Here is a 288358-nt window from a genome sequence, read left to right on the forward strand (position 1 = left end):
GTCATCTCACCAATTTGTCTTTTTGGGTTATATTGTCAGAAAAGTTCTTTTTTATCAGTTCCACTCAAACTTCATTCAGTGCTCTCTCAAGTCTCAAGGTCAAAGTCATGTCGCTGGCATTATAAATGAACAATGGTGCTAAATACTTTAGATGAATTTTTTCACTGGATGCCAGAATTTCAAGATCTTTGCTAAAGGTCTTTACCATTATCATTCGCAGTATGGTAGAAAAGCAAACATTATCCTCATTTTGTTTTTGTTTTTAAAACAAAACCTACCTAGTTACTTTCATGTCTACTTTAACAATTCCATCATAAGTATGTGGACCTGCAAAGACATCAGTGTGAAATGGCATTTTGTAAATCAGAGAAAAAAATCTGATAGCAATGTTTCTAATGTCTATTTAGAGAATTTAAGAAAAAAGAGTTTCCAGCACAATCACGTAATGATCAAAGTCTGGTATCATTTGTTACTCTATGTACCTCGCTGATAAAGACGTAACCATATCCATAACCTGAAACACAACAACAGAAACCCCACAAAGCATCAAGAATATTACTATACTTCATATATCTGAAGAATGCAGAGTCATGATTACCTGGGTGGAAATAATTGTTACATGTACATACATTTTAAAACACATGACAGGCAAATACAATGTACTGTAGACTGTACCATGAGGAACTTTTTAAATGCATTTCAGCAAAAAAATAATCTTGGTCCACATAAGTAAATAACCACAGCCATGGTAATAAACTCTGACATACTTCATCTGTTCAAAGAACAATGTTCATTGAAAAAGTGTATAGAATATCTAAATTGTGGTTAAGAATTTAAGTCAATTGATAATAGTTAGCAATTAGACTATTGTAAAAAGACAAACCTAATGGAGAAGCCATATTTGGACTAACAGTAGTTGAGATCGGGATTTTCTGGTTTATATCAAACCTGATAAAAGAAAAATTATGTCATTTATATATACTGTTCATTGCATGCTAACAATAATTGTTTGGTATACAGTACAGTATATTAAAATTGATTAATGATTTTAAAATCTGTTTTGCATCAGCATTTAAGTCAGTTGAAGATTTTCTTATAACAATGGGAATAGATTAGTGATATGTAGGAATAAACTGAAATTTAAAAAATACATATTACCTACAATACTTTAATGTTGCTGGTTATAGATTCACACTTCACTTTATCTCGGTCCTAATGAAATTCTGAAAAATAGGATAAATTCTTTGAATGAAACTAAACAAATTTAACCTGCGTGTGAAAAAAAAAATTATGTATTTTTTTGGATTCAACAAGCAATCGTCATTAGCAAGGCATATAAATATCCACCTGGCCTATGTTAAAACGCTGGTACTTGCTGCTCTTCAAGTAGTTATGCTTGATACCAGACAAGACTATCCGATAAGAGAACCGGAAGTATGAATACGTTGATCCGGCTAGAGATTGAGTTATTGCCGGCCAGCTTAACGCCAGTGTTGGTAAGTGGAAAATGAATCATTGTCACAGTACGATATCGAATATGTATTGTCACATAAGCAATGTCTTAATTTTGAAACATTAGTATTTAAATAGACTATACGGATATTCAAAAACATGTAAACATATCGATATTGAACAAATTACAGTCGCTCTTACGATACTTGGTTAGACCAGGTCCCACTTGTATAAAACATCTCAACTTGAGATTTCCTCAAGTCGAGATTTTCCTCAGCTAATATTTCCTTGAAAATATCTTGTATGAAAATTCCTCAAGGAATTTCAGGACATTCTAGCCGATGCCTTCCTCCTGTTCCTTGAGAAAATTTTATACAAGCCGTTTTTGAAGAGATATCAGCTGAGGAAAATCTCGACTTGAGGAAATCTGAAGTTGAGATGTTTTATACAAGTGGGGCCTGGGACGTAGATAACTGTTATTTACGTCCCTGGTTAGACGACGTAGCCATAATAGTTTGTGGAGGTTTACACGACGTACATGGTTTCAATGAAATCGTGTTTTCATTAAACATTGCATTCACATTGCACTACTCGAAAGGTTGTGTAATATGAAGGTTATGTTTACTAAAACACATTTTTATTAAAAACCAAGTACCAATGGCTTACAATGTAATTGAGTAACAGTTTGACAACTACAAGTGTGTGAAATCTTTGCCGCTTCAGTTTCGGACCCCATAATAATCGTATCTCGATGACAATGCGACATCAAATTAAGAAATGTATTCAATAAAGTGATCGGTGAAACGCCAGTATTTTTTCTGAAAGATATCAAATACGACCTCAAATTCGCTCACCAGAAATAATGACAGACATGTATATCGGGAACGTGTCTATACTTCCGTTTTTGGTGATATCACTGATTACAGAGTTTGAGTAAGCCTAACAGTGGCCCAAAAGTGCACAAAATTTACAACAAAATCATCATTTACAACAGGAATGACAATTCAATAAAAGATATCCAAATATAATCATTTCATTTATGTTGGAAATGTTTTTCTGTGTGCATCTTTTCAAATGGGTAAGATTAAGATTTTTATTCTTTTATCTTTGTTTCTCAAATATTTCTTAACAGTTTTTCGTATCACAAACTTTTCAAATAAGATTATTTTCTCATGTGTCGCTCTACAACTCACTTGTTAAATCAGTCATAGACGTCCCTGGTTAAATTGAATAAGAAAGCAGTCATCAAAAACAATTGTTTTAAAATCATTATTTTTTCAATGTAAGATGTACATGTTTGAACTTCCATTGCAAAAGAAATTGCAAGAATGTGTGGCCTATTATTCATGGCCGATTTTTATTCACTGAACAGATGCCAACAAAACACTGTCATCCGATGATATATTGATGGCCTATCTGGGACGATATTCTCTGGGGAAGTGTCATATGTTACAGTAACCCAAATCACCTGTGTTCTAGGTCAATGGTACATGTAATACTATTCAACAAAATGGTCACAATGAAATGTCTATACCATATAAATGTACCCCTTGGTAACTGATCAGACAGAAACACCTGAAGAGTATATACACACCAGGATATCATGTGGTTGATCAGTGGTCTGATTAGTAAGGTGAAATTCAATGCAAACCTTCGTGTCTTTTCTTAGAACTGATCTTACTTTTAATTAAAAGTGGTCTTCAATTAATCAAGAAGTAAGGTTTTGCTGTATATGTACCTATGTAGACATACATACATAGCACTTATATGGCCCAGACTGGCCTCAATGCAGTAAAATAACAGTGTCGGAGATCAAACACTGTAGATAAGATAAATCAAGAGGTGTAAATTTCATAAATATTTCAAGTGTTCTCTCTTTTTATTGAATCAGATATAATTATTTCTGTGTAAGACTGCAGCTGGATGTGTATTGTCTTGTTATGTATAGTAGTAGTAGTTCTCGGTTATTCTTGTCTATCTACAATGTACATGTATTCACAACAATCCTTTCGGTATACACTACAAGTTAAAGCCCTTACAATTTGCTTTAATCACATGATTATATTTAAGCTTTTGTCCAATGAAAAAAAATCTGTGAAGTAATCGTGTTTACAAACATGTATAATAATCTGAATAAGTCAAAAAATTATTTAAGAAAAATAAATATGTTGATTACTATACTTGTACTATATGCAACTTCATCAGTTTAGTGAGTGTACCTAAGGTTACCACAGCCATCTTTACTGATTTTAGAAAAGAAATCAGAGATTTGAAAAAAAACCTATCCAAGATTAAGACTCCCATGTCATCATGATCAAGTTTCCTTGTGAATTAGATATATGAAGTTACATGCTCACTTTTTACCTAGACATCAGGATTGGATTCCTGAAAGGCTATGGAAAGATGAGGGGGCACCTGCCTAAATTTGATTCCCAAAACAGAAGTGAGCATAGGGGAATACCTGGTCAACCACATGGGTGTACTTCAGTTTAATCCCACCATAAGACTCTATGGCATGCTTCCATATGGGCTAAAAAGAGTGGTTAGTTCAATAACATGTTTCCCAATTGTTGTAAAATAATTGAAGTTAATGTTTATTATTTTATATATTTTTATATGTTCAGGAGAAGTTAACAATTCACATATGATGTCAGAAGAAATTGGGTTTGCCCAGACAAACATGCAACAGGAGCAAATCAGAAAACGTCCAGGAGGTAAGCGACACAAGTGTGAAGTCTGTGGTAAGGATTTCCCGCGGCCTAGTACCCTCCAGACACATCTCAGGACACATACAGGAGAGAAACCATACAAGTGTGGTGATTGTGGTAAGGAGTTTTATGTCTTGTATGGACTTCAAAAACACTTGCAGATGCATACAGGAGAGAAGCCGTACAAGTGTGGTATCTGTGGTAAGGGATTTATTCAGTCCGATACTCTAGAAGGACACTTCAGGCTACATACAGGAGAAAAGCCTTATGAGTGCTATGTATGTGGTAAGGCCTATATTCGGACAAGTACCCTAAAGGTACACCTCAGAACACATTCAGAACAGAGACGACACAAGTGTGAATTCTGTGGTAAGGGGTTTAATGAAGCAACTTCACTTAAAATGCACAATAGGATACATACAGGAGAGAAGCCTCACAAGTGTGATGTGTGTAATAGGAGATTTTGTCAGTTAGTTGCCCTACAGGGACATCTCAGGACACATACAGGTGAGAAACCATACATGTGTGATGTATGTGGTAATGGGTTTGTTTGGTCAGGTGATCTACAGAAACACATGAGAACACATACAGGAGAGCGGCCTTACATGTGTGATGTGTGTGGCAAAAAATTTAAACAATCAAGTGGCTTACACAAACACATGAGAATGCATACAGGAGAGTGTGCATACATGTGCGATGTCTATGGTTAAGGATTTAATAAGGAAAATAAGGTGAATGTATTCTACACTTTACATACGAAAGGGAAGCCTTACAAGTGTGATATCTGTGGAAAAGTGTCTAGATGGCAACATCATATACAGAAACACAAGTGTACATGTGATGATTAATAATACATGTATTAATATATAGGTTGTAAGGTTCTACATTCTACATCCTAGCTGAATAAATTCATTTAAAAGTGTAAGTGCACCTGTTTAAAGTGTTTAAAGGTAAGTAGGTTTATGATATGGTATCTAGACCACAGTCAATCTGGCTCAGGGAAACTTGTGGGACGATGATTTGTTGTTGCAATATCCCTTACTTATGGGGTAATTGCCGTTGTAGTTCTGATACTTTTGAGGTGATTTATCATTGTACGTTCGTTATTTGTGAGGTAAATTGTTTCAGCTTGCTAGGTGGATACCATAATTTGAATATCCCTATAGTGGTGAATTAAGTGAAAGTTCAGTCCAGCCAATTAATAAGTGACCATTTATTCGTGAGTCAGATGCTTCAATCATCTCGGAGATATCAAAGGAAAACTGCCAATGGGCATGCAAGATTATACAATGACACAGCATCAGTTGTCTGTCTGTGGTCTGACATCAACTTCTACATATGAAATGAATTCTCCTTATAAATAACCAAGAGGACCTGGACACTGATATTTGACCCATAACATGCTGAGATGAAGGGCCACCAAGGTTGTTCAAGCAAATGGCCTTGACCCACAGAAATTACTTAATTGCAGATGAGCTTTTTTGACTAACACAGAATGAGTGTACGTTACTCAATTAAAGATCTAGACATGTGTACAATCAAAAACTGAAATGCCATTGCATGTTGTTATTGATCAGATATATGTCCAGTAAGATAGGAACAAGGTGTTGAAATGTATGTCTGAGTGTTCGTGTTTAATGATCAATAAATATCCTATAGGTAAAATATAATTTTGTAATGTTTTCTGTTAAGGCAAAAAAATCTGTCTGTGTCTGTCAATGTCTGTGTTTCCAACTGTTGCTATATTTATGCTATTTTTTTTCAACATTTTGGCCAAAAAGAAAAACTCTTCTACTATCAGTGTTGATGATGATCCTTAGCAGCACTAGTACTTGTTTATTTTTGTTTTTCTTTTTTGATCTCCTCTGCAAAGAAGTGTTATAGGAAGAGTATATAGGAATCACCTAGTATGTCTGTCCATCTGTTTATAAGTGCAACTCTTACTCAGTTTCACAGAAAAACAAGAAAGACCGATTTCCATACATACATATATATATAGATATAAATGCACACATACAAGTTTTACATAACTTGAACATGAGTACAAACTATTCCCTTATCAATATGGATACTTCAGAAGTCGATGGCAAAAACCAGCAATTATTATGAAAAATCCTTTCCAACCGACCCTTACATCTATATTTTACTGGTCCAACAGTGTAAAAAATTTGAATTATATCAGAGATCACATGTATAAAACAGTATACATTTGTTGACTAGGTTTGTGGTCAACATGTGTCATGTTGATCCGATTAGATATTAAATATTAAATATAGATACAGAATAAGATAAAGTAGGACTAGACCTAGATATTGTATTGAACTTTTTTATACACATTGTACAGCTCTTTACTCGACCTAGAATTTGCCAGTGATCTCTGCAATCTCAATTTTACATAAACTTTAAAAAGAAGACCACGATACGAGGTTGAAGCAGCATTCGAATAAGCAGCCTTACTTCACTGACTTTCTAGTTCAATACTGAAGAAGTTATAACATACAATGTACGTCAGGTTTTGTTTTTCATTATGTAAGAAAATGACACTCTGAAAAAGGAGATTGCCACAAAGGTTTCCTTCATTTTCATGAAAAATATATAACTGCAAAAATTTGAATCATCGAATAAAACAACCTTTACAATGTATTAATTTTGAAAAAAATATTGGATGTAAATTAGTCATAATTATTTAATCCATTTGTAAACCAAGATACATTATTTGTCTCAATGTTGACTATGTTCATTCTATCAAACACCCTTTCTATTTTAATGACTTGATTTTGTTATTTCGCATTGTTGTCATTGACAAAAATGAAACCAGTCTTTAAAAGCAGTGCGCAATATCAATCATTTATACTTTTTGGAAGGTAATTATTGATTACATTAGCGACATTGGGATACAAGGCTGAATATTTCTGAGAAATGAATGAAACCTGTTTTAACTATGATCACACTGAAAGTTTAGTGAAACCTTTAGTAGCTGCCCACACCAACATAAAGGCATGCTCGTACAATCGTTTTGCCATTTCTTTTCTGAAAATCCGTATGGCGCCAGGTTGTTGAGTGTAGACTTTGTGGAACCGTCTGAACAAAGAGGTGATACCACTGTATCGACGCATGTCATGAAGCGTCACGATCAGCAGGTAGTACGCGTACACTATGGAGTCGACAAATACCCAGCCTTCGTAATGAGTACCGTTCACTGTTTTTGGTCTCTTCATCTCGTTCTGTAGATCAGGCGGTATAAGAAGCTGGTCGCAGGGACTGAAAACTATTTCTGACACCTGAAATCCTTTGTTGTTTTGTGTGAGATAGACACACTCAATCCCCTCTATATTTACAGGATGTGTCGCAGTGACCTGATCTCCTTGTGTACACAGTTCAAATTCCTGGCTTGCCTCCATTGATTTGATGACAAATGACAGGAGAGGGACGCAATAACCTAGTCGTCTTCTGTAATAAAATAACGTCGCTAGTTTTATCCGAGCAACATATCCATTTACACGTAACTTTGAAACAATTTCCTTTTGTAAAGAATATATCAATTTGTTTGGAAAGACCATCTCCTCGCACACTGACATGGCACTGAACGTAATGGAATCACATAATGAACCGTTTTGAATCTCATTGATAGCATGCCAATCTCTAAGACAGAAATGAGATGTCGTGTAGAGTTCCTTGCCTTGGGGTATATTTGATTTTTCATCCCTAAATTTAGTACAAATGAAATCGATTTCCTTAATCCTCTTGTAAAGTAAATATTTATGTAAACATTCGCATGATTCCCCGTTTAGATGTTCACATCTCACATCATTCATTTGTACATTCAGGGGTAAACATCGGTACACCACTGTAGGGCCTTCTGCGATGATACCACCCAAGATTTCGAGGATTTCTTTATGAATGTCCCCTTCTAGTTTTCCTTCCAATAAATTAACATTAGTCATGAAATAACTCGGACAATTTTTGTTTTCCACGTACGATTTCAGCTTCATCAAAGAAGAAATAAAGCAGCCGGTCAGATTTTCTGGTCTCCAGAAATCTCTCTCTCGCTCCTCGCACATCCAGAACATTACAGTTTTAACATGGTATGAACTCAGTGGTTCCTTCATTTGTGGCTGGATTATCCACTTCAACACCAATTTCATCAAAACGTAACATTTCATCTGAACATGATTGAATGATTTAGTAAGGAGACACTCCGTTTTGGTCAAAGACAAACGCCACTCCAACGCTTCTGTGTCACTAGATTTGTGTCCAACAGCAACAACGAGACAGCCGTATTTCTTTGTAGCATCTATAATCCACCCGGGAGGCCATTTGTAGTTCCTCTTCCTGTTACACCATTCGTTGAATTCAAAAGGTAGAAAGGGACAATGTAAGGCTAAAACAGCATCTACCTCTAAACTGATATTTTCTCTTTCGTCACACAACACGGTACCATGAACAGCTGGCCCATGAGTTTCGTACACAAAATCAAGTTGGTTCGCAGGCAACGAATTCTGTTTGTATGTGTTAAGAAAGTATATCCCTCCTCTAAATTTAGTGCAATCTTTCGGGAGGATTTGAGACCCATACGATAAGCATTGCAAGTATTTGTATCCATGGTTTGGTCCACTTTCCAAAAGTAACACAGGGAGTTTTAAGTTGGCTTTAGATGAAATAAAATCATTGGCTGCGTCGAGACTGCTTTCATCAAATGTAAGTACTGGCAAAAAGAAAATTCAAAAAGCATCCCTTTTGCTACCAACACACATCATGTGGAAATCAGCTTTTGGGAAAGGATGAAAGAGGTTAGATGCTCTTCTACGATAATCGATGAAGCTTCTGGAAAACCCGTATCCGTCCAAAACGCGATTCAGTTGATTTGGTATTCGAGAACGTCCGATGTCCATGTCGGTTAATGAACCCTAAAATAAACACAAGAAAAGTGTTTATCTTTCGAGTTCATACATTGAAAGGGACTTTGTGAAGTTACTACGAATTTATCATTAAGTTGACGTTTTTGTAAGTAGTAAAAGTTCCGAAGTTTTCATTAATAATACGTTAAAATGTACAAGACAAAGTTTTAGTAACACAAAATCAATTGAAAAGCCCTGTTTGACCGATAGGATGTTAACGGATAATGTATCGGTATGTCGGGAATAAGGTTAACATTTCTGATATACATTCTATAGAGTTGTTACACATCTTCAATGTCCTTATTCTATCTAATCTATTAAATTGGCAATAAGAATATACGGTTAATATCTGGAGTGGTTCGCAAAAATAACTTTTGTCCAATATGAAAATGCTTTCCGAAAGAGCCACGACTTCGATAGCTTGCTCTTGCATGGTTCCAGGTGGTGTAGGATGAGACGTTACCTACTGTCAATCTGACAAATTTGGAATTCGACCAATGAAGTGAACAAAACATGCTTGATAGCAAACACGCCTAACGGCTTAATTTAGACATTTATCAACTGCGACACAGACTGTCTGTTATCTGACAGATACCACAATTTTTTTAAAGATAGGACGTCAGTACAGATAATTCGGCGCTAGTTATTGCTTTCAGATATCACGAATTCTGCACTAGCTATTGGTTGCTGTTATCACATAATACAACTTAATATACCCCACACACTGACTTTTCTTATGCTTTGTGTGTGTGTGTTGTGGAAGGGAAAGCAATGAACATCAATGATAATAAGCATTTAAGCCCGGGTAGATCATTTTTGTGTGCAGGCGGTAGAATTTGTGATTTTATCTTAATACATAGATATGTGCTTTTATCTGGTATGTGTACGTCGCTGTGAAAGTTCCGATGATGTGGTGCCGTTGTTAGTATCACTCCAACTGTTTATCGGTATATGTCGAGCAGTCGATCATATATTATAAGTTATATTGAACAGGGATTAAACCAACAGAATGTCCGACTGTTTCTACGAACACGACCATGCAACGTAATTTGAACATAAGTGAAAATAATGGATGAAATTAGTTTTTATAATGACATGTACATAACTGTAAAGAATAGGCGCGAATTTTAATTTGGATCACAAGCATGGACTGCTTCGTTATCCATTTGTTAATAAGAAGCTTTGTTTATTTACCGCGAGTGAATTTTACTAGTAAATAAGAGGATAAAGGCGGCGTGACGATTTACCCAATTATACCCAAATACACCCAAATAAAGCCAAATCGTACCCAAATATACCCAAAATCTACCCAAATATACCCAAATACACCCAAATATACCCAAACATACCCAAATGCATCCAAATAAAGTCAAATCATACCCAAATATACCCAAATACACCCAAATATACCAAAATCTTACCAAAATATACCAAAATCTTACCCAAATATACCCAAATAAAGCCAAATCGTACCCAAATATACACAAATTCGTTCCCGCTTCATTTTTGTCCGTTTCTGCCCGTTAGCCTATATGGTATTACGGAATTTATATGAATTGCCTTAGTAAATGGAAGCTAAAATTAGACAAAGATAGTCTATTTGATCATGTGTATATCGTTTATTAGTAATAAAATATAATACCAGGAACGTATATAACAGATATACGTCCATGATAATACAGGGCCCGTTACGGCACGTTCCTGTAAATCGATTTGGCTTTATTTGAGTATATTTGGGTAAGATTTCGGTATGTTTGGGTAGATTTTGGGTATATTTGGGTAAGATTTCGCTTAATTTGCGTATATTTGGGTAAGATTTTGCTTTATTTGGGTATATTTGTGAAAGATTTGGGTGTATTTGGGTATACTTGGGTGTATTTGGGTAAATAGTCGCGCCCGGATAAAGGAGATGTATAGGTTGTGTCATACGTCGTTCTGCATAGGCAAGAAAGTAGGTCTGGAATGAGATTAACATCAAGTCTACGTAGTCTATGTTTATTGTGAAAATTTCAAGTAGCGTCATATCAGACTTTAGCATATTGACAAGAGAAGCTTCGTGCGTGGACGTACCGAGTAAATCAAGTATTCTTGTTGTATTTAAACGCAGGATATATCTTATTTATTGGATGTGTGTGTGTACATGATACGACGAATAATCATGTGATATTGTGGCCATGCTGCACAATATGAGGAATGACGATAATTGTTCCCTAAGACCGTATATACTGCAGTCAAAATGTCAATAAAACTTAATGGATGACTGACGACTTTAAACAAAAACGGGTGTACACTTACAGTCTCTTCATACCAAGTATGTACCGTCAGCTGATTCTCTCTACACGTTTACACAAGGTTGACTATCACTTATAGATCTGACTGATTGTACAGTAGTTCTTGAAATACACGAACGGACTGCTCTACTGATCTTATACATAATGCTTTCTGTGGATGTAGGGAAACCAGCTTTCCTGTATCAAGGAACAACCTCTATACACAACATTATACATACCCATTAGGATCTGTCATATCTACCTGTATACATGTACATTCGTGACGTCACTTCCGTATTGTATAAAGTAAACACCAGGTACACACCTACAAATGTATACATGCGTGACGTATCAACAACCACTGTCCCACAAGGGCCTGTACTACAAAGGAGAAAAAAACCGTAAACATAAAGACTGGCTATATTTAGAGATCTATTGAATTGATAGTTGCATACCATCAATTTGTTTTAATAAAATTATCGACAGAACACACTAATAGAATGAACAATGCCAAATGGGGCCACCTTCGATATAAAGAAATACTTCAATACGAAACCACTTTACATATTACAGGCCATATACTTTATAAGAAATAACACGGACTATGAAGAGTTCAAGCTTTAAATGATAAAACAATAATATGTACAATATTTCATTAGCTGAAACACGGACTGAATTGGTACAACATAGTTCAATCTATGATTCGTTCAATATTACCTACCTGCTTTAAAATTATTTTTTCTGGTATCAGTTACAAACATCACTAAATTCTGGAGTGGTTTATACCTGTATGATGCATTATATATTATACATTATATATTTTTGTACAATCTTCATGTAATGTGATACAGGTTGATGCAAATACTGATAGTGAGGTTAAATATCCTGGATTGTATCAATTTAAGATTTTTATCTCTATTTAAAATCGACTTGAATGTTTTATCTTTTATTGATAACCATAGATACAGCAAAAGTTTTGAAAAATATTTTTACACCTATTTTAAATTGTATATCGCAGGTGACCTCCATAGAAGGGAGATAACTTTAGATAAGTTAGATCAACTTTAGATCAAAGAACGTCGAGGCACAATAAAAAGTAATACAGTAATAACAAAGGGTTGTTAATTGAATATCTTTATAATATATATCCTCTTGTTTAACCACCAACCCTCATATCACATCATATCATATCCCATTCAAGTTGTGTCTACAATATAAAAATACGCCGTCATTAGAACAGATGATAAACGATTGATATAAAGTAAGTTGAACAATTTATTATCATATCATGTCATCAATGCTATCATATATTCTCATTCCTTCGTAATCGTCGATTCCTTTGTTTATATTTCAGTATTAAATTATCCGTGTCTTCTTTAATCTATGATAAACATTCATGTGACATTTTTTCTCTCTAAGATTTAGATACCATAGACCATACATGGAAGTAATTGCACACTTACACACCAAGTGACATTTTAATCAATATTCTGAGTTATCGATAGCTTTTCTCAATATAAGTAGTCATATTATCTCTGGCACAATACGATACTGACACATTCTAAAGTAATCTCTGACACAATGAAATATTAACATTCTATATGTAGCTCTGACATGATATATCAACTAGTCCTTTGTTCTTGACACAGTGTTTTAGAAATTATGAAAGTATCTAGGAATATCTCATTATATAGCATTACATTTTTGTTTTTATTCGGCATTTTCATTTCTCGAGACACGGTCATGTATTCTACTTTTTTAAATGATCTGTAAACCGGATAATTAATCATATTGCACCACTGAGTTATATTTTCAATAAAACGGAATTTCTATTTACGTCACGCATCTTTTTTACCAATCAAAAACTACCTCTTCAGCGCCTATCATTTGTGATTTTAAACATGGAGGCAAACAATCAGAAAGGTGTCACGGGAGAAGCTAACACGAAGCGGTTTGCCTCATTTTCCGAAGAAAACTATTAATAAATGCCGGATTTCTGTAATGCTTGTTAAATATAAGATGGATGGTTAAAAAATTCAAATGAAATGTAATTTTTAAAAAAAAAAGCAAACAAACAAAAAATCGCCTTGGCCGATATTTCGTTTTGTACTCCATAAATTCTCATATCAAACCAATAATAGTGAAATAATTGTTAAGTATTATGTCACATACCCTGCATTTGACTGAATTAATTAATGCAGGGAAATTATTATCACGAGTGTAGAAAATGTTCCTGGGTGATAATGAAAAACTAAATCTGTACATGTACATGCGAAATATATTCACGTGGAAACTCTCGTAAACCCTTTAGTAGCTGCCCACAGCAACATAAAGGCATGCTCGTACAATCGTTTAGCTATTTCTTTTCTGAAAATCCGGATGGCGCCAGGTTGTTGAGTGTAGACTTTGTGGAACCGTCTGAACAAAGAGGTGATGCTACTGTATCGACGCATGTCATGAAGCGTCACGATCAGCAGGTAGTACGCGTACACTATGGAGTCGACAAATACCCAGCCTTCGTAATGAGTACCGTTCACCGTTTTTGGTCTCCTCATCTCGTTCTGTAGATCAGGCGGGATAAGAAGCTGGTCACAGGGACTGAACACAATTTCTGACACCCGAAATCCGTTGTTGCTTTGTGAGAGATAGATACACTCAACCCCCTCAATTTCCACATGCCTAGCACTAACTTCTCCCTCTTTACAAACTTCGAACTCGCAGCTTGATTCCAATGATTTGATGACAAGTGACAGGAGATGGACGCAATAACCCAGTCGTCTTCTGTAATAAAATAACGTCGCCAGTTTTATTCTAGCAATATAATTCTGTCCATGCAACTTTGCAATCCATTTCTTCTGAAGGGAATAAAGATGTTTGTTTGGAAGCCCCATACCTTCCAACACAGCTATTGATGAAAATGTGAGGGAATATATTGACGATTTGTTGTTTGACTCATTAACATTATGCCAGTCATTCAAAGCAAAGTGGCAGGTTCGATACATGCTGTCATTGAAAGAACAGTGCTGATTAAACAAGGTTTCAGTAGCTGCAATCTCCTCAAGTCTTTTTTTAAGGAGAAGCTGATGCAAACTTTGATCTAAATCGTTCATACAGTTATCATATCTTACACTACTCATTTGAGCATTCAGTGGCAAGCATCTGTATGCAACAGAAGGTCCTTCCGCAATGATATCATCCAAGATCCCTACCACTTTCTGGTGAATTCTACCTTCTAGTTTTCCTTCAAACAAATTGACTTTAGTCAAAAAATAGTTCGGACAGCATTTCTTAATAACATATGTACGTAGCTTCACAAGGGAACACATGAAACATTCGACAAGGTTTTCGGGTCTCCAAAACTCTTTCTCGTGTTCCTCAGACATCCAGAACATTGCAGTTTTCACATGATATGAACTCAACGCTTCCTTGCTTTGTGGTTGGATTATCCACTTTAACACCAATTTTAGCAAAGCATAGCATTTCATTTGGGTGTGATTAAACGATTTGGTAAGAAGATATTCAGTTTTGGTTAAGGAAAGGCGCCATTCAATCTGCTTCGTTGGACTAGCATAATGCCCAACACCTACCAACAAACAGCCATATTTCTTTGTTTCGTCTATTATCCACCCTGGAGGCCAACCGTAATCTCTTTTTCTCTTACACCATTCATCAAAGTCACCTGGCAGTGATGCACAATGGAAGGCTAAAACGCCATCGTACTCAAGATGCTGACCGTCACTGAAGTGTGATGAATTGCTTAAAGCTGGACCATGGATTTCCCAATTATCCTTATCATCATCAGCTGCTAAGAAAGCCTCTTTGACTGTGTTTGCGGCGTATTTGTATCCCCTAAACTGCGCAACCAGTGGACCATCAAATTTATTGGTCAAACATCTTAGATACTTGTATCCAGGTTTTAATCCTTTTTCCAAACTGAATACTGGCAGCCTATTATTATTTGAAAAATGTTCTACATTGCTTGACTCTGTTTCCCAAACAACCGATATAGGTAGAACACAGATACAGTCTAAATCTGATCCGGGGTCTAGAAAGGGACAGACTGCTTCCCGTTTGCTGCCTGCGACGAAGAAACTGTTTATGTTGTCGACAAGTAGAGCACCGGCACATATTTTTCTGCGATAATCAATAAAGGAAGTTGACAATCCATGTTCATCCAAAAACTTGTTAATTTTCCTGGATTCTAGCTGGGGGCAGTTTGCCATGGGCTGGTGTTTGTTCCTGAAGCAAATCAACGATATAGCATGGATCAAAGAAGCAATGCGAAGTAAATGTTTTCAATAAATGTATGTGTATTCACATGATTAGGGAAAATTGTGTTTCTGATTTCCCTACTGGCCCTAATTTTTTGCTGCTGACCCAGATTCTTTTTCAACATTTTGGCAAAAATAATTGCTGTAAAATCTCCTAATGTTTTGTTTGCCTGTTCCCTGAAGCATTTTTACCTTTCTGTGTATACATATTGCAAAATGAGTCTTTATCGAAGCTGAATAAATGGTATAAGTATGCAATTTACTGGTACCCTCGGTTCTTAACAAGTCAGTCTTCGGGACTGATTTAGTTGAACCGTGAAATCAGCGTGGTCAGAAAGACGTCATTATGATTGTGAACACATTTCCTTTTTATCAATTACTTAAAAAATACCTTTATTTCGCTAACGCAAGTAGAGGCTAAAACGCAGCTAAAGGGTATTTTTTTCTCGGAATATTAAGTAATAGCGGGATATATACATTTAAGATACAGTGATACATTGGATAAAAACTTATTGCATGTTTGCATAAATAAGTATTTACATTATTTTACTAATTTTTATGTTAATTATCTCAGCGACTTAACAACAACTGATCTGAATATATCGTGACTAAATTAGATTATCAGACCACCCGGAACCATTGTGCTTTACTAAAAACTGCTAAATCCATTCAGCGCCATCCTGTTAACACTATCATCTAAAATAACGTGGTTAAGTTTGTCTTATAAAATTCCTTTTATATGTAAAGAAAAAGAAAATGGAAATACTGTTACTGACAACATCACATGAGTACTACGCCCACGTCAGTTGGAAGTTACTTATCGAAGTTTCCTGTTATGAAGTGAACTGTGAAATAGCATGGACGAATACGGTTATGACTGAAGTTTTGAGTTCTTCCTGCTTCTTTTTTTCTCTTAATATTTCATTTTTCGTCTAAAACTGACGAAAACATAATAAATCATGTCCCAAAAATAAATCGTCTCCTAACGCAGTTTTATATGTTAATTTTTATAAAACATTTCACCCCGATTATTGTATTATGTATCGCGGACAGGCATAACCCATTAATAATACAGTTGTATATAAATACTGCTGGATCTAGGTTTTTCAGACAGAAACCGGAAACACAGATGTGTTTTCCTTAATTACACAAGTCAGTGGAATACGGTGAATATGGAAACAACTTCCCTGTCTGGATGTTTGACCATGTCCTTTTTAGGATATAGGCTATATCTAAGTACGTGGCGAAAGAAATTCTCGCAAGAATCGTATATCCAATAAATTAATTATTAATGGTTTGAAAAAGTTCCCTCGCCATAATTTATTTAAGTGGTCTGATATATATCCAACAAAATGAAATATTTGTGGTTTGCCGTGAGACTATCTTTGTGAGTCCTTATTATCAGCAAAACACTACAAAATTTTCGAACTAGAGTCAAAATAATAACTCATTTTATTGTCAAATAAATTTATAAAAGTTTATTTTGAAATGAGTTTAGATTCGGTTATTGAAACATGGACATGAAAACTCATAAAACAAACTACTATATTCAGGTCACATTTCAAGTGCAATTTTACACTAGTTTATTAGATATGATGAAATTTATTGTTACATCTGCTATGTGTTCAACGAATTCAAAAGTCACAAAAAATTAAGATATGGCTGAGAAGGAGAAATTGAAATGTATAAACAGTGCCCTGGAATGCAAATCCTTCGTCTAATCATGGTCTCAGTTTCCTAGGTGTTGTAACAATTAATTGAATTTGAAATCAATAATGTTCAGAGCAAACATTTTCAGTTATATCCAATGAATATGAATATGAATTTCTTAAATATTTAAACAACGTCTTCATTTTACAAGAAAAAAACTTTCATACTTACATAAATACCTTGTCGATTGCTTATGTTTGCCTTGTCCTTTGAAAGTCTTTTTATATCTGAAGAAAAAGAACGCGGAAATAACTGACACCACCGCATGGGTAGTACGCCCAAGTCAGCTGAAAGTTAGTAATGAAAGCTTCCTGTTAATTGTATAACAGTTTATAATCATAAACATACCTCATGTTAAAACTTCCTGTACCCAAAAACAAGGATACCAAGCAAATAACCAATGAAATTGCACCGTACACTTTGCTTCGTCCGTTTTCTTTTCTGCACTTATAAGTATCATTCCTGTTGGAAATCGAGAATTTAAATATAACTAGGTAAATTAAAACGTGCTGTACCACAGTATCTGAATCCAGCTGATATTTCTATAGGCAAAAAAAATTGAAAGATATTCACTGTGTAAATGTAATACACCATGGACGTGTGTTATTGCTAGAGGGAAGAAGGATGTGATTTCTACCTGGGATGTTAGTATAGTCTTTCAACACGTAATTGTAATTGTTATTTGCATATCGAGACATGCCAAAATACGCCAGAAACAAGTTCTTAGATTCCTGTGGTAGATGTCGTAGAATTGCTTACTTGAATTATACGCTGCAGGTGTCGTCGTTGACACAGAAGACGCTTACTATTTCGGAACACCTGGTATTATTCTCCTTTCATATATTTTGCCCTAGTTTTATTGGCTTTTAGTTTTGAGAAAGATTATGTTGACATATTTGTATTTTATCAGTGTTTTTGTATCTCCTTAGCTCTTTTTGTGTAAACGGTTGATAAATGACGAAATGTATGAATCAGGTGACAACACCAGGGATCCTACTTCTACAAAACTATAAAATCGCAAGTTCAAAATGGTCACCTGTCAGACATTTTTTCCAATCTCAAAAATGAAGTTTCAACTAGGGATCAGGAGAAATTGTTTTCAGGAAATCTGAAATCCGTGTTGTAAGACAAGATCTAGTGATAACAAATTAAATTATCAAAATCAAAGATGTCTCAAAAAAAAGCAGTCATCGCTAGGAGTATAACGAACATTCAACGCCAAAGATCTATCTCCTGTTACTATTATATACTCCGAACTATCCTAAAATCATTGATGAGAAGTGAAAAGAATGGACAGGTGTTATTATAATTATAAAGTGTCTTCATGTGTTACCGTAGGATCTTCTTCAAAGTAAATCCTTTACCACAGACAGCCCATATATATGTCTTCTCCATTGTATGTCTTCTAGCATGCATCTTTCCGGCATATGTCTTAACCCCTTACTACAGGCGTTACATTTGTGAGGCTTCGCTCCTGTATGTATCATGATGTAAACCTGTAGATCACTATTCCAACTAAATATCTTACCACAAAAATCACACTTGTACGGTTCCTCTCCTTTGTGTGCATTAAGGTGGGACTTCAGATGGTCTGCCCGACTAAAAAGAATGGAAATTGTTCACCACATACACGGTACACGCATGACATTGCCCCTGTATGCTGCTTTCTATACGAATGCATGTTACTTACTACACTGAAATGGTGTCTCCCCAGTATGAGTTCTCAAATGGACCTTTGATAAAAACAGCCTGCATGAATCCCTTGCCTTATACATCACATCTGTATGGTATACCGTCTGCATGCCAACTTTTATGTTTCTTTAAACTAAAACAACCTTATATGTCATTCCACAGATATCACATTTGAAAGTTTTCGCTCCTTCATGTGCAGCAACGTGTCCTTCAGGCTGCGTTTGTCCTTGTAACATTTACCATTTATTTAAAAGATGCTTAATTTCTACATCACAAATCCACCTGTATAAGTGACCATGTTGTGATAATATTTATTTCTATTTATGCATTTCTCTTAATCTATATTACTAAAGTTATTGATGCTGACTGGTAAACAGGAGCTGAAGTGGATCTCCATTGTAAAGTTCAAAATCAGGGTTGTTTTTATTTGCATAAAATCTTTTCCGTAGATTGGTCCCGACTCTTTAACGGTCAACACGACGGGTTAAACAGCCCACTGGAAAATTAAAAAATTTCCTTGGTTTGACACCTGAAACAGTGAAAAACTACGCATATTTTCAATGAACAGGAACATTGAAGTATTTTCACAATGACCCAAGAGAATTAATTTTCACAGCAGGAATTAATAGCTTTTAGCTGACAGTTGTCTTCATTGTGACAAAATAAATCAAATGTTTTATCAGAAAAAAGAGGTTTAGTGGGCCTGTGTACGTAAGTTCATCTTTTACACAACTTGTAAAAAGACGACATTAACTGAAGGGTAAATAAATTCTGGTAGTTTTTCAAGTCCATATCAAACATCTTCTTCACACTATACCGCTGCTGATAGTTCAAAAAGTCATTGCAGACCTTGTGGTCATGAGAGTAGGTCAATTATTAATACCCCTTCTTAACACTTTAAATGCTGGTAAAATTTCAAAAGAGGCCATTGCAGACCTTGTGACCATGAGAGTAGGTCAATTATCAATACCCCTCCTTTACACTATACCGCAGATGAAATTTCAAAAGAGGTCATTGCAGAGCTTGTGACCATGAGAGTAGGTCAATTATCAATACCCCTCCTTTACACTATACCGCAGATGAAATTTCAAAAGAGGTCATTGCAGAGCTTGTGACCATGAGAGTAGGTCAATTATCAATACCCCTCCTTTACACTATACCGCAGATGAAATTTCAAAAGAGGTCATTGCAGAGCTTGCGGTCATGAGAGTAGTTCAATGCTTTTTTTTATTTAAGCCTCCATCCAAACATGCTGCAGGCCTATTTATGAACATCCTGGCCTTTTGTGTCTTGATTTGTTTTAGATTCTGATTACTATTTTAATACAATTCACGTTGGAGAAGTTGGTAGTGGATCAAGATAATTCATCCCAGCATGCTGCATACCAGATATCATGTCATTGGTTACATTGATTATTCAAAGAGGCATTTTAAAGAAAAACACTGATTGCGATTATACAATGGACGGACAGCAAATACTGCAAATTAGCTTACTTCCTTTTGTATACAGCGATTTTTTCTCATTGATTACATTTCACCCTCTTAGCTTTTTCGTAACTAAGGCAAAAGTAAAACAGCAGCTGGGAGTTTAAAGTTGCAAGAATATGAGCAGGTGTTTCGGAAGTGTAGGCATCTTCTACTTCATTGTCTACACCCGCCATAGACAATTCAAGTAAACCTCACATTCCCAAATGTGAACTAGGTAAACAACAGCGGCACCTCATTGGTAAGCATTAAACATGTCAAGCTTTATAATGCAGTAAGAAATAAAATATTTCTCAGTGAGGTTATTGATAGGACGTAAAACGTTCCCACAACCTTTATTAACATACATCTCTCAATATCAGCTATGTTAGGAGTTTGTTTGCCAGTTCCTGCCATCTTGCATGAAAATCGTTATTATAAATTGGATCAACTGCGACAGATAAACAACATATGTTGGAGACGCTAGGATGTTACTATACAGAAACGGAAAATTCACAAAAGGGAAATTCAGATCGTCACACAATATTACAACTTTGTGGAAATCTGTCCCTGTTTTTTTTTTTTATTTATCATAAAATAATCCTTAATTTCTAATCCTGGTTGGTACATGTATATCTGATGGGCATGGTCAATAATTGTTTTGTTACCTATACATATGAAATTGAAAATTGATGTCATCAATACCTCTGAGAGTGAAATCGAAGGACTTCATGTTTTGAAAAGCTCTTCCTAGCTAAACCTCGAATGAAAACAAAGCAAGTCAGCCGTGAGAGGGAAACGCAGTTTGTTACAATAGGTATACAAATAGTCTGTTCAATGTCAACCAGAAATGAAATTATTACTATGATTTTGTCTTTTATATCACAGTGTGGTTCAGTTAATATTAACAAGGGCCAAGAGGGTCTGTATCGGTCACCTGTAAATGCAAACCTGTACATTTCTTTAGAAGGAAAACATTTCCCCTAATGAACCTCACCCCACAGATACTGCTTCAAATTCCCTAGGAGTGGGGACTGAGATCAGTTGTTAATCTCTCGATGCCCAGTAATGCTGTTAAGTTATGAGATGGTAATTTCAATGGCTTTAAAGGTATAATCTGTCCTGGGGTTGGACCAGACACCAGGACAAATTATAAGTTATGGTTGTGTTTTATCTTCTGATGCTCAACAATGCTACCATTATTCAAATAACCAAAGATCCAAATGAATTGTTGATGGTGCAAAGAAGTGATATGAAAATGAACTAAATCTACCTGGGGGTTAGATTTTCCCTGCTAGGCCCTACCCATCTGACCCAAAACCGACACTTTATACAAACCGATTTCAATTAACCCAAGCATGCTTCAGACCAAATATGGACAATATCCTGCAATTCCTGAAGACGAATATACATTTTACAGATATTGATAGATTTTCCCTATTGGGCCCCACCCCTTTAGACCCAGGAGGCCAAGACCCACCATTTATACAAAACTGATTGTCCTTCATCCAAGCTCTTTGGGCAAGGTGACCTAAAAAGCACTGGCTCTGTTAAAGGAAACTGAACAGCTTGAGGTATGTTTTATCCTTCAGAGTAAGAACATGTGTTGTCTTCTTCCTTATATTCATACCAAACTGTTTTTGCTTTTTCAAACAATATTGTTTTTGTAACACAAGTCTCTTTCTTGTGTTAAAATGATAGAGTAAGTATCTCAATAAAGCCTTTCCTTGATCCAATACATAAATTGTTAATACAATGTAACATACTCATACATTTCTTACAGGCTTCGGGAGAATGCGATAAAACTGCCATCGTTTTGAGGAAGGCTTTTAAACTGTCATCAGCTATTGAAGAGTCTTACTAGGCATAAAAAGCCTTAACACTGCTAGTGATCCTGTATGTGTTCCTTAAACCAAGCAATGGTATATTTGTAATCATTATATTTGTGTGATGAATTAGACTTTCTTATGTTTGCTTGTGGAGAAACCCTGATGTCATAACCCTCAGGGATGTATCAACAGTACAAAATGTTAAACCTGGCTTCTCGATGGATTCCTTTCAACATATTTGGATAAAATATCCAGTATGTATAATAGTTTCATCTTTGTGATTTTATAAGTACACATGAATGCACACCTTAATAAGACAGTACTGGTTAATAATTTTTCATTATAAAAGAAAAAAAGGCTATTTAAAATGAAGATTTGTATGGGAGCTAACCCTAGCAAAAACCACAGACATTAGGATATTATGTTTTATGTGTACAGTACGACATGTCTGTGATGAAGTTGTTAGGGTTTATTTGAGCTTTACGACATAAATGAAATAACAAGTTTTTAACATCTTTTCTGTTTATTATTAATCTGTAATATAAATTTCAACACGATGGAACTATTCAGTTTAATAAACATAAATTACAATCTTTCAGTAAGTTTCTTGTTAAAATCATTTAATTTTTATTTTCTTACCAACACCTGAAAACATACAAATACTGCATACATGTTTTTCATTATAATTTTGCCATCACCTAATATACATTAGTCATCACAAGTTGTAAGACATATTAACTTTGCTGTTTTGGGTAAGGAATTTATATAAGCTGATTTTCAATCTCAAAAGTATGGGTAACTTTGCTGAAAGTAGAAATAAGTAATAATTAATCTAATTTGGTGTAAGTTGAAGAATATGTGTGTAGACATACAGACATGTGATCTATGTGTACCTAGTACCTGTGAGCAGGCTTCAATAAGTAAATTCTTCATCCACATTAAGTATGAACATGTCATGTAGAGTACAACATCTTAAAGTTAAGGTATACATAGCAGTTACAATGATGCATTAACCTCCGTTTTCTTGATGTGGCAACAAGCTCCTTTACCAGATCTAATTATAACGACAACAGCTAATGAATTCTGTCTATGTACATGTACATACAATCAATATACATTGCTTATTGGTTGGTTATTCATCCAGGATATACCAAATTCAAATTGCATTGACAAGTAAGAAATAAAACAGGAGTTAGGTACAGAGAGAAAACAAGAGGCCCATGGGCCTTAACGGTCATCTGACAAAAAGCAAGCCAAACCTAGAAAGTGGGTTGAGGTCATTCATTTGAACAAACTTGGTAGCCTCTCCTCCAAGCATCTTACAGGCCCAATATCAGCACTCATGGACTTTTGCTTGTTGAGAAGAAGTTGTTTGTATATTTTAACATATTTGACCCCTGTGACCTTGAAAGTGGGTTGAGGTCATTCATTTGAATAAACTTGGTAGCCTTTCCTCCCAGCATGCTACAGACCCAATATCGGCACTCATAGACTTTTGCTTATTGAGATGAAGTCCTTTGTATATTTTAACATATTTGACCCCTGTGACCTTGAAAGTGGGCCAAGGTCATTCATTTGAACAAACTTTGTAGGGCTCCATGCCACATGCTATGGGCCAAGTATTAGCCCCCTAGGCCTTCTAGTATTTGAGAAGAAGTTATTTAAAGATTTTGACATATTTGACCCCTGCGACCTTGAAAGTTGTTCAAGGTCATTCATTTAAATAAACTTGGTAGCCTTTCCTCCCAGCATGCTACAGACCCAATATCGGCACTCATAGACTTTTGCTTATTGAGATGAAGTCCTTTGTATATTTTAACATATTTGACCCCTGTGACCTTGAAAGTGGGCCAAGGTCATTCATTTGAACAAACTTTGTAGGGCTCCATGCCAGCATGCTATGGGCCAAGTATTAGCCCCCTAGGCCTTCTAGTATTTGAGAAGTTATTTAAAGATTTTGACATATTTGACCCCTGTGACCTTGAAAGTTGTTCAAGGTCATTCATTTAAACAAACTTGATAGCCCTTCATCCCAGCATGCCACAGGCACAATATCAGCAATCTGAGCCTTTTGGTTATTGAGAAGAAGTTGTTTAAAGATTTTAACATATTTGACCCCTGTGACCTTTAAAGTGGGTCAAGGTCATTCATTTGAACAAACTTGGTAGTCCTTCATCCCAGCATGCTACAGGCCTTATTTTAGTTGCCTGGGCCTTTTGATTACTGAGAAGAAATCCTTTGAAGATTTAAAGACATTTGACCCCTGTGACCTTGAATGAAGGTCAAGGTCATTTATTTGAACAAACTTGGTAGGGTTTCATCAAAGCAAGCTACAGGCTAAATATTAGTTGCCTGGGCCCTCCAGTTATTGAGAAGAAGTCGTTTGAAGATTTTAAGACATTTGACCCCTGTGACCTTGAATGAAGGTCAAGGTCATTCTTTTTAACAAACTTGGTAGGGCTTCATCAAAGCAAGCTACAGGCCAAATATTAGTTGCCTGGGCCTTCTAATTATTGAGAAGAAGTCGTTTGAATGAAAAGTTTACGCACGGCGGACGACGACGGACGAAGCATGATGACTATAGGTCATCGGACCCTTCGGGTCAGATGACCTAATAAGGATCTCAAGGTACAACAAGAAATCCATGATTGACAAAATCCTTTATTTTTTCTGCTCAATTTTTGAATAATTCGAGTTTTTCTTTCATGCATACATTTTCTGTTTATTTTTTTCTTTCAAAATAGCAGCTAGATCACTAGCAGAACGGTTAAAAAATATCACAATACTAAATGAAAGATTTACTTCAGTTTTTTACCAATAAAATCCTTCTCCTTTCCAGTGTTTGTATGGAACCTAGGAAATTCAGACATCATCTACAATAGCAAAGGCTGAAAAACCATATCTAAAATATTGATGGGTCATGTTTATAATACCTAATAATCTTATTTTGAAATACACCTTAAAAACAGATAAGAATTGGTTTTTAAAAGCAGTAAAAGTGATTGTACATATACATTCGGTAGAAAAACATTTTTCTCCACTCTCCATATTATGCACGTTTTATTATGACAACTCATTAATGCATATTAACAAACACATCAAAATTTTTATTCCGTTTTACATGTAACTATATATTTAAAGATCTCTGTTACTAATTCCTGATTTCTTTAAATCTTCCCTTACATTTCTTTTAAAAAAAGATTTTACACTTTCTCAGAAAAAACTAGTGTTATCAAATAAACAAGATACTTTAAGTACTATAATTGTCTGCAATAACTAGAAAGGGGAAGGGAGTGTCATATATAATACATCTAACTCAAAGTCAGAGGGTGGGCACCTACATACTACTTGTTAGTAATGGCACTCATCAGATATTGACATTGATTGCCAGATATATACTGTAATATTTTCATCCTATTCAATATAGTCATACCTTACTACCAATTTTAACAGAAACTGATTTCTGTATTTCATCATACATATGATGTAATGTGATTTTACAACGAGAATTTCAATTTCAGCATGCTCATGTGAAAACACATTCAACTTGTGATTTTTTAAAGCAAATTATAATTCCATCTGTAATTTGATTTTTTTAAGCAAACTATATGTAAAATATGTTAATGTATAAAAAATATTGTATATTGCTAAGTTTGAGATTCTGCTCACACCTAAATCAATGTCTAGGATCATATTACCAAGGTAACTTGATATTTGTATGGACCAATCAGATTGTAATTTGACCCCAAGGCTGGATATTCTTAATAAATTATCCACGATAAAAATATTTTAGAGTAAAAGCACCCTCAATAACACACCACGAAACAAGTACAAGTGCCTAAACAATAGTGATAAGAACAAAGCAAAGGCATTAACAAAAAGATCTAGACACAACTGCAGCCTCCCTTAGAATACAACATGAAAAATGTTCTTGTTCAGCAATAAAGGACAAATATTTTTTTTATTCTGATATACAAGCATAAAACTCAAATAAAACATGCAACAAAAAAAGGAACACCAACTCAAAACATTAAAAAAACATATTGACAAAACATATTGCATGGTACTTTGAAACCAGGAAACATAAAATAACACTCAAGTAAAAGTTACAAACAACTCACAATTGTTAATATTGATTAAGGAAAGTACAAAATGTATATAATGTAAAGGTAGCTTGAACATCTACAGTTACGTAAACGTCATGTATTATGCGAGATCTGGCATTTATTTACATAATCTTTAAAAAGTTTCAATTTCATTAAATTATTTACAAATACATCACCTCACAAATATTCTGTGAAATACTTTTAAATTTATTGATCATCATAACAACTTTATCTGTAGCAGCAAATTCAACAAGTGACAATCAATTGATGAGCTTACTTGTCAATGCCCCTGAAACAGGATCATGTACTTTTACCAAAACAACACTCCTAATTTGCATATCTAGACACCATATTTACAATGAAAAAAAAAAACCAAAAAAACAAAAAAAATCAAATACTGTAATAAAACCAAATTTGGTGCAATCAAATTTTAGCCTATTATCTCTTCTTGGCAGATAAATGCAATGATGACTTTGCACATCCAAAATAATCATTAAATAAACAGAAATTGCAATTAGAACAACCATTAGTACAACACATTTGGCATGAAAAACACTAAAATAGGGTTACTATTAAAACGTGTACCTATACAGTATTTCAAAGTGCAAAATTTGACAACACTATAGGAATGTGAAATATGAAATAGAGATCATGATATATTATTCAAATCTGGACATTTTTTTTGTTTTTGTTTAGAAGTATGAGAGAGTGGTGGTTTTAATCAATGTGCAAACTCAGGGTAAAACAAATTAAGGCAACAATGCTTTGCATACCGTAAAAATATCAGTTCAGATATGCCTACATTGTGTCATATTATTCATTATATGTACTATCAATTTCAGAAATAATATCATTAATATTGTTCTACGGCAAGATTTTGAGCGAAGGAGCAATTTCTTTTCAGATTAAAGTGTGAATAAAAAAGCATGATTTTCTTACATTTTCTTTTAGCTAATCAGAATTTTCATGGTGTGAAAGATTTCTGTGATTGCAAGTTTTGGTCCCTGAAAGGTCTGAAATGCTAACCCCTGAATAATATTTACAAACATGTTAAAAAAATATTCATTCAAAATCTTCCTTCATTACTATTCAAAGAGAGTTCACAGTGTCACCTCTGTTTTTTTTTTTTACATAAATTTATAGATAGTCAATACTTTTCATCCATGGCTGCTCATAAATTAACAAGATCAACTCTGCATTTAAAGTATTTCATATTCCATTATGAGATCTTACACCAGTATTGTGCAGAAAGTGCACTCAAACACCAAATATTTTGTTGTAAAAATCCTGTCTGTACCATGTACATTGATATTCATGTGATCTGCAATGACCAAAGTGATATAAACATGCTTCTATCAAGAATGTTTTAACATGTGACTCAACCTTTGGTGTATTACAAACATCTTTTATATAACAACAACATTTGGAAAGTGTGAAGCTGTGTCCTTATCTTTGTACACTTATTCTGGATCATAAGCTAGTACAGATCCTAGCCACTTCTCAACATCAGTAACGGACATGTTCTTCCTTCTAGAATAGTCCATGATCTGGAAGATAAGGAAAAATCAACAAAACAAATCCAGGCTATAAAAATTTCAAAACTTAAACGATAGTAAGACAGCATTTCAATTAATTTCAATCAAAGACTAGACATCCATTGAAACAAGATTGTAAATATTCAAATTGAATTAAGATTATCACCATTTATCAGCATTTCAAGTAACATTTGCATCAGGCCATTTTCCACGAAGTTTAAGTATCAAACATTTATTTTGTTGAAGAGATTCTCAAAATAATTTTGACTACCAAGAATGTGAAAAATGTCAATAACGACCTATCATTCTATCCAGAAATCAACTTATTATCTCATATACATATGCACTTACTTGATCTTTTTGAAGTTTTCCTGTAGCAAAGTAGGAAGCTTTGGGGTTTCCAAAGTAAAGTCCAGACACAGATGCTGCTGGTTCCATAGCTAATGACTCTGTCAGAGTTATCCCCACTTGGTCTGCCGGCAGCAGTTGCCACATTATATTTTTCTCTGTGTGATCTGGTTGACTGGGATAGCCTGGAGCCGGACGGATTCCCTTACGGAAAAATGATAATTTAAGATACTCTTGAACCAATTTCATATGAAACTCTCACGTCACTCTACAGGTTTTACAATTTCATATGAAACTCTCCCATCACTCTACAGGTTTATAAATTTGGAAGTTCAGGAAGCATATCTTCCTGTGAAAAAATTAGCCAAGAAGCGGAATGCTTTGTTTTCAATTAGAAACCTGATATTATAAATTAAAAGCAGATTTATTTGATATTTTCATCATCTGACATGAATCTTTTACTGCTGTAACTAATATTGTCTTCAGGAATGGAATGGTAGTCCTTTCCAAATCCTTTGTTCATCTCTTCCATACTTACACTATCAATAATCCACATTTCACAACTAGATACACTTAATTTCAAAAGCTTAAAAAAACACTTAACTTTTGGCTCTAGAGTGAATGTGAACAAATTACTGACTGTACTAAAGTAATGACCATTTACAGGTAAAATGTATAACAACTCTCTCTTTAATTGTGAACATTAGCACTTGCTGAATTTGAAGATTTTCTTTGAATCAAACTTTACTTTGAACTATTGGTAACCTGTTAATGGAATCTATTATTTATTATTTCTAAAATCATTAGATACAAACCAATCAATATTGTATTTTAATATATATGTTAATAGCCTATCATTCTCCTTCACAACAGTGAAGGTTGTTTTGTTAAATACATGAAACATTTCTTAGATGGACAGAGTTGTTACAAATGTCGGTCTATTACAAAATGAAATTGAATCCCCAGAAGTGGCTCCTCTTTATCATTACTTACTCTGTAAATGTATAATGAATTGTAGTAATTTGTGATACATCAGATGACATCGCATTGTCTAAGCTAATCAAGTGGAACAGTCTGGATGATTATGTCAGTATAGACAATAATGTTGTAACCTCGCATGGTTGTGGCAACGATAAGATAATCACATCGATCACAAAAAAAAAAACAGATGATGAGGAAGACAACAATAACAAACCCATTACTTTCATAAAAAACTGCTTTAGAGTGTGTTGAAAGTTTGTGTAACTTTTTGTGTTCATGAGAGAATGTACTGACAGAACTCTTCAGCTGATTGTTGGCATTTGATCTGTATTTTGATAAAAAGCATAAAAAAACCAAAAGTCTCAGTTTTTTTGAGACAACTGAACAGAAAGAAAACCACAAGTTTTCATACCTGTCTTTACATTTTTGTTCCAGTGTTCATTGAGAACTGTACTATACAAATTGATATAACAAATTGTTTCCTCTGCTCCTGTGGAATTGGTTATCAACAAATTGTACTGTATTATTGTCATGAAGACTAACCTGGTATTTTATTTTATGCAGACCCTGAGCATCAAGTTCCTCATCAGGACTGTAAGCCCAGAACTCCTTCCTTGTTCTCTCATGTAGCTCCTCGGCAAAGGCCTACAATACATGTATAAAGTAGTGTTGCTACAAGAAACGTCTATCCTATGATCCGAACTCCTATATTCCATACAATTTTCAAATAAGATTAAGTCCAATGGGTGGAAAATGCAAAAGATGAAGAGCTTCTTACAAATAGGCGTGGGCTTATTGATGAATATGATAGTATATTTGTGATATATTTCTCATCAGCTTCCAAACATCAGCAGGATTCTCAGCACCCAGAATACTAATCACTGTTATTTTCATAATAAAGAATTCACAGACTTTGATCCTAGAAATACAGAAGCTGGTGAATCACCTCTGATCTACAGATGTCTACACTAACTATTCCTAGAGTGATTCTAATCAGAGAGGGCTGGTTTTGTCCACTTAATATCATGTAATATAAAAGATTTACCATTATAGTTCATGTTCTTATCAACATGGAAAAAGAAGACATCTTAAAAGTTCTTCCTATTTCACAATATATACAGCTGTGGAAAATTGTTTATTTAACAAATGGAGACATTATATCTATACAGTTGTACTGACCTCTGCTAGCCTGTCTGCAACAGCCTTCACCATAATGATGTTGTAATCATCCAACTTCTCTTCAAATCTGTCATCAGAACAACGAAACATGTAAAATCGTTACCAACTGTGTGTTCTAACCAAGTTCAACACCTACATCAATTGTATAATGAAAATCTCAACCAACCCCAGTCCATTCCAGGAATTAAACAGCAACAGATAGACAGAGGTGTTACTCAAAACCAAACTTTGACATAACTTTGTGTCTAATATTGAATGAAGATACCAGATGGACTACAAGAGACAAACAAATCTAGCTTTAGTTAGATTTAATTCTCAGTCTCATGTAAGAGAAAGAGATTTCTGATGACTTACTCCTTACACATCTTGTCTACACCAATACCAGCTGTTGTTGCAAACAATCCTATGTAGTCAGTCACTCCAGATTCCTTTGAAGCTATAAAGTCAGATAAGCACAAGTACGGGCTCTTGTCCATGGACTCCTTCATAGCCTGTTTACATAAAAATTATCAAACCATCATTATATACAGTGATACCTTCCACTGTCAAAGTGGCCTACTCTGTGTCACCCCAGGTCTAACTCTTTCATTCTGTATCTAGGTTATTTACTCTATCTAGCTCATTCACTCTGTATCTAGGTTATTTACTCTATCTAGCTCATTCACTCTGTATCTAGCTCATTCACTCTGTATCTAGGTTCTTTATTCTATCTAGCTCATTCACTCTGTATCTAGGTTATTTACTCTATCTAGCTCATTCACTCTGTATCTAGGTTATTTACTCTATCTAGCTCATTCACTCTGTATCTAGGTTATTTACTCTATCTAGCTCATTCACTCTGTATCTAGGTTATTTACTCTATCTAACTCATTCAATCTGTATCTAGGTTATTTACTCTATCTAGCTCATTCACTCTGTATCTAGGTTATTTACTCTATCTAGCTCATTCTCTCTGTATCTAGGTTATTTACTCTATCTAGCTCATTCACTCTGTATCTAGCTCATTCACTCTGTATCTAGGTCACTCACTCTGTATCTAGTTCATTCACTCTGTATTTAGGTCACTCACTCTGTATCTCATCTGTAATCTCTCATCTCTCTGCAATTCATTCTCCCTTTATACAGGTCAATCCTATGTGTTTAAGTCACAATTCTATCTGGTATTCTGGTATGGTCTGTTAGCACAGTGGACAAAGCGACCGCCATTCACTTACACATTTATCTGAGGTTCAACACCCCTGCCAGAAGTATCTCTTAGTTATCTGATTTACGTATTGGGAGTGTTTCAATTCAATCAGGATTGAAGTCCCTCATCTGAGATACATGTATCTATTTTATTCTGTCCCTCTGGACTGTTTCAGTTGCCTACCTGTTGTCGTAAACCATGCAGTACCCCTATCACCTCTCCATTTTCATTGTAAACTTCAATGTCATCACCAACACTATTGGCTGGGTAGAAAGCCACCATTCCATGAGCCTTTAGGCTCCTGTTTACAGAAATTTTCTTCAGCATGGCCTGGGCTTCATTGTAAACCTTCTTGGCTTCCTCTCCTACAGTAAAAACGACAATATCATATAAATAGAGAACAGAACTGGGATGATCAACAGCCAATCAGGAATTGAAATATACCTGGAATCATGTTACAAACATGCTAACAGCAATATTTTTTGAGAATCTTAGTTATTTATTATTGTGAAGCGGGGTTTATGTTTTTTGTATTTCCACTCCCTTCCCTCCCCCCCCCCCCCCCCCCCCACCACCACCACCCCTCCCCTTAAAATTTCTCACTTTAGACCAACGTGCCACAGAACTGGTGTAAGACAAAATATTTGTAAGATTTATCTTTTTTTTCTCCATTACATTGTTTATTTTATTCTTACACTATCTTTTAATTCAAATTAAAAGGTACAATTCCTCCTTATCTTATGTATAATTATTCAAAGGTTGAATGGAAACCAAAGCTGCCAGAGAGTAACTGAAACAGATTAACTACAATAGTTATACCTAAGGTAATTAAATAATGTTTCAACCTACCTACAGTTTTATCATTGAAGATTTTTGGATAACCTCTGTTTGGATATTTTCCTCGTAGCTGCCAGACATCAAAAAAGGGTTTCCAATCGATGTAAGGGATGATTCTTGATAAGTCATAATTCTCTAACTCTTTAACTCCAATGAAAGACGGGCTGACTAGATGGGACAGGAAGAAATGTTCATCACATTACGTATGTATTTAAAGACAGATATCTTTTTAATAGCAGTTCCTGTTAACAATACAAAATTGAAAATAAAAGACAATCTACATTTTATTATATCACAGTTAACATATTCTATACAATACATATAAAGGTAGTTTAAAAATCAGATCCTTCAAACAATTGGAAGAAGTCAAGAAGTTTATTTCGGCAAATTCAGCAATCCTTAAATACAAAAAAAAAATTGTCTCAAAAGAATTTTGAGAAAGAAAGCTATCAGTTTAACAAATGAAGTGCTTTATTCTGAAATTGATTACAGTACGAATGTTTGTAAAAAGGTGTTTAAGCACAAACCTGAATAAATTTAAGTTAACCTGATCAACAATGAACTATTTTATGCAAGACTTCTAAACAGGAGATCTCCGCTTATCCAATTTTGACTGTCGTAAGAAGTTACCATTAGTATCTCGCTGTTCAGCGTCTCTTGTCAGAACATTACTCAAGTCAACAATGATTTATTTTTTTAATCTAGGATGATTTTAAAATTTTTGACATGTACAAGATCTATATCTACTCACCTGGTGCTGTCTCAACTTTCCAATCAATCACTAACTTCTTTGCTCTAGCCTGCTCCAGAGTAAGATACTTTCGCTCCTTGTAAAATTACAAGCAACATCCTTAATCCACATGAAAACAGTAATCAAAGTAGAATCAAAAAGCACAAAATGCAATCAAAAACTGGTTCCCATTATGGACTGACTTGTGTTTGGTAAGGACAGGTTTCCCCATATCAACAGAACTGTGTTTAGTATAGACAGGTTTACCTGTGTTAACAGACCTTTTCCCAATATTGACAAGTTTCCCTGTATTAACAGACCTTTGTCCAATATTGACAAGTTTCCCTGTATTAACAGACCTATATACTTACCTTTGTCCATTATAGACAGGTTTACCTGTACTAACAGATTTTTTCCAAGTATAGACAGCTTTCCCTCTAATAATTTACCTACTTTTGGTATAGACAAGTTTCCCTGTATTAACAGACCTGTATACATACCTTTGTCCATTACCTAATAACTTTACTTTAGGTATAGACAGGTTTCCCTGTATTAACTTACCTACTTTTGGTATAGACAGGTTTCCCCGTAATAACTTACCTACTTTTGGTATAGACAGGTTTCCCCGTAATAACTTACCTACTTTTGGTATAGACAGGTTTCCCCGTAATAACTTACCTACTTTTGGTATAGACAGGTTTTCCTGTATTATCAGACCAAAGTCCAGTAAAGACAAGTTTCCTTGTATTAACAGACCTGTATACATACCTTTGTCCATTATAGACAGGTTTCCCCGTAATAACTTACCTACTTTTGGTATAGACAGGTTTCCCTGTAATAACTTACCTACTTTTGGTATAGACAAGTTTCCCTGTATTAACAGACCTGTATGCATACCTTTGTCCATTATCGACAGGTTTACCCGTAATAACTTACCTACTTTTGGTATAGACAGGTTTCCCCGTAATAACTTACCTACTTTAGGTATAGACAGGTTTAGGATGAATAACTTAACTTTTTATAGACAAGTTTTCCTGTATTATCAGACCAAAGTCCAATAAAGACAAGTTTCCTTGTATTAACAGACCTGTATACATACCTTTGTCCATTATCGACAGGTTTACCCGTAATAACTTACCTACTTTTGGTATAGACAAGTTTCCCTGTATTAACAGACCTGTATACATACCTTTGTCCATTATCGACAGGTTTCCCCGTAATAACTTACCTACTTTGGTATAGACAGCTTTCCCCGTAATAACTTACCTACTTTTGGTATAGACAGGTTTCCCTGTATTAACAGACCTGTATACATACCTTTGTCCATTATCGACAGGTTTCCCTGTAATAACTTACCTACTTTAGGTATAGACAGGTTTCCCCGTAATAACTTACCTACTTTTGGTATAGACAGGTTTCCCCGTAATAACTTACCTACTTTAGGTATAGACAGGTTTCCCTGTAATAACTTACCTGCTTTAGGTATAGACAGCTTTCCCCGTAATAACTTACCTACTTTAGGTATAGACAGGTTTCCCCGTAATAACTTACCTACTTTAGGTATAGACAGGTTTTCCTGTATTATCAGACCAAAGTCCAATAAAGACAGGTTTTCTTGTATGAACTGACTGGTGTTTGGTAGATACAAGTTTTCCCCTATTAACCAATCTTTGTTCGATATAGACAGGTTTCCCCATAATAATTTACCTATTTTTGGAATAGACAGGTTTCCCTGTATAAACTGACCTGTTTGTTTGGTCTAGACAACAAGTTTTCCCGTATTAATAGACCTTTGTCCACTGAAGACAGGTTTCCCTGTATCAACAGATCTGTGTTTGGTATAGACATGTTTTCCTGTATTAACAGACCTTTGCTCAATATTGACCTGACCTGTGTTTGGTAAAGACAGGTTTCTTGTATTTACTAACCTTTATCCACTGCATACAGGTTTTCCTGTATAAACTGACCTATGTTCCCCATATCACCCGACTTATGTGTGGCATTTTTCTGGTATAAACTGACCTATGTTTAGTATTTACAGGTTTCCCCAGTATTTACAGGTTTCCCCAGTATTTACAGGTTTCCCCAGTATTTACAGGTTTCTCCATATCACCCGACTTATGTGTGGCATTTTTCTGGTATAAACTGACCATGTGTGGAATACACAGGTTTCACTTACTTTGAGTGAGTCATAGTGCTCTTCTCTGATTTCTTCATATTCTTCACTGATCTCCTCCACAAAATCTTCTTTGTTCGTATCATCCATCAGTGATGAACACTGAAAAGATATAAAGGAGTAAAGCAACACACAAAATTCAATTCTTCTCTAATTTTTCAAGACAATATTACAAATTTTCGACAAAAATAAATGGAAAAGTTTGGATGGATGCTTGCTTGAAAGCAAAATGCCATGAAAGGATATAATATACAAAAATGGAAGTTCACCTCTTACTCCCCTGAAATAAGGTCGGAGTATACTTACCACTACAACACTTTTGGAAGCATCTAAAACATGGATTGTTGGGAATTTGTATCTTGGTGCAATCTTCACAGCAGTATGAGTTCTGTACATTGAGATGTAAAAAAGTCAGGTTACATATCACTGAACTGAAGTAATTGTGTGTTAATGTATTTTTGTGTTAATAAAGAAACTTTCTGCAGAATTTTAGAAAAAGATCTTTTATATAAAAATAGGAGAGGAGCTTTCTTGTTATATTGGATAAGTCATCTAGATGTAAATACCTTTGAGTATGCAGGGTGATTGCATAAGACTAAGACATATGAACATGGAGGTGCAATTACGTCACAATCTGATGCTTTCAGTCAGCAATGTGTTGTTTATTTTAACTATATTCTGCCGACTGGTTTCACCAAGGGGAGGGCTTCGTCAGGCTGTGTTGTGATTGCACCTCCATGTTCAACTTTTATATTAGAGTTATAAAAGTGTGAATATTCCTTGTATATGTTTTGAACAGCTTCCATTTTTTTTTCATTTTTTTCTATTTTTAAATAAAACTGTATTTTTCCTTCTAATAAGCTATATGGGCTACACCATCTATTGGCATCCATAAGAAAAACTTCTATTTTTCTATACAATTATCCCTATTCCCTGACATCACTGTACAGGTAGATATTACTTAAATCTTAAATGACCTACTTTGATGTGGTTGCACCACCGATCAGTAAGGGAAGCTGCATGCCGATCCTATCCATCTCCTTGGCAACATATATCATCTCATCCAGAGAAGGGGTGATGAGACCCGAAAGGCCAACAATATCTGAACATCAATCATACAGTTAGGAAAATAAGGAATGTATGCTCTGCACATCACAACAAATTGAGATTGAAATAAAATTACAGCAAGTTCAACACTCATGGAAATAAACTCTGACAGATCAAAAAGTAATATTGGATGGTGCTGTAATACTGAGCTACTGATGCTTAAATCTTATTTACAAACTGTATACAGGTAATAGGCTAAAATGTAAAGGCTTAAAACCACTGAAATAACCTGCCAATTAATTATCTCAGTATCACAATTATCATCAACCAAATATTTCAATATTTTCTCACACATTTTGACAAACCATAATCCCATTAGTTACTGTACTTGATGTTGATCACAATGCATACCTGCTCTCTCTTTCATTGCAGTTTCCAGAATCTTCTCACACGGTGTCATCACTCCGAGATCGATAACTCTGCAATTGTGAAAGCCGTCTTGAAAAAACACTGACCATTCAAGATTAAGAGATTCATTTCTAAATTTATAAAACTAACTCAATTCTTAGAAGGGTACCAAGACCATTATCTTTTGAGTTTTAACATCAAGCTTTAATGTTTTCAATTTCTGAATATTGATTTCTTAACAGGTAATAGAAAGTAGAAATAAAGGATAGGATCAAATTATTCCAGATACTGATCCCTATGAGGCTCTGACCCATTCATCAGATATTAAAAAAATTGGTTTGAACATAACACAATTCAACTTTCTGTCCAAGAATGTTTTCTTAACACACAAAGCCTGAACTTAAAGCTGATAATGACTAAGAAAATAAAAGTTGGCACCAAATGATCCATCATATTTAGTAAGTAAGTGAGCTTCCTTTATCTGTATTTGAGTTTAGGATTCTGTTTTCCGTTCATGATGATGCTACAGGTTGTAAGAAACTTATAAAACAGTATAAACTTCAAACTTTTAAACTTCATGTTTCAGTTCCGATACTTTTACATACCTATAATTGTTACAGCCCAGGACGACACCTACAATGTTTTTTCCAATGTCATGGACATCTCCCTTCACTGTCGCCAAGACAACAGTCCCCACATAAGCATCTGCCTGATTGTACAACACATTCAATATTTTATCAGGATGACTGCATGAGCTTAACAATATACCCAAAACTCAAATTGAACTTTTTTCCACCAGAAAACATTAATATCCCTATTCCTTTATTTTGTATATGAATCAGAATTTGAGAAAAAGTGTAGAACTTGATATTTTGATACTATGAGGTAAAATTATCCAAGTATGATGTAAATCAAGAAGTTCTCAAGATTAACATTACATTGCTTACGACATGCTGGGATATGAGACAGTGACACAATGGATGGATATGGATAACACTATAAGTCCTTCCTCCTTAAAATAATAGCAAGGGTAAAAATTTGACTTTGAAGTTGACTTCAGTAATTTTTTATACCTCTGCTGCATGTCCATATGTACAATGAAACACTATAGGAAATGAATTCTAAGATTTCTGGATTATGAGTAGTAACCTCTGTGGATGTAAATGTACTATGTGTTGTCTGACACAAAAAGGCAGTTGGATGGACACTGTGACTGCTATTAGGTACAGGCACATTTAAGCCCTTTACATCATTTACATTTCCAAACAAGCCATTTGAAAATATATTTCACCATATTTTAATTTACAAGCATTACTCAATCAATTTTTCATAATATGTACAAGATATATTCCAACTAACTTTAATGTTTCTAAGTTGCAAAATTTACGATTTAATTTGATAGTGACAGAAATGATATTCCAGGAGTACCCACTATGCTATCAATCCCTCCTGTTGTAGCTAGTTTCTCCTGTCGCTCTTTCTCCATAAATGGGATGAGGTGAGCCACTGCCTTCTTCATCACTCGTGCAGATTTTATCACCTGGGGCAGGAACATCTTACCTGCCCCAAATAGGTCTCCAACAACACTCATACCCTAAAACAGATAAGCTTCTACTTTCAAAATAGGAAGGTGACCCAAATTCTGATTCATCAAATCTACAAAAGATCTATGTGTTGGCTCCTTTACAGAAGCAATAACTGACTCAAGTTTCAGAAATAATCATTTAAATTGATCAGAAAATTTCTTGGAAAAGAATGCCAATGTGTGATGATATATGTTATACCTTCATCAAAGGGCCTTCAATCACATTAAGCGGTCTTGGGTACAGATCTGTATTTCTCCTTGCTTCTTCAGTATCATCCACCACAAATTTATCTATACCCTGTGAAAGTAAGGTAGGCAAGGCTTAGCAATGACTGAAAAATAACTTTGATATGTACTTCAGTTATAGTGTGTTTTACTACAATATCTAACATGAGACTTGGCAAAATAGGTATGTAAAGTTCGGGATTCTGATTAAATAATCCAGCTCTCCTAAATCACAACAGTAATGCAAAATGCTTAATCAGTCCAAACCTAAAATACCAATAACACTTCTGTATTTAGACGGTAAAAATTGTTTACACGTTATGAGATAATATTCTGTGATTTTTTTCACTATTAAGGATTTTACATACAGATTTTACAAACAGAGAAAACAGCTACTGGTAAGTGCTGTTAGGTAACAAATCTTCACAACAAACATAGAATTTTACCTTTATCAGAGAAAAGGAGAGTCTCTCCTCTACTGACATTGATCTCCACTCATCGCTAACTATACCCTTCTTGGCATCAGCACTCATACTCTATAAAAAATAAAGTAAATCATCTGACTAGGGCTGAATTTGAACATAAAATAATCTCTTGACATATATATTGGCCAAAATTAGATATATTTTTACATCACTAAATTCTATTAGAAAGCAATTTCCATCTCAACAATGGTAGAAATTACTCTCAAGTTTCAATTCCAATCTTTTATATATATTCCATCCAAAATTGACATTTTCGAAGTGGAGATATAAATGTGCCTAGACTCATAGAATAGAAGCTACTGGCACTCATAATTTTTCAACAAACTTTGTCTTTTTTCTACATTTGTTTTGTGGGTGTGCTATATCCAAATCCATCTTGGGTTGATGTCATTTTTCATTTTTACTGGTTTGATACAAGCATTCCTTGCTCAGAATACCAACACACTGCAGCACAAACACAATCAAACATGCTTTAGACTTCACTTTTGACCATGGCTTGATTTAAATTGTAAAACATCATCACCAATAGGGTTATATACCTGAGCAAATGCAAGTAGTTTTTCTGTTCCATCTGGGTCCTTGTTCCACAGCAGATTTTCACACATCTCCAGTAGTTCCTTTTGGATGTCATCATACACAGGTAGACACCCAGCATTCACAATCCCCATGTCCATTCCTACCTATATACAAATTATACCTCTTCATCATACACAGGTAGACACCCAGCATTCACAATCCCCATGTCCATTCCTACCTATATACAAAATATGCCTCTTCATCATACACAGGTAGACACCCAGCATTCACAATCCCCATGTCCATTCCTACCTATATACAAATTATACCTCTACATCATACACAGGTAGACACCCAGCATTCACAATCCCCATGTCCATTCCTACCTACATACAAATGATACCTCTACATCATACACAGGTAGACACCCACCATTCACAATCCCCATGTCCATTCCTACCTATATATAAATGATACCTCTACATCATACACAGGTAGACACCCACCATTCACAATCCCCATGTCCATTCTAACATTTATTCAAATTATACCTCTACATCATACACAGGTAGACACCCAGCATTCACAATCCCCATGTCCATTCCTACCTATATATAAAAAATACCTCTACATCATACACAGGTAGACACCCAGCATTCACAATCCCCATGTCCATTCCTACCTATATACAAATGATACCTCTACATCATACACAGGTAGACACCCACCATTCACAATCCCCATGTCCATTCCTACCTATATATAAAAAATACCTCTACATCATACACAGGTAGACACCCAGCATTCACAATCCCCATGTCCATTCCTACCTATATACAAATGATACCTCTACATCATACACAGGTAGACACCCACCAATCACAATCCCCATGTCCATTCTAACATTTATTCAAATTATACCTCTACATCATACACAGGTAGACACCCAGCATTCACAATCCCCATGTCCATTCCTACCTATATACAAATGATACCTCTACATCATACACAGGTAGACACCCAGCATTCACAATCCCCATGTCCATTCCTACCTATATACAAATGATACCTCTACATCATACACAGGTAGACACCCACCATTCACAATCCCCATGTCCATTCCTACCTATATACAAATGATACCTCTACGTCATAAACTGGTAGACAACATGCATGCATTAACAATCAACTTTTACCTGTATACAAATTATTCTTTAAATCATTCACTGAGACAAAGAAATCTAGCATTCACATGTTAGGTTAAAAGATCTTCACAGATTTACACTGGAACAACATAAAAAGATTCAAAAGGAGATAATACCTGGAATTATATAACTGTGAAAAAAATTTCAAGTCAATATCTTTTTATTTTAAAGCAATTCTCAAAATCCAATAGAAATTCAGGTTTGTTATCCATGCAAAATCTCTGTTGTTGTGTGTGTGTCTTGATTTGAGCCTTCTACGAAAATCAACTGAACAAAACTACTTCATACTGACGTGGACATCAATGAAAAAGGCACACTTTACTGTAATCAAGCTCTGCCCACTCCCACAAATATCATTTATGTATGATTTCTTTATTTTGTGAGTAATTAAATATCCTCTAAAGAAGCAGTCACACAAGAATGTTTAAAGAAAAACACAAACCTTAATTGCATGATACAGAAACACACTGTGCATGGCCTCTCTCACTGCCTCCATGCCACGGAAGGAGAAAGAGAAGTTGGATACACCACCACTCACACGGGCGCCTGGTAAATGTTTCTGTAAACATTAGATGAAATTCTTACTACCAACATATGTCTTTACTATCAACCAATGTCAGTCATTCTTTATAGGATGATGTATATGAAGTGATAAAGATTTGACCTGGAAATTTATAAACATCTACTGTATGATCATTAATTTTCTTGTGGGATTTACTTTCAGTGAGTTTGGCAATAAGCTTAAGCAAATAATTAAGATGTCAACACATGTGAAGATTCATTGAGCTTAAATTATCGAGGAATATACCTGGTAAGTGTAAATAATGCTTCAGGAAATTATCAAATTTATACATTTATGTGTTATTCTTCTTTTTGAAACCAATCTAAGAAATTAATTGGTAGGAACAATTTCTAGCTTTATGCTGGTATGAAAAAAATAACCTTTTTGCAAACTTTTCATGAATGCTTCACCAATATTAAAGTTCACCTTGGCTTCCTACCTTTATATCTCGAGTAGCTTCTATGAAACTGATACCATAGATATTGTGTTCCTCAATGCCGGTAGCTATGGTGAGTATATTGGGGTCAAAGATGATGTCATTGCGGTTGAATTTCACCTTTTTGACTAAAATGTCATAGGACCTTTTACAGATTTCAAACTTTCGCTTGGCATCCGTTGCCTAAAATGAAAACAAAATTCTTCAACAGAACATTTCTCTAGTTCAATGCATTTAAATATGTGTTACAAAGTATTTACCATGTGGTTTTAATCCAGCAAAATAACTATAATTCAGTGAAATAAATTTTTATCCAGTGAAATGAATTTGATTCAGTGAAAATAAATTGTATTCTAAAGAAAAATCAATCTTCCCATGGCTTATCTCAGTAGTGAATACAGTGTTATTTGTATTTTGTTACTGCAAAAGTAAGGAGACAATATAACAAAGCTTCTATCTGACTTTGATTGGGTGATGGGTATTATAGAGGGGATGGTGAAGGGATACTGTTGTGTTTATGACATCAACATCTATCAAATTAATAAACTATAAAATAGTCATCAGCTACAGCTTGTGCAAACTAGGTTACTCAAACAAAAACTTTCAATTAAATTGCTCTAGTCTATGTATTTCAGCTATACTGATGGCATGTAAATGTTGACGGCAGGTTCTCAACTGCTCAGTGGGACAAGTTTCCTTATTACAGTTACCAGTCTCTATCAGAGTCTGATCAACTGATAACTGTTAAACTTACAATGTTAAAAAAACTCCATTCAAAAAACAGAATTTGGAATACATTGTTGACTGCAGGAGATTAATACCATTTGAGATTTATATGATGTCTGTCACCAGATTCAAATATTTTATAATGAGCTTATTTTTGGAACCTCACAGACTGAAATCCACTATCAAGAAGGTTTTATATCAATGACTAAGCAAGTACCTGTCCTTCTTCGTCGAAAGCCATGATAACAACTGCTGCTCCGTACCGCTTGATCTTCTTGGCCTTGGCAATAAAGTCCTCCTCACCTTCCTTTAGACTGATACTGTTGACTATACACTTGCCCTGGGCACACTTTAGTCCAGCCTCTACCACTGCAAACTTTGAGGAGTCTATGCAAAGAGGCACCTGAAATCACAAACAAATGGCATTGTAGGGTATTTCATCATTTTTTTTGTTTGTTTGACGGATCACACAAAGATCACATCTATAATTCAAAATGTACATAAGACATAAATGCATCTGCTCCTATAAGTTTAAATGTTTGACAATTTTGCAGAGGTTGTCAAATCTGTTTTATGACTCATTAGGCTTGACAGACGACCACACCACCTTAATATGTGGTTTTAAGATGTATGATAATATAATGATCCTGTGAGTTTCTGAAGAGGTGTTCTCAACATGTGACATTGTCTAGGATTCAGAACATGGGACAAGACCAGGAGGTGATACAACAGACAAGGGAAACATCAATTTATGCTCCCCTGCCCCCCACCCCTACCTCTCTTTCTCTCACAGAGTGGCAGCTGTATATAAAAAGAACAATACAGTGATGAAATTTATTTGTATCACCTTTGATATGTCTGGTTCAGATGCAATGAGATTGACAAACTTAGTCATAGCTGCCGACCCATCAAGCATGCCCTCGTCCATGTTGATGTCCAGAATCTGGGCTCCATTTTCCACCTGCATCTTTGCTATAGATAGGGCCTCCTAACAAGTACAATTTACAAATAATACTTATAAATGGTCATGCTAACCTTTTACTACTAGTAGTGGTGTAGACTCAACTTTAAATGTATCTAGGAAATATGTTTGAGGAGCTATTACTAAACGCTTTGAAAACATTGACAATACTCATTCATAATTTGCATTTTCATGTGATTGATAAAAAAAGAAGGATATGTAGTTTTACAGTAAATAAAAAAATGTGTTCTTTGGTGACTTGTAAGAAAGGTTTACTGGAAATTTTCCAAATATTTCAAAATCAAACTGTAATAAAATTTTTCAACTAAAACACTATGCTAAGAATCACATTCTTTCTGAGTTGGTTGGTTTAGCTGAACACTGCCTAATACAACTTCAAATTCACGTTGTCAGCTGGAAATTCAACTATTTCGGAAGCAATTTAAAAAAAAGTCATACTTCATAATTTCCATTTTTGATGAGCCTGGCAAACTTGCGTGACCCTGCCACATTGCATCTCTCCCCAATGTTGACGAAGTTAGTATAAGGGCCAATGTAGGCTGGCTCTAACCCTGCCGAGCAAAAATACAAATCATAAATAATCAGACAATAACTCACTGTTGCCCAAAGTACATAATGTTTCTATCTACTTTTCCTCCGAGTGCTACAATATCGCCTTACCTGACAATAACATGTATTCTTCTCTGAGGCTTGCAGGGGGAACTCTGGGTTTGTATTTGCCAACTTCTTCAGCAATCACCCTTACAACAAATAACAGAGTGGTCTTTAACTTCCATTTTGTAACTCTTAAAATGTACACACAAATACACAAAATCATTTTTATATTTTGGACCGGCCAAGCCTGTTAAGTTATTCATATATAAAATAAATAGAATATTTCTTCTACAGGACACCACTGTCTGACCAAACTAGTAGGGAATATTTTAACCAAAGCGTAGAATATTTAACTGATGAAGAAAATCCATAAAAAGAATAATAAACTCTCCCCCTACAGACTTGCAATTGTGTACTGTTATCCTATATTTAAAATTAAAACTTAAATCTAGTAATGATTGGTTGACAAAGCAGCAAACTTAACTAAAAAGCTGGTCATTAATATACTGGGCTTGTCAATTCATAAACAGCCTGGATACCTTGTCTGATAAACCAGGATAGCCAATTCATCAACAGCCTGGATACCTTGTCTGATAAATCAGGATAGCCAATTCATCAACAGCCTGGATACCTTGTCTGATAAATCAGGATAGCCAATTCATCAACAGCCTGGATACCTTGTCTGATAAATCAGGATAGCCAATTCCTAAACAGCATGGATACCTTGTCTGATAAACTGAGATAGCCAATTCATCAACAGCCTGGATACCTTGTCTGATAAACTGGGATACCCAATTCATCAACAGCCTGGATACCTTGTCTGATAAATCAGGATAGCATCAAAGCCTGGATCTTGTCTAAACAGGATAGCCAATTCCTGATAAACTGGGATAAATCAGCATGGATACCTTGTCTGGATACCTTGTCTGATAAACCAGGATAGTCAATTCATCAACAGCCTGGATATCAAGTCCATAGTAATACTACACCTGAAGAGAGGAAGAGGTGGTTTGGACACTTGGACGTGGACTGATAAGATATAGGTTTACCCACAGTGCTAATGTCCTACCTGATGTGTTCAGGGGTAGTACCACAGCATCCTCCAACAATGTTCAGCAGTCCATCCTTGGCAAACTCCTGCAATACAGATATAAATGCAAAAATAGAAGAGTAATTCATCTAAGATTTCAAAGTTGAATATACACAAATTTCCTCTGTGACATATCTGTTCATATTTGCTTCGAAAGACTACCATCAAAACTTACAATGTAAGGTAATCAAAACTGTTTTTTTACATTTGTATAGACAACCATCAAAATCTAATGTGGGTATATTTAAGTACTTGATGTTACCAAACCATGACATATATGTGGCTTTAAATTAATCTGAAAGTGAAGTTCACATGTTGACTTAAACAAAAGCATTTTTATTAAAAAATTGTAGGAGATAATTTTGACCCTTTAACTTGCCCAATCACCATCACACAACCAACGACTAGATGTAGAACTACAGTGTGCAAAAAATTGTAAATATAAACCAAATCTGATCAGTTCATTAAGTATCTTGTATTTCAGATAGATGTAAGGATGGAAAGGTATACAAAGCAGATACTATAACAAAAATCACCCCTTACAAAGAAAGTGGTATAACTAGAGGTCATCAAAGACATGGGTTAATCTATGATATAGGGAATACTACCTCTTGTGGAAAAAGGGTAATTTTTGTCCTATTTTGAGAAATGGAGTAATTTCGGACAAGCTTTTTTGTGCAGAATTGCTAGGGTGATAAGGTAAAAACATACGACATGCATGCAGAATACATGAACATTACATGACAATAGGGAGGTTAAACTGATATTTCTTTTTCATGATGAAATTATTTGGACACATGTCAAATAAAAATATACTGACTGACTCCGTTTTGGGGAAATATGCCCTACGTTTTCTGCATACTTTCTTGATGGAGAATTTGTTTAAACTCATTCCATTTAATACTACCGTTTGCATGTGGTAACATTTGTTTAGATTAATCCCTGAAAGCTATGATGAAGTATGTATGTCGATGTCCTGTGTAAATGTACGTGGTTAATTTACCTTCAGTTGACTTGCCATCATCTCTGGAGTTTCATCATAATCACCAAATGTATTAGGTAGACCTGAAAATAATTCAGTTGGTATTTTTTAGTGATCCTGTAAAATATCATTGGGAGAAGATACCATGAACTTAAAACATAACTTTGTATGAACCAGAAATCAATGCAAAGAGAAAGAAATCTGACATAGGATACACGCTAATTCTGAAGACAAATACTGAGTACAAAGAAACAAAACCTGCGTTAGGGTAACAAATGACATAGGCCTCTGTGTTTTTGCTGACAGCCTCAATGAATGGCCTCATCTCCAAGGCACCTAGGGCACAGTTGAGACCCAGACACATGGGTTTAGCCTGAGACACACTAATGATGAAAGCCTCTGTCGTCTGTCCAGACAAAGTACGACCACTTTTGTCCACAATTGTTCCGGACACCTACAACACAACAATAACATCCACAAGATTGGTGTCTAGATTTTCTGTTAAGATCATCAAAATGTGGAACCCTCTGTTGATTAAATGACATGGAGGGCATGTACACAAAATCTAATGTCACTTTTGGATAGTTATCTTTTCTCATTTCATAAAAATCTTTCATTCTTGAACCCTTCATGAAATTAATCAAAATCTTCACATTCAACAAGGCCTTTTGTGTTTTGTGTGTGTTTTTATTTCATTTTTTAAATTATTTTTTAAGATTTATGAAATTTAAAGTATTTTTGAATCATGTTAAACAATTAATCAAATAATTTTTTACATTGAGATAATCTGATAAATTATATATAAATAAACCCCTTGTGTTATTCTTGATTTAAGAATTGATATAGAGTGTACTTATTCAATACAACTTATCACTATGAAATAGTCTCAGTCTGAAAGAAAACCATCCAGAAAATATCACATCATCTATTTTTATCCGACTCCTCCAATCTCTGTAGCACAGATATCACAACAATTTTTTCTCTAACTTACAAATATTGGGCAATTTCTGTTCTCCCTTTCAAACAATTCTTCAATTGCAAATAAAGCTGCCTGTAAATAAAATCCATACAGAGTCATACAATTTATCTTCAAAGATATTCCGACACTACTTCAATATCAATGAACTGTATTTTCAATATATAAATGATTATAAGATATTTGCACTAATATAAATTTGTTTTCATTTAGCTTTTGCAAAGAACATTTTCATTAACATTAATTAATTAGATTTTGATGTCATGAGAAGATAAAATATATTTTTGAAAACTTACTTCAAGAAGCTCAGGTAAAGTGATATATATATTTACTCAAGATCAAAAATTATGAAGCAAAATAGTTCTAAAATACCAACAGGAATTTGATCCCTTAAATTAATTTCCCTGCAGGAAAGGTTATCTTGTGGATCCGAGAGATGTTATTCATAAATAAACAAATGATCTTTGAAAAATTAAACTTCAAAAAATTTGTTAATAAAATTAATTGCAAATTCAATGGGTTTTAAGCAAGATGAGATTGAGAAATCTAAAATGTCAAGAAATTCTGTTTTATTAGGCTTCATACATTTGTATATAGCTACCTCAACATTGAATTGTAATCCCTTCCCACTTAATCAATTATAGAACCAATCATACATCTACTTTTTGATTACAAGAAAAACAAGTTATATAAAATAAACTGCTGAAATAAAAGCTACAATACATACTTTAGAATTAGCTGTGTCAAATATTGTTTCCACCAATAACACATCTGCTCCTCCTTCCAACAGACCACGGGCCTGCTCTGTGTAGGCAGAGACTAGCTCATCAAATGCTGCAATATGTTACATTCCATGATTTAATTGGACAATAATCTGTTCATTACCCTAGGTATTTTTGTAAGTGGAATAAACTTGTAGATACAATCTTATTTTTTGCTAAAGTACAAAAGAACTTTGGAATAAAGCAGGAGAGTTTTGAAAATAACCCAAACTGTCATATATATATCTATTTATCAAACATAAACGTTAATTTTACAACCACTACTGAACAACTGACAGTACATGCACATACTGATGTTACGGAATTCTGGTCGTTCCACTGAGGGTGATATGGACAATGTGCGATTTGTTGGTCCCATAGCTCCTGCTACATACCTGGGCACACCTGGGTAACACAGAACAACTTGTTAATGAAAAAAGTCACAACGCAGGAGTTCTGTTTCCAGTTTCTTACAACAGGAAAATTAATGTTAACACACGTTTTTGTAAGCTGATCTCAGTAGTACAAGAGTCAGTCGGAAGAAGTTGTTTCCAAAAGCCATCCTCAGAAGAGGTGAATCTAGAGGTAATACCTCTTCTCTCAACACTAATGGCAGACTTTCATTTTCCGATTCCCACAAAACAGTTTACAATTGATGTATATAAATTCTAGATCAAGAAACCATGTCTTTTAAGAGACTATTTCTGATAGCTTAAATGTACATCTAAGTCCTGTAACTTTTTAATCATCTCCCTTTCAGAGGGTACTAAAAGATCCTTATCTTTACTGGAACAATTAACATCCCAGTAAAAAGAAGTTCTCAGGTTCCTTCAACAAATTATTTTAAATTCTCTTAATCCATCATTGGACATGACACAAAAGCTCTTTAAGGAATAATGTATAAATATCTGTAATTAATATTGATATCTTAACATTTGAAAAATGTACATATTTCTATTGAAGAATAAAAACAATACCTGTATTCCTTGTAACATCAGCACAAGCCCTTTTAGCAATCTTTGCTGCTTCACAGTTAAGACGAAATGTCTACAATTAGATATGTATCCTTCAGTTATACTCAAAACTTAAAGTGAACATCAGTGTCTTAATTATATTTCTTCTTTTGTTTTCATTTTCAATTAAATTCATTTTCAAAAAATACACAAGGTTCTTTTTTATGTATAAAGCATATTTCCTGGTAAAGTAAGCTGATCAGAGACAACAAATTAGTTTTGTTCTACTTAAGCAATGGTGAGTATTTTTTACAAAGTGTCAATACATGCAGTAGTACATATAATTTTTCCTTATAGATGGATTTTCTTTTAAAGTTAACCAACGATCAAAATTTTCAACATTTAAGCATGATAATATTCCCTTTCTAAATTCAAAAAGTACTTTATTATGTATTATTGATAATGGTATGACTGTGTGATATAATCTGTATTGTAGATATGTATGATGACTTTGTAACACTCAGTTAATATGATATATGAGAGAATGTCATTAATTAATGTACTGACTAAGTCCTCAGTGCCGTAGTCTGCCTGGGCAATCCTTGTTCCACTGAATGTGTTTGTCTCCACAAAGTCAGCTCCAGCCTCCAGATAATCCTTAAAATCAATACTTGTCAATAAGTTATCTAACCTCATTAGAAAGTTCAAAGCTTTGCCGTAACTTTTCATGTACTTCAAGATATAATGAAGATATAGTGAATTTATTGCTTAAGGCGAAATAATACTGAATTGAACTAAAATTTTCCAGCAATGGAGATATATATATTTTAATTCAAGATAAAATCAATAGATTTTATCATTACATTTTTTTTTACATGTCACAAAAACTTTTTGACATGCATGTATGAACTGATATTTCAATTGTTGTTTTTGGAACAACATCAACATCTTTAAAACTTAATAAATTATAAAACAACAAGTAAATTTAAAAGGGAGATTTTGAATTTTTTCTTCTTTTTCAATTTTTAAAAATTTTTAGTGATAACAACTTCCAAGTATAAAAAAAAAGTGTTTAAGGGGTGTAAACAATTCTAAAATGAACAAAACACTCAAAAGAAGTGGAATAACAGCATACTTTATGTATCTGATAGATTATATCTGGTTTTGTAAGACTCAATATGTCATTGTTTCCTTTTAAACTTTTGGGGTGGTTTTGGAATGCTGAGCCTCTGAAATCTTCTTCCTCAAATCGATATTGCTGAATCATGGTTCCCATCCCTCCATCAAATATCATGATCCTTTCCTTCATCGTCTGACTCAGCTGTTCACCCAATGAAACTGAAAAAAATGAAGATGAGTATTATACAGGAAATGTTTCATTTTATTTAATATTGTTGTGTTTAGCTCTAAATTACATACAATATCTTTTAATAAATTGAATCACCTAAATCATCATTTTCCACAAGAGGATCTCTTTTCATGAAAGTCATCTACATGTACCATAAACATGCACAAAGACATTTGTAAGATATCTTGTTAGATTAGTAACTTTGAATTGGTTAATATATTGATGCCAGAAGATATAAGTATTATGGACTGATAAATACACATGTAGCTATTGAAGGGAATAATGGGCCTGTTCATTCTGATGTACATACATAAGTGCTATTCAACATTTGACCATTTCCCTGCTTGACACATTATATTTAGAACTTTCTATGCATGGTAATAGAGTAAATATGGTAATATATATATTTGTGTGTGTATATATAATTTCATTCTACATGGCACATTGAATATATTCTATAGTAATTGTCTTACATATTATGGTTTCAAAATTTCTCTAGATGAAGAAATATGATTATATAAAGACTATCATAAATTCATCAATGTGTATCAATGTTAAATACTATTTTTAATGTTTTAAATTGGTAAAACACCAATGTTGCATAACAATAATTCACATGCAGTTCTTATCAAAAAGAATAATTTTTACAATATTATCATTGATTTTACATTCAGTGTAAATGATAGCTGACATCATTCCTACATTATGATGGCATATTAATTTTTTATAAATATTTGTATAAAGTTCAGCAGTTCAAAATAAATACAAGTCAACATGACTGGCAATTCATTCATTACTGAAATGAATCACATCCTCATCCCAACAAAGGGCAAGTTTAAACAACATGAAATTACTTATTTAAATATAATCATAATTTTATAATGACAAACACACTTACAAACAGAATGAAAATAGAAAAAAATGTGTGTGTCTATGTGTGTTCTTTTTATTATTACTATCATTATTCTTAATATTTTTATTTTTTCAATTTCTACATCATTAAAGTAAACTCTTTTTTAACATTGAGCAAAGGTGTAAAAATCATTTAAAATACTATAAAACAAGGCACTGTATGCATACATTATTTGTATTTACATAACTGTAACGTAAGGTCAACCCTGTGGATATAACAGTACCGGATCTAATCATTTTTAAGCAGAACTGATAACAAACAGGATATGTCCTGAATTCACACAGTTGTACAGTTACATGACATCACAAATATTGATGTTTCTTGAGACATATATGTAGAGTAATCAACAATTCTGAACATTTCACCTCACCTGTTTACTTAACAAGCGACCCGAAGGCCTTAACATTCACCTGAGTCACAATGCTTCTTGTAACATGTCATAGAAATGATTTTGTTAAAAAAAAAGAAATATAACTTTAACGATATTGTACACATAATGCAAATATAAATTATGTGTACATTGATTACTGTCCAATGCTAAGGCTTCTAATCAAGTTTGAATTAAAAGAAATTACACAAAAAAAGTGAGCCCCTGGGGTAATGAAATTTACAATTTTGGTAAAGCATCTGAAAGACTTTCCATCTATGAAGAATACATTATTCTACAATACCTGGGATCTGGAAAGAATATTTTTGAAATTTTGAAATTTTAGTCAATTTAACCCATTCTGGGCCCCAGTAAACAGTCCCTTGGAGTCAGCCGAGGTCCATATATGCATTTCATTAAACTGTCATCTTGACTAGTAAGTCTATCCAGGTTTCAACTACTTCAAATAGAAAAAAAACGAATAATGTTCAAAAAATGATTTCCTATATAAACTATAGTAAACTTTACCCCCTCCCCATGGGGATATGCGAGACCCTGGGGTCATGAAATTTACAATTTTTGGTAAAGTATCTGAAGGCCTTTCCATCTATGAAGAGTATATGATTCTCTCATACCTTGGATTTGAGAAGAAAAATTTTTTTTTTTAATTCTGTCAATTTAACCCATTTTTGGCCCCATCCAACAGCCTCTGGGGGTCAGCCGAGGTCAGTATATGCATCTCATTAAACTATCATCATAAACTAATAATTATATCCAAGTTTCAACTATTTTCAATAGAAAATAAAACAAATCATGTTCAAAGATATAATTTTTCTGTATAAACTATTGGAAATTTTACCCCCTCCCCCAGGGAGAAATACGAGACCATTGGGTAATGAAAAAGACATATAAATGAAAAGAAAGTAGAAAAATCTAAAAATAGATTTATTTTAAGACAAGCCACGATGAACACGACTACCTAAGTCGGCGAATTTTTTCATCTTTTATTGTACACCATTTTTCTCAGTATAACTATTGTTAATGCTTAATTTGGCTGAATAGATATTATGAGATAAACTCATATTTGCGACAGTGAAAGCACTTGCTGGTGAAGGGGAAGTAACTACGTTGTTTCGTAACTATGTTTACTTCATACACGTGTAATTATTTTATTTCGAGTCCATAATTAATAATCAACCAACAAACCATTGGGTGAGGTTACTCCGTCTGATAATGTTGGGGGCATGTTGCTGAGTTGGGGCCCCTTGACGATGCTTGGTGCTTGTTTTTCGTCTTCTAAATTTCCATCAGCTCCCAGTCAGATGTTGACACTTCGCGGCCAGCCGACCAAATGCTTCTAGACAGGAAATACCCATAATCCTCTTCATGCATTCGGACACCAAATGTGATTAAAATACCCAAAGGTATTCCGAATGATTTCCTGCGCATGCGATGTGGACTAGAGGAAGTTACGTTGTTTGCTTCGTGGAGGTGCTTGTGTATTGCGGTGTTGTTTAGTGACTTTATTTGACAGAAGAGAAGTGAGAAGTCTGATCTTACACAGTCTTTTACTGTTTTTATTACACCATATATAAGGACAATCAAAAGACTGAGGTAAATATATCTAATATGCATATGGAGTGAATCAATCCTCCCTAGGCGTGTCGACTCCGCCGGCTGTCAGATCAAAATGACAGTGAAAATCGTGACTGACTGATAGGATTATTTACCATCCATGTATAGAAGTGTCATACTCTTGATATCTATCGCATGTTTTAACCCTAATATGCTCCGTCTTTTATTTACAATAAATTCAAGGATATGCCTACAGATAATTTTCTATTTCGTTAAAGTTTTGAAAATACACAACTAAAATACACAAAACAGGTTACCATATTTTCCGAGATAAATAAAGTTTTATTTTTATTTATTCATATCCTTTATATAACTTCCTGTTTAAATGAAACAAATTTTAACCCACGTAAAATTTTTTATATGAAATTTGATAATTGTATACAAGTGTCACTGTAGCTCTTTGTTGCCATCTAAAATCTGAAATGGTTAAATATTGCCAATCCCTTCAGAGATTCCTCCATGGGAGTCATTTATATTGGATGTTTGGCAATTTCCTTCGAAAAAAATGAGTCCCACAAAGGAATGCCCCCTTCAAATCACAGAAGAGTTAAGTTAATGCTTTCCCTCTCCTGTATCATTAAAAAATACAATGCAACTTCCACAAACCAACCCTTCTCAAAACTGATCACCCATGTAATTGAATAAAAATTACTTCAGAAAACTGGCCTTACTTGAGCAATCATGACTGGAATTCAACCAACAAACCGTGAAATCAACTTCTGTGGCAACAGTAAGCTTTGTGCACCTAACAAAACCTGTCATGGCAAGGCTTTATAAAAAATATCTTCTATGACAGAGAAGGTTATGATTAACATTTATATATGATTATCATCAATGAAAAGAATAAACCATCTGAAATGAATCCATCATTTCACTGAAGCAAAATAGGGCTTTCTATACACACATTAAAAATAAGTTTTAGCTTGAACCAACATTTTATTGGAGTATGCTTCTTCCCATTTTCATTGTGATATTTGGTAACTTCCACTTATATTTAAAGTTGCCTGTAATGGGTTTATCTGAACCAGACACTACACAACTCCCAGTGATTTTCTCTGAATGGTATTTTCATTACACATAAAATGATCTAAGATATGGTTATTATTGAAAAATAGAAACTTTGGCCAACTCACTTGAAGTGCTAATGTTCATGTTGTAAATTACTTAATATGATCATATTAATTGATAAATACATTGGTTGAAATGGAAAGGTTGCTAAACTTAATGATCTTTATTTATAAACTGTAACACAACTTTTATGGAGGACTCAATAGCTCACATGGTTTTGCCATCGTAGCCTCATATGAAGTTCGGAGGTGCGTGGTTAATATCCCCCACCCATGATGGTCTGTGTTTCCCAGAAAGCTGCATGAGAAACTGACCGGTATGTGCCGATACAGTTGTGCCCTTGGGACCCTGTCTCAAAATGACCCCAGCTTTTTACATGGCAATAGAACTATCAAACAAACAAAATGTTTTGAAGAATATGAAAAGCGTATTAAAGCATGCTTTTGTCTTTATTTAGTTGTTTATATGCAGTGATTTGTGAAATATGATTTTGTCTCCTTTTAGAATCACTGACTTTATGGTGATGTAAGGTGCTAAATTCCAAATGATCGCTAGACGTAGGAGAGTTAACTCTGGATCTGAAAATCATCAGGAACAACAATACAACACCCAGCACAGTGGGACCACTTTTGTAAGCGGGAGCCCGTCATCGGCCCCAGCAGCACATCTAGACGCAGAAATGTCATGTCGAGACCGTTCCACAGAGTTTATGTCTGCAGTGAAACTCCTGCAATCACGACAGGTACAATGACTTTGTATCAATATTAAATTCAATTGAATAAATTTAAAAACAGTTTTTAAATTTGAATACAAATGAATGGTTATGGTATTAAATATTGACTGACATGTTATCTAGAATTCATCTCAAACATATTCATTGATCTTATAAGTATATGAAAGTGAATTTGGGGAAATACAAGGTACATGTTTAGCATTCTGTTTAAACATTTGCAATACAAGTACCATCAAGAGTGTATCAAGGGTTCACATGTATTGTGATATTTTACATATTTACTCAGGAGATGCAGGTAATTGTTAAATTAATGCATGAGGTAATTTACCTTTTGATCAGTTAGCTTCTGATATTTACAGGGAAATGGAGTTAATCATCAGAAACAGAATCATGCCCTCAGACAGAGAAGTGAATTTACACAGAAAGCAAAGTAAGTAAACCTTCTTAATGTAGGTAAAATAAAAACATGTTTGATCAAAAAACATTGTTATTATCATGTAACCTTTGAATACTTCAATTTCATTGAAATTTCATTGTTTTAAATGATTTTTGCTTTGTTTTCAGAGCTGTGGGTAGAGACTTGTCCAACACATTTTCAAAGCTTGAAAAGCTCACAATTTGTAAGTGTCTTTGTGTTTTAACAGAAGCAATTGATGGAAATAATTAAGATGCATGTTATTATTAAAATAAGAAAAAGAGAGGAAGGGATCATTTTGACTGTTAAGTCTTGAAATGTGTTTTATTTTGTGACTGTTGCCATCACCCTTTTCTCAGACTGAGAAAATGTTCGATATTTCAAAATAAGTTAAAAATTTGTATCAAAAGCCTTACAAAATTGTAAAAAAAAATAGAAAGAAAAAAAAAGGACACCTTGCAGTGTAGTACTACAAAACCTGTGTTTGTTTTAGGGTTATATAAAAGTTTGATACATGCACCATCACTTTTTCTCTCACTGTGCTTCTTATATCCCCACCATATTATGAGGACCTTCCCCAAGTCAGTGTTATCAATCTAGTGCGTTTGTTTTTAAGAGATTTGATCAAAATTTATGAAAATGTCTACTAACAATACCTCAGAGCATTTGTTGTTACTGCTTTCTAAGGTTAAGGCCACTGTTAATATTTATAGAATGTATAGAATATATATATATTTGAATGCACAGGAGTGGGGCCATTTCTGTCTGGTAAACATTCACATAATTGTTTTTAATGATTTTAGATAATTTCATGCATTTCATTTTTATTTTTGATATCTGTCTTTCAGTGGCTAAGAGGAAGTCATTATTTGATGATAAACCTATTGAGATACAGGAGTTGACTTACATCATCAAACAGGACATTACCAGTCTAAACAAACAGATTGCAATGTTGATGAGTCTGGCTCGGTCACAGAGCTCTCAAAATGGCCGCCACTTACAAAGTCATTCCAACACTGTAGTTGTATCACTACAGGTAAGTTAGCATTGTCAAAAGGATAAGAAAAATCTTAAGTTTCAGTTAGGCTCACTCCATTGGCAAAGTTCAAGGATATACTTGTACTGAATTCTCCATGAAACTTGATACTCAAGATTTTATCAGGAGTTGCTTCCCTTGTACTGTATCATAACTGAATTTCTTCAAAGTTTCAATCCCAGTGAAATTCGTGTGCAGATATATACTCTTATCACTTTGTATATACGAGAAAGGATTGCCACATATTTTGTCACTTTTACAAGTCTTATTTAACAGGATACATATTAATTAATTTTTTTTTTTTTCAGTCAAAACTGGCTTCAATGTCCACTGACTTCAAACAGGTACTGGACGTGCGAACAGAGGTAAATTGATATAGTGGACACTGCTAGGGACAGTGATGAATATGATTTTGAATGAATTGGTTTCAGTTCCTATCCATAAACATAAGCACAAAAATATTCAACACTGACAAATTTTTTGTTCATAGTTGTTTTGTTTTAATTCAATAACGATGATGTCATTGATGTAGAGTTAGTTAGCATGGATGAATTGAACAGATTTCTTATTTCAAGTGATGTTTGTTGAATTGTTTATTGGTGAGTTCTGAATATCATTTTGATGAAGACTTTCAAAAAATGTAATACATGATGTAGTGTCTGACAATTATTGCAAATCAGCTGTGTTTCTGTCCTGAAATTGTTGCTTTTCTTTATAGGCAATATAAGAAAAGAAGAAGAAAAAATATACCCTTTGAGACATTTACAGCAGAGATAGCCTACAGCATTTTCTTTTTAGAACCATATGAAAATGTAAAACAAAGTTGACTTATAGAATTTATGTCATATAAGAGCTGTTCTTTTTAACATTTATTTGAAAATATTAATCCAGTTACCAGAAACAAGAATTTTTTGTGGTTTTATATGTAATAAGTTATTTGTTTACAGAACCTGAAACAACAGAAGTCAAGACGAGAGCAATTTTCACAACCTGTCGGTGCCACACCAGTTGCATCATCAGGATTTGGTGACAGAAGTGAGTGAATTTTCTCCCTCCTACAGAAAACTTCTGTTATTAGTGATCAATTCAGTGTCAGATTCAACAACATTTGTGCATTTCTTATCACAAATATGTCACTTTATGTCATACAAAATTTAATAGTCTTTGCAGTTTTGAATGAAAATATCTTTAAAAAATTTTCTTTAATCTTGGTCACAGATTGTTGGAACATTTTTGACAAAGACATTGACTTCTATTGTGAAAACACTAGCAATTTCTGAAATTAACAAATTGATATTTTATTGTTGTCTGCCATACCTGAAAGATCTTCATAAAGAAAAGTTTTCTTCTTGTCCAACTCCCAGATAATGTCATGCTGTATTTAAGAAACAGTTTGATTTTTAATTTAATAAGAAAAAATTTGTTAAGAACTCCAATATTTTTTAAAATCCAGAAATTTTATGCATTAATTTCATTAGTCAAATATGACTTCCTTGCAATTTTTTGAGAGTAATTATTCTATTTATATCCCTCCATAATGCCAATCCCTAATTAATATTAAGTATCAATTCATAGGATATTACTTAAATCTATGAAACTGTCGCTATTTCTTATAGTGGCATACATGACAAAAAGGAGCAAATGTCCTTGACTGCATGTGATGGAATGGCTATTGTTTTGTAATGTTGTCTCTAACTTTTATCTGGTGGGACTTTAGGTCAATCAGTCTTACTTCAAGACGAAGCCAACCACATGAATGGGTCAGCACAGGGTGGAGATTTCATTCTTAACATGGATGGACAATCTGTGGAAAAATCCAAATATCAACAGCAAATGCAGATCATTGAAGAACAGGTAGGATTTGCATTTGGTGATTAATATAGAGTATTTGCCATGTATACAGTTATTTACATATGCCATAAACATAAAAAAAAACCTGATGAAAAGGGATTATGTGAAAACTTTACATCCTTGAAGTTTTCTCTCTTGGATAGTTTAAATCTGCATATTTTTCTACAGATGAAGTAAATAACAGTAATTTTGCAAATAAGTCTATCTTTAAAATATTAATGTATTTAACAGTTCTGTTTTGTTTTCAGGATTCATATATACAAAGTCGAGCAGAAACGATGCAAAATATTGAGTCTACAATCGTGGAATTGGGATCTATATTTCAACAATTTGCACACATGGTAAAAGAGCAAGAAGAAACAGTACGAAGGTAAATTTCATTTAGGTAGCAGATCTTGTCCCTTTTGCTACCCAAAACTACAGTGAATACACTAATAAAGGTCTTAGACACCACAGGAAAGTTTTCTGCATTGAAAGTTTACTGTTCGGAGGTACTTGATGTTAGAATATGCAACAAATTTGCAATGTGAAGTTCTTTGTAAAAAATGTGCTTTTAAAAAAGTTATTACACCCTAGGTAGCAATATTTTTTTTAATTTTATGTACATTGCCCATATAACATTTAATATTATGTGTCACCATCTCTGTTGCAGAATTGATTCAAATGTTGAGGAAACACAAATGAATGTGGAGGGAGCACACAGTGAAATATTGAAATATTTCCAGTCAGTGACTTCTAATCGGTGGTTAATGATAAAAATCTTCGGTGTCGTCATTATTTTCTTTATATTCTTTGTTGTGTTCATGGCATAAGAAGCGTCCAGCGATATTGTTGACACTCTGCAGAGAAAATGGTAATAACATCGGATCATGAGAATCATGGAACTTGTTTCAGATCAGGCTGAGGATCTTTCAAGTTATGACTTTATATTACCTAATACAACAGTAAATTGCCTGGATGTATTCTATCTGAAATTGATTTCATCATGATCAGTTATTCTTCAAACATCCTAATAAGTTTTCACCGAAGTATTAATTCATAAAACATATACCAAAAAGAAGAAAGGGCAACATGTTATGAAATTTCCTTACACAAATGTCGTTAATTAACTGACAGCTTTAGGGATCAGGAGTTGAAAAGGACACAGAAATTAGAACTCCTTCAAGGAAAGTAAATATTGTTTTAAAAGCAATATTACGTCAGGAAGGAAAATACTATGTGAACATTTTTGAAATATTATTGATACGCCAATATATTGAATTGGATTTTTATTTATTTGAAAGTTGTAAGTAGTGCATACAATGATGTACACAAGAAACATACAACTAGACGATTGCGGTACACTATGGACCTTCATGGCAAATCGTGTACAGACATACTATATTGTGCCAACACGAGTCTTGCTGGTCAATGTCCAGTGAGAGTGACACTCTGTCCAGTGGTGTGATGACCATTGGTCTTGTACAGCTACCTGCTGAACACTGTGATCAATCTCAAGGATGCCTTCTGTATATATGGTATCCTATTATTGATTTCAAATTCACAAATTGTTCTACACAGAGCAAAAAAGATTGTAATCTATGAAAGTTTGAAATACAATGTGCAATCAATGATTGTGTTGTTTGTTGTGATTTTGAATGAAATAATTGATATGATACTTGCATTTAATTACTCTGTTTTCAGTTTTATATCTGGAAAAATAAATCTGCAGATCTTTTGGGAATTCATAATTTAGTCATTGAAACAATTTAAGGATATTTTTTGGTATATATATATACATATATATAACACTTCATTATCAATATTTAGACATTTTACTAGGACTGCTATTGAACACCAGTTTCATTTGTATCAGTAAGTAATGATTTGTATCACATAGCAGGATTTCTTCAGAAAATGTAGTTTCTTCTGATCTCTTGTGATAATGTTTAGCTAATGCACATTTTAATTCATTTCGTTTAAGTTTATGAATGAATATAACATGAAAGTGAAATTCCAAGTATTGAATAATATTTTCATGGTGTAATAGATCAAGAGGCCCAATGGACCTGCATTGTTCACCTGGTATTGTGGTATAATGTTCATCAAAAATAGAATTGGTGTTTATATCACAAATATATATTGACGTGTACACCAGTGGCATTCAAAATGGACACATCCAATCAATTTTGACCAATTTCAACAACAAACATCTTCTAATACTCAACTCTAAACAGTGACAGTTATAACCTGGATTTTAAGTGAATGCCATTTCTATTTTCCTTGATATTTGTTTGTGCTTTGACCAAGAAGCACCTTTCCACTAAATATAGCGCTTCTCAGACTTTTAGTTTACAGGGAAGTCTTTTACAAGTTTCAAAAAAATTGATCCCCGAGACCTTCAATATAGGTCAAGGTCATTTTTTTCTGAAATCGGAGGTACCTGTCAGTCAAACACCATGCATCTGCAGCCTTTGGTTAAACAGAAGTTATTTCTAGACTTTCATTAGTTTGACAACTATGACCTTGAATAAAGGTCTTGGTCATTTCTTTTCACAAACTTTTTCAGGCTCCATCCTAGGAACTTATCACCCCAACATCATGATTAAGTTTGTCAGAAGATGTTGTTTTAAAGTTTTAGCAAATTTGACAACTGTGACCTTGAATAAGGGTCAAGATAATTTTCTTTTCCCATATTTTGTTAGTCTTATCTAAGAAACCCACCAGTCTAATACCATGATGTTTGGGTCTGCTGGTTATTGAGAAGAATTTGTTTAAATTGAAAAGTTGACAGCAGACCTTGCGCCATGGCATAAGCTCATTTGGCCCTTCGGGCCATGTGAGCTAAAATTAACCAGCAACATTTAAAAAAAAAAACCGTTCTCTTTAAAGTGACCGAGTAATATATTCACACTGTAGACTGTAGCAAAATGAATACCAGGAATATGTATCATGATACATGTATTTCTGAAGTATTTATCTCAAATATAGTTCACTGATAAAATTATGTATGTGTCACTATATATGTATCACTGGAGAAGTGTTATAAAATGTTTCAAAGTTTGTACTGCTGCCTAAAATCCACTCCTTACCTGGCATGTCCTCCAGGTGGAGAGTTGACAGTGATTGGCCTGATCATTGCCCTGAATTGCGTCAAGCTCCTGTTTTCTCTTCACTGAAGTCAATTGCACGATTTCTTTACAAATTTCAACCATCACTTGAAATGCGGCATCCTGTCTTTGCCCTTCATCCCTACTGCTGAGAACATTCTCCAGAGTGATTTTGGTAGAACTCTTCACTGGAAAGGTGCACAGCTTGTATCATGCTCCTCTAACATCTTCTGACAGTCTGTCGTATTTTCCCTATTACTCCCTCTTATTGTTCCCCGAAGGCATAGTGAGCTCCTTCCTTATTCGCTTCCCATGCTGTGATCAGAGGAGAATGTCCCGGCGTAGGTTTGTGTAAGTGATGTCGGGAAAAACCAAATTTAAACAATTCACAATATTGATAGAAAAAATAACATTGCAAATCTTATGTCTTCATCATGAAACACAAATCGGTACATGACAGAGATGACGTCTAGAATGCCTCGTGTTCATCGAACTACTAACATTGTTATGAGCAATAGTTCGATTTTAAATATTTCAGAAACGAAGTACTTAATTTTAGTGTTATTCAATATTTATCTATATTGTTTGATCTAGAGGGAGAAATCTGCTATTGTCCTTTTAAATAAACTGAGAATTACCGTGATCATCTTGTAAGGCCATGCTGAGACAAGGACTGCTGTAGTGTGACGTCACATTAGACAATCCTTTTTAATTATTAGCAATGAATAACACGTGTTTCCACTATATATCTTCCATAAATCGATTACTTAGTATGGACTATTCTCTTACAGATGATGTTTACGTTAGGATTAGAATGAAATACTCACAGTGACTTATCGACCAGAAATCCACCTGGATTTATACCATATGTCCAATTACCATGGGTGTCAACATCTCACCTATCCTGTCCAGCGCCACCCTATCTAATAAGATAGCGATCGACAGTGTCATGGACTGCCGACTATAAAATATCAACGCGATAGAAAAGTTACTGGGAAATGTCAGGCTAAAATTAAACTGATATAATATGACACTTTATCAGTTAAAAATGGCAAATTGGAAATTTAAAAAAGAAAGAGAGACAATAAAAATACAGATACATGTTTGAAAAATGTCCAAAAAAATACGGATTCCACTGAAATTTATCAATATTCATGAAAAGATATCTTGGAACAACGATTTAAAAGAAAAGAAAGACAGAAACAATTGTGTTTAATCAGAGTAAAGTTCAGTAGCTCCAAATATCTGTCATGAGAAATCGCCAGCGTGGTCATTCTTAATTCGACTAGACATAAACCGGCCGACACGTGGGCGGGCTTCGATATCAGCGTTTGTCCATTACGTTAAATTGCAGAGAGTCGGTAAGTGTAACACAATCGTGGAGGTGTAGTTTTCAACAGGAAAATAATCGGTAGGTTCGCGACAAAACCGAAAGGACACGAGGTTGTTATGGTTTTTATTGATTTCTGATTATACTGGCACTCGAGCTGATATTTCTCCATTCACGACAAGCACACACGTTGTTGCCACATACTTGTGAATGCTGGAGGATACACTGTACATGAACTCGTTTGAATAACATGATGGTCGGCTACAATATTTGGTTTTGGATGATAGTCTTTCAAGCGTTAACGATTCCACCAGTTTTATCAGTGTCCTACACTTCAACCTCGTGTGTCTGTCTGTCAGAACCTGTACAATCTAGAGACTTCATCAGTCCGGTGGCATTCATACAAGACAATAGTAGATACCTTGTTGTCGAGCAGAGTGGGAAGGTACATTCCTATTCTTTGTCGTGGCGGAAGTATGAGGTATTGTTCCTGGATATGACGGACAAAGTGTCGTTTGATCCAAACACACAAGACGAACGAGGGCTGCTTAATCTCGTTCTGCATCCACGTTTTAGAGATAACAGGAAACTATACACGTTTTCAGTCAGGACATTACCAGACGGACATGATTACGTTATTGTTTCAGAGCTACAGGAAAAGAACGGGTATGTAGACACTAAGAAAGAGAACATTCTGCTGACAATACGACAAACATCTCCTCACAGGAATGGCGGTGCGGTGAGTTGATGATTGCATGAAAGATGTAAGATCTATAATAATTCTTATTTTGTGATATTTCTTTTGAATCTTTCAATGTTTGATTTCTTCTTTCTCTCCCTATCAACATCCAATATTTCGAGGATGTGAAAGTCAAAGCATTACTTTGGCCAAAATGTTCTTTCTGGCTGACCGCAGAACAATTATAGAATTAATATGTTATAACACTTTAGTGCAATATACTAATATTTGTAATTCTAGCTGCTGTTTGGTCCTGACGGGTTCTTGTATGTAGGTTTGGGAGACGGAGGCACCCCAGCTGACTCCGGCAATGAGCAGGTTGCTACGCAGGCTCAAGATAAGTAAGAAATATAATCACGATATACATCATTGATCTTCCTGATAAGTATTCTCGTTTTTGTTCAACTTTCAACCCGCTTAAATACTGAACAAAGTAATATTATCTTCAAGTATCATTAAAGGTTTGTTTAGACGATACTGAAATTGTCTCCTTACAGAAACAGCCTCTTGGGTAAGCTGCTACGAATCAATGTCGATAGTTTGAACTACACTATCCCAAACGATAATCCGTTTGTCAAAAACACCACAGGCTGCCCAGAGGTTTTTGCCTACGGATTCCGAAATATCTTCAGATGCAGTCTTGATACATGTAAGTCTACAAACTCATTATGATGCTAATGCAGTTAAGGCAGTTAGGGTCAAGTTGAACGTCTTCAGAAAATAACTTAGTAATGATGATAAAGGAACCTTTTATGAATTTGGAAGCTACAATGTTTTTTCTCAACATGCCACGAAAACAGCATTTATTATTAGTTTTCCTTTCAGTGCATACATAAAGTTTTACCATAACAGTGAAATCTGAGGAGCAAATTGTAAGATTTGGAACAAACTGGGTTTTGACGTGAAAGGCGAAATGAAATTGTTCAAACTGTACTGCATACAAAGATATTTAACAAAAAATAGATAATGTCACTAGAACCATCGTCTTTTGTTGCAGGCAGTAAATTTATATATGTTGTGTGTTTCGTTTCTTCATAAATTGTCAATTGTCAATGCGGCGTGTTTGGATGTTTTCTTCAGATAGTAACGAATTGTTCTGCGGAGACAATGGCAATCATCATCAGAATGAAATCAACATGATCAGAAAAGGAAGAAACTACGGCTGGAACATCAAAGAAGGAAACTTTTGCTTAGCGCCGAATTTGTGTGATCACATTGGTATCATCTCCCTCATGCATGATAACCATACGCCTGAATTATTCTCACGCTAAATCAGCCTAGAGTTGATGACCATCTGTACTGGAAGGATATAAGCAATCTGCTCATAAGTCGGCATTTAGTACGGACTAAATTACCAAGTCCTTTTCAATATTTAAAGGTTTTAGAAGGGTAACACATAAAAAACAAGACGTTTTCAAAAATCCTCTGTCCAATTTTTCAGCATCAGCATTTAGAATAAATATATATTCTTCTTTCCATTTTCGTTCGTACTTGTTATTAAAGCGTTTAATGCAATAATAAGAGTAGATACAAATTATAGGATACAATTGCTGATGTGGGAAGATTTGATATAACATGAACTATTAGTATACAAAAATATAGTAAGTGTTATTTTCATACTATTATGTATTGTGTTTTTTTACTTGCAGCTGACGAAGAGAAGCCGATATTTACTTACAACAACTCCGGTAAATACAGTGCTGTAATAGGAGGCTACGTCTACAGGGGAAAGGCGTTCAGGTCCCAATGGTTCGGGGACTACATCCACGGGGATTTCTCCGGGTATGTACATACTGAAACGATCCATGCTAGATTGATTGATATGCTTTGCACTGTCGGATAATAAGATATATGACATTTGTAGCTAGCCTCCCATGATGTTGCCACGATCGTCGGGTATTATAACATAGTTCCTTTGTTCTCGCCGTTCCTTTCCGTGTTTGTTTTTCTGAATGTAAATACATAAGCTTTATTTCAAATCCAGTTTTAATTACCCTATTCCGACCTGAAGGAATAACTTCATTAACTTCAAGAAACGCTGTGACCTATACTGGTCAGTATTTTATGAAAAGTACGCCTAAAGCCAATACGAAAAATACTGAAGATAACATTTTTCAACAGGCTATTGGCATAATCATGCTTTCCTCTGGCTGACTTGATTTTTGTGAAGCTTGTCAAAATGACACCAATACCTTGCCAAGTCCTTCAATTTCGCGTTGTATATTAGATACATTGGTAATGTGTTGTCTTTTTATAACTTTTAGAATATCTTGAAATAAATTTATCATCATGTCCATCGTCTCTACCCACCAGATAATCGAAGACACAATAGACTTTTCTTAAACAACTTTGAACTTTTCTTGCAGCAAAGTTTTATGATAAGCGTCATGTTTTTGGAGTTTTTTATCGGCCTATGGTGATATTTCCAGTTAAAGATGATAATATTTCGGTTTCCCAACCAATGGTCTCAGTAGATTCAATATCCAAGGGCTTGTTCAAAGAATCAGATTTTCGGAAAAGATTTCGATAGCTGATCACTTAGAGTTCAGGTATGTGCAGAATAATGAAGAATGTGACAGTTTTACGAAGGCTAGTGTGGTTGTATTATGAACTTCTTTTCATTTCGTTGTGAGGTACGAATTTCTGGTGTCCATTAGTATGCCTGGTGACATACATTGTTCTCATTGAGAAACGTTGCATCTATTGCTTAGATTGACCTAGATTTATCTGGCTGATGTTGTCAATGAAGACGTTTAGTCATCCGATTTTGGGTTTATAAATTACGAATATATTAACTTGTCGGTTATTATATTGTTTTTAAGTTTGTTTTCGTTGTGATTTTTTCAAACGAGAAGTTTTAGCTATTACGAATGCAAATAATGCAGACACAATAGAAAAAACGAAATCCGACATTAATAACATACTCTTGTTTCATTTCACTGGAAGCTCTGAACTGTATGATTTTTTTTCAGAGGACTTCTGCATTTGGTAAGGCACAATGACCGATGGGAATCACAAACCATCCAGCTGTGCCCGCCCAGCTCATGTCCGTGTGACGCACGAGCCAAATATGGCCATTACCTGCATTCCCTTGGTCAGGACAACAACGGTAAAATTTTTAACCGAGAAATTTAAAATAAAAAAATCCAACAAAAAACACCACCTTATCGAGAAAACAACGATAAACAAATTTTGAGTCCGTATCTAACGTACGGTTAAGCTAAATTATAGCTTTGGGATTCATACGATTTGTATTCGCGTTGGATCTCATTGATTCTTTCAACTGATGTTTATAAAATGTTAACATTTGGGCTCCAAAAATTAACTTAAATACTGGTGAAGCAGTTTTGTTTTGGAAATAACCCAAATGTTTGAGATATTTCAGTCTTTGACTAGTTGTAGTAAGCGATGGCAAATAGATAGGACGGATTCATCTATATATGATGAGTAAGATAAATTGTGAATTTCCTTACTGTAACTTTTTATCATCATACTTTTCACAACAAAACACCAATGTGCTGATACAGCTTATGAACATAATGACTGGAGGTGAAACTATGTTATGCAAATGTATTCTATTTCAAACCAGCTGAGTTATTTATCAGTCACATTAAATTTACAGGGGAGTTATTTATCATAACATCAGCGTTTAACGAGGGTATTCAATCGGCCTCTCTGCTAAAATTAATACCACCAAGGTAAGTTATATTAATTACAAATTTGTTAACATTCATTGATATTTACTAGCACTGACAATGAGGTATACATTGGTCAAACTGAAATGGTTTCAAATTATTTTATTGTGGGTATGTTGTTTTCAGGTCGAATTTGTCAATTCATTAATGGTGTAATGGAGATTCTTTTTATTTGAACCCGTGCTTTATTTTACATTCATGATATTTGTGTGTAATTGACTTAAAGAGTTTTATTCAATATTGATTTTTTAAGATGCACCCCAGGGTTATGTAACAGTATTATACTAATTGTATATTCCATTTTGATTTCCAGTCCCAACTACGTCACGTGCACGGGAGCAAATGTTTATTTCTCTGTAACCATTACCTTCTTTTTGTCATTATGTGGTATTGTGTTGAAGGCAGTTTCTACAACATAATACTTTTTTGTAGATAACATTTTTTAGGATCCTTGTGAATGAGAGAAGTGCACTTGTGCTTTCACCTTTTTCGTTGTGATATGTGACGACCTTTTATGTATGATGTTTGATACAAGTATCTTCAACAATGTTTATGTATCACAAAAAAGACAATAATATCTCGCGATATGATTCAAATGTCGAACAGCAATTAGTCGATAGTTTATCTTGATCTGTTTGATTTTTTAATGTAAATGAAAAAAACAAGCGATGTCAAACAAAGTAGATGGGGCATACTAAACATATCAACTGGAACTCTTTAATTGTACGAGGTAAATAGACAGTGCTAAATCATGTAATGCCGATGGGGAAACTTAAACAATTTTAATGTTAAATTTGTAATAAAATGTCAACCCTTGTATATTCAGCGTCAATAAAAAAAATCTATTAGATCGGAAACCGTCACCTATAAAATGTCAATGGGGAATATTTATCAAAACAATGTCAATCGGAAATCGTCATCTATAAATCCCCGTCGGCAATATTTAACAAAACATTATCAACTAAAAATTGTTATATATACAATATCAATCGGGAATCGTTATCAAAGCAATGTCAAATGGGAATCCTTGTCTATACAACGTTAAATGGGAATCCTTGTCTATACAACGTTAAATGGGAATCCTTGTCTATACAACGTTAAATGGGAATCCTTGTCTATAAAACGTCAAATGGGAATCCTTGTCTATAAAACGTCAAATGGGAATCCTTACAATCTCAGTCTAAGTTTAGATATAATTAGTAAGACTTATTTGTACTTATATTAGCTGGTCTCTTTTATATTGTTTGCCCTTCTTGGAATCGCTGAATATTGTTCATAAAAAGTCAGTTTTTCTTTAAAATAGTTGTCATACAAAATCCATGTCATTGTTTGAAACGAAAACAATGTAAACGTTTATGTTATTTCAATATTTGGTGAAATAAAATATGTTCTTTATATTTGTAGCATTATTATGTTAATAAAGTATCAAAAAATTAGACACAACAAAATATAAGGTAATATCGTAGAATGATTTAGCATCATTTATTTCTACTCAAAATAGCTGAAATTCAAAAGTCAACAACGTCCCAACACATTGAACTATGATCTGATACAAACACACTACAATGGAAGTACGGAAACGCAACAACACAAAAATAACGTTTTCCCATTGTGTCTATTAGTTCTAATGACGACTTGTTGGAGATTGTCCTTACATCAATGAGACAGTCATTCGATGAATAAAAATGTTTGTTGTAAAAATGTATGAATTACAACACGCTACGAGTGCTTCATGAATTCATGGATGTAGCTGATATCATGTTATCATAAGAAAAAAGGGTTAAAAGACAACGGTGCTGGTAAATGGTTTCTTGTTTAGATTGGCAACTAAATATTTTCAACACTCCTATGCTATATAGTTTCATTGGATTTGATAACTGTCGCATCATCTTGTATCTTCATGATAATGCGTTGACATGACAGAAAAACAAATTGTTGCAAAATTCACAGCTAGTGACCAAGGATGACATATATATGAATTTTTTTAAATGATCCAACAAGCATTTGGTAAGAAATCGCGTTTACAAACAATGACTTCATGATGATCAAAAGGAATTACCTTGTTTTTACAGACGGAATATTATGAAAACTGATGGAAAATATTATGATCGAAATCATTATCATATTGAGAAAAATGTCCTGATACGATATTAAGTTTATGTTAGTTAGTTGGCTTGGTTGTTTCATTGATACATATCCATTTTTTCAGAATTCGGAAGGTAAGGAGGTGTTGATATAACAGAAGCATTTGACATCATAATTAAAATCAAGACAATATCATATTCAGTACATAAATAAAACCGCTATATATATATTTTTTTTTATTTAAAAAATGAACAAATATCAAAACAAGAACATATTTTAAACTCCGCGTCATAGGAACCATATAATCAATTATTTTCAAATAAATAATATTAAACTCAGTTTGTCTGATGAAGTTAACTCTAACTTTCCTTTTACAATATATGAAGTGATACTTTTGGTACTAATATAATGTGAACTTATCTTATGATTTACAAAGACAATTCCAGAAATACAAATAGTGTACAATAAGGTTATGTTACACACCATTTTAGAACGCAGTGGAAAAAGAAAACATGCCTTTATGAGTTGAAATCACTGTATAACGCACCTTAACCTAAAATACAGGCAAATGAAAACTTTTCAGACACGTTCTTTTTACACATCTATAAATTTTGGTTTAAGTTGGTTTTCTTTAAAAGTCACGAAAACCGCTCTATGTGCTTTTAAAGCAGTGATTAAATTTTAGGTCAGAAATTATCTAGACTGTATTTGGCGAAAGTCTTATAATATTTATTTAATCTGAATGTCGCCTGCAAGTTAAAATGTCAAATGGGTGTCAGAATGAGATAGAGAGCCACTGAATATTTCCCACATGATTCTGAATGAAGAGTTATACTAAAGTCATACGAGTTATTTCCCCTTACGACATAACCGTCAGTAAATGTATATTTATAACTTTATCTCATATATACAGGAATAAAATAAACATTTTTCTTGAAGACCACGTTTTTACACGTATCTTTCAGTCAAACCAGTTTTGTAAATAATCATGATGATTATGCAGTAAAACTGGCTGACAAGATTCTAACATGGTAATGTATTGTCAATGTACAATTCACACATTTATACGCCTTACAAAAATATAAATTCTTATATACAAAATTGTTTTTTTGGGTTGACCTGTTGTAATTTTCGTCGGTATGGTTCCATTACACATCTCCTTTAGAACTGATACCTTTGTTCGCTTGGTTTTACTCTCTAGGTAATCTTTCCGATTCATTTGTGATATGACTCATCGACACACGATCAACAACGATATAAAGTTGAAGAAAGGATTAAATGAACTGAACACACTCACTTCAAGTTTTTTCATTACCTTAGAATCCAATTTCATTTTTTATCACCTCGATTAAAGAGCGAACCAATAAGTCTGTGGTCATGAGTTAGAATGCAATAATTACTTCAAGGAACCTGTTTTGCTGAAATTTCCAAGAAATGTACAGAAAGAAAACAAATGAACAAATTATGAAATTCTGTTTTTGACGAGTTTGTGATCAGGTGGGTTTTCATGCCCTTACGCAACTAGCAATAATTAGTGCTATTTTCGCAAATCATCATCTTTGCGAAATAGTATTGTAAGGAGTGTGAATATCGAATATTGGATGTCGTTGTTCTTTTGTTGTTAAGACACTTAGAAACAGAAACTACGCCTGTCATCGTGTCTTTTTAAGACTTAAAACCTATCAGGTAAACATCAGGCTCACACAGATGTCATGTCTCTTTGCTGACTACGATCGCTTCCCGGAGGCTGAAGTAGGGACTGGTTTGCTCCAGACTCGGATTGATGGTCCACTCCTCGCTGTATCAAGGGTCGCTGCTTAGTCTTCACTGGTTTTTTCTGTAATATTTTACAGATATTTCTCATGATATAGTCAAACATATTGGAACCGAGGTGCCTGTAGGTGACAATTTGTTAATTTGCTCGAGACAGGGATGGGGGTTGGGGGATTGGGGGATCAGTATATTTACAAACTAAAATATGGCATAATGTTATAAGTTCTGCTATTGTGACTCAACAAATGCAACGATATGTAATAGTTAATTAGTTCAACACAGTCAACGAAATGTAACAAAACTCTCAAAACTATTTTTTATCGATAAAAGTCTTAACATAAAAATCATAAAGCACGACAAATATAGAACAAAAATGTCTGAAAGTAATCGCTTTAACTTAGTGCACTTTATGTTATTTAAAATGAAAATCAAAGCAATACTTGCCGATTCTGCGTTTTTGAAAATGAGGATTTCCAACAAGGTGACCAGTCCACCAAGAACTAATGCGATTGCAAGAATAAACAGAGCACCACTGAATGACCCAAGATCAAGTGCATAAAAATGTGGAATCTCAAACCGCTCGTCCTCAGATTTCTCGAGCATATACTTAGTGCAGTGACCACGGAACCACTTTGTCTCCAGTCGGCGAAGATCCCCGTCCTTAGACAACCTTAGCAAAGCTAGGTTCATACGGTCCAAATAAGCAGAACCCGGCGGTAGAACTAGTCCATATTGGGTGGTCGCAAGCAGATCATTGACATAATAAAGTAAACAACCAGCCTGCTCAGTGTAATACTTTGCCATGGCAGATTCTATTATCAGTGCTCGTGTACCTGGTGCAGATTCCTTGACCAATTTGATTCCGTCTCCTACGGTACTTACAAAAGATTCTGTGTTTTTTGAAATCTTACTAGCGAGAGCTTGATGCTCTGGCATCGCGGACGTCATAATATTTGTATGTGTTGACCCATCTTTCACCACATGTACTATGATGTCCTCGTTAAGTGCCAGGTCTTGGAAACTTCGGACCTTAGCGTAGGTTTCTATGGCACTGGGACGTGGTCCGACGCGTAGAAGATTTGACAGGTTGCCAACGTAACTGGCGAAGAACACAATGACAAAGAACCACCAGCCTATTACTACGATTCTCCCGCCTGCCGAACGTGGAGAACGAGTAAATCCTGAAAGGATGAAAACATGTATTTTTTTAGTTTCACACTGAAGTCATTGTTGGATTGGTAAGGTTTCCGTAAGACAAAACAAAGTAAGATAACATTCCCATGCGAGGAGCATAAAGAAAATGTCATATAAGATTGTATGAAAGACACACAAGTGAGAAGAACCTTCTTATACTAATTAAGAGCTAGACACAGTAGAGTCAAATAATTAACTGAACTTCATCACACAGCTGTTTCGTCCTTCTAGATTGGAAGGTGCATTAGCCCCATAATTCAAATAATTTTGTAATTTTCATATAACTGGTAAATTTAGATAAATTCTGATCAATTTAGAGAGAATTCCGACACGTATGGACTATTTCGGATTCAATATTAATGAAAATTAGTAATAGTAATTAATAATATCAGTAATGGCTGAGTTTATATCTATTGAATGCCATATATTGATCGACCATGCAAAATGTTACTTTCACATGTGTTACGGACATTTTTTGATTACTTGAATGTGTCATTCTAACATATAGCGTACCCTGAAGAAAAACAGAACTGATAGTGAACCAAAAAGAGTTGAGGCAAGTAAAGGATTCCCCTTCACGGATGGTGGCTTCGCCATCACGTGACATCCGCCGCCATTCATATGGGTTACAATATGATATGATGTACACGATACTTCCGGTTATGAGGTACGCCAGACAAGACAACAGCCATACGTCAGTCGTAAAAGGTTTCAGGATATGCAAAAGACGGTCCTTAAACGGAGGCATGTTTTCGTTTGGTCTCCGCATGACAATGACAGGACCAGTAAATTGGAATGGTTGTGAAAAGTCTACAGCCGTTGCTCGATTGTACGTCACAGTGATTGGTCCGGCAGATACATCTACAACCTTAGTAATGAAAAATGAAAAAATATCATCATTTACGTGGTATTTCATATAAATACATTCTAAATTATCATCAATACTATTTCATCATATATGTATATCTCTTTTTCGTACGAAACTTGATATTCAAATAAATGTTTTACATAGACGCAAGCATTCATCGGTGATGTACCCCAGCTTTTAGTTAACTAATATAAATTAGCCTTGACTGCTGACGACTAATTCATTTACTTAAAGAAACATTTGATAATGACAAGATTGAAACGACAAAGAAGCATATTTCAGTGATATAATTTGCTGCTGAAAGCCCACTCATTACATATGCGTATGATGAAATTCACATGATTTTTTAGTGTTGACGATGACATCATATCGGCTACGTTAGAAACATATCATCAACTCCTAGATATGTTCAAACAATTTTTCCCAAAGTTCCTTTGTTTCATTGCTTGAAATGCAATGGCTAATGATTTTTTACCACTAACTCTTCGTAACGACGACTTTAACAGGCACCGTCAGAGCTCCGTGCAACGAGGTACAAAAAAAGAAGATAAACACAAGGTCTGATTTTGATTCGATTGTTAATTAACCACACCTTGAATACATCATAACGAAAACTATTATGAAAACGAGAATCTTACTAACACACACGTACCATTGTCACAATCTGACCCACGGATTCAGTCCATTTCGTTTTTGTAACACACGTACCATTGTCACAATCTGACCCACGGATCCAGTCCAATTACTGTTTGTAACATACGTACCTTTGGCACAACCCGACCCAAGGATCCAGTCCAATTAGTTTTTGTAACACACGTACCTTCGGCACAACCCGACCCACTGCTCCAGTCCATTTAGTGTTTGTAACACACGTACCTTTGACACAACTTGACCCACTGCTCCAGTCCATTTAGTGTTTGTAACACACGTACCTTTGACACAACTTGACCCACTGCTCCAGTCCATGTGCCGTTTGGATATTGTTTTCCGAACATTCCGTCCGGTACTGGGATGAGGTCGGACGTTAAGTTCATTATATCCGATAGTTTCTCCATCAGGTCGATGATGAACCCTTTATAGGTCTCAGTTCCGTTACTACTGTTGTCTTCATCCACCATAGCATAGGGAGGTTGCTATCATAACAAAACTAACTGTCATTCACGTCATCAAATTAAAACCATACAAACCTCTCGACTTAAAGACGAGGTTCTATTATCATAGTCATTAAGACTTTTAATCCGGAGCTCAATGCATGTGCAATTTTGTCTCGTGCTACACGTTGACTATCACTAAGAAGAACTACAATATCACGCACGGTTCATTTAAAATAAAATAGACATACCAAAGAAAAGCAAAAATATGGGGGACAAAATCAAACAGAGGCTGTCATTTTATGGCTTCATTTCCAAATAATGATGCAACATTATTGTCCATATTATGATATTACAGTCTATTTCTGGTTAGTGCAGTCAGTTATAATCGCTCCTGGATGGCACTAGTGACATGTACACAAAATATTACATGAGAAAATGCGCCGTATATGAGGTTGATTATGTGGTAGATATATACCAGCTGCGAACAAATCTTAATATTTTCGACATCATATAAACACTTTACACACATGTTGAAACATAAATAGGCTGACGATTTTATACTTTAACCATACTTCAATAGTGAAACCGACCGTGCTTTACATCATGCACGTCAACTGGTACCACCGTGCTTCAGCTCGTGTTGGCAGAATGTATTGTGGATGGCCAGAGGTAAGACATTGTGTTGATAGCACACCCTTTACAAGTATATGATATATCGGCGCCTGCCGCGATGTAGACCCCCGAAATGCATATAAAAGGTATAAATTATACCACAATAATCCCAATATCTGTTCCTGTGGTTTAAAAACAACTATATATTGACTAATAATATGCCGGATGCATTGCTCACTCACATGTATTTCCCTATCTGCTATTAATTTGAACATAATGTGCATGCGTTATAAACTAGCACGATTTAACTATGGCGTCAGGACGGAATATTAGGAGAGATGACATCATGTAAGTTATGTTACAAATTCTCTTAACAAACCGTTAATGAATCGCAGTATGAAAGAAGGTTAATGTAACATTGCGTTTTATGATTGATCACTACAGAGCCTATCATTACAACACTGAACCTGATATAACACCACGGAATTGATGTTACAATATATAACGTGATATTACAACATAGAAACTAACATTGCAACTCAAAATCTAATATTACAATATAGAGACTCGTATTACAATACAGAGTCTGATATTTCAATACGTCTATCGTTACACCACATAATGTAATATTACAACAAAGAAATTAATATTACACGACATAACCTAGCATTACAACATGTAACCTTTTATTACAACACAGAACCTAGTAATAATGGTACAAGTATATTGGTACAAGGGTGAAAATAACCTTGGGCGAATATCCCGGTATACCATATTACAATACAGAAGTTGATGTTACAATAAATAAATTGCTATTACAAAACAAAAAGTTTTATATTACAACAAAGAATTTGATATTACAACATATGGCATAGGATTACGACACATATCCAAATATTACAACAAAGAACCTTGTGTCATACAACCAGATTTCGTTTATATCACCATAGTAATGCGTGTAAAAAAAGAAGCGCACTAACTCGGTAAAGTACGTCTATGATAAGTATCATATGTGATCTATAAGTAAGTACAAATGAGGGTCACCTTATTGTTTACACAGTATGTCTTTCTTTGTATTATTGGCAGACATATGTTTATTTTGTCAGGAAAAGTAAATGGTTTCTGTCTCTCTCCACAGAGTTGTGATGATAGAATGGTAAATGTTGTAAGTAATTACCGGACTACTTGTGGGATGTGCTTGATATTGAGTTAGTTGGTTCGTTATTTGTTTTGTTTTTGCTGTCATCTTGTTTGGTTGTTAACATATGTTTATTTTACTGTCTTCTAATGATGATTAGACTAGAAAAACAATAAAACAATATTTTTATCGAAATAATCAATACCTGAAGTATGTATCAAGCATCAATATCATTTCTAGAGCTAATGTCATAATACTACATGCACCTTAAAGAGTTCTTCTTTAAACGCTAGATAATATAAGCTTAAACTAACTCCATGGTATCTTGAAACGAATTAAATGACATGATTATTCATGATTGAATAGAACTTAAAAATTGGAGAGGAAAAATGTTCTGGTGAAGAAATAAACTGTCCAGACTGAAAACAAAGCCTGTCAGGTAAAGAACGCTGACTGCTCTCATTCATCTGATGAATCCTACACTTGATTAATATATTCAGTAAATAGGTGACACATCATATATTTATGTAGTAAAAGCTTTGTACCTAATGGGTTTTGTCTGCCAATCAATATAATCTTAAATTATGAAGCCATGCTACATATGTCACATCGTTTATACTCACCAGCAAAATGCCTACAGTGATATGTTTTTTCTGAAACGAAAGAAGATCAACAACTTTACTTCAAAACAAATAAGCTAGCAATTCATTACATACAAGTTTCATATACATGCATGCATTGAAATAAATATCATAGTAAGATACCCCATAAATCTATAAAGCTCCAATCTTTCGTATACAGTTTTCAGTCTAATATTCTCAAAACATACCCAGTTTATTATTTAAGGAAGAAGATTTAATATTTGACTAAAACTGTAGAGATTAATATTATAGATACCAGTAGTGCATTTTTGACCTTGTGATATCAGATACAAGAAACTGACTACAAGACCTGACTTAATTTGCTTAGAACATAGACTCTTGTGTATTTTAGCTTTAATATCTCGCTCCATGATAAACAATAACCTAAAATATAGACGCGGCTTATTTTTTAAATATAAGTCAATGCAGGTTTGTATATGTAAGAAACTACAGGTAGGCTACAGAGTGGGCTTCTTTCTAATGTCTGTTTGTTTTCGCGAAGGTTTTTGGCTATTAGGCCATTATTTTGCTGAACAATTTTAATATTAATGAAAGAAATATTTGGAGCTTATATGTATTGCAAAATGTTGTTATTTTCTGAGTGAATTTGTTTTCTTTGATTTCGGTGTTGACATAAAATCACGAAAATAGATATCTTTGAAGGAATTTCCTCCACGCAACAATACGTATGCTTTTTGTTTCAAGGTTTTAGGAAATCTACGAAAATACATACTTTGAAAGTAAGAAAAATTAGTGTCCACTACATGATCTCCTTTGAAAAAACATAGATTTTCTTTAGGAAATCCAGGAAATTTTTGCAATCGAAACAAAACCTTATCGTGTGAAGATATTATCAAAACGTTAGCATTCCGAGAAAACACTGACACAGTTGAAGTTTATGAAAAAAGCTCAATAGTATATTAATGTATTATGTCTTGAGTTCTTCAAGGATTTTGTATCAAAGTTCATCAAAATACCCTATGATATATCACATTGTAAACAAAAATATCACATTTTCCAGGTATTTTCGGTTTATTTCTGTTCATCAACGATGAAGTACAAAAATACATAATTAAGATGCCAGAAAGAATTATTTCAATTCTTTAATATCTACATGTATTAATTAAAGCAGGACTAGTTAAACCATATGCTTACACAGTAGATAACGTATCCGCAACAAGCATTTCATTGATCCTGATCCACAACAGCTGGTGAATAAGTATCAAGAGCATTTTCTGTGAAGGTCAAGCATTTCATGGACTGCGTAGGAAAAGTAGTTTTGGACCTGTTGTGACGTATTCTGAACGAACTTTTGTAGTTACCAGGGTAACAGATTTACCGGAGGCAACTGCTCTCATTTGTAAATGAGCGTTCTGTCATGCAGTTTGATTCGTTATGTTTTGAGTCTACGAAAATATTTCTGGCGTCAGCATCGTAACGAGTAGATACTCCAGCTCGACAGGAATGTTACAAAACTGTTGCATCTCTCACAAGGATCTTTATTGCAAATGTCGGCTTGATCACATATTACGTCTGAAGCAGAATTCTTGCTGGCGGTGTAATATTTGTTCCTATTAAGTAGTGGAAACGCGTGCCTTACTCCTCATTCATTCGTATAGCCAAGTTAAAGACGTGAAACACAGTATTTAGGTATCGGATAAGATCGGACCAATAGAACAAAAGGGTATACACTGTGTTTATCAGATTTTAATGTTGGTTATTAATATGAAAATTTGGAAATGTGTTTAATGATTTAATTTTGATCTTTTTTTTCGTAGAAAGAAACATTTTCCCTGTGATCTGAACAAGTTTAAGCCTGAATAATATGCATCTCTACCTTCACACCATAAAAAATATTCAGGCAGTTTTTCACCAATATGTAATAATACTTCATAATATACCTTCCTTCTCTTTCTTCACTTCTTACATAAATGTCTTCTTATTAACAATCTGGTGTGAAAGTTAGACCGGACCTAACATGTACAGTTGTGCTTCCCGGGAAACGCCTTTCGTTCAGGTGAATCGGCAGTTTTTTTAGGAACACCGGAAACTCACAGCTGTTTCGTGGAATGCATAACGCCATGATAATTGCAAATAAGCAGTAATTGTCAGTTAAACGAAAAATGTGTGCAAGATTCAGAAACCTGTCTAGTTTGTGTGCGCTCAAATGCTCTTATAACACATAGAGATAATTAACTCATTATGAAAGAAATTTGACCCAATGCCAGCATCATCCATCATTGAAATCGACTATGAATTCGTAGATATCATTATTATCAACGGAGCAACGATGAAATACAACTTATAAATAGACAACTTATCAAACGAAGGATTTTCTTATGAATCTAAAGGCTATATCGTTGTGATCTAGTGTAATTTGCATTGCACAGATAGATTTCTATGTGCTTGTGTACATCTGTCGGATAAGAGAGAATTCACGATATGGTTTGTAAATTGACGTTACAATTTTGCATCACTGACAAGTCCTAGAAGATGAAAACAGTTGCTCGATAGAGTAATTTATTATTAGGGTATATTTTGTTCAATTCTTAATCTGTATTGATGAAAGACGCAATTCACTTTTTTGTCTTTTGTATAATTAAGGAAAATGAACATGAACTGTCCATCCCATGGCATATGCTCTTGCATGTTACAAGTAGACTAATGATATCGATGATGAAGTCCGAGACAGTGGCCCTGATTACTTATATGATAATTTGGTTTTAGCCTGGGTTGATAACCAGTCTGAAAGTTATCGATGACATATATAACAAAACCTTCCTTTTTATCAAATCCTTTTGTCCATTGACCATGTCCATGTGTCTATCATGCTTAGTGTTCCTTATGACAACCATAATATTGTACATAACTTTTTTTCTATTTTACACAGTAGCATGATAGCAGTCAATTAAAATTATTTTCAGTTATTTTACCTTGCCTCGTGTAATTTTATTGGGGGTCTATAAACCCCCGTATCGAGAGGATGAAAGAAAGATTGAATGTAAAAAAAGAACACATGTTACATGGAAAAGGACAAGGAACTGTTCCCACTATCGTGTATAATCTGTTCTTCATTAATACTCGCTATAGTCTATTTCGGAGGTCGCTGTGCTATCATAACACTGTTCGCAACACCAGACTGTGTGGATATATATATATATATATATATGTATCTATACATTGTAGTATACACAAATAAACACATGTCTAGTGGAAATCATTCCTTAAAACACACGTTGCTTGTTGGCTAATGAATGTCTACAGCATCTTAGCCCTCGTGAACGTCAAAATAACACATTGTTGCTACAGAGGTTTACAGTAACAAGGCATCTTCTTACACAACCCTGGATGTAGGAATATCTAAAGATAGATACCACCATGTAAAAATATAACAAAGAGTGTTCTATTGAAAAGGCAAATGCAAGGAAATACGTTTTTGAATTGGCATACTTCAAAACTGTGTTTTATTCATAGTTTAAAAGCAAATTCTTGATATCTATTAGAATACATCCAAAAGAGCTTCGTTTGAATTAGGTTAACGATATCTTTGATAACAATTATAATTATATCACGAGACCTTTTCAAAATGGTGTCGTATTTATCTATTGTTAGTTCCATTACATCTATTGCATTTAAGTGTAAAACAAACTTCTTACACAGCAAGACGAAAGCTTTCAGAATGCCAACACATGTACACACACACACACACACCACCACCACCACCACCACAAACATACCACTTTCCTATTGCATACAGGCCTACCTTATACTAAAGGGACAAAATCCCGGCACACTTTCTACTGTCATCAAATCTTATTTATATACTTATATATATATAGCAATTATAACGGATGAAAAATCATCTTTGTGCGTATTTGTAATAAAGTGAAAATGCCTTAAGGATCGATTGCGCTTACTCTGACGGTTACAGTGAACATTATAAAAGTTTATGACCCTCTTAGAGAACAATCTCTTCAAAACAGTCCTAGTGGTATCACTGAAAGCGGAGTCGATATAATCTATAAAGAAACTGGGATTCCATCAGAATAAAAGTAAATGAGAAAAACAACATTTTGTCCGTGCATGTATATACCAATAATTCTCTCCCACAGGCAGTGCGATCTCTCGATGTGTTAGGACCGTTATGTACTATGTGGCAGATTGGGTAAACCTGGTAGTTCCTGTAGGCCGGGGATGTGATCTTAAAGGGGGAAAGTTGACTGCCTTCACTTCATAGAGGGTTAATCATAAATTCATGTTTACTTCTTATTATCATTTTCTTTATTGCATTTAAACTGAGTTAAGTAAAGATATGGGTTGATTCAAATTGCAGTACTGAAAATAACAAAGACCAACCAAAAATGTTCAAAATAAGCATGTTGTGTGATACCTTATAAAAGTACATACATTAAAAGAATGATAACGAAATCATTAATTGTTTTCCTCTTTTCCATTGGAACTACAACCAAGTTTTTATTCATTACTTTGATGATTGTAAATTTGATTTTTACTACTGATGTGCATTAAAAATGGAAAAGTTTCTCTCTTTTTTTCCCCCTTTTTTTTCTGTTTGATCTGCCTTGAAAAACTACACGGAACTATAGGATGGAATAAGGGTGTAGCTAAAATTTATTATTTCTAGTTCCTCTTACATTGCCAATTTCACATTATAATTCTGTGTAAAGAAAGCATGACGTAAACAGAGAATTTGTGTTATATAAAGCAGCTAAGCGCTCTCTGTCAGTAATTAATGTCTGCACCTTTCCGCCACTCTTGTCACTTCAAAGAATCGTGCCGTGGTTATTTACGAAACTACTACTGTTTATTACATAACACCTCACATACATATTTGAGCGATTTCGTTTAAAATATTACCAAGCCCGCTACATATATTTAAAGACAACTTACAATGTGATTCACAGAAAGGTGGTTTGAAATACCTTTTTGTACAAATCTGATGGAAAATTTTCGTTATTTTCCTTAAACGAATTTGAAATGAATTGATCAAGCGATTGTTACACAGCATTTTATGCGGATTGACGCATATCAGGTGATATTCCTAAATTGAAATTATGAAAAACGACTGAGAACAAATGTTTCCTATTACAAATATTCTGACATCTTTATCGGTAAAATGAGTAGAGCAATCAATCTCATTGAAATTGAGATTCTGCTTACATGTCAGTACATGACATTTCACCTTAAAATATTTCGAACACAAAAGTAATTTGATTAATAAAGCTGTCATTCATTTATAATTTTGTAATCTGGAATACATTTGCCGAGTTGATTTTTATTATTTTCAAATATCTTATCGATACACAAAGCATTTTAAGTTACATCTATATAAATATATATATATATATATATATCAATTATACTTCTATTGCAATATGTTCATATTTTACTCAATCCTCCTGCACTTAAAAAATACACGGAAATCAAGACAAACTTAAATTTTATGTTCCGAAAGGAAAAGCGTCTTATGATTAATTGATAACACCTGTTATATAAATCTTTAACAATTAAAGAAATGTCTCAAAAACCCACGAAGAAAAATCAACATGTCAATAGAATTTTAATCCAAACACAAATCACGTGAAACTGAGGCTAAATATGAACTAGGGAAAGTTCTACAAGGATGGAGACTTCTAAACAAGATCTGGTGTTCTGGAAGAATTTGAGTTATCTACGGTTGTAAGTGCATGAAAACAGCGTTTATGATAGATAAATTAACAAAGAAAAGAGAAACGACAATGTAGAATACGTGTCATGGGTATACTGAAATATATAGCTGACTGTGAGGAAGCCCATTTTTGACATCGAACCTAGACATGAAAATAGCAAAAAGCTTTGTACGCAGTTATTATGTATACTTTCACTATAAATTTGTCTTTATATGCAAAAGAATAAAAACATATAGTATTGTCTACCGACAAACTGAAAGCAACCTTGCTTTAACACAGGGCTCCAGAAACCTGCAATAGTACATCTTTATGATATCTAATGTCAGTGAATTGTGTTTCTGAAGATCAACAAACGCACGCGTTTATCCTGGCGGTTTTATGTTCTTTTGGGATCAAGCCAAACGAATCCCCAGTTGGGAATTGCACTGAAGATACTCCCAGCATTATTTATGCATCATGTAACTTTACGCTTTAGGGAAATGTTCTATAAATACATATCTTATCTGGTAGTAGATATTTATAGATATATTCAAATCTGACGTTATGTGTATATAATATGCAAACAAATATATCTCGGCAGCAGTAAAAGATAATGGGGTATAATTTATCATGGTTTGTTAGCTTAACTACCAAATTTCGTGGTTTCTTTTTCCGGTATGTAAATTCATATGCGTGTTTTTTTTTTTTTTTTTTAATGTTGTCAATGATATTAATTCAATGTATATTGTTGAACAACCATGAATAGTGGAAACACTGAAATCCTGAATCAAATTAATCAGGTTTTGAGCCAGCATTGAGTTTCTTGCAAATTTTTGCGATTATTTGTGGGATGGTTGGGTTTTTATTGTACTCTGTGTAATTTGAAAAATGTGAGGAATCTTTGGATAATAGGCGGATTCTGACATCGTTCGTCCAATATATAAAGATATATATGGAAAGGAGGTCACGTTTCCTATAGTTGTATTTGAATGGTTATCAAACTAATGAAACATAGAATGGTATATAGAGCAAGCAAAATGAATACATGTATATTTTATCATAAGCTGAATTTTAATTACTGAAATGTTTCAACTTTAGAAGTTGTTTGATCAATAAAAATGTTATTCTAGCATATCATGTTGTATCAGCTACTCTTCTGTTTCAATGTGTCGATATATACGTATTCTACATTAACGTTCAAGCATTCATACTCCAAATCAGTTAAACGAGGAACAGAAGAAAAATGTAATTTGAATAAATACAGTGAGATTAAAACCATGTGTTTTAAAAGGGTTTGTAAGAACGAAACTACCAAAAGCATCCAGAAAATACCAACATGTCAACATAATCCAAGATGATTAAACAAAGAGCATCGACTATGTTCAATTTGAAATATGAAGGGCTTTTGTTTCCTACAGCCCTTTCAACATAACATCTTTCATATTCTATTTGAAGTATGTACAGAAAATCGTTTATGCAGAAAATGTACATTTGGACAAGAAATCTATCACATGTATCATCTTAAATTAACTGGCCACGTCTTCTGAAATCAACATGGTCTGAAAAGAAGCATAACATTTCGTTTTCATTCAATATGACTGGTCGCCGTTATATAAATACATATACAACATATGAACACAAACCTGTCACTGAAGAATAGTTCGATTTGGTAGAACTTTAAGCTGGAAAAAGTACCCATAACAATTGCTACTGTCTAACCTACTAGGGAGATGAAATGTGTTAGCAATTCTATGCATTTCAACTAGAACTTCAACAAGGTGTCGTTCAAACGACTATCTGGTATCCATTTTCTCTATTTGCATTGTGGTTGTTTCCGATAGCACTATTGCCCATTCTCTAACAGAGTTGTCGTTCCTTACAGTCACGATACATGTTATGTAGGGTACTGCAATGCACTAGGAAAGGGATTGAGTATTGCTATCAGCTATAAAGCACTATACGAATTGAACTAAGAAATCACACGAAGGTCATTGAATACCAAAAAACTGTCTTTGCTTCATTACTGGTTCTAAATTTATATATATTCAGAAGTCATCAAAATGAAAGGCATGGTTAGGATTTGGTTTTAAACCATGTAGAAATTACAGATTGGAACATAAACGAAACGAAATAGAGATGCTCATCTAAATCAGGTCTAGATAAAGGAATTGCACCATCTGAAATGCAGCGCTTAGGCAATCTAAAATCTATTACGCCTTCCAACGAACCAAAATAAAAATCCTACTACATTCCTCTATCTCTGATTATGTCTGGGTTTATCACCTAGCCCCCGCTATCATTAAGATATTACACAAGTTACATATATGTGAATTCCAGCAACCATTCTACCGATCCATTCCTTCTTGGCATTTGAAAAAAGTATGCATAATTAGGATTTATTCTGTGTTTGCTTGTCATGATTTATTTGTGGATGTTCAATTTGTACATTTAGTTCAGTACATCACTAGAAGAAACTATTTTTTTTATTTTCTCAAACACTAACACAATTAACGAATATTGTGACGTCGCATTGGTACGAGATTAAGAGGTTGTTATTTGAGTATATGCACTTTGACAAAATGTTTTTAGAACGAAATATTACCGATTTATATCTCTTTTCAAAGCGTGTAAACTCATTACAAAGGTGACATTAATTTATTTGGATAACTACTACAGTGATCCTTTATAATTTGTTTCTGGAACTTCATGGAGAATTCACCGAGGTGACAATCGATACATTTGTGTGTCTAGCGTCTATAACTTTGTTAGAAAACGTTTTAGAGTGAATCACAGTTCTGATACAGTTATAATGGACCACGTCTAACACGTAAATAGACACATTCGTTTTCTTCAAATTGAAATATATGATCCTCACCTAAAGACGTATAGAGGATGAAGACACGCTGCTGAAGCTATCGGAAATTCCCAGCGGTGTCGATAATCTGGACAACATACTTTGATGATGTTTATGATAGCATTATAAGAGCTAGCATTATCTAGCAGTGTATCCTCCACTGCTGACAGTGCGGCTGAATCTCCACTTTACCACCATGAAGGAACCTCAATAATTAGACCAGTTGATGAATACTTACATGTGTGTACGCGTCCTACGGAACGTAACAGGTGCTGTATCGGCCGTGTTCTCTTTTGCGTTGTATAGAATACCTTTTGCTGTTATGAATGATATCATGAATAAAAGTAAATAAAAATGGCGGATTTGTATATTGAATGTTTTATGTCCTCGTCTCTAACTTACCAAAGATATGCCTAAATTCTACCCAAATAGCATGTAAACAAATATCACATGACGGTTTAACGTATGAATATCTGTATTCATGGTCATATGCCACCGTATATGAGGGTTTCAAGACATTGACCACTACTATTGCAACCAATTATGTTACCATGGAAACAGAAATGTGTTGTCACTTAGTTGCGTATTTTCTCCGTAAAGCGAAGGCAGGTGATATATTGCATTAATTCATACATGTAATTGAGTCTTGTGTGGTCACGTGGCGTTTACCGGCCTCGCAGAGATGCAGTTGATGAGTGGTGACAATGTCTGACCAAGAGTGTCATCACCATTTGTCGTTGATTCAGTATTGATCTGCCAAACGTTATAGAATTATGTATCAATCACTGTTACGTTTGATACAAGTTTCTGGTGGGATATGACAAAAGTGATGACCAATGAACCAAAGACATTAAAAAATCGTTTTATGCATGCGATAACGCTTCGTCTTAGACTACGCTGTCGACTGATATAATATAAACGTACATATTGCATTATACTGTTTTATCACATAGCTCTGAAAAGTTATATTTTGATAGATTTAAAAATGTAAAGGAAAAAATCAAACGAAGGCAGCCAATTTGTTGTGTCATTTTGAATAGTACCGATTTCTGACTACGCCGATTAAAGGATATATACACTAATGACTTATCCAAAAATAGAGCTTGAACGAATTTACTCGATGTCATGCGGATTATATGATAAACATACTTTACTGAATGACAATCTTCGCAGTTTAATTTCTATAAAAGTCGAAATAATGATAAAAGGAATGTTATAGATGCACTGTAGTACACTGTGTAAACTGTAGCTTATTATTACTTTGTGAGTTATGTCAAGATCAAAGTGGTATATTTTTATTTTTAGTGAACATTGTAATTAGGAATACACTGATAGCAAGGTTAAGGTGTTCTGGTGTTTTGTAAAGCGTGTTTATTGCGTATATAAACTGTGGAATTCCTTCTAACACTGAAATGTCAATAGCATACTCATCCTCAGCAGTGTTTATAAGTGAGCCCATATTACAGTTACATCAGAGAGCTACTGATGACATATCCGATAAATACGTGTGTTATAACATTGACGATAAGTAGTTTACAACAGTCATACAAACGTCTGTTGACAGAAATTTTGACGGGTCAAAGATATAATCACATGATGAAGAGTACCTCTATTACACGTTTGTATAGTGGCACACTGAGGATAATGCATAGTAATAAAGCTGTTTTGATACACATGATAGACCTTTGAATACTTCAAAGACAGACAGGAATGCTAAATATGTGCTAAAGGACGTGCCTAACGACATTAATTGAAAAATATTATCATTGTCATTAAGGATGTAAAACTGCTTATTTATATACCTTATCTACTGTATTCATTCCATATGGCATGCAAAATACTCACCGCCTGCCCCATGGTCAACGGTGCGCATAGCAGCAGAATAGTTTGAAGAATAAGCAAACTGGACATCATAATGGCAGTAATGTAGATATTATCGTTACACGTGCAAACTGATTTCACTCCTTAGCTTCGTTAACTACAGATAATCCGATGAAGAGCTAGTTATTAAACTTTGGTACTACGATTAGTACTACCATCCACTGAGGAGTGGTACAGAATGACAGATGCCTGATTTGGAGTTGGAGTAGATCGTGTTTCAGGCAGCAGCTCATACACAGCAGCTAGCGAGCGCGTGCAGTGAAGAGGAATACGAAACTAAATTACTAGCTTATAGACTTGGTTGTCATGGTGATTCATGTATAAACAACCTCAGTGATACCGCATGCATCTGTAATACATATGTATGTATATACACACAACATAATATACCCCTTGTCGAGGAAATGTACATTTCTTTTCTTTCTCCTTCCTTTTCACCGTAGATACAACATTTTCAGTGAAAAGTATCTTGTAATTAGTTTTGATAAGTAATTAGGTAATTACATGTGTCATTTGTTCGAATTATAAACAACAAATACATATACATAAATCTATTTTATTAAAATGAAATGAAAACTTTCACCACGGCTTTATATCTTCTATCGTTTGGAGGCGGTATCAAAACTGGGCAACATTTTAACCTGCATTAGGCAAATCATGAATTCCATATATATTCCATGTATTTTTGAAATCATAAGCGTTATTGATTGCTCCATAACAACAAAATCATTTTTACTGCATATTGATCCGGAGTGCACAGATCAGTTTCTTTCATATGGTTAATGCGTGTGAGGATTTAGTGGTGGTTTTCGAACAACAATTAAGCACAAAACAAGCAAAAACAAAGAAAATGGTTACATTTGAATACTTCAGAGTAAGTGTACATTGTACATTTTAAAGAGATACAAAAATGTCTTCTTAAGGTGTCGTTATTTTACTTATACCTCATCGGATAAGACGTGTATACCTTTGTTGTTAAATATTCATGATATCAATTCTCATATTTCATGTTCACAGCAAAGTATTTAATGTCAAAGGTCGCACTTCACCACTTTTGAAATCCAGCATTTCTATCGTCACTTATACTATATAATGATAGTACAAAAGGCCAATTCATGTGAAAAATACCTTCCAATACCAGATTAGGTTTTGTTTTCCATATAATTTTGAAATCTGAACTTACTCTAGACTAATCTGTTTCTTACAGTTAACGAATATTGTTCATGCAACGGAAACACCTGACTCCCATTGTCACCAGCTGCTGGGGATGAGAGGGATGAGGAACTTGTATATAATTGTTACATTAACTAATGTATATAATAATGCTGTAGATGATGAATATTATAGAATCTTAAAACGGTGACTGTGGACCATCAAGAGATGATGTTTTCTTGTTAAATCCATATTCCAGGAGCGTCAGTATAAAATGTATTGCCTTCTTATAGTTGCTCTCCATGTTGGCCGAGTAACGATCTCCGAGTGTCTCACGAACCGCTAGCAGAAATGGTTCCTCCAGTTTCTGGTTAGGGAAAGACCAAATGGAAAACAATTGTTGTAGTATGCATAAAAATCAAAGGTCTCAATATGTCATAATTCCTCATTTAAAGAAGAGGTGGAGGACTGATAATTCCATTTTTATCATCGGATATCCGATTTTTACTAACCACATTAATATCATATCTCTATAGTTGTATTTTAATCTTTTTGCAATCTAGCTTTAGTGGTCAGGTGATTGGGCTTGTGTGTCTCTTGCACTATAAATCAGCCGTTTGCGATTTATCAAACGCTTGAAACACACAAAATTTATTTTTCGTGGAGGTCGTAAACTTGACATCTGCTTTTTTTATTTTTTGTAAGTTTTTCATATTCTACTCAAGTTTACTCCATAACTGGATTAGAGGTGAAAATAACTCTTCTCAGAAAACTCACTTTAATCCATCATAGAAAACATAATTTTCTTTTTAAAAAAGATCATTAATTAAAAGAAATGTTCTTTTTCAAAAACCAATTGTTTAATATATTCCAAATTTTATGTAATGGATGGCGGAAATCAGATAAAATCATAAAAATACAATAAACTTACCCAAAAATAGAATGATTTGAACCAAGACAGTCTCGTATGAGATTCTCCAACGTTTAACAAAAGACTTTCAACGCTAGTGATGTCGTCCAAATTAGACATTGCGTCATCAATAATATGCATAACCATCACTGCATGGCTTTCAAATCTTGAGTTTGTCCTTATGTCCGATATTGTCGTATATTTAGAAACATCAACGAAATAACTCTTTAATTCTTCGTTGGTCTCAAACAATCTGGGAAAAGAAAAATAGAAAATTATCATATGGATGAACTTAAAACCAAAACGTTCATGTTTATGGAATAACTCATCATACACACTGATATTGTTTACAACTTGCAACTATGAAAACGTATTTACGTTATACATGGTTCTAAAGAGGACAGAGTTACGCCACTTTGTAAAATTAGATTGCAAACAAAAAACAGTATGATTTGGCGTTTCTGGAGCATGGTTTAAATGTTTTGTTTTAACTGGTTTTTTTCCCGTCCGATATTGGTGTAGTCAGTATTTTGTCCTTAATCTACTTAGAATATCATAAGCTAGTTTATAATGTAAATCTCGAAATTAGACACCACTATTATCTTCCTCGGGATGTCTATATATAACAGAAAATATGCTGCAAAAATAAAGATCCGATTTTGAACTCAATAAAGAACTTTGTTGCGCTACATTGATAAATTTGTATGAATACATTGTAAAGATAACAAATGTTTTTTCTAATTATGTAAGTGACGATTTGTTCCAGTTCACTTGATCTCCGAAAACACGTTTTCTCAGTGTTTTAGAAGTTTAATTTTTAAAATTGTTGATGAAATGATATTTTAGATTAATGCATGTTAGAAAATAGGATGGATTATCCTGATGATAACAAGAGACAACATGACATGAAAAAAAGATATTTTCCATTTGTATAATGAATTGGACGTAGTTCATATTGTGATGCATGTAAAAGTGCATTGCGGTACCTCCTGTAAGGAACGACAACTCTGGAAAAGATTAATACGATGACTGGCCATGGAAACATTAATGATATCGCATGGAATTTTTGGCTAATATCTGCAATTTGTTTAATGAATTGGGTACAGTTTATAGTGTACGATGACAGTTAATGTAATTGCATATCGTGTTCATCGTCAAAAGTGTACATTTTATCATTTTACAGGCCATGGAAAGGTCGGTAAAACACGTAAATTCGAAGCTCAACATCGACAATGCGTTTCATATTAGCTGCTATTTTTGCGCTAATATTGTTGGTGAATTAATTAAGGTAATTGCATATCACGGTAAGAGGTTTGTTTATTATTTTTTCCATCAGTATATTGTTCCGATAAAATTTGAATTTCAAAGTGCACATTTGCATGGTCATCCGTAAATGAAATTTAAAGACATATCAACATGTCAAAATAATCTTAATTCCAGCATGTTTAAGTTGATCTGAAAAGGTCATATCGCGTCAAGAGAATAGAATAAGGTTAATATTAATGAAACCACCAGATATACTAGCATGCATTGAAAATATTTCACTTTCTACCACATGAGCAAATAGTATACGTCCCATTGAGACCATATTAATGACCATAGAACTTCCACTATATTCTTAATCAACCTGCATATCTAACGACTGTGATATCATAGAGTACCTGAAAACACATCTCCCTTAATGAAATTAACTTAGCTTGTAACTGATTCTTTGAGTCCTCAATAGAGCAGCATCCGTGCCTGAGGCCATTATTGAACATTTGAATTCTCTCAAACAAAAGCATATCGCTAGAATAAATATCATTAATTCAAGTTTTACAACAGAATTTGTTATCTTCTAAACAAAAGCATATTCGAACGTGTATGAGAATAGGTTGTGCAAAAAAACTACCTACATTGGAACCGAATCTTAATTCAGACTCAAAATCGATGAAACGATTGCAAAATATGAACAAAAGAAAAAATAATACGGAAACCTCTGAAAATGTAAAAAGAATCACACCAGAGGTCTTCCAAATGAGAACAAGGTTACAAACAACAACAGGCATATCAGGAATATCGAACATGCCCAACTTCACGTCGGACGAGGAAACGCGATATTCCCAATGTGATCGTTGTGACGGCCATAAACCTTCATGAATCTTCTTCACCTGTATCTCTCGAAATCCTGTACTGTGAAATCATTTGTCTACTTGCGAAATCTTAGATGGCAACCTTTTAAATATCGCATCAAATCTGGCATGTATAGTGGTAAACACAACATGTTTGGGAAGCAGAAATGTTACTCTCTAGAAATAGAAAATTATGGAAATCATTGTGTTTATTATGCAGCTTCCCGCTGTAGGTTTCGTTGTAGAAATAGAAGACAAGTGAATGAATCAAATGTAGGATAACCTGCCAAAGTGGCCACCTACAGTTATGGCGACCGTGTATTTTAACATCTTATAATTCCTTTGTTTCTGTCAATGCCTGAGATGTCAAGTGTTCGAAACAAAAAAGTTCAGATAATTCTAGTTCACTAAGAACATTGTTAGACGAAGCAACGTTTGAAGGTATATTTCTTTTCAACCTTTTCCCTTACTGCGTCATAATATTTTGATCAACAAACGACGAATGTCCTGTCATGTATTTAAGAATATCCTATGTTAGCCGTGACTTTTGTCGATATTTCGTTGTGCATTGTCCAGATTAGATTTTGATTTTTTTATGATGAAGGTTGTAATATGGTAAAAAAAACTTATCTCTCTAAATGACCCACTGATATACTAAACAAACATTTGATCATGACATCTAATAATTAGACAAACATAATGACGTCAAATATATAATGTCTTCAAAGACATTTGGGGTATCTAAGAAAGAAAATGATGACTATTGATTAGCCCGAAGATGAGGAAGTGCCTGTAGTTGATTTGATTCTCTCGGATTCATTAGACAGGCATTTTAAAGCTCCGTGTTATTCAGATAAAGCAACCTCCCTTCTTTATACGGCTTTTATGTTGATCCATATCAACTCTGAAGCGATTGTCAGTAATATCCTTGTGAGAGTACATCTTCATTATCTCTATAATACTCAAAAGGCCGCGGTTGTTATTTTTTCCGTATTTCATACGATTTATAATTGAGCTTTTTTAAATAGATATGGATAACATCGACCGATTTAAAAAAAAAAAGAATATACTGTCCTCATATTTCCTATACTGGTTGTGAATGGGCGATGTTTGCTTGCATACCAAACATTTACTTAAACGTGATTTAAATGTGAAGAGATATGCAAGACATTTAGATGTAATATTAATTGATAAATGTAGCTGCGAAAAGTAAATAAAAACAACAATTTAATAGTTTGCTCTTAAAACTATCTTGATGTTCGCGTTGTCAATTACGCCCAATTGGTGACACCTGCTGCAACTGGTAAAACAGAATTAGAAATCGTCGTTGATTTATGTATATGTTAATTTGTTTTTAAATGATTTACGTGGCTATCAAATGTAAATATAAGGTCTGTTATTTATTTTCTCTCTCTGCATCAAACTGTATGAACATCGGGAAACTACATATTATATTTGGTGCGTGTTATGTAGTTAAAAAATTATTGCAAATGTTAAGAAATCCCGCAAACTCATTCTTTTCGGACTTCTCAGATCTGCCATCACATATAACACCGACACCGATTGGCAATCGAGTAAAGATATAAATTTCATGAAATCCTTAAACATTATGGACGTGCGTTTAGTAACTATGATTCCAATTCTTGACAGCGCATTTTAACTTATCAAGACGGAACGTGATGAAAGTTTAATTGGTGTAGTAGTTCTGAACTCTTTCTAACATCTTATTCATTTAAAAAGTCCTCATCAGTACTTGTTTTATTTAGCGTAGACATACGGAAATTGATTCTTTGGCTACATATTCCCATATTCCGGTTTACAAGTGTTGAAATTAACCTTTTTTGTTTTTAAATTAAGTTCTTATATATGTCTTACATTCATTTAACTTTTGCTTATATATAGTTTCGCACGATAGACAAAACACTTGCTGTGTCGTAGTGGTGCATGTCTGGATGCTGGGCCACTTCCGCTGTGACTAAAGTCATCCTCGTTTTCCAAAGAAATTATACTAACCACAATGAACATCGACTACAAGTAGCTTATTATCAGCAACTATGTCAAGTTTCATAAGACTTTATGGTTCCGGTACCTAGTTGATTTCAATGCTGTTACTTCATGGCATTGTCTTTTCTGTCTGGTATTGATTATATGTTACATTTTATTAAATAAATGAGACATAAAAACTAATTTGGAAACATTGAATATGTAATAATGAACATTTAAAACCATAGTTACCTTGAAAACATGTTCACGGCTGTAGTTTTGATATCCCTAGAAATACCTTTCCAAGATTTCAATATCAGAAACTTCTGTCGCTTGTTTAAGTCCAGCTGTTTTTCGAGAAGCACTTCACTCTCTGACATTTTCTTGCTAATGTCATCCATGTTCATATCATCAGCCATCAAATTATGCTTACTGATCTTGAATCTCTCTTTCTGCCTCTGTCCGGCGTTTTCAACCAGCGACGATTTAGTAGCTGTTAATGTGCAGCCCATGTCTAAAATCTTAATTCTGGAACCTTATTCACACAACAGGTATTGTTTAATGAAATGGAATTCAGTCCTCGAAAGATTGAATGTCATGCGATTGTGATCGTGAGACAACTAGCGTTAAACATGAAATAGATTAACATGATCTTAAGAGATCTTAAGAATCTGTAAGAATATATCAAATGTTTGTCTTTCAACCGTCAGAAGTAGAGTATAACATCATCCAGCTCTTACCTCTGAAACTTTCATTATTAGCTTGCGAAGGAATCTATTACGAAAGCTTACTGTTGTATACGTAAGAAATTAAGCATAATGTGATTGGTGATTTTCTTAAAAACCAACTTCCGCGGCTAACAACTTGGAAATACGTACGTTTACCATGATACTCAATGTTGTTTAACGTTACACTCTTAACATTTGTCAGAATAGTTTCGTTATTATTTACAGAACAGTACAAGACATAGCGAGGCAATACGTTGTCATACACATCCGACATTCACCGTTACACTTTTTATCGTTATTTTCGAACAGTAGCGTATTAGTTAACCATTCGACGCTGAGGTGAGAGAGCAAGTCAAACACCACTGAGCTTCAGTCAGTTGCTGTTTTCTCTTGTTTGAAGTCTTTGAAAAACACTAAATGGAATTGCCATTGTGTTGATCACAAGTTAATAGCATTTCTTTGATCACGATTTGATGCCAGGAGAGGTATACCAAATTGAGTTAGTCCTGAAGATCAGATTCTAAATCTCCGTGAAACAACAGATAAATACTGTTACAGATGATCGGCACATTTTCTTTACTGTCATGTCGACCTCTTCCATTCAAATATATCCCGTTCACAATCCAACATTGCTATTATGTTCGCTGCCATTGTGCGTTAGAATTCTACCATAGTGTTGCTGTAGGACACCACTTATTGTTTAGCTCTATTTGATGTGATGTATAACTGATACGTTACTATTGGAAGAGAGGTTCCTACCTTTGCGCGCCAATTCGATAAGATGATTTACACGACCACCTGCATCACGTGATGATTGCGGATGAATCGCTTCAAGTGCAAGTGTACAGATTAAAAGCACAGACGTCGAAACCGAGTTGGAAAAAAGGTTATTTATTTCCATTTAAATAATCCTTCTCCGTCCCAAAGAAACCCGGCAAAGTTTCACGAGTGGCTTCGTCAGTTAAAAACATATAAATAATTCGTGTTTTCTTCCTAATTTATTAGTTTATGACAGAGAAATATCAATATATTGTAACAGTGATTAATCGTATTGATTATAGTGTTCAATTACAGTGGTGTAGCTTCCTTCTGTTCTTCCTGGTATTTAATATTCAGCTCCAGTACCACTTCGGTATTAATATTGTAGAATGATATTATCAAAACATAATACTTTACACATCGACAATGTCCTGATGGCTACCACTTGAAATAAGCCTTCGATTCTGATTCAATTAGTGTAATCTGGGCGTAGTCATTCAATCAAATATGGTTGATTAATCCGTTCTCAGGTAGGTAAATGCATATACTGATGCGGTGTCATTGTACAGGTTTATTCTGGATCTTCGTGACTGTAAGAATTCTATGATCAAATATTAATCGCTATTCAGAAAGAATGGATGTTTCATTTGTGAATTGTCAATGTTGGGATTAGCATTTGGCAAATCCTACTCCTGTGGGAAAGGAATTCATATCAGTTCAAAGCTTGCTTTCCTACTCCATGTTTATCATATGTATGTTTAACTTGTTGAATACTGAATAAAATATTGTTTAAGCTAAATTATATTACTGGTTTCATTTGAAGTTGTTGAAATTTTAGTTCTATCATCGCATAAGAAACCGATAGTTTCGTTATTAATAAAAGACATGTGCTTAAATGAAATTATGTAGGAAAAGGTCCCTTTCCTACCGGATTTAAAAGTTTTTCCTACGTTTATCTAATATCCAATTATAACTATTATTTCTTAAACAATATGTAATCTGAGGCGCCTGTATATCTATACTATTAAGTTGTCTTAGCGTGCGGTAGTTAACTCCCAAATAAATCGAAGTACTGAGTTACAATTATTATAGATTTATCTTAGCAAGTAAATACCAACGTAATCATAATCCAAACCCAAATTCAGTAAAACTAGAGCAAAATATGAACAAAAGAAAGATTTACACGGATACTCCTGAAATAGTATTAAGAGTAAGCGTGCTCTGCTTCATCGACGACACCAGCCATGCACATCTTGGTCAATTCAAGTAATAATGCCACGTTCTCAAATGAGAACAACGCATACAACAACGCATATAACAGGCAAACTAACGAACATCAAACACTTCCAGCTTCACATCGCACAAAGAAATAGAATATTTCTCCATGACATCACTAGGAAGACAGTAAAACTTCCCCATGATTTTTATCAACCTGCATAAATTGAAAACCATGTGTTACGAGTTTGTCCGTCAGCTGACAACTTCTGGCGCGAAAATCGTGATAAAGGGAACAGGCCTGGAGTCACCAAGTGTAAATGTTTAGGTTTTTATTAATTTGCGTTATCTTTTTCAAACTAAGCCGAACAAAAGTTCTAAAGTCTAAAACAACAACATTTTAACACCTCGAGTTCCTCTTCTCCCCGCTGCAGTTTATAACAGATCTAGATAGTCTGATCATGAGATGTCTGTTCAAGCATCAGACTATAAACTTAAGCAACTTGGGTTTGCTGGGAAGGCTATATCTAGATCGGACTTACTGAAATGCGATTTTAGTATTTCACGATCTTGAAAATGTTATATCAATAATTCGAATTAGTGAAATCATTATAAATATTCAATTATATTACTAAATCGATTTGGACTACTTTCCGCTATGTTTGGCTTAAGAATTCAGATCCTTAGCCAGGGGCGTAGCTTCCATAGAAAGAAAAGCCTAGGCTTACACATAAAAAAAAAATCCGTGCATAGAGTGTGTCGAACAAAATTACAAAACTAAGGTTGAAAATAAATATCTAATGTTTTTGATAAATCAAAAAATATAAATAGAAAATTGTTGAATAACTAGGCATTGCTTTCCGGAACGTTATACACGTCATTCTATTCGGCTTCTAACTATCATTTCAACGTTTCCTATTACAATGTTGTTAATGTGCAAATTTTCATAATGAAGAAGGCTTCTGGATTACAGACGTCGATCGACAAGTTTTTTCAAACAAAAAAAAAATCTTTTATTTAGTCAGGGGTTGAAGTTTAATGTTCGATAAAAAAATAAAAATTGTCTCAGAAAACGATTCAAAACATCTTTGAAATCATGAAATTCATTTTCTGTCCCCCACCAGGCGGCCCAAAGACCCCTCGCATGGGCTTTACGCATTTCTGCTGGGCTAGCTACGCCCCTGTTAGCATTACTTCTAAAAGCTGATTCATTTGTATTTCCTTTGTAATTGGAGCGCGATACTGGTCCTGGTCGTTTACAACCGAGCACAACGGGTTGTTTCTTTTCTTGTATATTGTGTGGTCTTAGCTATGTGGGTCATCGCTTGATACGATGCTTTCACAGCGAAACCTATCGGAATGTAGCAAAACTACGACAGGTAACCCAGACATCAATAAACTGTCAAAACATAACAAAACAATAAACATATCAGCTAATTTTGGTGTTATTCGGTTTTAAATGGTATAAAACGTGACCTTTAAAGGCAAATATTACAGGAATTGCTAAAATCGGGTTTTTACTAAATAAAGTTGGAACTATTTTCCGCGGATGCATGAGTGTTTGAACGCCGTACAAAATCAGAGTCAAATAGACACTTATTATCTTTTCTTTGTAATTCAATCATATTGCTGATCATGACGAAGTTGTTGTGGCGCTAAAATACAAGTGTGTGGCATAGCAACAGCATAGTTGCGTGTTATACGAACTGGCGAACAGCGATATTTTACAGTGAAGAAACAAAATGGATTTTAAGCGTGCTAAAAGATTTTTTGGAAAAGAAGTAGGATTGGTTGTGCCTGGTAACAGTTCAAGTTATCACAGGAAAACAACTTTGTACCCAAATGACTTTAATTGCCTTAAAAATAAGGTAGGTTTATATTAATCTGGACTATCTTGTATCAAAATCAAGTTTTCAGAATTGATTTCCAGTTATGCAGTTACGAGCAATTAGCCTACTTAATGATGAACATGTGTGAGTAACTTTTTGAAATGGTAAAGGTCAGATGATGGAGTTGAAGTGCGGTAACAGAAACAATGCTGTAATAAGCAAAATGTGGTCAGTTATAGCGAATAAGTCGCCTATGATTGCATCGCTTTTATTTTAACAGCCAAAACAGTACAGCATTTTGGACGACCTTGCTACATGCTTCCCACATGGAAATTTACGGGACAATGTTGAAATATACGTTCAATGTGCCACAGGTCTTTTTAGTGTATGCGATGGTGCTAGATGGAAATGCATTTCAAAAAACGAAGATGCTTTATTCCATCAACTGTTACAACAAAAATACAGAGAAGACTGTTTGGCAAAATTAGGAGTTGGTAAAGATATTACAGGAATCCCAAACTGGATCCAACAGCTGGTTATGAATGAAGTAAGTTTGATTTTACAAATCTCTCAATACAAAACCATTTCGAAAAAACAATGTTGGAATATATTACAATAAATCCTTATCAAAAATGTGCTCTTGAATGGTTTACTGATCCTATCATACTTGCTTACTCCACTCTGAATTGATTTTCTTTTTGTTTGTTGCTAAAGATGTTTTCTTCTCTTTTCCTTCTTTTTTTTCCCTTTTTAACTTTTACATCTGATAACATAGAAGAATTTTGTCTATTGAATTCCAGATTCGACCAAAGACAGCAAATGTTAATGTTCAAGCATCTGCTGACATGCTGGACGTTGGTATTCAAGCCAGATCTTTTGAAACAACTGATGTGAAAGTGCAGGCATCTGTTGACACACTAGATTTTGGTATTCAGGCAAGACCTGTTGAAACAGCTGAGATAAATGTGCAGGCATCTGTGGACAAGATGGATTTTGGTATTCAGGCCAGACCTGTAGAGACAGCCGAAGTAAATGTGCAGGCATCTGTGCCTGATAAGTTGGACATTGGTATTCAAGCACAGATGAATGATTTAGGTGTCCAAGTCGACCCTACACAGGCCACTGGTGCAGCATTGGAAGCTGGACTGGAATTACCTTCTAATCTTACATTACAGGTGAACATCTTTGATATTTTTAATCTAAGCCACAAAACAAAACTGTTATTATCCTTCATGTGCTTTGGGAGATTATTGTTTATTTGTTATTAAAAATAGTAAGAAATAAAAATTTTTGCAGCATTAAGAATTTGCAACTTTAATACCACAGTTAAGGAAACAGCTTGCCATTACACCAAATTTCACCAGAGTAAATATTATTTAAGTTTTTGTAAATTTACCGGTTATAGGTCCATATGGCCCGAAATGGCAAAGTTAGCAACCTTGTTGCTGGTGGACTGGACATTCCAATAGATGAGGATGAGGACTCAAAGTTAATTCTAGAAATTATAAGAAGGAACCTTCAAAAGAAAAGAAAACGAAGGTAAATATATATCCTTTATAAATGTAGCAAACCTCATTAATCTGCCATCAATTCTCCACCTAAATTCTGGCATTTCAAAAAATTTTGGAAATATATCATGGTAATTTTACAAATGAATTGTTCACAATATTAAAACAAAGAGATTTTAGAAAAATTATTGTCAAGATGTATCAAGTTGACCCTTTCAGATTTTCATATTGGCATCAGTGGGAAACATCATATTATTTTCCTTTAAAAAGATATGCCATATTTCTTTTATGCGCAATATATTTCAGTATAAGTTCCAAATATTTATGATGAATAATTTGGTATTCATTGATAAAAATGTCACAGGAATTAATGTTTTGATAAAATTCAACTGATCTTCAAGAACTGGAGATTTCTAATACTTTAATAATGAAACAGTTCTAAGGGAGATAATGCTAACAAAAATCATGGATGGGAAGTGTTAATGAAGTACAAACTGATCCAAAGAAACACTGAAACATCAAATTTCTATCATGCTTGTATTAATGTTTACCCAAAAATTTACTCAAAAAATTCATTTTTCAGTGAAGCTACTGCTGAGACCAAAGCAATTGTCCCTGCACCTGTTCTTGCACCTGTTCCTGTCCCTGCTCCTGCCCCCAAGCTTGTATCCCCACCTCCCGGCTTTGGGCCAACCCCATGCAAGAAAAACAAAGGCGATACCAGCATGACTAGCATTGTGTGCTACAAAAATCAACAAAAAGTGACATCGAGCATTGTAACAAGGTACAGAAACATTTATAAAGAAAATCTTTCTGGTAGAATAAGTCTGACAATGCTGGAGATACTCTTAGAGAACACCAAAGAAGTTGTTAAATGTGTTTACCCATTTGATTTATTTCATACAGGAATGTGGTAATGTAAAATAAAAAAGCTTACTTCTGTTCAAAGTAAAATATATTTATTTTCATTTAAAAATACTGGAGAAGAGGTCATTTTAAACAATGTCTATGTTCTTTTTTTGTTGAAGATATCATCCAAAGCTTCCTTCCCTATTCTACACTTCCGATCTGTGTCCAAAATCATCTCCATTCAGCCTGTATGGATATGTGGCAACAGACGATATGCCAAAAACCATGGTAGATGTAAAAATTCCAATTGTGCCAAACACTGACGTTATTCTTAAGAGGCGAGGAAATAGACAGCTCCATATCCTTGGAAATGGTAGCTTTGGCTACGTATACTTGGCAATTCATACCAAAAATCCACTTGCTAGCATCTGTGTGAAAGATTTTGATCCCAACAGTTCTTCTAAATTTGACATTTACCAGGAGACCCAAACTCTATTGTATCTTCAGAGCACACAATTTGTTCCAAAATGTTACGGACTGATGGATTCTCCAATTAATCCTATGCTGGATTCCTTTGCTCTTGTCCAGGAGTGCTTTGCAGGAGGATGTACCTTGAAATACTTGATTGACAACCCTCCAGTTACCTTTGGAAAGTGGCAATGGATCTGCATAGTGTACCAGCTTTTTCATGGACTGGATATGATTCACAACAAACATGTCCTTATCAATGATATTAAGACTGATAATGTCTTGGTTGATGTGAAGAAGCATGAACTCTCTAATATCAGGTGAATAGCCCTTATGTATTCAGTTCTATGGTCTAGTTAAGAATGCATTTAAAGAAACTTTTCATTTTGTGCTTCAGATTAAATTTCCTTAGATTAATTAACCTTGCTTGCATTACTAACAATATCATTTCAAGAAAAAATTGTGCATAATCCTAACCTTTCAAACATCTTAAATTGTGTTCATACCAATTAGGTTTCATTTGTAATTATTTGAATTTCATTTTGTCTTTGATTTTATTTAGTTGATAATGGTAATTTGTTATAATTGTTTACCTGTTTAAACCTTTTAGAACATGTATGATTTAAGTAGTAATAGTAATTTTTTTTTTCTAGATACATCGACCTTGGACTAGCATCATTCCGATGTGGACACAGATTCAATGCTAACCCTGAATACATGGCCCAGTTTTTGCACATAGCACCAGAAGTTCGTAACGGTAACTACTCAACCCCAGCTTCAGATGTCTACAGCGTTGGTGTTATTGTCAACCAGATATACTCTGCCTTCTATATCAGGGAACTAGAACCAATTTTGTACATGGCCATGCACAAAAACCCTGCCAAAAGAGAATGGTGTGAACACATAGTGCAGAAGCTGGAAAAAATTCTCTACCTTTGAGGAAATTTTACAAACTGTTATAGCAGCAGCGAGAGGATAAAATTGCATGTAGAAAAATTACTACAGTTAAAAGAACCATTGATTTTTAAAATGTTGAAGAAAGACTATTACTGCTGAGAGTCTACTTCATTCTATTCTATTATTATATTAGGTTAGGAAGGAATGCAACATAGCAGCTTGCTGTGATATATTTATACATTTTAATTTTTTTAAAAGAATCCAAGTAGATGTTTTTTTTTTCTAATTTGTATTCTATTTTCAGTTACACCAAAAACTCTGACTGTGATAAATAAATATATATTACACATTTACTTTATATTCATATAACAGATATACATGATTTCTTTTTTGTTAAGTTTGCATGTACTTTACATATATCAGCTGTAATTTTTACCCACATTTTCTTACATGTTATACTCAACAATTCCATTATTTATTTCAAAATTTTACACCTTTTATAATCCAGAAAAAATAATTCCCCTTCTAAGTAACATCTGATTGATATTTAAGCACATTCTTTCCACATGTTAACAATATTTCAGATTGATGATTATTAAGTAAAACCTCCCAATACCATCATCATTTACAATCTTTTGGCATTAGTCAAAAGCATTGTATGGAATTGTATGGAATGAGGTTTTACTGTGTAATATTTCATCTGCAATATTTCTTGAAATAGTCAGCGTTGTTCATTTTTATAAGCAAAATGTGATTATTTTTAGATACATATTTTAACAAAGCAATAGCAATGTTTTATATTTTTTCTGGTAGATTTAAGAAACATACACTTGAATACTTTTCTCAAATGTCCTAATAAATATTCAGGTTTTGATATACATATATAGGTGCTCTAACTGTGAATACTTTACATTTACAATACATACAACACAGTGGATTTTTTATAAAGATTTTTGCAGAAATTTGTCCATTTTTTTTTTCTTAAAACTTTTTTTACAATAATCTTTCAAAATTAAAGCAATCTCTAGTCAAAATGAAATTTGAATTTATTCGCACATATTAATTCTAAATTACCTTAATCAAATTATATTACATGTATTTTGAATTTAATAAAACTGTTGTTACGTTGATATTAGTCTTTTTAGTTTTTTGTTTACTGTCACAAATTTTCCATGTCATCTATGATCAACCAGACTTGTGAGGAAGTGTAGAACATAGAACAGACCTTTCATGATTGCAAAACTTGGCCACAGCAGATGTGCCCATAGACAGCTTATGAATTATTAGATGCATTTTAGCACACTAAAATGTACTATCAAGCTTGTTCCTCTGATCCTGGCCAGGTATTAACACTGTCTTGTAACTCCTATTTATTTGAACCTTTGCTATTCTTTTGATTCACTTTTACAAGTATCAGTAGGTTCCCATTCTGTTTGTGATATAATTCATTTCTGTTGAAATTTAGTGAATACCCATCACATTTGGTCTTTGTGCAATCAACGTATACATGATTTTAGAAGTGATACTCAGGATTTTCCATAAAAGCCATTCGCGGCCAATTTGACTGGCTACTTTGATCATTTGGCCGCCTACACCAATCCAGTTCTGTAATAATGTTCCGTACACGACTACACGTACACGGCAGGCCAGCCTCCTACTTTCACTACACAGCCTACTACTAACAAAATTATGGAAAACCCTGGATACTGTACTGGTCGTTGTTCGTAGTTTTCATGACTGGCGAGTTATTTCCATTTAAGCAATATGCAATATTGTGTGAACTTTACACAATAAACTTTTTATTTTGCTCCCACGACTGGTATAGAATCAGCTTTGTAGCTGACATCTCAATGTAACAAGTTGGGAAAGTCAAATACATTATTGCATGGTAATGCATTGTAATTGAAATCAGATATCTCATTTCACTTCCTTTTCTGTACCCTGTTACATTTATGTATTATTTAAAGTCTACAAAATTTAAAAGAAATTCATTGAAAACTAATGGATGTAATCTCAAACAAGATTTGAAAGCTAAACATTACAAGAGCAATGACTGTTCTAAGTTATGTTGAAACAAAATGAAATTGTGGGAAACAGTGATAATTGTTTTGATAATAATTAGCAAACCAAATTTCAAAAAGAAATTTTCAATATCAAAACAAGTTTGAGATACTGAAAAAACAAAGAAAAATAACTTCTCAAATAACTCTTCAAATCAAATGCCATTCTCAAAGACATCGCTCATGTTACGGTTATAAAAGGCTACCATGTTTAACAGGGATCAATTGAAAACTGAGATAATAGATATCCCCAAAAGATTTTAAAATTTGAAAGAAACAAGGGACAGAAGCACATCCAGTTTGAATCAAAATGTTGTTCAGGGAAACACAACTTCATGTCACAACAGTGAGAGCTGATCTTTAGACAAATTAAAATTTACAGACAGCAATGCCATAGCATAATATCTCCCATCAAAATTTTTAAAGACAAACGAACAGGATCATCTCATAAAAATTTAGTTATTGCCGGTAGTAAAAGGAGGAACACAAGTGTACAGGAACAATCATTGGTGAGCTACAGGGAATTACAGTATTGGTAAACCATGGAGTTGGAGTCTTTGATTAGATACATCATATTTTCTTATTTTGTCAGAGAAAAACTTTAAAAGTTACAACTACAACACAAAATACATATACAGATCATTTTATTGTCAGCAAGAAAGTATGGACGTGTATGTATTACATAATGTGATACATCTTATCCAAAACAAAACAAACACTTTAATAACTGTAATACTTTGATGTAGAAAAATCCAATTTCGCAATAATTGTATCATGTGACCAGTTTTGATGATGTCAGAAAGTAGAAACACAAATGTAAGACCTTTTTTTTTTTTTTTTACCTGTTTACATCTTTTCAAATAAAATAAAAAAACTATTCAACAATGCTAAAACAAGACTGTCTGGTTAAAATCTTAAAACACTTTCGTTAGAATAATGAATAATAGATCTTGCTCTCTGATCAGACTACAAACATGTAGCAATCAATTTAAAAGTGTTCAAATCAATGATAATTAAGAATTAAATAATATTAAAAACAGTATTTTAAAACTTGTATACATACATATATACCATTCCATGTTTTAAAGAAAGAATGTTTCTAAAATAAATCTAAAATACATACATACATGTTCCTAAATGCAATATGGACAATTTGAGAGACATGTATCTGTGTAATAGTATACAAGACAATAAAGAATATAGTAAATGAAGTAAAAAAAACGTTACAAAAAACTCAAATAGGCACAAACCGATCACACTGGCAATACCAACAATGTGGCAGCAATACAGATACCCCAACATAAAACAAAGTCTAAATATTCCAAGAAAAGTCTTTCTTTAAATAGGTTTACAGTAATTAAATTTGTCAGTTTATTTTTAAACACTGATTTCAGACAATCAATCTTGAATGTGAATAGTTGTTATTTAAATGACAAGTTTCTTCTGTATCCTAACATTATCTCCCTTTGACCAAGCAAATCTCTCCATCCATGTTGCTTGTACTGTAGGCTCACCTGGAATCTTCAACTACATAACTTTATTTAACAGTTTGTCTAATTAGACTATGAACAATTTCAATTCAAACTGATTATATCAATTTATATAATAGATATTATCATATTAAATACTTCCTATAAAATTGCCTTTTTTCCCCTCGTTTTCAGCTATGAAAATGAATATGACAATAACCAATCAGGATGAAAGTAAAGTTTACACTAATCAATTGAACACCAATTCCTTAGCACTTCATTTGGCTACCACTGCACAAATAAGACAGATATTTAAATACCTATATATAATGCCTGTAAACTGTCATTAAAAAATAAACCGCTGTTGATAGAATATACTGGTTGTATTAGAAATGCCACGTAAACTAAAAAATTCATAGATCTATTAACAATAATAACTGAATTTCATAAGAGTCACTGAGAATTTCTCTACCAAATCTTGATGTACAAATTATGTTCAAAATAAAGAAATAAATTCCTTTCTTCTTACTGCTTGAAAAGAGTTCACTCTCCTGTATTTGTAGATGGTCAATTTCACCATTCATTATTTGTAGGTGGGTGTTTCCAGTTGTGTTTGTAATTGACCGATTTTACCATACAGTGTTTGTAAGTGGTTACTTTCACCTTCTGTCTTTGTAGGTGGACCAATTCATCCTTCTGTGTATGTAGGTGGTCAGATATATTTATCTTAAAACTTGTAAGTATGACTTTCCACAAATACCCTATCATATATATTTTCCTGTTGAATAGAATTGTTCTATTGTGGTGAAAGTCTTCAGTCAACATCAACTAATATTACACAAAAATACCTTGGATTTAGTAAACACTGCAAACAAAAATATTTCTCATACGTAGCAAATACTAATTATGTTAAAGCATCAAATTAACACTGTTTCAAACATAGGTGTCAATAACAAAAAGCACAGGTAAATGGCTTGCAATTCTTATACATCTATACAGAATCCTCTGTCTATAGACAGTGTGAAGAAGATACTGCGATCCAGCTGTTTTTACTGTGTAAACTGAACCTGTTTCATTTCAACTCTTGCTTACACTGACAGAACATTGGACAAGGTTTTTGGGCACTTTTGACAGGTTTTACTGTTGTACAATGCATCGTTGTAATGTAAAAATTCATATATGTCAAGGATAAAACTCACACAAATCTAGTAGCTCAGTAGCCTGTACATCACACTATTTACACTTGATTCTCTAAAAATAAAAAGGACAATGAAGATGCACCATTAAGTACAATTTTTCCTTTTGCTGATCTTCTAATTTATCCACTGGAGCAAAGTTCTGGATTTTTTTCCCAATTATCAGGTGTTTGACTTCATCATACTTAATATGTGTTTATAGGTCTACTGTGTATAAAGACTCCAGAACTGCAATTAGTACAATAATATTTTTAGTGCAATATTTTCAGCATGAAAGAAAAGCTACCAGGTAAAATAAAATAGCTGCTAAAATATTGTTATTACAGTACTTGAAATTCTGATAATTAAGCAGTCAAACTTATCATTATCATACTTTAATAATCTCATTATGCATATAATTATAGAGTCAATACAGTAACAGTGATAATTAACAAATCATTATCTAATTAACGATGAACACAGAACAATAAACATTTATAAGTCAAACATAAAAGCTAGTCTTTAGTAATATTATAACCGCAGGTACAACTACAGTGTAGCTTGTTTCAAACTTTTTTATTTTTTCTATCAGCTTTGGGTTTCTGTATGCCTATTGAATGTCTGGCACAATTAACATTCTATAAAATAATCAAGATATTATACCTGCAAGAAACAATGAAAACAGGACTATTTATTCAGAATGTTGCAAAACACTTCCAAATAAATTACACCTATGAAAACACTTATCACGGCGATATTGATATTTGTAGAGAAATGTTCAGCAGATGATATATATATATATATATATATATATATAAATACTCAGCTATAGTCAGATCTGATGAAGTTGGACAAGAATAAGGCTGTTTAATTCCTCCACCTTCACTTTCAGTAATAACAGTGGTTTCTGAGCATAACAAAGATTTTACATTAGGTGAAGTGTTGTCTACAGGTACAACCATTTTTGAGTCCTATTTTATCTTTATACTCCCTAGACACCTGGAGAGGTCCGAGTTACATTCATTCTCTACAGCAACTTTGTATAACCAGTAAGGACACTTCAGCACATTTCATTCTATTGACAGTATTGTGATAACCATAAAATAAAGATTCTCAAGAGGTCAATTAACTGACCTCTAATTTCAGTACTATTTTGTTCAGAAAACCCTGTCTAGTAACACCTGTCTACAGTAGGCCATCTGTCTAGTAATATGTGGCATCAGCAGGCCACATGTCTAGTAAAACTTAAGTTTATAGTCCAAAGTAGGCCACCTGTCTAAAAACAACTTGTGTTTATAGTCCGAAGTAGGCCTCCTGTCTAAAAACAACTTGTGTTTATAGTCCGAAGTCGGCCTCCTGTCTAGTAAAACTTAAGTTTATAGTCCGAAGTAGGCCTCCTGTCTAAAAACAACTTGTGTTTATAGTCCGAAGTAGGCCTCCTGTCTGGTAAAACTTGTGTCTATAGTAAATAATACAAATGTTAAAATGAGCATATAGAGGTCACTCTCCTGGTGGAACCAGCATGTAGAGGTCACCTCCCTGGTAGAACCAGCATGTAGAGGTCACCTCCCTGGTAGAACCAGCATGTAGAGGTCACCTCCCTGGTAGAACCAGCATGTAGAGGTCACCTCCCTGGTAGAACCAGCATGTAGAAGTCACCTCCCTTGTAGAACCAGCATGCTTAGGTCACCTCCCTGGTAGAACCAGCATGTAGAGGTCACCTCCCTGGTAGAACCAGCATGCTTAGGTCACCTCCCTGGTAGAACCAGCATATAGAGGTCACCTCCCTGGTAGAACCAGCATGTAGAGGGTCACCTCCCTGGTAGAACCAGCATGTAGAGGTCACCTCCCTGGTAGAACCAGCATGTAGAGGTCACCTCCCTGGTAGAACCAGCATGTAGAAGTCACCTCCCTGGTAGAACCAGCATGTAGAGGTCACCTCCCTGGTAGAACCAGCATGTAGAGGGTCACCTCCCTGGTAGAACCAGCATGTAGAGGTCACCTCCCTGGTAGAACCAGCATGTAGAGGTCACCTCCCTGGTAGAACCAGCATGTAGAAGTCACCTCCCTGGTAGAACCAGCATGCTTAGGTCACCTCCCTGGTAGAACCAGCATGTAGAGGTCACCTCCTTGGTAGAACCAGCATGTAGAGGTCACCTCCCTGGTAGAACCAGCATGTAGAGGTCACCTCCCTGGTAGAACCAGCATGTAGAAGTCTACTCCCTTGTAGAACCAGCATGCTTAGGTCACCTCCCTGGTAGAACCAGCATGTAGAGGTCACCTCCCTGGTAGAACCAGCATGCTTAGGTCACCTCCCTGGTAGAACCAGCATATAGAGGTCACCTCCCTGGTAGAACCAGCATGTAGAGGTCACCTCCCTGGTAGAACCAGCATGTAGAGGTCACCTCCCTGGTAGAACCAGCATGTAGAGGTCACCTCCCTGGTAGAACCAGCATGCTTAGGTCACCTCCCTGGTAGAACCAGCATATAGAGGTCACCTTCCTGGTAGAACCAGCATGTATGTTTAAGGGCCCTCTTCAGCAAAACAACAGCAGAACAACTGATACTAATTAGACAGTGATGCACTGTATAGAGTTATCACTTGTCTCTTTTAAAGTAAGTACTTGATATAACTTTGTTAAAATATTCAGCCAATCTTCCTGCTTTTCAGTTATAATAAAAGAACAGTTAATGTTTTTCACAATATTTTTTGTTGGGTTCGATTCATTCATTCTTTTCATCTGTGTCTTCATCCTTGATCTTCCTGCGGATTCGTGAATATGGTCCAATCTCGGGGTCAGTGATGAAGTCATAGATGACCTTCACCCACGATTGATGGCATGGAAGGTTGTCATAATATTCTGGGGCTATCTTTTTGACCTGTAAGTACAGAAGATTTATATTATATTCACATATTGAAAGAGTGCATGTAGTTAAAACAAATGATTTTTCTCAATCTAAAGACATGACCCTTTCAAAATACTTTTACAGTACAAAGACAAGAAATGGTTACAAGGAACATCAGAATGTAAGAACATTATGTCAGCAGTGTTTTCTAGCTTGTGATGTCTAAGGGATAACATTTATTTAATCTGTTAAGATGAAATATGCCTGGATTACATTCATTCATAGGAAAGTGTGTCCAGTGGTCAATCGCAATTGTTAGATTATAGACTGGAGAACATGTCTACAAATGAGCTGTGTTCATACCTGTCCTCCCCATTTTACGTATGACTCACCCGTTATCAATATTGATAATGAAAGATGAACAAGAAAAGTCCTTCTGGTTTAACTATGTATTACCCTAGCAGTGTTGGCTCTTGCAGAGCAATGTCATTTGTCTTTGTCGAGTGTACGAGAATGTTCTGTGACTTGAGTTCACTATTACTTGTGGGACAACATACACAGTTTGCAACAGTTAAAAGCTAAAAACACAAGTGAGTATTTGCATGAAAGGAACTCATTTCAATTTCCAGCATGTCAAATATGCTAATTTCTTTATTGCTGTCGGCATCAAAAATTGAAGGTTTCAGCTGATGCCAGACAAGAATATCTATATATCTAGAATTTGAACAAGTTGATACATTAGACGTCAGGAGTAGGCACAACACGAAATCATGGATTGGACAGGAACTGCTTCGTGTTGCGCCTACTCCTGACGTATGACGGATCGCTTGGATCCAAAACGTGTTAACAACTCTCAGCACGAATAAATCGTGGATTGGACAGGAACTGCTTCGTGTTGTGCCTACTCCTGACGTCTATTCTACTTATTACTTATAGTGGGTACTCGGTATCCTTTCAGATCCACGGCTGTTCCCGGAAGGAGTTTCCTGATTTTAATGTTTGCGGGACGTTGTGTCTCCACCCCCAACCCCCCTGAATTTGATACATTATTTAAACCTATTAGTAGCGAAGGATGATCATGCAGAAACAAAACTGTATGTAAGTGTGTTTGTTCATATTGATTTGATAAAATCTCCATTATAATGTATAATAGATTAAGAACAGTTGGTTGTGTTATAAGGATGGCTGCTCTTGTGGTTTATGTGTGTGATGTCTTGGCTGACATTCTATCGATTCACTAATCCAGTAGTTCAGGAATAAACATGTTGACATAATGCTATTGACTTGAAATTCTTTGTAACTTTTAAATGCCCCTAGTTGACATCAGATAACATATGTACACCTGCATCAATCCTAACAGTACCGTGACAGATACTAAAACACTTGATATGTACTTCAGCATCTTGTATCTTCTGAAATTACTTGTACAAATAAAAAGCAATACATTTTGAATTTGAAAAATGATTATTTACTGAAGTGTGAAACCCTGTCTTGGATTAATAAAACATACACATTGCTCACACTTCATGGTCTTCATTACGTTATTGACTATAGACAACAAAATCAAATTCATCAAGATACATCCGGCTTTGTAAGGCCATACAATGTACCAATTTTTTAATCTATCTTTAATTATACTATCCTTTGAGACATTACATCACAGCTTGACACGCAAATCATCGCCAACAATGCAATAAAGAACTAGTGTATTGAGTATTATACAACCATTTGAGAAACTCTGGTAGGTTTCAACCAGGGAACAGACCCAAAAGCGCTTCCTCCGAGGAACCATTGCTTGACAAAAGCCATGGACATTGTCAAGGGAGAAATTAAAAAACAATAATTGTTCAGAAGGAATAGAAAAGATATCCTAAATTCAGTTGCCTCTATTGAATGGGGACAACATGTTCACTGATGATTATCTATGTAATTATGTAAGTACTTAACCAATAGAAATGCTGAATTCAAACAGGATCATGTAATAAATTACTACTAAAGGCCATTAAGATATGGACTGAATGTGTTGTTCTGTGGTCAAATGAAGAATTTATTTCAACCCTTATAGTACTTATGCCAATTCATATAACAATGAAATGATGTTTCAAGGTTTGCTTCTTGTACAACTGATTTATCATCTGTATGTGTTATTTTGGTTAATTTCTCAAACTCCAAGGCCATCTTAAAACAAAAAATTACCAGAAAAAAATACTTTAAAAAGATGTTACCGGTATTTTTTGAAAGTGATTGTTTAACAATGCCTTCCAGAAACTTATAAAATGACATCACTTTTAATTTTCAATCTGTCAGAAATACTGAAATACTTGGTGATATAAAATTGTACCATCAATGAGAAATCAATTCTTTTCTCAGATTTTATAAGCAAAACCGGTGTAAATATTACCTTAAAAATTGATCTTAATGAATTAATTTCCCAACTCTTGATAATAAATATGCTAAGTTAAAAAGAATATTACACAAGTATTTGTTTAGTTGAGAAAACACAAAGTAGAATTAAGAAATAAAGAAGAGACGCGCTGAGCAAAGCTGAATTAGACCAGCTTTTCGGGGATTAAAACACAAAACCACCACCTAATACTTTCTGAATTATATACCTAATACTGCTATTATTCACTGTATAGTCATTCACTATAAAACATGAACCATAAGTACATTTATCATAAAGGGTAAATCTGGCAGCCATTTCAGTTTTAGAAATCATTGATTGAATTATATAACTCTACTGGCAACATTTATAACAGAAAAAATCAAATAAAAACTAACTATCCAGCTGGAAAGAATCTTATCAAATCACCATTTATGGTTGAATTGATACAAAAGTTTTCGATCAACATCAGACACAATGTGAGGCGTGGTTGTGTTACATAACTCAACATAGTTTGACAAATGTCAACTCTTAAGTACTGGTTTGAGAATTTCCTTCCTCCTTCTAGCCCCCACTACCTGGTCATGTGCTTTAGCCTTCAAAACCCTGATCGATGATTAATCACAAGCAAAGCATATTAATCAAATCTGAATTCCAATAGAAGAACTATATCCGGCTATACATTTAAATATCTAAAGGTACTGACACTTAACATGCACAAGACATGTTACTGGCAGAGATTGGATACAATAAAAACACTGTTAAAGTAGACAATCCTAATACATGACCAGGTAGTGCAGTTATATAACTTTCCCCTTCCACTGGGGTTACCTGGGTTTGATTCCCTAATGGGTGGTCAGGTAGTGCAGTTATATCACTTTCCCCTTCCACTGGGGTTACCTGGGTTTGATTCCCTAATGGGTGGTCAGGTAGTGCAGTTATATAACTTTCCCCTTCCACTGGGGTTACCTTGGTTTGATTCCCTAATGGGTGGTCAGGTAGTGCAGTTATATCACTTTCCCCTTCCACTGGGGTTACCTGGGTTTGATTCCCTAATGGGTGGTCAGGTAGGGCAGTTATATCACTTTCCCCTTCCACTGGGGTTACCTTGGTTTGATTCCCTAATGGGTGGTCAGGTAGTGCAGTTATATCACTTTCCCCTTCCACTGGGGTTACCTGGGTTTGATTCTCTAATGGGTGGTCAGGTAGGGCAGTTATATCACTTTCCCGTAAACACAGAGACCAACATTTCAGAGGATTAAATCCTTTTTAAGTGAATATGATGTTTAAATCCTTGGGCTTAAATTGAAATCTGTCTATACATCACCTGTCCTCGCCTAACTCTCTACTGTACCAGTATTATGACCAGAGACCTGTTGGATCTGTATCACATATCTGGATATTTCAGCTTTCACTTTAAACATGTTAATTCACAATTCATATTGTACTTTTTCCCCAAAAAATGAAGGATCTTGAAGCTACAAACTGAATTTCTACAAAATACCTACAACCGAGCAGAAAAACAACAATGTTGATCTCTCAATACCTCACATTCCCATATCAGATCCTTTACCTACCTAAAATTGAGTCTCTTTCACCCAAGGATAATTGAAATAGAAATTGGTCAAAATACTTCAATTGGTTACATCTATCTACAGTATTGGGCCATGCCCCTCTGATCAAATTGGGACAGAATCTTGGCATTCCTGCAGAAGAAGGATTTTAAAGAATATTCACTATCTTTCCCCCGCCTTTCATGCCAATAGAGACCCAGATGAGACCCATCATTTCTATAAAGCTAATTCCCCTTCACCAAAGCATGCACCAGAAAAAAACTGAGACAGAATCGTGGCATTCCTGCTGTAGTTCCCCTATTGGGCTCCATCCCTACTGTTCCTGGGTCTGAGACCCAGCATTCCTATATAACTGATTTCTCTTCACCCAAGGATGTTTCAGTCCAAATTGGGACAGAATTTTGAAACTCCTTATGAAGAAGGATTATAAGGATTTTGCTCTAAATCCCTCATTTGGTCCTGCCCCTTCTGCCCTACGTGGCCAAGACCAATGCTTTATATAAAAGTTAACCAAAAGAAAAACTTGATTAAGAGAAAAAGTTGCTAGACAGGCAATGAATGACAGATGACAGATGCCACATCATGGCAAAAGTTTACAAGTTACATAAATGATCTAAAGAAATTGTTTCCAGTAAAGGCAATGGTAAACTTTATGTCCTTACAAGGTGCAACAGGGGACAGGACATGTCTCAATAAAGGCTTTAAAACTAAGAAAAAAATCAATTTAAATATTTTTGTTATTTTAACCATTTAGGGCTCAGCCCTTGGATTCCAAAGGCAAATGAAAACCTGATGTCACTAGGTCATTCTGATTCTTGAGGTCATATAACCTGAAAGGTAAATGCCAGACATTGAGATAGCTGGCAGCTGATATCTACAGACTTTCAGCCTTTCCACAAATTAAATTAAACAGGATATCCTTACCATTTTATTTATTCTTCCTTGTTTTACAAATAGGTAGCTGGAATTGATACTATAAAAGACTTATTATAATCTTTCTTTTACGGAGACAAATTTTAAATTATTTCTCTGAACTGATCATTTTCAGAGAAAACCAGGTTCACAATTGGCTGTAGGATCATTCAATGTATAGACAGATAAAGAGATCTACATAACTCACCAGTTATAAATATGTTTCAGGTACAATAGGTAACACTGCACCATTAGTTAACAACCTTGAAAAGCTCAAATGTATGTACCAGTTTTTATTTATGATTAATACATATAAAACGCTCGAAATCTTGTGGAAAAAAAATTTACTTATTATCCTCCCCACCATTTTTTCCTTTTTTTCAGGAAATTAGAATTTCAGATAAGATCAAAGTCAGAGTAATTTGGACTATTTAGATCTTTGTTATTTCTATGTACTAAGCAAATGAACCTCAAATCAGAGCGTGTGAACTCGATTACATATATGTGTCTACACTTTACATATACAGCAATATCATAATACAAATTTTAAATGAGAGTCACGCAGCTTACAAAAGCATTTCAGAATAATATGTTTTGTATTCCTTCTACTCTGATATAACAGAGAATAAGCTCAATTTTTTCCATGATATTGTTTTACCTTAACTTAAAAAGTACAAATAATTTTATCCCTGTGAATACAAACAGACCAATGAGGTAGTAGGTATAAAGTACAAATTCAAATGGACCAAGAAACCAATAACATTGCAAATGTAGAGATGAAAGTGAAGTAAGTACACAACAGGTACTGATACAAGCACAAAGTCATCATGACGAGTGGATATTTTAATGTCAACCATAAATGTTATAACCACTAGTATTTATTGTCCAGGAGTGGATTGATAGGGTTACTCTCTGTTTACTTGTATCTATTCAACTTTTGAACTTACCAGAAATAATTTCGTTCCCATCAAATATCAATGTCATATCATTCTAATATTTTGGAGACAGCACATTTTACAGTTCAAATGCCAAAAAGCCACACTACAACAGTTTTGATTATTAAATTTAAAATGTTATTACTATTGGAGATTTCTTTTGTGGTTTTTTCATAAAAAGCATTTTCACAAAAGACAAATAGCTGCTACAGAGAACTGAGTGCAGCCAGACATCCTCAAAATATCACCCATCTATATTTCCTTGTTACCATGAACAAGAAACCTTTAATGCACAATGTCAAGGTCAAAAAGACAGGTATCAAAAATTTACAAAAAGCCCTCTGTATATGCTACAAACCGTCTTATTGTGATAGTCTGCCTTCTCAAGATAATAACTAAGTACAGCGTGTTTGGTAAGGTGGTCATGAATTACCGGAATGTTTCATACAAAAACATTTCTGAGCCCAGACAATTTGACACCACCTACCACTAAAAAATTCCACACAATGAATTGTCAAGCGGTAAAATTTAATGTAAGAATGAATGGGAAAAGATTACATACAAGGCATACAAGGCCAGAACAGGATCTGCCAGTGTTCAACTAGACTATCTTTTGTCATCATAGCAAAATTATTACCACTCAACAGCATTTTAAAATCCAGGTCGCATGAAATCAAAACTGCATTCCTACTGCTTATAACTGTCTAAGTGTTTTCATTATAGTTTAATACAGGTATTTGCTACCACTGGCCTCCCATGTAAGACACAAATGTTTCATTAAACAAGGAAATCTATAGACATATAAGATAATCATTAAGATTAAGATCATTTAATTGTTATTTACCTCAATAATATCATTCATGTCAAATCATCATTTTAGATCCAGATCTCTACCTATTGGTTAAAAGATTTAAGCTTCATTCGATTTGAAAAGATGGTCTATACTCTTTACTCAGTAAATAGATGTGACTATCTTGTGTGAATCAGGTGCTATTTGTTTATTATTTTTTTTTCACTTAACATTTCTAGGTTGAAGGTTTTTGTTTAAATAAAGTGTGGTAGAGAGTCCAACATTCACTTATAGTGACAGGAAACTGATATTCTTTAAAAGAATACATGATTTGTTTCACAATCATCTCTAGTATTGTATATTTGTTTGCTGGGTTCATTGCCCTATGAATATATAGGGTCATGATGAGATGAGGTCTCCTTGTAGAACTTTTGACTACCTCACTGAACAACATATGGAAGGCCCATCACATGTCATTCAGAGCAGTTAGGGTAAAGTGTCTTGCCCAAGGATGCATGCAACTAAGCCAGCACAGCCCTGGCTGAAGGTTTCTCAGCTTCCTGAGAAACACAACCTGGCAGGGGTAAGGAGCATCAAGCTAGGTACCTCTGATCTTACCTGACGTTACATACCTTACCAAACTTACAGACAACCCATATACGGAATATGTTAACAAGTGGAACAAGAGGCCCAACTGGCTTGCATCGTTCATCTGGTATTCTTGCTTTTCTCAAATGAATAAGCATTGATGTTCTAAAAAGGTCTCTTTCAATTCTCTTTAAGTGGTGAACAAACTTTGAAACTCTAGCAAAGTTAAAACAATTTATGGACAGATGAAACAATCAGAAGGATTTAATCAATTTTATTCCCATGACCTTCATTAGGGGTCAAGGTCTTTTGTAAGATTTGTCAGGTATATCAAGAACCTACAAGCTTTGAACCAGGTGAGCTAAAATGACTGATAATGGACAGGGTGTGCTTTGGAAAAGGTATTAGATTTGGCAATAGTTATGGCTAGGTACATGTTTTGTATTATAGATAAGGTATAAATGCAATATATTTCCACTAATCAATACAATGAAGAGTTGCCTAGAAAGTATGCTATTTATTGATGCCACTGTTAAAATCCCTGCAATAAAGTCTCTTATCATGGTTCTCACATGTTACTTGTCTATCCTACAGACTAAAGGGAGATCTTAGTAAGATTTTCTAGACACATTTATATTGATTCTACTTTGGTGCTATCATAAAACTCTGGGCCAACTTTCAATGTATTTAAAATCTGGCAACTCCATTCTCTATCTAAAGTAGGCTTGACAGTTTCAAACTTACAATCAACACATATAGTAAATTGCAGATACATTCACATACATCCAAAAAGAGTAGAGCTCTTACTTAAAAGAAAATACTTTCTTAAGGAAACAAAACTCCCTTTTTCCACATACAAACAGCTTACAATCACTATTGTGGTATATAATTACATCACCATACTTCCGATTCTCTGGGCACCAGGATCATAGTACATTTTAACAATATCTGATGGCTACAGGTATAAACAGCACTGTTGTATCTTTATCACAATATTTCACCACTTGAACTGATGATAGCAGGTATCTTAAATTTGTATAAGATAGATAGGTCATTCATTGACCACAGGTCTGGTGGTCAATATGCAAATAATCATGAATTACAAGTAAATCTTTACTAACTCAACAGAATTGTAGCAAACATCATTTGTAACTGAAATTTCAGATGAAGTCATGTCACTATTTAACCCATCATCTGAATGAAACATGCATACATTTCGATACATAATTTCCATTGTAAGGAATGACATCATTAAACTTTCCCAAGATTTATAATCCTACAGAATTAAACCATGATTTGAAAAAAATATCAATTTTAAAGCAAAATCATGTATCATAATTTTCTTAAAGATTTTTAAAATCTTTAATCTAACACTTGCAGATGTTATCTATTAATCTAAAATATATGGGGAGGCAATTACCTTTTAGAAAGATAAAACACAGAGAAGAGGAAATCAGCAATACTTACCATTGGTAGTCTAGAGCCTGGGATACTAGGGAAGTCATGATGTTCATTATGGTAGCCCACGTTGAAGACTAAATAATTTAATGGCCCATAGTACGAATAAGTTTCCTGCCCTTTAATGAACATGTAGTGCTCGGATATAAAATGTCCTGACAGCGGATGAAGTCCTGTAGCAAGGAATGTACCAGCAATCAGGTATGTTAAAGCTTTGCCTCCAAGAAAGTAATATATGCAACAATCAAAGGTCACCTGGCATATAAAGTTCATGACCTCCAGGGTCAACACAGGTTGGGGGAGCACCACGAGAGGTCGAATAGAATAGAAGAATGGCTGAAGTATCATCCATATCAATTTACAGAATGTGTTGCAGAAAAATTGACCTTCAAATTCTGTTGGTATGTCAACATCTCTTCGCTCATCACCTTGGTAACGATGATGCTGGAGATGATATTTCTTGAATGACACTGACATTGGAACTCCCAGTGGTAGATTTGCGATCATACCAAGTATTCTGTTGGCTAATGGTCTGGAGTGGCCAAATGCTAAATTGTGAGCTATTTCATGAATGGCTAGAGTCATTGAATGGTTGATTGTGCCTCCAAGGACATATGCCAGAACAAGGATGACAGGCCAAGAAGCATCAGATACCATAATAGCCAGGATGATCTGGGCAAGCACCATGGCAACAACAATGTATTTCAAGTTGTGGTCACATCCCATCAGCTGCTTGATTTCTGGATACTTTGCTGGAAAGATTAAAAAAAAAAAATTCATTAATTTATACCTTAATGTGCTTATCTTTACAGCACTACTATAGTAAATTCATGTGTTACTGCAGCTAACGAAAATGATGACAAGTTTACAACTACCACAAAAATGTTTCACTTAACGTGGCAATTTCAGAAACCATTTTTTATTTATGTTTAGCTTTCATCTTCTTCATCATCCGTAACGAGGAAAGATTTGTGATGACAATTATACGCAGCAGACCCTACTCTGAATATTCAGAATGTATAAAAGGTCAAAATGAATACAACATGCACACAATATTTAGACTGAAACTTTGACAAGATAAAAGTAGGAGTCAGTGATCTGGAAAATCAAACTACTTCTCACACTTCCCATGTCATTCTTATACAGCTTGGCAGACTTACTAAAGATTAGAACAACAATGACTACATATGCACGCACGCAAAATCACAAGTGGCTCAGTCACCAGATGTAATCTAATACAACAGGAAAAAATGTTGTTTTTTTTTTAAATAAGAAGTAAATTTTGTTTGGAAAGCACAGTTCACAACCACAGTAAATCTACAAATGTGTTGAGATGTATGAGCACTTTGCTAAGCAGAAAATCATGCATGTACTTAAGTGTCCATCAGGATTTCTTTTAATACCTAACATAACACCTATAAGTACATTACAAAACCTCACCTGAGATAAAAGTGAATAAACAAAACACTTTGTGATTCAAAATTTTACGACAATTCAACATTACGTGACGCAAGACATACATGAATGTCTATTATACATGTAAGTATATGTACAGAAGTTTTAACAGCTTTTAACTAAATCACTGACATGAAGTTGTGGGAAAAGTTTTAGAGGTTTCTAGCTTGTTTGTGTTTCTTTGATTAAACATAATAAAACGTGACTATGTACATATATCTGTCATATGAACAGCGAGTGTTAAAACCATTAACAGTATTCTATGAGAGGAGGACATGAAGACAACAACACAGTTTTACATGGTGTATGCCGTAAACAATTAACTCCTTATTTTTTAAAAAGGATAATCTGCCCAAGTTGCAAAATTTCAAAACTTCAAAAATGGTGCACCAGTGGTATGAAAATGAAATCTTTTCTTTACTTACCATTCAAACTATAAATATTTTTTCATGAGCAGTAGGTAATGCTAATTGCTGTATCCAGTATGTACAGCACCAAGTTAACAAATACAAAATTAATCTCTACACAAACCAGATTAAAAAATGTCAAAAAATGTTAAACATCACTTTCTGGTCACCATGTAAGGACCCTTGAAATTTCTAATAATATTTCAAAAGATGTATGTAGGTTTATCACAGGACATGGACTTACAGCAATGTCTTCTGTGAATTACTCAGCTATATACAAAACATCCCTTTTTCCCAAGGGAAATGAAGCTACAATCAGGTAACTCTGATTAACAACACTATCAGGTTCTCACACCCAATCAATAATTGGCTCTGATATATCAAAGCACTTGCAATGTCACGTTTTTGTGAATAAGCACATATTATTTGCACTCATCTTATGAAAACTGGTCGATAATCAACAAACTCAAATATATGTCATATCTGGTCAGAAATTATTGTGAAAATGCTGCTACTGTAATTACAGAAGTTAATACCGAAAAATCTAATCCCAAGAGAAAATCACAACATAAAACACCTTTATACAATGTATATATAGTAATCACACTTCTCACCATTGTTAAAACATTTGTCAAGTACACTTTTCTATTGCTGTACTGATCATTCACTTAATTTCTAGTAAAAAAAATGGGCTGTGCATTGTTAACACATAAATCAAAACTGGGTAGTATCAAACCATCAAACAATAAACATCAGCAATTTTTTTATCACTATAGAGACGTACCCCTTAAGGTCAGTATGTAAATTCACATACAGTTTACAAAGACCAATGACACCTACCTGGTACTTTAATAAATTGTCCCATTAAAATTGGGATGTTGTATTACTGGCTCACTTTTTTTTGTTTTTTTTGTTTGTTATTGATCTGATTTGTCTGATTTGTAAATCAATGTTCAACTCAACATTAACATGTGTAATAGGAAGGAATACTGAAAAACACTCTGTCCACCATGGCCATGATGGTGTTTGAACTAGTGACCTTTGGGTTTCTAACTGGACACTCTACTACTTGATTAAAGGGAAATTCCCATTAAAACCTCCAACCCCTAAGATACTCAAGTTTGATATCTCCAAGAAAGCACCTCAATTTATCATTGGAGTGGTCAATGGCACAAAAATGTAGTAAAAACGAGTAGACAAAACCTGTTTAGCTTGAGATGTAGCTGATCTGACGATTTGGAAGTGTGCAGGCACAACATTAGTTATTTCACTGATGGGTCCAATAAGAATGACATTGAGTTTGTGCTGTAGAGATCTTGATCCTTACCAACAATCTTTTCTGGAGACTTCTTACTGGTATGTCTAGCAAGGATGACATAAAATTTGTGCATGGACTTGTTATATTTAATATATTCATAAAGTTTTCTGTAACAGTAACTAGTAATGACTACTTGTATGTAATTACTAAATGACGTTAACACAGGGATAAGAGACGTCATAGTGATAGGTGTAGATTAGGGTGTTCCCTATATCCCTTGCTTGGATACCATCCAGTATGCAGGGCAATTGAGGAATAGGGACTAACATCACAAGTATCAACCGCAACAAGCTCAGCATAAGTTGGTAGTAGGTTAATTAATCTTGTCGACCAATTTTTGCCCATACTATGGGTTTCATTGGTCCCGATGAAGCCCACGAAGTTTGGGCAAAATCAGTTGACAAGATCAATAAACCTACTACCAACTTACTTGCGTTATTACTAAATGACTATGTATCATGTACATAGTAAAGTGTATGGTAGACAAAGGTAAAAATCATCCTGATTTGAAAGTGAAAATAAACAGCGAATTTTCCTCAAAAAATCTAAGCAAAATGTAAACTTAAAGCAATGACATATTGCTTATATAAAACCCAAAAATGGTATTCTAATAAGTTAAATGTTATATACTGTACAAGTGCTTTTATACAGTCAAGACTTATTATCTCCATGTCCACGGAACTTTTCAAATCATAAAGTATTAGTTTATAGTGAGTTTGAATGTTTAGTTGGAAGGTTCGAGGTTCAAGTGTATTTACGTTTCAATTGCATACAATTTGCTATTAGACAACACTGATCTGTTAGATGTATTAAGGCCATATATTATATCTTCAGAGCATTGCTGTTTTGTAAATACAAAATTTCCACCATTGATTACTTATCTATTTATGACTTTGACACCCTATTGTAATTCAACCACAGGTAGTATGAAAACAAGAATCAATATCATGATAATATAACATCGTGCATAAGTACACCTAGGCCAACTTCAGTGGCTCTGATCCAAACTCTACGCCCCTATCTGGTTAGGGTCCAACACCCCAAACACCCTATAAATGATTAACCACACTGTAATATAATGTAGACATTGAGGTCAACTCTGTACATAATGAAAGTCTAATTAGTCTGAACCGTGAAAGGTAACTGAATATGATTTGGATCGATACACAGCATTTTATACACTATAGTCTTAAATTTGTGGGGACTGATAAAGCAGGAAGAGAAATTAGTCCAGGTTCTCTAGTTTAGTTATCTATAGCCCTGAGATCAATTTATTGTATGGTATTATTGTATTTTATCTATCAATCTAATCAATGAAACAGGAACTATTACAATTTGAAATTTCTCATAATCAAAGTCTTCAGTAAGGAAATGATGTACAGGATGGCACAAATTCTTACCACCACTGTCAGTAAATATTTCAAATACATGTATACCTTAAACTGGCAAATTGATGCCAACCTCCTGTAAAATACATTGTATTCTTTAAACAGATAAAAAAATTGCCTATAATCAAAGAAGATGCGGGTCTTCATTCTTAGAGTAATTTTAATGTTTCTAGCTTTTTAAAGCATGTATTCATTCAAGAGTTAACAAATTTGTAGATTGTCAACCAAACAAATGATTTTAACTTATGGATCAATCTATATCAGTTACAAAGACTAGCCTGAGTGTTATTGTTTCAATCTGCAGAGACCAACACTCATACACATGTATACACAAAGCGGTGTGTACTAAATGAGCCTTATACACCTTGATCCAGGTTTTAAAGTGAAGAAGCCTCTTAAATTCCCTAGTTCTGTAATTTGATCATGTTAACAAGAACAATGCATTTTGTAGACCCTAAAGATTGTGATAAAAGTTGGGCTAAAAAAAAACTTGAAAGACAATGAGACAAATATCCAATATAAAGAATATCAAGCATGTGATTTTCTGTAGATCCCTATGAACTTGCATAAGGATTCCAATAATTGGAAAATAAACAAACATGTGAGTGTGTCACATAACAATTTAGCTTATTTCCTTTTATTTAATATGTGTTAGTTATTGATAAAGAGGTTTCACAATAGCTCTGTCCATAGAGAGTTGGCCCATACAAACAACCTCAAGTGAAGATCCAATGCGTGAGAAGTGTGTGGTTTGAAACTCAAACTCCCTACCTATGAAGGTTGATGTTTCTCAGGAAGCTAATCTGTGCAGTCATGATCGTGTCAATGTGATGAGCCTCCTGTATATTGTTCATTAAGGTTGCTACAAGACAACCCTGACTAAAAATTACACAGCAAACAAGTGATTGATAAACCAACAAGGAATGTCAATTGAAGTATTAGCCACTAATGAAAAGTTATTTCATGTGGTGAAATTTCGTCCAGTCTTGCTGAGGAACTAGTCAACTGGCTATGGTTCAGATCTATATTACCCCATTTGATTCTTCAGTATTCAATGAGGTAATGACCATAACATCTATTACCTTATTTCTCTCATCAAGTCTTCCAACATTTAACATTTCAAGTCTATTAAAAAAATAGCAATAAAGAGAAACATTTCCTCCTGAATTTCTGATTTCCTTATTTGGATTATGTAGGTTTTCTCTAGAGAATTCATCTCTATGGTAGCATTACAATTCCTTGTTTATTGCCTAATGGTAGTGAAACTATCTGTTTTAGCACTTAATATATCCAGTAACACTCCAGGGAATCCAGCTGGCTTGTTATCAGTACAACACATGACAACTCGTCATGTTATTGTGTTCTGGATATGATACAGCCTTTAATTAAAATTGTACAGGTGTAATTTATTCATCTATGAATAACATTATCAAACAAACATATCTCTTTAGACAGTACATTCATACTGTTTATTTCATTAAGTGTTGATATTCTGTTATTAATGTATTATTAATCTTCAACATTAAATGAATAATGGCTGACGAATTAATGATCAGACACTAAAGGGTATAAAAAGAAAAGCATTCTGATACCAAACCAGGCATATTCTAATAAAATGAAGTTTCCTTTAAAATCACATTCTATTCTAAATATTACATGGCTACTTAATCAGTGTTGAATTTTCAAACTACACTTTCCCATACTTGGTCCTTTCAGAAAAACATTTTTACCACAGTGGCACTCAAAAGTTAAAAGTCAGTGCTCCAAACCTTCTCATTTTATTAGGTAATGTACATATGGATTTTTGAACATATTTTAATCCCTGTAACCTTGAAAGCATATCAAGACCATTTATATGAGGAAACTTAAAGTACAAAATCTTGGGTACCTATTGTCACATATATCCCCTTGGTATCCAGTGCAAATTAACAGTTTTTATAGAAGGTCATCTTCATGCACTAATGGAAGGTGGATGTTGCACCTCACAACAAGCTTGTGGCACTTAGTAAAAGTTTGGTGAAATGTGTCAGCTGAAGGATTGAGACAGGATCCTCAATTACTTATTGACTAAATTACGGCTGGTTCATTAAACCTATGACTATACTTTTAGAATTTATTATTAATAATTTTCAGTAGCTTGAACACTTAACAATGCTTATGCACTATGCAAAAATCCAATCAATTTTTTCTTTTTTATTACAGTTGAAAGCAACACAATGACAGATATTTGCATATTGTATTTACATAATGTGTTTTTCGTCAATAAAAAAAAGTAATGTCAGAAATATGGACAAATTTCTCAAAAATGCCCTGCAGCTGAATTCTAACAATGGAAGAGACAGCACTGCCAGCAGGTTGTTTACTCATCTATGTTCACAATGAATATTTATTGTCTAATTATGGTCAATTAAACTTCATACAGTACTGTATAATAACAAATGTGACAGAGTCATGCAACAATACTATCTAATACAGTATATGTAATCTGCCAAGGAGACCTTAGCTAAGTTGTATGAATGAGAATAAATTATGTTTCACAGTTGTAATTGAATTTTTCAAGCTCTTTAACAATGTCGCCAGAAATTTTCCTGTGATTAAATTGATTTGGTATCCACCCTAACCATTTGAGTCCTTTTTTTCAGGTTGGAAATGACAATAGAATAGAAGTTCTTATAATACAACCAGCAGAAGATTTGAGTGTGACGTTTCAATGACTAGTCACCTTCACCTGATGAAGAGTGCATTTTGCAGCAAAATACACCATCTTGTTATGCTTCATTTAATATATTCAAAAGATTTGCTCATAAAAGAATGATGTAAGTGCATTGTATAAATTATCATGGCACAAAGAAAACAAGGTTCAGACATTATCTTGACATACATCACAAAGTAAAAAGATAAGGGGTCACGATAGCTCAGTCAGTTGAGCATTGTAACTATGTAACGGCAAGATCTGAGGTGTGTGGTTTGACATTACACATGGTCATTTGTACTCCTCAGGAAGCTGGGAAATAGACTAATCTGTGCTGACATGGTTGTGTCCTTGGGCAAAACACTACCATGGGTCTCCTGTATGTTGTTCAGTGAGTTAGCTACCCACTGCTACAATGAGACCCTGTCTCAGCTGACAATGGGCCGATAAAACCCAACAAACAAATACAGTAAACAGACAACATCACTTTTAAGGCAGCATCACTATATATATATTTTCTAATATAGCACATATACTTTAACATCACTACCACCATATGTAAAAATTGCACTCAAATTTCAATGAAGAAAATTAAATCACATTGTAATTCTAATAATGCTGTGTGCTCTCACAATGTTAGACTTTGCCTCCTATCCAAGAAATTTTCTTTTCACGTTTACACACATCACCTGATCTTGACCTAGCCCCGATTCCTGTCTAACAAAGTTTTGTTAGTCTAACAGATCTGAATGAAAGCATATCGAAAAAAAAGGGAGGTATAAAAGTACATGAAATTTAAAACATATAAATACCGAAGGAATTTATTTCTACCATGATAGAACTATGATAATACTTAATAGACAAATTATGTTGAAAATAATTACATGTATGTGTGGATATGTTGTCTTAAGCTAACAACATGAAATGCGGTAGTCTCAGGTCTCCTGTTATCCATGAGCAAGCTATCTAGCTACATTATCTACCTGAAGTTCTTTAATCACATGTACACCTGTAAGCCAGAGACAGACAAGGCTTACTGATGAATTGGTGACACTGTTTCCCCAAGGGCAAATACATGACCTTGGGAAATACAACATCAAATCCCTAACAGGCAATTTTGCCCCAACAAAACAAAACCAGTATTTTTAACCTTGACCTCCAGTATGAAATTCACATGAGCATAGTGGATGAACTACCATACTATATGTGTAAATATGTTTACAATCTTTTACTTTAAATGGTGTGACCTTTGACCTTGAACCATGATCACCATAATGCATTAAGTAAATACATATACTTTCAGACTGGTGAAAATATTTTACATATGTAGTATGACTACTAATCAATCAAAAATTCTAAAAATACTAGAAAATGACTCTACACTCCTATGTTTATATGTATCATTATTTAATGATTTGCAGAAGTTGTCATATGTTACTTTTAACCCTGTAACCTTGACCGGCGACCTAATGTGAATCAATATGAATCAAATCTGTTGAGAAGTTCTAAAGATAGGATATCAATTCTGTATGATATGTGATGAACTATTATGCAATGGGTTACAATGAAATAAATTCACAAATGTGAAAACAAACAAAACCGGAAGCTGAAGAAACATTTTTTATAGTTTTGGAAGTTCAGAAAGTTTCTTATCAACCAGTCAATGGATTCCAACAGGTAGCTTTGAGAATTAAGACATTTTGGTTACTGATCTTTCAGGGTTAAAATTGACCTACTTAAAATACCATACTATCTTTGTACATGCATGGATTAGATACTATTTGGGTTGTTATTCTCACACTTCAGTGAGTTTTACAGAACATGTGACGACTTATTCTGAAGTATTAAAATAATCTGCAATGGTTTTCAAATAGTTAATCTCTTTTTGCTTTGTTTTAACCTGGCGTTTTAAATACACAGTGTTAGTATAGCCTTTCTGTGTATTGTGTCCACACGACAAACCCAGCTACAAAACCTTTAATCTTACCAGTAAATATACCCTGGACGGATAAAATGCAGTGCAAACACTCACAGAAAGAAACATATTGTAAAATCATAGACTAACAAATGACTGGTAATTATTTTATTTATTTATATATCAATAAATTTTAAAGTTTTCATATCCTTCCTGCCTTCAGTTTGGCTAAGTATTACATGCATAAATAAAAAAAGTAAAGAATGTTTTGTGCTGAGATAAAGCAATACTGGTCAACTTCAGATAATGATATACTTTAATCCTAAGACAACAAATTTATGGTGCCTTTGGATATCAATGTGTCAAAATATAACTTGTTTATAATCTATAATTTATAAATTATATAGGATCATGAAACTTAAGGACATCTTATTATAAATTATTACATATAAAGAATATCTGTAAGTTCACCAATAATTTAATATTTACATAAGAGCAATGCACCATCATGTTAATGATAACATCTCACTGTAATTTGTAATTTTTGTCTTAACCCAGTTACGTGACTCACTAATTACCCTTAAAGCCTAACCTCATTTCATTATCACCAACAGCATACTCAAGGTAAAAATGAGGTGGGATTATTGTGGGAGAAGTTTTTATCAGCTACTTTCTGCTGTCGGAAGAAGGGATAAAATTCCTAGACTATAAATATTAAAGTATCCGGGAAGGTATATGCTCTTATACCTGGGAAGGTTTCAAGAAGGCTAGCTGAGTTCTGAGTATTTAACAGAATATCAGGCCAAACAAAATCATTTTTTGTTACACTTCCTTCCTGTTAACTTTTTAAAAAACTTACGATGGGTAGATTTGTAGCAATCTTATTTTGAAAATATTTTGATAATGATCAATGAGTGGTGTAAGTGCTACCACAAAATTGTCATGAAAATCGTCTGTGAAAATAAATTAGGAAAATTATGCTTAAGCACCATAAAAATAGCTTCTTAAATTTTCATTATTGGCCTTATTCTTATGTTCTGAAATGCTTTGAAAACATATTTATCTACATATGATGATCTAAAAAATTGACCCTGTAATCTTTTATAAACTTTGTAATGTTTTTTATGCAACATATGCACAATGAGCCCAATATATTTGCTAAAAATGGTAGCAGTGTCCTCAAACTATTCTTTTCATGCCTTTAAGCTAGGATAGTAATAATCATAATAAGTGTTAGTGAAATTATAACGAGCATATCAGCAAGCTGCAGTTTTCCTACTAATGTGACAATGAAGATATGTAACCAATTTCTTCTTAACTTCAATAACTTTGATTACTATTGTCTTATTTTGATGCTGAGATTGTTTGCTACTATCATCTCTGCGGAACATTTTGAATAAAAATTTGGCAGACAGGAAATGACATTCATACTGGTGGAAATAACAAGGATCATGAGGATGGGCACATGTGTAACTTACAGGGTAAAAGGATGCTACTGCATCTCCATCAAAAAATGACATATGACTTACCAAGAATTTCTTTCCTCCTTGTTGCATGCGGCTCCTCTGTATAAACCCATTCATAATCAGTTCTTGAAACGTGTCCTCCCATTTTGTATGTACAATAAAACTCCCTTTTCCCACTACATAAAATCGTACGACATCAGCGGTCTGATGTCTGATTCAGTACTGCCGGTGTGGTGTTGTACACATGTGTGTGTGTCAGATTGTAATAAGGTGATGTGACGTCATTATTTGCATATTCATAAGGTCACGTGACTACTGAGTAACTACGGCCCTCGATCGACCCCCAGCAAACACACATCCCCGCCATTGAAGAGCGGCCATATTGAAGGAGAAATCAACATGGCGTCCGTCATAGGTTCTGAAGTGGAAATACAGGAGGTGGAAGTTGAATCCATCCCTGTGGAGATGCCAATAGAGACAGTTGAGACAACAGATGAGACAGTGGAAGTACAACCCATGATAGCTCTCCAACCGCTTCCAGACGCTCAAGAAGAGATTATTCTTCAAACTAGAGAGGAAGTTGTAGGTGATCCCAACCTCGTGTATGTTGGTGATGTTGATCACATACCAGTCCCTGCACCTGAAATAGAAATATCCACAGAGGAAACACCAACGTTTAGGAGAGGAAAAGGAGGGAAGAGAAAAGGGGCTAAAGGTCGCGGTCTTATCCCTGCTGGTCTAGGCGCAGAACTAAACTTTGATGTTCCAACGTCAACTAAAAAATGGGAACAAAAGCAAGTTCAGATAAAGACTCTGGAAGGAGAGTTTTCTGTGACAATGTGGGCTTCTGGTTAGTTTTACTTGTTTTTAAATGGATAAATGTTCAAACAGGAATATTATTGGTTAATTCTGTGGTGTCTAAAGGTAAGTATATGGCAATAACTTGGGCAAAAGTTGAGGCTTGATCGAGTCGACATAATTTTCTTCTATAAAAAGGTCACTACATACATATGACGTCAGTCAGTCGTCGTGGCACGTTTCACAAGTGATAATTATTCAGTATGTAACTTTAGATGAGCCGTGTTGTTACTTTGCATGCTCTGAACACTAATTTTCTGGGTTTGTTTTGGTTTTGATGTCGGCCATCATGAAACTCATGGGCGCCGCCATATTATAAGAATATGGCGGTGATTTAGCAATGGCGGCCGGCCGCCATTTTTCTGCATTACTTGAAGAAAAAACCTTGCTTCTGTCTCACATTTTAATGTTATGTACATATAAATATATTGTATAACACCGCAAGGAATTCTTTCTTGTCACTGTATGGAGATACTGTCTGAGAAATTCATATTTGATACAGACGGACTGTTTTCATTTCATGTTTTTGAATGACCTTGTTGGGCATGTATTACAACATGGCTTCCCTGTCGGCCAACTTTGCTTTGTTTAGCAGGCGAGTGACGTAGTTGGTCGACCTTGGTGGTTTATTGGCAGGTCGCCGCGATAGCTAAGATCGAATTTGCAAGTGTATTACGCATGGTTTTGCACACATACAAAGTTTGTGCTTCTAGATTTTATATTCCCGTATGAAAAATAAAGAGAAATGAACGCCAGAGCTATGTTTGTCGAAACCCAAACATCCAGCGTGGAGAATTCGGTCTCCGCTTAGGTTGATGTGTGTAATTTATAAGGCATATGTCTTGTGCGTAAAATGTATGCACAAACAAAATATCACGGACTTGCGAATATGTAAAGGGCTCTAATTGAATTAAATTGATGATATTTTGGACTTTTTCCATTTATACAGGCAGTCATACAATATCACTTTATGTAGACTCCTTCACATGACATTCAAGTCCTTTTTTTCTTTTTATTACTTTTTTTTTCTATATCTAAGATAATCTTGCCATAAAATTTGCAGCTCATAACAAACCAGTTTTGCCAGTACCTGTTTTTAAGTGAAAACTTCTTTTAAAATATTTACCATCCTCTGAAACTAAAAATATTTTTAATTTTCTGAGATTTACAGGTGTATGTGTCTTTCTAAATTTGGACTTATTAGTTTTAATTTCTTAGTGATTCATTCATTGATTCATTAGAGCATATGTTCATATGATTGGGGATAGGACACTTTTTAACCACAAGTTTGTCCTCTTTTCGACAATTCTAGATAATTCTATTGTATAATATGCTAGCAGTCTCTCTGTTTATGTATATAAATATATAAGAAAATAAGATAAAACTATTACATGGATCATGGTACAAATATTAATTTTTGAGATCCAGGTCTAAGCTAAAAACAAAGTAAGAATGCAGAAAATCAATCTCTTGAGAAATAGATTTACTCGCATATTTTTTGTATGATCTGGTTGTTCATTTAGGAAGGAAACCTGAGTACATGGAGGAGTAGGGGACCCACAGATCCACAAGGTTTTGGAAGTTATGCCCAAACCTTTTCATATCCAAAATAATTTAAACCTAGTCACCTAGGTGATAGATGAATGTGTTGTCACTGCATCACAAAGCCACCCAATATTGGATTCTATTTGATTTGACCAACACTTACTAGTATGTTGCAACAGTTTTTATGCAGAAAACATCACTATGGACTAATCACCTTACTGTATTGGCCTGATAAAGAACCATATTGGATTTTTTTGTTTATTTATTCTTTTATAAAATGAAACATTTTAAATGAAAATTGTAAAAGTCTTGTAAAAATAATTTAAATTGTTCAAATTAATAGAATATAGTGACCCTGAAATTAAGTTATCTTTACAAACATTATTTTTAGCCCACCGTCTGTCAAATTGCCCTAGTATGCGCTCCTCTGTCCAAAAACAGTTTTTGTTATCGCTATTTCTTGAGAAGAACTGAATGTCTCTTTCTCAAATATCATGTACACTTCCCTTGGTCTCTAATTGTGCCAATCAAACATTTTTGGGACTGATCAGAAAAGCAGAATGAGCGACAAGTGGCCATTATGGATTTTGACTTTGAAAGTTTGTTATCACCATTTCTTGAGAAGTACACGAGGATCTCTCAAAAATCATGTGAAGGTTTCCTTTTGTCCCCAGTTGTGCCAATTTGATTTTGGAACTTACCAGAAAAACAAATTGGCCTACATGTGGCAATCTTCGATTTTCACTTTGAAAGTTTTTTGTTAACACTATTTCTGGAGAATTAATGCATAATTTCAAGTGAGGTGCCCTTTGGTCCCTGGTTGCTCCATTTGCTTTTGGGTCTGATCAGAAAAGCAAAATGGCTGAAAGACGCCCATCATGGATTTTGACTAAGAAAGTGTGTTATTGTTAATTCTTGGGGACTACAGCATTTCTCAAATTTCATGTGTATGTTTCCCTTGGTCCCTAGTTTTGCCTGTTTGATTTTTGTACTGTTCAGAAAAACAAAATGGCCAACAGGCGGTCATCTTGGATTTTGATTTTGAAAGTTTGTTATTGGATGTTCTTGAGAAATACTACATAGATACTTATCTAATTTCATGTGTAGATTCTTCTAGGAACTTTTACCGTATTGAAATCATATTACAATAAACTTCCAGAGTCAACATGCAAATTCTCGAGGTGAGATGACCTTATTGCAGGATGATAAAACAGCATTTTTAACCGAATGCCAATTGATGGGCTTATTTTCAGAAAAATCTAGTAGCACCTGAAATTTTATATGTAGAAAGTTAGGATTAAATGTCTACTTGGCGTATTGATTGCTGGCCGTAATTGATAAATTGTAAAACATCTGAGTTCATTGTTTTGTTATTTCATTTTCGTTATGCTTTCCATGCTGTAGAGAACTACAGAATAATTAAACAACCTCTTCAACTACAAAATAAGAAGGAGGGAATATAATAATGATGTGAACACAATTGTTGGCATACTACTAAATATCTTAAATCTTAATGAAGTTAATTGTATGAACAAAAAGCTTGACAAAATCGACTGGTTTTCATAGATGGCTTTAAACAAAATGGCTTTCCAAGGTCAGATTCAAGTCAGGTTCTAGGTATCTATACCATTACAGTACCTGGGGGACAGAATTTTGGTGTGAATCACAAGTACAGATTTGTTAATGTTTCTCCATCATAGAAACATGTTTACATGGTACTTAGGATTTTAGCATGTATGTTTCAAACAATGATATACATCAGTGATCAGTAACTTTGTTTTTTACAGGTGGTGATGATAAAACAAAGCTGGAAGAAGATTCTGTTTCTGAAACAGATGCTGACTTCACAGAATACATGACAGGCAAAAAGCTTCCCCCAGGTGGTATACCAGGTCTGGATCTAAGTGATCCCAAACAGCTGGCAGAATTTGCCAGGTAATGCTGTTAGCAATTTACTGGCAATCTCAGTGCTTAAATGAATATGTTTTCTAGTAAATTTTTTAACTGAGATGCTATTCCTGTGATACTTGCTAAAGTTTTTGAGTACCCAGTATGTTTCCAAATAAGAAAAAAAAATTGAAATTATGTTCTGGGCTTGCCTGAAAAAAAAACTCTTTCATTATCATTATCATTTTCCCCATCTTTGTTAATTCTATATTTCTAGATAAATATCATTTAATGCTGTAAAGCATATTTCATAGGTTTATTGAAAAAAAACTGATATTTTCCTTAATCAGAAATGAGTGTTTGATAGAAATCAGATAAGTCCTTGATTTGTTTGCCATATTAATATTAAAGTGTACTGGCAATTCAGTTTTAACCCTAAAAGATACTCTAGTATATGCTTAAGATTGTCTAACCTCATCTTGCTCATCTAAGAATTACTTATTGATATTTAACAGATAATTTTTGACATCTTTATCATTGGTTTTATGATTTTTGCTTTTATTGAAATAGTTTCATTTTATCATTTGCAGTCTACAACCTAAAGACATGCAGCTGTTACAACACTCGAGGTAAGCAGATTGGATATCGATAAATTACGAGAGAAGAAAATCACACTCATAATCTAAACATTGTTTATATTCAGACAGTTTTCCTGTATCAAAAAATGTAGTAGGTTTTAAAAGCTGAATTTTAATATTGAATCATGACAACTCTACCAATTGTCATTATATTGCCTACAATTCTATTTTCTTTTCAGAATAAAGACAAGAAAAGCTGTGGATGATGTACCAAGAACTGTACCATGCCCACATAAGGTTTGTCTCTATGTAATTTGGTAGAATAAACAATGATGAAAACAAATTGCATTTGATATCAAAGATTCTTTTCAAGATGCCTTAGTTCTTACTGAAATGTTAGTGCAAAAAAGACTAATCAGAAAATTTTGCATTTGTAAATACTGTTTATAGTGCAATATTGAAGCCCTTACATAAGCTGAGTTTGTTTCACTTTGAAAGCAATTTATTACCAGTAAAGTTCATTTCTTGTTTCCAGGGCTGTAATAAAATGTTTCGGGACAATTCAGCAATGCGAAAACACCTACATACCCATGGTCCTAGAGTTCATGTTTGTGCTGAATGTGGAAAGGCATTTGTAGAAAGCTCAAAATTAAAACGGCATCAGTTGGTCCATACAGGGGAAAAGCCTTTTCAGGTAAGACAGCAAATAATTTCAAATAAAATTGCATCTGCTTTGCTTTTTATTTTTTTTTTTTTGAAGATTATGCAGTATTCACATGTTTGATCCATGTGTAATTTCAAAAAAAAAAATTCTTAACTCACACTACATGTTATAAAATGTAGTTTTGATACAGTATTCCCCCATTATACTGTCACTTTGTGTCCAGTTTGCATTTTGGTGGTATGTCAGGGTTTCAATAGGAATGCTGATGATACAACTCCAGTAGTAAAATGCACTTCTGTACAAAGGGAAAAAAATAATGACTACAATAACTTGGATAAATCAAGTATAATATCATTTTGAGATTCTAATTATTGTCATTCATTTTAAATTGTCAATTACATAAATACAATTAAAAGATTTTTAGAAAAGTTTTATACTTGCTTTCCAGCAGGATGCAAGGCATAGACATATACATTACATTGTAAAGTAATCTGTTCTGATCAGGACCAATCAGTAGTAAGGTTATCTTCCTGAAAAACTATATCCAAATTTGGAATGTGTGTAGTTGCTTCTAGCAGTTATCCCCCATTGTCTGTGTATGTTTAATCACTAAGCAGATTGAGATGACATACGACATGTTTTTCATCATGGCAAAATGAAAAACAAATTGGTAAAGGTTTTCTTGTAAGATACCATTTATTTTGAGACATGAACAATAGAAAGCTTTGTCGATGCCAGCATGGATAGTTTTACCAGTGTTGTTTACTTTAGGAGAAGCAGACAGATCTTAAGGCATGGTGAGATCAAATCATTTCTCTGAAAGAATAGCTATCACCGGCATTCAATGTTAATTTTTTGAAAGTTTTTGAAAGAATTTGTAAAATGATCAACTATTTTCTGTTGATGGCTAAATCCAATGATCACCTGTAACATGGTTGAAGTTCAGAAAAATTCTGAGATTTCTTCAGCAACAACATGCCATATCAAATTTAAAAACAACCACAAAACAAATTGTATGTTGGAGTTTGTATAGTCAGGGAAACCTATGTTACTTTCACAGTTGAATTCTACATGGTGATTTATTTAGCTTACTTGAGTAATACAATCTTTAAATATTATTGTTACTTCTACTCATCCATGTTTGCATAATGAATCTTTTTATTTTTCAGTGTACGTTTGAAGGCTGTGGAAAGAGATTTTCTTTGGATTTCAATTTAAGAACACATGTCCGTATCCACACTGGCGACCGACCCTATGTGTGTCCATTCGATGGCTGCAACAAGAAATTCGCACAATCCACAAACTTAAAGTCTCACATCTTGACACATGCAAAAGCAAAGTATGTACATGCTGTGTAATTTTTTTTGTTTGTTAAATAATCAGTTTTATTGTAAGCTTCTGAATTACATTATTCTTGACTGTTGCATGAGTCCAAAAGTTGAACATTTCATTGAATCCTACTAAAATATAAAAATCAATGATATGTGCTGTATTTTTGAAATTTTAATTATTTCAGGAATCAGACATACCAGTTGCCAACCACACAGTAAGTACCAGTACTTTTAAAGGGTTTAGTTTCACATTGGACAAAATCTAGACTTGATTTGATCCCAATAGCTGTCAAAATTGTCACATTTGAACCTAGAGAATATTGTAATTGTGATATTGTATATTTCAGTAAGTTTATGTCTTAATCATAACAGAAGTATAATGGAAAAAAAACAACCTTGTGGCTTTGTAGTTGAAATTAAATAACATGGAAATTTTTTGTGATTTTGATAGTAGTCTTGATGTCTATCCAGGCAATATATGTTGTTGTTTTTTTCCCTACAGAGAAACAATGCTTATCGGATACACATTTGAGGAACAATGAACTGTGACATGTATTACAGAATTTTGGAAATGTATGTGTTCTCGTGTTCTACAAATGACATGATTTTATCTTTGCATGTGAAGTGTTGAAATTTAGGGTATAAATTTTGCTGGTAGAAACAATGTTATTGGTCACAAGGTGTATTTGATGCATTAACTCTATATGGTTTCATTCTCTCAGTATTTTATACAATGTAATATCAGATAAATCACGTTATCTCTGAAGACAGCAAGGGTACACAAAAAATTCACTTTAATTCCGATGTTAAGAAATTCAAGATATTATGAAATGATGTCCATTTGAATTACAAGAAAACATTGGTAGTTTTGTTTGTAATATGATTTGTATTTCAAAATGTCATCTAAAGCAGTTTTGCTTTCTTTTACAGCAATTCTGGACCCTGTGGAATGTTAAAGGAAAGTGTCTTTCGTGAACATATTAACAGGTTTGATTTGACTGGATCTGTTTTACATGGACTTGGGGAAGATATATGTACTTGGTGAAGACTGGTTGGAACAAACATGTCCTGTCACTTTGTCTGAGGTCTTAGAGAGTGAAAAGATCATTTTCCTCTTTCCAACTATTCTAATGGATTTCCACATCCTAGACCTTCGTCATTGCCACAAATCCTGCAATATTTATAGTTGGACCTATCGTTGCAGAAAAAAACAGTTTTCAGAAAAGAAAGGAATTGACAATTATTTATAAAATAAGAAGAAACAAACTTTCTATGAAAACTGAAATATACTTGTATATATCTCTGAATGTAATTTCATTTGCATCAAAGATTTATGAGTCAATTTTGTCATATTTTCAAGTTGCTGATTCAGAAGGATTGTAACATCATTGGAGAGAGAGTGTATGAGTGAGAAAGGGATGTGTGATAGTGTCATTTGTGCACAACATTGAGTACAGATTTTAAAAAGTGCATTACTGGTAATGTTGTGAACATAGGGATCTTGAATAGTGCGAAAGATAGCAAATTTTATTTATTTTCAAGAAAACCTTGCTTTCCGTTTTAGCAAATAATTATTTCATGAGAACAAGTCTATGATTGTGATATTTTTATTGGAATTTCGTTATTTTGTGTAATAGGATATGCAACGAATTATAAAATGCAAGATGTGTACGCCTGTTCCAATATTTTACCATACTGTATGTCCTAGTGCTTAAAATCAACTGTTAAAATACTTACAACACTTGTACAGTGTGTTATTACCCGAAACGTTAATTGACAAAAAGCATTCAGTTCTATTTTAATTTCAGTTTTGAATTACTTTTATAACAAAACATTGAAAACATTGACTGCATAAAGCAAGTTGATCTTTTAAGCATTTAAAATCAAAATTATGTGTACAAAATTTTTTCTTGCACTGATATTTTTCCCCATTTTTCAGAATTCATCATATGAATATATTGTTGAATTTTCTTACAGCTTCAAGATCTTTTTGTTTTATTTTCCTGAATACATAAAACAGAGACCGACACAGTTGTGCCAGACATTAACTAAAGCTGGTATAATACCTTTCATTCTCAAATTTCATTATTTTGAAAAGCTATGTGTTAATTTATTGATATTCAAACACCACATCAATTAAGAATTCCAGGAGTAGGTATGACAATAATCCTTTGCTATTGTTAAAATATGAAAGTGGGATGGAAAATATTGTTCTATATCTGAATCTGCCAAATTTATGCATGCAACAAACTCTTTGTAAAAAAATTTCTTAAGAGTGAAAAACAATAATAAAGAAACTGAAAGTAATTTAATACTGTAGTTTTTTTTCCAGACAAATTACAGTGTACATCGATAATCAAATGTGAAATAGACAATGAATTGGGGAAGATGTTTTGCGTGTTGGAAGAACTGAAATTTTTTTCTTTGCATTTATATTAATATCAATTCGATACAAGATAAAGTAGATACAGATGGTTAAACATTGGATTCTTGAACCTTTCCCCTTGAAGAGCCATAAAGGAATCTTGTCATACCTAATTGTACTTGGTTTGACCCCTTTTCAGCTTTGTCTGACTCTTACATAAATACTTTGTCATCGTAAGGCATAACTTTGCCTTATATTGTAAGTCTGTAAATAAAAACTTACATACAATCATACTGATTTTGGTTTGATTTTCGTGCTAGGTATAAGTCCGTGGTTTGACATTTTGTCTGCTCTTGGACCCAAAACATGCTATCCTGATTTGGCTTATAAGCTTCATTTCTCTGCCAGTACAAGGACTAGGTTAGCCTTGCTGCAATTTTTAAGTATAAATTTTTAGGGGTTTTTGCACCAAATTGTTAACGTGTTATCTCAATGGAAACACATTTGATAGAGCTCTATCCATCAGACAGGCTTCTCCAGGAAACTGAAACTTTAAAACTATTTAACCTGATGTAAACAAAACTTTATATACATATTGGGTTTGTGACTTACCTGTAGGAAGAAATACTAAATTCATCGCTTGCAAGCTTTTTCAGCCTATAACTTGAAAACACATCTAAGGAAAGACAGATAATCTACGTCAACATATTAATTTAACTACAAGGGATATATATGATTGGATATTCATACTAACATTATTTGTGGATGTCAGTTTGCTGCTCCTTGTTTGCTTTTTACAGGGGAGGTGGGGGGCGCAGACATGTAACAGAAATTTGATTTTCAATATTATGGCAAATTTAATGTACCAGTAAGATTGAGCCGAATTTTAAGGAAGGACTCCCAGGATCCATTGATATAGCTAAGACATGTACATTACATATACCAAGACAAGCCTAAGAATGACGGCCAACTTTAGTTAATCCAAGTCCGTCCTATATAACAAAATTTCATTTCTTAGCATACAATGGTAATGTTTAGTGAAATTTTCATCCCATGGTTACAGTCACAGCACGAGTCAAAAGTCAGAAAACCATGGTTTTTGTCATTAATTCTGCATTAAGATATAGAGTAAAACACTTCATTTATAAGGCTTTTTGTGATACAATGTATAAACACAATGATCACAACTTCACTCAATTGTCCTTTTTAACAAAACACAAGTACAAGATGACGAGACTTACATTCTTCTATCTGATGAAGTTTCTAGAACATAGTAATTTGCTGTCAACTTGAATTGGGTCAGTTCTAAACTGATACCAAACTTTGTATAGATTTTAACTGATGTCAAACACTGTCTATCTGGCTGCATCCATGCGTTTGTCAGTTGAAATCATACGACAATTATAACCTTTGATGACCACACCTTCCCTTGACAGAAAACATAGAAATGGAAAAACTAAGCACAACTGTATCGTTATACTCTCACCACCTACAACAAAGTTAGTGGTGGAGGTATACTGGAATCCATTTGTCTCCTGTCTGTCTATCCCTCCATAGAAAATATTGTACTACCAACTCCTAAAATACTGAACAAAATGCTTTTATGAAACTACATAGGAATGTTACGGACAATATGTAGATATACAAGTGATATTTTAGCAAAAGTTTCAGTTGCCATGGTAAACAGGTCACTATATACAGGTTTTGATGTCATAGTCCATAGGTCATCAGAATTTGGATCAATTTTGATAAAACTAGTAGAAATGGTAGAAGTTATCAAAGCCTATAATTTGACACATGAAGTGTTTCCAACTATAATACTAAAATATAATGCAGGCTGTTGATTGGTCAAAATGTAGGTATTATCTAATTATTAAAAAAAAGATTGATAAATGTTTAAAAGAATGGTCATTATAATGGTGCCATTTTCTAAAATATTCTGTATTTATTGCTTGTCATGGTAACCAAATAAGACATGAATAGAGGGAACATGTCAAGACTTCTTCCAAACTTGGGTCCAATTTCAATGAAACTATTCAGAAATATTATGGCCATATATAGACGTAAATGCAAGTTTTGTTTGTATTGTTTTTTGTATTTTTTTTTTTTTTTTTTTGTCAAAAGCTTGATTGCCTTGTTAACCGGGTCACTGTATGTATTTGTGTAATTGTCAATATATTTTAAATTATATGGTAATGAGACATGGGGTTTGACAAAGGACAAGAGGTGACAGGGACATTTGATATGCTTAATCTAAGTTATATGATGCTAACAATGGGCCAGCCAGTTGGTCAATGCCACTGGTTCCTTTGAACATAATTGGTAAGATCAATCATAGAAATGCAAGTTACATAAGCGATTTGGACAAAATGATGGGAACCTTCCTTGATAATGCCCCATCAATAGATTGTTACTTTTTTATACTTCTACATTCCTTGGAGTATCGCTCTTTTTTAATTTCTTGATTCCATATCTCTATGTACAGGCACCGTTATCAACCAATCATAGCGAGCGCCTGTCAATTACTGTCTCCCTCTACCTAACAACCAGTGTGACCATCATGCCATACCTAAAAACCAGAGTGGTCACCCTGTCTTCCATTTTATAACATGAAATTGATGATGTACTTAATCATTTTAGTGATATCACTTACTAAATGAAATAAAATGTAAAACGGCACCAGATAGCAGTCCAGCTAGTCAAAATGTCACTTTGTATTAATTCTTTATGCTATCACACAACTTCCCTGACATCACTGCAGTAGCACCTATTCCAGTGTTAACTTTCCAGATGGTAGTAGCTAGGAAAAAATGGCGGCCTCAGGATACAATATGTTCACTGTAGAGAAAAATGTACATCGCTTGGACATTTTGGTTCTTATCTATAATTCAAGTATAAAGTGTTACCGAGATAATGAGAAATGTTTGACTGGTTTTGCTCAACGCCGACTGTCAGATTAATGTATGTAAGCACGCGAACTTGCTCATGCATATATATATATATCTGTTGTATATTGGTCAATACCTCTATAAGTTTAAAGCAACTCCATTACACATAAACGAGTTATCACACAAACTCTCCGTGGTACAATTCAGTCTTTCAATCAAAACTTATCTTCAATCACAAAATAGATTTGTTTTTCTGCAGCGAAACTCGATCATCTACGTTTCGCGAAATAACAATGTTCTTCGTTCTGAACGTCCATGTGAAGCAGGTAAATACCTCTTTATTTAAGAAAAAAATATCAGTCCCGTTCTCGATGTGCACTGGGAAAAAACTATTTGTCAAATGTTGTACGAGAAAATATTGATTTTAACATTGATTTGCCTTCCTACTCTTCGTAATTAAATGTAAAGTTTTTCCTTGAGAGCTCCGGAATTTATTTTGTGGCGCACAAAATCTTTTTGGATAAGTTTGAAATAGAACAATCGTTGTTTTTAGAAACGCGAAAAATCGCCTCAAGGCTTCAGGTTTGTAATACACGTTGTTATAAGTTGTACCGTTTTGTGTAATCACCACGATGTCTATCCCTATTTAAGCGTGCATGCTTTAATTACATCAGCAGAAACGTTTACCTTTTTATTCCATTTAAGTGATATCGTTTTAGATTATGCGATATCATCAAATCATTGTAGACATATTGCTTAATCGTTTAGCAATATCACTAAAATAGAATGAAAATTCAAACGACTTCCCTGGACTCCAGTCATAATGTTCTTTGTGCGTCTTTTGATGATGAGAATCGAATCGCCCTGCCACACAAACAATAAAGGGGTCTTTTTCCCTTTCATATGAATACCAAATTACCCAAACAAAGATGATAGCATTTTCTCAAAAATATGGCATCCGTTCCACAATCGTCCTTCGATCTATTAGATTTATCAATGTTTAACTTCATTCTGTGTCATCCTACCGATACTAGCACGCCAGCTCATAGGTAAATCTACTTTTAGTCCAGTATTAAAAGTCAACTATGCCAGGTAAAATCAGAAACGTATAATAGAGGGATTTGAGATTGCTTTTCTACTTTTCCTGTTTGTTTCGGATGCTAGAAAATGCATGTTTGTATCTATTTTGATATCTGTTTATTATGGTTGTCTCGATCCATGCTAATTATAACGTAGAAACTGAAATACTGTGCTTAAATGGAGTTAATTAGCCTTGCTGTGTTTATCTCACATTTCTCTGCGAAAGTTCCTAACTAATCTATTAAAAAAACAGTATTGTACAAATCTCAATTTTCAAATCGATCGCGCTAACTAACTTTTGTGACAAACACTTACCGTTAACTTTCGATGTTAAAAAAAAATAAACGCTTGTTTGAGCTATTCGCAACTGAAATATCGCCCTTTATTAAAGAAAGCAATTTGTTAATCCTTGGCACTAACATCTCAGTAATTTTCTGTTTGACCGATGTAACGTTTATGATTCGGCATTTTAATTCATTCGTATTATTTGTATTACGAAGAGGAGGTTCCCTTTTCACTGACCAATAAATTGGTTCTGGTCAGGCCGGTCAGTGCAAAGACAGCACATATTTCGAAGTGAATGGGGTACAGGTTTACAAACACAAAAGCTAACACTCTATGTTTGATCATGTTTGATTGAGAAGAATGAAACAATAACGAAATTTGGAAATTGGCCATTTATGTCATTTTTGATAGGACGGAGGGGGGGGGGATGCTGTCGAGGTATGATTGCCATGGGGCGTATAGCAATTATTATCTATGTCCAGGATAAATGTTAACTTAATGATGATGAACCAAGTGGTTAATAGGGCATTTTGAGGTGGCGTAGACAAACGCCTGAAATGAGCTGTGCACAGATTAAGGCAATATTGTGAGGAAAAAACACTTCATAAAAGGGCGGGACAGAGACACACGTTCATGGGAAGGGATAAATCATTTTAAATCTTACTCAGGTTACTCATTATCTCACTACATACTTACATACGTGTACGTACAAATGTGTGTGTACTGAAATGTATTTCCATTAAAGTATCTGGAGCATTCTGAACCCAGACAAAATGATATCAAAAATGAATGTCTCTGTTATAATCATGGCTGCATCGTACACTTCTCGTTAAATGTTCAACGTCAACATAGCAGATACGTTGTACATTTCTTCAATAATGCTTGAATGATCCGTCATTATTGTTTTATCTACTATAAGCAACGTCAACATAGCAGATACGTTGTACATTTCTTCAATAATGCTTGAATGATCCGTCATTATTGTTTTATCTACTATAAGCGAATCAGTCAGTATACAATCACACCAATGTTTATGAATGCCAGTCGTAAACTGTACATTTACGAACGAAATGTATAAAGATATAAGCTTATACAACAACAAAAATAAATGAATGAAGAAAAAAAATATGTGAAAGGGAAAAAATAATAACCAATGATTTGAAAAAAAACTTCAGTGATTGTTGATATTCACATACGGTGAACTATATTGTGGTTATAACTTTGCTGCTACGTGGAGATGTCGTTTATACATTATTTTTCATTTCGTTAATTACGTATGAAATCCTTTATTTCGAATTGATGAAATGTACTTTGACCAGAAAACAATTTAACTATTTACTATATATAAACAGCAGTCCGTCTTAATGACTCATCGATACGCGTACTTTGAGGTGGTGTTTACTCGTACAGCGATAGGATTAAAAGTTACATGAACTGAAATTATGTGCCATTTTCACATAGAAACGAAACAACTAATTTTAACTTCAAGTTTGTCAAAGTCATATCAATGCTTTGGAAAGTTACTATTCTTGATAGTCAGAGGCATACAGTTGGAGATTTATACAAAATAAAGTTTTTATTTCACAGTGAAGTTGTCAAAAGAATCGTTTTGTCAAACATTTGGCAAGACAAAGAATGAGATTTATATGTAAGTTTCATGAAAAAATGACAAAACTAATTTTCATCTAAAAATGAACAAAAAAAAAAAAAAAAAAACCACTCCGAGATATTTGTAATGAAGTCATGTTAAATTTACATTAACACTGACTAAAATATGATTAAACGTAGTACGTTCTTGTTAACCTTGTTCTCATATATATAATGAAATGTGACATTTTTAATGGATTGACCAAGAAAAAAGAGAAATACATGGCAATTGTTATCAATAAAGCGGAATGTCCTTAGCGTTCCGGAACACGTGGTCTTATTCTCCTATGTTCTGCTTTTTGCTGGATTTCTGTGTAAATCTTTGTTTTGTTCATATTTTGTTCAATCTATTTTTGTCAAATTAGTTTGAGTTCGATTTAAGATTTTGTGAACATGGTGGTATTTTCTAGTAGCTGTTAGAAACCGTCAAATAATCCAAACAAAATTGTTTTGGACTGGACAGTGAACCGTGGATGTTCGTTAATGAAGTCAATTGTAACCTAATGGTATATGCATAATTTATTTCGTTTTCAGACCTTACATGATAAATATATTGCATGTGTGGCCTGATTTATGGCTCAGATGCTACATTTGGAAGTGCCGACGAACCAGTTATTTCACATACACCAGAGGGTCTTAGAATGGATTAACCAAACTATAGTCCATCAATATGTATTATATCTTTGGAACGTAGGTTGGAAATCCGTGCCTTGATTTGCAACTTTTCCGGATTTCAAATAACCGTCAATCGTTTCCGAAGTTATACACTGAGAGTTGCTTCCTGTTCATTCTAAAGCCGCCATGTGAAACAGTGTTTTTAAATGTCAACGTATCTTGCCTCTTCATGGCGTACTCTCCAATTCTTTGTGGTAGATAATTAATACTTAGACTAACACAATGGCTGGAGAACATCGTAGATCAACCGTGGCGCAGTTCTTCGAGGAGGAAGATGATGCAGCACTGGAAAGCACATCTACATATGACAGGGTTTGTATTGTTTGTTTAATTAGTGAATTAATTTGCATTTGCAGGTTTAGATATATCTTTAAGATCTATGAAGTGAAGCCTACACTGGTTGGGAACTTCCTTTCGTTTGGATTATATACGGGGGGATTTGTACTACTGCAACTGCAACGCATAAATCGGTACATATACCATTAACCTCAACAGGTTCGACACAGCCCTTCATCGATGAGGTCGTGGAAAACAACTAATTTGCGTCTGATAAGTGTAGCATGCAGAAATCACCAAACTCCACTACGTTAGTTCTAGTTACCTTTATTCTGTGCAGTATTAGCTCCATTTCTCAATCACGAATACAAACAGGCATTTATCATGAAGGAAGGATTTGATGAGAGTCAATGCTTCCTATGTAGTATCTGTACATGTATGGTGTCTAAATAATATATCTTATTTTGTCCTGTTTGGAGGTAGATTATCTCCATGTAACCATAGTAAAATACTAGTCACAATATACCACTCCCCAGAGAGAACTTGAGAGAAATTGAATTTACAGAACATGTACTAATTGTCCACTGTCTGATCTGTAACTGCCATATTGATGACAATGAATTGGTTTAAACTGACTGCTTGAATCCAATTGTTCTAAACAATTGCAAATTTCCGTAATGAATATTTGACTGTATATATACATATGCGATCTTTACCAATAGCTTGATTTAAATCGTTATTTGATTGGGGTATGGGTTTGTTATTTATAATAGCAAAAATTGTTTAGACAGTAACTTAAGCAATGTATTATGAAAAGTTGCATTTTTACTGAAAGAAATTTACTGAATGCGCTGGTCACTTTGAAACTTGTTGTAACGGTTGCAGCCATAGTAATTGTACTATTGTAACAGAGACCATATATATAGGTTATACTGCATCTATTTTCAGTGTTTCCCCACATGCAAATGGACTATTATATATACCCATATATGGAGTTGTGTTCAACCTGGTCAAGTTTTAGAGATTATTTCAGTAACGGTATTAAAAGTTGTCAAATGACTGTCATTTAGGCATGCTTGAAGCAGAAATCATTAAAAAATGACATTGTCATCTGTATTTTGTATAACTTAAATAGCTTGTTCCGGGAACGTGAAGGTGTCATTTTATAACACCGTTTTTACAGAACCTGATGAATTAACCAATAAAGTAATTAAGATTATGTACCAAATCTCTGAAAGTTGAGAAGCTGCATCATTCAGCTCCTAACATTATGGACATTAGAAGCTTCTTAAATCAATATTTTTTGGAAGGTTTACAAATCACAATAAATGACTTGCTTAGTCCTGTTCAATTCAAAATAGTTCACAAGACTTGAATATTTCCGAAAAACAGCTCTAATCAAGTTTTTATAGACATTCTGCACCCAAACTGTACTACACCAAATGATTATATATATGGTTCAAAGTGGAATGATGAGTCAGAGGTCTCTTCTCTAGTACACTGGTCTTATCCGTTTTCAAAAAACATCGAGGTAACCTGTGATTTTCTTCATATACTTTCTTTGCAGGTTGTTGATCTTATCAACAAGGCTTCTTTGATGCAGAAGGATGCCCAGAAAATAAACAATCTGAAACAGGTTGGTATTCTTACAATTTGTCATACAATACATGTACTTGCTCCAGTCACATTGAACCATGATTAGTTACCTTTTGTATTATAAAAGTTTAATAATTGATTGCAATCAATATCAATCAGCAATCGTGGGGTGATAAAAAACAAAATGAACTGATAATTTACAGACATGGTATTGAAATGAAATACTGTTAACATGAATCCTAACAATACATGTAGATAACTATTTATTTTTGGCAGAGACACACTTTCCTGTCCATTGATTCGTTAGTACACTTTTAGGCAAAAATATTTACTATCAGTTTCGAAATTTAAGGAAAACAGGTTTCTGTATGAAAAAAAGAGGTAGTTAATGTTTGGCGGGTGTATGAAAAAAATTGAATCTTAATTTAAACTCAAAATGGATAAAACTTGGACAAAATATGAACAAAAGAATGATTTACATGGATACCCTAAATTATAAGATTAAGGCCAGGTGTTCTTGGAGGGTAAGCATCTTCTGTTTTATTAACTAAAATGGTAACAACGATTGGTTATTAGCTCACCTGGCCCAAAGGGCAAAGTGAGCTTTTGCCGTGGTGCAGTGTCCTTCGTCTGACATCAACTTTTTCCTTTAGACCACTTCTCAATAACCATTGGACTAAATGTTTTGATATTAGGCTGGTATGCTCCTAGGATGAAGCCTGGCAATGTTTGCGAAAAGAAATAACCTTCAGTGATATTCAAGGTCCGGGGGTCAAATTTGTTAAAATCTTTATATGACTGTCTCATGAACTTAAAGGCCAAGAGACATGATACGTGGCTGGTATGTTCCTTTGATGAAGCTTGACAAAGTTTCTGAAAAGAAATGATCTTGACCTATTTTCATGATCAAAGGAGTCAAATTTGTTAAAAAATTTAAATGACTTTTTCTCAGGAACTATAAGGCCTAAAGATATGATATTTGGTTGGTATGTATATACCAGGTGAGTGCTGCAGGCTCATTGGGCCTCTTGTTAAATTATGTGTATGAAATGATAGAGATGATAAAATGATATATATGTCTACAAACTGTCAGTTTGTCAGCATTCTGTTTATGTCTAATTATTGAGGAAATGGTATATAGCACAATGTAATGAGAACACCCTAAATTTAATTTACAACTGCAGTTATTTTTAGCATATACCTGATATTCCACACTACAATATAACCTGTGTCAAATTTATGCACATTCTTATAACAATAATTTTTTTCTTTCTTCACTTTTTAGGTACAAGAGCTGATTATTCATAAGGAGCCTAATTTATTAGACAATTTTCTAGATGTAAGTATTTATGAAATGTCTAATCATTTGCTTGTATAGATTTACCAATGCTTGTAAGCACAGGCAGCAGACCTTGAAGAATTTATCATAGTACTGGTGATATTTTTCAGTTGACTTGTCTATTAGATTCCTTTTTAATAATCTGACGGTATGCTAATTCATTCTATTAATTTGTTTTCTTAAATGTGAAATTGCAACCCTGTTGTTATATCTTGAATCAATTATGAGAAAAAAATAATGATAAGATATCAGGTTCATTATCATTTGATACTCCTTTATTTATTGAATAAAAGTTTTAATTTTTATTTTTACTAGATTTGTAGACCAATAAACATAAGGAAACAACATACTATTTGATGAAATTCTTATGAATTTTTTTTAAGCAAGTGTTGTTATAATGAAGAATCATACCTGATGTTTTTTATGATAAGCTATCAAAGACTTCAGCTTAAAAAGTGTTAACAGAAATAAAAGTGAGTTGGAGTTAATTTCTTCAAAATTCATTTTCAACAGGAAATGCTGGCATTCCAGAGTGATAGAACAGTAGAAGTGAGAAAATTTGTCATCAGCTTTATGGAGGAAGCATGGTATGTAACTGTTTTGGTGCATTGTGAGAGTGCCTTTCAGCAACACAGAACATTTTCTCAACATGTTAACCTTAGGTTATGTAACAAAAGATTGGTTTATCAGGAGTACCTTGGTAGAGGGATAACTCACTGAGACAGTTCCAGTTTGTTTGATGATAACAGTCTTTGCAGTGATCGGTTATGATCTTGTTTGTTTGATGATAACAGTGTTTGCAGTGGTAGTTTATGCCCCTGTTTATTTGAAGATAAATATCTGTACAGTGGTGGTTTGTGCCCTTTACAGGCTATGACTAATTACAATATACTTTGTTTTAATAAGTAGTGTCATCATATGAAACATGTCCTTATTACAGAGTCATGAAAAAAACTGATTAAAAATGTCCGCCATGCTAAGTATTGTATAACGTCAGAAATGTTTACACTTTGTATATGCAGTAAGAAGGACAGAGAGTTGCTGCCAAAGATCCTTCCCTGTTTGCAACTATTGTTGGAGGACGAGAATGTCAACATCCAGAAAAAAGTCATCCTGGTCATGTCTCAAGTTTACAAATGTGTCCTCCAGGTTGGTATAGTCTAAAGCAATAAACTTAAATCCACTGAGGAAATATATCTTATCACCTGAAGATCTTGAAAATTGTACTCTTAAAATCACTTGATATGGTTCCAGTATAGTTTATGAACAGTATCACAAAAAGGTTACACTCTTTAGAATAACACATTGTAGACAAAAAGGTTACACTCTGCAGAATACCCGGGTAACCCATTCAAGACAAAAAGGCTACACTCTTTAGAACATCCCATTTGAGACAAAAAATTTACACTCTTCAGAATAACACATTTTAGACAAAGAAGTTACACTCTTCAGAATAACACATTTTAGACAAAAAGGTTACACTCTGCAGAATAGCACATAACAAGACAAAAGGCTACATTCTTTAGAATAACACATAACGAGACAAAGGGCTACACTCTTTAGAATAACACATAACGAGACAAAAGATTACACTCTTCAGAATAACACATTGTAGACAAAAAGGCTACACTCTTCAGAACATCCCATTCGAGACAAAAAATCTACACTCTTCAGAATAACACATTGTAGACAAAAAGGCTACACTCTTCAGAACATCCCATTCGAGACAAAAAATCTACACTCTTCAGAATAACACATTTTAGACAAAAATGCTACACTCTTTAGAATAACACATTTTAGAAAAAAAGTTACACTCTTCAGAATAACACATTGTAGACAAAAAGGCTACACTCTTCAGAACATCCCATTCGAGACAAAAAATCTACACTCTTCAGAATAACACATTTTAGACAAAAATGCTACACTCTTTAGAATAACACATTTTAGAAAAAAAGTTACACTCTTCAGAATAACACATTGTAGACAAAAAGGCTACACTCTTCAGAACATCCCATTCGAGACAAAAAATCTACACTCTTTAGAATAACACATCAGAGACAAAAGACTACACTCTTTAGAATAACACATTCAAGACTTTTGTAAAAATAATCTGATCTTTTTCTTTTAGGTGTGTTTGTCCAAATTTTCTTTTTTTTTTCCACTCTTAACACATAGACTATGTAATATGGATTTAATATTTTCATACTTTTGTTTAATTGTAGCTTTGTGGTTTTGTTGTGGATTAATTGAATGTGGATTTGCGAAATGAAGAATTAAAAGACTTATGTTGTTTAAGATTGTCAAGATGAAAATATTCTGAAGTTACAGTAGTAGAATTTGTCTATAGGTAATATCATACATACATGTACGTCAGTTTTGATTCATTGAAGTTTGAGAGTACTTCAATTTACATTACAGTGGATGTGTAATGCCAAAGGCATCAGTGATGAGAGGACTTATGTGTGGGAGATGGTCAAAAGTATGAAGGCCAAAATACTGGAGATGGCAGATTCAGAAAATGATGGGTTTGTACAACATCTTGGTAATCTTGTAAATTTGAATTATAATATGATTTTATTTGGGAATTGCTGGTGAAGGGTGTGTGTTTACTCATGTCAGTTTGTCCTATCATGTCAGGTACCATTCTGAATCTGTGTTATATCTTAGACCTTCTTTGGTTCATATTGACCTTGTCCTATGATAACATTGAGTTCTACACCTGGTCAGATTCTAGTTTGCGTAGGAGCTCAACTTTCATGTCTTATAGACATTTTCTTGTGTTAAATGTTATGTTATAAGCTTAGTAGTTAGCTGGCATCAAGGGCTATGAATTTGTTGTCAAGGACACAGATATCACATAAGTTAAGTCTTGTATAATATACTGTCATTGTAACTCAATTTTACTGTATTTACTTAACACCTTTCCTCCACAAAAATCATACCCTAATGTTTCCATGGTTGAGGAATATCTTTGTTCAGATATTTTCTCATGTGAAAGAAAGTGCACAGGTGTATGCATGAAACTGCACTTGTCATCTGTTTCTTTTTGTCTGTTAGTCATATTTTTGATAATTAAGATAAAATATTTCAAAAGACAAATATGACACACCGCAATTTATTCTGTTTTGTACTTTTCAAGTGTGAGGACTCATGTGGTGAAATTCTTGGAAGGCATGGTGATGATACTTTCTGTAACAACACCGGTAAGTACTGACTACATGTTATTGAATCCACTATTTTACCAGTTAGTTACCGGTGCTGATATTTTCTGTATCAACACTAGTAATTATTGACAACAGGTTATTGTATTCACTATGTAGAAGGTATGGGAGTGGCTTTTTCTCTTGTACTTTATGGATACTGGGGAAAAGATGAATTAGTCTTTATCTCCCTAAGGACAGACAATTCACACATACCTGTCTTCTAAATGTCACCACTTACAAACCTCTAACTGCAGGAAACTTACCTCAGGTTGAGATATCTTGTTCAATTCATACAAAGGTGAAATCTTCAAGTCTTCATGAACATGACTAATTATACTGGAACTTTGTGGAAGGTATGGTCATACCATGATGACAATATTATTGGTCACACTTTGGTTAGACTTTATATTTTGTTATGTTTCTGAAGTCAGTACTTGTTTTGGATGCTTGAATTCTTGAAGTCAAATTTGCATGTTTTGAACATTTATTTTAGAGCCAATGTAGATTTTACTATATTCTTGTTAAGGTTCATTTTTATCAAAGCCAGATACTGTGAAATCATATATTTTCATTGGGTCAATTTCTATGGTTTTTCAAAAAAATACTTTCACAGATAATTATAGATCAATATGTCATTTCATACAAATTTTAACAGATCATTGAGGTTTGATTTCGTAGATTAAGAGTACCTATGAAAGAGGAAAATACGTATCCCCTGTGAAATTAAAGATTTCACAATAAATAGTATCTAAACTTTTTCTATACACATAGCTACTTCTGTAAACTATTTGAACAAGGTCTGCAAATTCCTACATAGTTGTTTTTCATTCTTTGTTCTGTTTTTTATAAAAAAAATGCAATTCCACTGCTACTTTATATTTGAAAAGGGATGAAGTATAATGAAGACAAAAAACAGTCTGTAGAAAGTATTTAAGAAATACAACATCATATGATTTCATTGTAATTTAATACTTTGATAGTAAATCTGAGATTTGAATTTCTGTTGGCAGGATTCTGAGTTTCCAAAGAATTTCAAAGCAGAGACTGACATCAACCTAAGCATTATTCCAGAAGATAGTGACAACAAATATCTCAAGGTCAAACGTATGGAAGATGAAGGCAGAAACATTTTTGAGACTATGTTACACTTCCAAGCTTCTGCACACATATCTAGGTAAAGCTGTCATCTATAAAAACTCAGCATTGATCTTGTCTTCTCTGATAACAGTTATATTTTTTTCAAAATATGAAAGTCAAAAAATTTTAATAAAGCAATTTTGTACCCAATATAATTATATACATGTGATGTTATCACTGTGTTCAATACTATAGACAAATTGCTAGGTGATTTTATTTATAAGCCAGTTCCTGAAAATGATACAATATTCAGAAGTTATATTTTACAAGTAGTTTTTCCAATTTTCATTTAAGTATGTGGTTTGATTTCAGCATCAACCTTATGACCGTTATGGGCAGTATAACTGCCATAGCCAAGCAGAGGCCAACATTCTTTGGCAAAGTTGTTCAGGCATTTGAATCTCTTCAAGGTAATACTGTAATAAAAAATACACCTCCTATTTTTTCTTTTACTGAGTAGGTAATTCCAGGTCCAGTGTTCTATTAGATTTTACTCAAAGTCTAGAATATAGCTTACAATATGTGTTGCATGAACTTTAAAAATAAGATAGACTGAAAATATCTCATTTTACAATAAAGTCTATGAGGAACTAATATAATATTAAATCTCCAGAAAAAAATTATAGCTCTTAAATCTTCATTTCCTTTCAAGTTACAAAAAAAAAAGAAAAGAAAAAGGCAGTTGATATCATTGTGTAGATTGTAGGAAATATGTTTATGAATATTGTTCTATTCCTGCTCATTATCCACTAGTATACCTGTGATTGAAGTATATTACTCTGTATTAACCACCCAGTAAACTTGCCACCAACACTGGCCAAGTCCCAAGTGAGCAGTGTAAGGAAAAACCTGAAGATGCACATGTTGTCGTTGCTGAGACATCGCTGCTCTGGTGACTACATGACACAGATCACAACTCTCTTGACAGATCTGGGTGCCACAAACTCTGAGGTTGGTGCAATATCAAGGACTTGTCCCTCCTTTCTTGATTCAAAGACACACATCCATATGCACTTGTACACACATACTTAATGAAAATTTCTCTCTTAGATCTTCATAGAATTGTGTCCCTAACAATTCCATGATATGAATCATATTTCACATTTTCAGAAGTCTTATCATAATATACTCTTCCAGATAACTTGATCAGACCTTTACTTAATGGTCACAGATTTAAAAAATTCAAAAATTTATTAACATTTCTTTTTATCATTATCAATAAAAGTAAACACACCTGCAAAATTATTATATTATTATGAATAACAGTAATGGAAATATATTTTTGTGTGGCATTTCAGTTTCAAAGATTATAATAAATCATATAGGTTTGTAACAAAGTTGGGGTAAACATCCTGTTCTCTTTAAAAGGTGATGAAGGCCATGCCGAAAATAGATGAAAGCAAGAAGAGGAAAGCTGAGGAGTCCACACAAGTGGCCAAAAAAGCCAAAATAGAGGAGGTATGAATCACCAAAATTATAATCGTAAGACGGATTACGATTCAGAATATCATACATGTGTTATTGTCCCTTTCGAAATATATTATTTTCTTATCTTGAATTTTAATTTGTCAGAAAAATCCCTTTGATAATTTCAAGATCAAGGTTAATGTGTAAATACATGGCTCTTTGTGTTGACAATGTTGAGAGAGAAATAAAATGTATTAACTGAATGAAAAGAGCAGACAAGAAATACATTCAAACTAGGTACATACCTAGTGTATAGAGGTATTGTAGCCTTTGAGTTGTCAGATTTAAAACGAGACAATAGGACAGGCTAAACAGGAGTCAGTGCTTATAATTTAGATAAATGTAGTTATTGTCAGAAGTTTAATACAGCATATAAATACACTTGATAATGGCGAACAAGTCTTTTATTACAGTTGAAAAAAGTTTTTCACAACTGATGCCAACTTTTTTTACCTTCACTTGTTATTGTACAGGTGGAGATTGATGATGATGATGTTGGTATGACACCATTTGTGGATAGAACGACAACAAAGGCTCCTCCTACAGTTAAACAGCAGTCAACAGCTATTGACATCACCTCGGAAGACCTGGAGTCTAGACTCAGCACACAGAACGTGGCTGATCTTGTTCTCATCAGTATGGTAGGAACCATTGAACATAAAGTTGTAAACTTTCTGTTTCACAAAATTCTTAATGTGAGATCAACAGTGTTTTCAAAGTTTCGATTTCAAAAATAATGATAGAAAAGAGAAACTAACATTTTTCAACCATTTAGAACTCTGTACCCTGGTTGTGACAATGTATATACATATGTAACAGGTGATGTTACCAGACACCATGCCAGCCCACTTTCAGTCCACCTACACCCCTATAGCTGCTGCTGGCACTGAGGGACAGATCAAGCACATAGCAAGGCTTCTGTCCACCCAACTCACCACTGCTGGCATGGGCAAAGGAGTGGCTGAAACACAAGCACAGGTAAGCGGATGGCTGAAATACAGGCACAGGTAAGGGAATGGCTGAAATACTGGCATAGGTAACAGGATGATTGAAACACCAGCAGAGATAAAGAATGAAACAATGACACAGGTACCAGGATGATGGAAAGAAAAAAGAACAAATGAGGGTAGTGAAACACCTGTGCTGATAAAGGGGTGAATGGTATACAAGTTTCGGCATTGGAGTGGTTGAAACATGCATATAGAAAAGAGGATTGATTAAACACAGAAAAGGAGGAAAAACAAGGGGGTATTGGACAGTGGGGTGAATGATAAACAATTATAGGTCAGAGGAAGGGGGTATTGGAGAGTGGAGTGAATGATAAACAATGATAGGTCAGGGGAAGGGGGTATTGGACAGTGGGGTGAATGATAAACAATGATAGGTCAGGGGAAGGGGGTATTGGACAGTGGGGTGAATGATAAACAAAATCAAGGGGGTATTGGACAGTGGGGTGAATGATAAACAATGATAGGTCAGGGGAAGGGAGTATTGGACAGTGGGGTGAATGATAAACAAAAGCAAGGGGGTATTGGACAGTGGGGTGAATGATAAACAATGATAGGTCAGGGGAAGGGGGTATTGGACAGTGGGGTGAATGATAAACAATGATAGGTCAGGGGAAGGGAGTATTGGACAGTGGGGTGAATGATAAACAAAAGCAAGGGGGTATTGGACAGTGGGGTGAATGATAAACAATGATAGGTCAGGGGAAGGGGGTATTGGAGAGTGGAGTGAATGATAAACAATGATAGGTCAGGGGAAGGGGGTATTGGACAGTGGGGTGAATGATAAACAATGATAGGTCAGGGGAAGGGGGTATTGGACAGTGGTGTGAATGATAAACAATGATAGGTCAGGGGAAGGGGGTATTGGACAGTGGGGTGAATGATAAACAAAATCAAGGGGGTATTGGACAGTGGGGTGAATGATAAACAATGATAGGTCAGGGGAAGGGAGTATTGGACAGTGGGGTGAATGATAAACAAAAGCAAGGGGGTATTGGACAGTGGGGTGAATGATAAACAATGATAGGTCAGGGGAAGGGGGTATTGGACAGTGGGGTGAATGATAAACAATGATAGGTCAGGGGAAGGGAGTATTGGACAGTGGGGTGAATGATAAACAAAAGCAAGGGGGTATTGGACAGTGGGGTGAATGATAAACAATGATAGGTCAGGGGAAGGGGGTATTGGAGAGTGGAGTGAATGATAAACAATGATAGGTCAGGGGAAGGGGGTATTGGACAGTGGGGTGAATGATAAACAATGATAGGTCAGGGGAAGGGGGTATTGGACAGTGGGGTGAATGATAAACAAAATCAAGGGGGTATTGGACAGTGGGGTGAATGATAAACAATGATAGGTCAGGGGAAGGGAGTATTGGACAGTGGGGTGAATGATAAACAAAATCAAGGGGGTATTGGACAGTGGGGTGAATGATAAACAATGATAGGTCAGGGGAAGGGGGTATTGGACAGTGGGGTGAATGATAAACAATGATAGGTCAGGGGAAGGGGGTATTGGACAGTGGGGTGAATGATAAACAAAAGCAAGGGGGTATTGGACAGTGGGGTGAATGATAAACAATGATAGGTCAGGGGAAGGGGGTATTGGACAGTGGGGTGAATGATAAACAAAATCAAGGGGGTATTGGACAGTGGGGTGAATGATAAACAATGATAGGTCAGGGGAAGGGGGTATTGGACAGTGGGGTGAATGATAAACAATGATAGGTCAGGGGAAGGAGGTATTGGACAGTGGGGTGAATGATAAACAATGATAGGTCAGGGGAAGGGGGTATTGGACAGTGGTGTGAATGATAAACATTGATAGGTCAGGGGAAGGGGGTATTGGACAGTGGAGTGAATGATAAACAATGATAGGTCAGGGGAAGGGGGTATTGGACAGTGGGGTGATTGATAAACAATGATAGGTCAGGGGAAGGGGGTATTGGACAGTGGTGTGAATGATAAACATTGATAGGTCAGGGGAAGGGGGTATTGGACAGTGGAGTGAATGATAAACAATGATAGGTCAGGGGAAGGGGGTATTGGACAGTGGGGTGAATGATAAACAATGATAGGTCAGGGGAAGGGGGTAGTAGGGCGTTGAGAACTCAAAACACTTAATAGCCATGGGATTATCAGATGAAACAAATCTGAATACTGCTGATATTTTTATTTATCATTTGTATTGGCAGACTGAAGAAGATGAGGAGGCAGGTGGTGAATCTCCAGCCTATCAGCCATCCTCTCCAAAACAACTAATACAGACAGTTGTGGGTAAGTCATGTCTGATGCTCTTAGATCATTTTTGTGTTCCCTCTCGGGAGGGAGAATTGATGTGTGTTCTGTCACATCACCTCACCATTCTGCATTTATGTCATACCTTGAAAACCTCTCAACAGATTTGATTCATATTTACCTTCGTGTATCATAAAATCAAGTGCTACATCTGATCAGATTCTGGTTTGCATAGGAGTGGTAGCATTCATGCCTCACAGACAATTTCTAGTGAAAGTATATTAAGATCTTTAAGTGTCTACAATACATATCTGAAGTACCAGAGAAAACCTGTAAAAGCTGCTGTCCATAAAGACAGTCATCCTGCCATATGGAAATTATTTTCTTTGATCAATAGATGTCATTCATTTTAAGAAGAATTTAGACAGAAGATTTTCTTGTGTAATGAATTAAGTCTCATCTTTATAAAGTTTCCCTGATTATGCAACATGTACCTGCTATGATTAGATGCTTGTTTTGGCTACAGGAGGATTAACAGATGATTTACCAGCACTTGCCAGCTCTAGTAAATCAATGCAGCCTCCACCTGCTGTAAGTGTGACATTTTCTATATAACAAATCAAACTTGAATAGAATTTAACCCTGAGGGAGAAGAGCGATTTAATTAATTTTTACTCAGTGATAAAAAAATGAAAAAGGTGAAAAAATTGATGGATGCAATACATTCATGATTATCTCAAAGATTAAAAGAAGGAAAATAGTCGTCTTTATTTCCTGAGAATTTTTTTATCATTTTCTTTAATTTACATTATAATTTTCAGACTTTCAGTTTTAGTAAAGTATTTCAAGTTTGTGCACATTTAATTTTATTGTTCTATTCAGCCTGTTCGTCGTGGCATCAAACAATTCAAGTTAAGTAGTGTGACCCAGGAACTTAATCGGGATGACCTTGACCAAATGACTATTAGTGCTGTGGGCAGGATTCTCAGTGCAGAAAGTAGGTCACAGTGTATATAACTGCTCAACTCAGCTGTTCAAATTCACACAATAATGTGGTTTACAATATTTGTTTTGTTGTATTCAAACAGTTTTTAAGTACATCTTAATGGTTTCTTCTGTTTCATTTGTTAACCTACATGAGCTTATAAAATATACCACTGTGTCAAAAATTTGACATCTGTGTCCCTCCTTTTAACTTGTTTTTATGGTTAGGTTTATCATTAAAAAAACTGTTTATCAGTTTGACATCCACTATACTACTGATACAAACAATTATTCAGCAAATCTGAAATCAATTTGAATTTGTTCAAACAGAAAGTGCTACACAAGGCAATGTCCTGCCAGCCAGAACCAAGCTATTAGCTGGGCTTACATCACAGTTTGGCGGAGAGCTCAGAGATCGTAAGTGTTGTGTAACAGTAAAACTCCTACTGATAAGACCCTGTCATCAACAAATTCCTAAGGGGAGAGTGATACAGAATGAGATGGAATATTAAATACCAAAAGTTTACAGTGGTTTTTGTGGTAAACTGTTTGATTTGTAGAAGATAACATTAAACATTTATTTATTGGTCTAAGCAATGAAAATTGGAATGAGTAACATTATGAAGACAGTAATGATCAGCCAGTTCTAACTGATACAGATTCCTTAAAGTCTGATTCTTTCCAAAGAGAATTGAGGATTTCAATTGAGGATCTATGTAACTAGGTCATTTTTTGACAGGAATATTTCCAGAAAAGGAAAAATGGTAAAGTAGTTAACTCACTAATCAGGTGTTTGGGACACATCAGACATCTCAAATGTTTAAACTGAACAAAAATGAAATGTAATTTTATGTAATTAAAGAGTAAAAAGAGGATCTTGCATTTCATATGAGATTTTATGAAACAGGTCCAAGAAATTTTTATTTTGCTTGGCAACCAAAAGTTCAAACTTTGTTGCACCATTTTTCAATTCTTATTATAATGGCATCTATGTTATGACATCACCATCAACTTCTAACTGACACAGCCAATGAAAATTGCCCTGGGGTAAATTATACTAGGGAAAAATAGACAGAAATATTACATTGCCAAATTCACTGGATATAAGTCAGATCTTTAACTCATCAGCTTAACATATATATACTACAATGTAGTAATTTGAGACAAGAGTTTAGATAAGGTTGACAACTGTAAATTTAAATCAAACATGATACACAGGATTGGAAAAAGTTATATCTAAACAATTGGGGACAGTTTGTTTGAATAGAAAACATTTGAAGACATTTTGGAAGGAATACATCTTTTATGACTTGTAATTATGGCTTTGAATTAAGGATAAATGTATTGTATTTGTTGTGTACAGTTCTTGAGGAATACATCTTCGAAGACTTGCGGTCGAGATTTGATTTAGCATTTGCCTGGCTTTACCAGGAATATGCTAATTGTATGGGCTTCTGCGCCCCGTTGATGAAACTGGAAAAACCATCCCTGGCAAGTTATGATGAATGTCTCACGCGACTTCTAAATGGTCTACTGACTAGAGTGGAACTAAAGGAAGGGTGAGTACTAGATATATTATCCTCACAGATTTTCACAACCGAGACACTGTATAAGATTTTCATGTAAGTTTTCATTATAATCCAAAATACACTGAGCATTCATTTCTTTCACTGCAAAGTCAAGAATGAGAATGATGTTTGATTTGTTTACTTTTTTTAACAGGTTTTTCCAGCGAGTGTTGATCGAAGCTCCGGCTGTGACAGACAATGCTATTCTGATATTGAAGAAGTATTGTTTGGATGAGGTAGGCTTCTTTATGTTAAGGTTTTGAATACTGATAGATTATAGATCCACCTGATTCTGAAGACGAGGTATTAAACAAATGTGATTGGGATATTATGCATATTGTTGTTGTCAATCAGACTTTTGCTGATATGTTTTGTAATACCCAAACTTTTCAAATAACTAAAAACTTTTGGATGTCTAGAATCGTGTGGTGGCAGGTATGAACACACTAAAGGAACTTATCCTGACACGACCTGTTCACCGACATCGCTTTCTCAACGTCATGCTGGAATCATGTTCACATGATAAACCAGAGGTGAGTAAGATGTTAAGGAGGATTTGTGTGAAAAAACTGGAGCAAAATAAATTGGTTATAATTGTAGTGAATTTAAGCAGTGTCTCGTTTACAGCTGGATGCAGTATCACAGAAAAAAAGATATCTTGATACCTATCATACTTAGTGTTCCCAGTTAAAATAGGGATTGAATTTAATTATTACGTTACATATTCTAAGGTTAATAAGCCACAATAGTTATAACTGTACGTTTTAAAAACATTAAAGGTAAAAAAAATATGTATTTATGATCAGTTTAGATTAAACAAAATGGGACTATTTTCACTTACCACATTTAATTTGTATGAAATTAAATACAGGTGAGAACAACAGCTATCCGCTTCACCAAGAAATTGTATGAGAAACCGCAAATTGCTACACATATAGAGGTAAGTACACTGCGCTGGCTTTCAGTCTTCAGCTGCGATTTAAATGTTTTCTCCTTCACAAATTAAGTCACAGTTTAAATTACATCAATTCTTTATCCTATCAAAAGTTTAATGAAGTGAAACCTGCCTGAGATTTTTTTTTAACATTCTATAAAAAATATATTCATATGAAATAGATTTATATACAACACTCTCAGATAGGACATGTGTATTTTGATATCCTGTCTGGTGTGTTATGTCTTGGAGATGTAATATTAGATAGGTTTCTCAGAATGGGTGATTACTACTGCTGCCAACATTGAAAAAAAAAAAACTTCAGATTTTCAGAAAATCACACATGTAATTTTATCATGTTTTCAGGACTATGCCTCTAAGATGTTGAAATATCTACTTCTGCCTAAGCCGCCGAGTGAAATGTTTCCTCGATCCAGATCAGGTGAGTTGCTTGAAACAATTGATTTTGGCTCTAAACATAAAAGCATGAAGAAAACAATGGATAACATTAGATACAAGGACATGAAATAGCCTTACATTTTGGCTGTTAGGTTTAGATATAGGATCACATGCTAGAAAATGCACAGAAAGTAGGTCAACCAAGACAAACACGCATAAAGGTGGAAAATTGAAATGTTGATTCTGCATAATTTAAAAGTGCTCAAAGGAGATAGCAGATGAAAAATTTTAACTACGAGGAGTTTATAATTACAGTATTGTATCATTATACATAGGGGTATAGAAACTGTTTTTTATCTGGATTTGCTTTGACCAAAATATGTTAAACAGTTAATTGCGATGTTTTTAGCTGGTTTTTGTTTACTTGATTCATTACATTGTATGTCCACAGGTGATTTGCCACAGTCTTGGATTGAGGACATCATTAAAATGTGTCTCTACCTATATCTAGGTCTTCTGCCCAGCAACCACAAACTTATCCATGAGTAAGTGCCTCCCTCCTTTATCTAGGCCTTCTGCCCAGCAACCATACAGTTATCTATTATAAAGTGCACCCCTCCTGTATCTAGGCCTTCTGCCCAGCAACTATACAGTTATCCAAGAGTAAGTGCCTCCCTCCTTTATCTAGGTCTTCTGCCCAGCAGCCATGAACTTATCAATAACCAAGTACCTGCCAGTATTATTTTAATGAAACATGTTACAAAATTGTTTTCAAATGAAACATTTTTGCATTTTATTGAGTTTAATAAACTAGTCTTGTCAAATGTTAAATACAAATAAGGGTTGATTAAATTTATCTGGAATTCTTCACTTCTGTATTAAATATTTTTAAAAAAAAACTTGCTGTCTTTTCCAGATTGGCTGTTGTATACACATCTGCAACTGCTGATATAAAGAGGACAATTCTTCGTGTGTTAGAGAACCCAGTAAGAACAACAATATTTATTTACATAAAGTGTAATTTATTGGATTGAATTGTAGTCATCTTACATATTATGATGATTTTGACCTCAGATAGTACATCGTATCAATGAAAATACCGGCATGCTTTTTAACTGATATTTGGTTTGAATCAGTTATACAAGTTCTGATAGATTAATTACATTAAGATGATATTTAGGTTTATTAGCTTTTTTTGCATGACATCATACTGATAAATAAAATGTGCCCAGAACAAAAAAAAAAAAAAAGAAAGAAAAAAAAAGGAGGATGTTATATCAGTTATTAATCATTATAATGTTGTGGTGCAATGATGACTTTGTGTGTTTACCAATTTTAGGTGAAAGGTATGGGAATGCAGTCTCCAGAACTCCTTTTGCTTGTGGAGAACTGTCCAAAGGGTGCAGAAACTCTGGTGACCCGAGTCATACACATCCTAACAGATAAAGGTAAATAGTGGAGCAAAACTCCAAATAGTTCTCTCACCCTGAAGGCTCTATCATCAAAAGTTTGTTTCTTTTTCTTTCTTTCTTTCTTTCTTTCTTTCTTTCTTTCTTTCTTTCTTTCTTTCTTTATTTCTTTTTGTGCTATTAATTCACTGCATTGATGTTAACCTAGAAAGAATAAGGTTGTATCAGTAGTTTGATGAATCATGCCCTATTCAGAACATGTTGCTTGCTGAATGTTATGTATGAGAACTACAAATATAGATATCTTACATTTATATTGGTTCTGTGACAGCTGCTCCATCACCAGAGCTTGTGGAGAGAGTACGAGATCTGTACCACAAACGTGTGCCTGATGTCCGCTTCCTTATTCCTGTACTCACAGGCTTACACAAGGTAGGAACCATCTTATGGACAACATCCCAATTGGGTGATAATAATTGTGACAGACTTGTGACAGTTTCATTGAGACAACTACAGTATATAAATTTAAATCGGGATAAGACAGCTTATTCGTTCATCAGAAGCCCTCCATTTACGTGTTTGTTTCATCATGATTTATCATATCCTGTACTTCAGTGTAAAATTAATTTTAAAATCTGCTTAAAGTGCTCTACATTTTTCCTTTCAAATAGTACTATACAAACCTGTTTGGTTTTGATCACTATCAGACATCAGACACTTGTAGTTTCATCATTCTAGTTTCCTTTTATTTTTGACACATCCTTTGTTTTATAGAGAGAAGTGATACTGGCTCTGCCCAAACTTATCAAACTGAACCCAGTGGTAGTTAAGGAAGTATTCAACAGACTGCTGGGAGGCCATGGTAAGTTGATATATATAGATATATACATATAGTCATGCATTGACATCTGTTAGCTTAACATTTCTTTAATGAAAAATACAATAAATCTATTAATTTGACTTATTTGTATTCCACTTTAAATGGTGATTTTTTTTTGTCATTAAATCAATTTTGTGTATGCTATAAATAATGCCAGATAAAAGTAAGGTATTTAATAACTTGCATTACAACACATACATAACTTATCTGTGTTGACTGTATTACAGGTGAAACCAGTTTCACATCCCCCCTCACACCAGCTGAGCTGTTAATCTCCCTCCACAACATTGATCCCAACAAGTGTGATATGAAGACAATCATCAAAGGTAAAGGCAACACCAAGTATAATATTTATTGTCATCATACAGCAGTTCAAGTCAACTCTTCCATTACATGTCATTGAGGGAGTGCAAGTTTATTCATGTGCTTTAAAAACTTGAAATATTCTAGTGAAAGGCCAATTAGTTGCTGAAAAATATATGGTGGCATATTTCTGTCATTTGATTATACAATAGGTATCCTGATCGTAATACAGTGTATCGAGATTATTGGAAATTCATGTTATTAAATCTTGTTTTGATAATATTTCATTTTGTCAAAATTAAGGTCTATGTATTATTATTGTATGAATTACCACAAGAAGTAAAGTTACATTTTCATGTATCTCAACTAGAACTTGCCATCATGCCAGTGATAATTTGATGTGACGGGTTATGATTATTATTATGTCATATTATCAACATAAATTTTGTTGAAGTTGTAGCAAAGTGGGACAGAACACTAGGTATGTCATAATGTCAGTAAGAAGTGATACAGTATTATGGATTCTGTGTCGTCATAGATTTAATTACAGACTGACAGTTATTGCCTTTCTTTGAGGTCAACGTGAAAACTTGTTAACCCGATACCATATTTGTGTTGTTAGCTACCAACCTGTGTTTTTCGGAGAAGAATGTCTACACACAGGAGGCCCTGGCTGTGGTGATGAAGACTCTGATGGAACAGTCACCTCTACCTACGCTGTTTATGAGGACAGTGTTACAGTCTCTGTCTATGTACCCACGTCTCTTAGGCTTTGTACTTAACATTCTACAGAGGTTGATTACCAAACAGGTAAAATTAACAGCTTTCCTTTCCTGGTCATGAAACTCTGTAGATTTGTAGAAATAAACCTTATGTTATCATTATCATAAGGTATTTAGTACAAGACCATTGACACATTTCTCAAATAGTCATGGAAAGGCAGCCATCCTTATAAAGAATACATTTCCATAAGAATACCCAAGATAATAATGCGACAAAAGATGTTATGGATGAAAGGTTGCTGTTTGTGTGACCATGATCTTTATCTTTTACCTGAAACTTTAACCTTGATCTTACATAGGTTTGGAAACAGAAACGTGTTTGGGAAGGCTTCATCAAATGCTGTCAGAGAACCAAGCCCCAGTCCTTCCAGGTCCTGCTGCAGCTTCCATCACTCCAGTTGAAAAGTGTTTTTGAGAGCTGTCCAGAATTACGTGAACCTCTACTCAATCATGTCAAATCCTTCACAGAACACCAGGTATGGAATTCTTAATACTCAGTGAATTAGGCTGTTTAATGTGTTTAGATAGTGAAGGACTAGTCCTTATGGTGGCCTCTGTTTGGTTGAAATTCAGATATTGCCCAAATTGACCAAATTTGGTTTATAGGAGTATCATGGAATGCCACACATCACTTTATATGTTTTGTTGTCATGACAAATATGCTAAGGCAAATTGTGACCTCTTATTGGTTGAAATTAAGATATTGTCAGATTTTTACCTAATTTTATGTATAGAGGTATATGTTTTAGGGAATGCCAAAAATTAAATTTCAACTGTTCTTTTGCTTTTTCCATTAAGTTTTGACCAAATTTGGTATATAAAAGTCTTTGCACCTGCAGTGGATATCAGTTATTCTCAGGATGACAGTTCTAGTTTCAAATTATTAATTTTTCATTGTTTATACTTAAATTGCCCACTCATGAATGAATTTTAATGGCACAAATTAGCTACCAATGACGTCATGTCATGCAAGCTGTTGTTATGTGTAGTGATTTGTTAACAAAAATCCTTTATTAGATTATCAAATTAATCCATTGATGTGTAATTTTGCAACATATCTAAGAAACTAATAATAAACTTTGATAGGAATATTTTTTAATTTCATGCTTGTAGACCAATTTACAAACTGAATGAATGCACTACCTTTGAAACGTAAAAATATTCCTATCAAAGTATAAATATAGATTCTCAACAGGTTAACAAAGCCCTTGATTTGGATTTTATACTCTTCAGATCACACATATACCCAAGGCAATCATGACTGTCCTGGAGAAAGACCCTCTAGAGGAGCAGCAGAAACAAGCCCAAAAGGAGAACATGGCAGCTGAAGCCAGGAGAATGGCTGAGGCAAAGAATAGCTCAGGCCCTCCTGAGATCCTGGTACAGGTCAGACAGGAACCAATGGAAATGCAGGTAATACAGACAGTCGGTACAGTTTCACATGACCAGCAGGCTGCTGAGAAAGCCAAACAGGATGCTGAAAGGAGGAAAACAGAGCAAGCTAAAAGGGAAGCAGAAGATAGAGAGAGGGAGGCATTGGCTAAAAAGGCTGCCCAGGAGAAAGCTGAGGCAGAGGAGAAGGCGAGAATTGCTGCGGAGCAGAAGGCAGAGAGGCAACGACTGGAGGCAGTGGTAGGTGGCTATTGTGAGGGGAACTTGACTCTCAAAGCTCTTCTGTCATGCTTAATGGAACTTGGCAAATTATTCCAGTCTGAAATATGTTGGCACAAAACTAGACATGTTTGCCAGTTAGTTGTAATGCTTGGTGCCACTTACACATTTTACTTGTCAGAGGCCCATTTCTTTCAATGTTTAAGTGGTTTATTTATACAATCTGCTGTGGTAAGAATGGTAAAATTTATTTCAGTCATGAAATCTTAGATATATATAATTGGGAGGAAATAAGAGGTCAGAGGTGACAGGGTAATGGAGAGGTTAGAAGTGTCCATGTAAACCTTGAGCTGAAAAGTGGCTAAGAGGTATGTATTGAGATAGGATATGTATGGCCATGATGGGTATTTGAATAAGGTATGAAAATGGAATAATTTACAAAACATGATTTTATACTTCTCCCCAGATATACTCTAAAAAGCAGTTAAAAAACAAGTTAAATATTTAAATGTTGTAAACATGTATAGCTGAAATAACACAATCTCACATGCTGAAAATCATTTTCATGCCCACAGTTTCACATACTAAAAATCACCTTCATGTCCACGGCCTCACAATCTGAAAATCACCTTCATGTCCACGGCCTTACATACTGAAAATCACCTTCATGTCCACGGCCTTACATACTAAAAATCACCTTCATGTCCACGGCCTTACATACTAAAAATCACCTTCATGTCCACGGCCTTACATACTAAAAATCACCTTCATGTCCATGGCCTTACATACTAAAAATCACCTTTCATGTCCTCGGCCTTACATACTAAAAATCACCTTCTTGTTCACCGCCGTACATACTAAAAATCACCTTCTTGTCCACGGCCTTACATACTGAAAATCACCTTCTTGTCCACGGCCTTACATACTAAAATCACCTTCTTGTCCACGGCCTTACATACTGAAAATCACCTTCTTGTCCACGGCCTTACATACTGAAAATCACCTTCTTGTCCACGGCCTTACATACTAAAAATCACCTTCTTGTCCACGGCCTTACATACTGAAAATCACCTTCTTGTCCACCGCCGTACATACTAAAAATCACCTTCTTGTCCACTGCCTTACATACTGAAAATCACCTTCATGTCCACGGCCTTACATACTGAAAATCACCTTCATGTCCACGGCCTTACATACTAAAAATCACCTTCTTGTCCACAGCCTCTCATACTGAAAATCACCTTTATGTATTTTCAGTCTAACATACTGAAAATGTCCATGCTGTCTCATACTGAAAATAATAAATATAAAGTAATGGGTTCAGAATAACTGATTTTTAAGTAAAACTGTGACATGCAACTGTTTACATCCATTTTGACGCGACTGGGCAAAACTGATGTAGGAGAGATGGAAAAATTGACCCAAAGCAAATGTAAGGTATGTAATGTAATACAGATGGCGTGACAAGCTGTTAGTGATGTGATGAAAGAATCCTCTGAAAAAAAGATAACACTATATTGGTATTCTTAAAGATCTTCAAGAAACCCAGAAATAGTATATGTTAATACTAACATCTTATTGTGACACGTTTTGTAACACTAGAGAGCTGCAGAAGCTGAAGCCATGGTTGCCAGAGCTTTGGCAGATGTAGAGATGGCCGATGAGGACCCAGACTCGCCTGAAAATGCCCTGGCCATAGCAGAGGATGAACTCATGGACATGTCCCAGACCTCAGAGTCAGCAGAACTGGTAAGTAAGGGATAGTGAACGGTGTAAAGACTTTCAACCCTCAGTCTAACATGTGTAGTAGCCATAGCAGAGGATGAACTCATGGACATGTCCTAGACCTCAGAGTCCGCAGAACTGGTTAATAAGGGATAGTGAACAGTGTAAAGACTTTCAACCCTCAGTCTAACATGTGTAGAATAGGAGGCAGTAAAACAAGTTTCCATCCAGAAATTTTCTTTGAAATGTAGGATAAGAATGATGATTGTCTCCCTTTACTTGCTCCCAAAATAGACTTGAATATTATTATAGGATAGTTGACTTTTAAAATCTTGATGTTCAAAAAAGATCAAATGAATAAGTGTTTATACACAACATAAGAAACGCCATAGTTAAGGTTTACATACTATTTCTTATTAAAACACTACATAACAAGATTTGTCATAAGAAATACCTTTGGCTCTTCTTTGGGGCTACTCACCATGTGTATACCTTATAAAAACATTCACATAACACCTTAACTTTCCTAGTAATTTAACCTGATCCGAAACTTAAATGATAACATGTTATTATCCGAATGAACATGTAAAATTTAGTTATTATCTGCATGGGAATTTCCATTTTATAAGAAAATCATTTCACTAATTTAATATTGAATATTTTGTCTGTACAAAACTTTCTGTGTTTTTTTACATGTACAATGGACATTTAGTGTGAAGTTACTTATTAAGCTGTGGTTATGAAGTAAAAGAATGATGTATGAGTGAATAGTTTTATTGACCAAAGTTAGTCCAGAATCAAAGACATAACTGTTGTCTTGTTTGTAGTCACAGGATACAGAGGAAGAGGAGAAACCTGCTGGTGAGACAGAGGAGGAAGAGGCAGTGGAAGAAGGGGAGACAATTGAGGAGGGAGAAACTGTGGAAGAAGGGGAGGCAGTTGAGGAGGGTGAGGCTGTGGAGGAGGAGGAAGAGGAAGTCAAGACCACAAAATCAAAAATGGTTCGTCGTGGTAGAGCAAAAGCATCCTCACGGTCAGCAAGCAAATCAACCTCAGCACCTGTAAGGAAAAGTTCCAGGACAAAGAGATAAAGACAATGTTTCTTGTGTCATTTCATTTGGAAATATGTTACAAAAAATACTCTAGTGAAGACCTTGGATTAAAAGAAAAAAACATAAAACAAAACAAAAAAGACAACGACAAAATATCAAAGTCTTGTAACATTAACAATGAACAAAAATGCAACAAGGTAACAATACCATTCTCCAGGACAAACAGTCAAAAGATCTTAAAGATCCATTACGGGAAATAACAAAATACTGCATAACTGTAACTGTGAAATAAAGAGACATGTGTATAAGATATCCTTTCAAAGATTGCAAAAATTGCAAACTTTTTATCCATGTAAATTACCAGATAAATGACATTCAATTTCCATTTGGGGAACAAGTTTCATGATGAAGGAGGAATGAGAAACAAACCAGGCACCATGAAATCTTAAAGGAAGAAACTAGTGACATTACAAATCATGCTTAATTCTCTTAGTGTGTTTGCTTAGTTTTCATTGTAACATCACATCCAAGTTTAACACAGTGTGTAGTGTTTGTTTATTGCTTAGTACAAAATGTACTGGTCCAGATTAGTCCCCAATATAACATTTGCTGTCCTTGAAAAGTCTACTCTTGACATTGCTAAAATTGATATGAGCTGCATGTCAGCTGTGATTAATGTTACAGATATTTATCTTATGGTCTACCTGACAGAAGAAGTGCCAAGTATTATACTTGTGAGCTTCAGCTGAAAAAAAAAACCCTTGATCGACATATTGTTTATTCCCATATACAGTTATATCATGAGTCACATCACCGTAATTAACCTCATGGCTAAATGTCTGTTTCAATGACAGAAGATATTTTTATGTGTTGTTGGTACGAAATATTTGTATAATCGTACTGTGCTGTCATCATGTGAGAAAATCAGACGAAGATGTCATTAATAAATGTCATTTTTAATGTAAGTTCTTTGTTTCACAATTTTTGAGAAGTTATTGAAATATTTAAGCTACCTGGTAAGTAAGAATTTTTCATGGGGAAAAATGAATAGTTTTACTGTTTTTTCCCATTGAATCAAGGGTTCGCAGTTTAGGGAAAAAATCAACAAAGAAACTTTCAATCTAAGACCAACAAAAGTGTACTATGTATTTAACAGTATCACTTAAGTTAAATACAAAAGGAATTTTCTAAGAAGTGATTTATTATGAAATTTGATATGAATTTTGCAGTCTTACCACATTATTCAAACTGAGGCGGTACACAAGTACACACCCACTTTCTCTATTTACCTCTGTTGGTTGTTAATCTGTGACTTACGTTGTATTGCTGAAATGGAGGAACACTCGTTGTTATTTGGATCAAACCCTGATTTACTGCAAAAGTATTAATAACAACAACACTGTAAACTAATTATTTTATTTTATTCAACATATAAAAATATCTCAAGAGTATTTAGGCAAATTACATCAGAAGTATGATACCGGTATATTGTAAATCATTGAGCACAAGAATTTCACTGTTGATATATTTGAAACGAAACTAATTCTCTGGAGAAAGTTAATCTCATCTATTCACAATAATATTAAACTGCAGGAATTATTTTCATTATTTATCTTTAACCCTCAAATTGTGAACACAGAGCACAGAGTTCACTTGTCACAGATTGTATTTATTTTCATCACGACTCAAAAGACTGAAATCAAGAAGTTATATAAAGGAAGAGGCATGATATCAATTTATACTAAATGTATATATTCTTCTGTTGTATTACATATTATTCAACTGTTATTCAAGTACTAACATCATGTCTCATCTCTACTGAGATTTAACATCGACTAGTTTTCCACTTTATCAAATTTGTTTAACAAAATTGAGCAAAATTTATGATTTGTATTCTGGGTAACATTAGACTCCTTAACTTTGGGTAATTCCTGAAATAATTTTACTCTAGTCATTAAGTTTTCCAAATGGAAAATTTATGTTATTGAATATTCATGAAAGATAAGGAGATATATTTACTAGGAAGACTGAAAATGTGGCATCATATAAGACCGAATCAGATGAAAAAGATTGCAAATATCAGTCTGCCAGCGGTATTAATTATAGATATGGCTGATACAGTCTAGCACAAATATATATAAGTAATGAAAAGCTTTGATATGTGAAATTAGTGATTTCATAAGTAATATCAATGAAAAACACTATATAGAAAAATAAGTAATGCATGTATATGCCGATTGTGTCACTAACCAGATTATTCTCGATTTAAAGAAAAACATTTGGAATGTTTGATAAAAGTTTATTCAATGTCATAATCAAAGTTAAAGACAAATTTTGTCCACAGATTCTTTGAAATTGTACTAAGGTCTCATTTTCCCAAAAACATATATCTCCAGATTCTAAATATTTGCTTTAAATGACACGCAATGTTTTCTCTTTATGAAATGCAGCCTTAGTTTATCGTCTCAAACCTTGTAATGGATCAGAATGAAGCAAAATCCAGAGCTTATTTTAATACAATATATCACAGATCGGCTAACTAGTACTAACAATTTACACAAAGTCTAGTACATCTTGGGTCATTTGGTACACACAAGGTAATAACACTTTAACACCCTGTATCACTCACCAAAACTGACAAATCATTTGACAAAAGTATAGTTATCAGCATATATGATAATTCTCTAGCAACTTTGGTCCCATCCCACAACCACAGCATTAAAGCCACAAATTTGTAAAATTTCATAACTCCACCACCTGAAATTGCCACAAACCAAATATGGTTTTTATCCATTTAAAGACAATGTAGCCTGAAATATTGAATATTATGGGTATCCTTGCTTAGTTTTTAGGGAATTTCTACAGTGGTATAGCCAAATTACAGCTCTTTTACCTTACCACTACATACTCCATTCAAAGCCGAAGAAACAAGAAAAAAATTCTGACGGACAGAATAACAAATTCAACAATATTACATAGTAGTAAGCTAAACCAAATCCTTTGGATGAGGTGAGCTACTGAAAATTGTAATCTTCAATCACAGATACTCTTCCCATAATACAAGTAATTCTCATGAAAATATAGAGAAATATCAAAAAGTTTTTCCTGAATGCAATGACCTGCAGACATTTTGAGCAATTGACACTTACATCATCAAACATAAACAGTTATGTGCAAAAACATTGCCAGGTAGTAAATATTTAAATATCGATGTTATAATACACTTAAAATTTACAATCTCTTCATTAATGTAATAAAAAAACTGTATTTTTATTTCTTCAAAAATCCACAGAATTTTGAATATAAATTCCTGAAAGATTGAAAAAACAATACTTCCACATTAAACTTTGACATGATTGTACACAATTGTGTATCAATACATCAGTGATAATTCATTCGCAATATAATACAACAAGCTTTAAACTTGCTAGGCATAGCACGCAAGTATACAGTAATATTTCATACTTTGTATTTGATACTGTTTTCCTACATACTGTAACTGGATAAACAAAGACAACTATGGAACTGTTACAAGCCTTAAAGAGGTGTCTACAGGAGTACTTTGTACCATGTGGGAGAACGACAGAGAAAGTATTGCACAATTTGCCTGGAAACGAATAGAGGAAAAGTTAATTACTATGACAAAATTTTCGAACTGTTTCGGTTTGAACGTCATAGATCAATGAAAAAACATCAACATGCTTCATGTAGAAAGGGTTATTCCACTCAGATTGGCTTGAATTTTACATATATAGATATTAATAAAATTTTCTATTTTTCCTAATTTTAAAAAAATTCAAATTGAGCAACGTGAAAGAGAACTTCACATTATGTTGTTTAAGACGTAAGTTTGTCAAAAGAAGGTCTTTAAGGGTAAATGTATGAGGCATGAGCTTGAAGTTTTGAATGCACACCACGATCTTCCCAATGGAACTTTCGATAAGTAACTTTCAGGATTTACTGTACAAACAAGCTGCATGTATTAAAAAAATTACTGATACACAATGTACTAGAAAATCAAAATGGATTTCTTTTAAAACAATTATGACACAAATTTTACCAACATGCATTATTCACCATTGCTGGCCTGTAATGTTCAAAGAGTCTTTATGTGAAAGAGAAACACATAACCAATAAAAACCATAACTGGTTGTGATGACTCCATACATTTCTATTTGGAGAATCCAACTCCAATTGACTTGATGAAAGTCTGGCGCAACCTCCAGTATGACACCTGACCACAATATTTAAAATAAATCACCAGATGATTTTCAATCAACATAGTGCATCTACAGCCAATTATTTCCATGTGGATGATATTTTGGGTACATTAACGTGAATGCAAAACTCTAATAATCAGTGATATAACAATATGTGTATTAGATGTTTTGTTTACATCCAGATCACAACATTTTCATTTGTTACTATATAATTCAACTGTTTTATTAGAAAATTGTGAAAAATTTGACCCTGAAAATTACCAGCTATACAACATAATGTATTAGACATGTTTGATAGGTTTATTGCTTCATGAACAGCCAGGGTCATTTTGGATGGGGGTCTTTTTGTAGTAGCTGGTGGCTACTTCACTGAACAAAATGAGGGATTCTCATCACATCCAGAGCAATCAGGCAAAGTGTCTTGCCAAAAGAAACAACCTCAATAGCACAAACCTGCCTGTTTCTCAGCTTCTTAAGAAATGGGAAGGGCACGTTTAACCAACATAGCTATATAGACACTGCCCATATGAAGAATTATATAGTAATTTATTGTATTGTTATAATTTATCATGCTGTTCTGTCATAGACTTATGACTCAATTCAACATCAAACATGAAGGATCCTGTATCATTGTCCACAGAAAGTTTGGAGTAGGACATGTTCTGCGGATTGCGGTACGAGAAATCTTCGACATGTGATTGTGGTGACTTTCTTGTGTATGACACATGGGCCACTTTGTAACTTAGGTATCCCGACAACAGACTTTGGAGCAGTAGTGTAGCCGTCACCAACCAGCTGAATACCTGCAGAAAATAATGATACAGAAATTTCTTTATTAATAATTCATGCTACTTTTGCAAACTTGTTTGGCTTTGGTAAATGATGAGTTTATCTTGTCTGCTATCCAGATTTGGGCAGGTTGCCCATCACATAGTGTAATTTTTATGGCCATCTCCCAACAATGGCACTGACTGCTACATGTAGCTTTACTGAGGGTTGGAGAAACCATCGGGGTCAACACATACTGATATCAGGTTCAGTATTATCAGGGATATACTTTTCAATGAAAAGTTATGTGTTGTATTTACGATACTATAAATGTGAACTTAACACTACAAAAAGGGGGAAATTTCAACTTAAATACAAGGGAAGTCCATCAAGTGAGGTTATCCTCTTGTCCGCTCTTATCGCATCAAAAGTACATAAGTTATACCATGGTACATTACCAGGGCTGAAGGACTGGTTGATGAATTTCTGCATTGGTAAAATTACAGAACCCTAACCATCCAGCAAGATCTTTCACATATCTGTGGCTACAAAATCATTCACAAACATTACTTCTAGCATACCAGGCAATGATTGTACCATCCAGAGAACTGAAATGTTCAGACACCACTACAAATTAATTTCTATTGCGCAGAAATCCAATTCATTCAAAGTAATCCAATTATATCAGGATTCCTGAAACACTATTTGAAGATATATTAAAATCGCAGTTCCAAGACAATATCGAATCCCACCACAAAGTCAATTACCAAATACTAACACCATTCTACCCTCTACTACAGCAAGGTAATCCAAAATTACAGTCACAGCTACAGCATGTTACAGCGCACAAATTTTTTCTTTGATGTGGGTGGCCAAAATGTAGGTCAGAGTGACTTACTTTTGATATGCGACACAATGTTGCACCAGGATGAACTCATCTCCCAAGTACAAAGGTCCCATGATAAGTAGTGTAAAAGATAGGACCTGAGGAAATTTTCTTTGATATAGGTCAAAGGTCTAAATATATGTCAAAGTGACCCAGGCAATTTTTTTCTTTATAGGTCAAAGGTCAGAATGTAGGTCAACTCCAAATTGTATTCTTTCCCCCACCAATTGTACCTTCTAAACCACTACACTAAAATCCTAACTTCAAATATCTTCCTAACTAGTGCTTCAAAATCTACTCCACAACATGTTACCCAACTATGAATACCACTGTAGTCATTTTATTCTCAACCCCTACATTTAATACCACTCCACCTTGCACTTCGAACACCCCTCTAAGTCACATTCCAAAATACCACTGCACGCCCCATCATCAGTGTAAATTCCACTTCAAATTCCATTCTAATCACCACTCCTAAAATCTTCGTATCCTTGCTCCATGTCCAAATAGATATAGGAGTATTGTTTGACTAGTGTAAGTAGAGCAGAGATATCCTGAACTCATGATCCAAATTGTGTAAGTGAAGGCTGCACTATCAATCATCAAGCACTCACCACAGCTACTGTTAAGAATGTATGGAATTTATTTTTTTCTTCAAATATATCCCAATGCCATGTCTGCGTCTCAGAGCAAGTGTATCTGAAAAACAAGAATTATGGGTATAATCGTCGTAATCATGATTTAAACATCATCTGTTATGGTACATATAATAACCACAACTGTGCTTATCAAATTATGATGTGCTTGTTTTTGTTGGTAATTTTCTGTTGAGTATTAATTTCTTCAGCATATTTTCGTATGAAGTTGCCAATATTAGCAGTGTTTTGTTTTGCAAATTTCTTAAGATAATAAGAGCTGTGACCTTGGTAAGATGTGCTTTCCGCCATGGTCTAAATTTTCTCATTGATATTTGATATTTTTATAACAACAGGCAAACAGGGCATGTATCTCTCACCTGGATCTTTATGCTCAACAATGGTATACACCATGTTTATAGTCTAGGGATCTCAAACATTTCAAAGTCATGACTAAGCCTGACTTTGTCTAAAGAATTAAATCCCAGCTGAGGGTTGAGACCAGGCCCCTGGGTCAATTCTAATATTGCCATTTGTGTTTATCCCATGATGGCTCAGAAATTAATTTCCCAGGAGTGGGTCAACTCTTACATCATAATTGTGTTTAGGGTAAGAATCTCAACTGTTGTAAAGATATAACCCAGAAATCACATATCTAGAGGTGGAAGGAAAAAGGCCCCATGGACCATTTCACCATCATGATTGCGTTCATCTCTTTATGTCCAGCAATGCAATACATGTAGATGTTATGGGATAGGGATCATTACACTACATACAATATTGACCCTGCTCTACCACTAGACTCTTTGACCCCACGGTCATAAATTTCATGAATTCAAAAAAGAACTAGTTAATGATTATTATTAAATGTGACATTACCAAGAACTTGCTGCTACTAGTACTAGTAGGAGCAATGAAGAAGGTTTTTAAAATGACCCAATTTTTTACCTATTTGGCCATGCCTCTCTGGCCCCAGAAAGGGCAGCTTCATAAATTTCAATAATTCAAATCTCTATATTCTAGTGATGTTCCGGTCCAATTTGGTCAAAATTGGCCAATAGTTACAAATGCAAAGATTAAAATGTAAAAAGTTAACACTACGGATGCTGCATTATGATAACAAGAGACTTATAGGACCTGTATTGCTCACCTGTCTTTGCTTGGCTGAAGTTGCTTTATCAAAACTAAAGGAAAGGAATTCTAACTATCCAAGCACACAACATAAAACACATCTATTTTCATGTGGTGCACCAACCCTCTGTCCTAGCAGGGTCACCAAACATTCATGCTTCAGGCCAAATTGAGACAGAATCCTCCCACTCTTACTGAAGAAGGCTTATAAAGAACTTGCTCTTTTTCCCCCATTGGGCCATGCCCATGTAGCCCCAACATTGATTTTCCTTCATCCAAAAATGCTTCAGACGAACTATAGGCAAATTAAACCCATTACTACAGGAGAAGTTGGATTTTAAAGAATTCACTCCATTTCCCATATTGGATTCTGCTCCTCCTGCCCTTGGGGCCGAGACCCAATGTTTATACACAATATATCACTTCATTCAAAAATGCTTCAGACTAAATTTGGGCAAATTCCAATCATTCCTACAGAAAAAGTAAGATTTTAAAGAATTTGCTATATTTCCCCTTTTGGGCCCTATCCCTCTGACCTGACATAGCTGTGACCAACCATTAATTAATACAAAATTGATTCCCCTTCATCTAAGAATGTTTCTGATTAAATTTGGTCAAAATCCAAAGTTGACTTATGGACAACAGACGCCCGCAGTATGGCATAAGCTCACTGGTCCTTTGGCCCATATGAGCTAAAATTTATTGATGTTTGCAAAGATGCTATAATGATATCAATAAACTGGTTGAAAAATTTCTATAAGTAATAATAAAGATCCTACCTTTGACCTTGAAGCCTTGAAATATGTAACTCATTTCACAAATTCCTAGCTGTACTTGAAATTTAATTTGTTTACAAGTGTTTGAACAAAATCTGTGGAGACATAAAACCACTAGAGCATTAACATTGTCGAAGGACAAGACAACAGGACAGGACAGGGTTATTTGATATCATAAAATTTTAACCAATAACATTACTCTTGAAATTTTACTTTTGCACCTTAGATTTCTACTTTATGTTTACTTGGCAACAGACAACTTTTAAAATTATTGAAACACTATATTTAGATCAAAAGTTATCCCAATGTGGTATGTCTCTATCATTTTTTTAAACATGAAAATGTTTCAACTTTCTTGGATATTCATAAATGAGAATGTTTTTATCATTGATAAGATACCCAATTTAAAAGGCATGAAATTCTGCCTACAAGCCTATTGATACACACTCATGCATGAAATAAATTGCAAGGTAGGAAATTTTATGTGCACAGTGAAGATAGTTCAGTGATAATATTTCTGTTATGTGTTATACAGTGTAGAAAATATGTTATAATTCCACTTTCCTTTGATGCTTATTGGAGCAAAAAATACAGGTCACCGTGACCTAGATACGGTGCACAGCAATGGACATGTTAACCAATAGATGTACTAGGTTTTTGTTAAGAGTTATCCACAAGGAAGAGATGCCAGAAGTCTGTTTCAATCTTCCCTTTGGATATATTTAATACTCATCATACACAACCAATCTAATACATCAAGTAACCCTGTCACACATCCCTGTATACATATAGTGTTCATGCATATAGCTGACTTTTTACTCCTGTTTGGGTCCGGATAAACTTATGCTAAACTTGGCTGAAGATGTCTACTCAGCATTACCTTTATTAGATACAATATCAGTAAAAGATGTGTTTCTAACTGAACTTTAAACTTATTTATACACGTTTTTCAACTAGTTGATCAGAATACAAGAACAATTGACTTCTGGTTTAGTGCAATAGGAAAACAAAGCACTAAGTAATGACTATATGATAACAAGCATTCACATTGGATGTGGTAAATGATTGTACACAAAAAAATTGAGGTAAAAAATTGAGGAAAGTGGACTGTACACAAAAATCTTTTGAGTTGAAAATAAAGGTCACTGTAACCTAGTTTTAGAGACAAGCCTTCACTCAAACCAAAGCCATTAATAATGACCCAGATATGGAGTTGTTGAATATCTATAAACTGTTAATGGGTGTAGTATACTTACTGATTTCCCAGTTGGTGGGTGAGCCGATGACAGAATGTAACGAAGCCCATGGAAAGGATGAAGCTACTGACGATTTGCGCGATGAAAAGCATGACCTGCAGAATAGTACTGATCAGCAAGGAGCACAGCATTTGTCTGGAGAGACAAGGAAAAATATCTGTATCAGCGTCTGTGTAACCTAGATTATTTTCTATGATTCAGGAGTACATCACATGTTTGGTGAAACAGGAATAATAAATCTACACCAGCCCCTGCATAATCTAGTTCACTGTCTATGGGAGGAAACAAGAAAAAAAATCTACACCAGCTCCTGTGTAATCTAGTTCACAGTCAATGGGAGGAAAGAAGAAAAAATAAAACTACACCAGTTCCTGTGTAATCTAGATCACTGTCTATGGGAGGAAACAAGAAAAAATTAAACTACACCAGCCCCTGTGTAATCTATATTACAGTCTATGGGAGGAAACAAGAAAAAATAAAACTACACCAGCCCCTGTGTACTTTAGATCAATGTCTATGATTAAGGAGTACAACATCTGTCAGGGGAAACAACAGCACCTTTGTATCCTAGATCACTGTCTATACAGACATTAATTTTGGTTTCAGTGTTTAAATACCTTGTCTAATTGTTTCCCTCTCTCTTAGGGTTTTGGTGATTGTTGTACTTCAGTTCCTATATAGCTATATCCAAAAACACTATACATATGTCACTGTTTCCATCAACTAACCTCACAAACTTGTTTTTAAGACCAGACGACAAGTTTTTACTTTTAGATCCCGTTTCGTTTTCATCATTTCCACATTTCAAATTATATCAGCATTCAGCATATTTGCACATAAGACAAAAGGTAGACTACTGACATCTTACACCATAGATGTTTTTGTTATGTTTTGTAGTTCTAATGACACCTGTATCAGTGTTCAAACACCTGTTAGTATGAATGCTGGTTGATTGATAATGGAAGATAGCATGAAGGTAAAATCACATATCTTTAATCATCCAAACATATTTTTTCATCTGTCTGTGACAACAGACCTACTCCCAACACCTCATCACTATCATTAATTCCACCACACAATGTTAAATATTGTATTATCCATACATATCTTTAATCCAGTCTGAGAGGTAGTCCACAACAAGCTGGAATGATAGTTTCAAAATTTATTGAAGATTTCTGGCCTACATGTTTTGCCTGTGATGGCTTCTACCATTCCAGCTTGTTGTGGACTACCTCTCACACTCTTCTACTACTTCTGTATTTGGGTAGGACACCTGGCATACCATTAGGTATCCAAGCTGGGAATGAATGGCCACTAAACCAACTTGAACTTTACCGGCGTTGGCTCTCTCTTTACCTTACTTTGATCCAGTCAGTGACAACAAAATGTCGCCCAACCCTCTACAATACCTTATATCATTGCACCAACATATTTCTTCACCTGCCTGTAAAAACCCAAATCAATTCCAACCTCCCATTTCTATCATTAACTCCACCACACCAGGTTTTTATTGTACCATCCAGTGGTAATAGCATGACTCTACTACAAAGTATAAACTCATTACACTGCTTAGAATCTCCATTCATCCAAAAATACTGCAATGATAATTACACAACTCATTCAAAATTGTATATAAATACATTCACTCAGTTATTTCAAATTCCACTCTGGTCTCAATTTTTAATTCCACTCTAACCTCTTAGTAAATACCACTCCAGTCTTTCATCAATTCTCACTCAGACCTCAATTCTAAATCCTATTCCAGTCACTCACCAAATACCACTCCAGTCTCTTACCAAGTCCCACTCAAACACCAATACCAAAACCCACTCCTGCCTCCATTCCTAACCCCACTTTGGCCCTCATTCCAGATCTGGCTCAGACCTCAATTCCGATCTCACATGGACCTCCATTCCTAATCTCATTCTGGTTCTTATTCCAAATTCATTCTAACTCCTCAGGACACCATTTGAAGTATCGTCCTGTCCTTTACACAATATTCCATTTCCTACTCAAACACCCACTCCAATTCCTCCATAACCATACTAACTCCATGTTCAATCATTACCCCTACATAAACACCACTCAAGTTCAACTCCAAAATCTACCCTATAGGACCAACCATCAATTCAAACTTATTACAGAAAGGTCTCAGTAATGTCACTGTACAAAACAATGGCAATTCTGGAACCCAATGCACAACAAACATAAGACAAAAACTTCAAATTAAAAAAGTTGATAACAAGAAACAGTTGGGAGAAATATTTGACAGATTCAGTAATCTAAAATTCAGTACCACTTTCTTCCCACTGTAAATATCAAAATAGTCTATACCCCAACCCAAGGTTTTTCCCAATCCCTATATTAACACCACTCCCAACATCTACTCCATACCACTGTTTCCCCACTCCAAACACCATTCCAGTCTAACCCCCACCCAAGTTTCCTCTTAACTATATTTATTACTCCATTTAACTCTAATTAATATTCCAATTCCTAAATCAAGCATCATCCTTAACTCTTGCTTCAAATCTCACTCTCAATACCGTTCCCGTCAGGAACACAAATACCACTGAAACATCAACTCCACTTACCACTCCAGCATCCACTCCAATATCATTTCATCCCCATTGAAAGCATCATTCTAACCCCTACTCAAATTACCACTTCAACTCCACTTACCACTCCAGCATCCACTCCAATATCACTTCATCCCCATTGAAAGCATCATTCTAACCCCCACTCAAATTACCACTTCAACTCCACTTACCACTCCAGCATCCACTCCAATATCACTTCATCCCCATTGACAGCATCATTCTAACCCTTACTCAGAATACCATTTTAACTCCACATACCACTCCAACATCCACTCCAATATCACTTCATCCCCAATGCAAAAAACCACCCAAAACTCCAGTGATGGTGTATCTGCACAACCCAAGCTGCAAGATACACCATCATTGTGCCATCCATCCAATCACTTATGCAATGTCAAAGAAAAATTACTATTTGTTATATAAGTACTCAACAAATTATTAAAAGCTTTCAGAACAACACGCATCACATGCGAAACAGGGCGCGTTTATGAATGATTCAAACTTTTCATACCTGTGCCTGCAAAATATTGACTCATACTGTCTGTCTTAACGTAATGAAGCTTAGCACCGGTAGAGTGAGAGGGATTGTTGTCGGCTTTCTACTTTCATTTCAGCACGTATACACTATGTAGTGGGCACAATCAATAAATAATTTGGCCTGTCGATACTTACAACTCATCACTGATGGTGGTCATCTGAAGGTAAAACCAGCACCAGATGAAAGAATGGATGGCTGTCACCACGGGAACGTAGATACACACATAACACAGATTGTCAGATCCCCACGATGTTTGAGCTATGTCTAAAATAGCTGTCATATTTGTGTTCAAAGTTAACACCGGGTCCGCAAACAGCACACATTGTGAATGGAAGTCATTTGTTACTACTCCAATAGGAAAGAACACACAGCCACAACATATGATCACTATAAGATGTATAAAAATTTTCACGTATCGCAAATGTTGACGAAGCACCTTATTAAAATCCATTATCTTGTTCTCTGATACAAGCTTAACAGGTGAACATGACTCCACATTGAATGAGGGACGACACTTGTAACTAAATATAGTAACAGGTCAAATGAGCTAATCTACACACAAGGGTAAATAATATCCAGTTTACCGACAGGAGTTAATCTAGACCAAGTGCTTGCCTACATTCATAGCTTACGAGTAAATAAATAATAGGATTTTAAAAAATCGCTACAAGAGCATACGGTAGCCGAACACATCGACTTTTGATCGTAGGATTTCTCAGTCCTTAGTTATAACCATCGATGTCGTCTCAGAAAATTCCCAGGTCAAGATAGGAGAAATGACATGACTCTTAAAATTTTATTTGTCCCCATTCATTTAATCATTTTTTTTGTACAAGACTCGGCAGTGTTATACTCAAGTACACCTACAAGAGTTTTTATTGCTGGTGAAGGGGAGCAAAATATGAGTGGTAGGAAGAACTGAGAAAAAAAAACCCACGATATACAATTAAAACTGAGAAGACAGAATCTTAAATTGACATCCATACCAAAATCTTTATGATCGAAAACAAGTCATATGTTTAAAAGGAGGGAGTATTCATATGTATACCCCACTTTATGAATGATTCCTCCAGTAATAATTTATGACCATGATAAAAATGCCAGTATATATATAAGATGGAACCGCTATCAACAGCCAACAGTATGGCCTGCTAAAGGGACAGCAAGTCCCTCTCCGGGATAGGATAGTTCAACCTAACAGGGACCCCGAAACCAGTATCCTAGTGCAGTGCTATAGTGATGTACTGATGTCTTTCAATACCTGCAGTAAGCTCACCCTCTCCTTGGCAGAGTTGAAGTAGACTCTTCGACTATTCATCTTGTGTGATCCATCTTTATGGATGACGTACTCAGGCATTTTCGTCAAAGCAAAGAACTGAGATATAGGCCTACTTCTATAGATACTATTGTCCCCAGTAAGATGCTCAACTACAGACATCCCCCTGGCTCAGCTATTCCTTAAGCAGACTTATAAAAAATAAAAACTAGCACTAAAAATGACAAACTTGTCCACGAAAGTACAGGGACATTAAACAAACTATACTGCACATCTACTTTTGGTATTGGAATTGTTTATTCAATTAATAATACATAAAAACCCCCCCCCCCCCCTCTCTCTCTCTCTCTCTCTCTCTCTCTCTCTCTCTCTCTTTCTCTCTCATAAAAAATGTATATATGCAAACATGTCGTCTTTGTTTATGTCAAATTTCTAAAAGGGCTTCATATTAGTTTGAAAACTTGTACCCAATCCTACTATACTATTGTATATAATTATGTTAATGAATTATGTTTAAATCAAACACACGAAGACTGGAAATTCTTATTGGAACTATCACTGACAAATACCAATGACCTCCCTTCCAATACATGAATTTCACCAACGTGGAGCAACTAAAACCAGTCCCAAGAAACTCTACTCTTATATAAAAAAAAAGTACGAGATCCGAAAAAATGGAATCACACCACTGAAACATGAGGGCATAACTGACACCTTGAGAAGGCAAATGTACTCCATCGTCATCTCAAGTCAGTATTGACCCAAGAAGCTGACACGCCCATTGTCTACTGTAGACCTGCTGACAGCAGTACTGCAAAGTAACATGTCCTGATGTAAAACCTGCTAGAGTATGAAATGGGTTTTTTTCAGACATTGACCAAAATCACACATGGTTGCTAACAATGGTCGGAATGCCCACAGAAAATAACGGTAAGTGAATTCCAGGCGGAGTTTTGGTAGCATTAAGGCCATGAAAGTCGTCTATAGCTTTACGTAACTTCTGGTGTATCAGACCCAGTTGTGATGTAGTTTTAATGTTATAGTATGACCCACAACTACCGTGGTATCTTAAACTACAGTCTTCGATAATTTTATCAAACTTTGACAAAATTTAATCATTCCAATAGAAGAATTACATTAAAGGATTTGCTCTTCCACCCTTCCCCTCCCCAAAGGGGGTTGAGAACCACCTTTTATACAACAATGATTCTCCTTCACCCATTGGTGTTCCAGACCAAATTTGGGCAAATACACAGTCATTCCTACAAGGAGAGTAGGATCTTAAATAATTAGTTCTATTTCACCTACTAGGTTCTGTCCCTACCGCCTTGGAAGCTGAGACCTATGGTCTATATCGTCCTTCCGATTTGTTGAGCTAAAAATTACTGCGTTCTTTCCTATGAAATCTGTCATTTATCTTCCTCCGTAGTCGCATTCATACCTTTATTAATGAAAAGATTTTCGGTAGTTTTCATATGTGAACTAAATTTTGTACTAGTGACGACAGAGAATGCGTTTGTTGATGTGCATGTGATATTCAAATTTTCATCACGTATAACGAGGGCATTAGGTCGGAAATGAGTGTAATGTCACCACTGAAATGCAGAGAAAACACCCACTGTTTTGGTTATACACAAAGTATACAGAATACGTAAAGAGATTATGTGAAGTTTTCATAAGATATTCTTGTGGACAGCCATACTCGCGTTGATTTGCCTGACGGGGAGTGGGAGAATCTAATACTGGTTGTTGCTGATGGAGTTGAGATGCTGCTCTCCGACATGGACTCCCGGCTAACTTTGAACTGAATATGACACGACTTGTAATGTTAATGCATTAAGATATTTTGATCATGCTGTCACGTGACGTCTGAAATCTGTAACTAGCATTGTATTTTGTGTGGTTTTTTAAATGTTGTTTGAAATCTCTTTATGGAGGAAATAAAGAGTGAGTCTGTAAACAGTAAAAGAGAATTTTTTATCGTTTGATGTTACATCTATTCGGTCCTTTATAAAAAGTTATGATTTGGGGAAATACAAGTTATTTAAAGCCGGGAACTTTCCATCAAAAGTGAGATTTTGATTGGTTGACCAGTTCGCGGCACATGCTCAGATTACCCACAAGTCAGCATGGGTTCTTAAAAAAAAGTTGCTCAACACACTCGTAATGCACGGATACGTCATACTAATTGGTTAGCCCTTTTGATACGTCACACTAATTGGTGTGACTTTTGATACGTCACACTAATTGGTTAGCCCTTTTGATACGTCACACTAATTGGTTAGCCCTTTTGATACGTCACACTAATTGGTGTGACTTTTGATACGTCACACTAATTGGTTAGCCCTTTTGATACGTCACACTAATTGGTTAGCCCTTTTGATACGTCACACTAATTGGTTAACCCGGTTGTAGATATGCTATAGTTGTTTTACATGTACTGCTTTTAAGGCGTGTTTATTACAAGAAAACTAAGTTTGGACAATGAATGACAAACTTAGGCTGGTCAAGTTGGTTAAAGATCAGCAGTGTGAAATCTCCTGATTTTAACCTGAAACACAAGTATTTCTCAATGCATTTTACTATAAAGAGAATACGCGATACATTTTACTAGTACTAGTAGTCCCTGAGTATTCATCATAAAGAAGAAAAATAAAAGGTTTCACAAAGGAAAATGAAAAACAAAAATAAATCCTAACGAAAGAGTTGAACTAAAATACGAGTTTAAAAACCACAAGACATTGTATATATTATGTACATATCTAAATCGTACTTAAATGACGGGTTTATCTTTCGACTGTGGGTATAATGTGTAGATTGTAAATATGATAACACTATATATGCCAACAACACATGATTATAGACAAAGAAGATTTTATTATGTACCTATTGTTAAAGAAAAAGTGCCACGATCTGATACCGTAATTGACATAGGTTATATAAAAAACAAACAAACAAACACAAGGATATTTTGAAAAGTTCAAAGAATCTGTAAGTATGTCAAATACAGGTATCGTGTATATGAAACTGCATATACTTATATAATATTGCATCAAGATAAAACAGATTGCTCTATCTACTGATCGCTTATCCAAGTTACTGGAAAACACGTATAGATATGAAAGATTAGAGAATAATGTAACAAACAACCAAACTGTTCAGGAACCAAATTGTTCCCTGTTCAAATCTCCATGGAAAAGTTAATAATAACACAGATTTTTTCCTAAACGATGTACTTTATACGTGAATATCTTTTCTTATACATTTATGAGCAATATTTCTCTAACTACGTTACACCAAGTTAAGTTATCGCGGGGTGAACCGAGTCTGTCTGCGAAAACATGACTATTTTTTATGGTGTACATGTGCACTGTTTCAGGATTTTAAATGATTCATAACATCAATTAATTATAACCACAACACTAAAATTCCGGTATATACCGAAAGCGAGGACTAGCGTGCACAAGATAATATAGAAAAGACATTTCATCTTGTGAATAACATTCCACTGTTCGGAAAATAAATCCTTTGCATAATTTATTACCAACGGTTGCCTCCGGATTATTCACACCGACAACATGTCTAAAATTTCTTACACTACCAAACTTCCGTTTTCATTTTCGCTCTGAAAAGAAGCACGTGAAATGTTGAATATCGAATTATTGTTAAACGAAGGGGACCGTTATCCGTATGTAGGTCTACTAACTATTCCTCCATGTGAAGAAACACTTGTCGTCATTGAGTTTTGTTAATGGTATGGAGTAATTGTGACTGTCTGTGTTTCGCTACTTCTTGAATGCAATGAATAATGTTATCTGCAAACTTGACCGAATTTTATTCTGACGTTCTGTCGACATTTTTTTATCGGCATGGACACCAGACCGATTTAAAAAGAATTTGATTGAACGTCAGAGAAATTCAGACTAGCTGGAAGCATGTCTGTTTAACCTGACTAGAGCTCGAACAAAACCAGTGCTCTGTTCTCATTCCACAAAACGACCGATTTTTTTCACTCATGATGCATGAAAAATATGGAATGTAATGATACTTTAACTCATACAAGGAAAACTCTCCAACTACTGTGGTAATCAGAATGCAGCAGACAACTGGGCAGTCGATACTTCTGTGACAACTCAAAATAAACGTTGGTTACCAAAAACTTTGCATACTTCATCCTTTTTGCTTGCGCTACAGTAATTATAGTAAAATATATTATTCAAAAGAAAAGTATTGCATCAAAAAGGATTTGACATTATTTACAAAATATAGGTTTAGCACCAGTGCGTGTTGATGAATTTACTTAATTTATCTTGTGTATTTTTACATCATTATCCATCTAGGAAATAGTTTTTTGTGTCAAAGATTTGAATGTCATTATATAAAATGCCATCATAACAACATTGTAAATGCATGATATTTAATGGGGTGTTCAAGCATAGGTTCAGACTTCCATCAATATTCACAATTTCACTGGTGTCATATGACCAACTGCAGATAATTTAATAACAACTATATGATATTTTAATATAGCTGCAATCTTCATGATGTGTCTCTTCTAAGTTTACATTACAATGATTGGAGTCAAAATTGAGTTTTGTGTTGAAGCACTGGTCAAACAAGTCTAGCAACAGAGCATATAGGTCTATAGACAATGTTGAATGGTGTACAGACCAGGTCAGTTTTAGACATATTCTTCTATAAGCAGCTGGTGGCAAGTGGCAACCCTACCCCCATTGAATGAAGTAAAGGAGGCCATCCTATCCAAAGCAATGACTGTGAAGAGTGACACAATAACAGCAGTTTAGGGTGGTCATAGCTAGCCCAATATTCTCTTAGGTTAAGGGTATTTGTAACCCTGGTAAATGCTTGAGTAAAGAGAAGATCACTATGGCTCCATTTGTGAACCATCAGTATGGGTCTGTCAGAACCTTTATACTGTGGTTGAGATATCCCTGTCCACAGAACAGACCCATGTTTGCTTATTTTTCTCACAAACTTACAAAACAATCAGTTGTGGAGCATTTCCATTTAGCCTTCATCAAAGTTCTGTGAAATGTGCATCAAAATTGATGATGTTATCAATATACGACATGGTTATACTGTATAAATTGATGGCTCTTCATCATAATGAACTGTTTTATAGGACTTTTCCCTACCATGGAGAAGATCAGATTTACCTTTTCCCTACCAAAAAACTGGAATACTCATGTGAAGTATGACAAAAAAACTGCATGATGGCTCTGTACATAATTATAACTGGGTATCTCTCTATAGTAGGGAGTTAATCAAAGGATCATGTGATTCTGTCTTTTTATGCCTTAAACCTTTTCAAGGTTTTCAGCATATCAATGTCATTTTGCTAGCTTGCATTCTCTTCTTAAATTTCGTTAATAATTAGTATATTTTTTGAAAGCTTCATATCTTATCGATCTATGACTTGACAGTGTATTTGTACCTTGTGGCCCATATTTATGAAACATCAGTCCTGCAATATACATTTATTTGGGAGAAAATTTCTAAGTTGTAGTGATAAATTAGCACTTGGCTTACACATATGGGATCTTACATGAGTCAACATTTCATATGTGAATTGTTGTGAATCTAATTTAAGTGATCTAAAATGAAAAAAATTGTGACAAGTTTCAGATGGAAACATGTTTAAGGTCCATTTTAACACGACTGATTTTTCAAACATGTATGGTAGAAAATGGACATTTTTATGTCAATGTTGAAGTCATGTCAGCTCTATATCTATGGTCTCCAATGCTAAGTCACAATGTTGTCTATGAGTGTATATTATCGTTTGTTTATCTAAAGTGACATCACAAATATTCACTGAATAACAAGACAATCATATGATAAATGAATGTTTTTCATCATTGTAGTATTGCCACAATGCTTCCAAGCAGTCACAGACTTCTACTACGACTGAACAGACTCTGTGCTGTATTTGGTCGCAGATTTTGTGATCAAACTGCAGAATGCCCAGAGTATTTGGAAAGATGGGAACTAAAAGAAGAAATATGCAAACTGACTGAAAGATCAGCAAGTAATATGATGTCAAAAAATTTGTTTGATAGTCAGGACTTTTCTCATATAAACTATCAGAAATCTATGTTTGTTGTTACCATCCCTGGGTGCCAATGATATGTAGAACAGTTGGCATGTTTAAACCCTGACTTGTTGATTATTGTCACTTATTTGAACTCTTAACAAGGTCATGGTTATTTTAATAGATGTGAAAGCTAAAAAGTATTCATTGAATAAACCAAAATCATGAGCATTTCAATTCTGCTTCATCTTATTCTCAAAATCTGTTTACATTGACAGAGTTAATCAGATCCTGCATAGAGAAGAATCGAAGATACAAGAATAGTATAGTGATGGAGACCTATGGCAGTGAAGAGAGTAAGTTTTATCTTAGTGTAGAACTGTGGTATTGTCCTAATTAGGTCTTTTAGTGTAGGACTGTGGGGCTATAGAAAGTAGGTAATTATCTTAGTGTGGAAATGTGGGACCAGAAAAAGTAGATATTATCTTGCGTAGGAATGTGGGGCAGTAGAAAGAAAGTTTTATGGAAGTTTAGAACTGCGGCACTGGAGAAGGTAGATTTATCATGGTGTAGAACTGTGGGGGTGGAATAAGTAGCTTGTATCTTGGTGTAGCACAATGGGGCTGGAGAAAATATATTTTATCTTAGTGTAGAACTTTGTAACTGGAGAAGGGAGGGGTTTATTTTAGTGTAATACTGTGGGGCTGGAGAAAGAAGGTTTTATCTCAGTAGGACAGTAGGGCTGGCGAAAGAAAGTTTTATCTTAGAGTAGGACTTTGGGGCTGGGGAAAGAAGGTATTATCATAGTGTAGGACTGTGGGGCTGGAGAAAGAAGGTATTATCATAGTGTAGGACTGTGGGGCTGGAGAAAGAAGGTATTATCATAGTGCGCGACTGTTGGGCTGGGGAAAGAAGGTATTATCATAGTGCGCGACTGTTGGGCTGGGGAAAGAAGGTATTATCATAGTGTAGGACTGTGGGGCTGGGGGACTGTGGGGCTGGGGAAAGAAGGAGTGTAGACTGTGTGGCTTATTATCATATACTGTTGGGCTGGGGAAAGAAGGTATTATCATAGTGCGCGACTGTTGGGCTGGGGAAAGAAGGTATTATCATAGTGTAGGACTGTGGGGCTGGGGAAAGAAGGTTTTACCGTAGTGTAGGACTGTGGGGCTGGGGAAAGAAGGTTTTATTATAGTGTAGGACTGTGGGGCTGGGGAAAGAAGGTTTTACCGTAGTGTAGGACTGTGTGGCTGCAGAAAGAAGGTTTTATCATTGTGTAGGACTGTGGGGCTGGGGAAAGTAGGTTGTATCTAGGTGTAGGACTGTGGATCTGGAGAAAGTAGGTAATTATCTAAATGTATAACTATGGGTTGGAGATAGAAGGTTTTATTAGGTCCCCTGAGACAAAAATGGGTCAAATTGACTGCAATTTCAAAGATGTTCTACTGTTCCTGGATGGAAAATTCAAATCTTTAGTGTAATTTCTTTTAATTCAAACTTCCTTAGAAGCCTTTGCATGAGATGGCAGTTAATGTATATGCACAATTTACATTTTGCATTATATGTACAAAAGTATCTTACTTTTGTGACAAAATCATTACTATAACATGTTGCATGAATCATTGTGGCTCTGGGCACTGTTAAGGCCCTTTGGGTCTCTTGTATTAACTGACTGAGGAATGTTGGGTGATGATCATTTATGATATCTTGAAGCAGATAAAAAAGTGTTGGTGACAGTGAAAATAGGTTTTTTTTCATGGTGTAATGTTTTGAATTTATGTTAATACCATACTTCTTTGGCAGAATGCCCATGCTTTGTAATATGCTGCTCAGTCCCTTGCCCCCCCCCCAGGTATCAGGTATTACATGGTGATTGTCATGTTGAAATGTTTGTGGAATCTTTTATGTGAACTGTTTGTATGACTAAAAATGTGTTAGATCAGATGATAGATGGATTAATACTACAATTTTCATTATGCTCTCAACACAAAAAATAATCATATTTATGGTTGTGGTTAGGAATGTTGATGCACAATTAGGGGTATTACCATCATTTTAGGCATGGATGTCTATCGGTTGAACATTTCTGAAGTTTATAGAATTCTGAAGGGTTTGGATTTTCATAGAATATGGATTTGTATAGTTTATGATTATGTAGGTTGTGGATTTCCATAGGATGTGGATTCCTGTAGGATGTGGATTCATGTAAGCTGTAAATTTCTGTAGGTTTCATTTCTGTAGATGATATATTCCCGAAGACTAGATCCCTGTAACTTGTAAATTCCTGTAGAGTGCAGATTCCTGTAGGCTGTAGATTGTGGTGGTATGTAGATTCTTGTAGGCTGAAATTACTTCTGTTGAATGTGGACCTCTGCTGGTTGTAGACTTCTGCTGACTGTAGACTTCTATGGGATGTAGATTCATGTAGGCTTTGGTTTTCTGTAGGCTGGACACTTCTTTTGCCTATAGACTTCTTTTGGATGGATTCCTGTAGGTTGTGGAATTCTTTAGGCTAGTAGCTTCAGCTGACAATGGACCTCTCTGGCATGTGGATTCCTGCTGGCTGTGAACTTCTGTAGGCTGGTAACTTTAGCTGGCTATGGACCTCTCTGGCATGTGGATTTCTGCTGGCTGTGAACTTCTGTAGGCCAGTAACTTTAGCTGGCTATGAACCTTTCTGGCATGTGGATTTCTGCTGGCTGTGGAATTATGTAAGCTGGTAACTTCTACTTGTTGTTGGATGTGGATTCCTGCTGACTGTGACCTTCTATGGGCTAGTAACTATAGCTGGCTACAAACCTCTCTAGGATGTGGATTTCTGTTTGCTGTAGACTTCTAAAGGCTAGTAACTTTATCTGGCTTTGGGCTTCCTGTTGGCTGTGGATTTTTGTAGACTTGATTCCTATAGGTTATGTATTGTGGTTACGAAGTCTGATTTAATGTCATTTAAACTGAACTACATATTTAATGAGATCACCATGTTTGTTGCCACCTCCCCTTCATTCTTCACCCCTCAAAAATCTTTTCTTTGTTGCATTTGCTGATATATCTCCAGATATTCTGTAATATTACATAATTTGTAGTAATATTCGGTATGTTTTTCTGTTTAGTTTTTCTTCATACTAAGAAAAAATTAGATTTGGCTTGCCTGACACAAGTGAGTATTTGATAAGCGAGATAACTGATATTCATTTTATGTGCTTTGATAGTATTTGATAATGTATCTTTATCTATAAATGGTTACTATTCTATTTGATTCATTCAGGGAATATCAATTATAAATCAAAGCACATCAAGAGAAAAATGTTCACTTTTTATGACAATGTTGTATTAATCAGGTATGAAATTTATCCTTAAATACTATTGTCATTTTACAAGTTTTACTATGTACTAATGTTATACCATTGTATTAATGTAAGCCAGTTTACCATTGTGTGTATTAATGTCTGTAAGTTTACCATTGTGAGTAGTAATGTTAGTAAGTTTACCATTGTGTGTAGTAATGTTAGTAAGTTTACCATTGTGTGTAGTAATGTCTGTAAGTTTACCATTGTGTATATTAGTGTTTGCCAGTTTACCATTGTGTGTATTAATGTCTGTAAGTTTACCATTGTGTGTATAAATGTTAGCCAGTTTACCATTGTGTATATTAGTGTTTGCCAGTTTACCATTGTGTGTATTAATGTCTGTAAGTTTACCATTGTGTGTATAAATGTTAGCCAGTTTACTATTGTGTGTATAAATGTTAGCCAGTTTACTATTGTGTATATTAGTGTTTGCCAGTTTACCATTGTGTGTATTAATGTCCGTAAGTTTACCTTTGTGTGTAGTAATGTTAGCCAGTTTACCATTGTGTATATTAATGTTAGCCAGTTTACGATTGTGTGTATAAATGTTTGCCAGTTTACCATTGTGTGTAGTAATGTCTGTAAGTTTACCATTGTGTGTATTAATGTAAGCCAGTTTACCATTGTATGTATTAATGTCTGTAAGTTTACCATTAGTGTATTAATGTCTGTAAGTTTACCATTGTGTGTATTAATGTTAGCCAGTTTACCATTGTGTGTAGTAATGTCTCTTAGTTTACCATTGTGTGTATTAATGTCTGTAAGTTTACCATTGTGTGTAGTAATGTCTGTAAGTTTACCATTGTGTGTAGTAATGTCTGTAAGTTTACCATTGTGTGTATTAATGTTAGCCAGTTTACCATTGTGTGTAGTAATGTAAGTCAGTTTACTATTGTGTGTATTAATGTCTGTAAGTTTACCATTGTGTGTAGTAATGTAAGTTTACCATTGTGTGTATTAATGTCTGTAAGTTTACCATTGTGTGTATTAATGTTAGCCAGTTTACCATTGTGTGAAGTAATGTCTGTAAGTTTACCATTGTGTGTAGTAATGTAAGTTTACCATTGTGTGTATTAATGTCTGTAAGTTTACCATTGTGTGTATTAATGTTAGCCAGTTTACCATTGTGTGTAGTAATGTCTGTAAGTTTACCATTGTGTGTACTAATGTAAGTCAGTTTAACATTGTGTGTATTAATGTAAGCCAGTTTACCATTGTGTGTATTAATGTAAGTCAGTTTACCATTGTGTGTAGTAATGTCTGTAAGTTTACCATTGTGTGTACTAATGTAAGTCAGTTTAACATTGTGTGTATAAATGTAAGCCAGTTTACCATTGTGTATAGTAATGTTAGCCAGTTTACCATTGTGTGTATTAATGTAAGCCAGTTTACCATTGTGTGTAGTAATGTTAGCCAGTTTACCATTGTGTGTAGTAATGTCTGTAAGTTTACCATTGTGTGTAGTAATGTCTGTAAGTTTACCATTGTGTGTATTAATGTTAGTAAGTTTACCAGTGTGTATTAATGTCTGTAAGTTTACCATTGTGTGTAGTAATGTTAGCCAGTTTACCATTGTGTGTATTAATGTAAGTCAGTTTACCATTGTGTGTAGTAATGTCTGTAAGTTTACCATTGTGTATATTAATGTTAGCCAGTTTACCATTGTGTGTATAAATGTTTGCCAGTTTACCATTGTGTGTAGTAATGTCTGTAAGTTTACCATTGTGTGTAGTAATGTAAGCCAGTTTACCATTGTGTGTATTAATGTAAGTCAGTTTACCATTGTGTGTTGTAATGTCTCTTAGTTTACCATTGTGTGTATTAATGTAAGCCAGTTTACCATTGTGTGTACTAATGTAAGTCAGTTTACCATTGTGTGTAGTAATGTTAGCCAGTTTACCATTGTGTGTATTAATGTAAGTCAGTTTACCATTGTGTGTAGTAATGTAAGTCAGTTTAACATTGTGTGTAGTAATGTTAGCCAGTTTACCATTGTGTGTATTAATGTAAGTCAGTTTAACATTGTGTGTATTAATGTTAGTAAGTTTACCATTGTGTGTAGTAATGTTAGTAAGTTTACCAGTGTGTATTAATGTCTGTAAGTTTACCATTGTGTGTACTAATGTAAGTCAGTTTAACATTGTGTGTAGTAATGTTAGTAAGTTCACCATTGTGTGTATTAATGTCCGTAAGTTTACCATTGTGTGTAGTAATGTTAGCCAGTTTACCATTGTGTATATTAATGTTAGCCAGTTTACGATTGTGTGTATAAATGTTAGCCAGTTTACCATTGTGTGTAGTAATGTCTGTAAGTTTACCATTGTGTGTAGTAATGTAAGCCAGTTTACCATTGTGTGTATTAATGTAAGTCAGTTTACCATTGTGTGTAGTAATGTCTGTAAGTTTACCATTGTGTGTAGTAATGTAAGCCAGTTTACCATTGTGTGTATTAATGTAAGTCAGTTTACCATTGTGTGTACTAATGTAAGTCAGTTTACCATTGTGTGTAGTTAGCCAGTTTACCATTGTGTGTATTAATGTAAGTCAGTTTACCATTGTGTGTACTAATGTAAGTCAGTTTACCATTGTGTGTAGTAATGTAAGTCAGTTTAACATTGTGTGTAGTAATGTTAGCCAGTTTACCATTGTGTGTATTAATGTAAGTCAGTTTAACATTGTGTGTAGTAATGTTAGTAAGTTCACCATTGTGTGTATTAATGTCCGTAAGTTTAACATTGTGTGTATTAATGTAAGTCAGTTTAACATTGTGTGTAGTAATGTTAGCCAGTTTACCATTGTGTGTATTAATGTAAGTCAGTTTACCATTGTGTGTACTAATGTAAGTCAGTTTAACATTGTGTGTAGTAATGTTAGCCAGTTTACCATTGTGTGTATTAATGTAAGTCAGTTTAACATTGTGTGTAGTAATGTTAGTAAGTTCACCATTGTGTGTATTAATGTCCGTAAGTTTACCATTGTGTGTTCTAGTATTAGTCAGTATACCATTTGGTGTACTAATGTGAGTAGTTTGTTTGCGATTGTCTGTTCTAATGTTACCCAGTATACCATTGTACTTGTTAGGCCAGCACATGTTTTTGAGTATTTTTGTATTTTGCTATCTTCAGGATGCAACCAAACAGGATCTGTACAGAAAAATGAACCATACAAAGAACAAAGTGAAAACAGATATTCCATTGGCAGTTTATGAGTATTATAAGAATGCGATGGGGATAAAACAGCTGAGGAAATGTATGTTATATGAGTTTGATTTACCCACCATCTTTGAATTGCATTATTTCCTTGATCTATTCCTGTTAAAATGTAACTGATTCATGATCACTGGGCAGCCATCTTGGATTCAAAATCAAAGTAACAAGGTTGTTGAACATTTAGTCGTGATAAATCCTTGACCTGTTCTACATTTATATCAGAAAAATGTAAATCTTTCAAAATTTTGTCTTGTGATTCCTTAAGTGGTTCACAAATAAATGGTGATTCCAAAAGTGGTTCACACACAGCTGGTGATTCCAAAAGTGGTTCACACATAGCTGGTGATTCTAAAGTTTGTTTAGACACAGCTGGTGATTCTAAAGTTTGTTTACACACAGCTGGTGATTCTAAAGTTTGTTTACACATAGCTGGTGATTCTAAAGTTTGTTTACACATAGCTGGTGTTTCTAAAGTTTGTTTACATACAGCTGGTGATTCTAAAGTTTGTTTACATACAGCTGGTGATTCTAAAGTTTGTTTACACACAGCTGGTGATTCTAAAGTTTGTTTACACACAGCTGGTGATTCTAAAGTTTGTTTACACATAGCTGGTGATTCTAAAGTTTGTTTACACACAGCTGGTGATTCTAAAGTTTGTTTAGACATAGCTGGTGATTCTAAAGTTTGTTTACACATAGCTGGTGTTTCTAAAGTTTGTTTACATACAGCTGGTGATTCTAAAGTTTGTTTACATACAGCTGGTGATTCTAAAGTTTGTTTACACACAGCTGGTGATTCAAAAGTTTGTTTACACATAGCTGGTGATTCTAAAGTTTGTTTACACATAGCTGGTGATTCTAAAGTTTGTTTACACATAGCTGGTGATTCTAAAGTTTGTTTACACATAGCTGGTGATTCTAAAGTTTGTTTACACACAGCTGGTGTTTCTAAAGTTTGTTTAGACATAGCTGGTGATTCTAAAGTTTGTTTACACATAGCTGGTGATTCTAAAGTTTGTTTACACACAGCTGGTGTTTCTAAAGTTTGTTTACATACAGCTGGTGATTCTAAAGTTTGTTTACACATAGCTGGTGATTCTAAAGTTTGTTTACACATAGCTGGTGATTCTAAAGTTTGTTTACACACAGCTGGTGTTTCTAAAGTTTGTTTACATACAGCTGGTGATTCTAAAGTTTGTTTACACACAGCTGGTGATTCTAAAGTTTGTTTACACACAGCTGGTGATTCTAAAGTTTGTTTACACACAGCTGGTGATTCTAAAGTTTGTTTACACACAGCTGGTGATTCTAAAGTTTGTTTACACATTGTATGTTGCTGAGGTTGGATGTTATCAACTCATGCTTTCTTGACTTTGTGTTTGATTGACAGTGGGCTATTAAAATCACCCATTGTCCATCCTTCTGTTTTTACACAACGCTGGTTATCCCTCTTTTTGGAGAGGCACTGGACAGATCATTAGCAAATTTCATAGTCCAATTTTGGACAGCTGACAGTTGGCCATCTTGGTTTTAGACAAGTCTGAGGATCGCTATTTCTGGATGAATCATTGTCAATCTGGATACGTAGATTCTTAGTTCCTAGTTGTGAATAGTCCATTTTGGGACTGATCTAAGGAAAACCATTGGATGGGTCTTTCCAAAACTTCTTAGTTGTACCCTTTTTGATTTTTGGTCAAATAAATGAAACAAAAGGACTGACAGGTGGCCATCATGGATTTTGGCAACAAAACATTGTTATTATTTCTTGAGAGGCACAAGATGGATTTATCTGGAATTTCTTGATTTTGGGAACGATTGAATAGCAAAATGGATGACAGACTGCCATCTTATCATTTGATTATGAAAGAATTGATATACCTTTTTCTTGAGATTTGAAGTTAACCTATATTTCTATTTTTGACACGTTTTGATTGAAAATGTTATTCTGTGCATGTCTTAAACCTTAATTCTTAAATGGGAATAGTTTGGTAAGTGGGACAGTTGTGTGCTTAAAACAAAAGTCAGTATAGTGTTTATTTTAAGCTTTAAGATGATTTAACCCTATTCTAAGAAAATACTTGTCTAAAGCTGTTTCATATTAAATTACCACACTTCCTCTATAGGAATATTTTAGGCAGCTGTGTGACATACCAAGGTCATTGTAACCTCTAAATTGAATCTTGACCCTGTTCAAGTAAAAAACCCTTCTTCTGGGCATATCTTTTACCCTTTTTCATATAGGAATCTTAGACACAATCTAATAACAAATATAATTCCTGTACTTATAATGTCAATGTTATTTCAATCTTTAGCTGATTCACTGATGATAGTTGGGATTGCTGACAGGATATCAATAAAGCCTTTACCCCGACTTCTCTTGCAACAAACTGGGATGCCAATTTTAAAGAAATTGGAGCTGTTCCTGCTAATGGCACCAGATGATGTGATTGTGAGTAGAGCAGTACTTAGAAGAAGTTTAACTATAAATTTGCTGTTACACAGCTATTGCTGTCTTCGATACTGTTCCCAATTGATGATAAAATCATTCAATGATTTTTTATTTTAATGACCATTAAAAATCAGCTGATAAAGAAAGATGTGGTTCATGATGATAATCTGTTGCTGATTATAATGATGATGATGATGGTTGATGATAACAATGATGATGACAGAGGTTTGATACTTGGGCCTAAACTTTTCTTTGTTTTTAACAATGAACTGCCATCTGTAGTAATCTTTTCTAAAACTTTTATGTTTGCGGACGACAGTAAATTTTTGAATTGGGTAAGAAGGCTGTCTGAGTGTGATCAGCCACAAAGTGATAGAGTGTATGATTGGCATTCTGTCTGGAAAATGAGTTTTAGTATCCACATTAATTGTACTGTTTCCAAAGCAATGTGAATGCTCTGATTTATAAAACGTAAATGTATAATGTAAATACAAATATCTGTTTCAAAGTCTTTATATATAAGTCTTGTCAGGACTCAGTTAGAATACTGTTTGTCAGATATGGTCTCCTTGTTAAATATCTTTAATTCACAAAGTGGAAATTGTCCAGTGCGAATTTTTGAAATTTTTATGTTTTCAGACACTTATTGATTACAATTCTATCTCTTACACACTGACACTTGTAGACATTTTAAGTCTTTCTTGCCTTGAACAAAGACGGGCATTTTTAGACTATGTCTTCCTTTTCAGATGTGTAAATACTGCTTTGGACTGACCATATTTAATTGATGAAATATGGTGTTTAGTCCCTTACAGGATTTTAATCTAACCTCACATCAGATTGTCATACTTATTTATTGTTGTGTTTAAATAAGTTACAAAGTAATCGTTTACTTATCTTTTTTCCAGTGTAACATCAAATAGCACCATTTTAATAAATATTAACAGTGTAATATGTTGTGGGGTTGGGTAGGGGACAAGTATTACTCTAAAGCAACGACTCGGTGTGCTAGTTTACACATGCTGTCTTCATTGAATGGTTGTATAACTAATGTTTTCATAATGTTTCAGAAAATAATGAAAAGAAAACATGTCCAAGAGTATCAAGTGATGTTACAGAGTTTTTTTGAAATAAAATGTTTGATGAGGGTGAGTACTTTAATATTTACCCTTCTGCTATTTAACAGTTGGGCACATCTAGTGTTTTGTCATTTGGTCAAATCCATTTATGCACATTAACTGTTTTCAGCACAGAAATAGAACAGTAATTTGGTATGTAATTGCATGACAATAATATGCAGGAAAAGTCTTGATTTGATTTTGATCAATCATTTTAGTTCACCTGACTGAAGACCAAAGGGTTACCAAGTTTGTTCAATGCTTTGACCTTGACACACTTGCAAGTTCAAAGTGCTGATAATGGTTCTGATTGGTCAGATCACTTAAGAACTTAAAATTTCTTTTTATCAAGCTGATAAGGGAATGTAGCAAATTAAAAATTAATCTCCATCCTTCAGGTTTCTGTTAACTTCAAGGTAAATGGGGAGGAATGTTTTTTTTATTTGAAATTATTTACATATGTATCCTCTTTACAGATACAAGCTGCATCCATCATTCCTAAAATGAAGCCTTTTCGTAAGGCTGCCGACAGTGCATTAAAACAGGTATGGAAACAGTTTCTGAAAGTCATAAACCTGAGGCAATATGAAAAACTGAAAATTTAATAAGTAAAAAATAATGTTACTATTTTAAAATTATCTGTATGCTATCCCACATTTAACAAACTTAAATTCTCAAACTGCTTTCATTCATCATAAATTGTTTTGTTTTTTTTTCAGGAAAAAATTAGAATCCAGGATAGATATGTTAATGCTGGCTCAAGAGATCATGTTTACTTGATGCACTTAGTGATTGATGAGGTTTTTGGATTAGAGGAATTCTTTTTTGAATTTCGAGCTTTTTTGGACATTTTTCGATCTCAGAATAAGTATTTGATAAGGACACTTGAGTAAGTATTTAGTTTTGATAATTACTTCAAAATATAGTTTCATAAAATAATGAATAAATTTGTTGGAAAGGATGAAAGATCAGTGTCTGGTGATATAAAGTTAAGGATTCAGTTAGGCTGAATAAACTGGATATAGATCATCAGTACTGGAAGCATATAAGATTCGGCGACTCTTTTAGGGTAGGTCAGTAGGGCCCAATTGGGAAAAATATTGGTAAATGATTAAAAACAAAAATGAAAGGAATCATTTCCAGAGTTTTACTTCACTTTATATGATTCATTCTCAAGCAAATAGGATCAAGTCAGCTGGATACAAAAAAATATTGGTGCAAAAGAGGAAATTATTATGAATCTTTGAAAAGTCTCCCAAGTTGGATGGTCATCGTAGTTAATTAGAACTATTCTTTGTGCCATATGAAGCTGGAAGTGTTTTATGCTTGTTAGTTTTCCTATTGGTTCAGTTGTTGTATACCTTGCCTGAAGGGCCAAGTGAGCTTATGCTGTGGCGTGGCATCTGTTGTCCTTCATTTTTTGGACCAACTTTCCATTTAAGCAACTTCTTCTCAGTAGCCAATGGACCAAATGTTTTGATATTTTGGTCGGTATATTCCTAGGACGAAGCCAGACAAAGTGTCGAAAAGGAATGACCTTGACATATATTCATTCGTCATTCTTCAACTTTTTATATCCATCATGTTAACTATCTGTGAACTTTCCTTCCAAATGTCTTCTTATCAATAACGAAAAGCTTCAGGGTGTTGATATTGGGACTGTAGCATGTTGGAATGAAGAGCTACCAAGTTTGTTAAGATGAATGATCTTGACCCACTTTTTAAAGTCATAGGGGTCAGATGTGTTGAAATCTTTAAACAACTTCATTTCAATGATCAAAATCCCATGGGTTCTGATATTGAGCATGTAGCATGCTGAGATGAAGGGGTTCCAACTTTGTTCAAATGAATCACCTTGACTCAATTTGCAAGTAACAGAGGGCAAATGTGTTAAAATTATTAAATGACCACTTCTCAATAATCAAAACGTCAATGGTTCTGATATAAGGCTGTAGCATGCTTGAATGAATAACTATCACATTTCTTCAAATGGATGACCTTCACTCACTCTCAGGGTCTTTGAGATCAAGTATGTTAAAATCTTCAAACAACTTCTTCTCAATAACTGAAAGGTCCAGGCTATTGCTATTTGTTTTGTGACGTAATTTTATCAAGGGCTACCAAATTGATCCACCTTCAAGGTCACTGGGATCACATGGGTTGAGAAATTCTAATTTCCCTGTACAGCAAGGAATAGGTCGGGTCATGGTAATAAAAATAGGGTTTCAGATTTGCAGAAATCAACTTAATGAACTGAAAGAAACTTCTTTGTAAGCTGTAGAGCAGCTGAACATTTCAGGTCCATATGTAGGTCTTTATAGTCAGATAATTATGAAGACTTCATTTCACTACTACTCAAAAACGACTCATCAAATTTTGAAGTTCTTTAAAATCCTTCTTCTCCTGAAAGAATGATTAGATTTTGCAAAAAACTGTCTGAAGCATCCTCGGTTAAGGAGACTTTTTTTTTTTAGTATAAATGATAAATGGTGGGTTGAAGTTATACTGCTCCTATAGGAATGAGTCAAATTTGGTCTGAAGCAACCTTGGGTGAAGGAAAAATAAATTTGTATCTACAGTGGTCAGGGCCCCTTGGGGCAGAGGAGTGAGAACCCATGGGGGGAATACAGTAAATTCTTTAAATTCTTACTACTCCTGTAATAGTGATTGAATTTGGTCTGAATTATTCTTGGGTGAAAGGGAATCAGTTTTGTGGAAGCGATGGGTTTCAACCCCCTGGGTTGGGAGAGACGGGTCCAATATGGCAAACAGAGCAAGTTCTTTAAAGTCCTACTCCTCCTGTATGATTTGTTTTCTTTTTTCCAAACTCCAAACTTTGTTTCAATGCATCCTTGGGTAAAGAGGTATTAGTCTTAAGTAAAACAATGAAAATCAGTCCTCTTGGTCAGTATTTCGACATTGCCCAATAGTGAGATAGAGTCATATGCTTTAGATTCCTGCTCCTCTGTAGAAATGATTGGATTTTTCAAAAACTTGAAGCATTCTTTGGTCAAGGGAGTCAGTTTTGTATGAATGATACAGGTCCTATGCATCTCTTGTTTCATAAATCGTTGGTCTTCGCCCCCCTATAGGAAAAAAAAGCAAAAAGATCGTGAATAAAACTTATAATTGAAATATCTAGGTAAGGGATACTGGGCATGTTGTTTATCATGGTGCTGATGGTGGGCTGTTTAAATTGACCTTCGTCGGTAGTCCATCTGTCCTTCTAAAAATTCTTATTATTACTATTTTTCTAAAATTACTGGATGGATCATTTTCAAATATCGTATGTAGATTTCCGTCAGTTCCTAGTTGAGCATTGTCCCAATATGAAACTGATGAAAAAAACGGGGCTCTGATGTGGCCACCTTTGTTCCCTTTTGATGTTGGGACTGAGCAAGAAAAAAGAAAATAGCCGACCGGCTGTCATCATAGATTTTGACTTTAGATATTTGTTATTGTTATTTCTTGGGATGTCCTTGATGTATCTTTCTCAGGTATCATACATGGGTTCTGATTGGTCCCTAGTTTTTGATCCCGGGACTAATCAAAAGAAACAAAAAGAAATACGGTGGATAGGCAACCATTGTTGATTTGACAGTCTAAGATTATTATTGATATTTTTGAAAAGGGATTTTCAAATTTCTTGCGATAAATTACAAAAACTAAGGAAAAAACGATCAAGCTTATATGAAAACCAAATAAAAATCAAACAATGGTGGGTGCCAAGGTCCTCTGAGATCTCTTGATTATGATTTCAGGAATTATTTCCCAGGGTCAGGGTTGCCATTGCTTGAGGCAGACTATACCATGGTACAAAAAGTAAAAGACCTTACCTCAGAGCAGTTCTTGGAGATCTTTATGGTAAGTAGATATAGTAAAACACCTAACATCAGATCAGTTCTCTGAGATATCCATGTTAAGTAGACATAGTAAAACACCTAACATCAGATCAGTTCTCTGAGATATCCATGTTAAGTAGACATAGTAAAACACCTAACATCAGATCAGTTCTCTGAGATATCCATGTTAAGTAGACATAGTAAAACACCTAACATCAGATCAGTTCTCTGAGATATCCATGTTAAGTAGACATAGTAAAACACCTAACATCAGAGCAGTTCTCTGAGATATCCATGTTAAGTAGACATAGTAAAACACCTAACATCAGAGCAGTTCTATAAGATATTCATGTTAAGTAGACATAGTAAAACACCTAACATCAGATCAGTTCTCTGAGATATCCATGTTAAGTAGACATAGTAAAACACCTAACATCAGATCAGTTCTCTGAGATATCCATGTTAAGTAGACATAGTAAAACACCTAACATCAGAGCAGTTCTCTGAGATATCCATGTTAAGTAGACATAGTAAAACACCTAACATCAGATCAGTTCTCTGAGATATCCATGTTAAGTAGACATAGTAAAACACCTAACATCAGATCAGTTCTCTGAGATATCCATGTTAAGTAGACATAGTAAAACACCTAACATCAGAGCAGTTCTCTGAGATATCCATGTTAAGTAGACATAGTAAAACACCTAACATCAGATCAGTTCTCTGAGATATCCATGTTAAGTAGACATAGTAAAACACCTAACATCAGATCAGTTCTCTGAGATATCCAGTTCTAACATCAGAGCAGTTCTCTGAGATATCCATGTTAAGTAGACATAGTAAAACACCTAACATCAGATCAGCAGTTCAGTTCTCTGAGATATCCATGTTAAGTAGACATAGTAAAACACCTAACATCAGATCAGTTCTCTGAGATATCCAGTTCTCTGAGATATCCATGTTAACATCAGAGCAGTTCTCTAGATATCCAGTAGACATAGTAAAACACCTAACATCAGATCAGTTCTCTGAGATATCCATGTTAAGTAGACATAGTAAAACACCTAACATCAGATCAGTTCTCTGAGACATCCATGTTAAGTAGACATAGTAAAACACCTAACATCAGAGCAGTTCTCTGAGATATCCATGTTAAGTAGACATAGTAAAACACCTAACATCAGATCAGTTCTCTGAGATATCCATGTTAAGTAGACATAGTAAAACACCTCACATCAGAGCAGTAAAACACCAGTTATCCATGTTAAGTAGACATATAACATCAGATCAGTTCTCTGAGATATCCATGTTAAGTAGACATAGTAAAACACCTAACATCAGATCAGTTCTCTGAGATATCCATGTTAAGTAGACATAGTAAAACACCTAACATCAGATCAGTTCTCTGAGATATCCATGTTAAGTAGACATAGTAAAACACCTAACATCAGATCAGTTCTCTGAGATATCCATGTTAAGTAGACATAGTAAAACACCTAACATCAGAGCAGTTCTCTGAGATATCCATGTTAAGTAGACATAGTAAAACACCTAACATCAGATCAGTTCTCTGAGATATCCATGTTAAGTAGACATAGTAAAACACCTAACATCAGAGCAGTTCTCTGAGATATCCATGTTAAGTAGACATAGTAAAACACCTAACATCAGATCAGTTCTCTGAGATATCCATGTTAAGTAGACATAGTAAAACACCTAACATCAGATCAGTTCTCTGAGATATCCATGTTAAGTAAACATAGTAAAACACCTAACATCAGAGCAGTTCTCTGAGATATCCATGTTAAGTAGACATAGTAAAACACCTAACATCAGATCAGTTCTCTGAGATATCCATGTTAAGTAGACATAGTAAAACACCTAACATCAGAGCAGTTCTCTGAGATATCCATGTTAAGTAGACATAGTAAAACACCTAACATCAGATCAGTTCTCTGAGATATCCATGTTAAGTAGACATAGTAAAACACCTAACATCAGATCAGTTCTCTGAGATATCCATGTTAAGTAGACATAGTAAAACACCTAACATCAGATCAGTTCTCTGAGATATCCATGTTAAGTAGACATAGTAAAACACCTAACATCAGAGCAGTTCTCTGAGATATCCATGTTAAGTAGACATAGTAAAACACCTAACATCAGATCAGTTCTCTGAGATATCCATGTTAAGTAGACATAGTAAAACACCTAACATCAGAGCAGTTCTCTGAGATATCCATGTTAAGTAGACATAGTAAAACACCTAACATCAGATCAGTTCTCTGAGGTATCTATGTTAAGTAGACATAGTAAAACACCTAACATCAGAGCAGTTCTCTGAGATATCCATGTTAAGTAGACATAGTAAAACACCTCACATCAGAGCAGTTCTCTGAGATATCCATGTTAAGTAGACATAGTAAAACACCTAACATCAGATCAGTTCTCTGAGATATCCATGTTAAGTAGACATAGTAAAACACCTAACATCAGATCAGTTCTTGGAGATCTTTATGGTAAGTAGACATAGTAAACACCTAACATCAGAGCAGTTCTCTGAGATATCCATGTTAAGTAGACATAGTAAAACACTTAACATCAGAGCAGTTCTATAAGATATTCATGTTAAGTAGACTTGTAAAACACCTAACATCAGATCAGTTCTATGACATATTTACGGGTAGTTGGTAAAATAAATCACCTTACATTAAGGAATATTTTATTTGGATGTTTATGGTAAGTAGAGAATGTAAAACACCTTGCACCAGATCAGTTCTTTGAGAATTAGTAACAGTTGCTGCCATTATTAACCTCTACCAAATAACCTACATTTTTCAGATGGAAACGTTTTACAGCCTGTAAGTCCCAAAGTTAGAAAAAATCTAGACCAATTATATGATGACAAGTTCAGTTCTGATAAGAAATGTTGAAATGATTTCAGTTTTGTCACAAAAATAGTGAAAAGATATTAGAGAGTTGAGAAAGGAATTTGTTTGTTGTTTTCAATATATACAAAAAAAAAAGGGAATATTTAGTGAATTTGAAAGCATTTGTCATCTTCGGTTTGAAAATTCATATGAATGAATTTACAGGCAGGTCCTGAATCTTCAAATAAAATGCTTCATTTTATGTTATTGTGTTCCAGCTGGTCAGAAAAATGGAAAACTACAAAGATCTGTCCTTGATGTTATATGTAAGTTTCTTTTTCTTAAATTTTATAGAGTTGACATTGTTAAGATTGTTTCAAGATTTTACTGTTTACAGGGAAACAACGCCCCAGAATTTGTTAATCCTCGCCATAAATTCACTGTGTTACATCAAACAAATACTTCATCTTCAACATCATACTTTAAACTTACTTTAATCTTGCCCCATGGCAAAACGTAAAAATAGGCCAAAGTTACTGTAGCAAAAGTTTCTCCATATATGGTAAACATTTTTATATTAACATATTTTTCCCTGAACAATTTATCATTGATAAACATCTTAATATCAGTACAGACAATGCTTTGACATTTGTCATTAATTTTTTAAAGCCTTTGACACAATCTGGCATTAAGCCACTGGTCCCTAAGTATTTGCCAGATGGAGCTCTAGATATGAACCAAAGTGGGTTTTTTTATCAATATTATAGTTTACACTAAAATGCCTTTAATCCATTAAACTGTCCTTTGCCTGTCCAGTTTCATCTTTTTCCTTTTAACAACTTCTAAATAACTGTCACACCTAGAGATTTTCTTAGAAGTTCCCTGGATTAAGCACAGCAAAGTATGTGAAAAGAAATGACTCAAATTCAAGATCACAGGGGTCAAATTTGTTAAAACTTTAAACAACTTCTTCTGATTAAACAAAAGGCTTGGAAGCTTGATTTTTGACTGGTAAGTCTCTTAGATGTAGCTTGGCAAATTTTGTAAGGAGTGATCTTGAACCAAATTCAAAATCACAAGGGCAAATTTTTCTCTTCTGTTAAAGCAAAATTCTAAGAGGCAGGATATTTTGTGGGAAGGTATTCCTAGATCAAAGCTCAACAAAACGAAAATAAAAAAAAAATATTAACCTATAATTGTGGTCATAACTGTCACTATTCTGAGTTGGGTTTAAGAATCTTCAGTTTATTTTGGAAATTGAATAACATAAATTGAATGTGCCAATGTTGTACATGTTAAGGTACCAGTGTTTGTGATGGACATTGATTTTCAGGTCAGCAATGCAGGCCCATCAGGCCTCTTGTTAAATCAGCACACGGCAATATATATATAACACTCAACTTCAATGTCATTTACTGTAAATTTTACCGAGAAGGAAGAAGCCATCAAGTTTTTGTGAATAAATATTAAGAGGTTTTGAGGATTGGATCAAAGGCTTCAAATTACTACTATACAGTTTGTCTGCATATATCATTCAGTTGATGGACAAGTTTTCATGTATCTGAACGAGTGTTATAAATGTAATATAGGTTAGTTTGATATTTTCATCCAGAACATATTATCTAACAGTTGCAAATATATTTTTTGAAAGGATGATAAACAAACATTTGTATGTACTTGACAGTGGAGCTTATTATCTCCCTTAGACTGATAACTCTAAGTCATGGACTTGATGTCAGGATGTTTGAATTAGAAATAGGGAAAAAATCAGTACTATCCATGAATGACTAACTGGATTTTGACCAAGTTTGGTCAGAAGCATCTTTATTGAAAGGGGACTCAATTTGGTACAAACAGTGGGTCTGCCTCCTATACCTTGGGCCTTAGGGATGAGCCAAAATGGGAAATTTATGGAGTTCTTGAAAATGCTACTCGTCCTGTAGGAAAGATGGGATATTGACCAAATTTGGTTTAAAGCATTCTTTGGTGATGAGGAATAAATTTTGTATAATGGATGAGCCTCAGCCTTCAAGGGTAAGAGGGATGGGACCTGATATTGGAAATAAAGCAAATTATTTTAAAACAATCTACTCTTACTACTCCTATTGAAATGATTTGGTCTGAAGTATGAATGGTTTGGTGGACCTCTTAGGGACAGAGGGTTAGGTTCAATTGTGTTCTGTGGGCTGAGATTTTCAGAATTACTTTTCCCTAAGTTGTAAGGAAGCAATTTCAGCTAGCGAGACAGGCTCTATTTATTGGGGTTTTAGTTAAGGCTTGTCATTGCTATGTTAATTGCAATACACATGTCAACTTTTAAAGTACTATTATTTACAAGTCAAATTTTTCTCCCTGCCTAACACAAAATATGATAAATGAAAAAGAAGAAGTTATAAAAAACAATCGTTTGAAAGCTTATATTTCCAGAAAAATGAAGGTGGTTTCTACCTACCATCAAGTGAGGGCTTGCAAATCACATTTCTTTTCACTGGTCAGTTAATCTGTACATAAAAAGTGTCTCTGAAAAAACTTTACACAAGATCACAGCTCTGTACTATATACATGATCATTTTGGTCCTCCATTTTGCACTCTTATTGAATAAGATCAGAAAAGTGACATGACCACCAGCCAGCCATCTTTGATTTTGATTATCAAATTTATCAATTTTTCTTGAACGATAGAATGAGTACTGACCAAACCCAAACATGGTTAAATTAAATTTCAGCTTATTAAGGAAAACAAGATATCTACTAGCCATTGACATTGTATATTTTTTTCTTCTATTTGGTAGAAAGTGTAAAAGATCCATGTTCATGATTTCATGTACCACTTCCCCTATATCTTGTATTCTTCAACTTGAGATGGATTGGACAAAAACAAAATGGTCACCTGACACACATCTCTTGTCATACATGTCAAACTTATTACTTATATATGGAAGTAAATGTTTTTTAGTATTGAAATTTTCAGAGATCAAGATGAAGCATTTCCTTCAATCTGAAGTGTGTCCGCTTTAAATTAAGAAAAAATAGCCACTAGACCATTTAGTATTCTGTATAGATATATAAAGGTTATAAACACTCTTATTTGGAAAAAAACTAAAGGAATCCTACTATTTATGCTGCTGGATAGATGAGATGGAGTAGGGACATTTCTCATAGAAATTTGAATTCTATAAATAACTGTATATGCAGACACTTTGTTTAGTGAGGGAATCCACCAACTGTTTTGTCATTACAGTATATATTATTTTTGATATGTGTACAAACCTGTGGAAGCAGAAGGGGATACACCTATTCTTTTTAATTTTCTGCAATTTCATAATGGTGTTATATCTGTCTTACTAGCTTCTGGATAAAATTGGGAGTTTCCCATTAGATGTATGAGATGGCAATTGTTATACAAATTTTTTGGAATGTTTATTGGCTGAAGATCAAGTATTGTTATTCACTGAGGTCCTTAAACAAAAATATTTGTATAATTTTTTAAGTTGCATAAAAGTCTCGAATTGATATTTCTAAACTGTGCTCTGTAGATCTGAATGGCATTTTTATGAATTTGAAACATACGCTCACAAAGAAATGAAGTTTTTGAAAGCTTACAATATTACATGTTTGTCTATTATAACACAATCCTGTAGATACAGGTACCCTGAATTCAGACACTACTACATGGATAGGCGAGGTGGATCACCTATATCTCCTCTTTATATATTTCTAACTTAAATGTTTGATGATTTATGTTGGTTACCCAAAGTTGACCTGAAATACTCATTCAGTATTTATCCAATTAAGCAATGTAGGGCTATGTCTTTCTTGAGAAATTTGATATTTGCAAGTGACCTATTTAGATAATAACTTGTCTGCTCACCCAGCCAAGATGTCAATCATTTTGTTACATTTAGTTCTAAAAATAGAATATAACCATGTGTTTATTTGTTGCTGGGTTTCTGCCCTTGACTCTGGTCTTTTTCCAAACAGATTATAGATATTGTATTTGGGTTTTCTAATACTAAAATAACTGCTTTTGTTAGGACAAATTTATATTTCAATGTGATTTAGAGATAAGAAATTCTTGGGGGTTTACCTAAACATTTATATATGTCATTATTGTATGAAACTGTTAACAAAGCAGACTTGCAATACAAAATATTTCCACTATACCTAAACATTTATATACGTCATTATTGTATGAAACTGTTAACAAAGCAGACTTGCAATACAAAATATTTCCACTATACCTAAACATTTATATACGTCATTATTGTATGAAACTGTTAACAAAGCAGACTTGCAATACAAAATATTTCCACTATACCTAAACATTTATATACGTCATTATTGTATGAAACTGTTAACAAAGCAGACTTGCAATACAAAATATTTCCCTAAGCAATGAGATATCAATGATCCAGAGGGTTGTTTACCGATCTACTTCCTTTAAGTTATGGTTAGTCATTTATACATGACTTTATTGAGTAAAACACTAATCTAATCATCTTTTACAGACATGTAGTAGTGGCTCAGGTTTAACACTTATATAAAACATCAAGTGGTGTTTTACACATGTTATGTTACATGGAATTTGTTTTGGAGGGGTGGGGGAAGGGGAGTATATAGTTGCCACTTTGTCCATCCGTCTGTCCGTCCTTTCATGTCTGGAGTTTAATTTTGCCCACAGTCAAGCAAGGATCATGAAACTTGTATACATTCGTCATACTAAGACAGTGTACACTGTATCATATTCAGGGCCTTCAAGCTCTCAATTACAGAGTTATTGTCCTATGTCAAAATTGTGTGTACAAAGCATAACGTTGCTCGCATTTCAAATATAAATGTAGGTTAATGGTGTTTACATTTGTCATACTAAACAATGTGCAGTGTACCAAACTCAGGTCCACATATAGTTACTGTCAATGTAGGTCAGAGATCCATCTGTTGAGATCTTAGTGCTTTCAATGTCAACATAGATTCAGTCAGATTTAACATTGTAAGTAAATGACCAGGCCAGATTCAAAGTATAAATGTTATTATTTTGAATAGGTCATAGTTTAAACAATTATCACAAGATTCACACAGATAACTTCACATTCTATTTCACAAATACTGTTCATTCCTTAACAGTTATGAATAAAAATATCTCCCGATTCCTTAAGAGCTTATGAGCCCCAAATCATCCAATAAGTCACATTAGTAAGTACTTGTCAGACTTAACACTAAATAATTAGTTCACTTGTGTCACAGCCATCCATTGTAATAAATAAGTAAACCACAAATCCTTGATTAATTCATAAGTAAAAAGTTGAAATATCCCAATCTTATGAATAATGGCTTTTAATCTGTGATCACACAGATTAACTACAAATTTAGTGTATAAAAATTATAGAAATAGTCTTCATAGGTTTCCTTTAAGTATTGGCCGAAAGTAGATAAATATTTTAGAAACAGGTTCTGAAAACACTGGCCTGTTATATTGTAATATATTCTGTAATATAAATCCACACTTATAGTATGTGATGGAAAGCTGATAATGGGTAGAATGACTACAAACACTGATGAGCATGAAACACACCTTTTATACTGGAGAGCTGTCAGTGACAGCAATGTGACAATTGATGCTGTCATTTGGCAGATGTTGCCAGCATAATCAAGTTAAGCTAAAGCACTTCTGAATCCAACAGGAAATTCAGATACCTCCATAAAAATACAAATTCATTAAATGTAATATTGAAGCTATGTCAGATTACTATAACAAATCTTAAGCTCCTTAATTGATCTGGAGTCTATTTAAAATCTGAGTAAGAATTTACTACATTGAATCAAACTTTGACTCAAACGCCAGTCGACCATCACTGCCATATTTGACGATATCAGTGAATTCAACTTGGAGCTCAAATGGCCTAAATTTCTTCTAAAATATATTGTAAGCACTGGAATTCACATTGAGGTCTCTAACATCTAAATATTACTAAACATTTAATAATTACATCATGAATATTTAACGATTACATAAACTTACTTCAAGTCTCATAAACTAATTGATATTGACTTCAGCAATTACAGAATAAAATGGCCGTTCGCATAAGAAATTCTGATGGATATGATAAAGAACTTACTTTTATGTCTAAACAAATTTATTTTCTAACACTCAACTAGAAATTTGTATACTCACACCATCCAACAATAACTGATTTGATAATAAGAATTCTATGATTAATATAGTACCGTAGTAATCAGTTAATCAATGTTGTAAACAGTAGGATTCAGCTTCACCAGATATATCATTAAACATTTTACTTTGTTACAATACACATACTAAGAGGACTTGCAGTGAACCAAAGTCCCTTGATTACAGTGTCATTGCCCTTCATTAAAATTTTTTGTCCAATATACACATATTGAATTTCCAAGCATATGCTATCTAGTATCATTGGAGTGTTGAAGAGTCTAAAGAGGGAGAAATAACTGTTTTATACTTCAGCATTAGTGAAGAGTCTAAAGGGGGTGCTAAAAGCTGTAGGATGCTTCAGCATTAGTGAAGAGTCTAAAGAGGGAGAAGTAACTGTAGGATGCTTCAGCATCAGTGAAGAGTCTAAAGGGGGTGCTAAAAGCTGTAGGATGCTTCAGCATTAGTGAAGAGTCTAAAGAGGGAGAAGTAACTGTAGGATGCTTCAGCATCAGTGAAGTTTCTAAAGAGGGTGAAAAAGCTGTAGAATGCTGTATCATCAATGAAGTGTCTAAAGAAGGTATGAGTCATTGTTCATGTACGATCTTTAATGTTAAAAACACAACATCTTTGTAAAAAAGCAAACACAATAAGACATTGAGTCTGGTGTTATATTGGATCAGTTGTATGAGGTCTGAGACCTTGAGACATTGAGTCTGGTGTTATATTGGATCAGTTGTATGAGGTCTGAGACCTTGAGACATTGAGTCTGGTGTTATATTGGATCAGTTGTATGAGGTCTGAGACATTGAGACATTGAGTCTGGTGTTATATTGGATCAGTTGTATGAGGTCTGAGACCTTGAGACATTGAGTCTGGTGTTATATTGGATCAGTTGTATGAGGTCTGAGACCTTGAGACATTGAGTCTGGTGTTATATTGGATCATTGAGTCTGGTGTTATATTGGATCAGTTGTATGATGTCTGAGACCTTGAGACATTGAGTCTGGTGTTATATTGGATCAGTTGTATGAGGTCTGAGACCTTGAGACATTGAGTCTGGTGTTATATTGTATCAGTTGTATGATGTCTGAGACCTTGTGACATTGAGTCTGGTGTTATATTGGATCAGTTGTATGATGTCTGAGACCTTGAGTCAGGTGTTATATTGGATCAGTTGTATGAGGTCTGAGACATTGAGACATTGAGTCTGGTGTTATATTGGATCAGTTGTATGAGGTCTGAGACATTGAGACATTGAGTCTGGTGTTATATTGGATCAGTTGTATGAGGTCTGAGACATTGAATCTGGTGTTATATTTGATAAGTTGTATGATATCTGAGACATTAAGATTTAGTTGTGAAGGTTTTCATGTATCACAGTTAGAATTTTTTACAATTGACATATGTATGGAAGAAAAGAAACCTACACTCGCCTTTAAAAATTAATGTATCATGGATATAGAGTGGAGTTGGAAGAATTTGAAGATGAAACCAGAATTCAAGCAAAAAAAAACTGACAATAAATGTCCTTTGGAATCTCCAACAAGGAAACAACTAGACCAAGTAAAATTAAACCTAACAGCACGATCGGTCTACAACAGAAGCGACATCAACCTGTTTGGGATAATTTGATAGAATTACTTGAGGAAGATCTAGCTCTGTCAAATAGTGAGGACACTGCTTCCTTGTCTAACACCTCAGAAATGGACAACTGAGATTACAGGAAGTTAGATTGCCTATCCAATTCCACTACTAAAGGTGGATGTAGAAGATGTTATCTAGAATATAAACCAACAAAGAAGTCAGATTCTTCCTTTCCTTTGCGTCAAGGTGAACTGATCCTATCAACTGGTTAATCACTATTTTGTTCAACATGTTGATATTGTCATTTTATTTCTTAATTTCTGTTCATCTGAAGAGACAATCAATGTATTCTGTAACTTTGCCATGAAAGAAGAAGTTAATGCGTGAGGTTTAATTGCTAACCTTTATTTTTATTTTTTCAATCGCCAGCATATCTGTGTTATGTATCACCTGACCAGGTGTAATCAGTTAATTTGACACCTGTACAGGTAACCCTGGTATATGTGGCCAACTGACTGAACAACAACCGAATTTCAAAATAAACAAGTTTCTTTTTTCTATTATTTGTCTTGGGAATAAGAATGCTATTCAAACAAAATAACTATCAGGAATTTCCAAAGGAAGGTATACTGTACATGAACAGAATCTTGGTCTACTTTTAAAATATTGATATTCATCAAAAAATATACACTGTTATCAAAAAGAAACTGTGGATACAGTAGTAATGTTTTAACATCAGGTCCACTAACCATCTCAATGTCATGGGAATGAGAATGTGAAAATCTGTAATGGAAATTTTCTGTCATGTCAGTACCTTATGACCTTCTGAACCGACCCAGATGAAATTATTTATACACCTAGTAGATTTTATATAGATTGCAATTGTGCGTCTTATACAATGTACCTGATTTCGAAATATATTTGTTTGAAAATTTCCACAAAATCATCTCATAAATAGGAGATATATGTTCTTTTATATATTATTGAAACACAACGTGAAAATGAGTCAAGCCAATTTTGTTTACCTGTCAGCTTGACTGCACTTATATATATATATGCCTCTTGTTAAATCAAGCTAGCAGTTATGACGAGGTGGGGTACATTTATGGGATGGTTTACCTACCTACTTTAAATTTACAGCTGTAGTTTACAATAGAAACATCCAGATGTAAAACCTTTTCTGATTTGTTAAATTATATTTTCACAGTTAGTTTGGAAATTTTCATGAACTGACTTTTGAATCATCACTTTATTTGTGTGTTTTCCTATGAGTTTTTTTTTGTTAAATTCCCAGCACTGTATGACGTAGGCAACCACACCTTCATTTTCAAAACATCTGCAGCACAAATATGCAGTCACACCTTTCTTGAAGGGCAGTTTTAATGTAGATTTCAGCTTCTCAAAAACTGTTCAGGATATGAAAATGTTTATTTCATACTTGTCTGTAATTGACAGGATTAATTACCTTAAAATCAAGGTTAAGTAAATCTACATTTCAGAATAATAAAAAACAATATACTTGCATGTAATTTAAAATGTAACAGAAATTATTTCTGATGTTTTTGACAGAAATCATTTATCATCTCTTGAATTTTTTCAAGTATATATTTTCAACAGATTTCTTACAACAAACAAATATTTTGGAGAGTAAGAATATGTAAAGCCTGTTGGTGTTTGCCTGATTGGAACATACTGGGTCGATATAAGGATTGAACATACTGGGTCTATATAAGGATTGAACATACTGGGTCTATATAAGGATTGAACATACTGGGTCTATATAAGGATTGAACATACTGGGTCGATATAACGATTGAACATACTGGGTCGATATAAGGATTGAACATATTGGGTCTATATAAGGATTGAACATACTGGGTCTATATAAGGATTGAACATACTGGGTTGATATAAGGATTGAACATACTGGGTCGATATAAGGATTAAACATACTGGATCTATATAAGGATTGAACATACTGGGTCTATATAAGGATTGAACATACTGGTACTATATAAGAATTGAACATACTGGGTCGATATAAGGATTGAACATACTGGGTCTATATAAGGATTGAACATGCCGAGACTTTTTTTAGGATTGAACATACTGGGACTATATAAGGATTGAACATACTGGGACTATATAAGGATTGAACATACAGGGTCTATATAAGGATTGAACATGCTGAGATTTTTTTTAGGATTGAACATACTGGGACTATGTTAGGATTGAATATAAAGAGGCTATACTCAAGACAAAGACGCCGTCCAGATTGATTGACGGTTGACATATTCTTGACTAATTGTTAACAAAGTCCAGACTGACTGACTGTCGACACAGTCCAGACTGACTGACCATCGACACAGTCCAGACTGCCTTAATGTCTACACTGTGCAGACTGACTGACCATCAACACAGTCCAGACTGACTGACCATCAACACAGTCCAGACTGACTGACCATCGACACAGTCCAGACTGCCTTATTGTCTACATTGTGCAGACTGACTGACCATCGACACAGTCCAGACTGACTGACCATCGACACAGTCCAGACTGCCTTATTGTCTACACTGTCCAGACTGACTGACCATCAACACAGTCCAGACTGACTGACCATCGACACAGTCCAGACTGCCTTAATGTCTACACTGTGCAGACTGACCATTGAGACTTTCTAGGTCTGATTAACCGTCCACACAGTCCACACTGACTGAGTATTTAGACAGTCCTAGCTGACAAAGTCCTGACTGAAATGACATCGACACATTACTGAATGAATGACAAGCTCTACAGACCATTGTAGTCTGGACTGACTAATTGTCTGCAGGTCTGATTGGTCTCATGGTCTCTATCACAAGCCATCCATCTCTGAGCCATGGGTCCATGGCCTACATAGAGCAGTATAAAGTGATTGTCAACACTGCCTAAAACTAAATGTTATGACAAAATGTATCTGTGGATCCTAGATAGAAATGAATTCAACACCAAAATTAACATTTTGTAACAATTTTATTAAACAAAAACCTTATTTCTGATAACCCCCTAGCAAAATAAGTTAAGATTAAAGTACATATCATCATATATTTCAGAAGTAAAACATTACCCTGCCAACCTAAAAATGAACACAATTATAAAATAAAAGTAAATAAAACAAACATCATACATATCTGAGGACAATCCTTTGCTGTAAACACACTATAAAATTTATATGCTGCCTTTGGAAGATCTCGTATCAACAACTCCCTACATATTTTATTGATAACATTTATAATGCTGATAACAGTGAATTGCTAGACTAGTGTGTTTACAAATGCAGTGCCTGAGACAGATTTTTTTAAAGCCATGAAATACTAAGTAGAGATAAGTATAATAAGGTAAAAAAAATTGTATGATAAATGAAAAATGTACACAAAAATATATTTGGTCATGAGAAATTGTCAGTTAAATGTAGGTCACACTTTGATATTCGGTAAGGTTAGATCCCATTCCAAATTTTTAGGTCATTGACACATGTTTTGAGTCCTTCCTAAAACACCAAAGACTTTTGATTTAAAAATGAAATGTAGCAATGCTTAAATTGACAGACTGCCAATATTGAAACATGGAGATATTTTATAAATATAAGCTCTCTTATGTGGAATCCTCTTCCATGTTTCAAAATAGCTGTTTTTGTTTTATCTCCCTTGCAGGACGTTGTGTTATAAGAACCAACATAAATTTTTAAGATCTTAATTCTTAACGATGAATGTCATGATGCTTGTAGCTATTTTATGACTAGGCAATATTATCATTTCTGATATTCTGAAATATTTTGCTTTAGTACAATCTACTATCTGTAAAGAGTCTGTCGCCGTTCACTGTAAAATAAATGTTAGGTGATCAGAATTTGTATCAGCCAAAGTAATTCCTAGGTAAGTCTGTAATACATTGAAAGACACTGAGGTTAAGAAAGTAGTACACAACTGGTATATTGTGGAACTCTTGTATCAATATTGGGTCACCATAACTTCTTATGTCCATTTGATATGACTGCCATTAAAAGAGTATCTAGTATCTGAACACAGAACACAACAGTGGAACACACAATGTAATAAACATATATAAAAATTCAATAAAAAATTGTTTCTTTCAATGGCATCATTTTGGCATTACTTCATATTGGTATTGGTAAGGACGGGGCCACAGTACTTCCTGCGATCTTTAACAGCCTGTTTTATCCGCTTGGAGTAAGGCAAGACAATGTCCCTTTCAAAGCAACTTAACTCTCTGGTCTTGTCTTCACGGTTACTAGTGATCGCAATAATTCTGGAGAAATTTTTCTTACAGATCCATGGCAGGAGTAGGTATTTGTGATGTATTTCGAAACGATTTGTGAAAATGTTTCTGCTAGGTCGTCGAATCACATATTTCATTGTTTGTACATCAAAGTCAACAGTTTCACGTCTCACTACTCCAACGTAGGCTGCAGAAAAAAGAAATCTGTTTTGTACAAAAACCTGTTATGTTCATCTTTGAATTCTCAATTGATATTAATATGTAATCATCAGTTTTAAAAATGTAAAGAAAAGGTAATGTAAAAAATGAATGTATTCTGTGATTCTTATACCATGTACATACCTAGTTTTAACATGCAAATAGCAGAATCAAAAACTCCATTTTCAATTTTTTCTGCAACTTCTCTCCTATTTTTGGCACAGAGATTTCGGCAGATTGTGTCTGGTTCTGGACATCTGAAATGATTGAAATAACTTTTAACAGATGTTTTTGTGAAAGTGTTTATGTTTAAATGAACCCAATTAGTTTCATTTTGATATGAAGTAACACACTCCTTCTTTGATTAGGAAAATTGCTCTAATTCTAAAAGAAAGGAAGAATGAAAATTTATTTTCCCCTGAATTTAAGATATTCTGATGTGGCTTAATTTCCCATTTCAAATTTTTCAGACATTTCAGCAACAATTCAACACAAGGAAATTTAGACTTTTAAAGATAGTTTTGATTTCATTCTCCTGAATTGATAGATTTAGACAAATGTTCCTTACTTTGTGGCATTGATGACTTTGAAACTGCAGCATCTTTGTGTATTTCTGTTATAGACTCGGCTATCACAGCAGCTGTTGTTGCTTTTATCTTTGGCTCCTCTGTATAAATTGTTGTTACAGCACAGATCAGAGTTATTATTGTATTTCTCATACCTACACCTCTTGGCCTTGACCTCTATTTTTCCTCGTATGCATTCTTGGGTTTCGGACATATACGATTCACCAGACTTGTTGTACCAGTTGTAACAGCATTTATCCTGGCTACTTGATTTTTTTGCAACCAGTAAATGGTTGTCACAGCAAGTGGTGTTGTGTCTGTGAAGCTGATGAACTCCGCAACAATCGTCTTGGTGATTCACTACGACACACTGTTTTGAGGTTCCTTTTAAAAAAATGAAAATCAGAAAATTGATCAAATTTGTTTCCTGTGAAATTACATTCAGTATTGTGCACAGGTAGTACTTGTTTAATAGTTCTCTTACATTACTTAATTTGGTTTCTATATATGTTGGTAGAAAAATTGTCAAAAAAAGTAACAATCCAAGATTAAAATTGACATATGTGTAGGATGATGTTTTGTAATGCAGTGGTGGCAGTAGAGTGAGTTTTCCTGTGAAAACAGTGACATTAACACCAAGTTTTACAGCAATAGATACAGTATACTTACCACATCGTTTGAAATCTTGTAGTAGATATGGTTTCCCTTGGCAACAGAATTCTAAGTGTTTGTTATAGAGACCATTTCCACAACAGTTGTCATCCTGTGTTGTGATATTGTATACATATGTTGAGGAGTTTAAATAACAACAACGTTGCTCTGATCCATCAATTCCTGAAACAGGAAATTTATGATTTATGAGACACTCTATTGTAATCTAATATTTAGAACGGGATATTTGTTATAGTGTTGAACAGGAAAGAGAAAATTTGTTCTTGTGTCTGTCTTACCTGTCGGACGAGATCCACAGCATGTCCTGCTCTTAGAAATGACAAGGGAAAGGGTTTTGTTACAGCATTGCTGTGTTTCAATGTTCCTGATTTGACTTCCACAGCATTCAAACTGTTCCTTGTTATGATATGGATGGAGAATGTTATTGCAACAGGTGTTCTGGCGTGTGTCAAACACTGATCCGTTGCAAATGTCATGAAAGTGAAGCATTATGATGTGGTTATTTGGGTCGTGTTTTTTGCACTCATGACTTCTCTGGTTGAAGGATGTTTTGTTACAGCAAAACCAGTCAGAGGGACTTCCACTTATGGAGTTGATGGTATCTTCACAACATATTTGTTTGTTTTTGTCGATCAAAATTTCAGTACCGCAGCATGAAGAATTTTCCCAGTTTGGGTACAAATCTAGGTGAGAAAGTGAGATTTAACATCAGTACTAGATTGTAGCATTTATTATCTATTCAGACAGTTGAAGGTGTTAAAGGACAACGAGGTTTGTTTAGCAAGTATTTAAATTACACAATTTTTTTCATAAAGTTGCACGGTGAATGTTTAATTGACAAATTTTAAAAAAGAAAGAGAAAATTCATACATTTTTAGTTCATGTGAAAAATATGACACGGTCAAAATATGATATTCCTGTTTTGACAATGAATGATGAAATTTGTATGTGCAAAATAAAACTGTTAATATAGTATTGAAATGTATCGCTTGGAAATCTGGCAGCTAAAGATATCAATCTTTTTTATATACTTGATTCCTATCAAGAAGGCTTGGTATATAACTATCATAAAATTTAGTTCGATAACTTTTCTACTTTTTTATTTTTAATTGATTATTTCAGTGTCAACCTTATACATGATATATTTAATTGATTTGAATACCATACATGGTCATTTCGGTACCAGAAACTGAATCTGAACCGATGTAGTAACAAACAAATCTGTTTGTATCGAAATGGAGTGGATGAATGCAGAAAAAATATTGAAATTCAACATCCAGCTTATTAGCAACTTTCTCCCTTTGCTGGACTCTTCAGATAAGGTTTATCAATATTTCGGAATAAAGACATTTAAAATTTAAACTTGCAAAATTTCAGGTACTTTTGTGATGATCATTAGACAAATTAGGGACATAAAATCTGAAAGAGGACAGTGAGAATAATAAAATTTCTCTTACCAGGATCATAATGGTGTAACTTTGCCTTGTTTCTCCTAAATCTGGCATACTGTTCATGTGGACGGCAACACATGTTTTGATCTGATATCGTGTAAATTTTATCCCCGCAACAGTCACGTTGTTCTCCAAAACTATCTGTCTTATTGAAGACCTGACCGCCACAACAAATTCTTTCCTCTGTGTGTACGACTTCCAAGCCTGAAAAAGGAGCCATGAATCATCATTCACAGAGGAATTATAATACAATTATAGTAAAAACATATACACTCATGATACTTTTGTTTGATATTCATATATGTTTAAGTAACACAAGAAAAAGAACAGTAAGTTTTCTGGTAGCTCTTGAACCTGAAATTTGTAGCGTACAAGTTATCAATATCATTTACATAAATAAAAGGCAGATCAAATGGTAACTGAGTTGGCAATAAAGTACTTTCGTTATATAACTTACTATTACATAGAATATAAAACTTCTAACACAGTAGGAGAGAGCCAACATCCTGATTGTCTTTTAGGTCATTGATTTAGTGTCGCAGGCATCAAAGATTGATACCCAGCAGTGTTCAATATCAAGGAAGTTAAATACAACTGACAAAGAACACGGAGCATCAACACCTGGAATTTGTGGTTTTATCGTAGGCTAGCCATCATCAGAACAACACTTCTAAATATTTTTATAACTAAGGTAAAAATTTCAGCTCTATCATGACGTAATTTCAATTGTTTCGATCATGTGATACTTGCAATACAATAATAATGTTTATACTAAAGTTACTCTGAGATAGTAATACAATTTCTACATATGGTATCTTTGTATTATTATTGTGTTACTTTTTCCATGTATCTATTCTATAAATATCATTATTGTATGGCAAGTGTTACATGATAGAGAGCACTAAAATTACGTCATGGTAGAGCCGAAATTTGTATGTGCCATACTACATATCCCACTCAACTTTTTTATAATATAACATTCATGTGTATGAATTTCCTTCGCATGTTATTTAAGCGGGGACAATGCTTTACACCTATCTAGAAAGAAATCTTGAAACCTAAATACTGTTTTATTTTTTTTATTTTTTTACCTGTTCTGTCTGAAACGTTTTTGTCCAAATCATCTTTCAAATCGATCTAAACAGGTAGAGGTATTTGTAATTTTGGAATAATTTTTTCTAATGAAATAACATGTTTTGAACATTTTAAACAATCTTTTGTTCTTTTGAAAGCTGTATCCAACAATAGTAGTTGTAAATACTTACCAGCTATCTTATCAATACAGCAACATTGCTTACTGTTTTTACTGTAGGTTTGGTTATTACAGCAGAACTCCGTGTCATTCAGTAGGCGTCCCCCACATTCCTGTGTCAGTGGATTGTAACAAGTGTCCACAGCATAAACTATAAGATTTGAACAATATTGTATCATTGTGTTTCATGAACTGAAAATATATCGATTAAATGAGAATCTAACATCTAAACTGATTTATAAAGTATCCTAATTTTTTATCATGATAGGCTGTCAAGTTTGTTAGAATGGATATTTGTCGGAGAATAAATTTTATAGATATAGTATTGCATGTCATCATTTGATATGGTCAATAATTTGCAGCAAAGCTTTATCTATTTTATGTTACTCAACAACATTAAATGTTTCCATCATTATATTTGTAAAGTTGAGGAAAGATAATCCAGAATATTTTTCTCCTTTTTTTTTCCTTTTTCATTTTTTTTCCCCATTTTCCTTTTTCATTTTTTTTATTAAAAATAGTTTGATATATTTGAATGATTTCTTTATTTTTGAAACATGAAAAAGGTTTTTTTGTATGATTGGAATCCACATTAAAAATGTTTCTCTATTAATCCTATGTGTTGTATTACATAAAAATGTTAGACATCAGCGGTTCACTTACTGCATGCCAATACAGATAAAAGGCGTAGTGTTAACAGTGCCATCATTGTTGTACTGATTTCTTAACAAAACATTATTGACTTTTTATACATGTAAGTTGTGCTGCTCCTTAAATTTAGGGGTTTTTCTCTCTATGAATAATAGAAAGTCAGATCTATTTCAAGAAACACATTTAAATAGATTGGAAAATACAATCAATCCATAAATAGTGTACAATTTTTCAATAGCTGACTTAGGGTGTCCTTAATGATATCAGTAGTTCTAAATAAGGCAATGTCTAATTTTAGCATGATGACTCTCATTTCATTACTTGTTTGTATGTTAATGTAACTACCATTGGGACTCTCACGTTTACATGTTGTTTAGACCTTGATATTTAACACCACTTATCAGACAAGAGGCTGAATCTTGAAAACATGATTGTACATGACAAATATTGAAATGCGAATCTGAAAAGGAAATATTTCAAAAAGTTTGGATTCCTATTTTCATGTACGTCATATTCGTTAAAGTTGAGTACAAAGTGTTTGTGAAGGGTTTAGCCAGGATTTACCAAGCTTATGACTCAGGTATGATAAGGAAACATGTTTATAATATTATATATGATAATTACCTGCTCTTCATGATGTATGTGGTATTTCCAGTGGGACTCCTCAGTCATAGAGTTGAAAGTTTAACCTGTAGTAAACAGGTACAGGTGTATTATTAGGTGGCTGAAGATGTTTGTAACACATACCCAGGTAGAGAATTATCTCAAATATGTATGCATTGTTATGATGATTTATCTGCTCCTGGTTTTTCAATTGCTACTAGAGAACTCTTTTTTTTTTTTTTTTTTAAATATTGACATAAATGTTCAAATCATGTTTTTTTTTCTTTTTTGTTGAAAAAAGTTCTTGAAAGTTGAAATGTTTGTATTTGATACCCTATAATAGAGTTTTATGGTAATGTTTAAATCAGAATCAGTTGAAAGTATAACTTTGAACAAAACATCAGTGATGGATAAAAAACACTGGAGATGGAACAGAAATATAACATTGTCATGGCTTTGGTAGAATCATTAGGGACTTATTTTTATCAGGTTGTGTTGAAAAAGTACAAGTGAGATGTAGATTTTTCTTTTCCACATATAAGTGCTGGGAGTTGGGTTTAGATTAGTTTCAAAACAGTATACTTTACAGTGACCAAATCTGGTCTACAGTTACATCTTACTTGTGAAACTGAAATACCGTAAGGACAAAAGTAAAGATTTGCTTTATTGCAGTCAGTTTCTGGATGAAAAACCAGAAAATTTGGCAATTTTTTGGAATCGGCAAGAACTGCTTTGCAAATATTTTAATAGACTTGAAATTTTGTACACACTTATCTAACTAGTGTATTCTTTACATATAAAACTGTTTTTCTTATCACAATGAAGAGGCAGACAGAGTACTTTCCTGTAGGGGGTCGTTGCTTTTAGATTATATAAAGTTTAGATTAAGTACTTTGGTCAGCTACCAAACTAGGCATATGGTTTAGCCGTATAGGTTTTACAACTCAAATTAAGGAAGAAAATGGAGATTTAAATGAATTTGGGCAGTTTTTGTCTCGTATGCCATGGAGTCACTGAGGAGCACTTATATAAATATTACTTGTTTGACAGCAAAATCACCATTTGTGTTAAACTTCAAAGTTATTTTATTACAAGTGTTATTACCACCAAGCCTGTTATATAGTTAAAGGTTGTGTCAAACCAACTGTACTTAAAATTGTTTTGAAAGGTACCAAAATATACACTGTGCTACTGAAAAAATCCCAATAAAAACATTAAAAGAAAGAATAATAATAAAATAAACAAAAAGTTTATTCTAGCATAATTCATACTATTACACAACCAGAAGCCACCGTCATGACATCAATGCTTAAATATAATGAATACAATGCTTTTGCTTAATTCTGATCATGTAAATTAAAAAGATACTTGAGACCTGTAATTACAAGTAATTCTTGTTGTGACAAAAAAATGTTTTTGGAGATATTTAGAAATACCTATATAGAGTTATGAAATATTTCAAAATTACTTTGTGGCTGTTAGAACAATAAATATACTATATGCAACATATTTACTATTCCTATTTCATGAAATGGAGAAGCAAGGAACACAAGTCTAATGTAATAACTTGTAATTCTTGTTTAAGGAAAAAAAGGGGAAATTGTGGTGAATTTTGGGAATGGTCTAGAAATCTTTCATGGATATTCATTAATATAACCTAGAAATTTGAATATTTACAATGAAAATTCAGCTGGATTGTTTTAGGGGAATTTTCTGTAATTTTTGAGTATTGGAGTACTTCCTACAACTTTTATTTCATATCAAGTACCTTACAACAATGTTGGGCGCCAAGATCCCTCTGGGATCTCTTGTTTTTTCATGTGTGTATCGGATAATCCAAAATGACTGCCTTGGCATATGATTGGCTGAGACATTGTTTTACAAGGACGGCTGGTACAATTGACTTATAATTTGCTATGGTCCTTATCATTATTTATCATGTAGATGGGGAAATCTAAAATGGCCATTGTGTCTTCTGATTGGCTGAGACATTTTAAAATTTTTCTCAAGAATGGATGGTGTAATTGATTCAACTTGGTACAAAATTATCCTTATTAGGTGAGGACCATGCAGCACTGCTGTATGAGACCCTCTGTGAGAAAGCTTATAGGTTGGGCCCTTCCTCAACATTGGTCTAGTTTTGCATTCAAAATCTTGGTTGCCATCATGCTATCTTGACCTGCTTTGAAAGTCATGACTTACCTTGTTGAAACAATATACCATATACCAGTATTTTCAAGATGCGTAAGATCTAGGGTGATGATTAAGCACCTGATAGTTCACTATGAGTAGGAAATATAGAGAATATTCGATATTTTGATAATTGATAAATGTTCAGTCAGTATATGTTACCACCTAATGTAGTTAATGTAGAGAGGCATAGATATCAGTGGCTTACATGTCCTTTACAATCAAATTTGAGTGACTAAAAACTCCATATTCCCTCAAAAACATCCATTCTTGAAAACAAGCATATTCTGACCATCCAGTTTTTGTTGTTTTCTTCGTTAAAAATGATAAAAATAACAAAAAAACATGTTAATTTGTTTATTTTTTAGAAGATCAGAGTAGGTGACATAATATAATATAGTTACTGGCAAATAGAAAACTAATGTAATTCATTACCCCTGTGTGATGAAGACAGAATTTTGTTCATTTGAGAATTGGTTTTCTCTCATATCTTGTTATCTGTATAACTACTACAAACTCTAAATGGGTCAACAATATATTTTGCCATCATTGATGAATCTAAATATGACATAATATTTATCATATTTTCCGATGAATACATATTTTTAATGTAATATGATTGTGAGAGAAATTTTAATTTCCATCTGAAACATAAGTTATTGTTACATGTTATAGGCAATCTGAGTTACAATTTTATTGACCAGAGATCCTTATGATAAATAGTCAGTCTACATAACGTACACACACATTCTCACAGTTCTCAGTGTTGAAAGTTACATTCTGGTTACTTGCATACATAATACATCTACATTGTTTATAAGCATTTATAAATATTCATGAAAGTAAGTAAAAAACATTAGTATTAGGTGATTCTAAATCACTACTGATGATTTTCAAAGTGAAAAATAAAACTATAACATAAAGGTTCAAACACAATAACAAGATAGGTTTTACATGTTTTACATGAGATAAAATAAAAGATAAAAAGTTGTAAAAGTGGATTTTTTGTTTCCAAACAAGAGATAAATTAGTGAAGACTTGGATAGTGATGGTGTGGACAAGAATGAGAACAGTCATCAAACATCCAAAAATATAAGTGATCCTTTTATGTCCAGTACTTAACCACACTGAGAGAAATTAAAATATATTTCATGGTTTATAGTACAATACTTTGTTCCTCTGAATTCTTGTTTATATATCTTCCAGGTAGAAAACTATATTTCTAGTAAACAATGAAGTGTTGACACAAACATCAATGTTATGCAGTGTTATATCATTTTATATTGATAGCAATATCAATGCAGTTTGCACTTTCTTGTCTCTATGTTTTATTTCCTTTCTTTGCCAAATATGTTCCTCGGGATAGATAATACTGTTGACTGTCTTTATTGGCACATAAATGGAAATTAGCTACATCTGCCCTATATTACAAGTAGACTTTGAGTAATAATCGAAAGCTATGCTGTAATTGTTCGTGATGGCGCTAATGAGAAGTTCTTTCGCTAAAAGGTAATCATTAAAAAAAAGTGTAATGTAACATAATGATTATTAACTCTCATAGAATTGAGATTTTTCCTGCTTCGCTATTTTAATTTTAATGAAATCAAAAATTTCATCCACAACATCAGCAGTGACTAGACTAGTAGGAGTAATGGTACATCGCTCTTTCCAATATTTCATCAATGTCTTCCTTATTTTGGAGGTGTATGGCAGAATATAGTCACTATCTGTTAGGTCTACTCTGATGTCTCGTATAGATTTGTCAGTGATGACCACAATTTTTCGTCTTAACTTCTTCGTAGGTTTTTTATCACATACACATGTAGGATGAAACAGTTTTTTGACCTTGAATGAGTATTGGTTATGATGGTAGAGTCTGATTTTTTCACCCTCAAGTTGTAACCGTGTTACATCTCTGACATTGTTTTTCTGACCAACTCGAGTGACGTATGCTGAAATGACAACAACATTGGTAAATATTTATAATTGTAGTAGGACAAGACAAAATATGCAAGTGCGATGAGGAGAACTTGTAAATGAAACCTAGTATTGACACTTAAAAAAGACCGCAGTTGTGTAGAAAATTGTTTATGGATGGATGGACCATGGAGATTTGACTAGCCCATCATCGGATGATGGGCTAAAAAGCAGTGAATCTTGCTAAAATGTTGAACCCACTCTCATTATTTCTGGAATGTAGAGTAAAAACAACCCTAAGATAATAACTTAAATTGTCATGTTGCTCATTGGATGTTTAGTTGTAATGTAGGTAAGTGCAATATGAAGCATAAGTATAAACAAATATCATTGTGGACACATAAACAATAAACTTGATGTTTGAGTTGTTTTCATGTGCATGGATCAGTTGTCCTCAATATTTGGCAATGTGATGGAAATAGAAGAGAGATGGATATGGAAGGGAGGGTAATGGGAACGTTGTTTACAGACAAAAAAATCAACTCACCATTAGTTTTACAAATATCAAGTGCGCCAGACCTGATTTTACGTCTGATTTTCTTATCATCCTGTTCACAAAGCCATTTACAGATAGGATGTTCCTGTCTCCGGCATCTGTTGATATAATGTAGAACAATTGTGGTAACAGAACATCATTTGATGAGAAACATTATGGTCTAATGTAATGACAACAAATCAGATCATCTTACGTTTTAAACATCTGTACACTTCAAATTAATTCTTCTTTCAATAATGTCATTGCTGTAATGGTAAGTTAACAATGGTGTTTTTTTGTTAGCTAAGGCTCAGTTACTTTTATAAGCCAGTCAGAGTGTATTTAATGAGATAAATGTGATAGCCATACCTAAGACAAGGCAAACATGTATATGACAGCTTCACAATTGGGAGAAATGAAGAATTGGAAATCTTAAGTAATGTAGTATGACTCACTTGTTTGGCTTGGTCAGTACTTCAGATCCACAACATGTCTGTCGACTTGGATCTAAAGCCTTTTTACCGCAGCAGATTGTCCCTGGCAGCTTCCAGTGAAGTTGATTGTCACAACATAACTTCATTTCAGTGTTATAGATTTTTCTTCCACACCATGCATTTCCACAGCTAAATCAGGATATGTAAAAGTTTGATATTTATTTATTAGGCAAAATATGTTTCTTGGATGAAAAGAAAGTGTCAATTTTCCCTTGTTGTTTTGCCCTCTATAGGTAAACATGCCAGGTTTTACAAAAAAGCTGTATGTTATACACTTAACCAATGGAACCCACCTTAAATAATTATCTCCCTGTACTGTTTACTGGGAAAGATTCCTGTAAAATGTAATTTAGGTCAGTAGTACATTATTTTTATGGTAGACACTAATTTGTCTTTGTTTGTTGTCTTAAATGCAGCCCACATTCTCAACTTGTTTTGTTTTGTTTTAATCACCTGGTAGTGTTGTAGACTCTTCCCTGTTCACAACAACTCTGTGTTGCTGGGTTAAAGACATCATACTGACAACACCTTTTACCTTCGCTCAACGCATTATGGTAGAAGTAGTTGTTACAACACAGGTCACTGTTTTGGTTATAATATAGCCGTCCACATTTTGGTTTGTCAAGTTTCTTGGTAACTTTGGGCTCGTGTCCTCGCTGGCACTCTTCCATCTGATCTGAGTAGGGTATAGCACTTAAACTTCCTTTTTTGTAACTTGTACAGCATCTGTTTTGAGAGCTGCTTTTCTTCCTCGTTTGGAAATATCTGAAATTGAATGGAGTTCCTGCTTTACAGCAGACCGAGTCCTGGTTCAATTTCTCTGCCCCACAGCATTTATCTGCAACCTTAATTGCACTGCACTGTTTGTTAGCAGCTGAAAATAAGATAAAGAAAAACATGTATAAAGCAGAATAAAAGGTTTTCTCATTCAATCCATGCTATAATCCACTTCAACACAATCTGTAACTTTATGTTTGTCAGGACATTTCACATTGCTGTCATACAGACATATTTCATTTTTGGTCTGAACCGACATTGACCCTGCACTGAACTGTTACCCGTTATGGTGATATTAGTATATTCTTCTGTAAAAGAATTACTTCATGTAATGTCTTTCATCATAATGAAGTTTTGTAATTGTTCAGATAACTTGATTAGGAAATATTTTCTTTCAATATCAACGCATTAAGTTCTCTTTCTGCTGATGTATATTTGAACGTTACTTTTTTCAATAAAAAGTGTCTTGTGTTTACTTATCAATGAAAAAATGTATTGTCCAAACATTGACCTCTACAGATGATGAATGTTGATTTGTCGTATGCTTGTCCATTGCAGCAGTGATGAGTTTTCGTGTCAATGGTTGCGTCACCACAGCACTGATCAGTCTCCTTTGAGATACCCACTGGAACACCATTACAGCAGCGATGTGTTCTGGGATTGAATCCTGTGAATCAGAACGTTTGGTCCTATATCAAAATCCATCAACGAAAGTCGCAGAACCATTTAAAAGAAGAAAACAAAATACCATAAATGTCATTCACTGCCTTTTGCCTTTCTTCAGAAGTGACCTTATTGATCTAAAAGACCTTTGGTATTTGGCTTCCAATAATAAGACAACTACTGCAAATGTTACAGAAGGTTATAAGTGAGAAAATGATCTGAATTGGACATTTGTAAGATATGGACCTCATGCTTCCTTCCCTGTAACACAGGACAGATAGGGGAAATTTGAAGATACTCACCATCACGATGTGATCCACAACACTGCATGTTGATTGCAATGGTGTGAGTGTTACCGCAACACTGGTGTGTATTCCTGTTAAAGATTTCGTCTCCACAACAGGAATGGGAGGAAACCTGTGACACATTACGATGTGCCTGTCCATTACAACACAAGTCTTGGCGATCATCAATCTTGGTATCTCCACAGGATCTACTAAACTTGAGCGTTTTTCCTAATCTGTTTGTTTCCTTATTTATGATACAATCATGAGTATTCTTGTTGATGTAATCTTTTTGACAGCATATTTTGTTATTGTCTTTAGTATAAAGCCTAACCTTAAACATCCCATCTGTGCAGCAGACTTGGGTTGTGCTGTCGTATTTCTCATTTCCACAGCATGTGTCATTTTCCCCTGAAAACATTCAAAAATCACAATTGAAAAAGCCTGTGTTTGATAAAATGTTGGAAGCCTTAGATTTATTCAAAGTGAATTCTACAGTTGTAGTATGATGCAAATATTAACATTCTACCGCACTTGTTTTTGTTTATGAACTCCAACACCCTAAACAGTTCTATCACACTTTCTTCCATTTATTTAGCGCGGAGTCATACAACAATATTACAATACTGCTGCTGTCGTGAGTCCCACTTAAATGTTTATGCCCCTTAAGTGATATCGCCAATTCAATTCACTGTAATGAAAAGGTGATATCATCTAATCATTTTAGCAGAGTAAAGTGGAATAAAAAGTAAAATCACTTCCCATGTCCTGTCGGGAAAATATCAGGACAAATTAGTTCTTGTTGAGGATTTCTTATACAAATGTCATCATATGTAAAGGAAAAATATGTTTTTAACAGTGTAGTTAGTTGTGGAATGTGAAAGTGTAACCATGTCATCATCATCATTTACATCATCATCATCATCTACCTTATCAATATCGTAATCATCATTCCTCATTTTCATCAGTTACAATGAACATGATGACATTCATCAGAACCTTTATGATTTATCACCACAATCTCATCATAATGCATTTTAATCACTTAACAAATGAGAGATATCAAATTAAATTACATATATAAGGATGCTGACTTATACAGATACAAAGCCACCTGCACAACTAATCATCATTTAAGAAATATGAAAAGTGATTTGTAGCGGATTAACTATTTAATGCAATGTCAATCATTGTTAAATTAGTTTAATTGGAAAAAAAAAATAGGAGAAGCTGCCCCAGATAACTGAATTCAAAGATTAACATTGAATTGCCTTTTTGAGTTTGGGTATATTTAAGATGTAGACACAGCATTATCAGGATAAAGTTTTCATTAACTTAAAGATTATCAGGTTTTATCACTTACCAATAAGAGAGGTAAACAGATTGGCGTTTGCATGGTTTTCGTGTGGTTGAGGAACACAGCAAAGCTGTCCCCTTACCCTGGGGTATGGTTTAGTTCCACAGCATCCTTGTTCTTGGCCCAGAGAGTCTCTGCGAGGGAACTTGCCTCCTAAACAGCAGATGTGTTCCTCAGGGTTATATACCTGCGGTATACCTGTAAGAAGTATAATTAGTACAGCCATGTGTCTAGTGATAACCTTTCTCATCGTTGTTATTGTTTGTTTCAATTAAACGTTTTATGAAAATTTGCGTGTCCTGTTTTGCTCTTATAAATATTATTCTTTTGACTTACCCTATATATCTTTCCAATGATGAAAGTAGCTACAAAAGTCCACTTTTTAACCCATTTTCTCATCCGTAATAGGTATGCTACACCGTGATAAATGTTCTCATTTAGAGAAAGATTTAATCCAGTAGTTTACTTCTGTCACTATTGCTAGTAAAAATAAAATTCAGAGACTTTCCTGTCGCGTGCTATAAATATATCGCCGAGATTAGTGATCGTTTTAGTGGATATAATTACCGCCAGGGAGACTGTCTTTACAACAGCAGTTTTTACGACCATTTAAGACCTTTGGATAAATGTTGCCGTTACAACAGAAGGAGTATATGTCCGGCGAAACAACTGTTCCATTGGTCAGCTGACATGGCAGATGATCGTAACGACATGCTGATGCAGCTGAAACAGAGATGATAGGTTTACTGTAGTCAAAGGTTCAGTAGGAAGTTATACTGAAATAACACATGAAATTTCAGTTTAAGTATTTCATATCTCTAGAAAGCTGATGTATTAGTTTCGGTCTCAAAATATTTGAAATATTTGTGTACTTGATTCCCTACCATTGATACGTATTAGTGCTTCTGATTAAGACTGTGCGATTTGAAAGTGCTTCTGTAATTGTACAAAGACTCGTGTAATTTTTGTGTCGTAAGGCGACAAGCTGAATCATCTTATTTACTACAGCTATTGATGGTGTTTACTATAAATGGAAATCGGTTATATGTGTTAAATTTTCATCAATTCTTTATCATGTTTGAAGTATTAAACGAGTTATGGCTGTCTTCCTCAGTTACACTTGTCTCAACGTTTGTTGAACGTAATTAATAAAATTCATTTAGACTTGCTGGAGACAGACATTCGTTCTAAGCGGAAAATAAGGAGTCTTAACATTGCGGATGTGAGAGAACGAAGGAACGCTAAAATCTGTATAAATGTAGAACACAATCCCATAGGAACATCTCATGTATCTTCCCCTAAAATCGCTAAAAGCCTTTTATCTGAAACCGATATCTTGGAAAAGTAAAAAGAAAAATCGGAACCACCTCACTGCGAAATAAAATCATGCATCATACTGGCAGAAATTTTCCAAGGATTAACTTTAACAGTAAAAATGAAAGTCATCAGTTGAAGTGTCCATATGTAAAAAGATATGTCCTTTTACCATTCAGATATATTATATGGAACTTTAAGATGGGTTGATATGTTGAGAAAGTTTTGGCGTTATATGGTGTGCTTTCCTGGCTACCATTATTTTGTATGCTTCTGTTTTCATACATTGAAACATTTCTACTGCAGCGCTCCCGTGTAATTGTAACTCGTGTATTAGAACAGCACAAATTCTCAATCTGGATTGCTTTGTACTACCTCAGACACAATTAATATTTTTGAGGAAAGGAACGATGACCTTTTTCATTGATATAGAATCACGATAGTGACATGTAACAACGATTCACAAAGACTACCGACATCTGACTTGGAAACACAAAGAATTTCATCAGTTTGTCGTTAGGTTCGCGACAAACACGTAAAGTCAATGATTTTGTGTTCCGTCTAAATTCAATGAGTATGTATCGTATGCCTCTACTCTGTAATTGTCATTTGATATTGAACATATTCCTGGAATCATCTTGTTAAACACTCGAAATATATTTATGATAAAAATCTCGCTTTAAATGAGATAATATGTTGATACAGCGCACTTACGTATTTCTATTATCAAAATCTGTTATGTTCAGGCGCACCTATGTAAGTATGGCGTGCGTCACGTACTCTATTTGGTGTCAGTATAGTTTTTTTTTACGTATTTGGTTATTTCACACTTAGGATCGGCTTAATAAAGTGATACAAAAATCCGTAAATGTCTATACTATTTGTTAATGTAAATAAGACCAGAAACTCAATGAATGAAACTCAATTTTACAGCTGCGTATACAGACGTGTTAAAAAAAAACGGATCATTGTACATATTTTAAGGGCCTCTCTCTGAACCCAAGGTCATTTCCATGCGAGATACTCTGTGGGAGAAAAACAATTGACAGAGGACAGAGCGTGCGTTTTCACTTATTGTTTTGTTAAAACATTGCCTAAAATATTTCTGATGAATACTTTCATATTAATGTAACACAACACCTCACCCCTCCCCCAACAACACCAACAAAAACCTAATTGAGAAACGAAACGACCATAGTGACGATACTTAAAAGTAGAACAATCGAGTGGTACATTTAAATTTAAACTCAGTAATTGATGCTGTGAACTACAAAAATATATGCAGTTATAACATACAGTGATGAGAGAACATGAATGAGAAAATATTTATCTGTCTTAATAAGGAAAATAATTACAGGACGACATCCGTTCGACAAAGTTCCTGAAATAGAACTGCGACGAATATAATAAATTTTACTAGTTAGTAGAACAGGCTGTGATTAGCTGTCGTAAAAAAATGAAGAAGGTTATTAAATCGGTCAACGACATAGACAAAATATGAATTTATTTTTTTCAAATGATTAAAGTAACACAAAATCCGTTTTAAACGAAATAAATACATCACGAACAAGTTAAAACATCATTGTATTTTTCCGTTAGATTTTACTTAAAATAATTTAGAACTCAAAAAGAACTTCCAAAGTACTATTGTAAATGTATAAAGAATACATTGTCAGTGTCTTAAAATATTAGGTTTATTTATCAATGGTGAAGAATCACAAAATTAGTATTCTTTGAAAAATTATATTCAAATGAATCAGAAAGTAATTCGGGCAAATTAATGCACGTGCTAAAATACAGCTGTGTTCTGTAACATGCGAATACAGTAAATATGAATGTGGTACGTATATTCCGACAATGGTAGCATCAGTTGCAGAGTAAATAAGATTTAACCTTTTCATATTACATTCATGCATAACCTGCCGTAAAATACAAAATAAACATATAAATACCTGAGAAAAGGTAGAAGCAAAGAAAAACCACTGCCTGGTACATATTGATTAATCCTATACATGTGGAAGCGACAACATATTTATACCTAATATATCGGGTTTCCCTAATGCTAAAAATAGCTCAACATACGTCATTGGGTTCCCCTAAAAGAACACGTATTATTGTGCATTGCCGGAATTTTAAACATTAAAAAATTAGTTCTTCTTCTCTGAACGAATATAGAAACAACGTAAAATGTTCAGAGAAATGCTCTTTATTATTATCATGTTTTCGGGGGTTGACTTTCGTGACTTTGCTGAACATCGACTTTGAGATTATGATATGTCCGATGTTGTGTCGATTCGATCAACCGACTCGATAATGAACATGAACGGACACACACACTTTATATACGTCACTCCTATACTCCCACTTAATCTAATTTTATAAAATGACCAAATTAACAAAAATAACAATTCCTGGGAGAACGTGGATTTTTTTTTCAAATACCCACAGGTAACGTCAATTTGTAAATGATTATGAATGAGATTTAGAGGTCAAATGGGTATCATTGGAATTACAAGCGACATTGATCTTAGACTAAATATACCTTGTTGTGATCGTTACATCCAGATCATGTTCGTTGCTATTTGCTGTAATTACCAGCGATGATCTACACAATAAATTCTTCCTTGTACAAAGCGGAAGTATTACAAGGTGTGACGTGTATTAAATTATATGTATTAAAGAGGAAATCCCTTCGCACGAGAATTCTAAGTTTTCGATATTTTTGTCTACAAATGGTTATTAAACTGTTTTGGGGATGCTGATTTCAGTAGTTTCACTTAGAACTATGAAAAATGTACCTTACTGTTGTACAGGTAGTGTCTTGTTCTTACTTATAGTAATTACATATCAGATGCAATTTGATTATCAATGTTCTTTTTCAGTTTTCGTTATACGGATATCTTCATTTCCGATTTCCTTGGGCAGTTGTAATTTCTGAAGACCATTCTAATATTGAACACCCTGGAATAGCTTCTGAGAATTGGCATTAGTTTCGTTTGTTGTTTGTAGGGATTTCTTTTTATTTTGCTCTCCGTATTCATGTATTCTGAAATTCACTGAAGAAGCTATTACATTCACAGAATTCCACTAGTCATCCGGAATTTTGTTTCGTAGAAATTATCTGCGTACTTGCTAACTCTTCTCACTGTTTTTTATATTACACTTGTTCTGTTTGTATATAGTTAGGTTATGACTTTTGATAAATTTTATCATCTAAACTTTATAGTATTTGACGTGACAATCCTTCAAATGTTATTATCGAACTTGTGTTGGAGATTGATTCTTAAACAATTGATATTGTTTTCATACGATTTACTGTGCTTCCTCATTATGGATCGTTAGGTATTGACAAATTAAACGTATTTCTTTCACTCTTTCCGTTTACAACAGTAGTGAATGTTTAAATTCACTAAGGTAAGTATATTCAAGAATATGTAAAACTAGACCAACTCTACGTCACTGTCTAAACTAACAGTCTTGGTAAATGTTCCGAACTCTAGTGATTCCAGGAATATCTCCGCATTAGATTCAGTTTCAGGAAGTGTTCTTTATTGGAATTGTGTGTCACTGGACTTCTATCTCAGAAAATATGCGTTTTACTTATATATAGGAGTATAAAATCAGTTTGAAAAAGAAAATATCTGATTTGGCGAAGGGATATGTACAAACTTATTGTCTTGTAAGTACATTTTAGTAATTATTTTTTATTATGGTGAAATGAAGGGAACGTTATTGTGCTACATATTAATTCAATATAAAATATCCTCTAGATTTCCGGCATATGTTACGTAAAATAGTCTGAAAGGACTATCTAAATTGGGATCAAGTATAATGGTTTTCCTGTGATTAACATTATAAGTTATTTAATTGATTCAGGAAAAAATTTTAAGTAGTGAAAAGGAGTTGTTATGGCTTATTGTCGAAGAATAAAATATATTTTTTTCCTATAATATATTTTCTTTTAAATGATGACGCTGATTCAAAACCAACACATGTATTATATTTACATAAACATAATCTGTAATGTTCAGTGCTAATTGAACTATAACCTGTTATGTATTGTGCCGTTTATTTATAACACATAGTTTTGTTTCACCTGCCATTTGTATACTCCCATCGAATTAACTTTTACTGGTTATTTTGACTCGTTCGTAAGCTTAAGAAATAATGAAATGTATTCCATTTCTAAAAATGATTCATTTGTTAGTGAGAGTTGTTGAACATGATTTGAAAAATGTCCTGCCACATTGAAGTAAAGGAGCAGGTGAAGAGGGGATCTATTTTCCAAAATATTTGAAAATTCATATTTTTTTCCAACTTCGCGCCACAAAATCACAATGAAAGGAATAATCTCCACTTTAGTGAAAAATCGTTGACAATTTTCCAAAATTTCAGAAAAGATAAGTAATGTTACAAAATTTACTTTGAAATTAAGTTAAAAAAAAAGTGCCCTCCACTTTGTGAATGGCAGCATATGTAGACATTTCTTGCTTATAGTTATGATATAGTTGTGTATTAGTTGATTGCCTTTCATTAAGGACGTTTCTTTCCCGTATGATACTGATATCATATTCAGATTTTCATTTCATCAGTCATTTTATATCAGAAATCTGGAACACAATAATCGTCAATGATCTTTCCAAAGCATTGAAATGCTGGATGTTTGTCCCAAATAAACATTTCACTCGTTAAGTGCCCTATCGTGTAAAATTGAATCTGTTTGGGATAGTTGCTTTATTTGTTATCTATGTACATAACAATTCTCGCCCCAACTCCCTTTTCCCCCCATAACATTTTAGCGTTATCTGTTTTCGATTATACAAAAGACACACAAATGAATTGCACCATTCAATACAAATATTTGATTAGATACAGCATAGCCACATAATGAATTAAACTGTATCATCCAGTTTTATGTCCTTCATTAAGGGTTAAATGCCGTAACGATAATAAATGCACTTAACACGGAATAACACAAGGAAATCAGACCGAAAAAATCATATTTCCATGTTTACTTTCATATTGTATGCCAGTCTCATTTCTCATGTACTGTCTTTCATTAATGTAAGCCATGTTTATTTGTCTTGGAACTAGGCCAATTTCATAATCTTCCCAATGACTAATGAATTAGGAAAAACCACGTTTCCTGGTACATTGTAGTTCCGAAAAACAAAGTAACAGCAGCCTGAAATATGATAAATAAATATAACTCTCGTTGCCAACACATTTGACCATTTTCATGGAGAAATTGAGATAAAAATTTTAAATGAAACTTCTTTTATTTTCATCATACAATTATATCATCTACTTTGTGAGATTATACTCATATGTGATTCCCTATCACTGGCTGGAAAATGGGGTTTGGGAACACCACTAGCTTTTGTTATGATATTGCCATGCACGACAGGGCACCACTAGCTTTTGTTTTGAGTTGGATATTGCCATGCACGACAGCACAAACCACTCTCACACATACAATTCTATGTGGTGACTGATAATGTTGTAAATTTTCTGTATAACTGTTACCTAGATGGATACAGAAAAACCCAGTCGACCTACTAAACTGTAAATCCCAATTATGTAAACCGATGTTTCGATTTCGAAATAGGTATTGATTTTGTGATGATTTACAACATTATTCTACAGCATAAGCATTGACGCATTCATGTGAGAGGTAGAAAATAACTTATGACGACGAAAAATTACCAATTGCCGTTGCGTGATGGGTTTTCCTGATGCGAATTTACAATGATAGTCACCAGCCATTATCCAGCGTTTTGGTTTCGGTTGATATGTTTCATGATGATTATACTTCATTTAATATTCCTGCTAATTTGTTGGAATGCTTTCTCTTTTGAAGTTGAAATATAAACAAGGAAGTTTAAGTGAACTAAAAATCTCCGCTTCTATATTTTAACCTGATTGTGATTTTTCTAACATCCTCGTTGAAATTCACTCTGATGATTCTAAGTGATGAAATAGCAGTAATGGTACAATTAACATATGTTAATCTAAATTTTGATTTTTTACTTTCTTATTCCTTTTTATACGCGACACCTTATAAAATCAATACCGGAGGGAAACTTAAATGAATAGAAATCAATCAATAAGTTTAAACATTTTATTGTCACATTAATTGTACAAAGACACTTATGAACAGATTTTTCAATACAAATTGATAGCTAGTTGCGTTATAGCTAAACAATGAATAAACAGATCTATACAGCTGTTTCGGCCTTTCTAGGACTCGTCAATTGTAACCTATGATGCTACTGAGAAAATCGATATTGACCGTAATAAGTGTTAAATATACATTGGAAGGTGCACTGCACACATAGGGCAATGTATTGGGGCATTTTAAATTCAATATAATTTCTCAAGAATAAAGTAAACATTTTTATTTGGGACCTTTGTCATTACTCGAATGGTTATGTATGGGGTTGGAGTACATCTCATATTTTAGTTTTGAAATTGGACCATTTCTTCTTTTTGTGTCCTCTACCGTACCTGCCTGATATTTTAATAAGAAACTTATTTTTGTTAACGGGTTTTTTTTTTTTATTTAATATACTTTTCATCCTTCTAAAATATTGTCATATGATAAGAAAATATTACTAAATGGTAAGAAATCAATATAATCATGATATTAAAATGATATTCCTATTTTCAGTGTCGTTAACCTGCACTTCGCCACTGATTTCCGTAAAATATAATGAAAAAAAAACTTTTCTCCGAACTTTTCCACGTTGTACAGCATAAAACATCTGTTGTAAAGATAAAGCCTCTTAACACATCCTTAACGCGGATTCATTTTATCTCTCCACCCACTCCATCGTCAACGCATGTCTACTCAACATACAGGTTGGTCACAGTCTCCTTCATGTTACCTCCATATTGTGAAGTATATTTACAGAAAGAGATTTGATAAAATCATAATTGGACCCCCCGCTTATACCAAGAAAGGGCTTGTTTTTGTCTCCACGTGACCTATCAGTGTGATCTGGATATCCATGTAGAGCGTGGGTAGACTTTTTACATGTAGTATTTACAGACTGGCTTAGTACATTCAAAATTAAGTTTAACAGCTTTATCTAATATGTAATCTGGTGTTTGTCCAATGATAATCGTACACATAACTTCACAGTGGTTAGTCACCGCAATTTCTCACAATTTCGCTTATGTAGGTCATGAACCTGGAATTTACAAAAGCGTTTGAAAAAACCTAGAGAGTGGGAAGTATTTTTGGATTTTCATTGGTTCCAAATATGAATTGTTTCATGTTAGAAAATTTTGAAAGAATGTAATTTTCCAGCCTTATTGACTATAAAACTTAGTTTATTCCTAGATTTATTAAACATTTCTCACAGAGTTTGAAAGAATTAAGCATTATCATTATCTGAAATTTTCAACTACAATATTTATGGTTAGATATCTTTTATAACACTATATGTAATGCTGTATTACTTTGCCTTTTTTATATTCAGTATTTTTAACAGAAAACAAACAAAAAAATGTCTTTTTACAATCTCGAAAATGCATAAAAATAAGTAAAGGAAAATAATCGAAAATGAGCTGATAGAAAGTAAAATGTAAACCAGTATGAATTAATTGAACTTTGAACTTAACATAAAGAATATAAAAAAGTTAAATATAGCACAGGTAGTTATTTTTCACGCTTGGAACACTCGAAACGAGTAAATTTGTCGATTTATAGTAATTTCACTTTTTTAAACGAGCGAAAACGCGGTTAACCTTACAACAGAAAAAAACCCTACCTGATGTGTGTGTTTATGATCAGAAATTGATATTTTTGTTGATTCGAAAGGATCGGTGACTGAAATTCAATATTTCGGAAATATTTGAAATTGAAAAGTTAGGATAATCACCTATAATACGTTATAGAAATTTTACCACGATAGACGGCCATGTGTTTAATATTTCACGAGTACTTATTCAAACACTGTGTCGTTCGTCTATTCAAGTATACGGTGTGGACTAGACGTAAACGATGTAAAATTTTCATTGGTTAATCTAATATTTTTTATTGACATGTAAAATTGCAAAAGGAATCAGTCAGTAAGTTTTCAAACTTAAAAGTGATTTTTCTCTTTTTTCCTTTTCTTATATCTTATTTTTTCTTTATTATTTTCATTAAAGTAGAGTAGACATGAATGCTGTAATAATATTTCTAATGTAAGCTAGGCATGATCGATGTAACATTTATAGATGTAGACCGGACATGATCGATGTAACATTTATAGATGTAAACCGGACATGATCGATGTAACATTTATAGATGTAAACCGGACATGATCGATGTAACATTTATAGATGTAGACCGGACATGATCGATGTAACATTTATAGATGTAGACCGGACATGATCGATGTAACATTTATAGATGTAAACCGGACATGATCGATGTAACATTTATAGATGTAAACCGGACATGATCGATGTAACATTTATAGATGTAAACCGGACATGATCGATGTAACATTTATAGATGTAAACCGGACATGATCGATGTAACATTTATAGATGTAGACCGGACATGATCGATGTAACATTTATAGATGTAGACCGGACATGATCGATGTAACATTTATAGATGTAACATTTATAGATGTAAACCGGACATGATCGATGTAACATTTATAGATGTAAACCGGACATGATCGATGTAACATTTATAGATGTAGACCGGACATGATCGATGTAACATTTATAGATGTAGACCGGATATGATCGATGTAACATTTAAAGATGTAGACCGGATATGATCGATGTAACATTTAAAGATGTAAACCGGATATGATCGATGTAACATTTATAGATGTAGACCGGATATGATCGATGTAACATTTAAAGATGTAGACCGGATATGATCGATGTAACATTTAAAGATGTAGACCGGACATGATCGATGTAACATTTATAGATGTAGACCGGGCATGATCGATGTAACATTTATAGATGTAGACCGGACATGATCGATGTAACATTTATAGATGTAGACCGGACATGATCGATGTAACATTTATAGATGTAAACTGGGCATAATCAATATAGCATTTATAGATGTAGAGTTATGTGGTTATGACAGAAACTGTGAACCAGTTGTCATATATCGGGGATTCATAGAGAATTTTGGATTCTCGCAATTTGATTTCATATGAAAAAGTTTAAATAGATATCTAAACGTTTAGTACATTGTATTTCAGAGATGGCGCTGAGTTCCGTGAAATCTTTATCTATGCAACAGACTCCATTAGGACGTCCATCCTTTGTGAACCTTGATCCCAAGTACAAATGTCTCGAGTGCAGGTATAAATTAAAGTGTTCCTGTTTTAGTTCAATCTGGGTTTGAAATCCTGTTCGAGTACGAGTTAAAGAAACATTTATGTATGTAGTAGACATGCAATTGGAAATTTTTAATTAAGGAGGTTGCTTTCAGAGATGTTCTTAGAGATGCCGTTCAAACCCTTTGCGGACACAGGATGTGTGAAGAATGTGCATTCAAGGTGTTTGAAAAGTCTTCACCCTTGCGATGTCCTGGAAATGATGAAACATGTGTACCGACTCTGAAAAAGGAGGAGGTAGGACCTACTAATGTAATCATAGTATATGTGATAAGTTTAAATATCTGTTGTGTACGTAGAACGCTATTATAGTTCATATTTCATCATATATTGCGTATATAATTTTGGTGTAAACCAGTTTTCTTACACTGCCTTCTGTATCAGACGTATCAGGATATAAGCATAAATAATTCAATATTTCGATAGTTTATTTCACAAAGGGTAATAATGCTGACTTAGTTCTACTTCTTCATCCGAATATCAATAAAAATGATAAAACAAAAAATAAGTTTCCAAGTGAAAGTATCTATATTTGCAAAGTTGGGTCGTTGTAATGAACGTGTTTATTTCTTTTTTAATCAACGGATTTTTTTCTCTTTAAATGTGATGATACGTTACAATGCTGAATTACATAGATTATATTTTGAAGATATTTGAATTTTTTGCGGAGTTTATTCTTTCGAGATATTATATGATATTAACTTCAATTAATTCATGAATTATCATAGATTTTCAGAGACCCAAGTGCGAGACGTGAGACTGCTACGCTTCCGGTGTATTGCTCCAATAAAGACCAAGGTTGTACACAGGAAATGCAGTGGAAACAACTGGAGGTAGACAATTGCAAGTTCTTTCACTTAAGTTGTTTAAACAATTTTCAACTTCATTCACATTTGTACGAAGCAACAAAACATTAGCTCATGCACGAATCATTATCACAACTAACAATATAATAAAATGGACATATTACTGGTATTTATAAATGTTTATTAGTCATTTTGTTAAGCATTCTTTTAACATTGATATTGCATACATTTTTATGAGATATTCACAATCCTTCCGTAGATTCCGTAAAATAAGTAAGTTTATATAATTTCATTATACTTTTTAGGCCTTAGTCTGAGTTTTTAAAAATGAAAATCAAGTGAAACTTAATTTGGACAGGAACACATTTTGGACTGCGATTTCAAATCAGTTCAGTGTGTCTATGAACCTAATGGCTGTGGTATATTTACTCTGAAAAAGAACTTGGAGGATCATCTGCAGCGTTGTGAATACAGAAAGGAGCCATGTTTCTTCTGTAAGGATGACGTCGTCATCGTTCATAGACAAGCAAGTGATAAGAAGTCCATTTTATATCAGTTAAATGTTAGAATATAATTACATAAAATCAATCATTTGATATAAGGCGTTTTATTTCCACAAAAATATATCATACAGCGGTCATGAATATATATTTATGTAAAGGAAATAAATTCGGAGGAAGAAGTCATTTAATTGGTCACTCTAAACGCTGTGTTGAATCTGTTTATATCACAAATGAAAAACTTTGGATGCAGTAAGTAAATGAATAATTTATTCTTTAGGATCACGAATCAATGGAATGCAGAAAAATTCTTATTGATTGCCCAAATGGATGTGGTATTGCTGAACGACCTCGAGAAGATGTATGTACTGCCTATAAAATAGAACAGAATAGAATAGAATGGGTGTATATCACATATTCAAAATGGGTACATCCGATCACTTCTAACCAATTTTTAAAAAACCTGCTTCTCAGACTTTTGATTTATCAGAAGAAGGCTTGCATGTGGTTAAACTTACTTTCTTAATCCTCTTCGTGCGGTGTCGCACATATGGCCATCACGAGTGTCTTCCGGTACTGTCTGTCCTGCGACCATCGTTTAACTTGTCCCGACGTCCCTCCTGCTTTCTTCATTTCCTTCTAGACCGACCGCCCCAAGGATTCCATGGATCTTCGCCTCTTCGCGGGCTCGATGGTATCCATCGCTTTGCTACCCTTCTGATGAATCTAGGTGAAGCCTGCAGGCATGCCCGATCCACCGCCATCTTCTGTGCTATGCTTTTGTGACAGGGGTACAGTGAAGGTCCTCATTCATAGTTTTGCATTTCTGTATGTGTGTGTATGGGTAAAGGTCATTTCTGTTTTGCACATTTTTCAGAGTTCATCACGGAAACCTAAAAGGCAAAATCATGCTTCTGTTTTGTTATTAGGTTTTAACAAATTTGACCCTCGTGACCTTGAATACGGGTCAAGGTTGTTGTTTTTTTGCAAATTTTGTCGGGCGTCATCCAAGCCAAATATCATGCCTATAGGCGTTTCGGTTAACAATATATCATTTATATGTCTTAATAAATTTAACCTCTGTGACCTTGAATGGGGTCAAAGTCATTCCTTTTTGCAAGCATTGTTGGTCTTCGTCCAAATATCTTGTCTCTAGGCCTTTTGGCTAATGAAAAGTCGTTTGAAGGTTTAAATAAATTAGACCATGTGACCTTCAGTATGGGTCAAGGTTATTTCTTTTCACGTTTTTTGTTGGGCATTATCCTCGCAACTTATCAGCCAAATTTCATTCCTCTAAACACTTTTCAGTTAATATGAAGATGTTGTTTCATTTTTTCCCCCAAATTTGACCTATTTGATTTTGTATATGGATCAAAGTAATTCTTTATTAATCATAGGAACATTCCAACCAAACATTATGTACTTTGGTACTTTGGCCCAGATGAGCTAAAAAGGAAATAAGATGACTATTGTAAAGTGCCTTAATACATTTTTTTAAAACATTGAATCAGTTTTAGTGTTTGTAAAGTACAACGACCCAAGAAGGTCTGACTTTAAGTTTAAGAATAGTGACATACATACAGGAATTTATTTTGTCTTGATGAAGATACGATATATTAAAAGAATCAATGTCAATTAGTTTCTGAAAGAAATCATGCTTTTGATTTTAGATGAAGGAACATGAACTAGATTGTCCGAAAAGACCGTTTCATTGTAAGTTTTCAAATGTCGGATGTGATTTTACAGTAAGTATAAGAAATCTTAATGCGATCAATTTCACACTGTTCGTATCGCCCCTGATTTCTGTATTGATTTGTGACAGTACGCGATTGATATTGAATAATGGCATTTAAACTTTGAGGAGATAAAATTATAAGAAAAAAGATGAAATTATAATCTCTCTCCAGGGATCAAAAGAAGAATTGGAGAAACATGATCAGATTTCATTTGACCATCATCTACAGTTAACGACATTGTACACAGCTAGTATTGACCTCCAGAGTATGGAGATCCAAAGGGAATTGCAAGTAAGTGTGTTGTTGTTAATGACATTCCTGTTATTCCAATGTGTTCAGAAAATCGCGTAAAAATCGTTAATAAGTAATTTCATGATAAAACAGAATATTCTGTTTATGATTTATTACTTAGCCGGGGAGAAAAATGAGGAAATATAGATTTATTTTACATACCCCGTTTTATACCTGATAAAGTAATATTTTCTAACGCTCAGAACGGTATGTTTTAATAGCTGTGCGTAATGAAGACAAAAGATAGATATGATTTGGTTTATGTCAATATTGTGTTTTTATTGAATAACAGATAACACAAATTCACCACACAAGTGGCGCATACATCTTTTAGATAAACTACATTTCTGTAATGTTTGTTTTCAACGTAGTTTTTTTTTTATAAACAAAAAGAAATTTCAGCATTTAAAGACTTGTCATGATGAAATTACTTCAATTAAAAATAAATGATCTTCTAGGATATCTCAGAAAGTCGACATAATTTGAAAAAGACAAATGACCAGTGTTTGCAAGAAGTTGGAAGTTTGAGGGAGGAAATGGAAGTCAGGAAAAGGGCGATAAAGGAGATCAAGGTTTGCTAGAATTATTTATATATATATATTCAATATTCGCAGATGTGCTGTAGCAATTTAGACGTAAAAATAAGTTGTTATACTATTTAAACCGGATTTTATCCAGTTCCTACAGTGGTTGCCCGATACTTCTCGTTACACTATTGAGTCTGCTCGAAGAAATACACGTGACGTTTATGCCTTATCAAGTTATGATTTAATACTTTTGAACACTCACTTTCAAATCAAATCACTCAAAGCTAATATTGAAATATTCTTTTATTGAACTCTGCCGTTAACTTCGTAAACTGCGGACGTAAAACCCATTAAATGAATAAATAACGGATATAAACAATACTTGATTCCTTCCTATGATTGCATGCATGTCTTATTGGGAAAATATTTACGCTGGATTTGGCGAGGTCTACAGACAGAGGCTACTCAACACGTGCGGTATGCAAGCCGTGGCTTTAAAATAAAGAAAACATAATAATCAAATCACGATGTATTTCATTCTATTCGGCGTTTTCTGGGTAGCTGATATGATAAGAGAATATCCGTCGATAGCCACGTTATTGACATCCACCATGTTAACTTTTCTAAGTTGCAATCCGTTGCCCTCGCTGAACGCATGATCCACATGGAGAGAAGAGTAGAGGATTGCGCCAGGAAAAACACAGTTGAAAAACAAGGAAGAGACTTACAGGGTCTACGGGACGGCCAAATAAACCTATCGAACAGGTTAACGCGGTTAGAACAGAATGGTCTGTATGGTGGAGATAGACAGAGCATTGGAGGTATGAATAGAACATTATTACATGCCATTCAGATCAATATGTTTCTGATGTCAGAAGGCGAGGTTTCCAGTAGATAGAATATTCACATTTCATGGACTCCTTTTAGAATTAGGTATATTGAATTTTCACATTGTACTTTTAGTACTTCGAAAACGAGAATAGTACAAACGAAAATTTCATTTAACAAATCAGTAATTGCAAAGCGCATAAAGCACCACAAGAAAATTGGTAGAAATTACCAGGAAAATGTTGGAGTTTGTTTTCAACCAGATGTATATTTTTGTTATTTACAAAGTGGGTTTTCTTTCATCTTAGACAATGTTGCTGGCATATTACAAAATCATGACAGACAAATCGGATTGATGGATATTCGTCTGACTGAATTAGACTTGAGACTTCAGATTCAAGAAACGACATCGTTTAATGGTGTTTTACTATGGAAAATACGGGATTACACGAGACGAAAACAAGAAGCAAAGAATGGTAGGACGCTCTCCCTGTTTAGCCAGCCATTTTACACGAGCCAATTCGGCTACAAGATGTGTGCCCGAGTCTACCTCAATGGCGACGGCATGGGGAAAGGGACACACATGTCGCTGTTCTTTGTCGTGATGAGAGGCGATTTCGACAATCTACTTCCTTGGCCATTCCAACAGAAAGTGACCATGGTTTTAATGGATCAGGATACGGGAACAAACAGGCTGTCTGATACGTTCAGGCCTGATGAAAATAGCAATAGCTTTAGGAAGCCACAGACAGAGATGAATATTGCATCAGGCTGTCCTGTTTTTGTTTCTCACACAATGCTTGAAACGAAAACCTACCTCCAAGAAGATACGATATTTATAAAGATTGAAGTGGACACGAATGGCATTAATCCTCCATAATAACGGGTCTTAGATATAAACCGGAATGTTTTATATTCCAATAATCAATCTATAACATTTATACTCCCCTCTCAATATTTGATACATGAAAGTACCTCAGAGAAGATAAGATATTTATCAAGTTTGAAATTGTCATCAGTCCTCCGTAATATGCTATCCTTTGCAAAATTATGTTTCTCATACATTGTTTAAAATGAAAACCTACCTCAAAAAAGATAAGATATTTATCAAGGTTAGCATTAACAAGAGTGACATCAATCATCCGTGATAAATTATTCTAGACAAAATTACGTTCCTCATACAGGAAACGAAAACCTACCTCGATGACAAAGATATTTATTATTACTGAAGTGGACACGGATGTCTTTATAAAAGCAGGAATGTTTTACGTAGTAGGGAACAGTTTAGACGGATATATCAGCGGACAGCTGATCAGTGATCCTAATATAATTACGTTGTTTTATATATACCCTAATATGTAGACACTACAGCAGAATTGCTTTGATAAATTTCTTTCTTCTATATGCTTCATAGAATAAGTCCAAAAATATGACAGAGAATTGAAAAAAAAATGTGATAATAGATAGGAAACAGGTGCGAGGTGCTAATAATATAGACATCTGGATAATAATAAAACAATTCGTCTCTCAACGGCTAATGCTTTCATTAAAATGTTACACGCAATGACCTGTAATTGAGATGAAATGAACTTTTCCACATCTGTTTGTAAAGTGACGTTGTGTATCTGAGCTGATAGTAACACACAATTCATTAATCATATGGTGCACGCATGTGGCTTTATGGTGTTTATGACTTGATATCGTTAAACTCGCCTTGTTTTTGGATATGCTTACAAGGTGGATTAATTATTCATTACAAAATTCTGTAGTGGTCTTTTAACAAGTAACACTATCGTATGTAACATCGTTTAACTGTGTATAGCAGTAATGTATAAAACGTGGTAACACAGAATGCTTAAACTCATGGTTTTACTTAGTTTAATGTTTTAATTTTCGTTACATTTGATATAAAACTCTGCAATTTGTCAAATATGTATAGAAATGCGAACGTTTTCCCCAAAAAATGAAAAATGATTACGTCATATCGATTTGTTTTAAAACTGTGAAATGATGTAAGAAATGATCTTTCTGGAGTTTATTCATATTTAACCAGACTTTATACAACTTTAACGTGGAAAATAAAGAAACTACTAAGCAAAACCAGCACCTAGTGTTTGAAGGAATTTCATTTATTCTTCTGTCTTTTTGTCTAAATGCTATTAACTTCTTTTTAAGATTGTATATAGTGAACTAATCTTGGTCACTTTTGGTCTGATGGGCAACTGATGTGTTTTTACTATACATATTACTCTAGGGTACTTGAGGGTACGTTTTTTAGTATCACAAAATGTTTAAAAAATCGTACTCGAACAAAATAACAAAATAATGATAAAAAAGACGAATAAACACAATGTAACGTAGACCTTATAGATTTGTTACTTCAACGAAAATAAAAGGTTAAGGGAAGAATGGTGTATATATACGAGATAATGTTGCATCTTTGTCAATAAAATGCTTATAGTTTACATGAATGACGCACATGGTAGGTTATAATGTATGCATATGTGAAGGTAATGTAAGTGTAGTTGTAGTAGCGGTAGTGTAAATGATGTCTGTGGATAATGACTTCTTGTGTGTTGATGTTTATTGAGTTATTGATGATTTTATCAATAAAATGTGGTATAATTATATTGTTTTATCAATCTATACGGTGATGCATTGCGTCATGCCTCTGATGGCGGCGCCAGTGAACAACCAGGTTTCCCATTCATGCATCGCCACCAAACATTTTTATTTACGGTGTTTTAACTCAGATAATCAGTATTTATGATGATGTTCTATGTAAAGTAACAAGTTTTTAACATCGTGACGTAAGTGAAGTTTAACCTTTACGTAAATATCGGCTATAAGTATGATAACGTGGTTTGTTGACACAAGTCCTACTATTTCGGTACATTTCCCGTGTACTTGACACACTTAATTAAAGTGTATAGTTGTAAGTAAATACATTTATTCTAAAGATGGTTTTGAGTAGATTTATCTGAACAATTATTGGCTCCGGAAGTTTCATCAGGAAACGTAATTTTCACAGTTTTATTGAGTATGTTCACGGAAAAAAATAGTCACGATCATTTTTATCCTTTTCAATTTACAGGTTCTTTTAGGTTTCAAAAAACACAGGTGTTTGTAAATTTATCGTTTCCTAACCTTTCACTATAGAATTCCGTTGATAACGAAACTTCATCGAAATTATTTAGTACGTGTGAATTTCGTAATCGACATTCAAAATACCCATTAACATTAACCACCTTATCGAGTACGTCTTGGGTACTACACTGAGTGGGCGGTTAAAATCCCTCAAAACACGTAGGTGTTATATCTACACAATTAGATGTAAAGCTTAGAACTGTGTAAACAAAAGACGCTTTCGCCCACACATGGATTTACGGAAATGTTTTTTTTTCTGTCTTTCTATACACTTATACTGCATGGTTATATATCATTCACATCAAGCATACTACCTAAATTATTTAAAACGTTTGTAGAAAGGTTTTCTTTAATGTAATAAATGTTACATGTTGGAATGGATGTGTAGTTGTATGAACCATGAAATATCAGTAAATATCCTATTAGAGGAAGATATTAACACATTTTCCTCTAATTTGTTCACAAAAAACAATGATATAATGTACAGTATATATTTCACAATAAAATATCTGTTTCTTTATTTCATTTCACATATCGTTTTTAACTTCTTAGAAATATTGGGAACTAAGAATATATCTACGGACTTGTGCAATGATAATCACTTTTATTTATGAATAAATGAAAAATATATTTCAATACAAACAATCTTTCACATATCAAATATATTCGCGTATAGCAGAGCAGTTTTCAGGTATCCACTGTTTCATTACGGTGCGCCGAATCAATTTAAAAACCAATGATTTCTTATAATGAGAAATTAACCAGAGTACTAGTTATATTGTATACAAATATTGCGCTAGTATTTCACTTTTGTCATCGTTCTAGCTGAATTTAAAAGAGAAATGTTGGTTTAAAATGATTGAAAATTAGACAGATTTAAGTACCTCTGGCATTAAAGACGGTCCGAAATAAGAGCGCACATTTCACGCGTATTTCCTGAAAATGGTCTGCAATGATATCCAGAACTTTATCTCACGTAAATACCAAGCATACAGGAAGGTCCGAAATCCGCATTCTTTTGGTCTCTTGAATTTGCATTGTTTAGTAATAATTACGAAACTGTCAGAAAGGACAAGCATCCTAGTTAACAGACATCTAAGTTAAGTAACAGGTAAATAACACTTTTAAAGGGTCAGAATGTTAGTGTTTTTGTTTCGGATTCGGTGCCTTGAATCATTGGTTTTTTTTTTTTTACATTACATCTCGAGGGATTGATATTTAATTTATGTCTAGTATCATATACATATATCTAATGAATGTCTGGTATCATATGCTTATACTTCATCAATGTATGGTATAATATACAAATATACTTAATTAATGTCATGTATTATATACATATACTTAATTAATGTCTGGTGTCTGGTATCATATACATCTACTTAATTAATGTCTGGTATCATATACATATACTTAATTAATGCCTCGAATCATTGTTAATAAAGCTCTTCACACAGGTTAACTTCCATTTTCTCAAAGAAAAGATTCATACTGAACAAAACTGTTGCAATAACACTTGAAGTAGATCTTTATTATAAGTAGCATTATATACTGTATTATGAGGGTGAAAATATCATTATGTGATTTTAGGCAGGCAAAAAAGCCTTGTACTGCTGCAGAGGTCTGTAAGGTTCGGCATATTCAGTTACACATCTTCCGCAAATGCTTCCTGGTGATCTTTGTGTTTTTAAATATGAAAAATGTTTTGACGGGGGAGATCAAGTCTTTCACAATCACGATGATGCGCTTTGGTTTTGGTATACACGATTTGCAGTTTTGCGAGAACTTGAATATCCTTTTCCTGTTATCCACAGCGGCCATAAGGTCGGAGGTCACAAGAAAGCGGCGATGACCTCCCAATGTATGCTTTGATTTTTGTATCCGTTTGGCAATAAATGCTGAAAATTGAAACATCGTAAATAAATGTAGGAGGGTCTTGGTCTATAAGGAGATAAAATGAGGTTGTTGATTATTAGTGGTTTGATCAAATTGGGTCAATGCTATTGTAAACAACAATAGCAAACTAACGAGTATCAATTAGGTTTAACTACATATCGCACAGAGAAATAGAATGTTTCTCAATGAGATCACTATGACGACCGTAAAACTTCCCCATAACCTTCATCAATCTGCGTGTCTAGAAACCCTGTGTTGAGTCAGTTGCCAACATCTTGCTATTACTTACCGTGGAATGAACACTTGTATACTTGATGTATTTCCGTAATTGTGGAGATTGGACACTGGTCGGGGCAGTTAAGGAAAAATATCTCCTCAATAGAGGTTTGCGTTGGATGACTGCAATTGTATTTTAAACGTTTCGATTTTAATTATGCATTTTATCTCCTACTACACAACATTAATGATCAAAACGTATCATTGGACAACTGTTGTTTAGTTTTGTGTCTTAAATACATTTTAAATAAGCACTAGATATACTAGATGTTGTGTTGTATGTATGCTATAATGTCATGATATACCATATCATAGATGTGATATGGCTAATACTCTCTTTCATCAATGTGAAAAGGTGTTATTATTATTATTTATTTCAACAATAGTTATCTAACCTATAAAAAATTACACGGCCTATTAAGATAAATATTAATCAAACCTTATGATATCCTGACAATGGAGTCCCCTAGATTTGCCACCTCTGTACACAAATCCCTCACAACAGATATCCCTGATGGGATTGTATTCTTGTGTTCCACAGTGAGAAATGAGTAAGCGTCGCCGTTCTACCCCGTTTGGTCCACAGTCATGTGTTGCACTTGTGTATGTCTTGCCATCCGTCCGGCAGCATCGGTCATCGTCTGGTTTGTTCTTAACTATAGGGAAATATTCACCAGAACCTCCATCACAACAAAGCTCAAACTGTGAATTCATGGCAGAACCACCACAGCATTCTGTCAACAGATCGACTATCTCACCATCAATACACATGCTTGTCCTTATGTCATGCATTCGTTCGCCACAACAACGAGCGTGATGATAGATAGGGTATGTGATTTGGCCACAGCACATCCGATAGCCAGAATGGTAGTAGTCATTTCCACATAGCATTAAGTCCCCATCTGTAATGATCTTGTCTGAAGGACACACTTGGTATTTCACACTGAATCTCTCTTTACCACAACACTCCAAATCTGCAACGTCTTCATAAATTTTACCATCACAGCACATATGTGTGTCGTATTTGTAAACGGCCTGCCCACAACAGGCGGCATCTTAAACAAGAAACAAAGACGGAACAAGAAAGTTAAAATAAGAAAAGGTTATGATGGATATTCCGCAAATATAAATGGGACATTCTTCTCTGTCTGAAGAAGACGGTGATTGCAATTTACTGTTAATGGTTAAACTGTGCTACTGGGCAACACAGTGTTGGAGAGATCATTTAAGCTTTAACAAATATTCACTCAGATTGACATAACATTGTGATGTTTTAGAGGTTACACATAGTCCGTAATACAATTATTTAAATTAAAAAAAAAGTGTTTCTATGGTAAAAATTCATGGTTAAACATACAGATTATTCACCTTGACTTCCTATCGCTAGGCGAACACCGGTGTTATTGCGACCTCATTTACTTAGTTTAGTTAGTTACTTGGTTTTCATTTAGTTAGTTCAAATGTAATAACTACTATTTACACATACTTTTTCCGATTCCGCGCAACATCATAGTATCATTACAGCACACGTATGTATTATTATCCTCGGAAATGACGTCACAAGGCCCTTCTTCTGTGCCATCAGTCGTGGAAGACACCAGGATCACTAGTTAGAAAGGTGATAATCAGAAATAAATTTACCTAATTGTGGGTATTGAGCTGTTTTCTGATGCTGCAGTATCATACAATTTTAATTACACATAGTACTCCAAAAGGACTGTTGTGCATCACGGGAGACATATTGGTAAGAAAGTGTCCTTTTCATACCAATTTAAATCTACTTTCTCAATGTTGTTATTTACGTAAAAACATAACGGGTCTATTTTGCACTTCTGAATGACAATTATCAGTTTTTAACAAATCCATGTTTGGTTGAGACTATTTATCACAGCAAACAAACTTGTTTTATCATTGAAATAAGTATTTTGTATTGTGTTCAGGAAAAAATTCAACTTTGGTCAATTTTACTTTCGAGAACGATTTTGAATGCCATAGTATTTATTTGTTATAAGTCCACCACCATCACATGCATACTTGCGTGTTCCATGGTCCATCAGCTTGTCGTCAGTACTTAAACAATTATTGTTATTCCTATCTGTTGAGTAGTTTATACAGACATTTCTTTTTAATTCATTTTAAGGTCCCTTTACTACCTAGTTATGCTTAAAATGACAGACTGTTGGAATTTGGGAGAAAGTTTGTTGTCACTATTTCTTGAAAAGTACGTGATTGCCCAAATTTCATGTGTAGGTTTCCCTTGGTTCCTTGTTGTGCATTTTTGACTTCAGGACTAATAAAACAAATAAATGGCTGACAAACTGTCATATAAGATTTTGACAATGAAACATTGGTATTACCATTTCTGGAGAAGTACTCAATTGATATTTCCCAAATTTCAAAGATTATTTGTTGTCCTTGGTTGTAACCCTTTGTTTGTTGAACTGATCAGAAGACAAAGTGACTCTCAGGAATCCATCTTGGATTTTGACTGTAGAACTTAATCGTTATCGCTATTTTTGAGAATGACAGATTGGATCTTTCTCAAATTCCATTTCTAGGTTCTCGTTTGTCCCTAGCTATGTACCTATGTGTACAGATCAGCAAAAGAAATTAATATTCTAATATCAGACAATGGTGGGCGCCAAGATCACTCTAGGTAGTTCACACTTCTTAAAGATTGAACGTCAGCATCACTTTAGGGAATTGAATAATCTGCGATGCGTTTGACTCTTTCATAATTCAGTAAGTATGTGTAAAATTCTTACCTATGGTTGAAAGCAGTGACAGAACTCCAAGGTGTCTGTATGTGTTCAACATCTTGTGGTAAAACTGATTTTGCAATATGCAAAGCTAAACGTTATATACAGAATGGAGTATTTTTAGCTCTTCCGTAAAATCTTTTAAAATCAGATAAGCAGAAAATATTTCATTTCTCTATTTATCTTTGCACTTTTAGTCTTTTGTTTTATCGGGCATGTGATGTGACGAGGAGATAAGTGGAGCAGCTCATTCATTATGACGCTGAATGGGGAATTTCTTTAGTATCCTTTCATTTCAGGTATTTACGGTCATATTTAAGGTGTAATTTGTCAGCATCTATTTTCGCGATTTCTTTAACCTGTGTTTTTAGTTGCTATTGTTTTTCATTCAATGTTTGTATGGGTCTTTTGAAACCTATATGTAAATGGGGAGGAAAAGAACGTGGATAAATTGGGAATATTTTGGGTAGGTAATGATTGACTGTTCCTGGATATTCAATTTAAATGTAGGTAACTCTCTGGGTAATGAGGATGTTGTTCTTATCTTTAAGGATGTAACAAAACACACGGATGTTTCAATATAAGTGAAGAATACGATACAGTAGGACCACACAAAGAATCATAGTTTGCCCCATAAAGATGTTTTATCCTTCTATAACTTGACAGGAGCTTAAAATATAGAGACGAAAGGAACAAGGAAAATCAAATCTGGACAAAATAAATGTTAAATTTAAGATAGGGATTATGAAAATAACGCATAGGATACACGCATATAATCTGAATCGTGCCAATATACATGTGAATTCAACATTGGGGCCAAAGTCTACTACCTGTATTCTCGAGAAATATACCAATTACTTTAAAAAGATGCAACTTCCATCAGGGCATTCCCTAATTATTTGGAAAAATACAGGGACATCATAGCAAATACTAAAATCGTAAATATACCGGTGGTTTCAAAATATGTAAAGTGCATTGTTTGGTGAGAATGAGAACAAGATATTAATAGTGCATTAAGTTTGTCTCCCCGAAAATGTAAACTTATTTCACAGAATAAGCAAAAGACCAGGGGTCAAAAGTTTTAACCATATCGTTCATTTTACTGTAACCAGGTTGAATACTTAACGTTGTCCCAAATTTTTGTTTACATATGACCTCATTACGTATAAAAAATAAGCAGGGAACGTCTTCCTTTCTGGTTTTTAGCTCACCTGGTCCGAAGGACCTGTGAGCTGATGTCATGTCGCGTCCGTCCGTCCTTTCATTTCAGCCTGAGCGGATTTTGACCAAATTTGGTCTGAAGCATCTTTTGGACAAACAGAACATTTTCTTCAAATCCAAGCATCCTTTTGTGAAGGAGAATCAAGTTTGTTTCAATGGCGGGTTTCGTCCCTTTGGGGTGGAAGGGGCGAGATACAATAAGAGAAAAAGAGCAAATTATTTAAATCCTACTCCTCCTGTAGGTTGATTGGATTTTGTCCTAAGTGTTTATATGTGAAGGGAAAACAATTTTGTATTACGATGGGTCTCGGTCCCCTTGGGCAAAAGGGGCGGGGTCCAATAAGGGAAAAGGGACAAATTCTTTAAAAGTCTCTCCTCCTGTGGAAATTATTGGATTTTGCACAAATATGATCTGAAGCATTCTTGTGTGAAGAGGAATCAGTTTTGACGATGGGTCTCGGCCGATTGGGGATGGAGTGGCGGGGCCAATAGAGGAAATAGAGTAAGTTCTTTAAATCCTACTGATCATGTAGGAATTATTCATTTTTGCCCAATTTTGATTTTTTGTAGAAACATTGGTGCAAGACCCCATTTGAGTTTTATACATGTATACATATATATTATACATATATAATATATTGCGGAGACGTTTAAATCCCAACAGAGAAATTAAAGGTACAACTATTTCTACCTTATCTATCAAAATCATTTTATATATATTTAAAGATTTGTGCTGTAAATCACATATATTTCGCGTGGGATTAATTTTCACGTTAATACGCGGAGAGAGTCAATTGCAAATTCAGATCCTTATTTCAACGAAAATAACTGTGGATGGTATACATGTTGATTTGGTTAACGATATCGGAGACTTTATAACTCCAGGTCTGTAATAGCTCAGTATTCGCGAGTTTTAAGTAAGCGGTCGCGAAATCATGCATTCGCGAATACGTCTTAAAAGGTAATTGTGTATTTGCGTCAGTGTCTTTGATGTAGTTTAAGGAAAGGTATAATCCTACTCAATACAATCGAAATGTGCCTTTATACCATATTACCTTTGTATGTTGAATTACTTGGATTGACAACGATTTAAATAGCGGTCGTCGTCGAGGTAAGAAGACGTTTTTTTCTTCCAGAATACTTAGACTTAGACTTATTGTCCTTTGTCATTTTCAGGGGCTCTATCTAATGGCATATATAAGTGGGTTTTTTTCATGACGAAGATTTAGAGCTTTCCGTTGATTGACAGTGCATGTCATTTCATATATTCTCAAAATTCTCCAATCAGTTCGATAAAAACACGATAAATCAATTTCATATACGTCATCTTTTATTACATTGGCATAATATTTCAAGTTTTGTACAATTTTGATTTCTTTTGTGAGAATAATAAAACATCTTATTTTTACAATAAATACAATATGTTGACTGAAATCAATACGCTTTTACAATAATACATTCATAACATCTTCAACAAAACACCACATATATCAAATTAATTTATTACAGCCATGTTTCATAACTCTCGTTAGCCGAATCCCATGTATTCGTGCATTACATTCTGACAATCACATTCATAGCATTTTCTTGTACTCATTACATGTCACGGCGTTATAAACATGGCAGTGATAGGCTGAACGATAACAAATATACTGGATTGTTGTTACGCCAGTTCCTATTGGATAACAGTTATCAAATTGTAATGTATGTAACATGTGACAGTGTACAGAATACAACCCGGCAGTATGAAAATAATAGACGATTAACAAGTATGTATATCTTTGGAATTTCTTATTTTCTATTTTAGTTATAAACGGACTCCTTTGTTGGGTTTCTACCAGGTACAATTGGTGGAAATTTGTCGAAAAAAAGGGTTCCTATACAGGAAGTTATGACGTGTAGTTCCACAACATAACTAATGTTAAGTATATATATATAAAATGAAAGTAGACAAACATCATGTTTGAGAGGTCGAGGTAAATTTGCTTATGCCCTGGTTTGTTATTGATCGATCTCATAGGAAGCAATGTAACTGTAATTTCGAAATACTTTCAAGGCATGTTTAAGTGAGAATGTGACTTGTGAACGGGCACTCTTTATGATAAACTGTTGTCTACAATAATAAAATTCTGTTATAATATTTCAGAATTATTCAAATGAGGCATAATTCGTAGATAAAATGATGAAACACTATATGCGAAAAGATAATATTTGAGTCAAGATAGTATTAACAACAGAAAAAAGTTTCGCTTCAAAAGTCAATTTCGAGTGTATGTCGATGTAATGTGACAATGCAATTTGCCCAAACATTTTACATATATAAAAATAAGAAAAATATATAAAAGAAGAAAAGTTAAATTAATGACGAATGACGGACACATCATCACGTGATCCTGTTTGATTTTGTGACGTTGGTTACAATAAAATGCATAGATAAATAAAATACAAGTGCCCTTCTGGCATCGCAATTTCCAAATTGGTTTTTTGACAGAGCAACTAAACTAAACTAAAACATTTCACACCTAAGTAAGACAAAAAATATATACAAAATAGTTTTATAAAAGGGTAATAAGGAACTTCAACAAAAAGATCATTTTTAACTTTAATAACGACATCAAATATAACCTCAGTCTTTTCGATGGAACTTGAATATCCCGCTCCTATGCGTTTAAGTATCAATGTTTAACAGACATTATGAAATAGAAATGAAGCTTCTCGAGGGAAAATTTTGTTGAAAATTGCTCATGAAAGATTTTTCTGGTGAAAATAATCGGCACGGAATGCGATGGGACGGGATGAGATGAGACGAGTTGGACATGGGGATCAATACAAGGTAAACTATATAAATATATATATATATATATACATCTGAATATAGAATGCTATGATACGGATTCATATATAAAACAGTTTTATAAATAAGAATGGAAATGTACAGTTGATGTATGAATTTGATGAAAGAAATAATGCCTTAAATGCTACAAGTGACTTGGCCATCATTCATAGAATATACACCTATAATAGACTACTGAGGTCTGATATTATCGAGTAATTATCAAATATATATTAATATTGCACAATTAATAGAAGTATGGGATTAGTGCACCTCCTAATTCGACATTTCTTTTGTTAATTATTTAGCCTGGTACGTTTTAAACTTTAGGCCCTTAATAACATTAATCAGTATTTGAAGTATGAAACAACTATAAGATACAGTGGAATTGTTCTACTGTATTTAGTTTATTAAATTGTCAAAGTCCAGTATTCCATAATTATTAAAATTATACCGTACATATGTTCTATGTTGAAATCATCAAGAAGACTAGCACAGTAATTAAGAACGAGAGCTACTATCTGTTTTTAATTATAAAATGGTTCTTTTGTCTTTGAATTACAGTATTTACTCTTCTTCACGAAATGAGGTTATTACCATTGCAAGCACCAGCAATAAGAATAGGTGAGTAAGAGGAGTTTGATATATTATGCCCTATTAAAGAAAAACCCTTAAAGGTCAAAAAAATAGAATTTACATTAAACCCTTTTGTCAACATTTTCTGATATCTCCTAGATTGAATCTAAAATGGTATAAACACATACGTATGTACATATTTATTTTTGGATATCATAAATTTATCTGAAGCGAACTAAAATCATTCGCAATAAACTGGCCTGAAAGGGATTTCACGTAGAAATATTTACACAATGAAAAATGAATTACCCTAATTAAATATGAATGAATAAAAATGCAACCTAGTTCACTTTTTTCTATGTTTGATGAATCAGCTGCAATAGTTTCGGAATGATGTATCAAGGAACTTAATACATAAAAGCTTCAAGTGAAATTATATAAGATATGGACTGATAACATCAAAATAGAAAGACCATACACCAATTTAACCTAGACTCCGACAACGCGGTCGATTTTTTATAAGTCTCTTGGCCCTTTTTGAGTATTTCAGAGTGTAATGTCCTGAGGATGTTTTGATAAGAATGAAACGTTTATGATTTAAAACGTGTCTACAGGAAGGCGGCGCATTCCAGTTTCCCATCTGTCCCTTGTTTTTCTTCTGAACAAGGTCGGTTTTGACCCGGTACTCATCACTGTCAGTTGTCTTCTTCATGACATACGCTATCAGAGAGAAAAATGAAGACAATACTCATTTTATTGCCACTGAAAATCATTTCGTTCTTGCATGCTCCGTACGATTGTTGATCATACTATTTTTATGAACAGCGTGTGAACTAGAAAATAGTTGTGATGATGACATCATGTAAGTGTTATCAAAATATTGACTTCGAATTTGTAAAGTCCTCAAGAACCATGGTATCGAATCGCACAAGCATTTTATTATATAAAAAAGTCAGCTGTGATCGAAATGATACGAAAAATGTTTTTACCATGTTGGATACAAGCAACGTGTTTCAAAACTTTTTTTCGGAGCCAAGTTTGCGATGAACACTTCAATGGCGTTTTTCGGTTTTGGTTATGTCTTCGGCCCCTCCTCTGACATAGGGTACTGTTGTAGGCGTAACATAAATGATAAACTTGATGTAGAATATTATGATAACTCAAAGGAGTTGATATGTATATATAGTTACAGGCAACGTTTAAAAATCAGATTGATTTTGCAAAACATACAAATGCAGAGTTGACCTTCAACACATTATAACCATATGATGATGTTGATTTTTTTCATGGTTTTACTATCAAACAATTAACTTTGCTGCTGCTATTACCTAATAATAAGAACGATAAATTCAATAATAAAAGAAAGATTTATCTCGATAGAGTGAAGAAACTGTAGCAGCAAAGATGCTGTTATTTGCAATTTTGATTTGATGTGATAATCATATTTTTTTCCAAATTGGACTGTCTACCTGTTAAGTGGCACTGGCCTATTGTTGCAAAACTTATGAGTTCTTCTGTCAATAATATCAGCACCGCAACATCGAAGGCCCTTCCGCTTGGCAGTTTTGAAGAAGCGGTAATTTTTTGTCCTCGTATTATTTCTACCACATATTGGTTTGTTCTTTGGACGGCCGAAGATACAGTCCTGGTAAGTAACGTCACGTATGTTCGCTCCACAGCATTTGATATCTCTCCTTTTCTTGCCTTTATAAAGAACGTTATTACAACAGATATCTTTCGTCTTGTCCCACACCTGTCTCCCACATGTAGGGGGTCGTTCATTGACTATTGGACAATCGTCTACTCTTCGATGTGACTTGCCGTTGCAGCAGCCGTCATGATACTTTGACCGTTTTTTCATTGGGAAGATTATGCCCGACTCATTACAACAAACTTGTTTCTTGGTGAGTTCTGTCGTCCCACAACACTTCTCTTTGCTGTCAACTACAGTTTCTGTAAATGATATTTTAAAAATTGCAAACCTGTTCAGTTTAGTTGTTATGACCTTGACATTTCTATAAGAAATCCATACAGTTAAAAAATTATCATTAATTTTGTTTTTCTATTATCTCTTCCGCTTTCTATATTTCTTTAGTGTAATACATCGTCTTCGCTTGCAAGCTTGTTACATCAATTAAATGAAAAATTAAAGGATCTGTTAAATATGAGTCTGTAATCCATTCGTGCCAAAGCAAAAACATGGTCATGCTGTGTGTGTAAATCAGATCATTCTAACCCGTTCTTCTTTCACTTACCTCCACAACAGTACTTGAAGTTGGCATACGGTGTTTTATTGGCGCAACATCCGTGTGTCGATTGATCAATCACATTTGAACCACAGCATGTTTCACTACGTCCGGAAGTGTTGTTTTTGGGAATAATTGTTCCGTTGCAACACCATTCTGTACTGAGAGTGAACGGGGAGTACAAAATACCTGCAATCCAATCATATTTTAACTCATTATTTCATACACCAGGTCTATTTTAGTAGAAATAAATACAATCCTTCCCAATATAGAAATCGAATCCTAATAAATTCCTTTAAAACATGTACTAGTAAAGGTAATAAGTTTGCTTATTTTCCTACATTGTCTACTACCAGCATGTCTACGTCTAGGTAAGCAGTTCGATATGTTACCAAAAAACTACTTTCTTGTATTGCAAAGCAGAAGAATATGATGGCATTTCATATCAGTCTTTACGCGATATAACGCTAGACGTGTTTGCTGCTCGTTAGTTTGCCTGTTGGTTCCATGAAGCAAACGGAACATCTGGCATTACTATTCTGGTACTTCTATCACTATTTTGCCCTAGTTTTATTGAATTTGAGTTTGGATTATGATAATGTTGATATGTTTTTCGATGGCAAAGAATTTATCATTTCATCGCTCCTCATCACTAAAACCTCAGTACATATCTTTCTGTAGATTTTTTTATCAGGAAATATGTCTTATATTTACATACTGTTTTCAGTTTTGTTGATGCACAACCACTGGTTGATTGGTAGAATGTGATCTTTGTAGCAATGGTATGTCTTTCTATCCGGAAGAATTGTCTTGTTACAACAAACAGGGGGAAACTCTCCTTTGTATCCGGTAATGTCGACTGGTGAGTCTTCGTGACAACAGGTATGTGTCGATTGGTTGATTAAGACATTACCACAGCGCTCTATGTTTATGGGCAGTACTTCATCAAAGGAATTTCTCTCTTGACAGTAGTGTGTACGGTTGTTGTATATCTCATTTCCACAGCAATGCACGTGAAAACGTCTTCTGGTGTGAATATGGTCTTTACAACAGATTCCGTTTCTTACGTTAAAGGATGTATTCCCACAACATCCTGTGCCTAAAAAACGCACTCAAATCACTCAATATCTATTTATTTCTCAGTATTCCAATAGTTTTGAATGAATACCACAGAATTCAAGGTAACTCTTAATCAAAATTGACAAGCTTTGTAAATGAAACGTCTTTTATCTTTTCTCATAAAACAAGCTTACCTCCTCCTAATCTGATCCTGACTCCGCCACAGCATATCTCTTCATCTTTCTTGGTAGTTACTCCATTACAACAGAAGAAGTTTCCAGCTTCAAATTTCGTTTTGTTGTAAACGTCTCCGCAGCAAACCTCACTTCCGACTTTGTAGGTCTTATTACTAGCTGTAATCAATAGTATATAATTATTTTAGTGTGATATAGCGTATAATCATCTCATTGTGAGTTTCTTTTTTTTTTTTTTTTTTTTGTTTAATTTTTTTTTAGGTTTTAAATCTCACTTGGCCCGCATACTGCGCCCATCCGTAATTCTTCCGCCCGTCCGTCTGTCAACTTTTGTTTCTACAAATCGCTACTGTTCATGAACGACGTCGCAGATTTTGACAAAATTTGGTCAGAGGCATCCTTCAGGGAAGAGGAATTAACTTTGCATAAATGCTGGGTCCCAGCCTCCAGGGGAATGCGAAGCGGGGCCCATAATTGGAATGTTTGTATACGCTCTTTAAAATCACACCCCTCCCGTAGGATTGATTGGATTCTTCTCAAATTTTGTCTGAAGGTGAAAAGAACTTGATTTTGTGCTAACGATGCATCTGATCCCAGTGGGGTTCTTATAGGGGAACTAGACGCAAATATTTTTAAAAATATTTTCCATTTAATCAAGATAAAGCGATTTTCGCGAACTTAACCAAGTGAACAATACAGGCCCTATGCCTCTTATTTCTATATTACATATGTATCCTTTCTAATGAAATTTAATAGAGTATTTTATAGTCAATGCTAACACATTATAACAGTGAAAGGAATCTACAAATTATGTGTATATCACAATGATTTTACACAAGATATCAAATATGTTTATAAACCTGTACTATAACGTGTGTTTGTCGATGTTTTCTGCAACAACTTTTTGTTGTGTATTTACATGTGGTATGTATATCTTTCTTCAAAATTCTACAAAGAGTGACTACATCATGTATACTGTCAATCCTATTCAAACTTAGGGGAGCTAACTCTAGATGTTCAAATTCTCGTATCGTGGTCATTTATCAATTTCCTTCTCGACCACATAATGTTTCAATCATGAAACACACAAATGAAATGTGTTTGAGCAAAGTATGATTTATTGGCGTTCATGTGACCATTGACTAAACCAAATGCATTATCGGATACATACAATTGTAATCGTTTGAGCACAGAATAGCCAACCTTTCTTAAAAGATACATCAAAGATATGTAAGAACTTTGAATCATATTTGTTTTTTCCAGGAATGACAATGTGAAAAGAAAGTCCATTCTTACCCTCACAACATTGAATTTTTTGGCCATCTCGTGTGTTATTATACAGTTTGGAGCCACAGCACAATTTCTGTTCCAAACTGTAATGGGTTTCGCCGCAGAAATGGTATGGCCAAGATGACACTGCATAGAAAACAAGCAATTAGTCGAAAAACATCTACATATTATTTGTATCAAGTGGTTTCAGTGTTAATTACAAATCAATCCATCTGATTATGTTTCATAAAAGGCAATTGCACAATATCTTTTGTATGTAGATACTATGTTTTACTTGGAAGGTAAATTGTGATACATTTCAGATCTGCTGAAAAATATCAAAATGTAGATATATTGATATCAATAAACATTAAAACATATACATGTATAATTAGTTTATTAGTATCCGTGTGCTCTGAGAAAGAAAAAAATATAAAAAAAACCATTATATACTCATAAAATACTACAGGTGTTATGTATTTCATGTTTTATATGCTAATATATATTTTCCATAGACTGGGGACACAAGCTGATGTACATGTTAAAGCGTTGTATTATCATCAAGAAAGTAAGTACTAGATTTGATTTTTTATCATAACAGATAACTTTAAATGTATAGAGGCTTCCAAGAAAGATTGCCTACGTATGTAGGATGATTATGTTCCTGCAAATTCTATATAGTTAATTAAATTGAATAGAGGGGTGAATTTATTTCTTGCGTGGGTAGGGCCTTTTATTTTTTTCACAGCGTAAGCATTTTACACTAAAGATTCAAAGATTATCCTATTTCAAAGTAATCCTTGTCGTCTCCATAGGATAATTTTAGCTGTACTTCAAGGCGAAACTATATTAAATCAATTGATGCTTTAGTAATATGGAAATCAATAAACACAACTTAGTTATCAATATCATATAAAAACATTATAAAAGGTAACTTTCAATCATTGTATTAAAACAGTAACTTTCAATTATCGAAGAAATTATTCACATGTCAGTTTTATATCAAGGGAGGTAATGAAAAAATAATGTAAAACGCCAAACGTCTTACAGCTACTTAAATTTAAGAATTCGTAAATGCAAAATTTGATTAAAAATGAACTGCTTATTGTTATAGAAAACTGATTTGCATACAACAGAAGTAAGTTTTATTAATGGTTATTATTAAAAAACGGACTGAAAATTAAAGTTGTACTAATAACAGAATATCCTTGAAAAATCATCATCATCATCATCATCATCATCATCATCATCATCAGATTCACGTCCCAGGATATCATTCACAGAAACGCAATAATTATGTTACTCCGTTCCTTCGTTTTCGGGGAAATTAAGATATAGAAACAAGAACGATCTTCTAGGTACGGTTATTGGACTGTGTTACAATAGCAGAAAAATGATCATATCATCACACTTCATTTGATCTTTTTGTGATGCATTGATACGTTTACTATCCGAAATGAGTTCATACAATATGGGAGTCAAAGAAAATCTGTATTTTATCACAAGTAGATACAACCAGGACGTCGAAATATCAGCAATATATTTACATATCGCACATAGTAAACATACATGTATAATACGTGTTTTAAAGATAGTGTAATATTAAAATCAGTAATATAGAAAAAATTGAACATATGCTTACTAATAGCCTTTTCACAATATATAATCGTATGATATTATAATATATTATGATAGGTATAATACACATAAAGACTTAAATATCTGTTGTTGATACAGACTAAATGCGTATCATCCGCATGATTAAGTTTTGTCCTTTAAGGACTCGTTACTGAGAGAAAAATCACAAACTTTCGAAACCTAAGAGGTAACTGAATTATAAACGACTAGAAACGTAGGTAAACGGAACTCAAAATTCAATAAACATCGTAAAATTTGTGATATTGAATGATTTCAAAAGAACTTCGAGTATATGTGAATATTCTGAACAGTGCCAGTATTCTAATCAATTAAAAAGTATCATACTACAGACCTCCTGGACTAAAGTCTACCTACAATTTTCATACCACTTACAATTTTTAAATTAATTGAACAATGAAAATATTTATTTTAAATTAATTTGTCGAAATCAAATCATAGGGTGAAAATATCGCGATTTTTTTTTTAGTAAATCTAACCTGCATAATATGTTGATATCAGAAACCAGGTCAGAATACGTTCCATGTCAAAGTTCTTGTATCAAAAACGTGTTGCCGTGCAGAGTTACATCGACTGAATGGAGGATGAAATGTGTAACATTATAAATAGATATGTGTCAATGGTTTATAGATTACTGGCTATTTTGTCTTTGAGGATTTTTGTTCTTCAATTAAAAATAGTAATATTTGCTAAAATTAATCAGTGATTCCCGTTTAATTTATTTTTAGATTCTGGCGTCGATGGTATTCTCATCAAATGCGTCATTGTAACCAACGTCAACAAATATATACAGGATTGATGCAACCGGACAGGAGTGAAATGAAAGAGAAAGTAGGAATTCCTTTCTCTAAAATATGGGTGCGTTACATTGCCATTCAACTTATAGCGTTATATAGATGCGTTGACGATGTGAAGAAATGTAATTTGTCTTCAAATATTATCTTCACTATTTGAAAAAATGTTACTTGCATATATATATTCTTGAGTATATAAGTTTTAAAAGCGTCTCTAATAAACTATGTTGGAAGTACGAAAATTCAGTTTTAGGATTGAAGAGTTATCTCCCTTCAATTGAATAAAACTCTACATTTGACGTTTGCCAGGCGAATTATGTTATCAATTTCGGCTATATATATTAACTTATCTATTAAAATTTAGTCTTTCTGGAAAAAATCTGTCATTTGTTTTTTGTGACTTTATTCTAAAATTAATCAAGCAACATATACCTCGGTCACTGCAAAAATATGTTTTTTCGAAGAAAGCTCACGAAAACGCAGCAGTTATAATTTATTTACGACCATGTATCTTTATTTAAATAATTGATATAAAACTTTCCATAAAAAGAAATGGCTCCTCATTAAATTTCGTCATCACCATGCGGAAGATGAGCAACGCCCTTTCCTTTGTTGGGTATCTTTGCTTACACAGAAATGTAGCAAAGATGAAAACGTTGAATAATATAAATTACTTTCTACATGCGTTTTTATTGAAATATTTAAATGCTTTATGTTCTAAAGTAAAACACTCATATTAATACTACTTTAATTGTCTTCGGAAAAAGAAGACGGTTAGCACGAAGAAACTGATTCATTTTCCAATTGGGATGAGAAAATAGCCCAAATACCATGGCAAAAGAAGACTTTATGACAAGGAATGATTAAATAAAATTTATATTAAGATAATAATGACATCCTTGGATGGAACTCTACAAAAAAATTATAACAAATGATCATCCTACCTCCAAACGCAGCTAAAACCAGGAGTAAACAATATAGCACGAATTGTCCTTCCATATCGTATCATATTAAATACATGAATCGGTTACAGTCTTTTAAAGGGAGAGGACTCGTATTTTCCATTGACAATAACGGGAAATCCGTGACCTCAGTTTTCTATTTTTAATCAATATTTTCCAAAATCTAAATGTAATATAGATTAACCAGATATAAATACCAAATCTGATACCTCAGGCTCATGTGTTACTTAAACTCAAAGCACTTTAACACATATTTGTAATGTTAATAAGGAAAAAGTATGCAATTTGATTATATTACCTCTCTAAAGAGTGTATTCGGATTCGTCTTAAATTTTAATTTGACCTATATGTACTTTTTACTGAGAAACACTTTGTTTTGCATACAAAGACCTAAAGATACACCTGCATCTGTTTTGTTTCCTGATGTGTAATGCGTTACATTTGAAATAAAATCCCTTTAGGGGGATTGGTATGTAAAGTACCGGTTATTATTGCCGGTTTCATTGTCTGTCTATGTTGGTTTAAGTATTTATGGAGCAATACTTAAATCGTGATTTCATGAAGTTTCATACAAAGTCGCGCATCATCATGTCAGAAGGGTCATTCCTGCCTGAATATTTTATTAAGTATCCGTAACCACAATTGAATGGGACAAGCGATACTTAAAGATGTAGCCCTATCAATATTTACATAAATACGCACTTTTCATATTCATAATTTTATTAAAATTTATTTTGATAAGTATCATAAAGATAAAAACTTGTATTTGGTGCCATGATATTTTGTATATATTTTTCTGCTCTTAGTATGTACGTGGTAGCCAGTCTTGGAATACAGTTATCAAACTGGAGCTACTCTGAAATGTATACGAAGACTAGCTGCCATTGAAATATTATAGCCCCGACTGGACATTTCTGTCATACATTTAATGAAAACACTAATTTACCGTTTGGATTAGTTATATGTAAGCGTAATTTATCGTATAATTTGGATGTATCTTTTAGAATAGGCTATTCACATCCCTTTCATGATTGTTCGATGATTGCACCACAATGTTTAGCGTTACTCAATATGCCACTCCTAAATCTGGGCCCCTTTCATCACTACAGAGTCTTGGGGGACGAAGTCGGCGTATTAAAGAGTTTACGTACTTAATTTTAATGTTTTTACAACATTTGGACAAAGAGACTTATTTCGCTCCCCTATGTCTTGTGTCAATAAGCACATAATAATTCTTGTTAAATGTCTGAATTCGTTAGTTAGAAAACTCTTTACTGTGTAAACTGATGACGTCAACCGACGAAATGGTCTCAGTCTAACTGCTTTTATCTATTTATACCCGAATTGGTCATATGTAGGATTTTCAGACAGAAAACGAAAAAGGTGGACTTGTACATCCGGGTCAATTAAAGGGATCTCCTTAGCAAATATGTTGTTCTATGAATTAGATTTAAATGTATTATATATCATATTTGAATATGTAATATCGTCTAATTCTATTATTCTGTTTTACATTCTAGTTCATTTACAACTGGCAGTATTTTCATTAAACATGTACGGCATGATTGTCTTTTCATACATACTGTGCCACTGACATATTTTTGTGTATTAGATTTGTGTAATATAAGTCTATTGCGATGTCAGGTGTCACACAATCAGATTATATTGTGGTGTAACAGTAGGGATCATAGCTGTAGAGCTGAAATGACATCAAGTTGGATTTTGAAATGTCTGTTTGAGATAGAAATTTTCTTTTTCTAAAAGATTTGCCTGAAGAAACGATCAAATAATAAAAAGGATCTTACATTCGCTTCACTTTGATATGTAAATTAAATGTAAAATAATGTAAATTATTTGAAAATATAAAAAAAATCTTACATTCGTTTAATAAATCACATCAAATAGAAATCCATGAAGGATCCTTTAGTTACTAAGGTTACTGAACATTGTAAACATGAAAATCTACACCTTATTAAAGATATCAGCATTCTCCGTATGGTCCGTACCTACCTGGATGACATAGGAAACCAATGCTAATCTCATTACATACATGTGCATTTGAGATGCTTCGCCCATGAAAGCGATACGATAATACATGCAGTAGGTAACAGTCGGGTCACAATCGTTATTTCTCCCAATGATTATTTCCGAAGTAAGGAAAATAACTATAAACGTTGAAGTGTTTTACATATATTAATATTATACATATATATATAAAGACATCACGTCAATATATGATAATGTTTACCATACAAATCAACAATTAATACCTAATGCCTATTTCCAAACATTTGGTGCTGTACTTTCAGTTGATGAAAGCAAAATAATTCAACATAAGATGAAGTGTAAATGCTTCTTTAATGCAAACAATTCACAGAGAGAAATCTCTCGATTGTCAAATTAAGTAAAATCAATCAATTAAGAGTACAAATCTCATAAGTTATGTATTATTATGTATATTAGCATTGAACTAGAATGGTTTAGTGTTAAATGCAGTAAGGAACTTATCTACCATTACACGAAAGATTCGTTTTAAATCGTCTTGTGGACTATATAAACAGACATAGTAGTTAATTTCGCAAAATGTGAACCTAGTTGACACAATAAGAAATCATGTGAAAAAAATTGCTTAAAGACGTAACTCTTGTAGTATACACGCACGGAAACATGAAACAAAATATAAGGTATACAATATAAGATACGTATCAATGAAATATTTCTGTTTTATCTTTCTACTACCTCTCAATAATATACACTCCGGATTTCTTGTGATAGATAGAAAGTTAAATAATTATCTGTAATCACTAGGCTACTGCAAATAGGTATCAATGTAGTAAATTCATATTTCAATCCTATGGACATTTCCTTCAATACAGATATATTCGTTATTGTGCACTTCTAAATTACTTACTGTAATATACGTGTACATCGTGCTATATATCACTAACTGAAATATACGTGTACATCGTGCTATATATCACTAACTGTAATACACGTGTACATCGTGCTATACCTCACTAACTGTAACACACGTGTACATCGTGCTATATATCACTAACTGTAATACACGTGTACATCGTGCTATATATCACTAACTGTAATACACGTGTACATCGTGCTTTATATCACTAACTGTAATACACGTACATCGTGCTATATATCACTAACTGAAATACACGTGTACATCGTGCTATACATCACTAACTGTAATACACGTGTACATCGTGCTATACCTCACTAACTGTAACACACGTGTACATCGTGCTATATATCACTAACTGTAATACACGTGTACATCGTGCTTTATATCACTAACTGTAATACACGTACATCGTGCTACACATCACTAACTGTAACACACGTGTACATCGTGCTACACATCACTAACTGTAACACACGTGTACATCGTGCTACACATCACTAACTGTAACACACGTGTACATCGTGCTACACATCACTAACTGTAACACACGTGTACATCGTGCTACACATCACTAACTGTAACACACGTGTACATCGTGCTACACATCACTAACTGTAACACACGTGTACATCGTGCTATACATCACTAACTGTAACACACGTGTACATCGTGTTACACATCACTAACTGTAATACACGTGTACATCGTGTTACACATCACTAACTGTAATACACGTGTACATCGTGCTATCACTAACTGTAATACATGTGTATATCTTTTTATTTATTACTGACTGTAATACATGTGTATATCTTTTTATTTATTACTGACTGTAATACATGTGTATATCTTTTTATTTATTACTGACTGTAATACATGTGTATATCTTTTTATTTATTACTGACTGTAATACATGTGTATATCTTTTTATTTATTACTGACTGTAATACACGTGTAAATTTAAAATGTATATATTACTAACAGTAATACATATCTACGTATAAAACTGTTATACATGTACAAATCTTACTCTACTCACGTGTTCATCTCGCTACAAACAACCAGTTGTAATACGCTTGCACATATCAATAAATACATTATACCCAAATACATCATCCACATCTTAACATTTGCTCAATCATAAAAAAGTAGGCTATTTCAATATTCATAATTTGCAACATGTACATGTTATTGTTTCTGATGATTTTATGCAAATTCACACCCTCGAGAAGTGGGTCCTAGCAGACACATTATACAGCATGATCATTTTAAGGAAATGTAAGCGTTGGCGTCACGTTTGTTACTATTTTTAGACCTTACACAATTCTTCTTCATATGCTTCAGCCTTTGTTTATTTCTCCTATTCAATCGGATTGCGTAATAATTACCTGTTGATGTTTCAGCTATAACGAATTTTTTCTTATTGATAAAGTCACAGTATTGGCCTAATTTCCAAGAAACCATATGCCTTTCTTTTTTACCTATGAGTTGTTTCTGCTGTTGATATACTTTCTTTCGTTTCTTAACAATAAAGGCTGAAAAGAACAAGGTGTATAAATTCACTTCATGTGTATACATTACAATATATATATAAACAACATCACGCCAACTTTTGTGTTATGGGTATTCAATGCGGCAATGCGTAAGAAACCACCAAAAATGACATTAAACAAGAGACTGGGAATTGAGATGGTATCAATATTCTTTAAAACTCGTCTTTGGACTTTGTGAACTGATGTTACAGTCTGATTTTAACTTGTTTTAAGCTTACTTTCTAATCAGTTTATTGGTTGAAACGGTTGGTGGTATGGAAATGCTGAATTCTTCAATTTAAATCATAGTAAAAAAAACCTTACCTTGTTTTAAACAGTCTCCAGATTCTACCAAGTCGAGAATATCAGACCACCGTTGTCCCATTTGGCAAGTCAGTTTTTTCTGTTTCCTGTTCTTTTTCTTTGGACAACTGTTGAAATCGAAAAGAACTTCCGTATTGGAGGTAAATGAGTTTACAGGCATTAGTTATTGCTAATATGGGAAAACAGAGTCCGATTTCTTGAGTGTAAGATCAATCAGTTTTGCAAACTCAATCAATATTCCAATGCATCTTAAAACGTTATTATATAATGTTTAATCCTCAACGTGGCGTGTAAGTGAAATGATAAAAAAACATTAATTTCGATTTTATTTCAAACATGTACATATTACCAGCTCTAAATCAAACACATAATATGAAAAGATGACTGGAACTATAAATAGGATGATATCATTCCGGGTTCAATTGATATATATATAACAAACGACAATATATATATATATATGTATTGTATATATATATAGTGTATGGTGATTTTGTAGTCATTGAATAAGGGAAATGAAAATGAACACTAGCGTCATGAGATCCCAGAGGGATCTTGGCACCAACCATTATAACATATTTATAATTTTCTTATTAGTTGGATTTCTTTCTTCTTTCTCAATTTGCTCTGTATAGACTGATTGATTGATTAGATTGTAAAATCAATTAAGGAAAACATTGCCACCTACCAACAATTTTTGTTTTCACAACAATCTTAAAATTAAATTGACACCACAAGCAACCAAGAAGAAACTTACATATGGATTTTAAAATGGTTCTTCTACTTCTTCTTGCGAAATAGCGGTAACAATAATTAACTGTGAAAATTCAAGAGGGCCGCCTTTCAGCCATTTCTTATCAGTCACAAAATTTAAAAGTCACAGCTCTGGGGACCAGGGAAGCCTTGGTATGATAAAGATACGTAATGTGCTTCTAACAAGGTACCAATACCAAGAATCACTTCAAGACGGAACACAGACCACAGCCGCTTGACAATTCGAACCGACCACCATCATCAGATGGCATGCTGACATACAGGAAACTGAATAGTATTATTTAGCTTACCATCTTTTGAGTCCTTTTCGACAGCATTTGCACGAGGCCTTGATCACACGCCCTGCACAACATCTCTTCGTCTTTTTTGCGTTTTTAAAAAGGTTCCTGTCTTCGCAACACAAATCCCTCTCTGCGTCCATCCGTTTACTACCACAAAATGAATCCGTCTGTGAAACGACTTTTCCGTTATAACATCTCGCTGTGGTATTGTCAAATGTGATATTGACGCAGCATTGGTTATGTTTAGGATCCTGTTTCGGTACGTGTTCTGTTTTGTTGCAGCATACATGGGTTTGTACACGAAGTGCTGAACCACCACAACATTGCTGATTCTTCCGTATAGGTTTAGCTGTAACCAAGATAACATATAATTATAGAGTATGTTAACTTTTCATTACAGTTGCCAACAGCTATCACCATCACCTCACTGGAGTTTGAAGCATTGACCGTGTCTTGTCATGAAGTTGGTATTTTCTGTTTTGTTTTATTTTTGATCTGTAGATTAGGATGTTGATCAATTTGAAAAAAAATCCGAGAAATTTTCATTTTTTTTTAACAAAAGTAGAATTAATTCAGGCTATTCATTTGTGTGAATTTTGTACAATTCTTGAGATTGCAGGTGACAAACATTGCTGATGGACTTTCAGTCCCTGGTTTTAATTAATTCACGTACGATTGAATTTCTTTTGAAATTATCAGGCATATGAACATTATGAAATTACGGCTAGTGCATCTTATCTAGATATTGACGTTTCTTTCGATCAATTTACTTTCCCTTAGTCGCCCCCGAGGTTTTGAATTTTAGACCCGTAGCATCGCTGACAAGTCCTAGGAGGACGAAACAGCTGTACGATGCTGCTTAATTCATTGTTTGGAGCTTATGTATCTGATATTTAATAACTTGTATTGTAATGTGCTATATCCGTGAACGTCATTTGTACAATCTTGGACAAAATGCAACACCTGAAATTATGACTGACTTTACCTCCGCAACACTTCCTCTTGTCGAGACGATAAGTAACTTCTTTGTTACAGCATCCTCTTGTTTCAGCATTTATCAATAATGTTCCACAACATACGTTTTGTCGATATTTCCTTACATGAGAATGATTGTTACAACAAATCATTGTGTCCGCATTTATTTTGTCTGAAAATGAAATAAAGAAATAAATATTAATTCTTCGATAGCATTTCTTTAGATAATGTTAAAAACCGCTGTGATCGATATTTCTACAAAAACTTTTATTTATTATTGTTCCTATTTCTATTGTTCCTATTCTCAATAATAAACAAAAAATTAATTGATATACTTTTCTGCTACCAAGTCATTAGATATCGTTAGACTTTTCGTCATCATAGTTTTTGTTATTTACGATCTGAGTGAGTAACCCTTGTTTAATTTGATAGATTATTTCAGGAATTATTCAACTTTCAAAGCGCATTGGTAAAATTTGGACAGCTTACCGTTTCCACACAGCGTTTCGTTTTTTCTTAAAACTGTGTATCCAAGACAGTAGTGAGTGTCAGACGGAGGGAAAATTTGGTTTTTATAACAACAGGTATAATCCTTAACAGAACGAACATCAATCAGTCCACTTTCACAGCAAATTTCCTTCTCGGACGATCTGTTGTATTCCTGATTAAAACATCGCTCAAATCCTTTGCGAACGGCGTAATCGTTCCCAACACAATCATGAGTGACTGTATTGTAAATTCTCGTACCACAACATTCAGTGTTTGCTTCGCGTTCATAGAGACGATTATCATCACCGCAGCATAACTGAGTAGACGGCTTAAAGGTATTTTTACCACAGCAGGCTTGTGGCCCTAAAACATTCGATAGGATAATTATTGATTTTATGGAAGTTATTAAGTATGGCATTTATTGGGAGAACAATAGTGGCTCTTTATCAAGTCAAAAAATGCACAAGTGACACACAAGTGAAATTTACAGAATTATACAGCATCATACAGCTGTTTCGCCCTTCCAGTGATGATTGGGGCTTAATGTTTGAAGTCCAAGAGGCGACTGTAGAAAATCCAAAGTGATAGAAAGAAATGTCAAATTCTAGATCGGGAGGTGTATAAGCCAAATAATTCATTAAATTTCATTATTTTCATATACCTGATAACTTTAGAACTATGTCGGGTGTATATGTATATTCTGAACCGTGTCACTGTTCAAATGCATTAAAACTTGCGATGTCTTTTAGGTTACAACACTTGTAAAGTTTTAGAAGTGGAAGTTAATGTACGAAAATCATGATATATATATATATATATATAATGTACCAGACATTCTATTTGCTCTAAGTAAATGTCATATGATATTTAAGATATCAAGACAAAAAAAATTTTTTTTTTGATGAAGGAGAATTTCGCTCGACTCACAAATAAATAAATATTGAAAAAGACAGGTGTGTGAGCGACAATATATGTATCAGGTGGTACTTTGACGGGGATAAACGAAACTTGATTCATTATGTATCGGACATAATTTCGTTGAAGAAAATTTTGCGTACTGTTGCCGTCGTCGGACATTTTTCCAGCGATTACTTAGTAATTGTTATGTAACTGGTAGTGTACATTAACTCCGCCTACCGGAACAAATTGGGTGTCAGATCAACCACTCCCCCGACCAATCACAGAGGTCGTTGTATACTTGACTCGATTATTTGAATACTTCAATACAATAGTATCAATACTTTGTTCAATACTATAGTAAGTGTGTCGTTCACACCTTCCCTTCATCGGTAGTAAGATGATATTTCAAAACTGATTTTAAAAAGAGAGAAACTGTTTATTTTGCGTTACAAATTGATTGATTGACATACTGGTGTGTACTGCATAATTATGTAACGAAATCAACAGGTCCTTACTAGCTCAATAAGATGTATTAATATCTAGTATCACATCAGAGAAGTATATATATATGTGTGTGTGTTATATATGTCTCTGATCACATGTATTATACAAATGTGTTATTCGTGTTGGATTACAACCCTTCATTTTACTTATGGTATTTATAATCTACAACACCTTAATTACGAGATCATGGAAATCACGGAGAAAAATCCGCTCTAGTGTGGCTGAGTGATAACGAACGCCTCTCCCACCGCGTTTGGATTCCCAGAACGGATGTGAAAAGATAAACGGTCACATACCCGACCACGTGGGGTTTTTACAATGTATTCCGGGTTTCCTCCCACAATAAAAATCTCGCGATTCCATCCAGGCCTACAAGAATGTACTCGGGAAAACCATACATTATTTACTAGTCATTAAGTATATGGCATTCTTTGTCATCGTCTACTGACAGTAACAAGAAGGGGAGTAACTCTGGGAGATCAGAGTATATACAATTGCACCATATTTGTGTTATTACCTGATATTGTCTACAAAAAAATTACAAACCTGATGAGTTTAACACCTTTCCGGACTCTTTGCAGCAATTTTGGAAACTTTTATCGTAAAATTCGCTCACACAGCATCCAAGAAACTGTGATCTATTCTGTATTTCAGAACCACAGCATTCTTGTGTATTTGAATAAGGCTTATTTGCACCTGAAATTGACATTTTAGGATAATTTCACCAAATTATATCTTTTAAAAAATCGCTCTCCCGTGCATGAAAATGACTTTTTCGTAAGAATTCTAATGTTCAGTAATTATTACAGTGATAAAGTTAACGATCAGAAATGGAAACTGTGAGAAATTCAAAATTACATTATGTTATTTTAAGATTTCTTTTGATAATTTGTGATTTGTGATAGGTATAAGAGGTATATCATATCGTATCTCTGTATCGTCGTACAATATTGCATAGATACTCAAATTTGCTACTTACACCGAAGAAATCGAAGTTTATTCTTAGGTCAGTTATTGATGAGTTAACACTGTATTTTACGAACGTTATAATTACACTATTTTGATTAATCAATGTTGTCTGATCAAATTCAAATTAACGTTGTATCTTAAGTTTTTTACATCGTGATAAAAAGATATATTATGCTTGGTACTAGTTAGTGTACCACGATCCCTACAGAAGATGACTGTCCGGAAAAACCTTTTCCGGGCAGATTTTCCAGAACGTAGAAACACCGTTGACATCACAAATGTTGATAGTAAATAAACAATTTTTATAGGCAACATTCTAAACATCATTACACTTACCGATACAACAATCCCATCTTTTTCCGTCACCATTAATTCGGTTGTAAATCGTTGATCCGCAACAAAACGATTCATTGATATCGAATTTCTTTCCGGCACATTCTGATATGTTTACGGAATTTGAGTCTGTAAAAATGAGAAAAAAACCATCTTGGTAGTATATTTATGTATATTGATATTAATAATTACTTTTGACCATAATCTCGACTGTCAGGTACATTTACTCTGTACATTTTGACAATCGTATTTACATCCTTGTTTTTGTATTGGTATATGGTTCCGGCAGTTTGAAAACTAGGCCCTTTAAAACAGGATATTAACTAAAACTGAAATTTGACAATACGTAAGGTGATCTCGTTTAGCTAATGTTAACAAAGATAGTTAAAATCAAGATATTTTAGCAATTATAGCCTGTCTTGATATTTTTTTCTTTGTACAATGAATTATGGAAAATATAACTGCGATCTATTGAAATCTTCAACAGCACTAGTTCGTCACTGAAGTATAACAGTGTTTTGGGTTTTGTCTTACCTACCTTTAAGACAACAGAGGAAGACAACAAGTAACGAAAATATACTAGACATGTTGTCAGTTCGGAGGTTCTAATCTGGTGTGCCTACCAAACACGTCTAACGTTATATATACAGCATTTTTGACTTACACGTTATTGACGGTAACTCCAGAGGAAATTTCCTGTCATATTCTAACACAAAGCCCCTATCTTCGCCAAACCTGGAATTATCAACAAGTACATTGTATCATCAAATCTTTAGTATTACCTATGACAAATTTTAACAATGGTTATAGTATGGAAATTTTAAATTGTAACTGTGACGACTGTCATTGTTCAATATAGAAGATAGATTAACCAGATAGAATATTGGTGTATAATGGTACACCCTAGGAATTATCTAATATTTATCGACTATTCTATTTCTGTGAAGGCTAGTAATACTTTTTTTCTCTTGTTTTCCTCTCAACAATTAGTTTTTCACTTAATTGTCTTTTTTTCTCTTTTATCCCATTACAGGTTGACATAAACTGAAATACTGCTTAGATATTATATCAGTAACACTTCACAGCTTATTTTTTTTTATATAAAATTAAAAATCTAAGATAACGTATCAGGTTTGTCATACTTCAAATGTGAACATCAAAGCCGTGATACCATTTAGCTTTGGAGTATTTAAATGTCTGAAATTTAACGTCTTTTCCCTGAATATAGCTATTTTTATCTTGTATCTGATTCCTGATAGCTTGCTGAAATTTAAGCTAAGGAACAAATGTGTTCATACTACAAACAAGTCTACCAGCGCAAACAAATAATCAGTCCCTAGTTGATTGTCACTGCAGCAAGTATTTACAAACATCCGTAAAGAATCACCAAATTTATATTAACCCTCCTACACATCAGGTTGAGTCAATCTTCTTTGTGACTTTGTCTAACCTGTTTAATGACAAATGATGTAAACTCACACTACAAAGCTCATCCTACAACTTTGTTCTACTGTCTCCATCACAATGCAGTACTAAAGCACTGATTGGCTTGAATTGATGTAGAATTTGATAAGAATGTGATTTTCTTATCTTAATATTGACACTTATTGTAGATTACACCCAACCATTGTTCCCTTTGTATTTTGAAGTTGGGGTACACTTAATCTCTAATCTTAAAATGTATTAATGCGAGTATCCTTAAAAACCAGACTACAGTTGCTTAATACTTGGTTCAAGTCAACCGGTGATTTGTGAAAGTTATGAAATCTGAATTAAACAAAAGCTGGAAACATTCTTTATCATTTCAAAGCTGTCTGTTTCTTCAGAAGGGTCAGATTGGTAGTGATTGAGTGTCGGTTTTGCTTTGAAAGTCCTTGATTTTGTCTTTAGCATTAATTTAGATTTTTCAGTAACCACTGGATAAATTAGTGTACAAATCTTTAATTTTGCCAAATTTGGGGAATGTGTACCCCATTCATCCATATTGGAGAACACCGCACCCTGTAATATACTTTTACACACACACAAAGAAATCTCAATTTCAAATATAAGAATAGTTTTACTTATCTCATATATGTGATTGATGAAAATTACCAAAACAAATGTAATATTTCATTATCGTTATGGAAATAGCTTCTTACCAACAATGCAAATAAGCTTATTTTGTAAGGTATAGTAGTAACGGAACTCTTTCGGTATCAAGTGACGAATAAATAATGAAATGAGCAGGAAGTTTATACCATGTTAATCCACGATTGGTTGTGTTATAAATCTGTTACTAATTATAGGTTCAAGGATCGAACCAATGTGTTTTTAACTACTATAACTTAAGTGTAATATTGAAAGAAACGGGTTTTCAGGATAGCTCTATTGATAGCTCAGGTATCAATGATCTTATTGTATCGGATAGGAATTGATTATTGATTTGCATGTACAATGTACATGTATTTCTGTAATTTGGAATAGGAAGGAATGTCACAATGTTTCCTTGTTTTACTCCACGACACACAACTATAGATAAATGATCAGTTACATGTATTCATGAAAAAAATTGTTCATGTAAAGTTTGAATAAATGATTGTCTTTTTGGTCACGATGATGAATTGGTTTCAATAGATTTACCTTGTTCCTGTTTGTATGTTTGCATACATTACATGAGTAAGCGGTACATGTGTAGCGTCTACACCGGAAACCGTAGCAGATTCACTACGTTGCTTGTTTTTGTGTTTTTTTTTCTGTTGTCGGTTGAATTCATATTCATGTAATTTAAGATTGAATTGTTCAATTATACAAAGGTCAATAACAATTTACACTTTTTAGAAAATTAAATCAAACGTCCGTTTTTGTTTTAATGAAATAAAGAATGAATAGATAATGGAGAGAAAAATAATAGATCAATATTAATCATACAGCTGTTTCGTCCTTAAGTAGAACTCGTCAGTGATGATACATCATACGGCTGTTTCATCCTTATTGAACTCGTCAGTGATGCTACATCATACAACAGTTCCATCCTTATAGAACTCGTCAGTGATGCTACATCATACAGCTGTTTCATCCTTGTAGAACTCGTCAGTGATGATACATCATATAGCTGTTTCATCCTTGTAGAACTCGTCAGTGATGATACATCATACGGCTTTTTCATCCTTATTGAACTCGTCAGTGATGATACATCATACAGCTGTTTCATCCTTATAGAACTCGTAAGTGATGCTACATCATACAACAGTTTCATCCTTATAGAACTCGTCAGTGAGGCTACATCATATAGCTGTTTCATCCTTATAGAACTCGCTGTTTCATCCTTGTAGAACTCGTCAGTGATGATACATCATACAGCTGTTTCGTCCTTCTAGGACTCGTCAGTGATGGTACATCATACGGCTGTTTATCCTTGTAGAACTCGCAGTGATGTTACAGCTGTTTCATCCTTGTAGAACTCGCCAGTGATGCTACATCATACAGCTGTTTCATCCTTGTAGAACTCATCAGTGATGGTACATCATACAGCTGTTTCATCCTTATAGACCTCGCCAGTGATGCTACATCATACGGCTGTTTCATCCTTATAGAACTCGTCAGTGATGCTACATCATACAGCTGTTTCATCCTTATTGAACTCGCCAGTGATGCTACATCATACGGCAGTTTCATCCTTATAGAACTCGTAAGTGATGCTACATCATACAGCAGTTTCATCCTTATAGAACTCGTAAGTGATGCTACATCATACGGCAGTTTCATCCTTATAGAACACGTCAGTGATGCTACATCATACGGCAGTTTCATCCTTATAGAACTCGTCAGTGATGCTACATCATACGGCTGTTTCATCCTTATAGAACTCGTCAGTGATGCTACATCATACAGCTGTTTCATCCTTATAGACCTCGCCAGTGATGCTACATCATACGGCAGTTTCATCCTTATAGAACTCGTCAGTGAGGCTACATCATATAGCTGTTTCATCCTTATAGAACTCGCCGGTGATGCTACATCATACGGCTGTTTCATCCTTATAGAACTCGTCAGTGATGATACATCATACAGCTGTTTCATCCTTGTAGAACTCGTCAGTGATGGTACATCATACGGCTGTTTCATCCTTGTAGAACTCGTCAGTGATGCTACATCATACAGCTGTTTCATCCTTGTAGAACTCGCCAGTGATGCTACATCATACGGCAGTTTCATCTTTATAGAACTCGTCAGTGAGGCTACATCATACGGCAGTTTCATCCTTATAGAACTCGTCAGTGATGCTACATCATACAGCTGTTTCATCCTTATTGAACTCGCCAGTGATGCTACATCATACGGCAGTTTCATCCTTATTGAACTCGTCAGTGATGCTACATCATACGGCAGTTTCATCCTTATAGAACTCGTCAGTGAGGCTACATCATACAGCTGTTTCATCCTTGTAGAACTCGTCAGTGATGCTAAGGGCAGATTGCTTTTGTGTTACTAGCAGTAGTCATCGTTCTATACTACCGACATAAAATTATATTGACTATTCTGAATTTTAGATTTGTCCTGGGTTTGATCGAGTTTTTATTCACCAATCCTTTATGAAAAGAACTTTTAGGAAGAAGTTCATATTTTCAAATCAATTAATTTCTTTATATCTTATTAGCTTTTCATTGTCTGATAAGTTTTCAATGTAAAATGTGACCTTACTTGGAAGACTCGAACAGATTTAAAAACAAAACAAAAAACAAAAAAAAATTGCTTTTCTCTTGTTGCAATCATACATTTTCCTTATTTGCTGATAAATTTATAATGTAGCGGTTGAATCTCCATAATATTCAATTTTCTGTGTTTGTTTCTACATATTTTTGTTTTCTTTTTTTCTGACAAATATGTTCAAGGAATAACTATTATCTACATTTAGTGTGAAAATATCTTGGTCCGGGGTTGGTTCTAAGAAAAGTTCTAGAATTCGAGCAGAAATAACCATTTCTCAGTACTGGAAATATCTTAAAGGTGCATGCGTAATATAAGCACACATGTTACTTTTCTTAACGCCTTGTCTTAGTTCTTTTATACATAAATAACTTCAGGCGTAATATTCGTGGAACATCGTTTGTTTTACTTTACAAGAACGATTCAGCCAGATAAGAATTTCTATATGACTATGTTAACAAATTTAATCTTTCCAAACTTATGATAATGCCTTTTACCACTTAACACGGTAAGCTAACCATTATCTTTGATAGATACAAGTTGAAGGTCCAGGTGTAGTGTAAACTTCCTCATACAGTTTATACAGCATTGTCACTTTGACAAAATTTAACATTAGAAACTCTGTAAGAATATTAGGCGTTACGTGTAATCAAATGAAATTTTACTGTTTTTTTGTGATACTAATAATAGCAGTGCTTAGTACGGATTCGTAACATCATTTATTAAAGAAGGATCTCATCTTACATAAGGTCAAATTCACATACGAACTCAAAAAAAATGATATACCACAAACCATCACTAATACAATAGTTCATTGACACGTACAAGATTCTATTTATCTCATAACCGTCTCATTTATTAAAGTATTAAACTTTTGTTTTGTTTTAGTTTACGAACTCGTAAAACTCCAGTCGAGCACTTGGTAAATTAAGCAAACGTATATACATCGTTTACTTCGTGATTCATTCGATTTATGAACTCATAAACTTAACAAAATAAAACTTTACACTTCTTTTACTTGTTTTACATTTTTTTTTCTTTTAACAAAAACAGCATTTCAAAAGTCAGGTGCAACAGTTTACCTCGAGTGGTCTACAATCAAAATTATTTTGATTTCGTTTACGAGGACGAAGATAGGCGAGCCAATTTTTGTCTTTCAGTGCCGAGCCGCTTTTTTTTTACAGCACGCAAGATAGCTTATTTGTAGAATAAAAGACAGCTGTTTTCCGTCACTGCCGAATATAGCAAAAATATATATGGTAGGTGTATTCCGACAACGACAATGCCAGTGGCCAATAAAAAGCCATATCTGGGTCACGAGACAGTGCAGTTCGAAGTACCATAAATTTTAACAATCTACGTCATTAGGAAGTCATCATTCATGATTGTTGTAACCTACAAAACAGCAACAAAACAATTTTATTTTTTCTGTATTACATAGTTGATGATAAAAACATGACTCATTTTAGTTTAAATAGAGAAATAATTTACACAAGACAACAACATAAGTATAAATGTGTAACTATTTTGTTATGGCATTTACAGTCGTTAAATGTGACAGAAACTTTTGTAAGCACACATTATTTTGTGTGTAATTTTGTATCTAACATAAAATCTATGTATCACGGATTAAATAGGTATATGTATCAAGAGCAGGTCATTATAAAATAGCTGAACAAGGTTTAAGTATATCAGACGGATTTTTTTATTTCATGATTAGACGTTTTACTAGTCAGACAGAAGTAACTGAACGGGATTTAGGAGGAATTGTCAAAAAATAATTGTTTATTACAAATCAGAACGAAATTGACCCGGTTTAACTTTAAACAGTTACTTTAAGTGTGATAACTGATCGATATAGTTTGGTGACATTTCCGACAGGTACTGCGTCAGAAGAGTTGATATGTCAGACCACTTTACAAAATCGGATTAGTTTATTGGTTCCGGACAAGAAAGCTGACATATTTTCTGAGTGAAGCAATGTGTGTTTAATCTTAGGTGTTTCAAAAGGTGTAGGATTTTTACACGAGATAAAAGGGAAAATGGAAAACGATAAAACGAAGTGATACAAACAGCGACCACAGTGTTCAAGCACATCGAGCACAGCCAGCACGGAGGGAGAAGATAGAATGGCCAAAGATGAACAACGATGAAGCGTGGAGAAGTTTGGATGCTGACTTAGAGACCATCCTGGAGTCAGCTTTAATCGGAAGCTTAGACAGGAAAGTTGAGGCAATGGGAACTATAATCTACACCTTCAGCAAGGAGAGATTCGGAGTAGAAGAAAAGAGGAGAAATCCTAAGATTACCATCAATCCGAATAGAAGAGTGAATACCATCCAACGACTCAGAAGAGAACTGAAAGTAGTATCAAGGACCCCCAATCCTTTACAAAGACTCTGTTGGGAGGGGAAAGATCTGACCGTTTGGAAAGTTCAACAGCAGATATTGAGCAGCACCTGAAAGAAACGCACGGAGATGAAGAGAGGGAGATTCCTTTAGGGGAATGTCCACGGATAGAAGTAGAAGAGCCTCCTGAGTTTCCTCTGGACATCAAGGAACCAACCTGGAAAGATGTCGTGAAGAAGGCCAGAACAGAATCAGCGCCAGGCCCAAGTGGAATTCCTTATAAAGTTTATAAGAAATGTCCACGACTGCTGAGGAGACTGTGGCAGTTATTGAGGAAAGTTTGGAGGAAGGGAAAGATACCATCATGTTGGCAGAAAGCAGAGGATGTTTTGTTCCTAAGGAGAAGGATTCTAAAGACATTGGGCAATTCAGGACGATTTCTTTGTTGAGTGTGGAAGGCAAGAGTTTCTTTGCAGTGTTGGCAAGAAGAATGACAACATACATGACGACCAATGGATACATAGATACGTCAGTACAGATAGGAGGTATCCCAGGCTTCTCAGGTTGTGTGGAGCATATCAGTGTGCTAAGCCAGCTAATTAGAGAGACCAAGTCCAGCCGAGGGAACCTGACAGTAGTGTGGCTAGACCTGGCAAATGCATATGGATCAATACCACACCAGCTGATTTAAGTGGCCCTAAAACACTACTTTATCCCAGATCACATACAGGGAATAGTACGAAGCTACTTAAATGGAATCCAGTTGCGTTTTACTGTTGGTGAGGCTACAACATCTTGGCAAAACCTGGAGAAAGGAATAGTGACGGGATGCACCATATCCGTCATTCTTTTCGTCATGGGCATTAACCTAATAGTCAAGGCGGCAGGACGGGAAACCAGGGGGCCCAGGACGGAATCAGGGATCTACCAACCATCAAACCGAGGATTTATGGATGACTTGATCGTGACTACCACCACGCATGTCCAAGCAAGATGGGTTTTCTCTGCATTGGAGGAGGTAGTCTCATGGGCCAGGATGACATTCAAGGCAAGGAAATCTAGATGCATAATACTGAAGAAAGGACATCTGACCCAGCAGTTCAAGCTGAAGGTACAAGGACAAGAGATCCCATCAATCGTGGACAACCCTATCAAGTGCCTAGGAAAGTGGTTCGATGCATCACTGAAAGATACAAGCAGCACCAACAGCATGCAGAAGCAGGCAACTGAGTGGATGAGGAAGAAAGACAAGTCAGGCCTTCCAGGGAACTTCAAAGCATGGATCTTCCAACATGGACTGCTGCCGAGACTCATGTGGCCACTGATGCTATATGAGGTTCCTTTGACAACAGTGGAAGGACTAGAGAGATCCATCAGCAGCTACCTGCGAAGGTGGTTTGGAGTCCCGCCGAGTTTTTCCAACATCGGGCTCTACAGCCGGACAGCACTACAGCTCCCACTGTCATCAATGGTGGAGGAATTTAAGGTCACAAAGGCCAGACTTTTGGTGTCGCTGCGGGACTCGAAGGACGCGAAGATAAGGCAAGCAGGGATCCAGACTAGGACAGGAAGGAAATGGTCCGCAAGCCAGTCAGTGGAGCAGGCCGAGGGAGCTCTCAAGCACCGGGACATCATCGGAGCAACCTGCTCAGGGCGGCAAGGATTGGGGACAACATATTTCCAGAGGTGGGAAGGAACAGATGACAAGGAGAAAATATCAATGGTACAGGGAGAGATTCGAAGAGAGGAAGAAGGAGCTAGGAAAGCAAGAGCAGTAGAAATGGGGTCACAAGGGGCATGGACAAGATGGAAGCTGCCGGAGCGGAAACTGACATGGCCAGACCTGTGGCGCTATGAACCATTGAGGATCCAGTTCCTGCTGCGATCGGTATATGACACCCTACCATCGCCAGCGAACCTCCATCAGTGGGGACTAGTTGAAGAGCTAAAATGTCAGCTTTGCCAAGAACGTGGGACCATGAGTCATATCCTTTCAGCGTGCAAGACAGCACTGACTCAGGGACGATACCGATGGAGACATGACCAGGTGCTTAGGGAAATGGCAGAAGTTCTCGAGGTGGAGAGGAAACGGAAGAGTCCGCCACGAAAGCACAAACCATTCTTCATCCGGTTTGTGAAAGCAGGGGATAAGGGGACCAGGACAACACCAGGCATCACAGGCATTATTGGAGGGGCAGAGACATGGGAGATGAGAGTGAACCTGGGGAAAAAGTTGGTGTTTCCGGACGTGGTACAAACAACACTACGTCCTGATGTGGTGATATGGTCTGCCGAATCCAGGCAGATCGTAGTCATCGAGCTGACTGTACCCTGGGAAGAGCGATGTGAGCAGGCCAACGAGAGAAAGAGAGCCAAGTATGCAGACCTCATGGAACAGTGCAGGGAACGAGGGTGGCGCACTTGGCTGTTCCCTGTGGAGGTCGGCTGTAGAAGGTTCCAGGCACGCTCAGTCTGGAAGACGTTTCAGGCTTTGGGTGTGGTCGGGAGGACACGGAAGATGGTGGTGCGCAGACTAGCGGAGGCTGCGGAACGCGCATCATGCTGGCTGTGGAGCAGACGGGAGGAGAAAGACTGGAAGCCATCCATTGACAGGCAGTGAGTTGATCGTCACTTCACTGTCGACCCACCATCACGAGGACGTTCAAGGACAGGGTTTGAAACGTCCAGAGACTGATGGACCCGGCTGATGATGTCAATGGATTAGCAGTACTCCACCGACTGTATAGGTTCATAGATATTTATTTTCAACCTTAGTTTTGTAATTTTGTCCGACATACTCTATGCACGGATTTTTTATGTGTAATCCCGGGCTTTTCCTTTCTATGGAAGCTACGCCCCTGGAAGAGGGACGTACGATTTTATTAAGTTGCTTGTGGCAGGGTGTGGATGATTTCTTTTTACATGCTTGTTAAGATCAAGTTAAGTTTATCTGATATAAGTACAATCTTCGCTAGTTCATTTTCTATCTTTGTAAGAAAAAAATCCTGATTCTGAAAAAATGGGATCCTGAAGATTTATCCATACTTAACAATTATGGAGAAATGCACAAAATGCTATTCCACCATATGGGAGGGGACAGAGTAAATAAAAAATATTCGAGAGCAACCTGAACTGAATTAATTTAAAAATCAAAGAGAAATTTTAAAATGCTGTAGACTGCAATAGCATCATGGCGTACATCTTCAACAATCTTCCAGCCACTTTCGGAGAGAGAGGGAGAGAGAGAGAGAGGGAGACAGAGAGAGAGAGAGAGAGAGAGAGAGAGAGAGAGAGAGAGAGAGAGAGAGAGAGAGAGAGAGAGAGAGAGAGAGTGGTAAATGGGTTTGTCATTCTATGAAGATATGTTGGAGAAGAATGATAAATGGGTTTTAAACATCAAAAAAAGAATTGTATCGACTAGGTTTAGGCTATATTTTGGGAAACAGAAAACAATGTAGACACACAGTATACGTGTAATTTAATTAGAGAGAGACGTTTCGATATATTTAGACAAAACTGTAAAGAGAAAATTAGAAATTCATCGAAAGGACATATATATACCCATCTTCATCGTGACCCCGATTTACAAGGATATTTGAATAAAAAAAAAAACAGTACCTAGGGAATATTTGAAAGAAACTACCAAAAATAGACTTTCATCTCGTAATCTAAAAGTAGAAAAAACTGCTTACGCTTTAAGAAATTAATGGAGCCATCGGTTTTACTCTCTCCAGATCTGTATTATATCTGTAATTATATGTTTGTGTGAGTTAATTGACTTAAGGTAATAAATAACTTGAAGGTTCTGCTACGACCTTCACCCTGCTATGGCATGTAGTTGATGCATCGTCCGTCCGTTCGGTCGGTCAATGTTGTTTCCCTTGCTCCGCTTTCTTAATACGATTTCTCAATATACAATAGGCCCCGTGTTATTGTATTTGCATAGTAGGATGACAAGGTATATTGTTCAAATGAGTGACATATCCTATATAACATATACATGTATGTTATAAAAAATGCGTAATAAAATATCCGAATTCCTGACAGAATTGTCATTTTCATATTACCTTAACTTAAAAAAGTATTTTCAAAGGTCAATTCATTCTTAAATATTTTTTGAAAATAGAATATTTTTTTAAGTCAAACTCGACATTTTGTCACCAGTTTATTCATTCTTTTTATTTCAAAATGCGACCTTTGCGACCGATGGCGTGATCCTGAATTTAATATTGTTCCCATTCCCATTAATGGACTTGAATGATATTATATATCTTAGTCCGTGCCTTTACATCGTTTTATTTATCATTTCAATTCTGATTTCAAAAAGGCTTTCAATACTCTGATCATTATCGAATGACGTCAGAGAGATAGGAACAATGCTAAAAGACGGCTATATATATATTTTTTTTATTTAGCAACAATACACAGTGCTCGAACGAAATGAAATTTATCTTCAGAACAGCAATGTCCGCTCTGTTGGCAATAAACGTGTATTTCTGCTGACAGACTGTTCCAGATTTACGAAGTTATCTGAGTAGAGCTGCGTGTGATCCGATATTTGTGTTGT

General features: G+C 34.3%; 14 protein-coding genes across 14 annotated transcripts; 7 read left to right on the forward strand and 7 right to left on the reverse strand.

Annotated features, from left to right (window-relative positions):
* Window positions 1-1489: 1489 nt before the first annotated feature.
* LOC132562948 (zinc finger protein 239-like) lies at window positions 1490-5813 on the forward strand. The gene is made up of 2 exons (XM_060227726.1): window positions 1490-1496; window positions 4077-5813. The coding sequence occupies exon 2, from the start codon at window positions 4097-4099 to the stop codon at window positions 4868-4870; it is 774 nt and encodes a 257-aa protein (XP_060083709.1). The 5' UTR covers window positions 1490-1496; window positions 4077-4096; the 3' UTR covers window positions 4871-5813.
* Window positions 5814-24941: 19128 nt separating this feature from the next.
* On the reverse strand, window positions 24942-52778 carry LOC132562936 (methionine synthase-like). Its single transcript, XM_060227711.1, has 33 exons — window positions 52739-52778; window positions 50040-50242; window positions 49472-49561; window positions 48929-48998; window positions 48264-48356; window positions 47918-48024; window positions 47206-47265; window positions 46473-46668; window positions 46236-46297; window positions 45212-45279; window positions 44209-44288; window positions 43987-44099; window positions 43414-43554; window positions 42784-42969; window positions 41844-42023; window positions 41285-41401; window positions 39661-39801; window positions 39083-39172; window positions 38611-38709; window positions 38259-38420; window positions 37432-37535; window positions 36830-36897; window positions 36353-36473; window positions 35678-35759; window positions 35375-35473; window positions 33217-33292; window positions 32478-32633; window positions 31812-31993; window positions 30797-30933; window positions 30443-30509; window positions 29807-29908; window positions 28286-28486; window positions 24942-27946 (listed from the first exon to the last, which is right to left on the reverse strand). Exons 1-33 carry the CDS (start codon window positions 52776-52778, stop codon window positions 27860-27862), a joined length of 3780 nt encoding a protein of 1259 aa, XP_060083694.1. The 3' UTR covers window positions 24942-27859.
* A 244-nt stretch (window positions 52779-53022) lies between these two features.
* On the forward strand, window positions 53023-59880 carry LOC132562934 (syntaxin-5-like). Its single transcript, XM_060227709.1, has 10 exons — window positions 53023-53146; window positions 54740-54977; window positions 55328-55398; window positions 55533-55588; window positions 56232-56419; window positions 56728-56784; window positions 57367-57454; window positions 58137-58273; window positions 58519-58640; window positions 58923-59880. The coding sequence occupies exons 2-10, from the start codon at window positions 54780-54782 to the stop codon at window positions 59080-59082; spliced, it is 1077 nt and encodes a 358-aa protein (XP_060083692.1). The 5' UTR covers window positions 53023-53146; window positions 54740-54779; the 3' UTR covers window positions 59083-59880.
* A 3062-nt stretch (window positions 59881-62942) lies between these two features.
* On the forward strand, window positions 62943-67542 carry LOC132562957 (HHIP-like protein 2). Its single transcript, XM_060227735.1, has 8 exons — window positions 62943-63428; window positions 63669-63769; window positions 63926-64077; window positions 64509-64646; window positions 65078-65210; window positions 66401-66537; window positions 67051-67126; window positions 67437-67542. The coding sequence occupies exons 1-8, from the start codon at window positions 62943-62945 to the stop codon at window positions 67540-67542; spliced, it is 1329 nt and encodes a 442-aa protein (XP_060083718.1).
* Window positions 67543-68590: 1048 nt separating this feature from the next.
* LOC132562947 (glutamate receptor ionotropic, kainate 1-like) lies at window positions 68591-87127 on the reverse strand. The gene is made up of 6 exons (XM_060227724.1): window positions 86894-87127; window positions 76511-76540; window positions 73976-74176; window positions 72689-73043; window positions 71426-72162; window positions 68591-71045 (listed from the first exon to the last, which is right to left on the reverse strand). The coding sequence occupies exons 1-6, from the start codon at window positions 86960-86962 to the stop codon at window positions 70908-70910; spliced, it is 1530 nt and encodes a 509-aa protein (XP_060083707.1). The 5' UTR covers window positions 86963-87127; the 3' UTR covers window positions 68591-70907.
* A 1153-nt stretch (window positions 87128-88280) lies between these two features.
* LOC132562927 (neuroglobin-like) lies at window positions 88281-93597 on the reverse strand. The gene is made up of 3 exons (XM_060227702.1): window positions 93338-93597; window positions 89013-89244; window positions 88281-88448 (listed from the first exon to the last, which is right to left on the reverse strand). Exons 1-3 carry the CDS (start codon window positions 93595-93597, stop codon window positions 88281-88283), a joined length of 660 nt encoding a protein of 219 aa, XP_060083685.1.
* A 10428-nt stretch (window positions 93598-104025) lies between these two features.
* Window positions 104026-128402, reverse strand: LOC132562964 (sphingolipid delta(4)-desaturase DES1-like). Its single transcript, XM_060227742.1, has 3 exons — window positions 128234-128402; window positions 117539-118281; window positions 104026-108922 (listed from the first exon to the last, which is right to left on the reverse strand). Exons 1-3 carry the CDS (start codon window positions 128313-128315, stop codon window positions 108767-108769), a joined length of 981 nt encoding a protein of 326 aa, XP_060083725.1. The 5' UTR covers window positions 128316-128402; the 3' UTR covers window positions 104026-108766.
* A 157-nt stretch (window positions 128403-128559) lies between these two features.
* LOC132562930 (transcriptional repressor protein YY1-like) lies at window positions 128560-137689 on the forward strand. The gene is made up of 9 exons (XM_060227704.1): window positions 128560-129020; window positions 132361-132508; window positions 133051-133089; window positions 133278-133335; window positions 133574-133732; window positions 134872-135041; window positions 135219-135248; window positions 135536-135606; window positions 135964-137689. The coding sequence occupies exons 1-8, from the start codon at window positions 128570-128572 to the stop codon at window positions 135573-135575; spliced, it is 1095 nt and encodes a 364-aa protein (XP_060083687.1). The 5' UTR covers window positions 128560-128569; the 3' UTR covers window positions 135576-135606; window positions 135964-137689.
* Window positions 137690-144128: 6439 nt separating this feature from the next.
* Window positions 144129-168847, forward strand: LOC132562937 (symplekin-like). The gene is made up of 33 exons (XM_060227712.1): window positions 144129-144285; window positions 145817-145885; window positions 147131-147184; window positions 147698-147771; window positions 148207-148333; window positions 149603-149709; window positions 150324-150387; window positions 151398-151561; window positions 151837-151934; window positions 152321-152475; window positions 152893-152982; window positions 153465-153632; window positions 153811-153969; window positions 156193-156274; window positions 156762-156826; window positions 157118-157232; window positions 157550-157636; window positions 158583-158778; window positions 158942-159023; window positions 159207-159320; window positions 159659-159727; window positions 160088-160163; window positions 160572-160665; window positions 161037-161106; window positions 161460-161568; window positions 161861-161961; window positions 162304-162391; window positions 162637-162735; window positions 163335-163522; window positions 163794-163970; window positions 164728-165126; window positions 166708-166854; window positions 167658-168847. Exons 1-33 carry the CDS (start codon window positions 144196-144198, stop codon window positions 167919-167921), a joined length of 4041 nt encoding a protein of 1346 aa, XP_060083695.1. The 5' UTR covers window positions 144129-144195; the 3' UTR covers window positions 167922-168847.
* A 3812-nt stretch (window positions 168848-172659) lies between these two features.
* On the reverse strand, window positions 172660-181143 carry LOC132562929 (uncharacterized). The gene is made up of 4 exons (XM_060227703.1): window positions 180827-181143; window positions 177555-177689; window positions 174371-174455; window positions 172660-172905 (listed from the first exon to the last, which is right to left on the reverse strand). Exons 1-4 carry the CDS (start codon window positions 181141-181143, stop codon window positions 172660-172662), a joined length of 783 nt encoding a protein of 260 aa, XP_060083686.1.
* A 4467-nt stretch (window positions 181144-185610) lies between these two features.
* LOC132562932 (uncharacterized) lies at window positions 185611-230786 on the forward strand. The gene is made up of 12 exons (XM_060227707.1): window positions 185611-185722; window positions 187854-188017; window positions 188299-188376; window positions 191131-191177; window positions 194493-194616; window positions 196889-197025; window positions 198096-198173; window positions 198620-198688; window positions 198863-199032; window positions 201905-202007; window positions 205134-205181; window positions 228752-230786. Exons 2-12 carry the CDS (start codon window positions 187864-187866, stop codon window positions 228755-228757), a joined length of 1014 nt encoding a protein of 337 aa, XP_060083690.1. The 5' UTR covers window positions 185611-185722; window positions 187854-187863; the 3' UTR covers window positions 228758-230786.
* On the reverse strand, window positions 229046-235140 carry LOC132562958 (galaxin-like). The gene is made up of 4 exons (XM_060227736.1): window positions 235128-235140; window positions 231065-231220; window positions 230504-230695; window positions 229046-229551 (listed from the first exon to the last, which is right to left on the reverse strand). The coding sequence occupies exons 1-4, from the start codon at window positions 235138-235140 to the stop codon at window positions 229046-229048; spliced, it is 867 nt and encodes a 288-aa protein (XP_060083719.1).
* A 5894-nt stretch (window positions 235141-241034) lies between these two features.
* LOC132562950 (TNF receptor-associated factor 3-like) lies at window positions 241035-246741 on the forward strand. Its single transcript, XM_060227727.1, has 10 exons — window positions 241035-241138; window positions 241269-241410; window positions 241902-242006; window positions 242338-242505; window positions 242760-242840; window positions 244150-244224; window positions 244387-244506; window positions 244965-245078; window positions 245662-245854; window positions 246170-246741. The coding sequence occupies exons 1-10, from the start codon at window positions 241038-241040 to the stop codon at window positions 246739-246741; spliced, it is 1671 nt and encodes a 556-aa protein (XP_060083710.1). The 5' UTR covers window positions 241035-241037.
* Window positions 246742-250565: 3824 nt separating this feature from the next.
* Window positions 250566-255181, reverse strand: LOC132562959 (galaxin-like). Its single transcript, XM_060227737.1, has 5 exons — window positions 255151-255181; window positions 252667-252786; window positions 251620-252235; window positions 251194-251303; window positions 250566-250906 (listed from the first exon to the last, which is right to left on the reverse strand). The coding sequence occupies exons 1-5, from the start codon at window positions 255179-255181 to the stop codon at window positions 250650-250652; spliced, it is 1134 nt and encodes a 377-aa protein (XP_060083720.1). The 3' UTR covers window positions 250566-250649.
* Between the last annotated feature and the right edge of the window lie 33177 nt (window positions 255182-288358).

Source organism: Ylistrum balloti, unplaced genomic scaffold (assembly GCF_031769215.1).
Source record: "Ylistrum balloti isolate Yb309-2 unplaced genomic scaffold, AGI_CSIRO_Ybal_v1 Utg371552, whole genome shotgun sequence".
Classification (NCBI taxonomy): Eukaryota; Metazoa; Mollusca; class Bivalvia; order Pectinida; family Pectinidae; genus Ylistrum; species Ylistrum balloti.

Bases quoted from the DNA above. Each gene is read 5' to 3' on its own strand.
- LOC132562947 (XM_060227724.1), bottom strand. From the start codon at position 86,962: ATGATGTCCAGTTTGCTTATTCTTCAAACTATTCTGCTGCTATGCGCA. The intron at 76,541-86,893 runs GTGAGTATTTTG...CTTTCGTTTCAG, and splicing joins CGTTGACCATGGGGCAGGCG to AAAAAACATATCACTGTAGG. The intron at 74,177-76,510 runs GTGAGTATAAAC...TTGTTATGATAG, and splicing joins TCACTGTAGGCATTTTGCTG to CAACCTCCCTATGCTATGGT.
- LOC132562936 (XM_060227711.1), bottom strand. From the start codon at position 52,778: ATGCCCCCAACATTATCAGACGGAGTAACCTCACCCAATG. The intron at 46,298-46,472 runs GTTTTGTTTCTT...AATTATTTTCAG, and splicing joins CATTTGTTACCCTAACGCAG to GTCTACCTAATACATTTGGT. The intron at 44,100-44,208 runs GTAAGGCGATAT...TTTGCTCGGCAG, and splicing joins AGAATACATGTTATTGTCAG to GGTTAGAGCCAGCCTACATT.
- LOC132562934 (XM_060227709.1), top strand. From the start codon at position 54,780: ATGATCGCTAGACGTAGGAGAGTTAACTCTGGATCTGAAAATCATCAG. The intron at 56,420-56,727 runs GTAAGTTAGCAT...TTTTTTTTTCAG, and splicing joins CTGTAGTTGTATCACTACAG to TCAAAACTGGCTTCAATGTC. The intron at 57,455-58,136 runs GTGAGTGAATTT...GTGGGACTTTAG, and splicing joins ATCAGGATTTGGTGACAGAA to GTCAATCAGTCTTACTTCAA.
- LOC132562930 (XM_060227704.1), top strand. From the start codon at position 128,570: ATGGCGTCCGTCATAGGTTCTGAAGTGGAAATACAGGAGGTGGAAGTT. The intron at 133,090-133,277 runs GTAAGCAGATTG...TTTTCTTTTCAG, and splicing joins CAGCTGTTACAACACTCGAG to AATAAAGACAAGAAAAGCTG. The intron at 133,336-133,573 runs GTTTGTCTCTAT...TCTTGTTTCCAG, and splicing joins CTGTACCATGCCCACATAAG to GGCTGTAATAAAATGTTTCG.
- LOC132562932 (XM_060227707.1), top strand. From the start codon at position 187,864: ATGCTTCCAAGCAGTCACAGACTTCTACTACGACTGAACAGACTCTGT. The intron at 191,178-194,492 runs GTGAGTATTTGA...TGCTATCTTCAG, and splicing joins ATTTGGCTTGCCTGACACAA to GATGCAACCAAACAGGATCT. The intron at 202,008-205,133 runs GTAAGTAGATAT...ATTGTGTTCCAG, and splicing joins AGTTCTTGGAGATCTTTATG to CTGGTCAGAAAAATGGAAAA.
- LOC132562948 (XM_060227726.1), top strand. From the start codon at position 4,097: ATGATGTCAGAAGAAATTGGGTTTGCCCAGACAAACATGCAACAGGAG.
- LOC132562937 (XM_060227712.1), top strand. From the start codon at position 144,196: ATGGCTGGAGAACATCGTAGATCAACCGTGGCGCAGTTCTTCGAGGAG. The intron at 149,710-150,323 runs GTTTGTACAACA...GTACTTTTCAAG, and splicing joins GCAGATTCAGAAAATGATGG to TGTGAGGACTCATGTGGTGA. The intron at 162,736-163,334 runs GTAAAGGCAACA...TTGTGTTGTTAG, and splicing joins TATGAAGACAATCATCAAAG to CTACCAACCTGTGTTTTTCG.
- LOC132562929 (XM_060227703.1), bottom strand. From the start codon at position 181,143: ATGGATTTTAATAAGGTGCTTCGTCAACATTTGCGATACGTGAAAATT. The intron at 174,456-177,554 runs GTAAGTATACTA...CTTGTTTTTCAG, and splicing joins ACCCACCAACTGGGAAATCA to ATACACTTGCTCTGAGACGC. The intron at 172,906-174,370 runs GTGAGTGCTTGA...TATTTTCTGCAG, and splicing joins CATTCTTAACAGTAGCTGTG to GTATTCAGCTGGTTGGTGAC.
- LOC132562927 (XM_060227702.1), bottom strand. From the start codon at position 93,597: ATGGGCTGCACATTAACAGCTACTAAATCGTCGCTGGTTGAAAACGCC. The intron at 89,245-93,337 runs GTAACTATGGTT...TTCTTTTCCCAG, and splicing joins GCCGTGAACATGTTTTCAAG to ATTGTTTGAGACCAACGAAG. The intron at 88,449-89,012 runs GTAAGTTTATTG...TTCCCTAACCAG, and splicing joins TCAAATCATTCTATTTTTGG to AAACTGGAGGAACCATTTCT.
- LOC132562964 (XM_060227742.1), bottom strand. From the start codon at position 128,315: ATGGGAGGACACGTTTCAAGAACTGATTATGAATGGGTTTATACAGAG. The intron at 118,282-128,233 runs GTAAGTCATATG...TAATCTTTCCAG, and splicing joins AAGGAGGAAAGAAATTCTTG to CAAAGTATCCAGAAATCAAG. The intron at 108,923-117,538 runs GTAAGTATTGCT...CTGTACTTACAG, and splicing joins CAGGCTCTAGACTACCAATG to GTCAAAAAGATAGCCCCAGA.
- LOC132562957 (XM_060227735.1), top strand. From the start codon at position 62,943: ATGGTCGGCTACAATATTTGGTTTTGGATGATAGTCTTTCAAGCGTTA. The intron at 65,211-66,400 runs GTATGTACATAC...ATTTTTTTTCAG, and splicing joins ATCCACGGGGATTTCTCCGG to AGGACTTCTGCATTTGGTAA. The intron at 67,127-67,436 runs GTAAGTTATATT...TTTGATTTCCAG, and splicing joins CTAAAATTAATACCACCAAG to TCCCAACTACGTCACGTGCA.
- LOC132562959 (XM_060227737.1), bottom strand. From the start codon at position 255,181: ATGACATCAGCTCACAGGTCCTTCGGACCAG. The intron at 252,787-255,150 runs GTGAGCTAAAAA...CTTTCTAACTAG, and splicing joins TCACAGGTCCTTCGGACCAG to TGATCCTGGTGTCTTCCACG. The intron at 252,236-252,666 runs GTATGTGTAAAT...TTCTTGTTTAAG, and splicing joins GTTGCGCGGAATCGGAAAAA to ATGCCGCCTGTTGTGGGCAG.
- LOC132562950 (XM_060227727.1), top strand. From the start codon at position 241,038: ATGGCGCTGAGTTCCGTGAAATCTTTATCTATGCAACAGACTCCATTA. The intron at 241,139-241,268 runs GTATAAATTAAA...GGTTGCTTTCAG, and splicing joins TACAAATGTCTCGAGTGCAG to AGATGTTCTTAGAGATGCCG. The intron at 242,506-242,759 runs GCAAGTGATAAG...TTTATTCTTTAG, and splicing joins TCGTCATCGTTCATAGACAA to GATCACGAATCAATGGAATG.
- LOC132562958 (XM_060227736.1), bottom strand. The intron at 230,696-231,064 runs GTAATTATATCC...TACTTCTTACAG, and splicing joins TAAAGACAGTCTCCCTGGCG to GTATACCGCAGGTATATAAC. The intron at 229,552-230,503 runs GTAAGTGATAAA...GAATGTTTTCAG, and splicing joins TCTGTTTACCTCTCTTATTG to GGGAAAATGACACATGCTGT.